The sequence below is a fragment of the Nycticebus coucang genome, chromosome X, assembly GCF_027406575.1.
Source record: "Nycticebus coucang isolate mNycCou1 chromosome X, mNycCou1.pri, whole genome shotgun sequence".
Taxonomy (NCBI): domain Eukaryota; kingdom Metazoa; phylum Chordata; class Mammalia; order Primates; family Lorisidae; genus Nycticebus; species Nycticebus coucang.
In genome coordinates, this window is record NC_069804.1 from 56,259,194 (window position 1) to 56,547,551 (window position 288,358).

A 288,358-nucleotide genomic window follows, 5' to 3' on the forward strand; every position below is an offset into this window, starting at 1 on the left:
TCTACCACCCTCTGCTATGGTCCATTTAGAATTCTAGGAGGTCAGAGGACAAAGAGACCCTAGAACAGTGGTTCTCAACCTTCCTAATGCCGCGACCCTTTAATACAGTTCCTCATGTTGTGGTGACCCCCAACCATAAAATTATTTTCGTTGCTATAGACCACAACATGAGGAACTGTATTAAAGGGTTGCGGCATTAGGAAGGTTGAGAACCACTGCCCTAAGAACCTAGAACAATGGCTCCTAAGCACTAAAGAGCATATAGATCACCTGAAGATACTGTTGATTTTCCGATTTCAATTTGATAGACTTAGTTTGGGGCCTGAGATTTTAAAATGCTAACAAGCTTCCAGGTGATGCTAATGTTGCTTGTCCATTGACCACACTAAAGCTCCTAGGCATCTTTCCCAGCCCAGTGCTGCTTTATTGTCACCATGCTGTGTTTTCTTCCCAGCGCAATGCTGTTTGTAACTTGCCTTTATATATAAAAATGAAATTGCTACTCCTTACTGTATGTACACTGTTTTAATTAACTTAGCCTTGCTGTTTCTGTGTGGGTTTCAACACCAGCCCTGGGATGCCCAATGGTGTCTGTAACACTTACCAGTGTATATGTAGGGGAAATGGAAAGTCTGAAAAGGGGAAAGGATTCTAATTTTTTTGTCCAAGTAAGGCTCAGCTTTCTGCAGGTGGTAGTAGGTGACAGTATTCTGCAGAGAATATCCTTTTATGAAAGGATGTTTTTGGTGGTGTTAATTCTCTCTTCTCTCCTCCCTAGCAACAGCAGCCAGGGAAATTAGTTTATTTATCAGTATGTGTGTGTCCCCCAAAGCAAGAGATTAGTGTGTAGGTTAATGAATGGGATGTGTGACCATTATTTGAATAACCTTATTTTCTTTGAGATTTAGTTAACCTGTAATGTCATCAACTGAGCATTTTCTAGCCTGTGGACACCAGATTTCTTTCTCTTTGAAAGTTAAAGGTTTCAGATCATGTGTCCCTGATCATCTATAAAAAATTGTATAAGGGATGAATAATAGCGGAGTAAGTGGTTTTCATAAAGTGCAGTTAAGGGTGGGTGCATCCAATTTAGCTTTATTGCTGGTTGGCTAAGTTTTGGGGGATGAGATGGAAAATACGTTGGTATTTGAGAGAAGAGAAGGAGAGTAAGACACACCATTTATTATGTGTCTGCTATGGGTCAAGTTTTGCATATAGATAAATTTACATTTGAGTCACACAAATCCTCTGCAGGTAAATGATGTTATAGCTGTTTTGTAAATGAGGAAACGGGCTCAGAGATGCTATGTTGGCTAGTTTAGAAACCCAGTTGCACAGACTCCAAATCCTGTGCTCATTCTAACCTCTTCACATTACGGATTTTCACTGTTTTGGAATATTTTTGAGTGTGATCAGAAAGACTTCATGGTATTTTAAAAAGAGCTGTGAAAGAGCTGAGGGATCTATGCCATGTAAAAGTTTGTCCTGACTAAGTCATTTAGCTCATCTGAGACTATAAAATGGAGAGAATTCTGTCTGCTCTGTTTAGCCTTGAGGTTCAATGTGAGAATAAACTGAAGTAATACATTTGAAGGCACATGCTTATACTGGCTTTTTCTTCACCTATGAAAGGTATAATACTTCTCTATCCAAAGCAAAACCCAAATCAAACTTTCTCCTTTCTTAAACTTTTCCCTCAAGCTGCCTTCTCTGTTTGCTTTCTTACTAGCCTGTCCCTAACCTAGCTTTTCACCTCCATTCTTAACCCTCCCCTGTCCATACCGCAGACAACTGGGATATCCCTGAACTCTTTGTGTTCATGCTTCTGTTTGGCCTCAGGCTTTCTTTCCCTAGAAAGTTCCTTAGTCACCTTGAGAACCTGTTTGCCATGTGAACCCTCATCAAATGTTATTTCCTCTGTAATACCTTGCTCTACCCCCATCCTAGACAAGATTACTGACTTTCTATTGTGTTTCTATAGTACTGTCTTAGTTGGGGTTGCTATAATAAAGTGCCACAGACTGGGTGGCTTAAACAACAGACAGTTCTGGAGGCTGAGAAGTCCAAGATCAAGGCACTGGCAGATTTGGTGTCTGGTGAGAGCCTACTTCCTAGATGGCTATCTTCTTTATCCTCATGTGGCAAAAGGGTAAGAGAGCTCTCTTGGGAAGGTCTCCTTTTTGTAAGGTCTCTACTATCAGATCTAAATATCTCCCAAAGGTCTAATCTCCTAATATCATCACATTGGGGGTTAGAATGTCAACATATGTGCCAGACTATAGTGTCTCTCATACTTTTTGAAGGTTGAGGCAGGAGACTCTCTTGAGGCCAGGAGTTCAAGGCCAGCTCAGGCAAAAATAGAGATCTTGTCTCTAAGGTAGAAAAAAAAATAATGGAAAAATGTAAACATATGAATTTTGGGTGGACAGGCACATTCAGTCCATAACAAGTAATTAGTATCTGCTTTTATTAAATCACCTGTCACATTTTTGTTAACTAGAGTTGTATATGTGAATAATTCTAGGATAGGATCTATGATTTTTATTTATGTCTGCATTGCCTGAACTATCTGGTACATCATGGTAAGTTTGTTGTATTGTCTTTAGTTCTCTCTTAGGGAAACCTGACCTTTGTTAAATGCAGTTGAGCTTAGAAATTAAATATGGGTGGGACTAGAAGGGCAGTTGTATCTAGGTAGAAAGAGTCTTTTATATACCCAAACAATGATTCTTCCTAATTATGTATTTGCTTGACAAATATGTGTATCCTATCTATTGGGGATTCACAAACTTGAAGAACCTTAAGGAATATAAGGTTCCTTATATCCTTACATCCACATTGAAATGGAGCAAAGGTAGTCCCCTTCCAGGTTATTGGGATCAAGTAATAACTGTTAAATTCTTAAGTCAAGTGATTTTTAATACATTACTTCCTTCTACTATTTATCTCATCTTTTGAATTTTTTTCCTACTCAGTGTCTAGAACTGGATTATTTCTTCTGAATGAATGCACCTATTATGCATATATGTATGTATTCTCTTTTTTTTTTTTCTGTAGGGTTGCTGTCCCCAGGAACCTATGCCTTTTAAAGAACATTAACTCTACCATCTAGCCTCCATACTATATGAACTGTCAATTTCTTCATTATTTTCAATGTAAAACTCTCATATAATTTGTCCCCAGTGTCATTAAGCCTAAACTAAGGGCTAAGACACATCCTACTGTCCACGGAGGATAACAGACACTGTGCTGGGCCAGCCTGCAGAGGGTAGGTATACTTATCTCCATTTTACAGTGAGCTAACTAAAGCCAAGGGAGTTTAGGTCACTTGCCCAAAGTTAAATTGTGATACAACCAATATTTGAACCCAGATCTGCCCAACTTAAAAGTCTGTTTTTTCCTAGGGATGCTACAGAGAGACTAGGTTTTCTTAAGAGTTTCCAGATAATTCTATGCTTTTTTTCCCCTGGTAAATAGTGTTTTAAAGAGTCCCTTTCTATTTGTAGCTCTGCCTCGGAAAAGACACTACTGAACCTGTAAGAGATGCCACTGCCGCTACTACCCCGAAGCTCCAAACCTGAGACTAAGAAATCTCCATGCAGCAGAGTTGTGCCCACTGTTCATGAACAGTATGAAAAGGTTAGAGTAAGTTATCTTTCTTAATAGTGTCTTGAGTAGTCTTTTCCTGTGTTGGTTCAGTGCCAATCCTCACCCTTGAATCTCCTGGAATATGTGTGGTTTAATGTGAGAAACTGGGGAGGCATGGTATCCCTTTTATTTTTTTTTTTGCCTTAAAAAATTTTTTTTAGTTCTTTATTAAATCATAACTATATGTTAATGCATTTATGAGGTACAGTGTGTTGATTTGATATATAATGTGGAATGCTTACATCTAACTGATTAACATAACCATATCCTTGCTTACTTATTTGTTGTGGTAAGACATTCATACTGTATTCTTAATAGTTTAGAAATGTATCATTGCATTATGCACATTAGGTTAGGTCCCCTCAAATACTCTCCCTTCTCCCGGCCACCCCTTTACCCTCCTCTTTCCTTCCTCTTCCCTCCTTCTTTTTGGATTATAGTTATGTTTTACGAACTGAAACTTCTCTGAAGAAGACAGACACATGGCCTACAAACACATGAAAAAATGCTCATCATCTTTAATCATCAGAGAAATGCAAATCAAAACCACTTTGAGATATTATCTAACTCCAGTAAGATTAGCCCATGTAACAAAATCCCAAAACTACAGATGTTGGCGTGGATGCAGGGAGAAGGGAACGCTTCCACACTGCTGGCATCTCTTTTAGTTGGAGAATACCAGCAAATTAGAACTTGGGGAGGAAGTGTGGACTTTTTCCCATAAATGCAGTGCTTAAATGAAGGCCATTTCCATAACTCTCAAAACCAAAGAACAGTCAGTCTATATATTCTTACTATTTCTGAGAAGCTAAAAGCACCTTGCTGAGAGGCTATTTGGTATATCCTGGGGAGAGTATGAAGATTATGTCAGCAAATATATTATCATGCTTTTTATAGCTATCACATTTGACAAATGAGTATATTTTTTACTCTACTGTTTTGACTTTATGTGTGGTTTGACACTGTTACTCTAACCTTGGGATGGTCTGTATTTATCATCATACATAATCAGAATTATACTAACACTGATGAATTATAATCAAGAGAGTATTTCCTGGAGCAAACATCATTAGATGAACTTAATTTCCTTGATTGGTTTTCTCTTAGCACAGATTAACATTGTCTAATCATTTTCATTTTTGTTTTACTGAAATGATTTTCATGGAGTAGTCAAATTTTATTCCCATGTAAATTTGTCAAGAAAGATTATATACATTGATTGGGATTTTATCCATATCAAATTTTCTGACTGTGAGTTTCCTTTTGTGGCAGTTATTTTTCCAAACCCAATTTTCTTGGAGCACATTTTGCAAATATAAGTTTTATTGAGTTCAGTTTCAGTTGTAATTTTATTTTTGATTGGTTATTTCTACCAGTAATATATGCACTAAGTTCGAATTAGATAATAGACAGACAGTTTATTTCTTAGGTAATTTATGAGAAAATAATATTTTATTTTTTGCCAATTTTTTCTAGGATTATTTATCATGAACTAGATAAATGATGAATAATTTACTTATTTCTTGGCTTAATTAGAGAACAGAAGTAATTCTTCTCAGTTCTTCTAGGATTTCTCTTTTATGCTGGATTGGTCTATTGTAACATGGATCCAGATCTCTAAATTTGTGATCACTTACTGTGCCATGTACTGTTTATTAATGGAATAAATGGAGAATAGAGCAAATGGTCTGATCCCAGTGTCCTGCTTCACATTATAACAATTCTCTGATATAGGTAGAGCAGGCTTGTTCTCAGAATTTCATAAGGAAAATCTGAGATATAGGAGACTTTCATCAAGTAAAAGCTGTTAGGTTATAGAAGAGCCCTATACTGTGATTTGCCCTAACCTCTAACCCCATAAAGATGGTCATACTCTGGGAATGGGGTAAGGCATGCACAACAGAATACCTAGAAAGAGATTCCTCTCTACTCTGAAATATTCACCCCTCTTCCCTGCCCCTTTCTCTCCCATATATTGAGATTAATCTGGATTATAAAACTTTTTCCTTAAAATACAAAATTTTCCCTGTGAGATTGACAATTTTTTCAGGAGTACATACTTTTAAATAATATTAAATACTATTTCTATCCATTTATAGCTTATACAGACATTAAAACTACATGTTCTCTTATTCGATCCTCAAGGACTCTAAGGAAGGTTGTTATTCCAATTTTACTGGTAAGAAAATTGGGGCTCAGAGATTAAGTGACTTGCCCAAGGTCAACAGCTAGTAGAGAGCTGATCCTGGACCAGTATGTAGCTATGTGTGTTATTATCCTTATAGGAAATGTCTTTGAGAAGCTACTTGAAATCATCTACATTAAAGGAATGACTAAGAGTGGTGGGGGTGGTAGTGGTCTGTCTTGGTTAGGATAACTATAAATATGAGAGAAGGAAGAGGAAAAATAAGCTTTACCAAGCTATAGTTTACTCATTTTGAGAGTTACGCTGAAGGTCATCTTGTCTCCTTACAGATTTATTCCTGTGATCAGTGACTGCCACCTTTAGGGACTCAATAAGCATCTCTGACTTCCAAAATGTCCTTTTGTTGTAGTTTATTGGAGTTTATTATATGCATCCCCGGTTCCTTTGAGATCCTAGAGTTTCCCCTGGACCCTGAAAATAACCCAAAGTCCCTGAAGAGGCCGTTTACAATTGGATATATTCATTTACTTCTTTTACTTTTGTAGAAGGGGAAGAATTACCAAGCAAAGATATCTCCATCTTCACCTCAGGGAGCACTCAAAAAGAGACTGGCTTTTGAAGATCTTACCAATGTGAGTATGCTAGTCCGATCCCCTGCTATGATTTTGTATAGGCTTAGACTACATTTCCACTTTACCAAACCCTGATACTCTCTGGAATATTGAGAACATATTTTATTTGATATCAGTGACCAAATTTCAGAAACTGCAGGGACTCTTCTACTGGAACATACCATGTGGGTCAATTGCTGGAGTTTCCTTGAAGCAGCAGAGTGATTAACAGATAGGAAATTGTAGATTAATTATAAGAACTATTGTATTTAGCTTTAGAGGTGGTTCAGCTGGCTGCCTTGTAGGTAAGTATTTTGGTGGCATCATTGCAGTCTAAGGCAGTGTTTATTTGAGCACTATAGGCATTTTGGGCAGGATAGTTTTTCTATTGTGTGGGACTGACCACAACCAGCATCCTTAGCCCCATCCAGCAGCAGCCCAGGCTTAGTGACAATTAAAAATACTTCCTTATACACAGAACCATCACAGATACCTGATCTTGTTTTCTACTATGAAGATCTATAAACTCAATTTTTTTTTTTTTTTTTTTTTTTGTAGAGACAGAGTCTCACTTTATGGCCCTCAGTAGAGTGCCATGGCATCACACAGCTCACAGCAACCTCCAACTCCTGGGCTTAAGCGATTCTCTTGCCTCAGCCTCCCAAGCAGCTGGGACTACAGGCGCCCGCCACAACGCCCAGCCATTTTTTGGCTGCAGTTTGGCCGGGGCCGGGTTTGAACCCGCCACCCTAGGTATATGGGGCCGGCGCCCTACCGACTGAGCCAAAGGCGCCGCCCTATAAACTCAATTTTTATTAGAATTCTTGAATTTTCTTCTAAGTCACATCCTTCTTACATTATTAAGGTACTAGTAAAAACTAGAATTAATAGAATTGTTGGTAATTGAATATAGAATTAGGCCAAAGGTAATCTTCAGTCTTAGAAAATAACAACTCCATGAGCCCGAAAATAACAACAACTGATGTCTACTAAATGCTTACCATGTTTTAGGCACTTTCTAAACACTTTTTCCTGCATCAACCCAGTTAATCCTCATATAACCCTATGAGATACATACTATAATCGTCTCTACTTTACAGATGAGGATTTTCTCATTTTTGGTTTTGAAGTCTGTTTCATCTAGGTTACAGGGAAGCCTGATGAGCTATTCTTGCTCTTTTCTGGCTACTAGAATACATGTGTCTACTAGATATGTTTTACCCCCTTGGGGAAGATCAGATAAGCATTGGCAAAGTTCTTTCCTTTAGATGCCTGTTTTCTGATTCTTTATGACCGCCTTCTTGCTAGTGCAATCTCTTCCCCATGCAGATTACAGCATGTTGTTAAGTTATATCTTTCTGCTTAACTTCAGACTTACTATTGGTTGGTAGAAAGAGCCACCTCCTACGCACATCTATAAGGCTAGATTCATTTCCTGATTTATTTAACCATGGGTCTAGAAACTTGGTTGAGGTAGCCACAAATCAAGAACAGATGTATCCCATCGTTAGTTGAACTTTCCTTGGCCCTCAGAGTTCCTCATGAGAGAACAGTGACACTGTAAGGTGAGTGTCTTAGTCTATTCAGGCCACTATAATAAAATACTTCACGCTGGGTAACTTATAAAGGACAGAAGTTTATTGTTCACAGTTCTGGAGGCTGCAAAGTCCAAGATCAAAGTGTCAGATTTGTTATCTGGTGAGGTCACATTCCTTATAGATGGTATCTTCTTGGTTTGTCCTCATATGGCAGAAGGGGCAAACAGTATCCCTTGAGCCTCTTTTATAGGGTACCTAATCCCATTCACAAGGGGACACAGATATTCAGACCCTAACATTAAGGCATCATAGCATGTGAGTAACTGACATTCTTACTATGTGTCAGACCTTTCTTTTTCATGAGTTTTATTATACCCTCCAGAAAGAACAGATACAAATAAACTGTAACAATAATAACCTTGTAACTCTTATAGATATCCAGGACCCTAGATTCAACCAAATTCAACATCTGTTCGGGCATATCCTCAGGGGATGGGGTGAGGGTGATGGGGTGGCATTCCTGAGCAGTATCTCTGCTACTAACTTTCCAACAGCTCAGAAAGCCCATTTCTCTTTTGCATTCAAGTTCCGAAGATTCACCTTGATCACCTTGACTGGTCTTTGGACTGCTTTCTGGACAAAGTTCCATCATTACTGTGTACCTAAGTCATTCCTAGGGTTGGGCATTTCTGTAGATATCTGAGCTTATCAATTTGACAATTGAGGGCTCCTTTTTCTCTGAAGTTTGGGAATTCCCTATATAATTTGCTTCTTTCTGTCAGTATTACTAGGTTTCTATGTCCCTGTCTCTGTCTTCCTCTCAACATTTGCCACAGTGAAGTCCTGGCCTGCCAAGAAGAACTGCTCTGTTTGGTTTTTGTTGTTGTTGAGAATAAAAAATGTTATTTTGAGTTATTAACTTCCAGGTTTTTGTATGTTTATATAATACTATATATAACATTTGGTGAAAAATTATAAACCTCTGTCATCAAATAGACATGGTTTCAAGTCCCAGTACTGCCATTTTCTAAACTCTTTATTGAGATGTTATTTAAATTATCTAAGCCTCAATTTCCTTTTCCATCAAATGACAGTAATACTAATAGGTAATCCCTAGGTTTGTTTTGAAGATTAAAGAAGATAACATACATATAGCACTGAATGTGGTGGCCATAGCATGCAGTAAGTACATGATAAATGTTGGGTAGTATTTTTTTATTTCAGATTAATATGAGGGTACAAATGTTTAGGTTACATTGTTTTTATTTCTAAGGTAAAGTTTGAGTTATAATTGAGCCCTTCACCCAGGAGGTGTGTTGAACACTCTTACCTTGTGCACATCAAGTGAGAACCTGCCAATCACTGTCCCTCCTCCCCTTTTCCCATTCTTCTCCCTTTCCTCCCACTAGAATATACTTGTGTTTTTCTTTTGTATGGTTGTGTAGTTGTTTGTATATTGGTTTAATGTTAGTATTAAATACTTTGGATGCTTGTTTTTCCATTCTTGTGATACTTTACTAAGAAGAATGTGTTTCAACTCCATCCAGCTAAACACAAAAGACGTAGAGTTTCCATCATTTCTTATAGCTGAATAGTATTCCATAGTGTACATATACCATAGTTTGTTAATCTATTCATGGGTTGAGGGACACTTGGGTTGCTTCCATGTCTTGGCAATTGTGAGGACTGGTCTGTTTTAATTAGTTAATCTGCTGTGAGGTTTTCTTCCCCCCTTCTTTGTCATTTCCAGCCTGGGGAGGACTTTTGATATAAGAGCTGGTGCTAAGCCAAACAAAGAGATAGGGCCTATATCCATGTATATCTATATGGTTTTGTGTAAGTAGGACTTTCATTTCTATTCTCCTATTTCATGATGAAATAATTATGGGGAAGTACAGGTAAAGTTCCCCTTGCTTAGTTCTGAAAATGTCAGTGCTTTGACCTGCACATATGGCAAGTAGAAAGTTTCATCTTGGGGGTTAAGGTCTCCACCTCTCTCCTGCCAACAATGTACCTCTCTTCCCATTCTGAATCTTTATTGCATACATAGGGAGTTTTTAAATTTTAGGTGAAGTTAAAAGGAAAAATGTGCCAAGCTCTTTGAAAAGCAGAGGTGGATGACTTGAAGTCCTAAAAAGAATTGGATTATAATTGCTTATTGTAATCTGATGATACACATGCCAAGACATATTTTTTCTACATGTTTATTTGGAAATAACTTCAAATTTACAAAGTGTTGCAAACATAAACAATAGTGCAAATAACACCCATAAACCGTTACTTAGGTTACTATTATTATCATTTTATCCCACTAGCTTTATCATTCTCTTACATACATCATTGACCTTTATCCCAAAGTACTTCTTTTTTTTTTTTTGTGGTTTTCGGCCGGGGCTGGGTTTGAACCCGCCACCTCCGGCATATGGGACCGGCGCCCTACTCCTTGAGCCACAGGTGCCGCCCTATCCCAAAGTATTTCTATGTGTATTTCCTAAGAATAGGGACATTGTCTTATAGAATCACAGTATACTTATCAACTGTCTAAATTTACATTAATACAGCAGTTTTATGTAATCAGTCATCTATATTCCAATTTTTTCAGTTGATGTTATTACATCCCTGTAGCATTTTTTTTCTTCCCCAATAAAAGATCCAGTCGAGGTTAGTGTATTGCATTTACTTATATTTTTGGCCTCTTAACCTGGGATATTGCCATAACCTTTCTTTTTTTTTATGACATTGCCATTTTTGAAGGATAAATCTCACATAGTTCTCCCTTTTGTAAAACAGAATGGTCCTCATTTTGTGTCTGCCTGATGTTTCCTTGTGATTAGATTGATTTTATACATTCTTGGCTAGATTGCCTAGAATGTATAATGATACCTGTCCACAAGGTATCACATCTAGAGGAACACAATGTTTGTCTGTCCCTTGTTGATATGTTAGTTTTGACTACCTGATCAAGATGGTGCCTGGTTTCTCCACTATACAATCAGTTTATTTTTTTCCCTCTCACAATTAGTAAGAATCCATGGGCAAGCTATATGAACAGGACCTTCTCCTAAGAGGACAGATGAATAGTCAAAAAACACCTGAAAAAAATGTTCATCATCCTTAATCATCAGAGAAATGCAAATCAAAGCTATTTTGAGGTATTACCTAACACCAGTTAGAACAGCCCATGGTATAAGGTCCCAAAGCTGTAGATACTGATCGGGGTGCAGAGGAAGGGATATACTTATGTACTCTTGGTAGGATTGCAAACTAGTACAGATTTTTGGAAACAAGTATGGAGAATCCATAATGAAATACTCTTAAGAACCTAAAAATAGCCTGCTCTTCATCAAAATATCTCCTAGATTTAACATTCATTTATGATTTATGCCTTAATCTTTATGATGTTTTTTCTAACTCTAACATTTGCTTCCTATTTACTAGTCTTCACTGGGCATTCTTTATAAGCCTAATCCTGCCCTTCTCCCCTATTTATTATTGGCCTGGACTCATAAATTCTTTTTAAGTGGTTTGTTGTTCATTATTATACTTTATTTTGGTGCTCAAATTGTCCCATATTTGGCCAGTTAGGGACCCCTTCAGTCTGGCTACTGTGTCCTTGTAACATGCCCTCATAATTGTTTTGAGCATTTTCTTTCTATCATGAAAAGATGTTCCAGATTCATCTTATGCCTGCTCTGTACCACCCCTGGAGTTAAGTATTTCTCCAAAGAGTTCTGGTTTCTTTTGGTGGGGAATGGTATTAGAAACCAATATTCTCAGTGCTAAGTGTGCTACTGGGATGCCTGTTTTTTCTCCCCTTTCAGCAGAGAGAACTAGGAAATAAGTATCTGTAGCTATATACACAAACATATACACACATAGGTATAAACACATATACCTATACATCCATATATCTATTTACAGATATATGGATAAACATATATCTATTACATCTATATCTATTTATACATAGATATAAATCCGTATACCTATACATCCAGCTATATATCCCTATACATCCACATGCCTATTTAAGAAATCATGAATTCTCACAGTTTCAATTCCAACACACAAGATTCTTTCTTGCAGTTTCCGATTTTTATTTTCATGTTCCTCCTCCTACAATGAGAGCCCTGGTACCCAAGAACATCAACACATTTACTCAATACTGTAGTACATCTAAAAGTATTTAAAACTTTTTTTATCAATACCACTATAATAAAACTACTAAAGTAAAAAGAGTTTTAGATTTTTTTAGGAATATCCACCCCCCCACAAACCCACCCTAATTGAGGATTTATACTTTGTGGCTGAGTGTGTATAGTCAAATACTATATTTATAAGTTACTTGGATTAGTTGTTTCTTGTCTTCTGTTTTTTTTTTTTTTTCTTTTGAGTAGTTGGGGTATTTATTTGAAATACAATTTGGTTAATTTGTTTCATTTTTAAGGCATAACTTTTAAGTTTATTTTTACTGGCATTATTCACAATCCCACAATCTTTCCTACTGTTTAGTAGTTTTAGTTGGGATTGGAGTTTGTGGTGGAACTCCTCAGAGCCCAGTGTGAAGTAAATACTACTCAATGAAATAAGGTAGATGTATCACAGGTAATATTATGTTAGAAGTCTACCCTGAAAAGCTAGTTGATCTTGGTATACTCAAACAACAGACAGTAATATTGTCTTTTTTCCCATTTGAAAATTTTATGAGGTGAAAGCGAAATGTGATGTTAACAAAGTATCTTTTCAGTTGTTTGACAGCCACTGTGCCTGGCATGGAGACCAGAACTACATCCTATATCCCTTCAAAGCAGTTAGAGCTGCTGTTTAGCCAACACATACCAGTACTGATGCATTGCTTGTTTGCTGCTAGTATCCACTGTGATCAGTTAGCCCAGTGCCATATTGATTGTGAGATGTTTAGAATGTCACTTCTAGGAACACCCAAACAACCTGTCTGTGTGGGTCAGGACTTTCCTATAAGTGCTACCTATTAGGTAATTTGTGGTTTTCTTCATTTCCCTGCTTCTTTCTCCACCTACTGTTTGTTTTGTTTTGTGTTTTTTTGCAGGCTTCTCAAAGTCAATTTTCCCAGCTCAAGAAGAAAGCCAATAAGGAGTTTGTAAAAGATGTTTTCAAGAAGACAAATAGGAGCACACATGCTCTTGGTTTGGCCAGAAATGAGATGAATCTAAAAGGGTAAGAGGGGACTCAGATGTCATTGTTTAAGGTAAAGGAGAGAGTGTGACATTGTTTTGCCTCTTTTTTTTATCCCCACTGAGAACATGTTTAATAAGCTACAGTAGTGACCACCACATTAACCCTGGGCACTTAGGTGGACCCAGCTATAGTTGCTAAAGTTACAGGGCTCTTTCCATTTTCTTCTGTAGTATTTGTGCATATTGAAGGAGCTGTTGTCATTGGGAAATGTGCTAAAAGACTTTGTGCTTACCTTTTTTCTCAGTCCCTGTTTTAGCTAGTTGTGCTTGGGAATGTGGGGGCAGTTTAACTTTTCAGGAACTCTTCAGCAGCTTGCTAGTCTGCTTTTTCCATTAACAGTGGTTCTCATCCCGTGGGTCGCGACCCCTTTGTAACAATGAAAACACATCCTGCATATCAGATATTTACATTACGATTCATAACAGTAGCAAAATTACAGTTATGAAGTAGCAATGAAAATAATTTTATGGTTGGGGGTCACCACAACATGAGGAACTGTATTAAAGGATTGCAGCATTAGGAGGCATTGGAAGGTTAAGAACCACTGCATTAGAAGTTTTAGGGGAGATTTGTCCCTTGTTACTGGAGAGAAATTACTATCTCCCTAGGCCAAACACATGTGTCTTTCAGCTATTACAGGTAACTGTTCATAGGTTCTGCAAATACAGATGTGCATTCCCATTTGAGATTGGAAAAAGAATTGACCCCTAGGAAAACTTTTACTGAAAGATGACTTAGAAAGTAGGGTGGGACTTTTCTATATTCTCTCCTTGTTTCAGTGGGAATTAACTTCTTCAGGGTCTGACTAATCTGCATTTGAATAAATTAGGTAGATAGATGGTTATAGCAAGGCTAAGCACGGGTTCCAAAGGGTAAGCTAAAAATGTTGGAGAACTCTAAAAAATTAATATGGGAACTCCACAGGATACTTTGCTGATTACTCAGCAGAAAGAAGATTAGCATTTAGCCCTACTTAGTTTCCTGTTGAAATGGAATTCTTGGGGTTTGTATGCATATTTTTGACCTTAATTTCTGCATTATTTTCTTTTCAATTTCTTTAATTCTGAATTTAGCAGGCAAAGCCTCACAAATGCCATAAACATTCATCCCTTCATTCAGGGTTCAATGGAATGGACTCTGATAATAGTATTAGAACTAGTAATAGCTACCATTTATTGAGAGCTGGCTGTAATCACATATATAGTCACTAAGTCTTTTTTGTGACAGTTTTATTGAGATATAATTCAATTTTAAAACACTTGCATCAACCCCAAAAGAAACCCTATACCTTTAGCCGTCATTTCAGTTCTCCCAGTCCTAATCAGCTCTAGGCAACCACTAATCTACTTTCTGTCTCTGTATAGATTTCTCTATTCTGGACATTTCATATAAATGGAATTATACAATGTGTAGTCTTTGTGCCTAGCTTCTTTCACTTAGCATAATGTTTTCAAAGTTTATGCATGTCATAGCAGGTATCAGTAATTCATTTCTTTTTATTGCCAAATATTATTCCATTGTATGTATTCAAAACATTTTGTTCATCCATTCATCAGTTAAGGTACATTTGGGTTGTGTGAACAAAGTTCTCTGAAAAGGAATTTGGAGGAAAGAGATTTTCTTCAAGTAACAGTGTGCAAACCAGGGTTACACACACAGCCTTTGGCATAAAATGAAGGCATTTCCTAGAGAACAAAGGGAAGGCTCAGTTTTATAGCAAAAATTCCCGCCCAGGTTCCCATTGTGGCTCATTTGTGCACATGAAGGATTGAAGCTCAGTTCTGATTGGTTAAAGCAGGAGAGCCCTGATTGGTTGAGACAGTTAAGCCCTGATTGGCTAAGAGTCCTAAAGTTAAAATGGCGCAGATTTTCAGTACCTTGTGTGACTTATAGTCACAAAACGGCTGCTTGGCGTTATTTTAAATTTAGGCCCAGTAAACTACTTGGGATACATCTTGAAGGATGTATCCTTCATTTGTTTATAGATGTTGCTATCTTTTGGTTATTGTCAATACTGCTGCTGTGAACATTTCTGTACAAGTTTCTGTTTGAACATGTTTTCAATTCTTTGTTATATCCCTTGGGTTGTGGTTGCTGGTTCATGTGGTAGTTCTGTGTTGAATGTATTGAGGAACTACCAAGCTGTATTCCATGGTGGCTACATTGTTTTACATTCCTACTAGCAATGTATCAAAGTTTTCAATTTTCCACATACATCTTCACCAAATCTTGTTATTTGCTGGAGATATTTTTTGATGTTGAGCATCTTTCATGTGCCAATAGGCTATTTGTATATCTTCTTTGCAGGAATGTCTATTCAAATCTTTTGCCCATTTTTTGTGTTTTTATTTTCTTAAATTTTTAAAAAATGTTATTTTTAATGGACAGTTATGTATATATGTATAATATTTTATATACATAACTATATAATTATATAGTTACTGGACTTTTTATTATTGAGTTGTAAGAATTCTTTATATATTCTAGATACCAGTCCATGATCAGATTTAAGTTGCATATATTTTTATCCATTATGTAGATTGTCTTCTTTGCTGATGATATCCTTTAAAGCACAAAATTTTTAATTTTAACTTTCGTTGGTGGTGTGTGTTAGCAGTCTCCTCATTATTTTGTATGTGAACATCCAGTTTTCCCAGCACTATTTGTTGGGAAGACGAATCTTTCTTCACTTAATTGTCTTGGCACCCTTGTCAAAAATCAGTAGAACATAAATATGTTTTTATTTCTGGACTTGCAGTTGTATTCTATTGATCCGTATATTTGTCATTATATATCATTATGGCCGTATGCACTGTCTTGATTATTGCAGCTTTGTATTAACTTTTTGAAATTGGGAAATATGACTTCTCTAAACATTGTTTTTCTTTTTTTTTTTTTATTAAATCATAGCTGTGTACATTGATATGATCATGGGGCATCATTCACTAGCTTCACAGACCGTTTACCAAGTTTCACATATACCCTTGTAAGATGCACCGCTGGTGTAATCCCACCAATCCCCTTCCCTCCACCCCCCTCCCCCCTCCCTCCCCTCCCTTTCCCCCCTCCCCCTATTCTTAGGTTGTAACTGGGTTATAGCTTTCATGTGAAAACCCTAAATTAGTCTCAAAGTAGGACTGAGTACATTGGGTACATTCTCTTCCATTCTTGAGAAACTTTACTAAGAAGAATATGTTCCAGCTCCATCCATGTAAACATGAAAGAGGTAAAGTCTCCATCTTTCTTTAAGGCTGCATAATATTCCATGGTGTATATATACCACAATTTCTTAATCCATCCGTGGATCGATGGGCACCTGGGCTTCTTCCATGACTTAGCAATTATGAATTGGGCTGCAATAAACATTCTGGTACAAATACCTTTGTTATGACGTGATTTTTGGTCTTCTGGGTATATGCCCAGTAGAGGAATTACAGGATTGAATGGCAGATCTATTTTTAGATCTCTAAGTGTTCTCCATATCTCTTTCCAAAGGAATGTATTAATTTGCATTCCCACCAGCAGTGCAAAAGTGTTCCCTTTTCTCCACATCCGCGCCAACATCTCTGGTCTTGGGATTTTGTGATATAGGCTAGTCTCACTGGAGTTAGATGGTATCTCAAAGTAGTTTTGATTTGCATTTCTCTGATGATTAAAGATGATGAGCATTTTTTCATATGTCTGAAAGCCACACGCCTGTCTTCTTCAGAGAAGTTTCTCTTCAAATCCCTTGCCCAGCCTGCGATGGGATCCCTTGTTCTATTCTTGCTAATGCGTTTGAGTTCTCTGTGGATTCTGGTTATTAAACCTTTGTCGGAGACATGACCTGCAAATATCTTCTCCCATTCTGAGGGCTGTTTGCTTGCTTTATTTACTGTGTTCTTGGCTGTGCAGAAGCTTTTTAGTTTGATCAAGTCCCAGTAGTGTATTTTTGAAGCTGCTTCAATTGCCCGGGGGGTCCTCCTCATAAAATACTCGCCCATCCCGATTTCTTCAAGGATTTTCCCTGCACTCTCCTCCAGTATTTTTATAGTTTCATGTCTTAAGTTTAAATATTTGATCCAGTGAGAGTCTATCTTAGTTAATGGTGAAAGGTGTGGGTCCACTTTCAGTCTTTTACAGGTTGCCAGCCAGTTCACCCAGCACCATTTGTTAAATAGGGAATCTTTTCCCCACTGAATGTTCTTAATTGGCTTGTTAAAGATTAAATAACGTAAGTAGCTGGATTCATCTCTTGATTCTCTGTTCTACTCCAGACATCTACCTCTCTGTTTTTGTGCCAATACCATGCTGTTTTGATCACTATTGGTTTGTAGTATAGTGTGAGGTCTGGTAGCGTGATTCCTCCTGTTTTGTTTTTATTTCTGAGTAATGTCTTGGCTATTCGAGGTTTTTTCTGATTCCATATAAAATGAAGTATTGTTTTTTCCAGATCTTTAAAGTATGACAGTGGAGCTTTAATAGGGATTGCATTGAAATTATATATTGCTTTGGGTAGTATAGACATTTTAACTATGTTGATTCTTCCCAGCCATGAGCATGGTATGTTTTTCCATTTGTTAATATTTTCAGCTATTTCTTTTCTTAGAGTTTCATAGTTCTCTTTATAGAGATCTTTCACGTCCTTTGTTAGATAAATTCCCAAATATTTCATCTTCTTTGGCACTACTGTGAATGGGATAGAGTCCTTAACTGTTTTTTTTTTTTTTTTGTAGAGACAGAGTCTCACTTGATTGCCCTCGGTAGAGTGCCGTGGCGTCACACAGCTCACAGCAACCTCCAACTCCTGGGCTCAGGTGATTCTCTTGCCTCAGCCTCCTGACCAGCCGGGACCACAGGCGCCCGCCACAACGCCCGGCCATTCTTCTGTTGCAGTTTAGCCGGGGCTGGGTCTGAACCTACCACCCTCGGCACGTGGGGCCGGTGCCCTACCCGCTGAGCCACAGGCACCGCCCAGTCCTTAACTGTTTTTTCGACTTGACTGTTGTTGGTATATATAAAGGCTACCGATTTATGAATGTTGATTTTGTAACCTGAGACGCTGCTGTATTCCTTGATCACTTCTAAGAGTTTTGTAGTAGAGTCCCTAGTGTTTTCCAAATATACTATCATATCATCCGTGAAGAGTGAAAGTTTGATCTCTTCTGACCCTATATGGATACCCTTGATCGCCTTTTCTTCCCTAATTGCAGTGGCTAAAACTTCCATTACAATGTTAAAAAGCAATGGAGACAATGGGCAGCCTTGCCTGGTTCCTGATCTGAGTGGAAATGATTCCAATTTAACTCCATTCAATATGATATTCGCTGTGGGTTTGCTGTAGATGGTCTCTTTCAGTTTAAGAAATGTCCCTTCTATACCGATTTTCTTAATTGTTCTGATCATGAAGGGATGCTGGATATTATCAAAAGCTTTTTCTGCATCGATTGAGAGAATCATATGGTCTTTGTTTTTTAATTTATTTATGTGCTGGATTACATTTATAGATTTACATACATTGAACCAGCCTTGAGATCCTGGGATAAAACCGACTTGGTCATGATATATAATTTGTTTGATGTGTTGCTGGATTCTGTTTGTTTGGATCTTGTTGAATATTTTTGCATCTATATTCATGAGTGATATCGGTCTATAATTTTCTTTTCTTGTTGGGTCTTTTCCTGGTTTGGGGATCAGGGTGATGTTTGCTTCATAGAACGTGTTGGGTAATCTTCCTTCTTTTTCTACCTTTTGGTACAGGTTAAGTAATACAGGTACTAATTCCTCTTTAAAGGTTTGGTAGAATTCAGACATGAAACCATCTGGTCCTGGGCTTTTCTTTTTAGGGAGGTTTTGTATGGTTGATTCTATTTCCGAACTTGATGTGGGCCTGTTCAACATTTCCACTTGATTCTGGCTAAGTCTTGGAAGGTGACGTGCTTCCAAGTGTCGGTCAATTTCCTTCTGATTTTCATATTTCTGAGAATAAAGTTTCTTGTAATATTCATTAAGGATTTTTTGGATTTCTGAAGTGTCTGTTGTTATTTGGTCTTTGTTGTTTCTGATTGATGAGATTAGAGATTTTACTCTTTTTTTCCTGATTAGGTTGGCCAAAGGTTTATCTATTTTATTGACCTTTTTGAAAAACCAGCTTTTTGATTTATTGATCTGTTGTATTATTCTTTTGTTTTCAATTTCATTTAATTCTGCTCTAATTTTGGTTATTTCTTTTCTTCTACTGGGTTTGGGGTAGGAATATTCTTCCTTTTCCAGTTGCTTGAGATGTCCCATTAAGTTGTTAACTTCCTCTCTTTCCGTTCTCTTGAGGAAGGCTTGCAGTGCTATAAATTTCCCTCTTAGAACTGCCTTTGCGGTGTCCCATAGGGTCTGATAGTTTGTGTCTTCATTGTCGTTTTGTTCCAGAAAATTGGCGATTTCTTTCTTAATCTCATCTCTGACCCAGCTATCATTCAGCATAAGGTTATTTAGCTTCCATGTTTTTGTATGAGTATGCAGATTCCTGTTGTTACTCAGCTCAAGTTTTATTCCATGGTGGTCCAAGAAGATGCATGGAATAATTTCTATTCCTTTACATTTACTGAGGTTCGACTTGTGACCTAAGATGTGATCGATTTTGGAGTAAGTTCCATGGGCTGATAAGAAGTATGTATATTCAGTTTTGTTGGGATGAAATGTTCTGTAGATGTCTGCTAAATCCAAATGTTGGATGGTTAGGTTTAAATCTAAGATTTCTTTGCTCAGCTTCTTATTGGAGGATCGATCCAACAATGCCAAAGGACTGTTGAAATCTCTGACGATTATGTGGCTGGAGGAAATCAAGTTACTCATGTCTGTTAGAGTTTGTCTTATAAATGGAGGTGCATTGTGGTTGGGTGCATAGATATTAATAATTGAGATCTCATCATAGTGAGTATTACCCTTAACAACTATGAAGTGACCGTTCTTGTCCTTGCTTACTTTTGTTGGTTTAAAGCCTATTGTATCTGCAAATAAAATTGCAACACCTGCTTTTTTCTGATTACCATTTGCCTGAAATATGGACGACCATCCTTTCACCCTGAGTCTGTATTTGTCTTTTAGGTTAAGATGTGACTCTTGTATGCAACAGATATCTGACCTGAGTTTTTATATCTAGTCAGCTAACCTATGCCTCTTTAGAGGACAGTTTAAGCCGTTCACATTAATGGAGAATATTGATAAGTCTGGTGAAGTTTTGGGTATCGAGTTTTTCAAAAGTTCAGTGGGCATTTTTAATCCTTTCGCCAGTGTGGAAATTGGAGTTTGATCCGAAGTTTCTGAGTGAGTTTACTTTCGTGGTATAGGATTGGGTTGGTCATTATGGAGGATAGGTCTGAGAATATCCTGAAGAGCTGGTTTGGTTATAGCAAATTTCTTCAACATATGAATGTCATTAAAGTGTTTAATTTCTCCATTATAAATGAAACTCAGTTTAGCTGGATACAAGATCCTGGGTTGAAAGTTATTTTGCTTTAGGAGATTAAAAGTCGGTGACCACCCTCTTCTGGCTTGAAAATTTCAGCAGAGAGATCTGCAGTCATTCTAATGTTCTTCCCTTTGAAGGTAATGGTTTTCTTTCTCCTGGCAGCTTTGAGGATTTTCTCCTTCATATTAACTTTAGTGAAGTTAATTATGATATGCCTTGGGGATGTCTTATTGGGGTTGAGTCGTGCTGGGGTTCTGAAGCTGTCCGCTAACTGAATTTCAGAATCTCTAGGCATGTCTGGAAAATTCTCTTTCATGATTTCATGCATAAGGGCCTCTGTGCCCAGCGAGGCCACTTCATCTGTTTCTGGAACTCCTATGATTCGGATATTCGCCTTCTTCGAATTATCCCAGAGCTCTCTGAGTGAGTGATCCGTTTTTCTCTCCATTTCTCTTCCTCTTTGAGAGTTTGGGAGCGTTCAAAGGCTTTATCTTCTATGTCAGAAATCCTTTCTTCTGCTTGCTCCATTCTGTTACTGAGGGATTCTACTGTATTTTTCATATCTTTGAGGGCTGCAAATTCTTGCTTCAGTGTGTCTAAGTCTTTGGTGGTTTTGTCTTTAAATTCGTTAAATTCTTGAGACAACTTTTGAATTTCTCCTCGAATTCCTAATTCCACTTTGTTAATCTTGTCTGCAATCCAAATTCTGAATTTGATTTCTGACATCTCAGCCAGTTGTTTATGAATGGGATCTTCAATTGCATCTGCCATATCTTTCCTTGGGGGGGGTCGATCTATTCTGGTTATTCATGTTACCAGAGTTTTTCCACTGATTCCGCCCCATGGTTGTTTTACACACTCTGATTTTTTCCCCTGGGGCTTTGTCGAGGGCCTGTACAGTGTTGTTCCCTTAGAAACTGGGGCCCTGTCTGGTGTGGTGGGGCTAAATGGTTCTGCCTTGTTTTCAGCTGTTTTCTGTTCCACCCTTGTGAAACAGATACTTTGGATTGAAGTCTCAGCTGTGGAGAAATATCAGCAATTAAGTCACCCCGCCCCCCACTGGCAAACAATTGGAAAAGAAAAATCAAACCTTCCTACCACCGTGCACCTAGAGCACCCCCTGATTTGTCCTCAGGTGATTGGTTCAGTTTAAAAATGTCCAAATCAATTGTCTCAGTCTGCACCTGTCTCGGGTGAGAGAATTTAAGAGGTCTCAGGGAACTGGATCACAGGGGTCTGGTGACTACTCTGGTGTGGCTTGCTCCAGTGCTCCGTGGAGTCAGGAGAAGCCACCCAGCCTATAAATCTGTCTGGGAAGGTTGCTGCCTCCTTCCCCACTTTGCACCACTTCACACCCAGTCACTGATAGCCCTGCAGTTGGCTGACCCAGTTGCCTGTAGGGAATCGGTGCTCCAGGAGTTTGTACCTGCCTGAATCACAAGGAAGTCTGCCAGGCCGCTGTGCTCTGCCTCTCTCCAGCAGGAGGAGGTGAGGCCTGACAACCTCGGGCGCTAGATGAAGGTTGAGGGGTTTTCACTCAGGTCCAGTCTCACCCCTGGTTAATGTTACTGACAGAACAGAACAGAACAACTCTGTGTTTCCCCTGCAGAAGAGAAGCTGAATTGAGTTCCAAACAGCTTGTCTTTGCTCTTGTAGTGTCTACTGATGATCCCCTGAGGGCCAGGTGCGTCTTAGGTTTAGTAAAGTGGACCTCTGGGTCAGCCCCGCCCTGGAAGTTTCCCTGGTTTGCAAGTTTATGTTGCCTCAGGCAAACTGAGAGTCTCTGGTTGCGCAGGGAGACAGGGGGTGTGGCTTCAGAATATTCTGTAGTGAGCCGTATTGCTAGCAAAAGAGGGCTGCTGCCTTATGGCTCAGGCAACCGTTGCTCCGGTGTAGCTCCCCTCTGGCCAATCGTCCTCTCTCCGCTCCGTACCCCAGAGTCTGCACCCACAGGCTGCAGCCCTGCACTGTCTACACCCCTCAAGCAATCGCCCAAGAGTCTGGACCGCTGGGGGACAGGTCTCCAGACCTTTGAGCGAGAGCAGAGGGGAGCGCAGGGAGCGCTGGAAGCCTGGGGTTGCGGGCAGAGAACACACACAGCTTTAGAGAGTTTTATGCCTGGCCGTATTATCACCAAAAGACGGCTGTCGCACTGTGCCTCAGGGAACTGCCACTCTGGTGCAGTCCCCTCTCCGCTGACCGACCTGGACTGGCCTCCAGACCCCAGTGTGAGCGAAGGAGAGCGCTGGGAGGTCAGAATTCCAGGTAGAGACCATATACAATTTATACAGTTTTATGCCTGGCAGGAGGACGCCGTGGCACCCTAGTAGGGGAGGTAGGTCCAGTTTTTAGAGGGTCTCTCCTGTGGAGTATAGTGGGAGGACCTTTGAACTCTGCCCGGTTGTTTGTGGGGCACTCTGAGCTGTTCTCATGGGGGAGGGGACTCTCGTCCGCTTGGTGATGGATTTTGTACCTTTTGTTTGTATCCTTGTGGTCGCAGCTCGCCTCAGCGGGGTGACGTGCGTTCTACAACCTTCTCTCTTAGTGCAGCTCAAATCCACCAGGTTACTTGCTGAATTTTTGTCCTTTAACTCTCCTTCTGAACGGGAGCCTCTGTGGAAAGCTGGCTTCAGTCAGCCATCTTGTCTCCTTCAACATTGTTCTTCTTTTTCAGGACTGTTTTGGCTATTCTGGGTTCCTTGAAATTCCACATACATTTTTAAATCTTGTCAATTTCTACAACTAAACCAGCTGGAATTCTTGTAGAAATTGCTTTCAAACTGCAAAATTGAATTGGGAAGTATTGATATCTTAATAATACTAAATCTTCCAATTTATGAACATAAGGCATATTTCCATTTAGGTGTGTTTTATTTCCTTCAACAGTTTTTGCAATTTTCAGAGTGTAAGTTTTGTGTTTGTTTTATTAAATTCATTTTTAAGCATTTTATTCTTGATGCTATTAGAAATGGAATTATTTCCTTGATATTGTTTTCAGATTTCTCATTGTAAGTTCATAAAAACACATTTGATTATTGTGTATTGATCTTTTATTTAATTTTTTTGCCTAGTTTCCCTGGCTAGAATTTATAGTTCAATAAAAGTATAAAGAGTTGGATATGCTTGTCTTCTCCCTTATTAGAGGGGGAAATAGTCTTTTCACTATTAAGTATGATGTTAGTTTTGAGTTTTTCACAGATGCCCTTTATCATGTTGAAGAATCTCCTTTCTGTTCCTAGTTGAGTGCTTTTTATCATGAAAGAGTGTTGATTTTGTCAAATGATTTTCTTGGATCTATTGAGATGATGATGTAGATTTTTTTTTTTATCCCATTAATATGGTAGGGTACATTAATTCAGTTTTTGATGTTAAACTAATCTTGCACTCCTGGGGTGTATCCCACTTGATTATGGTGTATGATCTTTTTATGTGTTGCTAGATTTGGTTTGCTAGTATTTTGTTGCGAACTCTTATGTCTATATTCATAAGAGGTGTTGGTCTGTAGTTTTCTAGTAATGCATGTTTTTGATGTCAGGGTAATAATGGTTTCGTAGAATGGGTTGGAAATGGGTCCAGTTTTTCTTATTTCTTGGGAGAGTCCATGAAAAACTGGTATTAATTATTCTTTAAATGTTTGGTAGAATGAGGCCATTCTACCAATGAGGCCATCTGGGCCTGAACTTTTCTTTATGAGTAGTTTTTCATTATTCAATATATTTTTATACGTCTATTTAGATTTTTTTTTCTTGAATGAGTTTTGGTGGTTTGTATCTTTCTAGAAATCTGTCTATTTAATTTAAATTATCTAATTTATTCAATTATGCAGTTGTTCATGACATTCTTTCAAGTGTTTTTAAGCATCTTAATTTGTTGAATCATCACAATAAGCCTGTGAAGGAAGTATTATTATGATCATAATTTTATAGGTGAAAAACTGAAGCACAGAGTTAACTTTCCTAAGGTAACCCAGCTAGTAAATGGAAGAGCCATAATTTGAATCTAGGCAGTCCAGCTCCATAATGTATGTTTGTACCATAACTAGACCAATCTGAAGACTACCTCTATAAGTTCTTGTCAGGAAGGACCTGGAACACATCTGGTCAGGCAGAACCTTTTGAGGCTCACTCGCGCTCTCTCTCGCTCTTGCTCTCTCTCTTTTTTTAACAATTTAGTGTTTTTGTTTTTTAGAAATAGGGTCTTACTCTGTTGCCCAGGCTGGAGTACAGTGGTCAGATCATAGTTTATTGCAACCTCAAACTCCTGGCCTCAAGTGATCTTCCCCCTCATCCTTCTGAGTAGCTGGGATTACAGACATGAGCCAACATGCCGGGCTCAGTGGTTTTTATTCTAGTTATACAGCCTTCACCACAATCTAGTTTTAGAACTTTTGAAACTCCCCACCCAAAAATAAAAAAACCCAGACCTATTTGGAGTTCCTTTCCTTTCCCAGTATTCCTTTCTGCCTCCTGCCACTATTTCAGCCTCAGGTAAACACTAATCTATTTTCTATTGTGGATATGCCTCTATGGATATGTGTGTCCTGGATGTTTCATATAAACTGAATCATATGATATCTGGTCTTCAGTAAGTACTTACACTTCCTATTCAGATTGGTGATTATATTTGCCTTCAATTCTCTCTCTTTTCTTATTCTGATTTCTAGTCTTCCAATAATTTGGTCTCACTAGGTTAGTCACTGTAATTGGATATGAAATCCTATTCAAAACAAAGCTTTGCATCTGTACATATGACAAACTTTTATTTTGGTCTTTTTACTACTTCCAGTTAGAAAGTGACTCCTGAATAACCCAAAGAGAAGCAAATGTGGTTAGATAATACCAATGTTAATTACTAGCCTGCCTCTCTCATTAGCCTTCAAATAATATTAATTTCATCCTGTATGTTACTGGATGCCTGATGGTGATACATGAAGAAAAAAAATGCAGCTAGTAAGGGAGACAGATGTATAAGTAGATAATTCATGCAGTGTAGTAATTATTTTTATTTTTTTATTTATTTATTTTTTTTGTAGAGACAGAGTCTCACTTTACTGCCCTCGGTAGAGTGCCGTGGCGTCACACGGCTCACGGCAACTTCCAGCTCCTGGGCTTATGTGATTCTCTTGCCTCAGCCTCCCGAGCAGCTGGGACTACAGGCACCCACCACAAGGCCCGGCTATTTTTTTGTTGCAGTTTGGCCGGGGCTGTGTTTGAATCCACTACCCTCGGTATATGGGGCCGGCGCCCTACTCACTGAGCCACAGGTGCTGCCCATCAGTGTAGTAATTATTATAATATCTTTTGAATGTAAATGAAGGTAATCATATGTGAGAAAGCATAACATGGATTTCAGGGGAAAAAATTTGTAGGCCTTAGAAACTATATAGTGTGCTACTTACCTGATTCAGCATGGTACCCACTGATTTTTTTTTTTTTTTATCCTCTACTGTCATGGTACCCACTGATTTTTTTTTTTTTTTAACCTGTACCCTTTACCTGTCTTTTGGGTTTGAAGTCCTTTCCCCTTGCATACTTTTAGTAAGTATAGCAACAAAATGAGTTGGTAGATTAGGATCCTGGGAACTACATTTTTCTTACTCAGACATTGTTTCTTTTATAGGTATAAACCAAAGCCCTCACCACTAATGTCCTCTACCCCCTTGGTACCGAACAACATGGAGCAACCACTTATTCTGGAGATATCCACCATCTCTAAAACACCCACTACTGAGAAGGCATCTCCTTTCACAAAGCCATTAATTTTTAAAGAGGAAGCCACTACTGAAGAGACAGCCTTCATCAAGAAGTCATTATCTTTAAAGAAGCACATATGTCATGAAGAGGTATCCTTATTAGTGAACCCACAATCCTTGCAGGAAGAGACTGACAAAGATGATAAGATTGTCATAGAACCAGTGACTTCTAGGAAAAAAAATAAAACTGAGGAGGCTCCCATCACCAAGGGGACATTATCCTTAAACAAGAAGATGTACACAACATATCAGGGAAAGCAGTCTTGTCTGGAAGAGTTGCTAGCATTGCAGGACATCAGTGTTGAAGAGGATTCCTTCTTTATGGAGTCAATGAATTTTAGGAAGAAGCCTAAAACTGAGCAGTCAAACCCCACCAAGAAGCTATTATTATTAAAGAAAAATAAATGTACTACTCAGGGGTTGATACCTTGCTTGAAGCCACTAGTATTGCAGAAGACCACCTCTGGAGAGAAGTCACTTATGAAGGAGGCATTGTTCCTTAAGGAGCCTACCACTGAGGAGTCCCTTTTCCAGGAGCCATCTGATTTGCAAGAGAAAGATATCACTGAACAGGAAATGCCCATCTTAAAGAAATCATTGGCCTTGCAGGAAAGGACGAACTTTAAAGAGGATTCCCTTATTAAGGAGTTACTGGCCTTTAAGAAGAAGGCTACCACTGAGGAGGCCCCCATGAGGCCATTATATTTAAAGAAGAAGTGCATAACTCAGAGTAAGATTTCCCACTTAAAGAAGACAATAGTATTGCAGAAGACTACCTCTGGAGAGAAGTCACTCACTACAAATCCATTGTCTGTTAAAAAGAAGCCTACAGCTGAGGAGTCTTTTATCCAGGAGCCATCTCCGTTGCAAGGGAAGCACATCACTCAGGGAGAGGTAGACCTCTTGAAGAAGCCATGGGGATTGCAGGGAACTATCAACAGTGAAGATAATCTTGTTTGGGGGATAGTTTCCTTTAAGAAGCAGCATACTATCAAGGAGTCTGCTCCCACAAAGAAGCCATTACCTTTAAAAAAGAAGAAAGCTACTACTCATGGGAAGATGTACTACTTGAAGAATCCACTAGTATTGCAGAAGACAGTCTCTGGAGAAAAGTCACTCATGAAGAAGCCATTGTCCTTTAAGAGGAAGCCTGCTACTGAGGGAGAGTCCTTTCATCAGAAGCCATCTCTATTGCCGGAGAAGCATACCACTCAGGGGAAGGTGTCTACCTTGCAAAATTCTCCCACTAAGGAGGAATCACTTTTTAAGGAGGCATTGGTTTTTAAGAAAAAGCATACCTTTGAGGATACAACCTCCACTAGGAAGCCTTTACCTTTAAAAAAGGAGCACACCACTCAGGGGACAATGTCTTGCTTGAAGAAGTCACTAAAATTGCAGAAGACCACCTCTGGAGAAAAGTCACTTACTAAGGAGCCATTTTCCTTTAGAGAAGAAAAAGTTTCTTTAAAGAAGAAAGAGTGTACCACTCAAGTAATGACGTCTACCTGGCAAGAGCTGTTGGACTCACAGGATGTGACTGGAGAAGATAAGAATTCCTTCTTTATGGAGCCAATGTCATTTAGAAAGAATCCTACAACTGAGGAGGCAATCCTCACCAACAGACAATTGTCTTTAGAGAAGAAGAAAATTACTCAGGGGAAAGTGTTTATCTTAAAGAAGCCACTGATCTTGCAGAAGACTACCACTAAAGAAGAATCACTTTATAAGGAGCTGTTGTCCTTTAAGAAGAAACCTACAACTGAAGAGGAGTTCCTCTTTCATGAGCCATCTGGGCTGAAAGAGAAGCACACTATTCTGCAGGGGGTTTCCCTCTCAAAAGAGTTGTTGGCCTTGCAGGAGGCTACCACTGAAGAAAAATCATATATTAAGGAACTATTGACCTTGAAAGAGAAGCCTGACACTGAGGAGGAATTCCGCTTTCAGGAGCTATTTTCATTGCATGTTAAGCCTACCAACAAAGATGAGTCTTTCTTCCAGAAGACATTGGTCTTGCAAGCGAAGACTGATACCAAAGAAGATTCCTTGAAGAACCTGTTGGCCTTACAGGAGAAAAGCACCATTGAAGAGAAATTCCCTTTCAAGAAGCTCTTGGTTCTGAGGCAGGAACCCTCCACTGAGGCAGTAAAAAGGACAGAGGAGCAATTATCTTTAAAGAAGAAGCCCACTGCCCAGGAGGAGGTATTCCTCTTAAAGAAGCAGTTGGCCTTGCATGAGAACATCACTACTGATGAGGAGTCTCTTATTAAACAACCACTGGCCTTACAGAAGTATCCCATCATTAAGAAGGAGGCCCTCTTCAAGGAGCCCTTTGTTATGCAGGAGAAGCCCAGTGTTGAGGAGGAGGCTATCTTCAAGGAGCCCACCACTGACACAGAGGCTCACTTTAAGGAGCCTTTGGCCTTACAGGAACAGCCCAGCATTGAGGAGACCTGCTTCAAGGAGCCTTTAGCTTTGCAGGAGAAGCCAACAATTGAGGAGGAAGCAACCCTGAAGGAGCCCATGGCCATGTGGGAGAAGCCCAGCATTGAGAAAGAGACACTCTTTAAGGAGAATTTTGTCTTACAGGAGAAGTCTACAATGGAGGAAGAGATTCTCCTCAAGGAGCCCTTGGCCTTGCAGGAGAAGCCCAGCATTGAGAAGGAAGCCCTCTTCAAGGAGCCCTTAGCCTTGCAGGAGAAGCCTACCTTCACCGAAGCATTCCTTTTGACAAAGATATTACCTTTGAGTGAGAAATCTACCATTGGGAAGGAGTTGTCTTTCAAAGAGCCATTGACCTTGGATGAAAATCCCACTCAAAAGGAAGATACCTTTCTCAAAACATTGATCTCCCAAGTTGATACCAGCCCACAGGTATCTATCATTGCCCCTGAATACAGAACAGGAAAGTCCAGCACTGCTACCATGTCCAGTGTGGGCAAGTGCAGTACCACCAGCAAGTCTAGCACATGTGAATTTGGTTCCAATAAACTTTTCTCACCACAGGGTGAGAGAACACCAAGAACACCAAAGGAGGTATTTGTCTCTTTTTCTTAAATTAGATGAAATGTTCTTTGTTGTCCTGGAGGTAGCTGCAGGCAAAGAGGTTATTTTTTTTGTTGTTTTATTTTTTATTTTTTGCCTTCCTGAGCTATTAAGCCATACCCTGTTTTCCCGAAAATAAGACAGTGTCTTATTTTAAGGTGTGCTGCCAAAGGTGCGCTAGGTCTTATTTTCAGGGGATGTCTTATCTTTCCTGTAAGTAGGTCTTATTTTTGGAGGACGTCTTATTTTCGGGGAAACAGGGTAGATATTAACTTATCAGAGAGATCCCTCTGTCTAGCCAGAGGATGATATTTCTTATCTCACCTATTTAATGATAGGTGATGCAGAATCACTTATTTTCACCTTTTGTAGCCTGAGGTTAACCATGATATAGGATAAACTTACCAGGGTCTTTGGCACTTTTCTCTTAAATCAAGTTGGCCTTCTAGAATCTCTTGACTTTCTTATTGGCATAGTGATAGATCTAAGCAATCAGAAAGTATTTATTCCAGAAATACCCACAAGGGTCTGAAATATTGTACTATATACTTGGGCTTTGTAATACAAGTTAAATAATTTCAGAAAAATGCCTAAGTAATTGCATCATAGTGGGCTTCAGTCAAAGATGGGCAAAATTCACCAGGGCATCTCCCAAGGAAGGTGGTTTTTAATTTATAATTTTGAAGAATGAAGGAATGTGATTTAGCAAGCAGGAGGATAAATATCCTACCTTTAGGCAAAATAACCTGGGTAAAGGTGTAGAAGGGAGAAAAAGGCTACCAAGAAGATGATTTGGTCCAGATAAAAGCATTGAGACATAAGGGACATAATAGCGGACCTAAGAAGACAGGTTACATAGATAAAATAAGAAATATCTTTCTTGTAGAGTTTTTTTTTGAGACAGTCTAACTGTTACCCTTGGTAGAGTATCACGGCGTCACAGCTCACAGCAACCTCAAACTCTTGGACTTAAGTGATTCTCTTGCCTCAGTCTGCCAAGTAGCTAGGACTACAGGTGCCTGCCGCAATGCCCAGCTGTTTTTTGGTTGTCATTGTTTGGCAGGCCTGGGCTGGATTCGAACCCACCAGCTCCAGTGTATGTGGTTGGTGCTCTAGCCGCTGAGCTACAGGTGCTGAGCCTCTTGGAGAGTTTTGAGCTTACCTGTAAAAAGGCTGCCTTGTCCCTAACAGAGTAGGCATGTATAAGGAAGACTAGGCATTTCTTGATCAGTAGGTAGTTGAGGATTGTAAGGTCAAGGGGCGCTCTCATAGCCTAGGATATATGAAGCTTGAGAAACCTTAGCAGAAGATGACGGCAGGGAGAAAGTAGTTATCCCTGATGTGTGGGGGCTAAGTCTTGGAATTATTCTCCTCCTAATGTGTGTTTTTTTTTTTTTTTTTTTTGGTGATTTCCAAGCAGATGTCTCCCCTACTGGAAGATATTGATAACTCAATATATGCCAAGGATATCTTCATTTACATGAAGGAGAGAGAGGTTTGTAGGTGGCTGGGAAGTAGGTGATGATTTCTAGTTCTCATTTCCTCATCATTCCATCTGCCAGCATGCAATTTGAAAACTAATATCTATTGGTAGCTAACTATGAGTTGGACATTGTACTAAGGGATTTATAGTTATTATCTTGCTTAATTCTCTCAATAACTTCATGATGAGTAGATATTATTATCCCTTTTACAGATGGGGAAATTGCCTAAAGTCATAACTGGTATCCCAGAGCTGGGATATGGACTAAAATCTGATTACTTTGGAGACCATATTCTTGCCACTCTACTTGCTAAGAAAACAGTCTCAGACATAAACGTGGTCAAGTAGTCTCCTAGTGTTAGTTCTTAGAGATCTTTTTTCTCTACCTACGTATGCATGTTTCTGTCATTATGTGTAGAATCATACCCTTTGTTTCAGCTATCCAACCTGGTGAAGTTTTTTTTCTTGAAACCATGGGACCAGGATTATCTGTCAGCTAGAATTTTTAGTAGGCTACATAGAAGAGGGTGCGTGAATGTCCCATATTCTTTCTAGAGAGAGTATGATTGGTTAACTGCCTGGCTTCAAAGCCTACACTTTTTCTAGTATACCTTGGAAGAAGTAAGAGATAACTTTGTTATCCTCAAAGTATAATCCTTGGCTTAGCAGTATCAGTTCACTTGGGATCTTGTTAGAAATGCAAAAATCTAGCCCCATACTAGATCTTCTAAACCAGAGTCTAAAGTTTTATAACATGCCCAAGTGGTACATATGTATGTTAAAGTTTGAGGAGCACTGTTCTACATAGTGTGGTATTATGCTTTAGATTGAACTGCAAAGAAGGGAAAGAACCTTTCTGGCATTCATCTGTAGCCATAGGTGTGTTTCTGCCCTTATTCCTCCTGGACTCCTCAATATCCACTCTGACACTTGAATATAATATGTGCCTATTTCCCAAGGATAACTGGACCTTGCCTGGAAAAGGATACTTTGATTTGCCCCTATCTGATACCAACTGAAAATAGTGAGTTAGAATTGTGAGAAAAATTAATTGTTAAGTTATAATTTTGAACTACAAGAAGAGTTTATTAACATTTCTTTCTTAACTACTGCCAGGAAAACTTCATACTTAGAAAATACATGGACAGGCAGACTGAAATCAACAGTACCATGAGGGCCATTCTTGTGGACTGGTTGGTGGAGGTACAGGTAAGCCTGAGAACTGCTGCCTTAAGGAGGTACTACTCTTTCTTGGTTAATCATTCAGCACTGCCAGGCAAAAACATGGTAAACATTTACTGAGTCTATAGAGTTGAAAGAATTGTTATGGTCCCTGCCTTCAAGGAGGTTATGATTTAGGAGATAAGATAAATAGAAAATAAGTATAAATCAAAGTGGAATATACTAAGTACTCTAAAAATATTATAAATAAAATACTATGAGAACTCAGTGGAAGGAGACAGTATTTCTAGAAAAATCAGTGATGGTATGGTAGTTTTATTATTCTTAAAGTTTTGTAAATGTGTATCTAGTGATTTGGATTGGGGTTAGTGACAAAGTCTTCTAAGCTTTGGGTGGGATGAGTCATAAGAAGGACAACATGGTAGGCAGTTGTTTGTCCAGGGTTGGACGTGGAAATAATACTGCTATAAATATTTATTATTTTATGCTAAGGAGTGAGAGCCCAGAATAGTACCTGGCACATAGTAGGTAGTCAATAATATTTGTCAAATTAATAAAATTGAATGATTTACTAGGGAGCTTACAAAGAAACACAAGGCATAGTCAGTCTGTGTCCAGCAGAATTTTACTATATAATTAAGAAGAAAAGGTAATATAGTTTTATATCTATTACTAAGTACCAGAGGAGTGATTCAGGTTCATTTTGAAGTGACAGAACAGGAAAATGTGTTAGACACGGTATATTTGGATATCAGCAAAGCATTAAAATATCTCTAATCTAATGGAAGTGATAGATAATAGTAAATTGGATAATAGAGTTTGGGTACATCTCAAATGAGTGATATAAAACCCAAAGATTGCTAACCATTATCAAGCTAGAAAGAGATTTCAAATTGACTGCCATTGAACTTCTTTCTGAATGACATTCTTGTTAGTTATATAAAAACAGAAAAGATCTACTCATCAAATTCCCAGATGGCATGAAACCAGAAGTAGGGATAGGAAATAAGTGGATAACAGAAAAATATCTCTACCACCTGGATTGCATTTGTTAAAGTCCTTCTTATAGTTGTGTCCCACCCCCAAGAGGTTGTGCCATACACCCTGACCTCCATCCCCCTCTCTCCTCCCCTCTCCCCACTTGCTCATTCCCCAACCTCCCCCCTGTATTAGTTCATCTATTGCCTTCATATTAGAGTTAAGTACATTGGATTCTTGTGTCTCCATTCGCGTGATGCTTTACTAAGAAAAATGTGTTCCACCTCCATCCAGGTTAATACAAAAGATGTAAAAAGTCTCCATCTCTTTTAGTGGTTGAATAGTATTCCATGGTATACATATACCACAGCTTGTTAATCCATTTCTGGGTTGCTGGGCATTTAGGCTGTTTCCACATTTTGGCAATTGTAAATTGAGCTATGCTAAACAGTCTAGTGCAAATGTCCGTATGATAAAAGGATTTTTTTTTTCCCTTCTGGGTAGATGCCTAGTAATGGGATGGCAGGATTAAATGGGAGGTCTAGTTTGAGTTCTTTGAGGATTCTCCATACTTCCTTCCAAAAAGGTTGTATTAGTTTGCAGTCTCACTAGCAGTGTAAAAGTGTTCCTTTCTCTCCAAGTCCACGCCAGCATCTGCAGCTTTGAGACTTTGTGATGTGGGCCATTCTCCCTAGGGTAAGTTGATATCTCAGGGTAGTTTTGATTTGCATTTCTCCGATGACTAGGGACTATGAGCATTTTTTTCATATGTTTGTTAGCCATTCATTCATCTGTCTTCTTTAGAGAAGATTCTATTCATGTCTCTTTCCCAGTGATATATGGGATTGTTGGATGCATGTGATTGAGAACTTTTTCTAATAATATCAATGGTTACTGGCCTAGTTAGGTTTCTTACTCTTCTTGAAACAGTTTAGTAGTTTATACTTTCCTACAAATTATCCATTTTATAGATATTTTCAGTTATTATTATAGATTATACATGATTTTTTTTTTTTTGAGACAGACTCTAACCCTCTTGCTCTGGTAGAGTGCCATGGTGTTATAGCTCACAGCAACCTCAAACTCTTGGGTTTAAGGTGGGACTACAGGTGCCCAAAACTGTGCCTGGCTAATTTTTCTATTTTTAGTAAAGATAGAGTCTCACTCTTGCTTAGGCTGGTCTCCTGAGCTCAAGCAATCCACTCACCTCAAACTGACAGAGTATTGGGATTACAGGCGTGAGCCATGGTGCCCTGCCTTATGACATTCCTTTATAATCCTTTCTAATGATTTATTTTCTCACAATGTGTATGAAATATCTTCCTCACAGGTACTCCCATACATGTACATGTACACGTACATACTCAGTTTTCCTCACAGGAGTTTTTATTTTTATTTTTTTCAATTCTGTGGGTTCTTTGTTTCAAAGAACCAACTCATGAGTAAATAAATAATTTTTCTGTTTTTAAAATTTATTTAACATATATTTTTTATTTTGTTGTTTTTCCTAGCTTCTTTTATTGAATAGTCTAATTTTATATATTTTATTATTTTTTAAGTGGTTTAATATTCAGAATCCCAGACAACAGATCTGAGGTATTTATTCTTATAGAAATTAGTTGTGTTTCCTATTCTGACCAAAAAGATTTGTTCAGGTACAACAAAACTAGGTTTGGAACTTACCATATGTGTGTATATGCACACACGCATGGTGACATAACACACCTGCATGCTTATTCCTTTATTTGGGTCTTTAGCATTTCCATGTTTCAGTAAAAGTTTCAACGCAGGGCCAGGCATGGTGGCTCACAACTGAAATCCTAGCTCTTTGGGAGGCTGAGGTGGGAGGATCACTTGAGCTCAGGAGTTTGAGACCGGCCTGAGCAAGAGTGACACTCTGTCTCTGCAAAAAATAGAAAAATTGGCCTGGTGTGATGGTGCATGGCTGTAGTCCCAGCTACTCAGGAGGCCGAGTCAAGAGGATTGCTTGAACACAGGAGTTTGAGGTTGCCACAAACTATGATGACACCACAGTCCTCTAGCCTGGGCAATGGAGTGAGACTTTGTCTGAAAAACAAAACAAAAGTTTCAACACTAATTTTTTCTCCAGTTTGCAATGGGACAAATATCGTGCTTGTCCAACTTTAAAGAGCTCATTTAAATCTCAGAAGAACCAGACACATATCCTTAGAAGACAGAAAGTATTGCTGATACTTTCACAGGGAATGTTTTTGTGTTAAAATGTTTAGAAAGCGGAAACTGAGTTCCTGGAGTTTTATTCAGGAGACTGTTTAGGAGGGTCAGTTTTAGCAGGATTTTTCTTATGGAGGATTCAGCAGTGGGTTAGTAGAGTAGTAGAGGGGATAATAGCTTCTGGAGGAGGGATGGCTTTCTGCAGAACAGCATGGAATTCACCAGCAGCTCTTTTATGTCAGACTATTTCCAGGATCCAGCTTTTTTTTTTTTTTTTTTTTTTTTTTTATTGTTGGGGATTCATTCAGGGTACAATAAGCCAGTTACACTGATTGCAATTGTTAGGTAAAGTCCCTCTTGCAATCATGTCTTGCCCCCATAAAGTGTGACACACACTAAGGCCCCACCCCCCTCCCTCCATCCCTCTTCAGGATCCAGCTTTATAAATAAGCTTGTTGCCTCTGAGTGTAGGGTCTTCTCATTAACACTTTGAACATCACAGGAAACAAAAAGTCTCCTTCTTTCAACTTTACCAATTTGGCTATTTATTACAATAGAACAAAGAGGTATAGGTCTTTTAAAATTGATGTTGAAATTGGTAGTAATAATAATTCCCCTAGTAATAGCAGTCATACCAAGAGTAGGATCCATCATGGCAGCAATGGCACCTCCATGAAGGAATCCAGGTGTTCCTTTGAGGTAAGGACCTTCTTGAAACAAGAAAACCATCCTTTTCTCAACATCATTATAGAATATTATATATTCAAAGCCCAGGGCATCCTCAAAGCTTCTGGTGAAGAGATTGGTCTGTGTTATATGATCTTTTGTAATCTGCCAGTCAGAAAACAAGGTTTTGAAGTCTGGAATCCTTTCAATAGATTTATGTTTATATGAAGGCAAATGGTTTCCAGGAGCTATTTATCTTCACCTTTCTCAAAGAGGAGCCTTATGTGCTGTTACAGCAGTTTACTGAGCAGCGGGCACGTGCCTCCTGGCAGTTAATGCACACACCCGCGGCCCCACGCTCTGGCTCCCAGGTGTTCACCTTGCTTAGTCTATTTTAAATATTCCTAACTTCATAACAAAAGTGCCAAAGCTATACGTTTTACTCTTAGGTCTGACTATATCCCATTAGTTTTGAAAAATTGTGATGTAACTATCTTGAATTTTCTCAATAATCTGCAACAGCAGTTTTCATTTCCTCTTTGATCTAGGGTTTTTGTGGTTGTTTTATAGTGCTTTCCTGCTTCCCAACTTTTTAAAAAATACTTTTTTTCTTTGTTTAATTTATCCTTTTATTGTTAATTTCTGGATTTATTGTATAAAGAAAAGAAAGTGACCTGAATGATAATTTCTGCATTTTTAAAGTTAATAAGGTTTTCTTCATGGTTTCAGTTAAATACATTTTTATAAATGACTCACTGAAGAACTTAATTCTTTTAGATTAAGAAGGTCATTATACCAATTTTAGATTAATAATTATGTAATTCATGTGCTGATTTATTTTATCTGTCTAATTTATCAAAGTCTAACAGCCGTGTGATAAATACCCATTCTGTACAATTTCTCCTGGAATTACTTCACTCCTGCTATCCTGCCTTAACCTCACTGCCCCATACACATTTTTTTTTGTGTGTGTGTGTGTGGTTTTTGGCCGGGGCTGGGTTTGAACCTGGCACCTCTGGCATGTGGGACCGGTGCCCTACTCCTTGAGCCACAGGCACCGCCCCATACACATTTTTAACAGCAAATTAGTATGTGTTTACAATGTGTATACGTGTATATATTTGTGTTTGTATGTATGCATATAATGTAAACAAATGTTCTCTGAGAAAGGAATTTGGAGGAAAGAGACTTTATCCCAGTGAACAGTTTGCAAACTGGAGAGATGCAGGCCTATAGTGTATAAGGAAGACAAGCGGGTTTGGGCCTTTGTGATCTTGCCTATGTACAGTTAAATTCAAGTGGGGAGAAAGGGAAGGAGGGAGAAGATTTGGTGTGCTCTCACCTAACAGGTTCAGTGTAGGGATATATGGCACACCTACTGGGTTAAGGGCTCAATTAAAACTTAGACTTTTTTGCCTAACAATGTAACCTAATTTTTTGTAGCCATATATCGATTTGGAAAAAAAAAAAATGTTTCCACAAAAGAGGGAACAGGCTGGGGTTTTATAGCAATAGTTCCTTCATAGGCTCCTAATCAGATCTATTTATGCAAATGAAGGATTGAAACTTGCTTCGTTCTGATTGGGCAAGGCAGCCCAACTCTGGTTGACAGGTGAGTCCTGATTGGGCGCTCTGAAAGTCTCAAAGATAAAACGATGAGGATTCTGTGGGGTAACTGAGTATGTTTATAGCCCCCTAGTCAGCAAATTGCTACTTGCCTTTATTTTAAATTTAGACCTAATTAGTCACTCACCTGAAAGGACCTAATTACTTTAGTATATTGTGAGTCCAGTCTAAAAGTTCAGTCTTCTTTCAGCATAGAACAATTTTTGTCTGTTACTTCTTTGGCCTTTTCACCCTTCTGCCTTTTCTCTCATTTTGAGGGTGTGGGTATGGTGTGGTTGGTTGTATCCCCATGTGTCTTAAGTTTTCATTCATTATCTTCAACTACTTCTTATTAATTCTGGGAGACTTTCTTAAAGTAGTAGCCTTTGGAATAATTGATTCCAAAGTAACAGTAACTAAAACACTGTTCACTGCCTTTATTACATGGTAAAAATGAAGTAATTGCATTTTCATCCGAAACTAGTCTTTCTGGATCCAACAGTGTTTTATTTTCATACATGCAGTGTGCTCTTAAGTACTTTGAGAGTATACATTTTTTTTTTTTTTGAAACAGATTCTCACTCTGATGCCCTGGGTAGATTGCTATGGCATCATAGCTCACAGCAACCTCAACATTTGGGCTCAAGCAATCAGTGCCAGGTTATTTTTAGAGATGGTGTCTTGCTCTAGCTCAAGCTGGTCTGGAACTTCTGAGTTTAGGCAATCCAACTGCCTCCTCTTCCTAGAGTGCTAGGATTATAGGCATGAGCTACTGAAGAGCATACATTTATTTATTCATTTATTTATTTTGAGACCAAGGCTCACTCTGTCACCCTGAGTATAGTGCTGTGTTGTCATAGCTCATAGCAACATCAAACTCTTGGGTTCAAGCAATTCTGTTGCCTCAGCCGCCCTACTGGCTGGGACTCCAGGCTTTTGCCACAACTGCCACAAGGGGAATCTCACTCCTGCTCTGGCTAGTCTGGAAATCCTGAGCTCAAGCCATCCTCTCCTCTTGGTCTCCCAGAGTGCTAGGATTATAGACATGAGCCACCAGATGGTATAATTTTAAAAATTTATTCTAGTTCTTTGCAGTGAAATGGTTTCATAGGTAGACAGTTGGTCTTATTCTTCAGACTGTATTCCCTTTAAAAACTACTTGTTCTTTTTCATACATTTGGTTGATTTTCTCTGTTGATTCATCTTTTCATTTATTTTATTTTTTTCTTGTTTCTGCTGTTTATTTCTTTTTTTTCCCTTTTATTAAGTCATATACACATAGATCATGAATACATTTATACATATGTGAGGTACAATGTGTTCATTTTTTAATACAATTTGGAGTGCTTACATCAAACTAATTAATATAGCTTTCACCTCATTTACATGATTATTGTGTTCAGACATTTATGTTCTATACTTGATAGATTTGACTTGTACCCTTGCAATATGCTCCATAGGTGTGGTCCCACCATTTACCCTCCCTCTATCAAACCTCCCCCCTCTCCTCCCTTCCCCCTCCATTTCTCTCATTCATCCTGGGCTATAGTTGTGATCTAGCTTTCATAAGAAAGTGTGAGCAAATATAAATTGGTTTCATAAAAGTACTGAGTACACTGGATACTTTTTCTTCCATTCTTGAGATACTTTACTAAGGAGAATATGTTCCAGGTCCATCTGTGTAAGCATGAAAGAGATAAAGTCTCCATCTTTTTTTAAGGCTGCGTAGTATTCCATGGTATCCATATACCACAATTTATTAATCCATTAATGGATCAATGGACACTTGGGCTTCTTCCATGATTTGACAAATATGAATTGAGCTGCAGTGAACAAACTGGTGCAAATATCTTTATTGCAAAGTGATTTGGTCTTTTGGATATACTCCTGGTAGAGGAATTGCAGGATCAAATGGCAGGTCTATTTCTAGATCCCTGCGTGTTCTCCAAACTTCTTTCCAAAATGAACATATTAGCTTGCATTCCCACCAGCAATGCCAAAGTGTTCCCTTTTCTCCACATCCACGCCAACATCTGTGGTTTTGGGATTTTTTTTTATGTGGGATACTCTTACTGGACTTAGATGGTATCTCAAAGTGGTTTTGATTTCCGTTTCTCTGATGATTAAAGATGATGAGCATTTTTTTCATGTGTCTGTAGGCCATGTGCCTATTTTCTTCGGAGAAGTTTCTGCTGAAGTCTCTTGCCCACAATGAAATGGGATTATTTGCTCTTATTAATAAGTTTGAGTTCTCTGTGGATTCTGGTTATCAAACCTTTGTCAGAAGCATAACCTGCAAATATCCTCTCCCATTCTGAGGTCTGTCTGTTTGCTTTACTTTGTTCTTGGCAGTGCAGAAGTTTTTTAGTTTGATCAGATCCCAGTAATGTATTTTTGGTATTGCTTCAATTGCTCTGACGGTCCTCTTCATAAAGTATTCTCCCAGGCCAATTTCTTCAAGTGTTTCTCGTGCACTCTCTTCAAGAATCTTTATAGTTTCATGTCTTAAGTTTAAATCTTTTATCCAGTGAGAGTTAATTTTTGTTAGTGGTGAAAGATGTGGGTCCAGTTTCAGTATTCTGTAAGTTGCCAGCCAGTTCTCACTGCACCATTTGTTAAATAGGGAATCTTTCTCCCAGTTTATATTTCTGATGGGCTTATGAAAGATCAAATGACGATAAGTATCTGGGTTTATCTCTTGGTTCTTAATTCTATTCCATACATCTACCTCTCTATTTTTGTGCCAGTACTATGCTGTTTTACTATGCTGTTTCGATCTCTATAGAATTTATAGTATAGTCTGAGGTGTGGTAGTATAGTCTGAATCTGCTATTCCACCTGATTTATTTTTATTTCTGAGTAATGTCTTGGGTATTCGAGGCTTTTTCTGTTTCCATATAAAATGAAGTACTAGTTTTTACAGATCTTTAAAGTATAACAGAGGTGCTTTAATAGAGATTGCAATAAATCTGTAGATTGCTTTGGGTAGTATGAACATTTTAACAATGTTGATTCTTCCCAGCTGTGAGCATGGTATGTTTTTCCATTTGTTGACACCTTCAGCTATTTCTTTTCTCAGAGTGTCATAGTTCTCTTTATAGAGATCTTTCACGTCCTTTGTTAGGTACACTCCCAGATATTTTATTTTCTTTGGTATTACTGTAAAAGGAATAGAGTCTTTGACTGTTTTTTCAGCTTGACTATTGTTGGTATATATATATATGCTACTAATTTGTGAGTATTGATTTTGTAGCCTGAGAAACTGCTGTATACCTTGATTACTTCTAAGAGTTTTGAAGTTGATTCCCTGGGGTTTTCCAGATATACAATCATATCGTCTGCAAAGAGTGAAAATTTGATCTCCTCTGATCCTATATGAATACCCTTGATCACCTTTTCTTGCCTGATTGCAATGGCAGAGACTTTCATTACAATGTTAAAAAGCAGTGGAGAAAGTGAGCAACCTTGCCTGGTTCCTGATCTGAGTGGAAATGTTTTCAATTTTACTCCATTCAACACGATATTGGTTGTGGGTTTGCTGTAGATAGCCTCTATCAATTTAAGAAATGTCCCTTCTATACCTATTTTCTTAAGTGTTTGGATCATGAAAGGATGCTGGATATTATCAAAAGTCTTTTCTTCATAAATTGAGAGAATTGTGTGGTCTTTGTGTTTAATTTTGTTTATGTGATTTATTATATTTATAGATTTACGTATGTTGAACCAACCTTGAAACTCTGGGATATGAACCAGCTTGGTCATGGTTTTTAATTTGTTTGAGGATCTTATTGAATATTTTTGCATCTGTATTCATTAATGATATTGGTCTATAATTTTCTTTCATTGTTGGGTCTTTTCCTGGTTTGGGGATCGGGGTGATATTTGCTTCATAGAATGTGTTGGAAAGTATTCCTTCTTTTTGTATGTTTTGGGAAAGGTTAAGTAGTATAGGTACTAGTTCCTCTTTAAAGGTTTGGTAGAATTCTGATGTGAAGCCATCTGGTCCCGGACTTTGCTTTTTGGGGAGATTTTGTATAGTTAATGCTATTTCAGAACTTGATACAGGCCTGTTCAACATTTCCACTTCTTCCTGGCTAAGTTTAGGAAGGTGGCGTGCTTCCAAGTATTGGTCAATTTCCTTCAGATTTTCATATTTCTGAGAATAGATTTTTTTTTTTTATAATACTCCTTAAGGATTCTTTGAATTTCTGAGGAATCTGTGGTTATTTTGTCTCTGTCATTTCTGATTGATGAAATTGGAGATTTTACTCTTTTTTTTCTGGTTAGGTTAGCCAAAGGTTTATCTATATTATTGACCTTTTCAGTAAACTGACTTTTTGATTCATTGATCTATTGTATAATTCTTTTGTTTTCGATTTCATTTAATTCTGCTCTAATTTTGGTTATTTCTTTTCTTCTACTGGGTTTGGCGTTGGAATGTTCTTCCTTTTCCAGTTGCTTGAGCTGTCCCATTAAGTTGTTGATTTCCTCTCTTTCTGTTCTCTTGAGGAAGGCTTGCAACGCCATAAATTTACCTCTTAGGACTGCCTTTGCAATATCCCACAGGTTCTGGTAGTTTGTGTCTTAATTATTATTTTGTTCCCCAAATTTAGTAATTTTCTTCTTAATCTCATCTATGACCCAGGTATCATTCAGCATGAGGTTATTTAGTTTCCATGTTTTTTTTGTGAGTGTGCAGATTCCTGTTGTTACTGAGTTCAACTTTTATTCCATAATAGTCCGAGAAAATGTAAGGAATAGTTTCTATTCTTTTAAATTTGCTGATGTTACACTTGTGACCTACGATGTGATCAACTTTGGAGGATGTTCCATGGGCTGATGAGAAGAACGTGTATTCAGTTTTGTTAGGGTGAAATGTTCTTTAGATATCTGTTAAATCCAATTGTTGAGTGGTTAATTTTAAGTCTAAAATTTATTTGCTTAGCTTCTTACTGGAGGATCTATCCAACACTGCCAAAGGAGTGTTAAAATCTCCGACTATTATGGAGCTGGAGAAAATCAAGTTGCTCATGTCTGTTAGAGTTTCTCTTATAAATTAAGGCGCATTCTGGTTGGGGGCATAAATATTAATAATTGAAATCTCATCATGTTGAGTATTACCTTTAACAAATATGAAGTGTCCATCCTTATCCTTCCTTATTTTGGTTGGTTTAAAGCCTATTGTATCTGCAAATAGGATTGCAACACCTGCTTTTTTCTGCTTTCCATTTGCCTGAAATATAGATGACCATCCCTTCACCCTGAGTCTATATTTATCTTTTAAGGTAACATGAGATTCTTGTATGCAGCAGATATCTGGCCTGAGATTCTGTATCTAGTCAATGAACCTGAATTTAAGCCATTCACTTTAATTGAGAGTATTGGTAAGCCTGGTAGTATTTTGGGGATCGAGTTTTTCGAAAGTCCAGTAGACATTTTTAATCCTTTTGCCACTGTGGAAGTTGGGATTTGATCAAAAGTTTCTGAGTGAGTTTACTTTGGTAGTAGAGCATTGTGCTGGTCATTGTGGAGGATAGGTCTGAGAATATCCTGGAGAGCTGGTTTAGTTATGGCAAATTTCTTCAACATGTGAATGTCATTAAAGTATTTAATTTCTCCATCATAAATGAAACTAAGTTTAGCTGGATATAGGATCCTGGGTTGAAAATTGTTTTGTTTTAGAAGGTTGAAGATAGATGACCAACCTCTTCTGGCTTGAAAAGTTTCAGCAGAGATATTTGCACTCATTCTAATATTCTTCCCCTTGTAGGTTGTGGTTTTCTTACGTCTGGGTGCTTACAGTATTTTCTCCTTCTTGTTAACTTTGGCGAAGTTAATTATAATGTGTCTGGGAGATGCTTTATTTGGATTGAGTCATGCTGAGGTTCTGAAACTATCTGCTATCTGAATTTCAGAATCTCTTGTGATGTTGGGAAATTCTCCTTGATTATCTCTTGGAATAGAGCATCTGGGCTTTTTGACGCAACCTCATTGCCTTCAGTAATTTCTATAAGGCTAATGTTTGCTTTTTTGGAATTATCCCACTGCTCTCTGAGAGAATAATCCATTTTTGCTATCCCTTTCTCTTCCTCTTTGAGCGTTTGGGAGCATTCAAAAACTTTTTCTTCAGTGTCAGAAATCCTTTCTTCTGCCTTCTCCATTCTGTTACTGAGGGATTCTACTGTATTTCTCGTATCTTGGAGGGCTGCAGCTTCTTTTCTCAACATGTCAAAATCTTTGGTGATTTTTTGTTTGAATTCATTGAATTCTTGAGCCAATTTTTGAATTATTCCTAGAATTTTTATTTCCAACTTTACTTCCATTCTGTTCATCTTATCTGCCATCCAAATTCTAAACTCGATTTGTGACATCTCAGCCATTTGTTTATGAACGGGATCTTCTGGTGTGGCTGCTTTTTTGTTCATTGGGGGAGTTGATCTAGTCTGATTATTCATGTTGCCAGAATTTTTCCACAGATTCTGCCCCATGAATGTTTTTCACCATCTGGCTAGATGAGCAGGTAAGGTAAATTTGATTGGGGACTCCTGGGGCTGTGGTTAACCAACCCTTTGACAGAGAGCTGGGACTGTTGACTGCCACTGTTCCCCTACAGCAGGGATCCTCAAACTTTTTAAACAGGGGGCCAGTTCACTGTCCCTCAGACCATTGGAGGGCTGGACTATAGTTTAAAAAAAAAAAACAACTATGAATAAATTCCTATGCACACAGCATATATCTTATTTTGAAGTAAAAAAAAAAAGCAAAAACAAATACAATCACACTGCCTCATGTGGGCTGTGGGCCATAATTTGAGGACCCCTGCCCTACAGCTTTGCAAAGGACCTATACAGTACTATTGCCTGAGACTCTGAGGACCTGCTTGGTGTGGTGGGGCTAGAAGGCTGTGTCTTGTATTCAGCTGATCTTTGTCCATTCCTAGTGAACCAGTGACTCTCTGTTGAAGTTTCAGCTGTGGAGAAATACAAACAACTAAGACATCCCACCCCCCACAGACAGTAACTGGAAGAGGAAAAACAAACTTTCCCACTACCACAGAACCAGGGTGCCACTTTGGAGCGTCCTTGGGTGATTTGCCCAGTTCAAGAGTTCTAAACTGATTGTTCCAATCAGCACCAACTCTCTAGTGGGAGAGAGATAGGTAGCAGGGATCTTCTGGCAGCTCAAGTGTGCCTCGCTCCGGTGCTCCATGGAGTCAGAATGGCCTGCCAAGTAGAAGAGTTGGACCAAGGGGGCTGATGCCTCTTTCCCCACCTTTCCCCTTCTTCACCACCAGTCTCTGGAACCCCAGTCTCTGGTAACCCTACCACCAGACTCTGGTTACCCAGTCTCTGTGGCCCAGTTCTGTCCAATAAGCAAATGTGCCAGGGCTTTATGCCTGCCAGAATCAAAGGAAAGTCAATGCCTCCTCAGCCTGGCCACCATCCTTTGTCACCGGCCGGCAAGGGGAGCTGAAGCCTGTCTGTCTCAGGTACTCAATGGCAAGTGGGGAGTGTTCCACCTGAGCTCAGTCCAAACCTGAGGATAAGAAGATAGCAAACGTTTTTTTTTCCCTTAGCCACTGCACCTTTACCCTGGCCACTCTGCAGCTCTTGTATCCCTATAGGGCAAGGTCTGGCTCCCTCTGGCAGTCCTCAGAGTTGGGGAGGTATCGCTCCAAAATTAGACCCCAGCAGGATAGCTTTATTAAAGGTGATGCTGGGTGGGAAGTGTCTCCACTTGTGTTCCCATGCCTGAGTGGTTCCCGAGTATCCATCCACTGCACGGAGACCCAAGCTTCTGACCGCTGCTGAGTTGCACTTTCTCAGAGCCAGGCCAGACACCTTCCCCCCGTGCTTTTCTGCACTGTTATTGGATTCACAGATACAGTGTAGCTGCACTGTTGCCATCCACGCTATGCCCAGTCCTAGCAAAGAGCCATGGACATTCTGGTCTCTGCAAGGGTTGGAGTTCTAGACTGCTAGGCAAGGGGGGAAGGGTGGACTGGAAGTTCAAAGTGGCAGGTAAAATATTTGTTCAACCTTCCTGCCAGACAAGAGAATTTCCAGGCTTACAGCAGGGACTCTCTGGAGAAGGAGTCCCAGCTTCCAGCAACTTGCTCTGGTGGGGTGAGAGAAGAGAACCTTAGTTCACCGCTCACTAGTAGAGATCCCACAGCAAGCAAGTAACTCTCTTGTGGGGGGGGGGGGCGGACACGTATCTTCTTTGGGATGAGTCTGTACCTGAAATTTGTTTCCTTGGAGTTGCAGCTTGCCTCAGCAGCAAAGATGTGTAATTATCTATCTCTTCTCTCAGCTCAGCTCCCACCCTTCAGCTTTTTTGGGTTCTTTCTGTCTGTTATCTCTCCCTCTGGACTGGAGTTTCTGTTGAAAGATGGCTCCAGTCAGCCATCATCCCCCACTCCCCCTTGTTCTTGTTGAATGTAAAAATTGGAGTTAGGGAAAATAGCCAACCCGAGGATTTAGCAAAACACAAGACACTTTGCAACAAAATGAACAAATAAACAAAAAAGCAACCAGACACACAAACAATCAGAAACAAACAAACAAAAAAAAAACTCAAGTAGCCTGATGTAAGCACTCTCAGCAACCATAAGAAGGGATGATGAGAAAAAATATAATAAATTTTAAAAATAAACAATAACTCCTACAAGAAAGAAAAAAGGAAAAAGCACAATAAAGCAAAAAGAATGAACAAATAAAAAAGAAAAAGGCACCACCAACAAAAATTTTATATATATATTATGTATGTATATATATATACATATAAACATGTATATTATATATATATGTAAACATACGACTATGTATGCTGTAGGGATCAACTTTATTTGGAATATATTTATGTTGCAATATACTTTCTGGACACCAGGTGGCACCATGAGTGGTTCCCAGGCTTATACCTAATTCCCAGCTTACTTTGTTCTTGGTGATTGCCTGGCGCTTAGACCCTGCTGAACTGTTGATTCCACCAATCTCAAAAAATATTCAAAGGCAAGTTTCACAAATTCTCCCTGCAGCAGTTCCCGTGAAGTGTGGGCTATCCTGGGCCTGTTTTGATTGTAGGATGACTGCCTGCAGGTGAGACTCAAATTGCTACACCTGGCCCATGTGGAAAGGTGCCTGAGGCGACCGCCATTTCCCAAATTTTAAAATAATGTCTGCTTTCTATCTGGGATCTTTCCCATCTGAGTGTCTCTCCCACCACCTAACCATGGTGGTGCCATTCCAGACAGCACCCCACTCTGGCCACCAAATTCTGCTCGGGAGTCCACACTTCACCATTCTTTCCACACATCTAGTTTCCTCACAAACTGGGAATTGTAATCCTCCGTGGGGGTGGCTGGTTGCCACCGCAGCCAAGGCACAGAAACTTTCCTGGCTGTCTCCATAGCTCCAGATTACACTCCATGTCAAGCAATCCACCACTTCCCTGCACACTCCAAACTGCCATTCCATACCAAAATATTGGTACACTCCAAACTGCCATTCCATACCAATATTCCCTGCTGGGAATGATCTAGCCCACTCACTCTTACCTGTTGTTCTGGGAGAGCTGAGCTAAATGTTTATCCGGTCCACCATCGTGCCTTGCCTCTCAATTCATCTTTTTAGAAAATAGTCTTTGAGTTTTGGAATTTCAGATGTGTTTTATCAGATTTATCTCCTACTCTGAGACTAAGAGTAGTCTTTATGTTCTGTAGTTCTGATTAATTTATTGCTTCCCTTTTGTTTCTTCTTACCCATCTCCAGACAAGGAGAATAGTTGTTTAGGAAGAATTGGAAGAGTGCACTAGCTAACAGCACTTATTAGGGAGGGGAAGAATCCTGCTACTGTGCTCAAGGCCTTCTTGTCTGTATTTTTTGTGGCTGCTTGAAATTATATGGAGCACTGACACTCTTCTCTAATGGCACAAAGACCTTCATTTGGAGGCTGACACTGACAACATTAAAAATCATATTATGTGAAGAATAGTTAGAGGAAGTAAAGTTATTTTGTCTAGAGTGGGAAAGTTTTATAGGAGATGTAATAACTGTCTTCAATAGCTAAAGGGTTGTCATAAGAATGATTAGACTTGTTACTTGTAGTTCCAAGTGGTAGAATGTGTTAGACGGGTTTTGTCTTAGATTCAAGGAAGGAAGATTACTATAACTGACGAAGATGTTGATTTAAATATTTATTTAATCTAGATTTCAACCATTGATTCAGCTAAAATCTTCACATTTAGATGTTACCACTTAGTACCAACATGCATGCACAAGTGGCCAAGTGCCTGTATGAAGTACTGGAAGGAGGCTTCTGTAAGTACTGACTGTGTCACTTTCTTACAGTGGTATTATCCTCCAAAAACAACTGCTTTCCATTCCTACCCTCTTTTTATTTTTATGTTTTGTAATTACTTGACATCAATTTCTGGATATGTATGGTGGTAATTATTACCTTTCATCTGCATGAGCTCTTTCCATACCTTTCTCCTGACATTCCCTTGAACAGTTTTGTGGGCAGAATAAAATGTACATGCTCTAATCTCCAGAACGTGTAAATATTTTATCTTGTGGGCAAACAGGGCATTAAGGTAACCAATGGAATTAAGGTTATTAATCAGCTTAATTAAATTCAAGTAATTATCCTAGATTATTATATTGGGCCCAATGTAGTGTGGAAGAGGGAGGCAGAGGATCCAGTGATATGAGAAAAATTTGTCTAGCTATTGCTGACTTTGAAGATGGAAAGGGTCACAAACCAAGGAATGTGAGCCTCCTATAGAAGGTAGAAAAAGCAAGAAAATGGGTTCTCCATTAGGGACTCGAGAAAGGAACATAACCCTGATGATTCCTTTCTTTTCATCCTAGTGAGACCCATTTTGGACTTCTAACCTCCAGATCTATGATGCATGTATAATGAATTTGTGTTGTTTTAAGCTATAGAGTTTGTGATAATTTATTACAGTAGCAGTAGGAAACTAATACAGATTTTTGAGAAGATTCAAAGCCATATTTCAGGAACAGTAAGAACTGTTTCTTAGTATTTCTTATTCAGAAACTTAATGTGTGTATTGATTAACTGTTGTATTCAAACATCTGATAATCTTTTTTATGCAAATATGCTTCTAATTCTCCAGTGTTTCTCAGTGACCTACTTTTGGGTCATCTAGGTCCTAGTCAATAAAAGTAGCCTATATAAGAAATGGCCCAGTAAGGTTAAGCTTACAAGAAGGGTAATTTTGCTCAGTATAAGGAAGAATTTTCTGTTAAAGCCATTCAAGGAGAGAATGGGTTGTATTTGAAGGTTTGTGTGGCAGGAACTAAACACTGAAATAAGATAATTTTCATGCATTGCTTGAGGTGTTGGACTAGGAAGATTTTATGGTTCCTAAATCCTAAAAACCTGAGGAGGAAAATGTATTACTGAGGACTTGGGGGTTCTCTTGTGTATACAGATGTGCAAATTATGCCTATACAAAGCCTCCAGCTAAAGTAGCCAATGGAATCCAGCTCGTAGTTCATGTGGAAGCCATACATTCTGGCTATAGAGCTTCTGTGCCCTGATGTAGAAGCAACCTTTGGCTAATTCATATAAAGTTATTATCTACTTGATAAGGAAGGACTGCATTCACCCAAAGAAGGCACTTTTATTCCTAATTTGCACAAAGGTGTTGGCTAGCACTTCTAAATGGTGCTATTGGAACATTTTCCCAATTGGTATATTCTAATAGTGTATCTAGTTGAGGGGAGAAACTAATAAATGATCAAATTAATAAGTCTCTGTATTTCAGCACTAAATAAATATGATCTCTTTTGGGAGTTCATTGCATAAGTTTTAGTAGCAAATGGAGAAAGCAAAAATCTAAGTATTGGAGATTATGAGGAGAGGGTGTGTCCATTCGAGATGTTCACAGAAAAGGCAGAGCATCTCCATCTGATTTGTAAGGCTGGTCATCTACCCAAATATGTAAGTATAAATGATGCCAGTATTTTCAAAGGCACAGGAGATATACGTGGGCACCTAGCTGAAGCAGTTTTGTAACTGGATGAAGAGGGCCTGGCCACCTGTCACTGTCCAGCCAATATGCAGAGACAGGATTTTAGGTCCAGACAAGCTTTATTTTAAGAAGGCCAGGTGATTCTGTAGAACAGTGAGAATAGCCCCTCAATTCTGTTCTGTCTCAGTTACAATTCTAATAAATTTTATAAAGAAATATAAGGAAACCAACCTACAAAATTTTAACTTTATCTGATAGGAAGTAACATCAAAGTAGATGTTACCATTCTAACAATGCAAAATGTTTAAACAAAAGAAAGGTGATTTTTACTTTAACAGAATATCTAAGAGAATCATCAGAGAAAACATCATATCGTCAAAGTAACCTTTACTCTGCCAGTATCACAATACCTATTGTCTATGTGTGACTTCTTCAGAGTCTCCTGAGGCAAACAAACATCCTTATAATCATGGAGAAACCTTAACTAGATAATCATGGAAGATGTGTGGGGAAGGCTGAGCAGAGTAGGTTAGCTGTACTGCTTCTGCTTAGCTTCTCAGACTCCATCTTGCAGACAACTTTTCTGGCTTCAGTTTCTGCATTCCTAGCTGAGTCTCAGCTGGCCAAGACTGTCCTTGATGCTGCAGACAGTCCAGGTTGCGAGATACATCTGGAGGTGGCTATGGAGCTGGACAAAATGCACATTTCTGCCCTGTTTGTGTGTTCCCCCAGATGTCCTTTGAGATGAATCATGAGACCCTGTACTTGACAGTGAAACTGGTGGATCACTACCTAATGGAAGTAGATTGCAAGAAGGATAATTTACAACTCCTTGGTTCCACAGCTTTTCTGATTGCAGCAAAATTTCAGGTGAGCGTGACTTCCTAAGGCCTGGAGAGAACTAATCAGATTTTTACCTAAACTAGTGAATGGGTATGTATAATCATGTGCTGCATTACAATGTTATGGTCGATAATGGACTGCTTATGAGACCATGGTCCCATAAGATTATAATGGAGCTGAAATATTTCTATGCCTAGTGACATTTTAGCCATTGTAACATTGTAGCACAATGCATTACTGATGTGTTTATGGTGATGCTAGTGTAAACCAACCTGTACTGCCAGTCATATAAAAGTATAGCACACACAATTATGTGCAGTACATAATAATTGATAATAAATGACTATGTTTCTGGTTTATGTATTTACTTTTTTATGCTATACTTTTAACCTTATTTTACAGTGTATTAATTTTATTTATTAAAAAAAAGTTAACTGTAAAGCAGCCTTAGGCAGGCCCTGTAGGAGGTGTTCCAGGAGACTATGTTGTCATAGATGGCAGCTCAATGTGTGTTACTGCCCCTGAAGACCTTCCAGTGGGACAGGATATAGAGGTGGAAGACAGTTATATTGATGATCTGACACTGTCTAGGCTTATGCTAATGTGTGTGTTTGTGTCTTAGTTTTAACAAACAAGTTTAAAAAGTAAAAAATAGAAAAAAATGATTTTATAATAAGTATATAAGGGAAAAAATCATATACAACTGTATAATGTATTTGTGTTTTAAGATGTTATAGGAGTCAAAAAATTAAAGTTTATAATATAAAAAGGTTATAGTAAGCTAAGATTAATTTATTATTGAAGAAAGAACATTTTAAAAATAAGTTTAATGTAGTCTAAGGGTAGAGTGTTTATTAAGTGTATGGTAGTATACAGTAATGTCCTGGGTCTTCACATTCACTCACCACTCACTGACTTACCCAGAGCAACTGTCAGTCCTGCAAGCTCCATTCATGATAAATACCTTATACACTAGTGTACCATTTTTTATCTTGTATACTGTACTTTCCTATGTTTAGCTATATTTAGATAAAAAATACTTAGCATTGTGCTATAGTTACCTATGGCATTCAGTACAGTAATATGCTATACAGGTTTGTAGCCTAGGTGTGTAGTAGGCTAGATCCTCTAGGTTTGTGTGAATACACTCTGATGATCACACAGGGATGAAAATGACACATTTCTCAGAAGGTATCATTGTCATTAAATGATATATGACTGTGTATCCATTTATATATACATATACACACATACATATATGTATCTCTTTGTGTATACAATTACATAAATACATATGAATGATTTTTTCCTACCAAATTTTATGTCTTTCTTCCCAGAGTAAAGAAGCTGGTGTTGGTTGGCAATATTAGTGCTTTTGCTTTCTGGCATCAGGAAGGATTTTCCATTTCTTCTTTGAAGGTGTGTTAGGTGGGCATGTGTCTAATTAAATGGGTACTTCTATTTAAAGCTTCAGTCTGGTCCATCATTCTCTGCTCCCTACCCTTTTCTTGTTAAAACAATTTCATTTCCATCTGGTGGAGCCTTGATCTGTATATACTACATTTAACAAAGTATTTCCAATCTAGGGCAATAGAGACATTTAGGAGAAAGTAGCTTGGTGTAGATGGTAGTGAGTCTAAATGAGCAAGGAGGAGCAAGAAATGTGTGAGAAAGGAGGCCATGGAGAAAATAGAGGAGAGAGAGAAAGAGGTGGTCCAGATGAAACAGTAATTTTGGAAGTAGCAGTATAAAAGCAAGTAGCTAGCTTTTTCTTCATGACTGTAATCCTTCTTGGTAACCTCTCTGATTCTTTCTCTCTTCCCAGGTGCTAACGTATCTTGTTCAACTCTCATTTTTCCTTCAGCTGTGCTAGTTATATAAAACCTCAGGGTATGGGAGCAGAGAGGTAGCAGCTTTTGCAAAGGAATTCAAAGAGCTTTAGAACTATGGTTGCTGTGGCTTTATTTCTGTGTTGGCTCTTTCCCTTCCTCCGTTCTTCCCTCCACAGGTTCCCTGGCTGCTCCCCCTGCTCACTGTGTTCCTCTTTCTCCTACCTCCTTCCCTCCCTCCTTCTCTCCTTTCCTCTCTCTCTCCTTCCCTCCCTCAGATTTCTTGCCTTCTTTCCATCCCTCCTTCCCCTGCTGTCCTCCCTTCCCTGCTTGTTTGCAATCCCCTTGCTCCCCTTCCCCACCTCACCCACTCCTTCACTGCCATCTCACTCTGGCTGGGCCCTTTAAATTGAGCCCTCCTTCCATTGCTTCATCTTCCCTCATTAGCCTGATTACTTTTACCTCCTTCTAAGCTTCTTTCCTTGCTTGATAGCTCCCTAGCTCCCTCCTTTCCTCCTTCCCTCTTCCCTTCCTTCCTTATCTCCCTCCCTCCCTCCTTCCCTCTCTCTCCTTCTCTCCCTCTCACCCTACATGATCCCTCACTCCATGGATTCTTTTCTCCCAATTTGCCTATTCCTTTACTTCTTGCATGGCTGACTGGCTTCCTCCCTCCCTAGCTTGTTTACTCTCTAACTCTTTTCTCTCCCCTGCTCTACCCTTAGTTCAATCTTTTTCTTTCTTTCCTGCTAGCTCCCTGACTTGCTCCATTTCTCCCTCCCTAGCCTGTGGGACCCCTCTCACCCTCTACCTTCTGCTCTCAGTAACCCTTCCTCCATCTCTCCCTCCTTCCCTAGCTTTCTCTCTGAATAGATACCCCCTCCTATATCTCTACTCCTCCTTCTCTGGCCCTTACTCTTTCTAGCCTGCTGACCTTCCTCTCTCACCTGATCTTTCTATTTCTCCCTCCCTCAATCTCTTTCTCTCTTCCATGGCCTCCTTTTTCATCCATTTCTTGCTCTTCCTTCACCACTCCTTGCCACCTAACCTCTTCCCTTATTCCCTCTTTCACCTGCTCCATCCCTTCCTCTTCCACTTCTTCCCTATATGGCTCTCCTTCTGGCTCAAAGACATACCCTGTGCCTTAGCCACAGGGGTGTTAAAGAACACAGATGATAGTTTCTGGCCAACTGAAAGGATAAGGAAGGTTGGAAGAATAGAGGGAAAGGGAAGGAGGGGGGGGGCATATCTTAGCAAATTGTGGGACTTGCAGTACCCTGTCTCTGTTGGCCAGGATGGAGGGCTCCTGTCAGTCCTATGGAACAGGAGTAGAGGAGGGGTGTCTTCTCACAGACTTTTATAAGGGGAAATGGAGGATGGAATGAGGAGAGAAGAAAGGAGGGAGCCACTGAGGAGCAGAGCAGTAGAAGGGAGTGGTTCTTTTCCTGGTGTTGTTACTAGCCTGCTGTGTGAATCTGAATATAACACTTCTCTCTAGACCTTACTTTCCTTGTCTGTAAAACCAGAGGTTTGGTCCAGTCTATGATCTGAAAATGGAGAGAGAAAAGGAAGGGGAAGAAGGCTGGGGTGGGTAGTGAGCTGCAGGTAGACAACAGACTTAGGGGTCTTCCTACCTCCTCCTCATCTCCCTAAAACCAAGATTTAACCTCCAGAAAACGGTATCAGGAGGTGCTCCAAGGACAGTAGTTCTTCTCACCTTTGGCCTAGTCTGGTTCTTCTCTGTCCTGCCCCATGCACATTTGTGCATTCTCTGCTTAGGTTCCCTCTGTGCCTGACTCCCTCAACCTCCTTTCTCTTACTACCTGGTACCGGTATTGCCTTCCTCAACATCTTTACTCATTCCTTAGACTAGGACACCAATTATAGGCTCATTTTCTATCTCTAGCTCCTTTTTCTGTGGTCTCCTTCATTCCCTCACCCCAGAGCAAGACTTAGATTTCCCATGTGTGGTTGTCAGAGGGCAGATTGCTGATCTCAGGCTCAGTGCCCTATTGCTTCTGGTGCTGTAGGAATCCACTGTAGGAGGGTCCTCTCTCTGGTAGTGGCACATTTTTGGGACAGGCTACTCCTCTGCATTCTTCAGTTTTGTTTTCCTGATAAGCCAATCAGATCAACTAGCAGCTGGCTCTCAGATGTACCCTGATGGCTTATGTCAGGAAATCTGATTGCCTCTTAGCCTTCACCCTTCTCCCTACTTTTCACTTCTTATTTTATTTTATTTTATTTATTGTTGGGGATTCATTGAGGGTACAATAAGCCAGGTTACACTGATTGCATTTGTTAAGTAAAGTCCCTGTTGCAATCATGTCTTGCCCCCAGAAGGTGTGGCACGCACCAAGGCCCCACCCCACTCCCTCCTTCCCTCTCTCTGCTTTTCCTTCCCCCCCATAACCTTAATTGTCATTAATTGTCCTCATATCAAAATTGAGTACATAGGATTCATGCTTCTCCATTCTTGTGATGCTTTACTAAGAATAATGTCTTCCACTTCCATCCAGGTTAATACGAAGGATGTATGTAAAGTCTTCACTTTTTTAATAGCTGAATAGTATTCCATGGTGTACATATACCAAGCTTGAAGGTTGTTTGTCTGGTTGTTGACTGCATCTCTCCTCTCTGCCCATAGGAGACCTACCTACCTTGTGTGGATGACTTCCTGTACATTTGTGATGATATGTATAAACGAGATGAGATGCTTGCCATGGAAAAAAGCATCCTGAAAACCCTCAAATTTGAAATCAACATTCCTGTTGCCTATCATTTTCTGCGAATATATGCTAGGGTAAGAGGGAGGAGACACATCTTCATTCTCCCACTGTTGAGTTAGGTTCCTGTATACCCAGAGTGGCTGCCTAAGTGATAGGAAAGGGACAACTCAGGGCAGGGGAGTTTTCTCCTTCCATCCAACCTTTTAGGTTAAAGGTTGGCAATCTTTATGAAGTAGCAGGGGTTGGGGGGGAAAGTTGCAAATTTCCACGGTGTGCCTATAAGGTTTTGAGGTGTGGGCAGAGAAGCAGAGGGGGAAAAAGGTTTTCTGATCAGAAAGGGGCACATGGAAAGTTTTTGGGGGTTGCTGAGAATGTTCTCTTTCTTCGCTTGAGTATTGATTACAAGGGAAGTCATTTTATAATTTTCATTATATTTCACAAGTGTATTATGTAATTTTCTCTTTGTGTGTGTTGTAGATTATGTATATACATATAATGTATACACACACACACACATATATATTTTAAGTTTAAATGAGAAAAGGGAAAGGGTTGTTTTAGAGTATAGAACACCTCCTAGCATAGTACCAGTTGCAAAGTCACAGTTGGAAAACTTGGGCTTTTCAAAGGTTGATTCATACAGAAAGGAGAGGTGTGAAGGTACAATAAATACACTTTATAATTTGATTGAAAACCCTAAAGATGACAAATCTGACTGCCCATTTCAGAATCCCCCCCAAAGAGTCAGATGGGGGATTAAGGGTGAGTCATAGTCGGAAGAGAGAGGTACATTACTCAAGCACAGAGCCATTGGCTTTGGTTGAGATAACTGGTGAGGGAGTCTTCTGTTTGGTGCCAGTTTTCTGAATTGCTTTCTGAGCCGGTCTTAATGCTGCTTTTAGTGTGTTCATGCCAACATGAAGACGCTGACCTTGTCCCGTTTCATCTGTGAGTTGACCCTGCAGGAATATGACTATATCCAGGAGAGGGCTTCCAAGCTAGCTGCTGGCTCCTTCCTCCTGGCCCTCTACATGAAGAAGCTTGGACATTGGGTAAACACTGGCAGGGGGAGGATAGAGATTTAAAAGCATAGGGTGGGCTCAGGGGAAAGGTATAAATTCAGGCTATAGGATGTTCTCAAGGACAAAACTGCCATATGCTCACAGTTATAAATTCTTTAACACCTGGACAAAAAAAGGCAAGGGTTTCTACATCAATGGTTTTAAAATACTTTATTATTTTATTTCATTTTTTCATATTTAAAGTACTCTTTATCCCCCCCGCAAAAAAAAAAAAGAAAAGAAAACCTTACCTAAAAGCCAAGTTTACAAAATCAGACTGTGAAGTTGTTTTGGTTGTCACAGGGGTAGGGGGAGCCTACTTGTTATCAATAAACTTATTCGCCTCCTGCCCTTTGTAGTCCCCTCAGCAAAGTTGGCCCTTGAGGAAACTTAAGGGAACAGAGTTTGAAAAGCATTGACATAGAGAATAGAGTAGTGAAAATACTCTAGTGAAATAGTATCTATGTATATATATGTGCACTCAGAGGCACAACTGTAGTGCACACCTCTGAAGAGCAAGGCCCCCAAAGCCTCTTACCCTAATACAAAGAAAATTCAGATTTCATGCACTGTCAATTTTATGAGAACATATAGATAGAAGCCACTTCAGAGACCTTTGAATTCTTTGCTATATGTAACATGTAATCCAAGTAGAGTCTACTCACAAATATAGCCACCCTGCCCAACAACTCTTTTTTTTCCTTTTTTTTTCTGTTTTTTTTTTCTTTCTTTTCTTTTTTTTTTTTTATTAAATCATAGCTGTGTACATCGATATATTCATGGGGCATCATTCACTAGCTTCACAGACCGTTTACCAAGTTTCACATATACCCTTGTAAGATGCACCGCTGGTGTAATCCCACAAATCCCCTTCCCTCTAACTACCTCCACCCTCCCTCCCCTCCCTTTCCCCCTTCCCCCTATTCTTAGGTTGTAACTGGGTTACAGCTTTCATGTGAAAACCCTAAATTCGTTTCATAGTAGGGCTGAGTACATTGGGTACTTTTTCTTCCATTCTTGAGATACTTTACTAAGAAGAATATGTTCCAGCTCCATCCATGTAAACAAGAAAGAGGTAAAGTCTCCATCTTTCTTTAAGGCTGTGTAATATTCCATAGTGTACATGTACCACAATTTATTAATCCATTCGTGAATCGATGGGCACTTGGGCTTCTTCCATGACTTAGCAATTATGAATTGGGCTGCAATAAACATTCTGGTACAAATATCTTTATTATGATGTGATTTTTGGTCTTCTGGGTATAAGCCCTGTAGAGGGATTACAGGATTGAATGGCAGATCTATTTTTAGATCTCTAAGTGTTCTCCATATCTCTTTCCAAAAGGAATGTATTAATTTGCATTCCCACCAGCAGTGCAGAAGTGTTCCCTTTTCTCCACATCCGCCCCAACATCTCTGGTCTGGGGATTTTTTGATATAGGCTAGTCTCCCTGGAGTTAGATGATATCTCAAAGTAGTTTTGATTTGCATTTCTCTGATGATTAAAGATGATGAGCATTTTTTCATATGTCTGAAGACTGCACGCCTGTCTTCTTCAGAGAAGTTTCTCTTCAAATCCCTTGCCCAGCCTGCGATGGGATCCCTTGTTCTATTCTTGCTGATGTGTTTGAGTTCTCTGTGGATTCTGATTATTAAACCTTTGTCAGAGACATAACCTGCAAATATCTTCTCCCATTCTGAGGGCTGTTTGCTTGCTTTACTTACTGTGTTCTTGGCTGTGCAGAAGCTTTTTAGTTTGATCAAGTCCCAGTAGTGTATTTTTGAAGTTGCTTCAATTGCCCGGGGGGTCCTCCTCATAAAATACTTGCCCAGACGGATTTCTTCAAGGGTTTTCCCTCCACTCTCCTCTAGTATCTTTATAGTTTCATGTCTTAAGTTTAAGTCTTTGATCCAGTGAGAGTCTATCTTAGTTAACGGTGAAAGGTGTGGGTCCAGTTTCAGTCTTCTACAGGTTGCCAGCCAGTTCACCCAGCACCATTTGTTAAGTAGGGAATCTTTTCCCCACTGAATGTTTTTAATTGGCTTGTCAATGATTAAATAATGTTAAGTAGCTGGGTTCATCTCTTGGTTCTCTATTCTGTTCCAGACATCTACTTCTTTGATTTTGTGCCAATACCATGCTGTTTTGATCACTATCGATTTGTAGTATAGTCTGAGGTCTGGTAGCATAATTCCTCCTGTTTTGTTTTTATTTCTGAGTAATGTCTTGGCTATTCGAGGTTTTTTCTGATTCCATATAAAATGAAGTATTGTTTTTTCAAGATCTTTAAAGTACAGCAGTGGAGCTTTAATAGGGATTGCATTGAAATTATATATTGGTTTGGGTAGTATGGACATTTTAACAATTTTGATTGTTCCCAGCCATGAGCATGATATGTTTTTCCATTTGTTAATATTTTCAGCAATTTCTTTTCTTAGAGTTTCATAGTTCACTTTATAGAGATCTTTCACGTCCTTTGTTAGATAAATTCCCAAATATTTCATCTTCTTTGGCACTACTGTGAATGGGATAGAGTCCTTAACTGTTTTTTCAACTTGACTATTGTTGGTATATATAAAGGCTACCGATTTATAAATGTTGATTTTGTAACCTGAGACGCTGCTGTATTCCTTGATCACTTCTAAGAGTTTTGTAGTAGAGTCCCTAGTGTTTTCCAGATATACAATCATATCATCTGCGAGGAGCAAAAGTTTGATCTCTTCTGACCCTATATGGATATCCTTGATCGCCTTTTCTTCCCTAATTACGGTGGCTAAAACTTCCATTACAATGTTAAAGAGCAATGGAGACAATGGGCAGCCTTGTCTGGGTCCTGATCTGAGTGGAAACGATTCCGGTTTAACTCCATTCAATATGATATTGGCTGTGGGTTTGCTGTAGATGGTCTCTATCAGTTTAAGAAATGTCCCTTCTATACCGATTTTCTTAAGTGTTCTGATCATGAAGGGATGCTGGATATTATCAAAAGCTTTTTCTGCATCGATCGAGAGAATCATATGGTCTTTGTTTTTTAATTTGTTTATGTGCTGGATTACATTTATAGATTTACGTATATTGAACCAGCCTTGAGACCCTGGGATAAAACCAACTTGGTTATGATGTATAATTTGTTTGATATGTTGCTGGATTCTGTTTGTTAGAATCTTGTTGAATATTTTTGCACCTATACTCATTAGTGATATTGGTTTATAATTTTCTTTTCTTGTTGGGTCTTTTCCTGGTTTGGGGATCAGGGTGATGTTTGCTTCATAGAACGTGTTGGGTAGTCTTCCTTCTTTTTCTACCTTTTGGAACAGGTTGAGTAATATAGGTACTAATTCCTCTTTAAAGGTTTGGTAGAATTCTGACGTGAAGCCATCTGGTCCCGGGCTTCTCTTTTTAGGGAGGTTTTGTATGGTTGATGCTATTTCCGAACTTGATATGGGCCTGTTCAGTATTTCCACTTGATTCTGGCTAAATCTTGGAAGTTGACGTGCTTCTAAGTATCGGTCAATTTCCTTCAGATTTTCCTATTTCTGTGAATACAGTTTCTTGTAATATTCATTAAGGATTTTTTGGATTTCTGAGGACTCTGTTATTTCATCTTTGTTGTTTCTGATTGATGAGATTAGAGATTTTACTCTTTTTTTCCTTATTAGGTTGGCCAAAGGTTTGTCTATTTTACTGATCTTTTCGAAAAACCAGCTTTTTGATTTATTGATCTGTTGTATTATTCTTTTGTTTTCAATTTCATTTAATTCTGCTCTAATTTTGGTTATTTCTTTTCTTCTACTGGGTTTGGGGTTGGAATGTTCTTCCTTTTCCAGTTGCTTGAGATGTCCCATTAAGTTGTTAACTTCCTCTCTTTCTGTTCTCTTGAGGAAGGCTTGCAGTGCTGTAAATTTCCCTCTTAGGACTGCCTTTGCCGTGTCCCAGAGGTTCTGATAGTTCGTGTCTTCATTGTTGTTTTGTTCCAAAAAATTGGCGATTTCTTACTTAATCTCATCTCTGACCCAGCTATCATTCAGCGTAAGGTTATTTAGCTTCCATGTTTTTGTATGAGTATGCAGATTCCTGATGTTACTCAGCTCAAGTTTTATTCCATGGTGGTCTGAGAAGATGCATGGAATAATTTCTATTCCTTTAAATTTAATGAGGTTAGACTTGTGACCTAAGATGTGATCAATTTTGGAGTAAGTTCCATGGGCTGATGAGAAGTATGTGTATTCAGTTTTTTTGGGATGAAATGTTCTGTAGATGTCTGCTAAATCCAAATGTTGGATGGTTAGGTTTAAATCTAAGATACCTTTGCTCAGCTTCTTATTGGAGGATCGATCCAACACTGCCAAAGATGTGTTGAAATCTCCGACTGTTATGGAACTGGAGGAAATCAAGTTGCTCATGTCTGTTAGAGTTTGTCTTATAAATGGAGGTGCATTCTGGTTGGGTGCATAGATATTAATAATTGAGATCTCATCATATTGAGTGTTACCCTCAACAAATATGAAGTGACCATTCTTGTCCTTCCTTACTTTTGTTGGTTTAAAGCCTATTGTATCTGCAAATAAAATTGCAACACCTGCTTTTTTCTGATTACCATTTGCCTGAAATATGGATGACCATCCTTTCACCCTGAGTCTGTATTTGTCTTTTGAGTTAGTATGTGACTCTTGTATGCAACAGATATCTGGCTTGAGTTTCTGTATCCAGTCAGCTAACCTATGCCTCTTTAGAGGACAGTTTAAGCCGTTCACATTAATGGAGAATATTGATAAGTCTGGTGAAGTTTTGGGTATCGAGTTTTTCAAAAGTCCGGTGGCCATTTTTAATTCTTTCGCCAGTCTGGAAATTGGAGTTTGATGCTAAGTTTCTGAGTGAGTTTACTTTTCTGGTATAGGATTGGGTTGGTCATTATGGAGGATAGGTCTGAGAATATCCTGAAGAGCTGGTTTGGTTATGGAAATTTCTTCAACATATGAATGTCATTAAAGTATTTAATTTCTCCATCATAGATGAAACTCAGTTTAGCTGGATACAAGATCCGGCGTTGAAAGTTATTTTGCTTTAGGAGATTAAAAGTCAGTGACCACCCTCTTCTGGCTTGAAAAGTTTTAGCAGAGAGATCTGCAGTCATTCTAATATTCTTCCCTTTGAGGGTAATGGTTTTCTTTCTCCTGGCAGCTTAGAGGATTTTCTCCTTCATATTAACTTTAGTGAAGTTAATTATGATATGCCTTGGGGATGTCTTATTGGGGTTGAGTCGTCCTGGGGTTCTGAAGCTGTCCGCTAACTGAATTTCAGAATCTCTAGGCATGTCTGGAAAATTCTCTTTCATAATTTCATGCAGCAGGGCTTCTGTGCCCAGCGAGGCCACTTCATCTGTTTCTGCAACTCCTATGATTCGGATATTTGCCTTCTTCGAATTATCCCAGAGCTCTCTGAGAGAATGATCGGTTTTTGCTCTCCATTTCTCTTCCTCTTTGTGAGTTTGGGAGCGTTCAAAGGCTTTATCTTCGATGTCAGAAATCCTTTCTTCTGCTTGGTCCATTCTGTTGCTGAGGGATTCTACTGTATTTTTCATGTCTTTGAGGGGTGTAAATTCTTGCTTCAGTGTGTCTAAGTCTTTGGTGGTTTAGTCTTTAAATTCTTGAGACAACTTTTGAATTTCTCCTCGAATTTCTAATTCCACTGTGTTAATCTTGTCTGCAGTCCAAATTCTGAATTCGATTTCTGACATCTCAGCCAGTTATTTATGAACGGGATCTTCAGTTGCATCTGCCGTAGTTTTCCTTGCTGGTGTTGATCTATTCTGGTTATTCATGTTACCAGGGTTTTTCCACTGATTCTGCCCCATGGTTGTTCTACTCCCTCTGATTTTTCCCCCTGGGGCTTTGTCAAGGGCCTGTACAGTGTTGTGGCCTGAGAAACTGGGGCCCTGTCTGGTGTGGTGGGGCTAAGTGGTTCTGTCTTGTTTTCAGCTGGTTTCTGTTCCACCCTAGTGAAACAGATACTCTGGATTGAAGTCTGAGCTGTGGAGAAATATCAGCAATTAAGTCACCCCACTCCCCTCCGGCAAATAATTGGAAAAGAAAAATCAAACCTTCCTACCACTATGCACCCAGGGCAACACCTAATTTGTCCTCAGGCGATTGGTTCAGTTCAAAAAGTCCAAATCAATTGTCTCAGTCTGCACCTGTCTCGGGTGAGAGAGTTTAAGAGGTCTCTGGGAACTGGATCACAGGGGGTCTGGTTACTACTCTGGTGTGGCTTGCTCCAGTGCTGCGTGGAGTCAGGAGGAGCCACCCAGCCAATAGATCAGTCTGGGAAGGTTGATGCCTCCTTCCCCACCTTACACTGCTGTCACATCCAGTCACTGATAGCCCTGCAGTTGGCTGACCCAGTTGCCTGTAGTGAATCGGTACTCCAGGAGTTTTCACCTGTCTGAATCAGAAGGAAGTCTGCCAGGGCACTGTGCTTTGCCTCTCTCTAGCAGGAGGAGGTGAGGCCTGACAACCTTGGGTCCTTGATAAAGGTTGAGGGGTTTTCACTCAGGTCCAGTCTTGCCCCTGATTAATGTTACTGACAGAACAGAACTACTCTGTGGTTCCCCTGCAGAAGAGAAGCTGAATTGAGTTCCAAATCAGCTTGTCTTTGCTCTTGTATTGTCTGTAGGCTGACGATCCCCTGAGGGCCAGGTGTGTCTTAGGTTTAGTAATGTGGACCTCTGGGTCAGCCCTGCCCTGGGAGTTTCCCCGGTTTGCAAGTTGGAGTAGCCTCAGGCAAATCCTATACTCAGAGTCTCTGGTTGCCCAGGGAGACAGGGGGTGTGGCTTCAGAATATTCAGTAGTGAGCTGTATTGCTAGCAAAAGAGGGCTGCTGTTTTATGGCTCAGGCAACCGCTGCTCCGGTGTAGCTCCCTTCTGGCCAACCGTCTTCTCTCCGCTCCCGTACCCCAGAGTCTGCACCGACTGGCTGCAGCCCTGCACTGTCCACACCCCTCGAGCAATCGCCCAAGAGTCTGGACCCCTGGAAGACAGGCCTCCAGACCTTGGAGCGAGAGCAGAGGGGTGTGCAGGGATTGCTGGGAGCCTGGTGTTGCGGGCAGAGAACACACACAGCTTTACACAGTTTTATGCCTGGCTGTATTGTCACCAAAAGATGGCTGTCTCACAGTGCCTCAGGGAACTGCCACTCCGGTGCGGTCCCCTCTCCGCTGACTGGGACTGGCCTCCAGATCTCAGTGTGAGTAAAGGGGAGCACTGGGAGCTTAGAATTCCAGGTAGAGACTATATACAGTTTATACAGTTTTATGCCTGGCAGGAGGATGCCGTGGCACCCTAGTAGGGGAGGTAGGTCCAGTTTTTAGAGGGTCTCTCCCGTGGAGTGTAGTGGAGGACCTTTGAATTCTGCCCAATTGTTTGTGGTGCACTCTGAGCCGTTCTCATGGGGAGGGGACTCCTGTCCGCTTGGTGATGGATTTTGTACCTTTTGTTTGTATCCTTGTGGTCGCAGCTCACCTCAGCGGGGTTGACGTGTGTTCTTCAACCTTCTCTTTTAGTGCAGCTCAAATTCACCAGGTTACTTGCTGAATTTTTGTCCTTTAACTCTCCTACTGGATGGGAGCCTCTGTGGAAAGCTGGCTTCAGTCAGCCATCTTGTCTCCTCCCCTGCAACAACTCTTAAGCCCTTCCTACCTAGCAATCCTGGAACCACTACTGGTGGGAGAAGTTCTGTGTGTTGGGAAAGAACACTTAAATAGTATGTGCATGTGTATAAGTCATATTGAAATTTCTTGGAACAGAGAAAGCATTCAATGTATGGTAGTGATAGTGATAAAAAAAAATACCAATAATGACTAGCATTTATTGAGTGCTTAGATAGTGATCTAAATACTTTGCATATTAACTCATTTAATCTTCACAGCAGCCCTACAAGATCAGTACTGTTACTCTTTAAAGATAAGAAATAACTTCCCATGTTTATGCATCTAATGAGATGCAGAGCTAGGCTTTGGGAACTGTGAGTATTGTTTAAAATCTAAACCTACTGTATAATCAGAATGGGTATGGACATAGCTCTGGAGCTAAAGTCCTGGAGGTCCCATGTCGATCCAGGCTTTGACCCTCGGATCCTATAGAAGTCCAGTGGGTCCTGCAGAGAACACTTGTGACATTTAGAGTAAGAAAATGTGTGCCACCTGGGATAGATATATTTTTGATGTTTTAACACTTGGTGGCTAAACTAGTTTGTATCAGCTAAATGTCAGCCCTAATCTGAACTCAGGTAGTCTGGCTTCATGGTCCTCTATGTATATACTGCCTTTCCTATAAATAAGGAAGGCTTTAAAGAGGAGGTTACTTTGGAGCTGGGTCTTGAAAGATAAGTTGGAATTTGTACATTGTAGGTAGAGAGAGAGAAATAATTAAAAAGGCACAGGGACACTTAGGAAGGAGTGTGATGTGTTTGGGGCATAATAAAACATCTACAGATAGAGCAGAGGAAATGTTCATGGAAGACATGAGACCAGGAGGGTAGGTTGTGGTCATATTGTGAGGGATCTTATGTTCCACGCTGAGAGATCCACTTTACATTATATCATTGAAGGTTTATTGGGCAGGGGAATGATATAATACTGTTTGGGTGTTTTAGAAATAGTACTGGTATAGGGGTATAGAAGGTATATTAGATGAGAGAGAATATAAAGTTGGGAATACCAGCAAGTAGGCTGTTACAGCAGTCAAGGTGAAGCATTGAGGACCTGGTATGACACAGTGGCAGTGGGGCTGTTTAATTTTATTTCACACACTTAATATATTGTGTTATTCCCATGTTAGTTCCCTTCTCAGCACACCAATGGCTGCCCTTTGCCTGTCTTAGTGGTTTCTAAACAGTATTTGCAGGAGCCCTGGTTTTCTTGTGGAAGTGTCTCAGGGCCAGTAAAACGTAAAGGGATCCAAGTTTGTGGGCTTATTAGTTCTGAGCCCCCTTACTTCAAGGTAAGAATATTTGGGGTTCCAGGTAACACACATGAACAAAAAGGAGTTGGGAGAAAATAATTTAAGACATTTTTAAGAAACCACTGGCTTAGAGAGTAAATTCACTTTCTTTCTCTGCTTCTTGAGCTACCACTTGATTTTTTGTCACTCATTGCAGACATGCCTTTCTCTGTGAAGCTTTCTGTGACTCTCCTGGCTAGAGATCATGGGTCCTGCTGCTCTGTTGCTCCTGTGTTCCATGTTCACTTTAATCATGGCACTTAACCATATTTTGAAACTCTACGTTTACATGTCTGCCTCCTCCACTTGACTACTCCTTAAGAGCAAATGCCTCATTCATGTTTGTATACCCAGTATCTGTCATACATCTTGGCAATATTGATCCTAGTTAGCATTTACTATGTGTTAGACTCTGATATATGTGAGATTATATATGCACAGAGGGTGCCAAAAATGTATGCACATTTTAAGAAAGGAAAAATCTGTATTTAAATTGTAATACTCAATATATACCAATAACAAAAGGTGGCTGCAAGTCACATTGAACACCTCTTCTAATCGTAGAAGTCAATGTATACACACACACTGTCTTAATCCTGTGATGTAATTACTGTAATAATCCCCTTTTGGCAGATTGAGAAACTGAGGCCCTAAGAGGTTAAATAACTGGCTCAAGGCCATGCTGTTAGTGAAACTAGAATTTGAACTGAAGCAGTTTGCCTCCAGAATCTTTGCTCATAAACACTGATATACTGCTTCTGCCACATAATAGGCATTCTTAAAGTTCAGTGTGAAAATCAATGTATAGAATGGTAGCTGTTAGAGCCAGAGAGGAGGAATAGTCCTAAGTTCCTGTTGGCTGATGTTGGCCTGAGTTGGGACTTAGTTTGTTGCCTGGCCATTGGCTGTGAACCTGAGAGTGAGTAAATTACAAAATTGGTCCCGTTCCTTAGGATTTTGGTGGATTTCAACTTAGATGAACACTGTGACCAGGGCTAATATCTAACTGGTATGTATGGATATAGCCATCACAGAAGTTTATGGCTACAACCTATTTTTCTTGATAGTACCCTATACTGATTGGTCATTGTCTGTACCATATGAGTCTTTGAAAAATTTTAACTATTATCCCTGTCTAACCATGGGTGGGAAGTTTGGATTGAGATAGCAGAAATGGAGGAAGAGTATGCTTCCTGTAGTAGAAATCACTGTCATGTTTCTTCCTCCAGGCTCCTATCCTGGAGTATTACAGTGGCTACAAGACCTCTGAGCTTCACCCGTTGGTTATGCGGCTGAATCTCCTGCTGACTTTCTGTTCTTGTCATAGGCTGAAGACTGTACATTTCAAGTATTCTCACCAGTAAGTACCACGCCTTGGCTAAAGTTGGGTTTGTGCTCATTTATGGGGAAGCATTAAAACACCAGGCGCAGACTAGTCTACTTGAGAGAAAAGGATTCAGACAACTTTTACCTTCCTTTCTACTCTAGGGTTAAAGCAAGATAGGGAACTAAGGGCTCTGTGTCCTGCTTATTTTATGCAGACTGTTTGACTTTGGCCTATTTTACACTGAGCAGACCCCCTTCCTTTTACAGAGTCTTCTTTGAAGTTGCCAAAATACCCCCCCTGGACATGTTGAAGCTGGAGGAAATGTTGAACTGCTAATTATGCGGCTGAGGGCCTGGCACTCTGGCAGCAGCCACAGGGCCAGGCAGGCATGTTAATAAGCTATATTTATTCTGTGCTTGAAGTTGTCTTTTGGTCACTTTTCTTCATTTTTCCACTTTTTTTGTGTTTTCCAAAAATGGTAATGTTGTAAATATTTAATTATTTTATAATGAAAAAGAAAACATATATTGTCATATTTGACTAGAAATTTAATAAAAAAATTAATGGTTGTTAAAATGGCTTCCCTTCCCTTTTATTGCTCAGGAGCTCCATGAATTGCCCAGGAATTTTTTTTTTCTTCCTTGTAAAGGCTGTGCTTCAGCGTCTGGCTTATCCGATTTCTTCTGTTTGGATGCTTTCTCCTCATGGGAAGAGGAATTGAGCCATGTATGAACTAATAGATGGGTGTGTAGAAGGAGTATTCTGGGCAGTGGTGCCCAGTCCAAGGAGAAAGCCCCCTCCCTGATAGCAGGCCTGTCTGTTCACAGCTCATGCAACTAGTGGTGTAGGTTAAAACCCTTTGGTCCTAATTTCAGGTTGCTTGCTTTCTTGCTTCTTCTAGGTGTTGAAAAGGTTGGGATCCAGATTTTAACTCAAATGTAGCCCTACTTTGATAGTTAGGTAGCTTTCTTGAGCCTAATTTTGAAAAAAATGTTGTAAGTAGTATGTTAAAATCATTTTTGGTCCTTATCTTCTGCCAAGAGAAGAAATTTCTATTTGTGAAATCAGCAAGGTGTTCCATAATGCAAGCATCAACTACTTGCATGATCTTTAATTCATACAGCCTTAAGAGGTTCTGTTCTCTCTCTCTATCCTAATTTGGGGGGATTTGTACTGGGACAGTTTATTTAAGTTTGTTAGCAGAGGAGTTGAACATCCTCTGTGCCACTGCCTCAAACCCACCTCTCAAATAATGCCTGATACAGCAGGAGACCTTCAGGATTTCACTCTATCTAGTATAGTGGCTGGCAACTGCCCTGGTTGGCTTAGGGGCTTATATTCACACTTGTCAAATATTTTGAGTATCCGTCCTATATTTAGACATCTGGTGGAAGGGACAGTCAATGAAGAAGTTATGGGAAAATGCCTTTCTGGTTCCCCCTCCCAGCTTGTTTTGACTTAGAGACCAGACATCATTAGGATCCTTCCTGCTCCATTACACTATGTTGCAAAATTACTAAAGGGTACAACCGGAGAGGTTCAAGCTGCTTGACAGTGCTTCTGCTGGCATAGCCAACTTTGTGTAAATGTGCTAAAAGGACTGGGCTAGAAGCCATTTTGAAAAATCTCCAGGCTCACTAAAAAAGAATGTCTTGCATCCATTTTTAAATTTTGGAACTTCACATCAAGGGAAAAAAATTAACTAGTTGTATTATTTTCTCCTTTTTGTCTAGCCCTGTTCTTTAGAGGTGCTAATTAAACCATCAGTCATTTTTGTTGTCATCGCAAATGCCTCAAAATTTATTTTACATTCATCATTACTTCTAAATTAAGAGAGCTATTTGAACTGGATTTTGTTATTTAGAGCCTTGTGAAGTACATCTATATATTTATCAAGAATTTGTTTTTATATTTTGATGGCTCTAGTTCATTATAACTTGGCTTTCCTTGTAACCTTATGTATTTTTAACAGTTTATTGAGATATAATTAACATACTATACAATTCACCCATTTAAATTGTATAATTTAATTGTTTTTAGTAGATTCACAGAGTTGTGCAACCATCACCATAATCAAATTTGGAAGATTTTCATCACCTTAAAAAAGAAACCCCAAATCCATTAGCAGTTAGCCCCCATCCCTCCTACCTCTGTGAGCCCTAGGCAACCACCAATTTACTTTCTATCTCTATAGCTTTGCCTATTCCAGACGTTTCATATAAATTAAATCATACAATGTGTTGCTTTGTCTGGCTTTTTTCACCTAGCATAATGTTTCCAAGGATCATCTGTGTTGTCATAGGTACCAGTACTTCATTTTCTTTTATTGTTGAATAATTTTCCATTGTATGGACATCATTTGTTTATCCAGTCACCAGTTGGTAGAAATTTTGGTTAATTCTACTTTTTGGCTATTGGGAATAATTCTGCTATGAACATTCATGTGTGTTTGTGTAGACATCTGTTTTCATTTCTCTCAGGTATGTACTTAAGAGTGGAATTGCTGGATCGTATGATAACTTTATGTTTAGCCATTTGATTAATTGCCAGATTGTTCTAAGTGGCTGTACCATTTTACATTCCCATAGGCAGTGTTTGAGGGTTCTAATTTCTCCACATCCTCTGCAACACTTGTTTTTATCTGTCTTTTTGATTATAGCCATCCTAGTAGGTGTGAAGTGGTATCTTATTGTGATTTTGATTTGTATTTCCCTACAAACATATTTATATTTTCACCTATGTCAAGTATCTTTATTTTCTGTCTCAGAGAATGGACTGACCCACCTCCTATCCAGGGTAATTCATCTACCTTTAGATTTTGATCCATCAATTTTCCTTACTCTTCTTAGCCCTCTTCCTGCTTTTTACTGCCATCTTTTCCTGTGCTTTCATTCTCTTCTTTTTTTCTAGTATTTTCTTCTAGTTTAAAAACATGCTTAAGTCTCTCTTGCCACACCCACATTGAATGAAAAACAAAACAAAATAAAACACTGTCTGCATCCCCCTCCTATCTGCTGTCTAGTTCATCTCTCCTTACTAAACTTCTTTAAAAAGTATAGTGACTCAGGGTTTCTACTTACTCATGTTCCATTCAGTTTTTGCCCCATTGTAATCAAGCTTTTGCCTTATAGCACATCATTGAAGCCTTTGCTGAAGCCATTGATAATTTTCTAGTTGACAAATCCAGCAGATGCTTTTAGCTTTGTTTTGCTGGACTCCTTTTGCTCCTTTGACCCTGGTATCTTTTTAGTCTTTCTTCAAACTTTGTACTCTCTTGGTTTCTGGGCTACTGGATTTTTCTGATTTTCTCATCTTTTAACTAACTTTTTCTATCTTCTTTGTAAGCTATTTTTCTACTGTCTGCCCCTCAAAATTTGATGTTCCCTTAGTTTCTAGCTTTGGCCTTCCTTGGGTGATCTCAGCTACTCTTATAACTTCAACTACTACCAAGCCATTAACTTTAGAGAGTTAGTCTTCAGCCCAAACCCGCAATTCGTATTTCTACTCTGTTGGCTATTTTCATCTGAATGTTGCACAGTTACCTCAAACTGAACATATCCAAAGCTAAATTTTTATACTCTAATATCTCCTCTATCTCAATCACCTTCCATCTACCTAGTCACCCAAACCAGATACTCAAGGATTCATCTAGACTCTTTTCCCTTCCTAACAATCAATTGTTACATCATACTGATTTTATTTTTAACCTTTCATCCCTAACCATTGGCCACTCATGTCTTAGACTTACATGTTTTAGTTATGGCTAAGAGTGTGACCTCATAAAATTTTGCCAATTTTATTTCTCCAAATTTTCTTGAATTGACATTCTCAGCATATTCTCTTCTATCACTTCCCAGGTTTGAGTTCTCATTTACTGCCTGGATTGCTATCTTTAGTCTTGTTCCCTTCAAATTCACTTTCCATATAACTACTAGAATTATTTCATTAAAATTCAATTTTAGGAGGTGGCACCCGTAGCTCAGTGGGTGGGGTGCCGGCCACATGCACCAGGGCTGAGGGGTTCAAACCCAGCCTGGGCCTGCTAAAACAAACAAACAAAAAATAGCTGGTCATTGTGGCAGGCACTTCTAGTCCTAGCTACTTGGGAGGCGAAGGCAAGAGAATCACTTGAGCCCAAGAGTTTGAGGTTGCTGTGAGCTATGATGCCACGGCACTCTACCAAGAGTGACATAGTGAGACTCTGTCTTAATAAAAAAAAAAAATTCAACTTTAGGATTATAGTTCTGAGTAAGATGATTAAGAATTTGCCACCCTTTGTCTCCCGTTGAACACAATCGTGAAACCTGGGTAGAATACATGGCAGCTATTTGAAAAGTAAGTGGCAGCAAGCAGATTGGAGAAAAGCACCCGAATTTGAAGAAGCAACAACCTGGTGGTGAGTTTCCCACATTCTTTTTTCTTCTGGGATTTCCCAGACCAAACTTAATTTAGTCGGAAACCTGAAAGTGAGCACTGTGATACAGATAGAAAACTCCAAGAGAAGCTTCGGAGTTCTAGCTTGAGAAGTTTGGGAGGGAATTCCTAGAGCTCAGCAAGGAAAATTCCTATTTTTTCCCCTCTTCTCTCCCATCCTAACTCCCAGGTAGTCATGCAGTGTTAGCAACAGTGATAGCAATGGGAGCCTTCAGGAACTAATACTCTTGGAGGCGGGGAGACCCATAATTTCTATTTGATGGAGCTTTGGCCCCAAGAAAGCAGAGCCACACATTCTTGCTCTTTATCTCCCTATACTCCCACTGCTTATCTCCAGATGTGGCACAATTGTAGATGTGAAGAATTTTTGACTAGAGGACCGAAAATGAAACATCACAAACTGAGAGATAGGGGGGGAATGTGGAGAGGTAGGAACTCAGGAAAGTGACCCAGAAAGGTTTCTTATGTGCTTCTGTCTGTGTACCCTCAATGCTTACATGTGTTGAACCTGTACATAGGTTGATCAAATCCTAATTAGCATACCAATTAATTTAAGAACTGAAGTAATAGACATTATCTGGATTCCAGGCTCATCACTTAGTGACACACATATACCAGACTGATTTGAATACCACTACAAAGGCTTTGAAAATTGAACTCACTTTGGACCCTCAGCTCCCAGAAGACAGATGAGAACTTGTGGCCTGAACATAATTATATTGACTGCTAAAGCAAGAAATATCAATGTTTTCCATAGAACTTAAACAACACCTACAATCTTACAATGTCACATTCAAAATGTCCAGGATATACTCCAGAATGACTAGGCATATGAAGAACCACAGCCATCTCAACTTGCATGGCAAAAGGCCATAGCCATGAATGACAAGATGATACAGGTGTTGGAATTATGTGACAAAGATTTTAAGCCAGCTACCATAAAAAACTCAAAGAATAATTGCAAACACTTTGGAACAAGTGATAAAATATGAAGTCCCATCAGATAAATAGAAGATATAAAGAAGAATCAAATGGAAATTTTAGAACTGGAAAATATGATAATTAAAAAAAAACTCACTGAGTAGACGCAATAGAAAAAGAGAGATGATAAAAGGGTCAATAAATTAGATAAATAGAAATATTATTGAATATTAAAAGATTCTATGTAGACTGTGAAGTATATATTTTAATCCCTAGAGCAACGACTAAAACAATTATGGAAAGTATTATCAGAACCACAATAGATAAATTAAAGTGGGTTACTAAAAAAAAAAAATCATCTGGAGACAAGAAAAAGAGAACAGAGAAGTAAAAAACAGAGACCAAACAGAAAATTACTAATAAAATGGCAGACCTAAATCCAATCTCATTGGTAATTACATTAAATGATCTAAACATGCCAATGAAAGACAAATATTGTCAGAATGGATTTAAAAACATAAAGCATGACTCGACCATATGTTGCCTACAGAAACTCCAAATATGATGATATAGATAGGTTAAAAGTAGAAGACTAAAAACAGATAGCCATTGAAATCTAATCAAAAGAAGGCTGGTGTGGCTACATGAACATCAGAAAAAGTTGACTTTGGAGCAAAATAATATTGTCAGGAATAAAGAAGGACATTATATATTGGTAAAAGTGTCAATTCACCAAGAAGACATAATTAATAAATGTTTGTTTCTAATAAGAGGTCAAAAAATGAGAAGCAAAATTGATAAAACTGAAAGAAGAAATGAACCAATCTACAGTTTTAGCAATTGATGGGAGGTAGCAGATGGAAAATCATAAAGGACATTGAAGAGATGAACATTAGCCAACTGAATCCAAGTGACAACATTCCACCAAACAACAGCAGAATATACATTCTTAAGTGCACATGGGACATATGCCAAGATAGACTATATCCTAAGTCATAAAATAAGTCTTAACCAATGAAAAAGAATAGAAATCACACAGAGTGTGTTCTTTGACCACAATGGACTTAAATTAGTAATCAATAACAAATTATAGTAAAATCTCTGAATACTTAGAAATGACATGTTTATAAATAATCTATGGATCAAAGAAATTGGAAACCACCTTAGAGGTCCTTCCATGGGTGTATGGATAAAGAAACTGGTGGATCCACATGATGGAACACTATTGATTCACATGATAGTGTGAAAGAATATGAAATACATTACACTGAATTAAACCTATCTCAAAGGTTACATATTATATGACATTCTTGAAAGGACAAATCTATAATGTTGAAAATAGATTAGTGGTTAGAGGTAGCTTAGGCATGACTATTAAGAAATATTATGAAGGAGATGTATGGGGCAGTGGAAACTGTTCTGTATCCTGATGGTGGTAGTTATGTGAATCTCTATATGTGTTAAAATTCACTGAACTCTACACCAAAAGAAAAGGGCAATTTTTTGTATGATACTTAAATAGAGTTAAAAATTTCAATTCTAAAAAAAGATGGTGCTTCACTAGCCTATGGGATGCAGTTCAAATTAATTCACGTGGCTTACAGGGCCCACCTTGGTGGTGCCTCCTCAACAACAGAGCTATTTCCCCTGATAAAGCCTAAGAATGTAGTTTTTCTTTGTTTTTGTTTTTATTAAATCATAACTGTGTACATTGATGCATTTATGGGGTTTAGTGTACTGATTTGATATACAATGTGAAATGCTTACATTGAACTAAGTAACATACCCATCACAATTATACTCTTTTTTTAGTAGTTTTGAAATGTACCACTGCATCATGCACATTAGGTGAGATCCTCCTAAATATCCTCCCTCCTCCCAGCTCCCCCCCCATCCTCTTCCCTTCTACTTTCTGGACTATAGTTATGTTTTACCATTCATATGAATATGTAGGTGATTATATATTGATTTCATAGTAGTATTGAGTACACTGGATATTTTTTTTCTCCTAGTTTTTATGAGAGTAGACTGAAATGTGGTCCTGAAGGTCACAAATATTTTATTTTTTTTTTATTAAATCATAACTGTATACATTGATATGATCATGGGGCATCATACACTCGCTTCATAAACCATTTGACACATTTTTATCACAGTGGTTAACATAGCCTTTCTGGCGTTATCTCAGTTACTGTGCCAAAACATATTTTAGCTCTAAATAAAGACGCTTTTTAGTATTAGAAAGTCAAGGATTTTAGAAGACCTGAGTTCTCTAGTGTAGCATGTTTTAGGATCCTGGTTTAGTATGGTCTCAGTTGCCTGCCTATTAAACATGAATGAAAACTGGCTCTCCTGGGATGACTGCTAATATGGCAGAAATTAACATTTTTGATGCCCAGCCTAAGCAATTTTTGCATCTAAACAGATATCTCTTCCCATTTCATACTCTTCTGATGGAGAGAATGTGTGATGTATGTATTGGGAGAGCAGATTGTATTGTCAAAAGATTTCTCAAGGTGCTTTGTGCATCCCACTTAGCAATTTGGGCTGCACCCCTTCATCCCACTTCATATCCCCAGTAGCTAAGTCATTTCCTTGAGATCTATATCCTACAGAGAATTGGCATATAGAACAATCACAGTGTCAGGCATTTCCCCACAGGATCATCCTGACTTGCAGCTAGGATTTAGAACACTTTGTGGCAACCTTTTTAGTCTTATTATCAACCCTGCTGGAGGTTCTTGGCTTGTGCTGCTGTCTTCCCTCCCCTGCTATCCCAATCTGCATTGCTTGTTTAAAGCTTGGAGGACCACCCAAGCTCACCTCCTCCATCTTGGTAACCATTCAGCTGCTCCCATGCTGAAGTAAATGATAAGACAATGGTATTGATTATGTTTATCCATTTATTAAAATATTTTAAGAAGCAATACTTTGTTAATTTTGAGGACTGGTGTTCCATTTTAGGGGGAAGAGGAATAGGCACACTTTGTGGACCTTTTCTTCCTGCTTTTCCTATTACCCTAGTTCAGGTTCCTCCCCCAACCAGCCCCTGGTCCTGCTGCTTATTTGCAGGGGCCTCTGAGGAAACAAAAATCACAGAACAGAAAATAGTGGATTACAGATTGGCAGACAGATAGACAAATGCAATTCCACAAATCATATAGCCAATCAAGGTCTCTTATAGGATGGCATGGTGCTAATGGGTTTGGTTGCTTTGGTATTAGTTTCTGCCTCTTGTGAAAGTAAAATTATCCCATTTGTGTTCTGAAGGAAGATGTTGTTGACCCCAGTGGTTTCTTCTGGCCAAACTTATTAAGTTGAAATCTCGTTTTTACTCTTCCCCCCGCCCCATTGGACATTGTGCAAGGCCTTTGTGGAAGAGGGGACTAATAGCTGTTGAACTGCTTTTGTATCGACACCAGAAGCAATTTGGTGGCATTTGAAATCTATTGGCTTTTTCCTTTCCCACTGTTCTGGCCAGGAATTGCTCATTCAATTGATTCCTCAGAAACTGCTACCAAAGATGCAACCAAACCCCAGAGCTTTGGCCCTTAATGGCACCTGAACATAACTGAGATGGATACTTGGTGTCTGGTCCTACCACCCAAGCAATTTCAGTACTAAAAGTAGTTAACATTGAAGTCCTGAATGGAGATTATTCTCCCAGGGGCTAAGGCAACTCCCTTGAGAGGAGGGATTACTTCTTGCTTTGTTTCCAAATGAGCACATGCAAGAACAGTTGCTTGGCAAGTTATCTTCCTTTTTGGGAAGCTATTGATAACATAGCAGTTTAGGAGGTAACTGAGCAATTTAGCAAGCCACATCTGCACCTGGGCCTTGCCATCTGTATATCAACTCTGCTCCATGAGCTGACTCTAACCCCCAAACCTTGTGGTTTCATTCAATATTATCCTGACTCAGGTTTGTAGGACAAGGTGAGTGGAAGGGATCCAAATGGTACAACAGAGCAACAGCAATATTATACAGGGGTCCTCAAACTTTTTAAACAGGGGGCCAGTTCATTGTCCCTCAGACCGTTGGAGGGCCGGACTATAGTTTAAAAAAAATACTATGAACAAATTCCTATGCACACTGCACATATCTTATTTTGAAGTAGAAAAACAAAACAGGAACAAATGCAATCACACCGCCACATGTGGCCCGTGGGCCGTAGTTTGAGGACCCCTGGATAGACCTATAGCACTGCAGCAAAGTAAGCACAAGAGATGGAGTCCTATTACAGTTTACTATCATCAGTGATATAAATAATTACAAGACACAGCCAAGGTAAAGCTACCCTTTCCCAAGACTTCCTTCTATTTCTTTAAATTTTCTCATTTAGAAAATTTCCCTTGTGTAAAAGGCTCTTCTGAGGAAAATGCAACTTGGTCCCATCTCTGTCGAGTGTGCAGGCATTAATGCATACAACCATGGAGAAGCCAAGACAGTTGGCAATGGTGACTTTGCCAACTGATCTAATACTTCCTCCTTGGAAGAAAGGGTGATGCAGAGAAAGCCAAAAATACAGCAACATGACACTCCCCACTCACATACAATAAGTTAAGACATTTGAATGCATACATAAGTTTTAAATTCTGTCATATTTTTCCATTGACTTTCTTTTCTAGTTGTAGAACTAGGACTTTTTTGTTTGTTTGGCACAACAATCAGACATCTGGGGACTATCCCCTTATTAGTATTTTTCTCCTCACCCCTGTAGAGGTGGAACACAGGTGGCTGGTTTAAGTGGTTTGGGCTGGTGGAGTTCCAGATTTGAGAACCAGTGCTTGAAGTTTGGATTGTGCACCTCAGTGAACCAGCCATTGGACTGAGTCAGGTAACAGAGCATGCTAAATTTGTCTGAGAAGTGGGGAGAGGCCAGTTTTCTCTTGACAAGCGGGAAGGGACAATTATCCAAAGGTATGAATTTTGAAGGTGGAGTGGGGATGCAGGGCAAACCAGAGAGAATCTCTCTGGACAGTAGAGTTTGATTAAATTTACCAGACTGGGAGTAGACATTTAAAAAATGTGAATTATGATTTGGAGCATTTTAGGCCTAGTTTATTTTCATGAGAAATTTGGAAGAACCACAAAGGAAGCAGAGACTTTCATCTTCTATTTCTCCAGGCCCATATTTTTTTGGTCACTCTGGATACCCCTTTGTACTCAGGAAATGGGGCAAGATGGGAGATTTAAAGGTGATTTGGGGAATGACCCAACAACCTGTTCTGAAGGTGCAGGTCAAGATGGAGCTTGTGGGGAAGGGCCTAGGCTATGACTTGATTGTCAGGCAGGTGCTACTTCAGGCGTCTAAGTCACAGAGCTCAAGGCCTGGTTGCTCCATATAGTCTTTTTATTGGGGAAAGGAAATAGCACAGGTCAGGGCAGTTGCTGAAGTAGAGTCTTGGACAAATAGAGCAAAAAGGCAGCATGCCAGCTTAGCCCCCTTCTCTAGGGCATTGGTGTTTTTGTTCCCCTTTTCATGGCCTGGCTCAGAATTTTAAGGGGGTGTCGGAATCAGCTGGGCTATTAGTGTATCCCAGCCACCTCTTAAGACGCTGAAAATGCACCAAAAGATTAGATGCTCCACCAAGAATTAGGGCAGTTGGTAGAGGAGTATGTGTGTGTAAGGTAATGGGGGTGGGAAGGGATTCCTGGGTTAGCCCAATAAATTATAGGGTCACTTAGAGGTCGAGTTGTATTTTCAGTTCTTAAAAAAAAAGAAAATATATATATATATATATATATATTTGTGTGTGTATACATATATACATACACACACAAACATCTTTGTCTCTATACATAATCTATACTGCAGCACAGCAGCAAAACAGTTAAAAATTCAGCGAGAATGCAGGCAAATGCTCCATGGAGGCATGCAGGCTAGGATCAAGGCAGTAGGAGGGGAGTCTGTATGGTTGCCATGAGGGGTGAGTTCCAACCAATGGGCCCACCCAGCCACCAGAGCACCACCTGACACGTACAAAGACACACACACACACACATGGAAAAACACGAAAGGTCTGCAGAGAGCGGTTAGCACATTTACAAGAAAAGATTTCACATGGTCATTTTAACAGGCTAGTGGACAAGCCCCCAGGATCTACTTCTTATTTTAGTAAACCAACTAGAAGAAATCTGAAGTTGCAGTTGCAGTTGGCAGCGATTGGGGAACACCACAACCAAGCCTGGCTGTCCTGCCCCTTCTCTTCATTTCCCTGAGAGTCTTTCATTCCTTAGAATCAACAGTTTCTTTTCCAGAGAAAACCATTTCCAAACTCCCTCAAGTGGTGACCTCTCTTGAATACTTCCTAGATCCCAGGCCATTCATACAGAGCTTATCCCAGTAAATACTATAGTTGCTCAAGATGCACAAGGAGAAGGAGAACTGAACAAGACAACTCGGAACAAGAATCTTTGGCCAATGAGAAAATGTAAACCTCTAAGGAGACCTGGCTGAGTCCAGGAAAAATGTATTGGTATAAAGAATTGGAGGATCTTTTTTGGTGGTGCTCATGTTTGTTCTGAAATCATTTAGTCTAGCCTGTATTGAAGTTTTGAGAGTTTTTTAGTAGAATTCTAAATGTAAGTTCTCCTTCTAAGCTTCCAAGGGCTACAATTGAGATCTTAATGATGTTGGAAGATCATCATCTTTTGCTTCATCTTCACGATTTCTGCGATGCCACAAACTCCCTTCAGGGGGAACAAAAAAACAAGTAGAGAAATAATAAGTTTAGCACATTGCCAGATGCTCAAGTATATGAACCCCAAAGAGAGCAAAAAGTCTATTAGGAGACAGACTAGCTTATTCTGAATCATCAGAGAAAACCATCTGACACCATGTAAGCCAAAAACAAATGGGATGAATTATCAGAACCTGATAATCTGTGGAACAGCTATTCACTCCATTTGAGTCTTCAGAAACACTCTCAAAACACGACCATCTCCTCATTGTCAGAATTCTTAGGGACTATCAAACCAGTTGGACGATATCTGAGAAAATACAGCTTGTTCTAAGAGATTTCTCTCCTGGCATTTATGCAAATTCTTAGTTCCTCAAAACCTGTTACCCTCTGTCCCTTTTTCCCCATGATCACTACTGGTATGTCTCTCAAGCTTCCAGATTGTCTAAGCCCAAAATTTAGGTGAGACCATGGGCATCAAAATTGACAACTGACATCTCCAGAAGAACCTTTTATTGAATCTCACTGACATAATACTTAGGACCAATTCTGAGGCAGGAAGGGACAGAACTAACCTTCAGACATATGAAAAAATGCTCATCATCTTTAATCATCAGAGAAATGCAAATCAAAACTACTTTGAGATATCATCTAACTCCAGTGAGACTAGCTTATATCACAAAATCCCAAGACCAGAGATGTTGGCGTGGATGTGGAGAAAAGGGAACACTTTTGCACTGCTGATGGGAATGCAAATTAATACATTCCTTTTGGAAAGAGATATGGAGAACACTTAGAGATCTAAAAATAGATCTGCCATTCAATCCTGTAATCCCCCTTCTGGGCATATACCCAGAAGACCAAAAATCACACCATAACAAAGATATTTGTATCAGAATATTTATTGCAGCCCTATTCATAATTGCTAAGTCATGGAAAAAGCCCAAGTGCCCATTGATCCACGAATGGATCAATAAATTGTGGTATATGTACACCATGGAATATTATGCAGCCTTAAAGAAAGATGGAGACTTTACCTCTTTCATGTTTACATGGATGGAGCTGGAACATATTCTTCTTAGTAAAGTATCTCAATAATGGAAGAAAAAGTACCCAATGTACTCACCTTTATTATGAAACTAATGTAGGACCTTCACATGAAAGCTATAACCCAGTTATAACCTAAGGATAGGGAGAAAGGGGAAAGGGAGGGGAGGGAGGGGGAGGGAGGGAGAAGGAGGGGGATTAATGGGATTACACCTGCGGTGCATCTTACAAGGGTATATGTGAACCCTAGTAAATGTGGAATGTAAAGGTCTTAGCAAAATAACTAAGAAAATGCTACAAAAGCTATGTTAACTAATGTGATGAAAATGTGTCAAACGATCTATGAACCAAGTGTATGGTGCCCCACGATCATACTAATGTACACAGCTATGGTTTAATAAAAAAAAAAAAAAAAAAAAAAAGCAGTGAAACAGAAAATTTGCATTTCTGGAGGCTTACTATAACAGATAGGGATAAAGTGTTTAGATAGGTCCTGGAACCTATTCCTGACCCTTAGGAATGGGTCAAGCAGAAAAAAAAATCACTGCCTGCTTACGTTTTTCCTTTCAGCTGTTATAGCATGGAGACCACACAGGTTCTCCCGCATCAGTGCCCATATCACTTTCAAGCTTAGAATTAGCTAAGGCTAGTTCCTAACTGGCATCCCCCTCTGTCACTGTCATGCTTGTGAATATTTCTCATGAGGGCTTTAAGTCCCTGGGTGGTAGCCAGGCTCCTGGGGAAGTCTTCATGACTCTACACCTGTGAGGAAGACTTACCTATAAAACCCTGGATTCCTTGGCCTGTTTTAGGTTTGTCTTCCTCTTCTACCTTCTTCTTTCTCAATTTGGGGAACTTAATTTTCAACCCAAGGCTTCTACTGTCAGCATCTGAAGATTTTTCCTGGGAAACCACAGCAAGAGGAAGGTCAGAACGTTAGTTGCCTAACATTCATAATTAATTCCAGAGGTCTGCCAAGGTGTTGAACAAGTGTGGCTGCATAAAGCAGGCAGATCTGCTCTCTATCCAGGTATGAAAACACCCCTACTCACTGGTCATATACTTTAAGAAGGCGATTGATCAAGAGGCTACTCAGTGCCAGATGCCTTACTAGCATTAATAAATGTTTATTTCATATAAGCCTCAAGACAACCTTGCAAAGTGGCTATTATCATACCTATACTAGAAATGAGGAAGCAGAAGCTCAGAGAGGTTAAATGTCTCACCTGATGTCATGTGGCTAGGAATTAGAAAGTTGAAATTGCTAGGGCCACTGCTAGCTCATATGGCTCTTCATGAATTAGAAAAAAACACTCCTTTAGACATGCAATTTGGTGACCTACTATTCATACCCTTGGCCCAATACCTTCTTATAGAGAAGATTCTGCCTTCCAGGCCACCTTCTTCCCTGTGTGAAATGCAGAGTTTCTCTAAACATAGCTGCTAATTATGAATGTGGGATGTGTGTTCTATGCTATGCAGATCAGGCAGGCTCTGTAATTCTAGCTCAGCCTCCCAGTTTCTTACTCCTGCCAGAAAGTGTGCTTGTTTTACTACTGGTCTCAGTAAAACATAATTTTGAGGTTAATTTTGTTACCAGAAAATCCAGCCAAACACATTTCAAGAAGGTTTGTGATTATCTTCCTTTCAGGACTATTTATACATCTGATTCCCTCATTAGGAGACGAGTATAAACCCGTCATCCTCTTCCTCCTGTTCTTCTCTGATACTACTGGAGCTATGTGCTCTGGCCTTCAGAGATACCAGTGAGAAGCAGCCTCAAGGAAGGACCCAGGACTTTCCCCTCAGCCAAAGCCTTGGAAATCCCAGTGAGTAATTAACTCTTATTCTGCTTTTCCCCACTGAAGGGGTCTGAGTCTTCTGTGGCTTTAACATGGGCAAGTTTGGTAGCAAATAAATGAGCAGCATCTTCTTGGGTTTCTTTCAATCCACTATGACCTTCTTTAGAGCCTCACCTCTTCATCTCTATGGAGATATTGGACACCAGAAAAGAGACTATGGCCCAAGCCAGGCATATTCACATATCAATTGGGATCTCAGTGCATGGACTGTGTTTTTCTCATTTCTCTGAATATCCAGCCCATTTGCCTAGCTCAGGAACTCAGTGAGAGCTGAACTGGGCAATAATGGAAGAGGGTGCCACAAGAGTTTGCTTCCTTTTCTACCTAACAGTACATTTGCCTTCCCCAGAGTGCTGCTGGTCAAAAGCATCAGGCCACAAAGAGTCTTTGGAAGTGCTTGGGACATCAGCAAAGGACATTAGAAAGTTGTCAAATCCTTTAAGACCTGAATTTGTATGTAGCTTTTTCTCTAAAAGGGTAGCCTTATTGTTGTACTAGTCTAAAAATGCCTGTATGGCTTGCTCACATACATATAACTGGTGTGTGAAAGCAGAAAACAGGTATGCGATGAGTAGGGGGACCATAGATTCCAACAGGTTGAAATGAGTGATTCTATGGTGAGGAATTTTCAAGGAAAAAACCCTGTCAGACCATAAAGGGAGTAATTTGCCTAGTGATAGGTGGACATCTTTGGGTCGTTTGACTTATGAAATAGAATTATTTTTCAATCTTAGGAAAACAGAGTTGTTCAAAAATGACAGCATTCCTACAGCTATATTGTAGCCACCACTGCCAGGCTTGATTGTAGCCACCACTGCCAAGCTGGGAGGGGGAGGGGGAGGGTCTGAGAGAGCTTACTGATCTCCCAGAGGGAAAGAGATAGGAAACAGGAGGGAGAGGTAATAGCTGTAAGATATAACCACCAATATAGCCTGGGCACCAACCATTTAGAACAGATGTTTGGTATAAACAACTGGAATGAACATATTGGTATGGCCAAATGTTCAGTTCTGGCAGCAGGTACTGAGCAGGGGGCGGGAATTTGCAGCTAGGAGAACAACACAGGAAAATAACTATCTTGCTTATTCATTCTTGATCATTTCTTGCTATAATGTGGGTCTTCTTTCTAGTTATTTTCCTATGGTAACCTAATTTTTCAATGGATTTTCTGCCTTGTCTTATAAATCTATGATGAGGAGATAGGGGAAGGAAGCTCTCTATTAAGCTGCAACTGAAAGCTACCACTGGACCCCCTCTTCTACATCAGTCACTGTGTCCTGGCTGAACCTGGAAGGTAAAGCACTAAGAAAGAATCTCTCTTCCCCTTTATTTTTCAATCCCCAGCTCACTCACCTCTGGAACAAGGACGGGACACAGCCAGTAGATCTCAGATAGCTTTTCAAACTCCTTATTGATGGCATCCAGGGCAGTTTGTATTGTGGCCTCATCCTTCACATTTCTTAGCTGGTACAGACAGGGAAAAGAGTGAGTGTCCATGCCTAGCACCTTTGTAGACTCTTGCCCTCTCCCCTATTCCCAGTCCCTACTAGTGGCCCAGAGACCACACGGTGCCAACTTGTATTTCCTTGGCCTATAGCCAGCTCTTTTCTTTCTCAATAGGGGGATCCAGAAAACAACCAGATGTTGGTACTCTTTGGGGGGTTGGGCATGCTCACAGTTTGGCAAGCAGAGAGGCCTTCTGACTAGTGTTAGTTAACATTGAGTTCCACTCCTATCACTTAGGGTCCAGGACAAGGGTAATACTCTTGACATCAAGTCCCTGAAGACACCCCAGTGTATTCCTAAATAACCACTATCAAGTTTTGAGCACATACTATATGCCAGGCACTGTGCATACATAATTTCATTAAGTCTTTCCACTACTTTATAATACCTTACAAGGCCATGTCCTCATTCCATAGGTGAGAAAACAGATTCAAAGAAGTTTAGTGCTCAAGATCCCATGGTTAGACAGAACCCAGATCTGTTTAACTCTATGGCTTGCCATCTATATAGCACTGTCCCAGAAAGGACTTGTAGGGAGGCCAAATGCTTGAGAGACTATTTATTACACACTCATTATAATTTAAAGGCTGTTTTTTGAGGCAAGGGAAGAGTTAGAGTGAGACCAGCATATCTTTTCCCATCCTGGAAAAGAGGGTCTGCCTCTCCAGGCTGTGCTTTAGTCCCTTGCTACTCACTCTTAGTAATTAAGCAATGAGTTCCAGATGGCTTGAGTTATAGGTTCAGGAAACAAAGCTTAAGTGTTCCCTAGTTATCCCTAGCAACCACAGGATGAATTCTGTATAGTCCATGGGAGACTTTTGGGACCATCTCCAACTCAGAAGAACCAAAATATAGGCCAACAACACAAATGAGATAGTTCCTATTCCAGTAAGTTGTAAACTAAGAGAACAGATGCACACTGAGGCTGCATAACCTGGCCTCACCCCTCCTCCCAGCACACACTCTATTTTTAATCTGACACTTATGTGGCTTCTTGTTGTGCATGGGCCACTTACTACTCCACCCATAGGTTGAACTGTGTGCCAGCTGTCACAAATGGGTGGCAGGTGAATGGGAGGGGGTGGGGCATGAGGTTATGGTCAATCAGAACAGGATATTGAGGGAGAAACAAGTCAGTACTGACAAGTAATCTCTTTTGCTTTATACCTAATGACTTAGGACAACAAACAGTGGCCCAGATGCATGGGACATAGGTATGCCAAACAAGAGGAGTGAGTGTTACTGGGTGGAATTTACTTAATCATCTATATCCCTCTGCTAACATGGAACTTCTTACTGCTCTCCTTCAAGGGGAAGAATAAAAACTGAATGAAACAAGCATTATTTCCATCCCACCTCTATAACGCCCTTTGTAGAGATGCATGGTTATTCTTTGCTGCTGTCTGCCTCCTGGACTCATCTGGATGTGTGTCTATGTTGTGGGGTCCTCACCAGGTCCTGTGGGGTGGGAGCTTTTTCATGTGTGGTATGTGCTCAAGCTGGGTTGTTGGCTGGCACGAACCAATTTTCAGGCCACAGTCTCAAGAAAGCCTGAGTGGCAACAAGAGACCAAACGTTCATACTTCCTGCTGGAAGGCTGTTGAACTCTCCCTATATATAGAGGCCTCTTCTGTTGCTGTTGTCTAAGGCTAAAAGACTTTAGTTTGGGGCTCAGATGCTGGGATAGCCTGGCCTGATTGCCTTAGCCACTCTGCCTCCTGTGCAGTATACCAATTAAATGTGCAAATGAGAATAGGAAATGGTGCACTTCTTGCAATATCAACTCAGAAACCTGTCTTCAATTAAGCCTTAATTAAATGAGAGACAAGCAAAGCACCTGCCTCTGGGCCTCAGCAGCCAGCTGCATGATTAGTCACCTCACCAGAACACACTCACCAAATGTGCCTAGGGGCTTAACATTCTGGAAACATGCAACTAGTCTTGTAGGTCAAAAATGGAATCTCAGTCTGTTCTCCCTAACATGAATGAAAACTACTGTCTAGCAAGCTGCTACTATGTGCTAGGCACGGATAGGCACTTTATAGTTATTTATCCTCATAACAATAAGGAAAGGTAGGGAGTAATTCCTGTCTTGTAGTTATGGAAACTAAGACCCAGAGAGGTGACATTACTTGGCTAGTATTCTGGGTTGAATTATGTCTAAAAGATGTATGTTGAAGTTCTAGTCCCCAAGACCTCAGTTTCCACTATTTGGAAATAGTGTCATTACATGTAATTAGTTGTTGAGGTTATAGTGGACAGGGTAGGCCCCTATCTAATATCACTGGTGTCCTTATAAGAAGATGGGTATGTAAAGACAGAGAGACAGAGAGAACATCATGTAAAGATAGAGAATTAGAGTGATGTGTTTATAAGCCAAGGAACCATCAAAAGCTAGACAAGGCAAAAAAGAATTCTTCTACAGGTTTCAGAGGGAGCATGGCCCTGCTGACATCTTGAATTTGGACTTAAAGCTTCTAGAACTGTGAGACAATACATCCCGACTGTTTTGAGTCACCATGTTCTTGATACTTTGCTATGACAGCCTTAGGAAACTGATAAAGTTAGTAAGTGGCAGATTTGGGATTTGAACTCAGAGTTCCCCAAATTTTCCCACCATTCAATACCACCTTTTCAAATAGTGAAAGAGGTATGTAGAAACTTGGGGATACAGAACAGATTAAATGAACCCACTCCTTTCTACTGTAGCTGTGTCAGGGATGATGAGAACACCCTTTTGATTGGCCTGTTCTGGAGTCAGGAGATATTTGCCAAAGGGGACTTTCTTTCAAGGGTAAGGTAGTCCCTATGGACTATCAGGCAGGTACCCAGCCAAAATGCTCCCACATGTCTCCAGTGCCCTAGAATCAAGCACAGATTGTGACTGTGTTCAGATGGGGTATTTTTCCCTCCCATGCTCCAACCCCCTGAACTCACCAAGTTTTCATCCAGGAAAGCTTTGGTGTCATCGTAGAGCCCTTTAAGACTAAATGTAACATCTACTGCATCATTTCTGCTTATAGTCTAAGAGGAGGAGAAAGGAAAGAAAGGAAGGAAAGGAAAAAGACAGAAGAGTTGTTGGTTAGCAAGCCTGCAGCTGGCTTCTCTTTGGGAAGGTAGGAGCAGGCTAGTAGGACGTGGCTATCGGTGAAAAAGTAACACAACTAGTACAGCATAGGAACCAACCAATCAGAACCAATGCCAGCTGTCACCTACTGGTACACTTTGGTGTATCCTACAAAGTGGCACAGCACAACCTTGCTTTTGGCATCACTGATTAATTGCAGTAGGTATAAGAAAAAAGGAAATATGTGAACCAGAGAGTACATTTGAGGCCACTTGTCCCTAGGCTAAAACCATGTTTCTCATGACAGGTGGAGTTAGGCCCTACCATCTCTCCCTTTGAAGCTTCGGGCCTCTTCCAGTTAAGATCAGGACCTGACCCTATTGTATCTTTTTTCTAGTACTAAAGTTACTTTTTTAGAAGCATCACTTAAATCTTCTGGCAGTGAAGAAAGCAATGGGATGACACATTTAATATTAAGTATCCTTCCTGATCTGTACCTTTCCCTCAAGAGAGAAACCAAGGCACCCAGGTTTTCTTGTTTCAATTACAGGTGTCACTTTATCAGGTTATACAGGGATCTGCCCGAGACGTGGAAGAGCCAAGGCCAAGTTTCTGTCTATTTATTGGTCATTTCTCCCCTGAGGCTGGTGTGGTAGATAAGCTACCAAGGAAGAGGACTAGCTCTCAGGCTGATAAAATCTGCTATGGGATTTCCCCTAGTAGCCACCTTAGACCTGTAACAAGGCAAGGGATGCCTACCATCCTGTTCACTCTATCCATCAGTTTCCTGCCATATCATTTGTCCAGTTTTTCCAACCAGCCTCTGGCTCCCCTTCCTTCTCTTTCATCCACTTTCCTATATAGTTTAACTCCTTTCCTTCATCTGCCTCTTCCCCCCTTACCTGAATGGGAGTACAAGAAGCTGCACCTTCCTCATTGCCACTGTCTTGGAAATAAAATACATCATTCAGGATGTTAGCACAGACATTCACAGAATCCATGAGGACAGACACATGCTGGTGGACCTTGCTCAGGTCATTAAGTCTGCAATAAATTAAGGACAGATAGATGAGTCAGAGTTCTGAGGACTTCTGGCCTGGGATGCTAATGAGGGTTGGGATAAGAGCTGAAATGAAAGCCCTGGATTCCTAACTTGGACTCTTTACTCCCTTCTGTTGTTTCTGCTGTCCTCTAGGTAGCTACCTGTTCCATAAAATGTTTTTACTCTTCTCTAGGTATTTATCCATCCTTATCTCACCTGAATTTAGATACTGGGAACTTGGTGAGGGTGGGAGGCTAGAATAGAGGAGGAAAGCTGACACTAATCAAAGGCCCTCCTGATGAATATTTAAGGGCAAGGATAAACATTCTTATTCCTGTTGGGTCAAGAGCCCATATAAACTCATCTCTGGGCCTAATGGGAGATGTCCAAGCTGGCTTATTGCTGAGCACAAAGAATTTTTCTTGCCAGAATTGTCAGGGTCCCAGAAAATTTTTAGAGCTCTAGGCACAACTTCTTTCTAAGGCCAGGTTCCCCATTAGCCAAAAGACAAATTGACTTTGTCTCCATATCCCTCATTGGGATTCTCAGTCCTGTATATAGGCCAGTCACCTTACCTACTGATGAGATTTTCTGCAAGCTGAGCTAAATGCTGCATCTGGTCATACTCTTCATCAGAGAGGCTATCTTGAGATGTCTGAGAGTCCAGCTGGGGTTGAGGGACAGCTTGAATTTCAGTGTGTTTACATTCCCACATTTTCATTGAGTTCTCAAAGTCCTGTGAATACAGAGGCAGTTCATAATGATTGCTGTATTTAAAATGGCATATTACAGATCTGTCTATGAGTCTAATGTTTGTCAATGTGTAGGTAGAGTGGGTAAAGGGGAATAAGGGCCCATTCCTCTGTATTACCCATGTATTCACCTATATATCTATCCGTCATTTTATTCAAAGTCTCTTTTGTACTAGGCACTTTTAGTTTTTGTTGTTGTCAGTATTCTGGGTCTTGGGACACCAGGCTTGGATCAGACATATGTCTGCCAGAAGCTCCTTTATCAGGACATCGTGATTCATAAAATACCTTTCATGTTTTCTCCTTTGCCATATCTAGGCGTTATGTTGTAATGTTGTTTAGAACCAGAACATATCTAATTTAATTGTGAATCATGCTTCTGTCATTTACTAGTTGTGTGACTGTTACCAAATTATTCAATGTCCCTGGTCCTCATTTTACTCATCTGTAAATTGAGGATAAATGTGTTCCTCTCACAGGACTACAGGGAGGACCTACAGGACAGAAATGTGAAGTACTTAGCACCAGGTAGGTAGTTTATAACTGGACTTCCTCTTTCCTCTCTGTTGCTATTTCTTTGGGTTGTTCATGGGTCACTGAACATCTGGTCAAGAATGGCTTCTTCCTAAGCTCAAGGTTTAGCTGAAGGGGCTGGCATTTGTGAATGCAGCATTTTAAGGAACCTAAAGACCATATTCAGTGCAGAATCAGTTGTTGAAGGAGTGGATTTTTCTATGACCACCTGAGGCCCTTGGCTCTCTCTACAGTGGAAGAGGGTGACCTCATCCAAAACCATAGGAGGAAGCTCCTTATCTCACTCTCTGGACAGTAGTTTGCAAATTCCAGCATATATCAGAATGTCTTTAGGTACTAGTTTACAAAGGCACATGCCTGGGAACTACTTATCCCCATTCTGTTAAGTAGGTCTGGTGTGGGGCCCAGGCACATACATTTATAACCAGGACCTCAAGTGATTGATACAAGGGACATGCAGACCTCCCTTTGAGGAATTTGGCTTGACTGGAAGTTTTTAGTACTCAAGTGATAGCTATGGATAAGGTAGCAGTAAGAGCCCAAGATGAGCTTTTCCCCTCTTACCCGATCTCTTGTTAGCATCTGGGCAGCATTCTTGTATCTAATCTTGATAAGGCCTGGCTTCTGAACCCAGGCTTCCCCATCCACCTGCACTGGGATACCCTCTTCTCCATCAATTGTTATCATTACTTCACGGCACTGCCAGAGAAGATGAGAGAGAATGGGAAGGAAAATGAGGCAACTGCTATAGACCAATCTGATAATCTCACAGTTACAGCCTGAATGTGTATCTGAAATGGCACTGACAAGGATGTGAATCAGATTATCCCAGGGAGAAACACCTAATTCCTATGGGCTTTTTGTTCCATTGGTCCCTGCCATCTCCATTACCAACCTCAGTCAGTACCTTGTGGTCCACAAGATAACCTGGTCCTTTATAGCTGGTTAATTGTTAGGAGTACCCCACATCCTGGGTTGCAACCAAAAATCTCAGGACCTTTCTTGTGCCCACCCAACTCTTGCCTACCTGGGCAATGCGATGATGATGCAGGTTGATGATTCGGGACATTGCCATCTGTATAGAACCAAAGATTGCCACTACCTCCAGCTTCCCATCATCTATTGCAGGAACCTCATATTTCTGAGGAGGAAAAACTGTATCATATTTCCATCCTTGGAAAACCACACTTTGTCTACAACAAGCAGGAAATATTTTGCAGGCTCCTGGTGAGAATTTTTCTAGCTTATGAAAAGTAGAAAAACTGCACTATTAAAGGGGGAAAAGATGAGGTAAGAAAGCCATCTGGAAAAAGGGCATTGATATCAATACTCTTAGCCTCTTTGAAGATCATGGCTTTTAACCATTTCCTTCCTTGTCCAATCCACATCATCAATCTGCAAGGCCTATCTTATTGGCCTCATTGCCTTCTTGGATGAGCTCAGAGTAGAGGGGTCATGGCCAGCTTCCCAGGGGATTTTATTGACAGATTCTATGGAGAAAAGGGCTACTTTCTAGGTAGCCCTTAAAGTATCTGTCAGGCCTGAGGAGTGGAAAATTTAAAGCCCAGGAAGCACCTAAGACTTTACCTAATCCAGAGGTCTTTGGTTAATTTTTGTGCTCTGGGATAATTGCTGAAAAACCTGATCAGATGGCTGCTGCTAACAAAGATTTCCAGCCCACATGCTCTTCCCCAATTGTCCACTTCCCCCTCCAGCCATCCCAGTACTCCTTTCTGAGATACCTTTGTGGGATCATGCCTTTCTCCCACCCTGTTCTTTGTTCCACACTCACTGTGGTTGCTGTATTGCTTCCCCAGAAGTTGACACCACCGGCATAGCTGGTAATGTTGAGCACTACAATGCCTTGCAGATTTGGCAAGGAGATGGCTTCTCCATCACACTGAAAGAAAAGAGTAGCTCTCATTGGCTAGATCTTCGGGTACCAATATGAAGGGGTATTTACAGAGATGGGAAAGATCTCTGTCTTTTCTTCATGCTATTATTTTGTTATCTATAAAATGGAAATCTATCTCCATGCCTTCCTCCCATGAGTTGTGAGTGAGGATCATAGAGTTAAAGCTTAGGAAGAACCAAGGATGTAGGGCAAAGTTGATTCCCAAGGCCATGAGATTTTCTTTCTCTATACCCAGGAAGGGCCACCTCCTTTTCTACTAACCTCCAGGTGTACACGTTCTTCCAGTTTCCTGTAAGAGCGCTGCAGAAGTTCCTTGCTTCCCAAAAGGCCATACCACATCTTGTTCTTAAGGCGGCTACTATGGGGAGATAAGGGTAGAAAAAGATAGAGGGTGAATAATATAAAGATAAATGGATAGGGGAAAGATGGAAAAGGAAACTATCTTATTTCTCAAGTGCCTTCTTCTATAGAGAGGAGTCATGCTGGTTGGTAACTGGAATAAGAGAAGCTACTAGGATAGGTAACTGGTATTTTCATGCAAATACATGTAGAAATGGACTGCTGGACCTATCTAAAGCCTAAGCATCCTATCAATAGATAAATTTTCCATTTCTCTTTGCTCCTGATATTTATCCAGACTTGGAAGGAACATGCTATAATTAGAAAGCAATGCTTATAATAAGCTGTGAGTGTAGCTACTAGTACATGCCAGCTACCCTGGCAGTGCCACTCTAAGATCAAAAGATTTTACCTGCTTGGAATCAATTTCATTGGAAACATTTGATGCTTAGGCTAAGTTTTTTGAAGCAGCAACTTTTCTGGCAAATTGGAGGACTTTTCTAAACACCAGACTTGTATATTAAACACTTAATTTGGTGTCATAGAACAGAACTAAATTTACTAAGGAGATTTAGAGAAAGACTCAATGGAGAAAAATATGATATAGGTAAGGATATTAGCATACTTGGGGTGGAAGTGGGAAGGACCAGGGTCCTGTTGACTGTAGAATCTCTGACAAATATAGGTGGAGAGTGTACAAGCACTAGAAAGGCTGGATATAGTTTACTGTGAACTTGTATAGTAGAGCCACAGAAATGAGCTACCCTAAGGAATAAATTTTCAAATGTAAGAAGTCTAGCACTAAATTATTTAGACTCTGTTTAAAACCATAAGTTCTCTGGGCACTTTAGTTTCCTCATCTATAACAATAGGGGTTTAATTATATGGAAATGCAAAACACCTAGAACAACCAGAACAATTCTAAACAAAGAATAAAGTTGAAGGATTTTCATCTTCCAATTTCAAAAATTACTATAAAGCTACGGTTATCAAAAAAGTGTGATACTTGCATAGGATAGATGCATAAATCAATGTAACAGAAGTGAGAGTCTAGAAATAAACCCTTACATTTATGATAAATTGATTTCCGACTAAGGTAACAACACAGTTCACTGGCAAAAGGATACCTTTTGTAAAAATGGTGCTGGAATAATTGAATATCTACATGTAAAAAAGATAAACTTAGATCTTTATCTCACACATTACATACATAAAAATTAACTCAAAGTAGATCATAGAATTAAATGTAAGTGCTAAAACTGTAAAAATTTTAGAAGAAAATTTAGTACCAAATTGTTAAACCCTTGAGTCAGGCCAAGATTTCTTAGATATGACACCAATGGCATGGTCCATAAAGAAAAAAAAAAAGATCAATTGGAGCTCATTAAAATTCAACTTTTGTACTTCAAAAGATAGCACTAGGAAAATGAAAAGACAAGCAATAGATTGGGGAAAAAATGTGCAAATCACATATATGATACCATTCTTGTTTCTCAGCCAAGGCCTGCTCTGAGAAAGAAGTTCTAGTGGCAGTGGCAGGGTAGGGTCAGAGTGGTATGCTTCTTTTCACTTATAGTTACAATTTACCACAAGAACTCCAAGGCTGTGGTAGATAATGTCTGTAGTGCAAAAGTACCAGAAGGTGACAAGTAGCACAACACCAGATGGGGTAAAATCAGTGGGTCTAGAGGAACCAGGTTAGGAATACTAAGAACCAATGGGGGTTCTCTGATGCTCTGAGTATCAGAACAACAAAAAGAGATCTGAAGCTACTACTAAGATCTACTAAGATCTGGTTATACTCTCACGGCAGAACAAAGACGGGTAATTTGCTGAATCAAATCAGTATAATCTGTTCTTAGTGATAGTTACACAAGTAGCTGTGTTTACACAGCAATCCACAGGTCTAGAATGTGAAGGTAGCTCAGGATGCCAGTGTAGTCATCATAGACCAGCCCAACATTTGGGACAAGCTCCCAGTAGGCTAGTCTTGGTGCCAATGCATTTCACTTCCAAAGCATTGCTTTCTTTCTGTTGCTTGTCTGAGAGGGAATGTAGGAATACGTATGTGTATGAGGTTGGACGATTAAGTTCAAGAACTCATCCTAGAAAAAGTGCTACATACCTTATTGCTGAATATCACCCGGTGGCCAAGGGGAGTACTTCTAGGGTGACTGTAGTCAGCAACGAGATATGTAGCACTTTTTCTAGGATAAACACACAGACTTAATTGTTAGACTTCATACAATGACAGCTCTAGTAGCCATTCTAGGAGAAGAGTTCCAAAGTTGCTTTGAAGGGTAGACTAGGTGCTGGCATAAGTACATAGCTTCCCAAGGGGAGTACCTCAAAGGTGACTGTAGTGATATTCAGCATAAGGTATATAAGTAATTTTTCTAGGAAGAGTTCATTGTCTGACTTAATTGTCTGACCTCTTACTATGATTATGTGTCTGCATGTAGGGAGGAGAGTTTCCTTTTCTTACTTGTATTGCCCTGGGCGTTCATCTCTTCTGGTATTGAAATCCAGAGAAATTTTAGCATCCAGTCCAATTCCAAAGTAGTTATTCATGACACATTTTTCTTTGAAGCGTCTGAAATTAGCCAAGGAAGAGGACAAACATTACTACAAGAAAGAATTGCCACTGTCAAATGAATCTGCATGATGGAAAATCACTGAGGGAAGACCTTTCCCACCTTGGGCACAAACCACAGTGTTCTTGAGAAGCATATGTATGTGTCCTATTGTGTTAGCAAGTAGCTTGGTAGTTGTAAAAAAGAATGCTCAGCTGGTTGGCAAGATTCTGTGGGATTAGGCCTCATAGTAAAGAAGCAACATTCATAATCTTAGTCATCTTTGGAGGCCTCATATATGGTGGTCTGCATTTTTTAACATATAATAAAGGGAAATAGAGTCATTGGCTTGTTCCCATAAAGAACTTTTGAGTATTCCAAATACAAATGTGTCATGACAGTTAAGTCTGCACTATTGCTCTCAGTGATGTCTGATATCACAGGGCAAAGTGACTGCACATTTAGAGGGAAAGACTGATAAAAGATGGCAGACAGGTATACAACAACAACAAAAAAATCAAGCCATTTTTCAAGTCTCCCACATCCATTTAGGGTAATGATTTTCAATCAGTGTGTGGCTGTACACTGGTGTGCCATGAGAGCACCTTAGGTGTGCCACAAAAAATTTTAAAGATCATTAATTAAATCATTTTCAAAAGAAGTTCAAAGCACAGTAAGTATATTCTTACTTTTTACTCTTTTTTTTTTTTAATCAATGTAATTTAAGTGTGCCACGGAAGTTTAACTATAGGTTCAAGTGTGCCATGAGATATAAAAGGTTGGAAAACACTATTCTAGAGTGTCAACATCAAAACCAGTGGTATGATAGAGCCACTTCATGTTAGCTCATGTAAATGGATTATGTATATCTCTTTTCAACATTGCATGTAAAGGCATTATATCAATAGCTTGAAATAGGCCATGGCAGGAGGGTTTACACCAGAAATAAATCAGGGCTTCCCACCCCTCTTCGGAGGGGTTCTTAAATATTTACCGGCACACTATTGATCAAAATTCATTAGGTAGATCCACAAGATCTCATATATAACCTTAAGCCAATGGTGAAGTGGAAGGGAGTTCGGGGTTGGAGATAGGATTAAGAATTGTTTTCCTAAATAAATGATTTAAGAACACATAAATAATGGCTAGATATGTCCTTCATCTGGGAAACTGAAAATGGGTAGAGTTTAGTATTTTATCATAGGTTACTTTTTATTTCTAAACTGACTGTTCATCTCTTGAGATTTGCCTCTCTCAACTTGTCTAGAAATTGGAGTTTGTCTAACTGATATCCAGTTAATCTTAATTTAACTCAAAATGAGTGAATGTGGCAGAACTTGGCTACTGGAAATATTCTGAAAAGGTAGGACTGGTGAGACAAGACATACTTAGACTCACTACCCTGTCTCCTAATGACCATTTACATTTTAGTATCTTCAGCCATTTACTGTTAAGGGTAACAGTGGAAAAACAAGTCTTCTGAAATAATAAGTAACATTTATTGGGTGTTCATAATAATGATAATAACTGCTAACACATAACAATACTTAATGATGATTATGAAGCACTGCTCAATGCAAGTACTTTTAATATATAAACTCAATAAATGCAATAAATCTACAAGGCAAATTCTACAATTACTTCATTTTTAGTAAGGAAACTAAGCTTCAATGTGGTTGAGTCACTTGCATAGGTCATAAACTATTAAGTATACTTAGGATTTGACTTTATCTTGAGATTGTGCTCTTAACCAGAAAAAGGTAGAAGTCATTAAAAGGTGATAAGGTTAAATACTTACATAGTTTCTGGTGTAAAATGTAAGTATTCCAAGTTGAGGTTGTCTAGGTCCTCACTTTTGAGAGAAGATACAGAAGACAGAGTGCCATGACAAGAACCTAGATGAAAAGACATCACCATGTTAGATGCAAACAAAAAAACCATTTTCCCCAACTTATATTTCATCCTGTTTTCTCTATTTGGAGGGGTCAAGTGTAATGATCTTCTCTTAGATAACATTCAGAATTCTTACGCCATAAAGGGAGCCTCTTGGATGAATAGGGATTTCTACTGAGAAAATAATTAAGATTGGGCTGCTTTCTTGTTGGCAGTGAAAACAACTTCCAATCTTGGGTTTCATTAGGCCAGTCTTTTAAAAGTTCCTAATGGAGTCATTACTCTGGATATTGGCATGGCATCTTATAGTGCAAGGTTTCTAGGAAAGTGGGAGGGATATCCACTTCAAGATTATGGCTAAAAGAGGATGCATGAAAAACACGTATTTATTCTTCAGGAACTAGGCAATGGTGATAAAGGCTAGAAGAAGGGAAAGATCCTTACCGTGTCTTGGGCTTCTCTGGTTAATATCCTCTGGGTCATCTTCCAGGAAGAAAGTTGAAGTAAAGTTCTTAACAGGTATTGTCTGTCTACTTTCTTCATCCAGAACTATAGAGAAAAAGTAGGAGGAAGGAGGGAAAGAAAGAAGGAAAGAGGAATGCAAGGAGGGAAGAAGGAAAGAAGGACAGGGAGAAAGGAAGGAAGAAGAGAGAGGGAGAAGATTTCTATAGTTTATTTATTAAACATTTATTGAGCATCTGTTTTGTTTAGATAATGCCAGTCAGAGTGTGGGAAAATGACAGAGACTCCCATTTGACCCTAACCTCTCTTCCATCATGGCTGCCTTACAGTGTTGCTTACAGCTTCCTTATAATGTTGCTGCCATGTGTTTTCATAGACATGCCTGAGCTTTCTCTGTTATACTGGTTACTCTTCTTTCTGTCACCCAAGGTGGTTGTGAGTAGACGTTTGGGGCTGGGGATGGAGTAAGTAGGGCAGGAAACCCTCTGTTCTTCTACCTCCATTCTGTTAGTTCACTTATTCACATGGCTTTTGTCCAGGATTGAGCCTCTGGAACCATGCCACTCTTTCGCCCAATTGTCTCATCTATCTCCAGAACATTTGAGAAGTCTCTTTCCTTTCACTAGCCTTTGTACTTATACCTCAGGTGCTCACTTGTACCAAAGCTCAGGTTCAATCCCTACCCTACCAGCGGGGCCTATCTTTGTCCCATAGCCACAAACTGCACCTCTAATCTAACATGTGTTGATAACACAGACTAAGGGTTAGTCGTGACAGAATTATGGCTGCTAATCTGATCCCCACTGCTTGGAAACTATAGAAATTGAGGCAGACTGTTTAATTCTTCCACAGTGCAGAAGGGAGATTTTCTTTCTTTCTGGGAAACTTGACTGATGTTGTACTTAAAGGTACCAAGGTGGGGCAAAATACCATGCCTAAAAGTCAAAGACTAGTCCAAGGGACTTCCTTGCTGCATAAGAGTCCTGTAGGTCAGTCAGAACATACTTAGTTTTATGCTGCCTTGTGATCTTTTTTTTTCAGTGAAGCACTGTAGGGAAGAAATGATCACCAAAATGTTAAATGAAGAAATGGGGTTGGGTTGAAAGAGTTTGCAGACTGAATTGAAAAGTTTGCAGACTGTCATGGGTTCTGAGCAATGGCAGTCAATGCTAGACCATCAGGACCACTCACTCTCAGGGCCCATCTGCCTGATTATTACTGTGCAAGACATGTAGAGATGAACACCATTTTCTTTCTAAAATAGTCACAGGTTTGTGACACTGGTTGGAAAAAAATAGGAGCAGGTGGAAAACAGTTCCATGGATGCTGGCGGATGCTGACAGAGCTTTGAGCCAGGCCACTTAGTTGTTCTTTAGAATGAGTGTTTGAAAACAAAAAATGAATGCATGTTGGTTCCTAAGTGGAACACTGTAACAAGAGTTGAAGGGCCTGTGGGGTAGGAGGAGCTAAAGGGGCAGGTTATCAGGACTGAAGCTTCTCAAATCAACAGTGTGAACACTGACTTTGGATGTATTACAAATGCAGAATCTGGTTAAGTTTTGGTAGTAGAGTCAGATAAACCAGTGAGCCATCAACTGGAAGTCAACCATCTACTGGAACCTTCTCTTTCCCTCTATTTCAGTAGCTCTAAAACTGGGCACCTTACCTTGTTCAACTTGGAATATGATGAGTTTCAAGGATTTCTGGAGATTCTGGGCTTTTGTGGCCAGCTCCAACTTGCACTTGGCTATGTGGTCTATTTGAGTAACAAAGGACTTTCCATCTGCCTTGCCACTGTCAATATTCTTCACAGCAGAGGTACCTGCTGCCTTCTCAGCCAGGACATCAATTAGGATACTGAGCTTATCATACATTATGTCACTCTATATAGGGAGGAAGGAGATGGGACATTGTTATGAAGGAGAGAGAGAGCAGAGCTCATTGAGAGAGCAGAATGAGGAGCAGGGGTCATATGGGGACGGGTGAGTAGGAGGGGTTGGCCAGGAACACTGAGCATAGAAAGCCATATATGGGGAGATGAAATAAGTATGTGGAGAAAGAAGTAGGTGGGTAGATGTGATGAGATAACCAAAGAGTGTCGGGGGATCAAACACGTGTTATTTGTTTCCGAGCAGCCCCAGGCATCAATGTATATTGCCAAATTTTTCTAATGTCAGATTGGCTTGTAAAATAATGTGTAACATGGCAAACTTGAGGAAAGATAAAATTTCTGGATTGGCATTTTCATAGGGATGCCCCTATGGAGGTGGATGTGCCTCTGCATGGGTGTTTGGTGTCTGCCTTTTTGTGTGGGGGTGTTAGGGATTTACATCTGCTCCAGGATTTAAGGCTTTGATTCCCAGCACCATCACTCAATGGTTTGTGACCTGAGACAGGTCACTTAACTTCTTTGTGCCTCTATATTCTAGGGCATTTGTGAAGCTTAAATATATTAATATATTAAAAGCACTCAGAATTAATATATTAAAAGCACTTGGTCTCTGACAAAGAGTAAGTGATATGTAAGTGTTACTATTGTTACAGAGGTGAATGTGGGCATATTTCTAGTGTATCTGTATGTACACATTTTCAAGCATGTTCTGGTATACAATCTTGTGCATACATGCTTGGTTTACACTTATGTCTAGTTATGGGCAGATGCCTGTCATATGCTTAGGTACATGGTATGTGTGTATACATGCATAGTGCTATTCTTCATTTGGCAAAAGATAGAAGTTTGATGAAATTGTACCTTCCCCATCATGGAGGCTTATCAGCTGCCCTGCCTTGCCTTTCTTTTACAATTCCCAGTGAAAGGGACATTTGCTTTTGTTAAAAATGGAGCCCTTGGCTCCACAAAAAGAATAACACAAAAGGAATGGAAACTTACTTTCAAAATCACAGACTCTATTGCTATATTGTTCTGTTTTATCCGACCCCAGGCCTTTACAATGTCAACCACAAAATCTTCCACTGCTGAACACAGGAATCTGGAAAGATAAGATAGATAGCATGATGTGACATGGCCCCTGAGGTCCAGAGTTCTTTTCTCTTATAACATCATAAGTCTCCATAGTCCTTCTCCTCCTATCTCTTTCCTTATCTCTTCTGCCTCCCACTCTCTTCCTCTTCCCCCAGGACACTCTCCCTCTCTGATTTTCTTGAACATATCGTAAAATATGCTCCATCTCCACTCAGTCTAGTTTCACACCACTTCCCAAGTCAAGTATTTGAGTTTGACCTGCATTTGTTAGTACCAATTCTGAAATTCTACAGAAGATAATATACTTGGTCCAACTTGGGTCAGGTTTTCACCCCCAGTCAATCAGCTATGGTTCAAGGGCCCAGCCAATTTAGTACAAACATAATAACATTAGGAGGACTCTCCCTGAGGGGAGTGTTTCTCAGAGGAGAGTGTGATAGACTATGCAGGAACCCCTCTCCCAAAGAACTCCCAGAAGGAACAAATAACTCACATATTTAGAAGGGGAGAATGTGTTACTCAGGTTATGAGAGAGTAGCTATAAGTAGGCACTACTAAGGTCTTTCTCAGTGTCAAAGATGGAAAATAAGCTGTCTGTACTGCAGGGAGCTATGGTATACTCTTGAATATACCATAGCATAGTATTCAAGTTAATAGTCTAGATTAATTTTTTTTCCTTCTGTAACACTCCTTCAAAATCTCTGACTTGCAGTTTTGTCTTTTTGAAGCAGCAGGAGCCTCAGTGTCATCTTTCTTTCCTCAACTTTCCATTCAGTAGTTTTGAGTTGGGAGAAATATGATTTGGGAAGATAAATATATACTTTCCTTGGACTCAATACCCAAGCAATCAAAATAAACCCCATATCTGACTTGGGAACAGCCTATGAGGGCAAAGCACCCAAAAAGATGAGAGCCAGAGAAGAACTGACCTGGTTGCGATGTTTATCTCTGTGGGATACTTGGCCTTCAGGATTTTGTTCAACTCAGTGGCTGCTGATTCTAAGTGTTGGATGGCGGCGGCCTAGGGGGAAAAGGAGTTCTTAGCTCTGGTCTCTTAGCACTGTACCAATATGCTCCCATCCTCATCCCCTACAGCCCAATTTCTTCTCTGGAAATTATCACAGGATTCATATCGAAGATCCCTAGAGATAATCTTAGATCTTTCTAAAAATATAGATGTGTTTTACTTTTTCTCATTTAAATTAATAATCAAAAACTTACATATGAAAGAGGTACTGTATGTTTCATGTCTCAGTGAACAACCTCATATCACATTGTTAGTAAAGAATAGGAGTCAAATCCACGTCTTTCCAATGCCAGAATGTCACTTCTTAATAATAATATTAATATTATTAATAATAACAGCATATACTTATATAGCACTATCTGCCAGGCTCTATTTTTTTCATGTAATCTTCATAACAACGCTATGAGATAAAGATTGTTATTATCTTCATTTCATAGAGGAGGAAACTGAAGCACAGAGAAGGGAATGTTAATAAGTGACAGCCAGAATTCAATTCCAGGTAGTCTGGTTCTTGAGTCTGTACTCTTAATTACAATTTCTACTCCTTGCTTTCTGTCACCCGCTACATTCAAACATCTACCAAGTCCCGATAATTCTGTTTCTTCAGTATGTCTCTGATATGTCCATTTCTCATCCCTGTTACCACTTTACCAGTCCAAATCACCCTCATCTCTTGCCTTTACTCCTAGCTTTTCTCCTTGCTTCTAAGTCTTTATTCCTTTGTTTCTCCATATATCATAGAACCTTCATCTGGATAGATAGCAGGATATCTGGATAGATAGCAGGATATATGACAAATCAAGTATAGTGAAATGTTAGTGGTAGAATCTATCATCTCAACTATGTTTGGAAATTTTCATAATAAAATAAGAAAAAAAATACCTTCTATAATTCTCATTGCTGTGAGGATAAAAGTCTAAACTTCCTAATATGGTTTTCTAAACCCCTCCTGGTCTGGCACCTGATTATTTCTCCAGTCTCATCTTTAGTCAGTCTCCCTACAAGCCCCTCCATGGCCTCTTGCCCCAGCCATTATGGATGTACCTGTATTTCAGTTCTGTGAGTAGTCCATGCTCTGTCTTGCATTTGAAACAATACACACTATTCCATCTGTCTGGAATAGGCCTCCTCTTTCTTATTCTCCTGGTTAACTCTCTCTGGTCCTCATGTCTCTTCTGCAGTGGTACTTCTTCTGAGAAACTTTCCGTGATTCCTCCCAGACTGAGATAGAGCACCTGCTATGTGTTCCCAGTTCCCTCTACTTCCTTATATACTAACACTATACTACTTGATTAAAATGCTTTATTATTCCATCTCTTTATGTAGACTATGTCCTCCATGACAGCAGGAACTATGTTATTCTTCACCCACTAGCACTTAAGAACAGCGCCTAGAACAGTATGTCACATATAGTAGTTACTCCATAAATATTTTGAATGAATTAATAAGTAAATGGCTAAATGAATTATATCCCCAATGCCTAGCACAGTTCTTGGTAAATAGCGGCTGAATGACATGGCCCCAGTCCTCAATGATCTCATCCTTATTGAGTCCATGGACAATACAAAAGCTTCTCTCTGAACTTTGCAGCTATTTTGTTGTGTATCAGTGATGTTGCCCTGAATTATAGCTGGGCAGTAGTTACCTCAAATTGTGGTACATCCATTTCAACCTGTCCTTTTAGCAGTGGGATTTGTCTGGGAGTCTCACGGACCATCACACTCCATCTGAAATAAATTTCAAAGACAGATATTTGTGGCTGTGTCTCATCACAGATGAGGACTTAATGCTTCAAAGGTCAAGAAAGAGGTCAAAATATTTATGTAGTGAAGGGAGACATATTGTATGGGTAAGCAGATTGCCTAAGCAATCTCTGGTTTCCTGATCTCAATGGTATACCACAAGAAGGGCCTCTGACTCATGAATTCTGTGGGCCAGTGTGATGAAAGGAATTCCCTCACAGTGTTCTCAGCAGTAATTCTCAGCCAGGGATAACCATCAAGATCACCTGAGGTATTTGTGTAAAAACAGAAGGTTCCAAAAAATTATATACGCACTTTAAGAAAGGAAAAAAAATATTAAAATTGTAATACTCAAGTCACATTTGACTTCTGCAATCACAAGAGATACAAGATACAATATACAAGATAACAAACATCAGCATATATTGAGTATTACAATTTTAATATAGATTTTTACTTTCTTAAAATATGCATACATTTTTTTTGGCACCCTCTGTATGTATACCAGGGCCCTGCCCAATATCTACTGAATCTTTTTGGTAGGGCCCGGTCTGGTATCTTGAAAAAGCTCTCCAGGAGATCCTCATGGGCAGTAATAAATCAAATACTCATATATTACCCCAGCATAGAAAGTCTTTTTTTCTCAGGACATAGGATGGAAATATTCCATCTTCTCTAAAGCAGAGACAATATAATAAAGTTTTTCTAACCACTCCCCTTTTTTAGTTTCTTTGGAAACCTGATGAAATGGGGGAGTCCAGGGGTGTCCAACCTTTTTTGTTTTCTTGCTGCACATTAGAAGAAGTGTAGTCTTGGGCCATACATTAAAAATACAAACACTAATCAAAGATGATGAGCAAGAAAAGGTGTATTCACAATTTTGTGATATCTGACACTACCGATAAGCAAAATAGGTCTCAAATAATCTGGATACAGCCCATGGGCCATAGGTTAGACACCTCTGCAATTTTTCCCCGACCAAAAATATGCTTATGTAGATAATTGATTATACAACTACAAGGTTTACGGAACCCTTGAAATTTATTCATGGGACTCCAGCTCTTGGATCTTTTAGTTTTGAAGAGGGGCTTTAATGATGTTTGAGGGATAGTTTGGGTAGACTCTAGCTTCCCAAGAGATAAGATCCCTCAAACTGCCATTCACTGAAGCCAGAAAGGACATGAGGCTAGAATATTCCTGAGTAAGATGATGTAACTGGCTTGGCACCCATAGCTCAGTGGTTAGGGTGCTGGTCACATGCACTATGGCTGGTGGGTTCGAACCTGGCCTGGGTCTGCTAAACAACAACAATAACAACAACAACAACAAAATAGCTGAGTATTGTGGCAGGTGCCTGTAGTCCCAGCTACTTGGGAGGCTGAGGCAAGAGAATTGCTTAAGCCCAAGAGTTGGAAGTTGCTGTGAGCTGTGATGTCATGGCAGTCTACTGAAGGCGACATAGTGAGACTCTGTCTCAAAAAAAAAAAAAAAAAAGATGATGTAACTGAGAATAACTAATAAGAGATACAAGGACCCAATCTTTCAGCCACTCACCTGTCTAGAATCCTCACACTAGCCTGCTCCACTTGGTTGAGGATGTTTATAGGTGATTTGCTTTTATTCCAGAATGCACCCCAGCCCAGAACACCGGCCAGATCATTACCGGTTCCAAGTGGGATGACTGCCAGCTGACACTGCAAGAACAAAAGGAGGTACCCTATTCAGACAGTCCTTCTTCTAAGCTTCACTCATGAAAGAAATCAGAGTATGGTGCCCCATGATTGCATTAATGTACAAAAAAAAAAAAAAAAGAGAAATCAGAGGGTACTCTTGGGGAAGAATTATGATCTTAAAGCCAGTGGTTTTAAGGGACTTCAGATTTTAGGAAGTATAATCAGAGGATGCTTGAGGGTGGGTGAAATTTTCTCCAAGGACTTGGACCCCGGTGTTAACAATACAGAACCTACTCACTAAAGAGTAAAGTTCCTAGAATATGCCAGTATTTATAGCCATGCTTATAAAAGAGAAATGTACCCATAAATTTCTATCTTGGCTGGGCCAAAGAGGTAGAGTATCTCAGGAGACAAAACTAATGGAGTCAGAGGAGCAGAATGTGGCCTAGGGAGAGTGGCACAGGGTAGAAAAAAAGTTTCTGCCACTCTTAAGACTCAGGGAAGAAGATCAGTGTCCTCAGAAAGGGAAGGAAATGATGGGCTAAAGGCTTTCTGAAGGCCTGTTCTTTTTTGCTTACTCTTTTCCCCTTTAACTCTTCACTTTGAATCCTGGGAAATAGAGCACTGCTTATTCTTTCTGATAGCTCCTTCATTTCTCTTTTGTACAGTTAGACAATCAGAAAATGGTTTAGGTGAGCAGATTTGGATTGGGAATCTATCAGTCAGATTGAGTATGAAACCTGTGGGACATATGTATTCTTTTATAGACAGGGAGAATGAAGACTTGGGACTTCTTGGGATGGGCAATTCCACATCCCTACTCTTTCTAGAAATGACTAAAATGAGTCAGACAAGGACTTACCCTTTCATGTAATCCAAAGGCATCAATCAGAGATAAGACCCAGCTCACGCTGCCATCTCCACCACAAACCAGAACACGAAAGCGAGCAAAGTTCTTGAACATGCACAGCCTGAAAGGAAGAAGGGGAAAGGGAGTCATTTAATGAGCACTTGGACTTCATAATATTTCTACAATGTGTCAGGACACAAGGACTGATGGCTACTTTGATATCTTGCTAACAGGGTACTTGCCTTATTTCCCTTAACCTATTTCTCTGTGTACCTAAGACCACAGGCAACTTCCCTTCGGGAATCCCAGAGATCAGGCCTTGCCTCAACTTATGCTCTTCTGTGCCCAGTTTTGCTCTAGAAGTCACTAGTAACCTTGCCAAAGCCATCTGATGAGGCCCAGGAAAAATGCCTTGCACAATGGTTATTGGGCTCACAGGAGCCAGGACTGAGCAGCCAGATGGTACCCAAATAAAACTGATCTGTATTAAACATACATCTATTTAGCCCTGGGGAAAAGAGTGAATGGCAGACAGCAATGTCCATTTGCCTCTTCCTCTGAGGTCAGGGGGCATAGTTTTACCTCTTTCAACTAAAAAACAGTGGAGCAAATCTGAGAGCAGGACATGGGCTTGATGGGATTGATTAGGAGAGAGCTAAAAATCCTCCAGTAAGCCAATCCCAAATATTCTGGAGTTATATGTTTGTGTCCTGACATAAGAAAATATGTCTTTCCCGCTCAAGTAAAAGAGTTGATTCCAGGAAGCCTATCCTAGCTAGAATGTATAGAACATACCCAACTATATCCCTTACCCCATGCTTACCCGACTTCAGGTCCACCCTTTGATAGGTCAAACACTTGAGACGGATTAAGGTATTGCTTGAATTTTCGTAGGAAGATGATCCCTTGATGATCGCCACTTTTGGAATTGATGAAGATGAGCAGGGGACATGAACAGGCTGATGACCAATCAAGATTCCAGAAGTCTGCAGACACTACTAATTGGCCTGATATACACACACACAACAAAAAGAAAAAAGAAGGACAAAAAGAACAGGACCATTGAGATGGAAACGAGACATGACATAACATCACATTTTGCAAAGAGTTTTTGAGAACATGTCCTAGTCTCCTGAGACTGAGGAGCAGAGGGAAAGTCAAGACACCATCTTCAGGGGCTTTGTCCAGCTATTATCTAGTATGTTGTTGTAACATTTCCTTTTCTCAACAGCATTGTGCCTTGCTTATAAAGATTAATTTTCATCTAAGCTCTGGGAAATTAGTTAGGTTTTTGAAAGATCCATTTTGCAAACAAAGAAACTGAGGCCCTAATTTCCCAGGGTTTAGGTGAAAACATTTGTAACAACATTTGTAACAACTTTTACTGAACAATTACTACATGCCTAGCATCATGCTAGATACTGTTAGGGGTATACTACCTGCCCTCAAGCTCAGGAAACAGATTCACACAGAGTTGTTGGGCCCAAGGAATAAGGACATTGGAGCTACCATCAAGGATTAGTAAGACTCTTTGGAGAACCTGAGAAAGGAGAGGATTGAGGGCCCAGGAGGAGGCCTCTGTCTGGGATAGCTCAGTGCTCACAGTGAGAAGATACCAAGTTAGGAGAGAGAGTGAGGAAAGGCTGTCATTTAACCAGGAGCTAATGACAGATCATATCGAGGCAGGGTGAAACAAAGAGCTTTAATCACTTCTCTATGGCTCTGGCAGAATAATCTGTGTTATCACACCAACTTCCAGGGGAAATAAGAATATAGATGAGCAGGGAACATGAACAGGCTGATTACCAATCAAGATTCCAGAAGTCTGCAGACACTACTAATTGGCCTGATATACACACACACAACAAAAAGAAAAAGAAGGGCAAAAAGAACAGGACTGTTGAGATGGAAACAAGACATGACTTAACATCACATTTTGCAAAGAGTTTTTGAGAACATGTCCTAGTTCTCAAAACTAGGGAAACTGGACAAGAGAGAGGCTTTAATAATCCCCAACACTCAAAGTACCTATAGAGAAGTGGGGTTATAATAGTCCAAATAGACAAAGCCTACCAACTTGTGCTAAGACTTAGAGCCTGTTGGCAGGAAGCCTATTGCCCCCTAGGAGACACTGGACAAATAATGAGCCCCCAAACCTTGAAGTTCATAGCTTGACATAGATGCCACAGCAAAAACAAATAGAACAAAAAGCATTTGGCTCACTTGTCAATGGTGGTGGGAAGGTGGGTTGAGAAGTCTCATTTGTTTTAAGCTGTGTAAAGTATCCCAAGAATGGAAGAAAAAATACCCAATGTACACAGCCCTACTATGAAACTAATTTGGGACTCTCACATGAAAGCTATAACCCAGCTACAACTTAACAATAGGGGGAAGTGGGAAGGGGGGGGTGGGTAGAGGGAGGGGAATCGGTGGGATCACACCTGTGGTGCATATTACAGGGGTATTTGCGAAACTTGGTAAATGTAGAATGTAAATGTTTTGGCACAGTAACTGAGATAACGCCGGAAAGGCTATGTTAACCACTGTGATAAAAATGTGTCAAATGGTTTATGAAGTGAGTGTATGATGCCCCATAATCATATCATTGTATACAGTTATGATTTAATAAAAAAATTAAAAAAAAGAAATCTGCTTAAGCAGATTTTGTGGCTGGTTTGTCTGGAAAAATCTATGGCCAGCTTCCTTTATGGGCCAGTTCCCACTCATTGGCCAATAAAGCTTGAAGGCATCCATAACCAGCTAGCCAGCCATGCATCAAATTGTCAGCACTCACAGCTACAAAGGGCATCTACTGTGTTACCTCAGCAGCATAGCTTGGAAGTAGTTACTTTCCCTGAACACATTATTCAACAGTAGTACCTTTTTTTTTTTTTGGTTTATTTGGCTGGGGCTGGGTTTGAACCCGCCACCTCCGGCATATGGGACTGGCGCCCTACCCCTTGAGCCACAGGCACCACCCAAAAGTGGGCCAGACACACAGATTCTTTTTTTTTTTTTGGCCGGGGCTGAGTTTGAACCTGCCACCTCCGGCATATGGGACCGGCGCCCTACTTCTTGAGCTACAGGCGCCGCCCAACAGTAGTACCTTTTTAAAAGTTTTTACTTTTTTTACAAAAGCCATGTGTTGAACAATGGTAGTTAAGAAACATACTCCAGGGCGGCGCCTGTGGCTCACTCGGTAAGGCGCCGGCCCCATATACCGAGGGTGGCGGGTTCAAACCCGGCCCCGGCCAAACTGCAACCAAAAAATAGCCGGGCGTTGTGGCGGGAGCCTGTAGTCCCAGCTACTCCAGAGGCTGAGGCAAGAGAATCGCTTAAGCCCAGGAGTTGGAGGTTGCTGTGAGCTGTGTGAGGCCACGGCACTCTACCGAGGGCCATAAAGTGAGACTCTGTCTCTACAAAAAAACAAAAAAAAACAAAAAAAAACATACTCCATTCATTCAACAAATATGTATTAAGGGAATTTTTCTGTGCCTGTTTTTGCTTTATGTTCTGAAAACACAATGATGGATAAGATAGAAACAGTACCTGCCCTATTGAACTTATATATCAATGGTGGAGACAGATTGTAACAAATAATTATAAAAAAATAATGTGGAAAAAATAAGGTAAGGAAAGGGGGCGGAGAATGAAGGGGATGTTGTTCTAGACAGGGTGGTCAAAAACTGCTGCTCTGGGGAGTGAATATTTGAGATGAGACTTGAATGACATGAAGGAATGAGTAATGCAGGTATCTGGAGGAAGAGTTTTGGGGGATAGGAAGAAGAATAAGTGCTATAAGAATTAGTGGTAGGACTCAGAGAAGGGAGACTGTGGTGCCTGAGCACCGCCGAAGAGCATAGCATAGGCTGTTGTGGAGTAAGTGAGGGGAAGAGTGGTAGAAGATGTTAGAGAGGTGAAATGGACCAGATGAAATGCCAAGACATAAGAGGAAGCAGTGAGACTTTTTGGTATAGAATTGAAACATTAGAGGTCAGGTCATAAAACATAAAGAAAATACTCAAAGGGTGTTGTATCTTTTATGTGCTTGTTCCTGTACCAACCAACAATGCAGGCCTCTATTCCTGGCGTCTCAGGCTTACCTCTCCTTTGTTTTAGAACCTGGCTTTGCTCTGCACTTCCATTTCTTACTCAGCAACCTTCTATTAGTACCCTCTAGGTGAGCATATGACTTTGGGTATGTACTCTAATTAAAGGACTCATGGAAACAGCTTCCTGCTAACACCTAGTGGACTTGTCAGATGTGCTTAGAAGCAAGGATTTCTCTTGCCGGAGGTCCTGGAATAGACCTGTCTATGCCCTCAATGTTTTTTTTTAACAGTGTCAAATGACTTTAAGGGATAGTCCCTCTCTGAAGGTAAGGCAGCAGTGGCAGTGAGACCAATGACTGTGTGCTGTTTGGGCCTTAGTTTCCTTGTTTGCAAAATGGATCTTTCAAAAACCTAACTAATTTTCCAAGGCTTAGATGAAAATTAATCTTTATAAGCTAGGCACAATGCTCTTGAGAAAAGAAAATACAACTTAGCTTCTAAAAATGAAAAGATGGCCTTTCTTACTTATAATAACAAAGATACAAATTAAAACTAAACCATGGTACTACTTTTTTATTGTCCAGAAGATTCACAGAATTTTCTTTTTTTTAATTTATTTATTTTTACTGTTAAATCATAGCTGTGTACATTAGTACATTAGTGCAATCAAGGGGTACAATATGCGGGTTTCATATACAATCTGAAATATTCCCATCAAACTGTTCAATGTAGCCTTCACGGCATTTTCTTAGTTACTGTATGCAGGCATTTCTATTCTGCATTTAGTAAGTTTCGCCTGTACCCATTCTAAGATGCACTGTAGATGTGGCCCCACCCATGACCCTCCCTCCACCAAAACTTCCCCCCTCCCTTCCCCTACCTTGGCCTTTCCCCATAGTCTTGTGCTATAGTTGGGTTATAGCCTTCATGTGAAAGCTATAATTTAGCTTCATAGTAGAGCTGAGTACATTGGATACTTTTTCTTCCATTCCTGAGATACTTTGCTAAGAAGAATATGTTCCAGCTCCATCCATGTAAACATGAGAGAGGTAAAGTCTCCATCTTTCTTTAAGGCTGTATAATATTCCATGGTATACATATACCACAATTTGCTAGTCCATTCGTGGGTTGATGGACACTGGGCTTCTTCCACGACTTAGCAATTATGAATTGGGCTGCAATAAACATTCTAGTACAGATGTCTTTGTTATATTGTGAATTTTGGTCTTCTGGGTATAAACCTAGTAAAGGAATTACAGGATTGAATGGCAGGTCTATCTTTAGGTCTCTAAAGATTCTCCAAACATCCTTCCAGAAGGAACGTATTAGTATGCATTCCCACCAGCAGTGTAGAAGTGTGCCCTTTTTTCCACATCCACGCCAACATCTGTGGTTTGGGGATTTTGTTATGTGGGCTACTTTTACTGGGGTTAGGTGATATCTCAAAGTAGTTTTGATTTGCATTTCTCTGATGATTAAGGATGATGAGCTTTTTTCATGTGTTTGTAGATCATTCATCTGTCTTCTTTAGAGAAGTTTCTCTTCAAATCCCTTGCCCACCCTGAGATGGGGTCATGTGTTCTTTTTTTGCTAATATGTTTGAGTTCTCTGTGGATTCTGGTTATTAGACCTTTATCGGAGGTATAACCTGCAAATATTTTCTCCCATTCTGAGGGCTGTCTGCTTGCTTTACTTACTATGTTCTTGGCTGTGCAGAAGCTTTTTAGTTTGATCAGGTCCCAGTAGTGTATTTTTGATACTGCTTCAATTGCCTGGGGAGTCCTCCTCATAAAATATTCACCCAGACCTATTCCTTCAAGAGTTTTCCCTGCTCTTTCTTCAGGTATTTTTGTAGTTTCATGTCTTAAGTTTAAGTCTTTTATCCAGTGAGAGTCTATCTTAGTTAATGGTGAAAGGGGTGGGTCCAGTTTCAATCTTCTACAGGTTGTCATCCAGTTCACCTAGCGCCGTTTGTTAAATAGAGAATCTTTTCCCCACTGAATGTTTTTAACTGGCTTGTTAAAGATCAAATAATGGTAAGTAGCTGGATTCATCGCTTGGTTCTCTATTCTGTTCCAGACATGTACTTCTCTGCTTTTGTACCAGTACCATGCTGTTTTGATCACTATCGATTTATAGAACAGTCTCAGGTCTGGTAGCATGATTCCTTCTGCTGTATTTTTATTGCTGAGTAATGTTTTGGCTATTCGAGGTTTTTTCTGATTCCATATAAAACAAAGTATGATTTTTTCAAGATCTTTAAAATATGACAATGGAGCTTTAATAGGAATTGCATTAAAATTATATATTGCTTTGGGTAGTATAGACATTTTAACAATGTTGATTCTTCCCAGCCATGAGCATGGTATGTTTTTCCATTCGTTAACATCTTCAGCTATTTCTTTTCTTAAAGTTTCATAGTTCTCTTTGTAGAGATCTTTCGTGTCCTTTGTTAGGTATACTCCCAAATATTTCATCTTCTTTGGCAGTAGTATGAAAGGAATAGAGTTCTTGACTGTTTTTTCGGCTTGGTTATTGGTGGTATATATAAAGGCTACAGATTTATGGGTGTTGATTTTGTAGCCTGAGATATTGCTGTCTTCCTTGATCACTTCTAAAAGTTTTGTAGTAGAATCCCTAGTGTTTTCCAGATATACTATCATATCATCTGCGAAGAGTGAAAATTTGATCTCTTCTGACCCTATGCGGATACCCTTGAGCGCCTTTTCTTCCCTAATTGCAATGGCTAAAACTTCCATTACAATGTTAAAGAGCAATGGAGACAGTGGGCAACCTTGCCTGGTTCCTGATCTAAGTGGAAATGATTTCAATTTAACTCCATTCAATATGATATTGGCTGTGGGTTTGCTGTAGATGGCCTCTATTAGTTTAAGAAGTGTCCCTTGTATACCAATTTTCTTAAGTGTTCTGATCATGAAGGGATGCTGGATATTATCAAAAGCTTTTTTGCATCAATTGAAAGAATCATATGGTCCTTATTTTTTAGTTTGTTTATGTACTGAATTACATTTATAGATTTACGTATATTGAACCAGCCTTGAGACCCTGGGATAAATCCCACTTGGTTGTGGTGTATAATTTTTTTTATGTGTTGTTGGATTCTGTTTGTTACGATCTTATTGAGTATTCTAGCATCAGTATTCATTAGTGATATTGGTCTATAATTTTCTTTTCTTGTTGGGTCTTTCCCCGGTTTGGGGATCAAGGTGATGTTTGCTTCGTGGAATGTGTTGGGTAATATTCCTTCTTTTACTGTATTTTGGAAGAAGTTTAGTAATATAGGTACCAGTTCTTCTTTAAAGGTTTGGTAGAATTCTGATGTAAAGCCATCTGGTCCTGGGCTTTTCTTTTTAGGGAGATTTTGTATAGTTGATGCTATTTCAGAACTTGATATAGGCCTGTTCCAGTTTTCCACTTCATTTTGGCTAAGTCTTGGTAGGTGGCGTACTTCCAGGTATTGGTCCATTTCTTTCAGATTTTCATATTTCTGAGAGTAGAGTTTCTTGTAGTATTCGTTAAGGATTTTTTGAATTTCTGAGGGGTCTGTTGTTATTTCATCGTTACCATTTCCCATTGATGAAATTAGAGATTTTACTCTTTTTTTCCTGGTTAGGTTGGCCAAATTTTTATCTATTTTATTGATCTTTTGAAGAAACCAACTTTTGGATTTATTGATCTGTTGTATAATTCTTTTGTTTTCAGTTTCATTTAGTTCTGCTCTGATTTAGGTTATTTCTTTTCTTCTGCTGGGTTTGGGGTTGGAGTGTTCTTCCTTCTCCAGTTGTTGGAGATGTCCCATTAAGTTATTAACTTCCTCTCTTTCCGTTTTCTTGAGGATGGCTTGCAGTGCTATAAATTTCCCTCTTAGGACTGCCTTTGCAGTATCCCAGAGGTTCTGGTAATTCGTGTCTTGATTGTTGTTTTGTTTCAAAAATTTGGTGATTTTCTTCTTAATCTTGTCTATAACCCATCTATCCTTCAGCATAAGTTTGTTTAGCTTCCATGTTTTTGCATGGGTATGCAGGTTCCTGTTGTTATTGAGTTCAACTTTTATTCCATGATGGTCTGAGAAGATACAAGGAGTAATTTCTATTTTTTTGAATTTGCTGAGGTTAGATTTGTGGCCCAGGATGTGGTCGATTTTGGAGTATGTTTTGTGGGCTAATGAGAAGAATGCGTATTCAGTTTTGTTGGGATGAAATGTTCTGTAGATGTCTGTTAAGTCCATATGTTGAATCATTAACTTTAAGTCTAAAATTTCCTGCACTGCTAAAGGGGTGTTAAAATCTCCAACTACTATGGTACTGGAGTAAATCGAGTTGCTCACGTCTGTTAAGAGTTTCTCTTACAAATTGAGGGGCATTCTGGTTGGGTGCATAAACATTACTCATTGAGATCTCATCATATTGAGTATTACCTTTATCAAATATGAAGTGTCCATCCTTATCCTTAATTATTTTGGTTGGTTTAAAGCCTATTGCATCTGCGAACAGGTTTGCAACGCCTAATTTTTTTCTGCTTTCCATTTGCCTGGAATATAGATGTCCATCCCTTCACCTTGAGTCTATATTTATCTTTTAATTTAAGATGTGATTCTTGTGTGCAGCAGATGTCTGGCTTGAGTTTTTGTATCCAGTCAGCCAACCTGTGTCTCTTTAGAGGACAGTTTAAACCATTCACATTAATTGAGAATATTGATAAGCCTTTCGAGATTCCGGTGGACATTTTTAATCCTTTGCAACTGTGGAATTTGATCAAAATTTTCTGGGTGAGTTTACTTTTTTTTTTTTTTTATTGTTGGGGATTCATTGAGGGTACAATAAGCCAGTTACACTGATTGCAATTGTTAGGTAAAGTTCCTCTTGCAATCATGTCTTGCCCCCATAAAGTGTGACACACACCAAGGCCCCACCCACCTCCCTCCATCCCTCTTTCTGCTTCCCCCCCCATAAACTTAATTGTCATTAATTGTCCTCATATCAAGATTGAGTACATAGGATTCATGCTTCTCCATTTTTGTGATGCTTTACTAAGAATAATGTCTTCCACTTCCATCCAGGTTAATACGAAGGATGTAAAGTCTCCATTTTTTTTAATAGCTGAATAGTATTCCATGGTATACATATACCACAGCTTGTTAATCCATTCCTGGGTTGGTGGGCATTTAGGCTGTTTCCACATTTTGGCAATGGTAAATTGAGCTGCAATAAACAGTCTAGTACAAGTGTCCTTATGATAAAAGGATTTTTTTCCTTCTGGGTAGATGCCCAGTAATGGGATTGCAGGATCGAATGGGAGGTCTAGCTTGAGTGCTTTGAGGTTTCTCCATACTTCCTTCCAGAAAGGTTGTACTAGTTTGCAGTCCCACCAGCAGTGTAAAAGTGTTCCCTTCTCTCCACGTCCACGCCAGCATCTGCAGTTTTGAGATTTTGTGATGTGGGCCATTCTCACTGGGGTTAGGTGATATCTCAGGGTTGTTTTGATTTGCATTTCTCTAATATATAGAGATGATGAACATTTTTTCATATGTTTGTTAGCCATTCGTCTGTCATCTTTAGAGAAAGTTCTATTCATGTCTCTTGCCCATTGATATAAGGGATTGTTGGCCTTTTTCATGTGGATTAATTTGAGTTCTCTATAGATCCTGGTTATCAAGCTTTTGTCTGATTGAAAATATGCAAATATCCTTTCCCATTGTGTAGGTTGTCTCTTTGCTTTGGTTATTGTGTCCTTAGCTGTACAGAAGCTTTTCAGTTTAATGAAGTCCCATTTGTTTATTTTTGTTGTTGTTGCAATTGCCATGGCAGTCTTCTTCATGAAGTCTTCCCCCAGGCCAAAATCTTCCAGTGTTTTTCCTATGCTTTCTTGGAGGATTTTTATTGTTTCATGCCTTAAATTTAAGTACTTTATCCATCTTGAATCAATTTTTGTGAGTGGGGAAAGGTGTGGGTCCAGTTTCAGTCTTTTACATGTAGACATCCAGTTCTCCCAACACCATTTACTGAATAGGGAGTCTTTCCCCCAAGGTATGTTCTTGTTTGGTTTATCAAAGGTTAGGTGGTTGTAAGATGTTAGTTTCATTTCTTGGTGTTCAATTCGATTCCAAGTGTCTATGTCTCTGTTTTTGTGCCAGTACCATGCTGTCTTGAGCACTATGGCTTTGTAGTACAGACTAAAATCTGGTATGCTGATGCCCCCAGCTTTATTTTTGTTACTAAGAACTGCCTTAGCTATACGGGGTTTTTTCCGGTTCCATACAAAACACAGAATCATTTTTTCCAAATCTTGAAAGTACTATGTAGGTACTTTGATAGGAATGGCATTGAATAGGTAGATAGCTTTGGGAAGTATAGACATTGTAACAATGTTGATTCTTCCCATCCATGAGCATGGTATGTTCTTCCATTTGTTAATATCCTCTGCTATTTCCTTTCTGAGGATTTCATACTTTTCTTTATAGAAGTCCTTCACCTCCTTCGTTAGGTATATTCCTAGGTATTTCATTTTCTTTGAAACTATGGTGAAGGGAGTTGTGTCCTTAATTAGCTTCTCATCTTGACTGTTATTGGTGTATACAAAGGCTACTGACTTGTGGACATTGATTTTATATCCTGAAACATTACTGTATTTCTGGATGACTTCTAGGAGTCTTGTGGTTGAGTCTTTGGGGTTCTCTAAGTATAAGATCATGTCGTCAGCAAAGAGGGAGAGTTTGACCTCCTCTGCTCCCATTTGGATTCCCTTTATTTCCTTGTCTTGCCTAATTGTATTGGCTAGAACTTCCAGCACTACGTTGAATAGTAAAGGTGACAGAGGACAACCTTGTCTGGTTCCAGTTCTAAGAGGAAAAGCTTTCAGTTTTACTCCATTCAGTAAAATATTGGCTGTGGGTTTGTCATAGATAGCTTCAATCAGTTTTAGAAATGTGCCACCTATGCCTATACTCTTCAGAGTTCTAATTAGAAAAGGATGCTGGCTTTTATCAAATGCTTTTTCTGCATCTATTGAGAGGATCATGTGATCTTTATTTTTGCCTCTGTTAATATGGTGGATAACGTTTATAGACTTGCGTATGTTAAACCAGCCTTGCATCCCTGGGATGAAGCCTACTTGATCATGATGAATGACTTTTTTGATGATAAGCTGTAATCTATTGGCTAGGATTTTGTTGAGAATTTTTGCGTCTATGTTCATGAGTGAGATTGGTCTGAAATTCTCCTTTTTGTTTAGGTCTTTTCCTGGTTTTGGTATCAGGGTGATGTTTGCTTCATAGAATGTGTTGGGGAAGATTCCTTCTTCCTCAGTTTTTTGGAATAATTTCTGCAATACAGGAATAAGCTCTTCCTTGAAGGTTTGATAGAATTCTGGAGTGAAGCCATCTGGACCAGGGCATTTTTTAGTTGGAAGCTTTTTTATTGTTTCTTTGATCTCAGTGCTTGTAATTGGTCTGTTCAGGAGGTCTATTTCATCCTGGCTAAGTCTAGGGAGAGGGTGTGATTCCAAATATTGATCCATTTCCTTCACATTGTCAAATTTCTGGGCATAGAGTTTCTGGTAGTATTCAGAGATGATCTCTTGTATCTCTGTGGGATCAGTTGTTGTTTCCCCTTTATCGTTTCTGATTGAGGTTATTAGAGATTTTACTTTTCTATTCCTCGTTAGTCTGGCCAATGGTTTATCTATTTTATTTATTTTTTCAAAAAACCAACTCCTTGTTTCATTAATTTTCTGAATGATTCTTTTGTTTTCAATTTCATTGATCTCTGATTTGATTTTGGATATTTCTTTTCTTCTACTGAGTTTAGGCTTAGATTGTTCTTCTTTTTCCAATTCCATAAGATCTCTTGTGAGATTGTTGATGTGCTCTCTTTCTGTTTTTCTAATGTAGGCATCTAAAGCGATGAATTTTCCTCTCAAAATTGCTTTTGCAGTATCCCACAGGTTTTGGTAGCTTGTGTCTTCATTGTTGTTATGCTCAAGGAAGTTAATGATTTCCTGTTTTATTTCTTCCTTCACCCATCTGTTATTCAACAGAAGATTGTTTAATTTCCATGCCTTTGGGTGGGCTTGAGCATTTTTGTTAGAGTTGAGTTCCACCTTTAGTGCCTTATGGTCTGAAAAGATACAAGGTAAAATTTCAATTCTTTTGATTCTGTTGATATTTGTTTTGTGTCCCAGGATATGATCAATTTTGGAGAATGTTCCATGGGGTGATGAGAAGAATGTATATTCTTTATCTTTGGGGTGGAGTGTTCTATATGCATCTATCAAGCATAGTTGTTCTAGGGTCTCATTTAAATCTCTTACATCTTTGTTTAATTTCTGTTTAGAGGATCTGTCCAGCTCTGTAAGAGGTGTGTTAAAGTCCCCTGTTATGATGGTATTATCAGATAACATATTGCTCAGACTGAGTAAGGTGTGCTTCAAGAATCTGGGAGCATTTAAATTGGGTGCATAAATATTTAGAATGGAAATGTCTTCTTGTTGTAGTTTTCCCTTGACCAATATAAAGTGACCATCTTTGTCTTTTTTGACTTTAGTTGCTTTAAATCCACATGTATCTGAAAATAAGATTGCAACTCCTCTTTTCTTCTGAATTCCGTTTGCCTGAAAAATTGTCTTCCAACCCTTGACTCGGAGCTTTAATTTGTCTTTTGAGGCCAGGTGTGTTTCTTGCAGACAGCAAATGGATGGCTTGTGTTTTTTAATCCAGTCAGCCAATCTATGTCTCTTCAGTGGGGAATTCAAGCCATTAACATTTATTGAGATAATTGATAAGTGTGGTAGTATTCTATTCGTCTTATTTGGTGAGAGTCCATTGCTTAGTTTTATCTTTTGCATCAGTGTGGAGGTTAGGTTTTGTCCTTTGATTTCTGAGTTCTTACTTTGCTGCTGATCCATTGTGGTGGTCAGTGTGCAGAACAGGTTGAAGTATTTCCTGTAGAGCTGGTCTTGTTGTGGCGAATTTCCTCAATGTTTGTATATCCGTAAATGATTTGATTTCTCCATCAATTTTGAAGCTTAGCTTAGCAGGGTACAGAATTCTGGGCTGAAAATTGTTCTGTTTAAGTAGATTAAAGGTAGATGACCATTGTCTTCTTGCTTGGAAAGTTTCATTAGAGAAGTCTGCGGTCACTCTGATGGATTTGCCCCTGTAGGTCAACTGGCGCTTTCTCCTGGCAGCTTGCAGAATCTTTTCTTTTGTCTTGACTTTGGACAGGTTCATCACAATGTGTCTTGGAGAAGCTCGGTTAGAGTTGAGGCGACCTGGGGTCCGATATCCCTCTGAAAGCAGTGTGTCAGAATCTTTGGTGATGTTTGGGAAATTTTCTTGTATAATATTCTCTAGTATGGCTTCCATTCCCCTGGGGCATTCTTCTTCCCCTTCTGGAATTCCTATAACTCGTATGTTGGAACGCTTCATAAAGTCCCATAATTCTGACAGTGAACGTTCTGCTTTCTCTATCCTCTTTTCTGCCTCTTTTACTATCTGAATTATCTCAAGAACTTTGTCTTCTACCTCTGAAATTGTTTCTTCTGCATGGTCTAACCTGTTGCTGATACTTTCCATTGTATCTTTAAGTTCCCTAATTGACTGTTTCATTTCCTTCAGGTCTGCTATATCCTTTTTATATTCTTCATATCGTTCATCTCTTATTTGATTCTGTTTTTGGATTTCCTTTTGGTTATTTTCCACTTTATTAGCAATTTCCTTCATTGTTTCCATCATTTCTTTCATTGTTTTCAACATGTGTATTCTAAATTCCCTTTCTGTCATTCCTAACATTTCTATACTGGTGGAATCATCTGCAGTAGCTACCTCATGGTCCCTTGGTGGGGTTGTTCTAGACTGGTTCTTCATGTTGCCTGGAGTTTTCTGCTGATTCTTCCTCATGAGTGATTTCTTTTATCTGTTTCCTTGCCCTAATTTTCCTTTCACTTCCTCTTGCTCTTTAAGTTCTTGTGCCTGTGGACTAAGGGTTACAGGACCAGAAGGTTGAGAAGGTTGAAGAGCAAAAAAAGGGGATGAAAGAAAGGAGGACCGAGTGATAAGAAAAAAAGAAAGATAGAGAAAGGAGAGGGGGTGGGTATAAGGAATATTGACAAAAAGAAGAGAGGCACAGAAAGAGGGAGACAGGGCAATATAGGTGTACAGTAGGGTACTTTGACACAACCTTAAAAAACCCTACCTTCTGGGGGTGCCCAGTTGCGTGGTTCCCTTGAGGTCAGCAGCTCTTTGCTAACCTGATCAGACACAGTACCCCACCTCCACCAAGTAGAGAGGAAAGACAAAAATGGTATAAATCAACCCAAAGAAGCAAACAGAAAACTTTACGGGGATAAAATTGGGTGACAAACCAAATTATATCGGTAGAAACACTAGCAAAAATGAAGTTGAAGTTATTAAGAAAGGCAGCAATGGGAAATTATAATTAAACTAGGAAAATTGAGAAAGAAAAAGGGATCTGTGTGGAAAAGATTGAAATTAAAAAAACAAAAGAACATCAGCAACGTCAAAATAAAGAAGCAAAAAAAACAACCAAACCAAAAAAAAAAAAAGAAGAAAAAAATACACAACCAAAAACAAAGCAGTTTGTATATGTTATTGAATATTGTCTGGGCAACACGTGGTCTTCTGGGGTATGAGATGTTAGTCACAGTTCTGATACGACTGGAGGCTGCTGATTTCTCAAACCCCAGCAGGTAGACACCCTAAATCTCTCTTCAGCCTACTTAAAAGGCACTTTGAACTTGTAAACTTGCTGAGCAGAAGCTTTCCCAGCTTTCTCGCTGGAATCGCTGCTGAAGTGGCTATCCACTTACTCAGTGTGCCAAAACCAGTCTCACTCTGCCCCTGAGGTTTAGGGCTGCAAGGCGGCTCAAACCCCACCCTTAGTCTACTTGGTTGCTGGGTTACCAGCTCCCACCCGTTTCTAGCTCTGCGACCCTGAGGGCGGAGCTTGCCGGGGCAGATCACTGACAATGGATCCGTTTGACCCACCCCCAAACACTATTAGCTCCGTCTGGCTCAGCGGCTCAGACTGGGGCCCTAGACAACGGCCAAAGTTCTCCGCACTCCCGCTCAGGCCTTCCCCAAGGCAGTTCAACTCAGTGCCAAGTCCAAGGACATCAAAACAGTTCACAGGTAAGGCCTTTCTGGTTTGCAGTCTCCCTGCTACTGAACTTACAGTTGTGGGCGGGTTTAGACGGATTGAACACACGCGACCACTTGCCGGTTTTGCACTGTTTTAGTCCTCCTCTTGGGGTCCAGAAGTCTCTCGCTGACTCCCTGTATCTTCATAGGAGTGATGAAAGGCAGTTCCCGCCAGCCAGAGATGCCTGGAGTCCTATCTCCCCAGACTCACAGTGCCCAGATGCAAGGAAGCTGTTACTCGGCTGCCATCTTGCTCCGCCTCCCGAGTTTACTTTTGTGGTGGAGGATTATGCTGGTCTTTATGGAGGATAGGTCTGAGACTATCCTGGAGAGCTGGTTTGTTTATGGCAAATTTCTTCAACATGTGAATGTCATTGAAGTATTTAATTTCTCCATCATAAATGAAACTCAGTTTAGCTGGGTACAGGATCCTGGGTTGAAAGTTATTTATTTTTAGGAGATTAAAAGTCGATAACCATCCTCTTCTAGCTTGAAAACTTTCAGCAGAGAGATCTGCAGTTATTCTAATATTCTTGCCCTTGTAGGTGATGGTTTTCTTTCATCTGGCTGCTTTCAGAATTTTCTTCTTCATATTAACTTTAGTGAAATTGATTATGATGTGTCTGGGGGATGTCTTATTTGGGTGAGTCGTGCTAGAGTTCCGAAACTGTCTGCTATTTACAATTTTAATTGACAGTTCACATGGAAACTTTGATGTATCTAAAGACAGAGGAATAGCTCCTGGATGGTAGAATCAAGATTGTAAAATGACCTCAACAGGCCAGTAGGTCAAAGTAAACAGATGAGATGTAAAGGGAATAAATGTGGATCTTGGGTTTAGACTTAAAGACATAAATTGCACCAGAACAGGACAGTAGGGACTTGGCTTAGCAGCATCAAATATGAAAATGGTTTAAGAGATTTAGCTGACTTTAAACTGTAGATGAGTTAACAGCTTGAAAAAATCCTATGTTTCTTTGAGTTGAATTAATATAACCACAGTACTTTAAACCAAGGGGTCAACAGTTCCACTCAGATTTGTTCTGTTCATTCCATAGAAGGATGCTAAATTGGCATAAGGTTGGCTTACTGTTCCTCTTCTTGTTTAAAATCATTTTACAAAATATCAACTTATGTAACCTTTCTAATGTACCTCAGTACAACCATCATTCCTTATTGACAGAAAACAAAAAAAGATGAGGCATAGAGAGGTTAAGTAACTTGTCCAGGGCTGTAGTTAGTAAATGTTGGAGGGTGTTCCAGTGACTCTAGCATCATGACCATCTAGGCACTTGTTAGAAATACAAATTTAAGCAAGGGGGTAGACCACAGAAATCTGTATTTTAAACCTTCTGTATTGTTCTGATGTATGCTCATGTTCAGCAACACTGCAGTATACTATTTAGCCTCCATATGAATTAATGATGCTGTCTTAGTCATCTCTTATTCTCTAGATTGCTCAGCACTGAGCCTTACATACAGGCAGTATTCAGAAAATGTATTAATGAATTCATGTAACAAATCTTGACTGTGCAAATACCATGTAACCATACCTGAGTAAGTGCTGAGGATACAGGCAGTTCATAGGGTGGGAGGCTGACATTTGCTAAACTATAATGTTGTATGTTAGGTGCTCTGAGATACATATGCTTAGTTTACAGCCAAAAAATAATTTGGGGAAGTGGGAAGAAGCCATTACACAAACCATCAAACAAAGAATATGTTTGATTTTCAGCTGGACCTTAAAGGATGAGGAAAGGAATTTACCAAGCACACTGGTTAAGGAAAGGGAGTAATTTGAAGGCATTCTCAGAAATTGGAGTTTGTTGACTGAAAAAATGAATGTGTGACTAGATGAGCATTACTCAGCATTGGCAAGGGCTTCCTTGGAAGGTCATCAGCTGATGCCCTCACCCTGGATGATGGAGAATGGATTCCCTAGCCTGGTCAGAGGCTTTCAAACCAGATCATTTTTAAGAAACTTACCATCTGTAAGATTCTATATCTGGAAGATTCCACTGGGGTGAGACTTTCAATGGGGAACCTACCCATTGAAGGGCATAGTTGCATAGGGCAAGAAGCCAGGAAGATTTAAGAAGATGAGGAAGTTTTATAAGACATCCCTAAGAAGTCTCAGGCCACATACTACATGATAGGAGGGAGTTAGAAAGTGAGATTCAATTGGGTCAAATTGCATTATGAGTAGGAGGAAAGTCTAAAAGCTAACTCATGGGACATTAAGTGAGACACTACACAAAAAGAATAGCTTAGTCCAGGTGGTCCTAAGAAATAATAGTGTATCATTTATGGAAAGCAAAAGAAGGTAGCAATGCCATTAGTTGACAATCTATAACAAGAAAAAGAAGTGATATAGGATATGAGAAAACAAACAAATTTTAAACACCCACCAACTTCTATAAGAACAGGAAGCACAGAGCATATTTAGCTCAGTTATAAAGGAGAAGTGCTATCCCCCTTAGCACCTCTTTGAGATGATTTGTGGGATGTTGAAATGGGCCCTCTGGGACATCTTTCTTGGGTCCCTGTGGGGGTGAGCAATATGCCTCCAATTTGAAATAGTTTTGTTTCACTAGTGGTCTAAGTTTGCTTAGCTGATCAGTTTGCTACTTTTCCTCTTTTATCAACCCCATCTCTCCCTTTATTCTACTATTCAATCAAGTATTTCTTTTTCTTTTTCTATATTTTTTTTTTTGAGACAGAGCCTCAAGCTGTTGCCCTGGGTAGAGTGCTGTGGCATCACAGCTCACAGCAACCTCCAAATCCTGGGCTCAAGTGAGTCTCCTGCCTCCACCTCCCAAGTAGCTGGGACTACAGGCGCCCCCCACAATGCCCGGCTATTTTTTGGTTGCAGCCATCATTGTTGTTTAGTGGGCCCAGGCTGGATTTGAACCCACCAGCTCAGGTGTACGTGGCTGGTGATTTAGCTGCTTGAGCCACAGGTGCCGAGCCCCAATCAAGTATTTCTTATTTACCAAGTCATCAGTCTCATCGCCTCTCTGTAGTCAATTATCTGGGGATAACTCTATGTGGATAAATATTTGAGTAGATTTGAAACTAATATATGCATGTATCCCTAAATGTGTTCAATTTTTTTGTCTGTACATGTCATGGGGAGATACGATTATACCACAGAAAACTATATGAATGGCTCGTCCCAGGTATTAAGGTCTATCTGTATCTGTGTTAGGGTTGGAGAAAGAAGTGGAAGAGACTGATGTAACTCTGTGTGTGTGTATATGTGTGTGCATGTATACATGAATACACAGGTTCTAAAACCATGTGTATTGGCTACAGGACTCTTTGCCCTCTTCTGTACTTCGACTAAAAAACCCATTCACTCTTACTTCTTTTCCTTTCTTTGCTTCCCTGGCAATGAAGTGAGCAGAAAACATCAATGTGGGGACAATTTTTAAGTCAATGAAATTGTGGTTCACTAATAAGTCTTAGATCAGTGGATATTCCATGCATCAGAGATGGATAAATTAGCATATTAGAAAAATATAGATTAAAAAGTTTCTGGGAAGGATTTGAGCTTTCCTCCAGTAAAGTGTAATTGGCCATATATAGAGTGAAACTAGCCATACATGAACTGAAATTTATGAGTAGTGTATCTCTTTCCTGGCTTAGTGAAATTGTATTAACAGTATGTCAGTGGTAAGTATATTAAATTTCTAAATTTCTTCATGTTAGTAAAATAGGTCATTTTTTTTAGCTGTGATATGTTATTTTGATCTCAACAGTTTCCAATCTTTAATATTGAATAATGGGAGAAGCAAATGAACTACTCAGTGGCAGAAAGCAGAGTCTCAGAAGCAGAGAAAAAGTAGAGAAGGAGAAATGAACTCAAAAAGGCATGATTAGCAAGTTCCAAAGAATGAATCATCTCTGTGAGGGTCTATAATTTTCATTAGGCTAGATGACTAGGTATTTAGTCACTCAAGAAGACTAGTGAGTTAGTTTTATGGTCCTTTGGGACATATTTCTAGATACCTAGGTCCTTCACATGTTATCATTTATCCTCACAATAGACAGTTTCATTCCCATTTACAGATAAGGAAGCAAAGCTCAGAGAATCAAAGTGGCTTACCCAAGGTCACCTCGCTAGTAAGTGTTTAAAACTCCTGGTGCCTAGCCTTTTTTCCTCTTTACAACACTCTGCCTTCTTGTCTTAACTATTCTTAAAAAACAAAACACAAAAACTAAATAAAACAACCTTCTCTTTGGCACCTGCTTTCTCTGTTCTAACATTGCTAAACCTCTTTTTTTTTTGTATTAATGTATTTTTATTGTAATTTTTTTTTTTGTTTGTAGAGACAGAGCCTCACTTTATCACTCTCAGTAGAGTGCTGTGGCGTCACACAGCTCACAGCAACCTCCAACTCCTGGGCTTAGGCGATTCTCTTGCCTCAGCCTCCCAAGTAGCTGGGACTACAGGCACCCGCCCCAATGCCCATCTATTTTTTTTGTTGCAGTTTTGCCAGTTTTGATTTGTTTTTTGTTTTTTTTTTTTATTAAATCATAGCTATGTACATTGATATGATCATGGGGCATCATTCACTAGCTTTACAGACCATTTACCAAGTTTCACATATACCCTTGTAAGATGCACCGCTGGTGTAATCCCACCAATCCCCTTCCCTCTACCCACCTCCCCCTCCCTCCCATCCCTTTCCCCCTTCCCCCTATTCTTAGGTTGTAACTGGGTTATAGCTTTCATGTACAAACCCTAAATTAGTTTCATAGTAGGGCTGAGTACATTGGGTACTTTTTCTTCCATTCTGGAGATACTTTACTAAGAAGAATATGTTCCAGCTCCATCCATGTAAACATGAAAGAGGTAAAGTCTCCATCTTTCTTTAAGGCTGCATAATATTCCATGGAAAGAATATTCTACACAAAGTTTCTGCTCAGCTTCCTACAAATGGTTAACACCCCTAACATGTTCTGATTTCCAGGTGTCTCTATCATTCCTTTGGCACTTAGTGTATGCTACATGAAAGTTTTAATTGTTGTATTATATCAACATCCTAGATCCACAGTAATCATTAGCTCTGGCAATGCTTGTGTGAATAGAGTTCTCAGTAAATCACTAGTGTCCAGGAATTGAAAAAGCCTCAATGAAGAGTACTGGGGCAATGATCATGTTAGTTTCAGATTTTGGAACAAACTGCATGTTAATTTCCATTTAAAAAGGAACATAACCTGGGCCTTCATGCATTTGACCACTTTGTTTACAAATCATGAAAATGCTGAAATCAATTCTGATCAATTAGAAACAATTGTGCCAAAGGCTACAGAGAACATGCCCCCATACACATTTACCAGAAAGACTGATATTCACCATTCCAAAGGTCTAAAGAGAACCATGAGCTATCTATACACACATGCACATTCCTACTGTGTGGTTCCTAATGTTTGGTTGAGAATAATAATTTAATTGCAGTACTTCTTCCCAGCCATTACGCCTTCCCCCCCTCCCCAGTGCATCTCTGAGGTTAAGGTTTAGCTACTCACCATTGCCTTTGGGGTCGCTTAGAGCAGTGGGAGGAAGGACTGATGAGCGATGACTTCCGAAGCAACATTCCTTGGAAAACCGTCTCCTGCAGTCATCATGCACCTGAAACGATAAGAGCAGAGCAGAGAAAAAAAAAGGAGGGGGGAGAGAAAAAGATAACATTGATCAGTCTTGAGTTCCAATCCCAATTTAGATCCTTAATATTTAAGTCTCGCTTGTTGAAATTTAGTGTCAGACACATACCCCTAACTCATGTGAACACCCCCACTCCACCTGAGCCTGCACTGTCCTTGAGTTTAACCTCAGAATTCTGGTCCTTTTACAGGTGACTTTCAGCAGATACCTATCTACAGGCACTGGGAAGTCTCTAGTCCAGAGGCATAATCCTAGTGGCCTACAGAATGGGGAATTATAAGAGGGTTAATCCTGATAATCTGCTATTGCACTTTAATCCTTACAGCAAGGATTAAAGAAGAGAAGACATTATTGGCTTTATTATAGAAATAAGGTTAGCGAAGCTCAGAAAGGTAAAGGGTGTTGCCCAAGGTCAAACACAGCTGAGATTCTGCCAGCTTTTCCACAAGTGGCCATTCTTCCCAGATTTCTAACATCTTCAAGCATCACTTCATGGACAATTACATAGTTTCTAGGGTACATGAACCTGGCCTGATTATTCAAGAGCAATTGAAAGTGAGCCAGAGAACAACCAGAGTCTTCTAAGAAGAAGCCTATACTTTAGTTCCTTCTTGTCTAGAAAACTCAGTTTGAGGGAAGCATCCAGAAGCCTAGAAAGCCTAGATCAGGACTCGGTGCCCTTAGCACAGTGGTTATGGCGCCAGCCACATACACCAAGGCTGGCACATCCAAACCCAGCCTAGGCCTGCTAAACAACGATGACAACTGCAACAAAAAATTAGCCGGGTGAGGTGGCTGGTGCCTGTAGTCCCAGCTACTTGGGAGGCTGAGGCAAGAGAATCATGTAAGCCCAGGAGTTTGAGGTTGCTATGAGCTGTGACGCCATGGCACTCTACCAACGGTGACATAGTGAGACTCTGTCTCCAAAAAAAAAAAAAAAAAGCCTAAATCAGGGTCTTTTAACCTCAACATTATACATATTTTGGGCCATATAGTTCTTTGTTATGGAAAGCTTTCCTGTGCAATATAGGAGATGTAGCAGAATCCTAGGCCTATGCCAACTAGATGACAGTAGCACTATCCCCTCCCCAAAGATGTAACAATAAAAAAATGTCTTGAGGCATTGCTGAATGCCTTCTTAGGGGCAAAATTACCCCCAGTTGAGGACCAGTGGTTTAGAGGCATGGTAGTGTAGTAGTTAAGAGTGTGGTCTTTGGAGAATTATGTATGAATCAAGACTCTTTACTGGCTGCATGACCTTGGGCAGATTGCTTTACTTTTCTGAAACTGACTTGTATCATCTGTAAATGGGGATAATAAAACCTTATTAAGTTGTTGTAAGGATTAATTAATGTGTAAAGCACTCAAAACATAGTAGCAATAATAATGTGTTAATATTATTCCACTCTCAATTAACCACTATTAATTAACAAAGATTACAACTTTCTGGGATATAGTGGATGAGGAAGGGAAGTTTCTTAAAGGTAGACTCAGAACTTATTTTTAAATTACGCATACTGTCATTAGAGTTAACCTTTCCCATTTGCTAGTAGGCTTTGCCAGTTAGGAACTATTAAAGAGTCTTAAAAATTTCTCCCAAAGCCTCCATAGCCAGATATAGAAATGCAGAACACCAAGCTCTATACATGAAATCAATACCATCTGTTTTAGGATAAGGACTTCTGAGATTTCTGTCTATGTATATGCACAGTCAAGCTCCAATCCACCCCTTCCCCAGAAGTCAAGTTCTTTAGGTGTCAAGGATATGGGTAGAGTCTTACTGTAGCATTACACCACAGGCAGCGGAAATCTTGAAGTCTCTGATAACTGCCGCAACTCTCATGACATACTGCACAACGAGAGCTGACAGGCATGTTTCCTTCTACCCATTGATGGGGCATGGTCTGCTGGAGGGTAAATAGAGACAAGAGGTAGCAGTTAGAGATATAAGGAAAAGAAGGTACAGCTAGAATAATTATACTAACTCATGGAGGACATTAGGTAAAAACCCCAAGTTCTTCATGGTCTTGTCCTCCCTGCTCCAGTGCTAGTGACCAATGACAAGTGGAAGTTGGGGATTTTCAATCTTCCAGATTGGTTAGATTGTAAGCCTGGGGAAGAGGCTGACTTTGCATGTCTAGAAACAGGAAGAAGACTTTCTTGCCTTGTGTGTCCTGACTGAAGGGGAGAATGGAGAGAGTGACTGTGGCAGGGTATAGCTGATACTTACTACTTCATCTGCAGGCAGAAGGAGGTCATCAGTGATGGACAATGTATTCCACTTGCAATCTTTGCTTGCTCTCAAAGCACATAATCTGTGAGATTTCACTTTGCACACTGTGAGGAAAATAAAAAAAAGGATGGATGTGAATCTGGTAACAGTAAAAAATTCTAATTCCCTTCCCTAAGATTGTCTGAAAGTTAGAAAAATAGTTCTGATCCACCTCCAAATACCTATTTTCAGTATGAGCCAGTTCATTTTTATTCCTATTTGCTCCAGGGATGCCCAACCTTTGTTATTCTGCCATACATTGGAAAAAAGAAGAGTTTTCTTGTACCATACATTAAATACACAAACACTTATAAAAGCTGATGAGTAAAAAAAAAGGTCTTGGCATAATTTTGTGGTATTTGACACCACATTTAAGAAAAACTAACCTTAAATAATCCATATGTGGCCCATGGGCCACAGGTCAGACACCCCTAATATTTTCTAATATCTGACCAGAATGGAAATTGTTGATAAGAATGAGGTGATTTCTGTCTTTTCTACCCTGTGACCATGTAGTCTTATCTCTCCATACCAAACCCTCTATTTTCATTCATGAGAATTCCCCCTCATGCTATTTTCTCCCCATCTCCTTTCCTCAATCAGGTTTAACCTCATACCAGAGTCAGTGACCTAGCATGAGTCAGTAATACTAAATCCTGTACCTTCACAGACAATAGTATCTCTAGATAAGGCAGGAATGCTCTCTCGACAAACATTGCAATGCTGTATCTGGTGGCTGTAGCTGGAGTACCAATAGTGCATTCCAACAAGGAAAGGGTTGTTTTCTGCTGCAGGTATCTAAAATAAAGAGAAGAGACAATGGAGGGTTAATCACAGAGATGGATTAGGGAAGGACAGAAAATCTGCTTCTAGGGCTAAACTGGCCTGCTATATAGATGTTAGAGTATATGAAGAAGACTGAAAGTTGGAGCTAATATCTGGGATTTTTTTTTTTTTTGAGACAGAGTTTCAGTCTGTTGCCCTGGGTAGAGTGCTACGTCATCATAGCTCACAGCAACCTCCAACTCTTTGGCTCAAGCAATCCTCTTGCCTCGGCCTCCTGAGACTATAGGCACCCTCCACAACACCCGGCTAGTTTTTTTATTTTAGCAGAGACAGGTCCTTGCTCTTGCTCAGGCTGGTCTTGAAGTCCTAAACTCAAGCAATCCACCTGCCTCGGCCTCCCAGAATGCTAGGATTTTTGTTTTTGCTTTTTTTCTTTTTAGCTCAAGCAATCCACCTGCCTTGGCCTCCCAGAATGCTAGGATTTTTGTTTTTGCTTTTTTTCTTTTTGTCAGAGGTTTTAGAAAAGGAAAAGGATAGAGAGGCAGATCCTGGAAAAGAAGCTGAAGGCAGGACCACTTGGCTAACCACTCTATCGGCTTAATCCAAACAAAATTTGTTCCTTGCCTTTGGCAAATGGAGGTGGTGAGATGAACATTCAGTGATAGCCAAATGCTGTGGCCAGGAATGGAAGGGAGGAAGTAGGGCTCTGACTTTGTGATAAGGACTCTTGTCAGGCTTTCACTACTTCCTGGAGATGTGCACTACCCCTCCTGGCTACCAGGTGAGCAAAGCATTGCCTTATCTGGACAATAGTTTCATCTCGGGGGCTGCTTGTTCAAGTATTCTTTTCTGAATACCACACCCTATCTGTCTATAGCAGTTTTCTGATTAATCAACTTAATTTATTCAATAATTCATTAAATAGGTATTTACTGAGTAACTTACTATATGCTTGACATTTTTCAAGGCATTTGAGATACAGTGATAAGAAAGACAGAATTGTTACCCTCATGGAGTGGTATTCTGCTTGGTGTCTTCTTTCATGCTATTGAATTTGACCTTTTTTGATAACATGCCTGTTATTACTGCATTTGTATATCATGGCCTGACTTTCATGACTATAGGAAGGCACAGGGTATACCAGCAACAGTTTTGGAATTGAAAGGGGAAACCCAAGTTCGTTCTGCATATGCCTTCTACAGGTCCCTTCCACATTTTCTTTAATTCCTATGAATGTCTGATTTTCTCCATTTTGCCTTCCTCTGGAGTTTAGACATACACATTTTTTTTTTTTTTTTTTGTAGAGACAGAGTCTCACTTTATGGCCCTCGGTAGAGTGCCGTGGCCTCACACAGCTCACAGCAACCTCCAGCTCCTGGGCTTAAGCGATTCTCTTGCCTCAGCCTCCCAAGTAGCTGGGACTACAGGTGCCCGCCACAACGCCCGGCTATTTTTTGGTTGCAGTTTGGCCGGGGCCGGGTTTGAACCCGCCACCCTCGGTATTTGGGGCTGGCGCCTTACCGACTGGGCCACAGGCGCCGCCCGACATACACATTTTTTTTAATTCTTGACATTATAATGGGTTGGCTGTGTAAAGGTATGACAAGACTTTAAAAAGTACTATATTTTCTCCTTGATGTCAGCTGATAGTGGTCCATTAGAGAGTGGTCCATTGAGGGCTCTAGTACATTATGTGTTCAAACTTGATCAATTTCCAGGAATTAGCCATCTAAGATCACTTCTTACCCTTTTTGACATGTTGGCTATGTGCTAAACTACTGCTGAATTGACCTGGAAGCTTCTGAAAGGAAAAGCTACTTTGATGAGCTAAAAGCTCACGTGTTCGGGGACTGCTTTGTAATTGCAATATTTATTGTACATTGAGATGCTAGAAAGATCTAGGAAGATCAAAGTAGAAGGTGAAGAGTTTGAGGAAGTGACATAGCCTTAGCTTTGGCATGCTGAGTTCCTAGCACTTTTCTACTACCCAAACCACTTGATTATAATTCTGCAATAGTCTCCTTCCTTCACCCAATAATAACTAAGATTCTACTATGTGCCAAATACCGTGTTAGACCCTGAAGCATCAGAGATAAATAAGCATAATTGTTTCCTTCAAGGAGTTTGACAAATTCTGAAACAGATTATTCCAATATGTAGTGACAAGTGAGCTCTTTTAGCATGTGCAGATTTATATGGGACAAAGTGGAAGAAATGCAGAATTCTGCCTAGATAAAATAATGAATTTCATGGCCCAACTGCCTATTGAATATAAAGGAATATATAAAACAGATATTGCTTAGGTTCAGCAGTTAAGAAAGTGGAATTTATATTTCTGGTGTGCATCCTGTTCTATAAGAAAACGTTGATGCAACTCTGGATGAATATGTGTGGTGGCTTTAATTGTGACCCCTCCCAGAATGTTCAGATCCTAACTCCTGGTACATATTAATGTGGCCTCATTTAGAAATACAGTCTTTACAGTTGTAATCATGTTAAGATGAGGTCATACTAAATTAGAGTAGGCCCTAATTCAATGACTGGTGTTCTTATAAGAAGAGGGAAATTTGGACACAGACACACACAAAGAGAATACCTTATGAAGATACAGAGCATACAGACACAAGGGAGAATACCATGTAACCTTGAAAGCAGAGATTGGATTAGGTAAGGAATAACACAATTTTCCTGAAACTAGGAAGAGACAAAGACGGATCCTCCCCAAGAGCCTTCACAGAGAACATGGCCTGAAGACACCTTGATATGGAACTTCTAGACTACAGAATTGTGAGAGTAAGCTGCCTAAGCCACCCAGTTTGTGGTTATTTGTTATGCCAGTCCCAGGAAATGATACAGATTTTGGTACTGGGAAGTGAGGTGCTTCTGTAACAGATACCTAAAAATATGGAAGTGGCTTTGGAATCGTGTAATGGGTAAAAGCTGGAAGAATTTTGAGGCACAAGATAGAAAAAACATAGGTTGCCTTGTGCAGTATGTTGCTGAAAATATGAACTTTAAGGTACCTCTGGTGAGGTCTTAGGTGGAAATGAGGAATATATTATTGGAAACTGGAGGAAAGGTGATAGCTTTTATAAAGTAACAGAGAACTTGGCTGAATTTTCTTCTACTACTGGGCGATAATTAGAATAAACTTGAATGGTTAGTTGAGGAGATTTCCAAGCAAAGTGTAGAAGGTGTAGCTTGGCTTCTCTTTGCTGTTTATAGTAAAATGTGAAAGATAAGAGATACATTGAGGAAAGAACTTGTGTTAGTCTTCTCAGGCTGCCATAACAAAATATTATAGACTGGATGGCTTAAACAACAGAAATCTATTTTCTCACAGTTAAGAGCTAGGAAGTCCAAGATTGGTGTCAGCCAATTCAATTCCTGGTGAGTGCTCCTTTCCTGGCTTGTAGGTAGACTTACATGGTCTTTCCTTGGTGTGTGCACCTTTTCTTCTTTTTCTGTTCTTATAAGGCCACTAATCTTATTAGATTAGGTCTCTATCCATATGACCTCATTTAACTTTAATTATTTCTTAAAAGTCCTATCTTCAAATACAGTCACATTGGTACTTAGTACTTCAACATATGAATTTGAGTGGAGGGCACACAATTCAGTCCATAACAGAACTAGTAAGCAAAAAGTCACCAGAACTTGGCTCTGTGCCTGTGGCTCAAGCGGCTAAGGCTCAAGCCACATACACCTGAGCTGGTGAGTTCAAAGCCAGCCTGGGCCCGCCAAACAACAATGATGGCTGCAACCAAAAAATATCCAGGCATTGTGGCGGGTGCCTGTAGTCCCAGCTACTTGGGAGGTGGAGGCAGAAGAATCGGTTGAGCCCAGGAGTTTGAGGTTGCTGTGAGCTGTGATGCCACAGCAAAGTCACTAGAACTTAAAGATTTGGAAAATCCTTGGCCTATTCATGTTCCAAAACTCAAGAAAGTATGCTCTGTAGAGAAACACCAAGGGTGTGGCTGGAAAAATTTTTCCTAGAGAGATTAGGTGTGGGACACATGGATCCAATGAACTATTCAGTAGAACACATCAGCTTGGGCTGAAGGGCACACACATAGTACAAAATGAGGATGGTTTTGTTAGACTTCTGACATTCTACACATATGAAATGGACTGATAAAGCTACTCAGCCGTGAGCATGTATTATCTGTCAAGAAAATAGAAGAATTACATCCAAGGGTGGCTCAGAGGCAAGCAAGCCCTCTGAGAGAGCCTCAGAAGCCAAAAGTGCTGCTGTTGCTGCCAAAGACCCAAAGAGTACCAGCAGAGCCACTCCCTCCTTTATTTCTGAGGGTGGAGTTGCTTCCTGGGTTCTAGAAGGTGGGTCCACCTCTTTGGTTACTGGGGGGAGCTGCCACTTTAGTGGGCTGTGAGTGTGGGGCCAGAGAACAGAACCTGGAGCCACAGAGAATTATTCTCAAGTCTATAAAACCTAATGGAATTTGCCCTGCTGGGTTGCCAACTTTCTTTAGACCAGTAACCTTTTTACTCCTTCCATTTTCTCCCTTTCAGAATGGCAATGTCCATACTATGCTGTCCCTACATTGCACATGTATATTGGACACAGATAACTTTTTCTAGGTTCGCAGGTCCACAGATGGAGAGGAATTTTTCCCCAGGGTAAACCATACACATTGTCTCACTCATACTTCATTTAGATTATTTAGAGTTAATACTGGAATAGACTGAGGCTTTGGGGAATGTTGAGACAGTGGTGGATGTATTTTGTATGTGGGAAGGACATGAATTTTGGGGGACTATAATTGGAATTTCTAGTGTATTGTTATAGGTTGAATTGTGTCTCCCCCCCAAAATAGGTTCAAGCCCTACCCTCCAGCATCTGTGAATGCGACTTTATTTTAAATGGAGGTCTTTGAAGATACAATCAATTTAGGATTAGGTCATACTGATGAGGATGGGCCTCAATTCAATTACTGATATTCTTATCAAAAGAGGGAAATTTGAACACAAATATACACAGAGAAGAGAGAACCATGTGAAGATACAGAGCACACACACACGGAGGGGAAGACTATGTGATGATGGAGGTAGAGATTGTGTCTACAAGCTAAGTAACACCAAGAATTATAACAACCACCAGAAGTTAGGAACAGGCAAAAGAAGGATCCTCCCTTAAACCCTTCAGAGAGATCATGGCCCTGAAGATACCTTGATTTCCAACTTTGGGCCTCCAGGACTATGACAGAATACATTTCTATTGTTTTAAGTCATAAAGTTTGTGGTAATTTGTTATAGCAGCTCTAGGAACCTAATATAATATGCCATTACAGTCCTTCTAACTTGCCGAAATGGATTAAAAATCCATTCTTTTCTTTTTGAAAAATGTACTCATCCCTGTGATTTTCTGAAAATAAAATCCCATTTTGTAGACAGATTCAAAACTATGGCAGGTACATAAACCACTGATCTCTAAATGCTAAGGAAGGCAATTTCGCTTAAAACTTTAAGTGTGTGGTTGTTGGGTTTTTGTGTTTGATGTTTATCCTCTCTAAAATACTTAGGTGAATATATTCATGTAGAATCCATTGCTCCAGTAAGATTCTTCACCTGAAATGGACTGAAGGTGTGCCACCTCCCATATCATATGTTGAAATTCTAACCCTCAGTGTGATGGTATTAGGGGGTAGGGCCTTTAGGAAGTGATTAGGTCATAAGGGTGGAGTCCTCATGAATGGGATTAGTGCTTTATAATAAAAGAGACCTCAGAGAATTTTCTCACTCCCTTTCCCACCGTATGAGAATACAACAGTCTATGAACCAGAAAGCGGGTCCTCACCAGACGTTGAGTCTGCCAATGCCTTGATCTTGGACTCTTTAGCCTCCAGAAATTTGAAAAATAAATACTTGCTATTTAAGCAACCCAGTCTTTGTTATTTTGTTATAGCAGCCCAATCTGACCAAGAGAAAAATTGGTACTGAGAAGTGGGGGTGCTGCTGTAAAAAATAAATAAAAATGTAGAAACAACGTTGGAACTGGGTAATGAGTAGAGGGTAGAAGAATTGTGAGGTACATGTTTTTTAAAAAAAGCCTAGCTTGACATTATGGAATTTTGAAGATGATTTTAGTGAGCACTCAGAAAGGAAAAAAAAAAAAAAAACAAAACTGTAGAGAGTTTGTAAGTAATCATGAACAAACTGTTAGCAGGAATAAGGACAGTAAAGGCCATTCTTAGGAAGTCTGAGATGAAAATGAGGAACACCTTATTGGAAATTAGAGAAAAGATGATCCTTGTCATAAAGTGGCAAATAACTTGGCTGCTTTATGTTTATGTTCTATTGTTTTGTGGAAGGTAGAACTTTTGAGTGATAACATCAGGTATGTTAACTGAGGATACTTGGTTCCTCCTGACTGCATTTAGTAAAATGTGAAAGAAGGAATGATAGCAAAATGTCAAAATAGGAGTTCTGTAGCTTCACCCACTCCCCAGAAATCCAACTAGTAACTATACACAGGCAAGAATTCACACAGAGAATTCCCCCGGACTTACAATTTCTACAGTTGGAAAAGAGAGTTTTAAGGGACATTTCTTTTCCTCCCTATTCTGGGACCCTTGGCAGGAGGCTCACTCCTGTCTTGTCCTATGGGAAACATTACAGGTCCCAACAGGGCTAGACCACCTGGGGTCAGTTAGAAATGAAGAAAGAGGGTGGGGCTCACAGTGGCCAGTGTACAGATGTTGATGGTGGTTTTGTATTTCTTCCAATAGGAGTGCCACTCCAGAGGAACTAGCCAGTAGCATCATGCTACAGGAGACATGATTCACAGGTCTTCCAGGCTTGAATCCCTAGTCAGCATCCTTCATAGCCTGGGTGCTCTAATTAAGTCTTCTCCAGGCTGAAAGGCAAACTGTTAGTTCAGCAGTTACGCACAGAGGGAACACCTGCCCCCAACCAACCTTAGCAGTGGAAAAGTAAGTTCCAAGGATCAAATTAAGTCTTTTGAAAACTAGGAAGCAACTGAATGATTACCCACAGAGGAAGCATCTGGTCCCACCCAAGCTCAGCTGTGGAGCAATGACTACACTAAACCTTAGTGCCCTGCCTGGGCCTACCCTAGGCTGAGAGGCGATCCCAAGTCCACATATATCTGTGGAGCACAGCCTCTTGCTCTGCCCATCCCAATGTGGCCAAGCAGCAACCCCAGAGACTTCACTCAGCCTTTGAGGCCATCACAGTCCTGCCCAACTACAGATTACAACAATAGTACCACCTAGCCAGGGAAGTCAACCTGAAACTTGCCCTATCAGAGATGATTGCAGAGCTCAGCCAGCAATCCCATATGATGGCAGAGTATAGCCATTGGTGTCACTGGACCATGGAGAACAACTGGCAATACTATTCAACCTCAGCGCATAGAAAGTGACCTAGTCCAACTAGAGAACCTGACATTAAGGTCAGCCTATCAGAGGTTGCTAACAGCTGACCCATCCAGAATTCCTAACTAGACTAAATAGTAAAAGTCTGTCACCACCAAAAGCTACTTGCAAAGGCTAGAAGAGGTGACTGTCTTCTCAAATGCCCAGGCAGAAATGTAAGGACACAAGATTATGAAAAACTGGGGAAATATAACATTAAAAAAAGAAATGAATAAAGCTCCAGTAATGGACCCAGAAGAAATGAAGATCTATAAAGTAGGTGACAAAGAATTCAGCATAAGCCTCTGATGGATGTTCAGGTAGCTACAACATGGATAGAAAATTAAATGAAATTTGGTAAACAATTCATAAACAAAATGGGAAGTCTGAAAAAGAAATAAAAACAATAACAGTAATAAAAACCAAATAGAAATTCTAGATAAAGAATATAATTGAAGTGAAAAATTCAATGAAAGTCTTTAATAGCAGACTTAATCAAGCAGAAAAAGAATGAGTGAGCTCAAAGACAGGGTGTTTGAAATTATACAATCATAAGTGCAAAAATAAAAAAAAATAGGAAAGAATGAGGAAAGCTGGCAGAATTTATGCTTCTGGTTCATCATTAAATGATCTAATCTTCACATCATTGGAATTCTTGAGAAAGAGAGGGAAAGGGGCCTAGAAAGCATAGAAAGAAATAATGTCTAAAAATTTCCCGTGTCTGGGAAAAGACAACACCATAGTGATAAAGGAAGCTCAGATGTTGCCAACCAAATTCAACCCAAAGAGAAGATCACCAGGATACATCATATTCAAATTATCAAAAATCAAAGACAAAGAATACTAAAATCAGCAAGAGATAAGAAAAATATCACATTCAAGTGAACCCCAATACACCTTTCAGTGCATTTCCCAGCAGAAACACTATATGCAAGGTGAGAATGGGGTGACATTTGAAGTGCTGAAGGAAGAAAATAAAGCTTACAAACTGAGAACCCTTTACCCAGCAAAGCTGTCTTCAGAAATGAGGGAGAAATAAATACTTTCCCAGACAAATAAAGGCTAAGTTTGCCGGGGGCTCAGTGGGTAGGGCACTGGCTCCATATACCGAGGGTGGTGGGTTCAAACCCAGCACTGGCCAAATTGCAACAACAACAACAACAACAACAACAACAACAACAACAACAAAAAATAGCTACGCATTGTGGCGGATGCCTGTGGTCCCCGCTACTTGGGAGGCTGAGGCAAGAGAATTGCCTAAGCTCAGGAGTTGGAGGTTGTTGTGAGCTGTGATGCTACGACACTCTACTGAGGGCAATAATTTGAGACTGTCTCAATAAAAAAAAAAAAGCTAATTTTGTCACCATTAGGCCTAATTTATAGGAATTGATAAAGGAAGTTCTTTAAGTTGAAATGAAAGGCTTCTAATTAATAAAAAACATTAAAGTAAGAAACACAGTAGTATTGGTAACACATAGTCATAATTTTCTAATACTGTAAAGGTTGTGTATAAAGCAATTTTATCCCTTCTAGGAGGGCTAAAAGATAAAACATTTTAAGATGGAAGTACAACACATTGTTAAGGGATACAAATTACAGAAACAAACCCATTTTGTTTTGACACCAAATTTATAAAAGTTTGGGGGGAGTGAAATTGTAGAATTTTTGTATGCATTAAAGGCAAGTTGTTTTGGGCTTAAATTAGCCTGTTTTAAGGATAAGATATATAAGCCTTTGTTCATCAGTTCTAACATCATGATTATAGAAAAGTTGGAAACTTTTCCTCCAATATCAGGGACAAGACAAGAATGCCCACTTTCACCACTTTTTTTCAGCACAGCTCTGAAAATTCTAACCAGAGCAATTAGGCAGGCAAAAGAAATAAAAGACATCCTAATAGGAAAGAAGGAGGTGAAATTGTCTCTATTTGCTGACAACATGATCTCATATATAAATAATCTTAAAGATTCTAACAAAAATCTGCTAGAACTGATATACAAAATCAACATACAAAAATCAATAGCATTTCTATATACAGGTTGAGTATCCTTTTATCCAAAATTTGGGACCAGAAGTGTATCAGATTTCAGATTTTTTTTCAGATTTTGAAATATTTGCATTATACTTACTGGGTGATTCTAAAAATCTGAAATTAAAAATGCTCCAGTGAGCATTTCCTTTAACTAACATGTTGGTGCTAACAAAGTTTTGGATTTTAGAGTATTTTGGATTTCAGATTTTCAAATTTTGGATGTTCAACCTATCTTAATAATGAATTATCTGAAAAGGAAAGTAAGAAAACAATCCTATTTATAATAGGAAAAAAAAGTAATTAGGTATAAATTTGACCAGGGCGGTAAAATATCTATATATTGAAAACTATAAAAGACTGATTTACAGATTGCCTGAGCTCACAGGTTTGAGACCAGCCTGAGCAAGAGTAAGACCTTGTCTCTAAAAAAAATAGCTGGGCATTGTGGCGGGTGCCTGTAGTCCCAGCTACTTGGGAGACTGAGGCACACTTGAGCCCAATAGTTTGCTGTGAACTATGATGTCATGGCACGCTAGGGAGGGTGACAAAGTGAGACTCTGTCATAAAATAAAATAAAATAAAATAAAAGACTGATTTTAAAAAGTGGAAGAAAATACAAATAAATGGAAAGATAGCCCATGTTCATGGATTGGAGAATTAATATTGTGAAAATACTGATACTACCCAAAGTGATCTACAGATTCATTACAATCCTTATCAAAATTCTGATGTCATTTTTCACAAAAATGGAAAAGACAACCCCTAAATTTGTATGGAACCACAAATGACCATGAATAGCCAAAACAATTCTGAGAAAAAGAACAAAGCCAGAAGTGTCACACTCCCTGATTTTGAAACATATGAAGTGATTATAATCAAAATAGCATGGTACTGGCATAAAAACACACAATGACCAATGGAACAAGATAGAAAATCTGGAAATAATCCATTCATGGATCAATGGGCACTTGGGCTTCTTCCATGACTTAGCGTACACCATGGAATATTATGCAGCCTTAAAGAAAGATGGAGACTTTACCTCTTTCATGTTTACATGGATGGAGCTGGAACATATTCTTGTTAGTAAGGTATCTCAAGAATGGAAGAAAATGTGTGGAAGGCTGACATCACAGCATCTATTTTGTAGGCCAAGTGCTATTTCCGGTACTAACAGACTTAAGTTTCTATTTCCCTGCAAATGCTAGGCCTAAGTTTCTATTTCCCTGCAAACGCCAGGCCTCTTCTCGTAGATCACGTGAGCGAAACTTGGAAGCTTGCCGTTTGGAACTTATCTACACCAAGGCCAGGTTGCTTGGATACCTGGTGACGTAAACCTCCTCCTTCACCTACCCTTATATACCCTGGAAGAACTTTGCAATAAATGAGACTTGATCAGACTCCTGTCTTGTCTCCATTCTTCACGCCCCTTGCCCCTTTTTCATTCTCACCCCCTCCTCCAGGTATCCCTGTCCACTGACCCGCGGGCCGGGTCACGTGGTGCCCGAACAGGGACCTGGATACGAGGGAAAAGGTGAAGAAGCTACTGGAGGCAGCCGGCCAGCTCAGAGAAACATCGGGACCTGGTCACGCAGTAGCCTGCTGCACTGGAACAAGGATCTCGGTGAGTAAAAGGGCAAAAATGTTTTCTGTCTCTTTAAAACCCCCTTACTCTTTTTGAGAGCTAAAACCTACACCTCTGCCTTAGGCCAGAGGTTGGGAGGAGGAGAGGAGAGCTCTCTTGCTCCCTTTTCTACCATATGAGGACACAAGGGGAAGATGGTCTTCAATGAATGAGGAAGTAGACCCTCACGAGGTACTGAATCTGCCAGCACCTTGATCTTGGATTCCCCAGCTTCCAGAAGTGTAAGAAATAAGTGTTTGTTGTTTAAGCCACCTAGTCTATGATACTTTTGTTATAGCAACCTTAAGACATCACTACTGATGGTAGCTAAGTGTATCCTGGGTCCCTTTCAACATAATCCAGAACTCAGATATGTACATCAATTATTTATCTATTAGTTATATGAAAGTCTAGGTGTTTTATTACTTTAAAGCACTTTCCAAATGTGTGGATTTTAAAATTAAGTGTTTGCAAAGTGCATAAAAGTCTCAGATGACACATCCCACAAAGTATTAAATCTTCTACAGATGAAACTCCTTAAAGGACTCTTGTTTGGGATGGCTTATATGATGACAGATTGAATTTAGATAAAACAAAGTCGGTGGTTTATGCTGTAACATGACTTCAACTGCTCGATTCTATCAAGGTTTGAGTAATTACAGAAGAATTTTAGGGCCTCCTAGAATGGCCATTGGTAGGGTAACTATGTTGTTCAAATCAGAACAGTTTTTTTTTTGTAGAGACAGAGTCTCACTTTATCGCCCTCAGTAGAGTGCCATCGCATCACACAGCTCACAGCAACCTCCAACTCCTGGGCTTAGGCGATTCTCTTCCCTCAGCTTCCTGAGAAGCTGGGACTGCAGGCGCCCGCCACAACACCCAGCTATTTTTTTTGTTGCAGTTTGGCTGAGGCTGAGTTTGAACTCACCACCCTCGGTATATGGGGGCGGCACCCCAGAACACTTTCAACAGTGAAAAGAGAACTATAAATAGTTATAGTGGGACAAGTGTAAACTGGGTTCAGCCTGAGCAAACCACTAGCCCTGGAGACACAGTGAATGATCCAGGGTCATTTAGCCAATCCGAAGTTATTTGTGGATCTATATACAATTCAGTTGTCTAGCATAGTATTCTTACACCATAATCACAAAGGTTGGGGATTACAGGAAAGAAATAAGAGAATTAATTAGGCAGAATTGAAGATGTGCTTCCAAGAACATACATTAAGGGTTAGAAGAGCTACAGTCTTAATTCTGTTGGAATGAACTATATGATTTTAGGCAAGAAAACTTAACCTCTCTGAGGGTGTTTTCTCAACTGCTTAATGAAATCTTGGAATCATAAGCTTTTCAAGTTGAAAGAATGTTGGAGTTCATTTACTTTGCTCACTTGAAAAAATAATTTATCACATCTTGACAAGGAGTTGTTTAAATAGAGGATGTCCTAAAAGTTGCTCATAGAGTCACCATATATAGGGAAAATGGGAAATTGTAGCTAAATGTACCTTTATTTACAAAATATTTATTACAAAATTTTACAAAATATTCTTTACATGTTGGCCGCCTCCATGTAAAATTTCATAATGAATATTTTGTAAATAAAGATAAATTTAGCTACAATTTCCCATTTTCCCTATGTATGGTAACCTTATGGGCAACTTTTGGGACACCTTGTAGTTTGTTTGTAATATTTCCAGTGAGAGGAACTTTTCACCTCAAGAGGCAGCGGATGCCATTCCTGCAGCTTACAGTGAATGTTAGAAAGTTTTTTCTTCTACTATATCAAAGTTTAAGAAAAACTTAAGATTTAGAGCTTTAGGAACATTGAATAGATTCTTTTACAAGAAATTTAGTTCCCTATCTTTTCTTTTTTATTTTTTTTTTATTGTTGGGGATTCATTGAGGGTACAATAAGCCAGGTTACACTGATTGCAATTGTTAGGTAAAGTCCCTCTTGCAATCATGTCTTGCCCCCATAAAGTGTGACACACACCAAGGCCCCACCCACCTCCCTCCTTCCCTCTGTTTCCCCCCCATAACCATAATTGTCATTAATTGTCCTCATATCAAAATTGAGTACATAGGATTCATGCTTCTCCATTCTTGTGATGCTTTACTAAGAATAATGTCTTCCACGTCCATCCAGGTTAATACAAAGGATGTAAAGTCTCCATTTTTTTTAATGGCTGAATAGTATTCCATGGTATACATATACCACAGCTTGTTAATCCATTCTTGGGTTGGTGGGCATTTAGGCTGTTTCCACATTTTGGCGATTGTAAATTGAGCTGCAATAAACAGTCTAGTACAAGTGTCCTTATGATAAAAGGATTTCTTTCCTTCTGGGTAGATGCCCAGTAATGGGATTGCAGGATCAAATGGGAGGTCTAGCTTGAGAGCTTTGAGGTTTCTCCATACTTCCTTCCAGAAAGGTTGTACTAGTTTGCAGTCCCACCAGCAGTGTAAAAGTGTTCCCTTCTCTCCACATCCACGCCAGCATCTGCAGTTTTGAGATTTTGTGATGTGGGCCATTCTCACTGGGGTTAGATGATATCTCAGGGTTGTTTTGATTTGCATTTCTCTAATATATAGAGATGATGAACATTTTTTCATGTGTTTGTTAGCCATTCGTCTGTCGTCTTTAGAGAAAGTTCTATTCATGTCTCTTGCCCATTGATATAAAGGATTGTTGGCTTTTTTCATGTGGATTAATTTGAGTTCTCTATAGATCCTAGTTATCAAGCTTTTGTCTGATTGAAAATATGCAAATATCCTTTCCCATTGTGTAGGTTGTCTCCTTGCTTTGGTTATTGTCTCCTTAGCTGTACAGAAGCTTTTCAGTTGAATGAAGTCCCATTTGTTTATTTTTGTTGTTGTTGCAATTGCCATGGCAGTCTTCTTCATGAAGTCTTTCCCCAGGCCAATATCTTCCAGTGTTTTTCCTATGCTTTCTTTGAGGATTTTTATTGTTTCATGCCTTAAGTTTAAGTCCTTTATCCATCTCGAATCAATTTTTGTGAGTGGGGAAAGGTGTGGGTCCAGTTTCAGTCTTTTACATGTAGACATCGAGTTCTCCCAACACCATTTATTGAATAGGGAGTCTTTTCCCCAAGGTAAGTTCTTGTTTGGTTTATCAAAGATTAGGTGGTTGTAAAATGTTAGTTTCATTTCTTGGTTTTCAATTTGATTCCAAGTGTCTATGTCTCTGTTTTTGTGCCAGTACCATGCTGTCTTGAGCACTATGGCTTTGTAGTACAGACTAAAATCTGGTATGCTGATGCCCCCAGCTTTATTTTTGTTACAGAGAACTGCCTTACCTATACGGGGTTTTTTCCGGTTCCGTACAAAACGCAGAATCATTTTTTCCAAATCTTGAAAGTACGATGTAGGTATTTTGATAGGAATGGCATTCAATAGGTAGATTGCTTTGGGAAGTATAGACATTTTAACAATGTTGATTCTTCCCATCCATGAGCATGGTGTGTTCTTCCATTTGTTAATATCCTCTGCTATTTCCTTTCTGAGGATTTCATAGTTTTCTTTATAGAGGTCCTTCACCTCCTTCGTTAGGTATATTCCTAGGTATTTCATTTTCTTTGAGACTATGGTGAAGGGAGTTGTGTCCTTAATTAGCTTCTCATCTTGACTGTTATTGGTGTACACAAAGGCTACTGACTTGTGGACATTGATTTTATATCCTGAAGCATTACTGTATTTTTTAATGACTTCTAGGAGTCTTGTGGTTGATTCTTTGGGGTTCTCTAAGTATAAGATCATGTCGTCAGCAAAGAGGGAGAGTTTGACCTCCTCTGCTCCCATTTGGATTCCCTTTATTTCCTTGTCTTGCCTAATTGTATTGGCTAGAACTTCCAGCACTATGTTGAATAGTAAAGGTGACAGAGGACAACCTTGTCTGGTTCCAGTTCTAAGAGGAAAAGCTTTCAGTTTTACTCCATTCAGTAAAATATTGGCTGTGGATTTGTCATAGATAGCTTCAATCAGTTTTAGAAATGTGCCACCTATGCCTATACTCTTCAGTGTTCTAATTAGAAAAGGATGCTGGCTTTTATCAAATGCTTTTTCTGCATCTATTGAGAGGATCATGTGATCTTTATTTTTGCCTCTGTTAATATGGTGGATAACGTTTATAGACTTGCGTATATACACGTTAAACCAGCCTTGCATCCCTGGGATGAAGCCTTCTTGGTCATGATGAATGACTTTTTTGATGATAAGCTGTAATCTATTGGCTAGGATTTTGTTGAGAATTTTTGCGTCTATGTTCATGAGTGAGATTGGTCTGAAATTCTTCTTTTTGTTTGGGTCTTTTCCTGGTTTTGGTATCAGGGTGATGTTTGCTTCATAGAATGTGTTGGGGAAGATTCCTTCTTCCTCAATTTTTTGGAATAATTTCTGCAGTACAGGAATAAGCTCTTCCTTGAAGGCTTGATAGAATTCTGGAGTGAAGCCATCTGGACCAGGGCATTTTTTGGTTGGAAGCTTTTTTATTGTTTCTTTGATCTCAGTGCTTGAAATTGGTCTGTTCAGGAGCTCTATTTCTTCCTGGCTGAGTCTAGGGAGAGGGTGTGATTCCAAATATTGATCCATTTCTTTCAGATTGTCAAATTTCTGGGCATAGAGTTTCTGGTAGTATTCAGAGATGATCTCTTGTATCTCTGTGGGATCAGTTGTTATTTCCCCTTTATCATTTCTGATTGAGGTTACTAGAGATTTTACTTTTCTATTCCTCGTTAGTCTGGCCAATGGTTTATCTATTTTATTTATTTTTTCAAAAAACCAACTCCTTGTTTCATTAATTTTCTGAATGATTCTTTTGTTTTCAATTTCATTGATCTCTGATTTGATTTTGGATATTTCTTTTCTTCTACTGAGTTTAGGCTTAGATTGTTCTTCTTTTTCCAATTCCATAAGATCTCTTGTGAGATTGTTGATGCGCTCTATTTCTGTTTTTCTAATGTAGGCATCTAAAGCGATGAATTTTCCTCTCAAAACTGCTTTTCCAGTATCCCACAGGTTTTGGTAGCTTGTGTCTTCATTGTTGTTGTGCTCAAGGAAGTTAATGATTTCCTGTTTTATTTCTTCCTGCACCCATCTGTTATTCAACAGAAGATTGTTTAGTTTCCATGCCTTTGGGTGGAGTCGAGCATTTTTGTTAGAGTTGAGTTCCACCTTTAGTGCCTTATGGTCTGAGAAGATACAAGGTAAAATTTCAATTCTTTTGATTCTGTTGATAATTGTTTTGTGTCCCAGGATATGATCAATTTTGGAGAATGTTCCATGGGGTGATGAGAAGAATGTATATTCTTTATCTTTGGGATGGAGTGTTCTATATGCGTCTATCAAGCACAGTTGTTCTAGGGTCTCATTTAAGTCTCTTAGATCCTTGTTTAATTTCTGTTTAGAGGATCTGTCCAGCTCTGTAAGAGGAGTGTTAAGGTCCCCTGTTATTATGGTATTATCAGATATCATATTGCTCAGACTGAGTAAGGTCTGTTTCAAGAATCTGGGAGCATTCAAATTGGGTGCATAGATATTTAGAATTGAAATGTCTTCTTGTTGTATTTTTCCCTTGACCAATATAAAGTGACCATCTTTGTCTTTTTTGACTTTAGTTGCTTTAAATCCACATGTATCTGAAAATAAGATTGCAACTCCTCTTTTCTTCTGAATTCCATTTGCCTGAAAAATTGTCTTCCAACCCTTGACTCGGAGCTTTAATTTGTCTTTTGAAGCCAGGTGTGTTTCTTGCAGACAGCAAATGGATGGCTTGTGTTTTTTAATCCAGTGAACCAATCTATGTCTATTCAGTGGGGAATTCAAGCCATTAACATTTATTGAGATAATTGATAAGTGTGGTAGTATTCTATTCGTCTTATTTTGTGAGAGTCCATTGCTTAGTTTTATCTTTTGCATCAGTGTGGAAGTTCGGTTCTGTCCTTTAATCTCTGAGTTCTTACATTTCTGCTGATCCATTGTGGTGGTCAGTGTGCAGAATAGGTTGAAGTATTTCCTGTAGAGCTGGTCTTGTTGTGGTGAATTTCCTCAATGTGAGTATATCCGTAAATGATTTGATTTCTCCATCAATTTTGAAGCTTAGCTTAGCAGGGTACAGAATTCTGGGCTGGAAATTTTTCTGTTTAAGTAGATTAAAGGTAGTTGACCATTGTCTTCTTGCTTGGAAAGTTTCATTAGAGAAGTCTGCGGTCACTGTGATGGATTTGCCCCTGTAGGTCAACTGGCGCTTACTCCTGGCAGCTTGCAGAATCTTTTCTTTTGTCTTGACTTTGGACAGGTTCATCACAATGTGTCTTGGAGAAGCTCGGTTAGAGTTGAGGCGACCTGGGGTCCGATAGCCCTCTGAAAGCAGTGTGTCAGAATCTTTGGTGATATTTGGGAAATTTTCTTTTATAAGATTCTCTAGTATGGCTTCCATTCCTCTGGGGCATTCTTCTTCCCCTTCTGGAATTCCTATAACTCGTATGTTGGAACGCTTCATAAAGTCCCATAATTCTGACAGTGAACGTTCTGCTTTCTCTCTCTTCTTTTCTGCCTCTTTTACTATCTGAGTTATCTCAAAAACTTTGTCTTCTACCTCTGAAATTCTTTCTTCTGCATGGTCTAACCTGTTGCTGATACTTTCCATTCCATCTTTAAGTTCCCTGATTGACTGTTTCATTTCCTTCAGCTCTGCTATATCCTTTTTATATTCTTCATATCGTTCATCTCTGATTTGATTCTTTTTTTGGATTTCCTTTTGGTTATTTTCCACTTTATTAGCAGTTTCCTTCATTGTTTCCATCATTTCTTTCATTGTTTTCAACATGTGTATTCTAAATTCCCTTTCTGTCATTCCTAACATTTCTGTATAGGTGGAATCCTCTGCAGTAGCTACCTCATGGTCCCTTGGCGGGTTTGTTCTGGATTGGTTCTTCATGGTGCCTGGAGTTTTCTGCTGATTCTTCCTCATGGGTGATTTCTTTAATCTGTTTCCTTGCCCTAATTTTCCTTTCACTTCCTCTTGCTCTTTAAGTTCTCTTGCCTGTGGAAGTTGTGGGCGGGTTTAGACGGATTGAACGCATGCAACCACTTGCCGGTTTTCCACTGTTTTAGTCCTCCTCTTGGGGTGCAGAAGTCTCTCGCTGACTCCCTGTATCCTCTCAGTGGTGATGAGAGGCAGATCCCACCAGCCAGAGATGCCTGGAGTCCTATATCCTCAGACTCACGGTGGCCAGGTGCAAGGAAGCTGTTACTCGGCTGCCATCTTGCTCCACCCCCCCCATCTTTTCTTTTACAAGAAATTTAGTTTCCTATCTTTGGAAGAGTTTAAATAAAGGCTACATGAATTACAATCTCCAGATGCTCTAGAATGTATAATCTGGAGTGTAGATGACTTTTAATGTAATTTCTCTTCCCATAGTCAATGACTCCATGTTAATTTATTAGAAAGGGCTAACCTTTAATTTAGTCTTCCAAGCAGCTCCTTGTTTTTAATTTTCTCCTTTATATTCTTTTTTTATATCCCCCAGGCTCAAACCTTTCATCTGCTTGTGACTCCTCTCTCTTTGCCTCTTTCTTATATTTAGGTTTTCTCTTGATACCAACTCAGTATCTATTATTTGTCCTCCCTTTCTATCATCATTCTGCGGTTTAAATCTGTGTTGCCTAAATTAATCTATAGCCTCTTCTCTGAAATTTTGGCCTCTAGTTTTTCCCTTGTATAATTCAACCTATATTTCTAAAGTATCCCTCTGATCCATTCTCTTCCCTTGCCAATCCATTCCTAAACTGAATGAATTTAGATCATATTGCAAATCTTCTCGTCTTTTTATCTTGGCATTAAAAATTCTCCACAATCATATCCATGCTACCTCTCTAAACTAACTTTCTCAAACTCTTCTGGTGAAATGGATTCCCATTTCACTCTATTCCAAAAAGGTTCTTCTGAGTAACAGAGTGACGCAGCAGAAGTGTGCTGGGCCCATAAGCCAAAAAGGTTCTTCTCAGCTTTTGCTTATACTAGTTCCTTTGCTCAGGACTTCCCCCCCCAACCCCTAGTCCCCTGCCACTTATAAAATCCTATTTATCTTTCAAAGTCAGTCTTAAATCTCTCCTCTATTAACTCTTCCCAGAGGACTCTAGCCCACACTTATCTCTTCCTCTGCTGAACTCCTATGCCACTTGCTTGTCTGTTTCATTCATCTGGCAGTCAATCATACATTTCTGAGAACTGTCATTTATCTTGAGTATTGTCATTTAACTCTTTATTTTGTATATATATTTTCTCTCCAATTACCTAAGAAGCTTATTGAAGCTAGGAGCCAGGATTGTACCTTTCTTTCCAACTCTGCGAAATAGGACTGGGTACCTAGTTAGGGGTTGGCTCATTAATGTGTACTGACTATTTTCCAATAGATTATCCAGTTACTATGTCACCACTTTAATAGACCACTGAGTACATGATTAATATTCTCTCACCCTATTTATCAGGCATTGGTAGTGACAGAGGACATAAGGGACCTTTAGAGATAAGGTACATACATACATACATACATTAGAGATAAGGTACATACATATATTTGACTGTTTAAGTCTTAAGCAAGATGAATTGCTAAGAAGCTGGTGGTGAGACATTTCACTATCAGCTAAAAGTGTTCCTTCATAGATTTAGGTCCCAGAAGTATCTTCATAGTGGTTGTGATTACAACTTGATACTTACAACTCTTTCAAGAAAGTAAATAGGCAGATTTGTTTTTCCTTTCTAGTTTGTGCTGGTTACCTATGTGTTTAATTCAATGAAGTCAGGACTGGCACATCAATTATCTAGTGACTTTCTCTAGCTATTTTTGCATTCTTAGACTAAAAATTAAAATTCAAAATATAATATGTGACCTTTTGTGCCAAATTTAAAATGGTATATGATTCATGAGAAGCATTCCAATTTGAATAGAGATAATCCAAGAGATTCGTCCACAGGGGTGAAGATGGGAGCAGAGCATGGAAGTCACAACTTTTTGTGGCTACTTCCAATGCTGTGCCATAGTGGCCTCATGGCTGGCAGGGGTGGGATAGTGGTGGGGAGGCTGGGGGGGGGTTGCAATTGTGCTTCTCTATCAGTAAAAGAGGAAGAAAATAACAAAGGAGTAAAATTTTGAGTGCTAAGTCATATAAAGATCATCATCAGATGCTAAGCAAAGGATCTCTCATTTAAGCATATACAATGTAGGCCTTGGAGATGCCTTAATGGCATGTGGAGAGGCCACGAGATAGCCATTTCATTATGTTCCCCCATCATAGCCATAGGTAGCAGAATGTATAATTATGAGACTCAGTGGTCAGTAGCCTGAGAAATTCTAGGGTAATAGGGATGGAAGGCTATTCTCAACAGCATTATTTTTATTTCTAAACCCAATTATTACCAAACCACATCACATACTGCTTATCCCAAATGGCTATAACAATCCTCTGCCTGTTGCTAGTTATTTCCTGTATCAAGTTCTTTTAAAGGCTGGATTTATCATCCTGTTTATCTTAAATACCTCCCCAGCAGAACTTTGCTTTAAGCAAATCCAGGGTTCATCCTAAACCCTGACTTCAAGATTGCCCTCACCTCACATTCATATATTCATTTGAAAAAAATTATTGAGCCTCTGCTCTATGCCAGACACTGCTCTAAGTTAAATAAATGGTCCAAGTCCCTCCCCTCTTGAAACTTATATAACTTCTAACTGTGGTAGTATATCTGCAGAAGAGCAGACAGAGTGCATTGCAGAGTTTGAATGGTGTCACCTCTTGTTATTGGGATCAGTGGCCAGTGATTTGGCATTGCCAGGGAGAAAAAGAGCCCTACTGAGCTTTGTGGAGTACTGCTCCTTGCTCTTCACACTACATTTTTTTTGTGGTGGACAGGAAATAAAAAGGCAAAATTGCATAGTGGTTAAGGACATAGGCTTTGGAGTCACATAGCCTCGGTCCAAATTCTGAATTTGCTACTGAGTAGTTATTTTACTTTGGTTTGGTTCCTTCCTTTTTTGAGCTTCAGTTTCCTTAGTCATTATTTAGTCATGCAGGAGGTTCAAGTCAAGAGTTCTGATTGCAGTTTTCCTGACCTAAATGTGTCTGGGTTAGCTGCTGACATACATCTTGAGTGCCTCATTCATTGGGACACATTGAGATCTACATATCAAGTGGATGTGTACCAAAGTATCTATACCACATACTTACAAAGGTCTAAGTCTAAATGAATTACTCCTATTTATGAATAGTTCCAAACAGGTTTCCTAATGGTATCTACCTAGAATTCATAAATAGATAATCTCTGCTTCCATATTACTTTTTCCCTGTTTGAAAGGTTGCTTGACTGATGCAATTAATTATTTACCCATGAGAATGGTATGGATTATCTACTAGTTTCCTTACCTTATGAATTTCTCCCTGTTGGACGGTTTTTATGACATTGATCCATTCTTCCATGTCTTTCCGGTTGGGTGCAGCCAGGGTGACTTGTCGCTGCGGTGTAATAACCTAAACAAAAAGTGAGATTGTCAGCTGGTTCTCACTCCACAACTTTTCTACCAAAGTTTGTGAACTCTCTAAGAAATTAGACAAATCTACCAAGTACAATCCAAGGGCCACTTTTAGCTCCTTAGATACCCATCCAAAATAATAATAACTAACACTTTCATGGTACTTACTATGTGCCAGGAACTATTCTAAAGCCCCTAGTGTATATTATTTTATTCAATCTTCGTTACAACCCCAAGAAATAGGCATTATTACTTTTCTTATTTCATAGCCACAAATACTAAGGCAAAGAAAGGTAAATGATTTTCCCAGGTTAACCCACAGCTAAAAAACTAAGCCAGATTATTTGGCTCCAGAATTCATGCTTTTAAATACTAAACCATGCACCCATCTATTACTCAAGTGAGGTCCTCCACTTGCTTCCTGCTGCTCTGTCTTCTTAAAGTGGTAAAAGTGCATATGCTTCATCAGAGTGTGCCTCTTTTTGTATGGGAGGAGAGTGAAATGTCCAAAAATCTAGTTTATTTTTTTCTTAAGGGAAGACACAATCAGAATAGAATTTTATACTCATTTCTCTTAATCCTGCTTAGTGCCAGCACCCAGGCAGGAATAATAAGAAAGCCATGCTAAAGGTCTAATAGATATAGATCAGGGGCAGGACTTGGTCTTTTCCCAGAAGACAGAAAGAAACATGGATAGTCATTGTTTCTATGGCCCTACTACCAGCCCACTTCATCTTGGAGCTAGAACTCACCACATCAACATGCAATTTATTTCTCCATTTGTATGTCGCAGAGTGATTCTGTAGTAAATGGAAATAGGAACTATTTGGAATAATGATAATGGCCACTCCTTTGGTCCACATTCATTCTTGGGTGGGACTGATGTGCAGTGCCTTTGTACTTTAATTAGGCTAAGGGGAGGCCTAGTTCTTGGAATTTCTTTATAAAATGGAGACTAAAAACATTAGCATATAGGCTTATCACCCAAAGGTTTAGGTTTTTAAGTCTGGTCAACAGAGCCCTCAGCTTTACCTTGGGTCAATGTGATTCAATGAGAGAAATAAAAACAAGGTCTCCTTCTTTGATCCAGCTGTTCTATTTTCAAAGGAGTATAAAACATGGACCAGCCATGGAAGTTAGGTATTTGGTCTGTAGCTCTTTGGTCTGCTAAGTGCCATCCTCTACGTGACTAAAGAGGAACTCCAGTCTCTAGAACCCACCACTGATGCTGACACTTCTGAGAGGAGCTGGGTAGAAGAATTTCTGGGCCAAGAGACTTGTTATTTTTTCAGTGAGTTTTTTGGTCTGGATTCACTTGAATGAATAAAGCCTATGACATTTCAACTGCATCAACCCCTTGAATACTTTCCTAGAAAATCCTCTGCTTCCTTTGAGGTATTCTCATCAGTAATCTCAATATGGGGTAGGTTTCAATTTAGATTTAGGTTCTTATCTTCCTTATCAAAGGAGAGGATGTCATGTAACTTGATTATCATGCTAATTTCTATAGCATATTACAAGTCTCTTGAAAGTCTCCCAGTGACACTCTTCTAAAGCACCTTCACCAGAAGGACTGATTTTGTAAGAGTCACACACACACGCACACACACACACATCACCCTCTGAAATCAGCTTAGCTTAGTATTAGGCTAGAGATAGGGGAAAAGACCATCACTTTTCTCCCCATCAGTGGGCTTTTCAATTATTCAACATTTTTGTATGAATAATAACACTTTAGGATCAAAGGAGTCTTCGAAACTCTGAAGATCAAAGAGGTAACAAATGGATATGGCTTCTTTCCAGCTAGCCCCCACCACTGCCCATTCAGTCATTCCCAGTCTTACTTACACAAAAACTGTGGCAAAGATTTCTACAGCTGGTTTCTGCCACCGCAACCTGAGACAGATCAATTGTTTCAAAGAGTGCAAACTAGAAAGATACAAGAGGGAGAGGGACAAGGAACCATACGATTAATGAGGCAAAAAAGACATTTAAAAGCATATACATACACATACATTCACTGACAGGCATGATACAATCATTTCTCTGGCTTGTGGGCTGGGATTTATTTTGCAATGTGATTTTTTGTGAAATATCATGTGACAAAAGACAAATCAAACTAAATCAAAACATAACTCTTCTCTAAACATTTATGTGGATTTATAGGGAGGCTTGGATTAGTCAGCAACATAAAGATTCATGCTGGAGAAGATAATGGGATATGGCTTAGTGGAGCAGATTCCTGTTGGCTCTTATTTTATTGGGTGTCAATCTTTGGCAGTGTTGCTAGTCCCATCCAATTTGAGGCTTGTGAATCTTTATACACTGGTAATGATAGATACCACCCACCCATCAGGAGGAAATCAGTGTAATGGATACAGACAGGGCTGGATTCACTGGTATGCAACCTGAACAGTCACACAGGGCTTCATGTTCAGAAGGGCCAAACACTTGTTTTAATGCTCTGCTGTTGCCATCTTGAAATTCTTAATAATTTTATTTTTGAGCTTGTATTTGGCAAGTAAAGTCCAATGGGACAGTGGATCATGCATATGAACAGAGGAAATATGCACAATGTGTATTTTTACCCTAGGTCTTGTCTCTCCGTTTGCATTTGTGATGCAAATGAGCATAGAATTCCAGTAGACCCATGATATGTAGAAGTTTAGCAGAACTCAAAAGCAAGTACAAGGTAAGTGTGTTACATCTAGGACTAAGTGGGGCAGCTGACAGCCCTGAGAGGCCACACTTTCTATTGGAACCAGAACTTGCTTCAAACATAGAAAAAAGGCCATAGTTTCTAAGAAATGTGAATAACCAAGGAGCCCTATTGTATTCTTCTTTATTCATGTTATCTCCCTGGGTTAGCCAACCATTTGTGCTAAAAATAATGCCATCAGAGGAAAAGGAAAGATAGGGTAACCCATAGTCATTTTTCTTTTCAGTCAGAAAGTATTAGTAGAATGTGCAAGTATCAAGTAGTGAAATAAAAACAGTTGAGCTAGTTTTATGTAGTTCTGTGTACTGGTGAAAATATATATGCATGCATGTGCTACTATTGATAAATAAAAATTGCATAATTTTGATAATTCTTCATATGAATTAATGTAAATGCTTTTACATTTGCATTTAAAACTAGTACAGTATACAAGTGTAAAGATAAATGGTAAGATTCATACTAATTATTTAAGAAAATTATTTACTTAGAATGATGCTAAATAACTAATAAAAAATGCCATGACAACTCATTGCTTTGTATTTTAGTGTAAATATAAAGCCTTAAATGTTAGTGTCTTTAATGGAACTTTCCCCTGTTTTTTGAATAAGGGGACTGTAGTTTCATTTGCACTGGGCCCCACAAGTTATGTAGTTGGCATTGGGTGCAAAAGCTAAGCAGGGAAACTAGGAAATGAAAGGAAAACAAGAGGGGGGAAGAAGAGAAAAGTGTCCCTCATATGGCCCAAAAGGACAAATTAAAAAAAAGAATAGAGTATTTCAATTTCCACCCTAATGTTTGCCAGTGTGTCTTTACCTATTGGTCCATCTCTACACATTAATGTTTCCTGGTACCTACCCACTAACCCAACTGACAAGATTGTATACATTACCGCGGGGTGGTGTGCAAAGCAGAGCTTCTGTCCTCGAACCAGAAAGTATCTAAGCTTCCATCTCTTGAAGGAGTTACAGTTCTTCAGCAGAGGTCCTTCCTTCAGTATTTTCTGAAAGATAGAAACATAGTGTTGAGTAATTAGATAAATTTTCAAGACTGTATCACTTGTTCTCTCAGATGGAAAGATCAAATATCTAGCAGACGCTATCTCTGTAACATATCTGAGAAATGGCCCGAAGCCCAGGCAGGAAGACAATGAAATTAGTTCAGTCAGAAAAGGCATTGGTTACCCTTGGATAACACATTCAGATTGACATGGGCTTCATGTTTCTTAGGATACACAGCCCAAGAACCATGGAGTACATCTCCATTTGTGGTATGGGTTAGTGGGGAGGGACATGAACACATAAACAGAAGAACAATGTTCCTAGGAAAGAATGAGTGGTAGAGGAAAACGGTGTAAAGGCAGATTTTTTGGCTGTTTCCTTGTGGCTCTAGATCGGTGGTTGGTTCTCAACCTTCCTAATGCCTTCTGATGCCATGACCCTTTAATACAGTTCCTCATGTTGTGGTGACCCCCAACCATAAAATTATTTTCATTGCTACTTCATAACTGTAATTTTGCTACTGTTATGAATTGTAATGTAAATATCTGATATGCAGGATGTATTTTCATTGTTACAAAGGGGTCGTGACCCACAGGTTGAGAACCACTGCTCTAGATAGAGCCTTACTATCAGCTCTTTTATAGTGTTTCTTGAATATTAAGTTGGATCATGTCCCTGCCCTGCTCACAAGCCTCCAGTAGCTTCTCAAAACTTTTAGAACCAAATCCAAAGTCTTTCCCATGACCTTCAGTGGATTCATGATATGATGAGGGAACAAGTGCACAAAAGGGACACCAAAAAAGATCCACCTTCTGGTTACTTTCTTTACATATCTCATAATCTAACCACTGATTTTCCAGCTACTTGCTGAACAGACTGACCCTAACCAAGCTTAGAGTCTGCTTATCATTTGCATCACCGAGAAAGTTCTGAGTTTAAATTACAGGATACAAACCAACATGCAAGATTGCCATTTGGCCCAGTGCAGTGGCTCACTCATGCCTGTAATCCCAGCACTCTGGGACGCTGAGGGTGGGTGGATCACCGGAGCTCACAAGTTTGAGACCAGCCTGAGCCAGAGCAAGACCCCATCTCTAAAAATAGCCAGGCGTTGCGGTGGGCACCTGTAGTCCCAGCTACTACTTGGGAGGCTGAGGCAAGAGAATCACTTGAGCTCAAGAGTTTGTGGTTGCTGTGAGCTATGACACCATGGTGTTCTACTGGGGGTGACACTCTGTCTAAATAAATAAAAAAAACACCAATAAACAAAGTTGCCATTTGGAAGAAATACTCACCCTCATTAACTGGAACCAAACCCATAATTAATAGACAAAGGGCCAGACTGAGTTTAAGTCACCAAATCAAGGCTCTACCATGAATTTCATTCATCATCTAAATTAGAATTCACCATTGGGAGTGTTTTGTTTGACCTACCTAGAGTTTTTCAAAGGTTTTAATTAGTTGATAATATTTAAAAGGTATAAGATTTCATACAAAAATCTAGATTTCCTGTTTCTTTTTTAAAAATAAGAATAGGCCAGGCCCAGTAGCTTACATGTGTAGTCCTAGCTACTTGAGAGGCCAAGGCAGGAGGATGACTTGAGCCCAGGAGTTTGAGGTTGCAGTGAACTATTTACACTATTGCACACCACCACCCTTGACAGAGCAAGATCCTGTCTCTTAAAAAAAAAAATAAAGTGGTAATATTGAACTAATATTCTCACATGGTAGCAATCTGTTGGAACTGAGTAGCAGCTAACTCAGCAAGCCTTTGAGTTTCGGACCATGATCTAAGCAATTCTTTGCCATTCTTGTTCTCTTAACACACTCACACATTTATACACTGTGTTCAATTGTCTAACAAATTAGCTAGTGCTAATGGACAGAGAAACTGAACTCTGCATCTCAACTGAAAAGTCAATTCATGAGCAATCACAATTTACCAGAGCCCTCTTGATAATTTCAGGGAACTTCAAGGTTATTGTCCCACCCTTGAGATGCAAAAGAATGGTGCTTAGGAATCAGAACAAAGAGAACAATAAGGTCTTGTGGGAAGGAAGGAAGTTGCAGAGAGAGTGGTATATTTAAATTGTTGAAATTGAGTCATAATGAGAAAACAACTCTTGTCTAAGCGTTAAAAATGATGTTCCTTTCCTGTCTCTGGCCAGGTGGCCTGTAGTACAAACTCTCAATGATGACATTTAGTTTTCTATATCTGAACTCTCTCACCTCTATTTATATACTCCTCCGCACCAAGTCTTCTTGATACCTAGTCAGTCCTATTTACTCTTTTCTTCTGCTAAAGACGTCTTTTTAAAATTTGTTTTGCATTAATATAAGGGTATATAGATTAGGTTACATCGTTTGCATTTGTAAGGTAAAGTCTCAAGTAGTAGTTGTGCTTCCCCAAGGAAGTGTGCCATTTACCCATACATTGTACGTATTAGGTGAAAACTTACCAACGCCCTACCCCCTCCTTCTTTCTTGAATTTAATTGAGTTTTTCTCTTGTATGCCTATTGTTGGATTTGGAGAACACTCTCTTAAGTAAAGTTTCACAAGAATGGAAAATCAAGCATCCCATGTACTCAATACTAAACTGAAACTTGTAGATTAACAACAATCTGCTAAAGACTTGAATCCTAGATTTTAACTGCTCCAACTCTATACACCTGAAGGGCACATGTATGTATGTGTACACCTGTGTGTGCATAATTTCTGCCCTTTCCCCAAGTTATTATGCTCTGCCAATTATTAAATGCTTCCTTTACTGTCCTTATTTTTTCATATATAACATTTCCTATATTAGCTTATTTACAGGATTTGCTTGGATATTTTCTCCTTTTTTAAGTTTAAAGCTTTTTAGTTTAGACTGTCAGATATCTACACAACTACATTCTCCTGGCCTCTTCTGGAAAGCACTCTTAAAGAAGAACCCATTTTTTTTTTTTTTAGGCATTGCAAGCCATGGACTAGTAAACTAAGATCTGCTTTATAACCTGTGAATATGATAGCACAAGAGGCTTTAGCTTAGGCATTTGCCAAACTCTTACATGATATTGTAGGAAGCAAAAAAGAGAAATTATTATATTTCTTCCAGTTCCTATTTTATTGACCTCCAGATCACATATCCTACCCCAGCAAACCATCCTGCATGGTTATTCGGATCCTATTTCCAGTAATCCAGCACCTACCCCTAACTCAGACCCTAGCTAAGGTCTACCAGTCAGGGAATCATTGAAGACAGTAGAAGTACATAGGAGTAAGGTTTCTACAGCTCACTGTAACTAAGTTAGTATAAATGTGAGGTAGAGTCTGGTAAGTTTGTATATTATAATCCCCAGAACAAACACCAGAAAAATAACTTTAAAAAAATGTTAAACCATCATAAAACAACAATGAAATAACATTACACATCGATTAGAATGATTAAAATACAAAATACACCACCAAATGCTGGCAAGGATATGGAACTAGAGGAACTCTCATTCATTACTGGTAGCAAAGCAAAATAATATGACCAGTTTGCAAGACAGTTTGGCAGTTTTTTACAAAATCAAACATACTCTACCATAAGACCCAGCAATTGCAATCTGTAGTGTTTATCCAAATGCATTGACAACTTATGTCCACACAAATTCTGCACACAGATGTTTGTAGAAGTTCTATTTATAATTGTCCAAACTTAGAAGCAACTAAAATGTCCTTAAATAGTTGACTGGATGAACAGACTGTGGTATATCTATACAATGGAATATTATTCAGTGACAAAAAGAAATGAGCCGTCAAGCCACAAAAAGGCATAGAGAACTCTTAAAGGCATATTTCTAAGTAAAAGGCTACATACATTATTAATTAAACTGTTTGACATTATGGAAAAGGCAAAATTATAGGGACACTAAAAAAATCTCAGTGACTACCAAGGATTCAAAAGGAGTTAGAAAGGAATAAATAGGCAGAGCACAGGAGATTTTTTAGAGTAATTGAATTACTCGGTATAATACTATAATAGTGGATATATATTGTTATATATTTGTCGGAACTCATAGAATGTATAACACCAAGAGTGAACCCTAATGGAAACTATGGACTTTAGTCAATAATGAACAAATATTGGCCCACCAATTGCAACATCTGTACCTCACTAATACAAAGTGTTAATAACAGGAAACTAGGAGAGGTGAGGAGGTATGTGGGAACATTCTTTACTTTCCATTCAATTTTTCTGAAAACCTAAAACTGCTAAATCTTACCTATTAATTTTTTTGAATGAACAAACAAAAATAGCCAGGGAAACTCTACAAAAGAAGAGAAATTAAGGGGACTAGCTGCTGTTTAGATTTTAAACCCTAGTATAAAGCTACAATAATAAAAAAAAATCATTAAAAGAACATAGACATATATCCACGGGACATGGCAAGGGCCTATAAATGTATTCATTAAAAAAAAAAAACTCTATCTATAGTCTGGCTGTTTGGGGGAGTGGCTATTTGAGTGCTTTAAGGCATATGAGGCCATCTCTTTTATATTTGATATCCAGGGTCTGAGAAAGGGAGAGTTTCAATGTTTGTCTACCAATAGGGACTGAGGAGGATTCCTGAAGTGGATGGTGAAGTTGCAGAGCTGCCTTCCAAAAATAAATCATTATAAATGATACTAGCAAGTTATTATTATTATGAACACATTTTGGATCAAGTCTGGAACCACTCTAGCAGATGCCATAGCTTATCAACCCAAATAATCCCTTATAATCCCTTGCCACCATAACAGGGCTAGCATCCTGTGAGAATTGACCTTGTTTTGCCTATCAGCTTACTTTATTTCTATTGAAAGCCAAATTACCCTCTGGAAGCAGGAGCACCTAGTCAACCATGACAAGAACAGAATGTCAATGCTAGAAAATAGTAAGCTCTGTGGTTCTCAAATTGTTTAGCTGGATAAACCCCTTCACCAAGTTAAAAGATCCAAGAGGGCATTGACAGAAAGAGCCAAATAAAGTAGTATTACCTTGAATAAGATTACTAACAAAGTTAAAACTTTGTTTTTGGTAAGCATAAGCAAATTACTAATCCTAACCCCAAACACCTTACATTATGAATATTACAAAAGACCAAACTTCACAATTATATGGAAACAAACACTTAGGGATTACACATTTTAAACAAGCACTTAGGGATTCTTTCCATTCTAATGACACATAACCTTGAATTCTCTAGCCAAAATGCTGCAAAAGACCCCTTTATACTTTTTTTTTTTTTTTTTTTTTTTTTTTTTTCAGTTTTTGGCCAGGGCTGGGTTTGAACCTGCCACCTCCAGCATATGGGGCCGGCGCTCCACTCCTTTGAACCACAGGCGCTGCCCCCCTTTATCCTTTTTTAACTTAATTTTTATTAAATCATAACCGTATACGTTTATGGGGTACAATGTGATGATTCGATACACAATGGGGAATGCTTAAATCAAACTAATTAACATAAACATCATCTTACTTTTTTGTGGTAAGACATTTATAATATACTCTTAGTTGTTTTGAAACGTACCCTTGCATTGTACACATTAGATGAGATCCTGCCAAATACCCTTCCTCCACTCACCCCCCCTTCACTCCCTTCTCCCTCTTCTTCTCTCTTTCTTTCTGGACTATATTTGTGTTTTATCATTGATATGAATGTGTAAGTGTTTTTAAATTGGTTTCATAATAGTATTGAGTACAATGGATACTTTTTTTTTCTATTCTTGAGATAATTTACTATGAAGAATATGTTCCACCTCCATCCAGATAAACATAAAAAATGTAAAGTCTCCATCTTTTTATGGCTGCATAGTATTCCATGGTATACATATATAACAATTTGTTAATCCATTCATGGGTTGATGGGCATTTAGGCTGCTTCCATGACTTGGCTATTAAGTGCAAATGTCTTGGTTGTAAAATGATGTTTCTTCATCTGGGTAGATACCTAGTAATGATATTGAAAGATCAAATGGTAGGTCAACTTTTAGTTTCTTGAGAATTCTCCATACTTCTTTCCACAAAGGCTGTATTAGTTTGCAATCCCACCAGCAGTGTAGAAGCATTCCCTTCTCTCCACATCCACACCAACAGCTACAGTTTTGGGATTTTGTGATGTGGGCTAATCTTACTGGAGTTAGGTGATATCTCAAAGTGGTTTTGATTTGCATTTCTCTGATGATTAAACATGATGAGCATTTTTTCATGTGTTTGTAGGTCATGCACCTGTCTTCATCAGAGAAGTTTCTGTTCAAATCTCTTGCCCACAAAGAAATGGGGTTGTTCTTTACTTATTGATAAGTTTGAGTTCTCTGCAGATTGTAGTTATCAGATCTTTGTCAGAAACATAACCTGCAAAAATCTTCTCCCATTCTGAAGGTTGTCTGTTTGTTTTACTTACAGTGCTCTTAATTGTGCAGAAGATTTTTAGCTTAATCAGATCACAGTAATATATTTTTGGTGTTCCTTCAATTGCCAGGGGGCTCCTCCTCATAAAATATTTTCCCAAGCCAATATCCTCAAGCATTTTCCCTGCACTCTCTTCTAGTATTTTTATAGTTTCATGTCTTAAATTTAAATCTTTTATCCAGTGAGAATCAATTTTTTGTTAGTGGTGAATAGTGAAGGTCTAGTTTCACTCTTCTACAAGCTAGCCAGTTCTCCCAGTATCATTTGTTAAATAGGGGATCTTTTCCCCCAATGTATGTTTTTGTTAGGCTTATCAAAGATCAAATGACAATATGTGATTGAGTTTGTCTCTAGGTTCTCTATTCTGTTCCATATATCTACATCTCTATTTTTGTGCCAGTATCATGCTGTTTTGATCACTGTAGATTTATAGTATAATCTGAAGTCTGGTAACATGATGTCTCCTGATTTGTTTTTATTTCTAAGTAATGTGTTGGCTATGTGAGTTTTTTTCTGATTCCATATAAAATGAAGTACTATTTTTTCAAGTTCTTTAAAGTATGACATTGGTGATTTGATAGGGATTGCATTAAATCTGTAGATTGCTTTGGGCAGTATGGACATTTTAACAATGTTGATTCTTCCCAACCACAAGCATGGAATGTTTTTCCATTTGTTAACATCTTTAGCTATTTATTTTCTTAGGTTTCATAGTTCTCATTATAGAGATCTTTTACTTCCTTTGTTAGATAAATTCCCAGGTATTTCATCTTCTTTGGCACTACTGCAAAAGGAATAGAGTCCTTGACTATATTTTCAGCTTGACTATTGTTGGCATATATAAACAATACAATGTAACACTGTAACTTACTTTTTTTTTGGAGACAGAGTCTCACTTTGTTGCCCCCAGTAGAGTGCTGTTTTATCATAGCTCACAGAAACCTCAAACTCTTGGGCTCAAATGATTCCCTTGCCTCAGCCTCCCAAGTGGCTGAGACTACAGGCATCTGCCACAATGCCTGGCTATTTTTAGAGACGAAGTCTCACTCTGGTTCAGACTGGAATCGAAGCTGTGAGCTTAGGCAATCCACCTGCCTGGACCTCCCAGAATGCTAGGAGTACAGGTGTGAGCTACCAGTGTAAGTACTGATTTTGTATCCTGAAACACTGATAAACTCCTTGATCACTTCTAAGAGTTCTGTAGTAGAGTCCCTGGAGTTTTCCAGTATAAGATCATATCATCCATGAACAGTGAGCGTTTGACCTCCTCTGACCCCATTTGAATACCTTTGATCCCCTTCTCTTGCCTGACTATAATGGATAGACTTCCATTACTATGTTGAATAGCAGTGGTGACAATGGGCATCCTTGTCTAGTTCCAGATGTAAGTGGAAATGTTTTCAATTTTATTCCATTCGATATGATATTACCTGTGGGTTTGCTATAGATGGCCTCTATCAGTTTAAGAAATGTCCCATCTAAGCCTATTTTTTAAAGTGTTCTAATCATGAAAGTATGCTGGATATTATCAAAAGCTTTTTCTGCATCAATTGATAGAATCATATGATCTTTGTTTTTTATTTTATTTATAGATTTGCATATGTTGAACAAATCTTGTAACCCTGGGATAAAACCAACTTGATCGTGGTGTATAATTTTTTTGATGTATCATTGAATTCTGTTTGCTAGGATATTATTGAATATTTTTGCATCAATATTCATTAATGATATTGGTCTATAGTTTTCTTTCTTTATTGGGTCCTTTTCTGCCTTGGGGATCAAGTGATATTTGCTTCATAGAATGAGTTGGGGATTCCTTTTTTTTTTCTATGTTTTGGAAAAAGTTATGTAATATAGGTACTAGTTCCTCTTTGAAGGTTTGGTAGAATTCTGATGAAAAGCCATCTGGTCCTGGACTTTTTTTGCAGGGGGGAGATTTTTTATAGTTGATTCTATTTCAGTGATTGATATGAGTCTATTCAAAATTTCTAATTCTTTCTGGTTGAGTCTAGGAAGGTAGCATGCTTCCAGGTATTAGACCCCTTTATCCTTAACTTTAACTGCTCTCCCCCTTCCTACTTCCATAACCAGGTCTCTCTTCCTCCTTTACCTTTTGGGTGTAGAAAAATGAGGTAAGGAGGTGAAAATAAGGAGAGGGATTAGTCCCTCCAGAAGATTCTCAGAATGCTGGGATTTCTGAACCCTCTAGAAAATTTCTAGACCCTGGCAATTTGAAATACTTATTGATATAAGCAGAATTCAGCCTCTTCTATCAACCTTTAGTAATGAAACTTTTTATTTTTCCTTCCTGGTACTTAAGAAATGAAGAAATGTCTTTTCTTATTCACTCATCTTTTTCCTGCTAATTAATGACAGCCTGTTATCCATCCAAAGACACAGCAAACCATCAAAACCTTTAGTTCACATTCTGTAAAACTAATATTTGTAAACAAGAAAAAAAAGAGGAACTTTATGATGCACCTATCATTGGATAGACTGCTTCATCTTTTCTCAGTTCCAATGTGTACACACCTTTTTTAGGCCATGTCAGGAAGCTAAAGAAGTTGTAGGCACATTCCTTGTCTCAAAAATATGGATGGTAAGAGTGGAAGTGGAGGAACTGATAATTTATGTAGTTGAACACAAACTTATGTGAGCTTATAGAATCGTTTGAAAGAACAATAGGACCTTCATGTTCATGCCCCTAAATGTTTATCTTCCAGTTCAAATGAAGGGTTCCACCAAGACAATGGTTATCCATGCATACATCCTGTTGTTGGGTATACCAGCCAAATCCCAGTGATTTCCTTGCTATGCCATAGTACTAAACTGGTCTTTTTTTTTTTTTGGAGACAGAGCCTCAAGCTGTTGCCCTGGGTAGAATGCTATGGCGTCACAGATCACAGCAACCTCCAACTTCTGGGCTCAAGCCATTCTCCTGCCTCCGCCTCCCAAGTAGCTGGGACCACAGGTGCCCACCACAACTCCCAGCTATTTTTTGGCTGCAGCCGTTGTTTGGTGGGCCGGGCTGGATTTGAACCTGCCAGCTTAGGTGTATGTGGCTGGCGCCTTAGCCACTTGAGCCACAGGCGCCGAACCTAAACTGGTCATTTTTTTTTAATTTTTTTTTTATTGTTAAATCATAGCTGTGTACATTAGTGCAATTGCCTGTACCCATTCTAAGATGCACCATAGATGTGGCCCCACCCATTACCCTCCCTCCACCAAAACCTCCCCCCTCCCTTCCCCTTCCTTGGCCCTTTCCCCATAGTCTTGTGCTATAGTTGGGTTATAGTCTTCATGTGAAAGCTATAATTAAGCTTCATAGTAGAGCTGAATACATTGGATATTTTTTCTTCCATTCCTGAGATACTTTGCTAAGAAGAATATGTTCCAGCTCCATCCATGTAAACATGAAAGAGGTAAAGTCTCCATCTTTCTTTAAGGCTGCATAATATTCCATGGTATACATGTACCACAATTTGCTAAACTGGTCATTTTTAATGCAAATGCTTTAAGAAAAGGGCTTTCATTATTTTGAAATGTCATCAAGTGATTAAATTTTTTAAAAAAACTTGTGAGGGCCAAACAAAATATTTATCTAAGTCAAAATTGGCCTACAGGCAACCAGTTTGGAAATTCTGAACTATGGCTACTGTCACATCATAGAAGGTTGTAGTATGTGAGTTCAGAGTTCATGTGTATTATGGAGAAGAGTTAGAATGCCCGAACAAGAGTTTCTTAATTTGTAATTATCAGCTCTGAACTCCCACAAATACCTAAACTTGGATCTTGGACGTGGTAAAATACCTGTAGTCCTTTGCCTTCTAAATGCTATACCCCTTCGGAGAAAATTCCCTACTCACCCAGTTACTGTTTCTACATAAACAATTATCATAAAACCCAATAAGCCAGCCAGGAAGCCAGTTTGAACAGGCAGAAGCCAAAAAATCAATCAGAGTTGTCCCAAATCTATGAAACATAATACATGAATGCAAAGCAACCTTTAATTGTTTGGTGCTACTAAACTGAACCTGAGGACCTGATACAAAACTGGAACAATAAGCAAACAAGCACATACATCTTGTAAAGGCAGGGATTAGAGGGAGATCTCTTGCCTATCCTCTAAGTCTAAGAGGATTTGCATAGTGCTTCCCAGCCCTCACACAGATAATATCATCTCATTGTCCCCTCAGCACAATCATGTGGAGTGCCACATCCAAGTTCTAGGCAGTAAATCTGAGGCTTGAGTATTTTTCCTAAATTTGCTCAAGGATCCACAAATACAAAATGCTGGTGGACTCTGCTTCCTCTCCCCATGATAAGAAAACTGGGAGGGCTTGGTTAATTAGTATATACAAGACAGACTGAACACATTCCCCACCCATTCCCTACCAAACTGTGTCCTAAAAGACAAGACCATGTAGATAGCTAAACTTTAAAAGTTGTTCTGTGAACAGCTCTGAATACTCAGTACTAGAACAGTAATGAGCTTCCCTCCAAGAAGCAAATGGTAATCCTTATTTTTCTACAGATCTAATGTTTTATGGTGAACAAGAAGGAGATATGTTTTTTTTTTTTTTTAGTGACTATCCAAAATCAACAGGAAGAGTAATTAGAATTCACAGGTCTACAGCACTTTATGATTGACAAAGTGCTTTTTCTTTAATATAGAATTCTCCCATTAACCCTCTGTAAGCAGTGAAAAACATCTTCTAACTCAATTCTGTTCTATAAAAGACATCCTGAACTTGGTTTCTTCAAGTGACTTGCCCATACATTCTTATTTTTAAGACATCATAAAGGAATTTGCAACTTTTCCTCTCAAATAAGACTGTCCATGTTTGTTTTGCATGTTTAAGACTTTTCAGTGTCTTTGGGCTAAAATATTTGTCAAAAGAATGCATCTCTAATGTTATTATGAAAGACAATGAGAAATAGAACTCTACATAGGAAATTTCACTTGGTGGCCACCTTTACAGGCACACAGCTATTTCCTAAAATGGGACATATATACAGTCCTCTTGGTCCAAGCTGCCACATTTTGTGGAATATCTGCAATGCTGCAGATAGAAGTCAGGAAGGGTTGTAGGGTCCTTGTACATATTTAAATACCATGGTATCACTTGATGTCTCTTAAACCAAAACACACTGCTGGCAACCTTCCTATTTCTTCCTCCAGTTCTATCTGAATTTAGAACCCACATAACATTGTGGTCTCTACTGTTAAACTCTCTAGGCTGGCTGTTTTGTAGTGGGAATGAATATGGTGCTAATTTGTCTATTGTCCCAAGCTCAGTCACTACAGAGCTCAATTGGCTTCATTCAAATCCAAGAATTCAGGACTCTAACGCATAGGTAATTCAGGTCCCGTGTACAGCGTTCACACAAAATGTCTGTGTTGAAATTGTGCAGCCCTTACAGAGAAGTCTAGAGCTTTGGAAAACATTGCTTGAGTTTCATTTTGGATCCTCTTTGGTATGCCAATCTCCAAATCCATTACTCCCGAAACCCCCACACCCTGACACAGGTATTCTCCCTCCCTGATGTTCTCTACAACTTAGCATACATAAATTAATTACCAAGAAGGATAAGCATTTTATTCTCTCCATATTCATAAAAATATCTCAACAGGGTCTATAAAAGCATGCCAATTTCCTATATATAACACCAGCCTGCTGCTTAATTGGGAAAGGGCAAGTACAACTGCTGCCATGACCTTTTCTTGTGCTCCTTTCAAATACCCAAAGCTTCTACTATCTGCTATGTCTGCTTTTCTGTGGTTTGGTGGATTTTTGTTCTTTTTTTTTTTTTTTTGTAGAGACAGAGTCTCACTGTACCGCCCTTGGGTAGAGTTCCGTGGGGTCACACGGCTCACAGCAACCTCTAACTCTTGGGCTTACGCGATTCTCTTGCCTCAGCCTCCCGAGCAGCTGGGACTACAGGCGCCTGCCACAACGCCCGGCTATTTTTTTGTTGCAGTTTGGCGGGGGCTGGGTTTGAACCCGCCACCCTCTGCATATGGGGCCGGCGCCCTACTCACTGAACCACAGGCGCTGCCCAAGGTGGTGGATTTTTGATATAAGAGGCTTTGTAGAGTTTTTACCCTTTCTTATCAAAAGAAATCCTTATTACATAGCCAAAGTGAATTCCACTCAAACAAAAGGTAGGCAAGCATCATGACATGCACCACTACCTGTTATTAGCTGGCCTCTCTTCTAATATCTCATGCTACTCTTTGTGAGGGAGGCTGGATCAAGTTGTAGGATGAGTAGGCTGTCACTCCCCAAGTAAGAATGAAATTCTAACTATGAGCATAGCTGGGGAGACCTATGGCTCCTTCAGTTAGACAACCTGGAACATCTATTCTCTTTGCTTTGGGGGTGGGGGTGCTGTCAAAAAAGCCATTTCCTACACAGGTCTGTCAAAGTTGATTCAGAGCAACAGTGTTTAATTTGGTTAAAATGCAACTCCAGGTGCTTTAAGCTTTAAAAAAGGCCAGAACCATGGCTTCATTGAAAGCTTTACATTCCCAGGGTCCCATTGACAGTGGCAGGAGTCAGACAGACTGGCTCCAGCACTTACTAGCTGTGTGACCTTGGGCAAATCACTTAACCTCGCTGAGCCTCAATTTCCTTGTCTGTTAGATGAGTATACCCTGCAGAACATGTGCCTGCCACTCTGGAAAATGAGTCTCTTGTCCCTTGTGCATTGTGGACCCAGGAGCTACTGCCATAGTTCCACCCATGCCACTACTAGAATCTTTAATCCCTGGCTGGCTAAAGGCTGCAGCAGAAGAATGAAGAACACAGTAGCCACCTGTTTTCCCTAGAGTTTCAGCACTAAAGCCAGGAGAATGATGGGCAAACAGACACTGCTGGTCACCCAACGCACTGAGAAGCCAGATCTTCCTATTGCCTAGGCCTGCAAGGACAATTGCTGCAAATGCGCTTTCACTCCTTCCTGTACTAAGGAAGAACTATAGAGGATCATCCATGTTCCTACTTTCTATTAATGAAATAAAAGAAAGTTGAGAATGATGCTTTATTAATTTATTTTTTTCTAAATAGGCCAAAACTTTAATCAATTTCTTGCATATCATTCAAAAGATATTTTATACGCATGAACAAACATGTGTATGTATACATATATTCTTTTTCTTCATGTAAATCTTAGCTTTCTGTGTATAATGTTTTGTTTCTTGCTTTCTACACAATATATCATGGGGCTTTTTCCATATTGGTACATACTGGGTTGCCTCTTGGTATGTAAAATTCTTTTTGGATATAAAATAATTTATTTAAGTGGTCTCCTATTGATAGACAGTGGTTTCAAATCTCATTTTATTACAAACAATACTGCAACGACTCTCTGTATATACATTCCATTTTGCGCTGGTGTGTGTACATTGATAAAATAAATGTTAAGGGTTGGTGACTTTAAAACTAGTACATTGGAACCATAAAGCCTAAACACCTCTAAGTTTAAAATTCAGCAAAAGTAGCAGTGTAAGTGGAACCTTAGCCGATAGGGCTATATATCCTCAAATCTTTCTACCCCCTTCCCTTTCCCTTTTTTATTACTGGAGTTTCCCAGGAGGGGTAAGGAATACTAATTGTTTGGGGGATTGGGGAATATAGCATCATTCTCAACTTTCTTTTATTTCATTAATAGGAAGTAGGAACATGGATGACCCTCTATAGTTCTTCCTTAGTACAGGAAGAAGTGAAAGCACATTTGCAGCGATTGTCCTTGCAGACCTGGGCAATAGAAATATCTGGCTTCTCAGTGCGTTGGGTGACCAGCAGTGTCTGTTTGCCCATCATTCTCCTGGCTTTAGTGCTGAAACTCCAGGGAAAACAGATGGCTACTGTGTTCTTCATTCTTCTGCTGCAGCCTTTAGCCAGCCAGGGATTAAAGATTCTAGTAGTGGCATGAGTGAAGCTATGGCAGTAGCTCCTGGGTCCACAATGCACAAGGGACAAGAGACTCATTTTGCAGAGTGGCAGGCACATGTTCTGCAGGGTATACTCATCTAACAGACAAGGAAATTGAGGCTCAGCGAGGTTAAGTGATTTGCCCAAGGTCACACAGCCAGTAAGTGCTGGAGCCAGTCTGTCTGGGTGAGTGATCTGGGCTCAGGCCAACAAGGCGCAGAAAGTGGTTACCTGGCTCTTGGTAATTGTCTTGGGTCTAGCAGCAGCCAGGAAAGGCGAAGAGCTCTGCTGAATCCTCTCAGAGCTACACATAGGTTTGAAAGCTAGTTTTGCTGCCTATTAGCTGTGCAGCCTTGAACTAGCCATTTCACCACTCTGAAAGGCCACTTTTAAGTTGGTAGGATGGGGATATGAACTCTGGTCTATGTAGTTCAAAGTCTATTCCTATGCCACAAAACATTCCTTTAACTTAGCTAACCTTGACCTTAGAAGAGAGCAATCTTAGCTATCCTTATTCTGTTAGAAATTATGAAAATATGTCACCAAGAGGGGCTGCACTTGCCCAAGTCAAACTGAATAAGTGGCAGAATTGGGTCTTGGCTTCAAGCCACCCTATTTCAGTGGTGTGTAGACTCCCCATTGAACTTCCTACAGTGAGTGAAGGTACCCTTTAAGTGCAGACCTTGAATTTGCTCTGTATTGGCAGTACCTTCTGGAACATGTGCATAGTTTGAGGGCTCCAGGGGAATAGCACGGAAAGGAATGTAAAGAGACAGCAGGAAGATGGTTTGACTCTAAGAGTGGGATCAAGACAAAGGCTGGGTCAGAGCTTTGGAAGTTTGAGGGAAAAAGTGGCTTATGGGAAGTCTTCCTGCAGAAGATTGGTTTTGTTCTACAAATGCAGAGAAGAATGAAGGTTCTGAGTAGGGGAAGGATTGCTTCTGAGCCTTGGAGGAGCCAAAATCTTAAGAGGAAGGAAATGCAGTGAAATGAAGTTCTGTGGTTAGACAAAGTCCCAAAAGGAAAGATATCAGGGTATTTTAGACCCTAGTCCTCAACTAAGATCAGAGAAATGAGGTTATGAATTATCTTATCTAGCACCACTGAATTACCCGAAAAATGTCAAAGCAATACCTGATTCCAACTATCTTCTTCTCAACCCTTTTACCCAACTATCAGCCACCAGAAATGAAGGTTATTCTAATATTCTGTGGATGTTTCTTCTCTTAGGGACATGTCCCCCCACTGCTTGTAACTAATCCTGGCCCCCACCACCATGGCATAGGTGTGGTTTATCCTAACAATCTACTCTGAGACCAGTGACTCCTATTCTGATTCTGGTAATGGTCCTCATTAGAAGCAGCAAGAGCAGTAATTTCTTCTCTAAGTTTCTGTTTGATCATTCCCCTCAAAGGAAGAGAGTTGTTGCTGGCTGACAGATGGCTGCTATTTGCCCTTGCTTTACATGCATTAGCTCATTTAGCACCCACAGTAACAGCCCAGTGAGGCAGATGAAGAAGTTGAGAGTCACAGAGCTTGAGTGACTAGTTTCAAGTCACAATGACTAGCAGAGGTGGGATCTGAATACTGATCTGTTTGACTCTACTGTTCCCCCCTCAATACCAAATGGCTACGTGATGATCATCATGATCTGACTTGAGTGCCAGATCCAACTTGAAGATAACTTCAATCTACTCCTTCTTCTTTCCCCATGGGCTACTATTTTACCCCACAGAAAAATCCGTGGATGACTAATGTCTGCAGATTTCCCACTAATTTAGCTGAATTTCTCAAACGGGATCATGTACTGCAAATGATTTCACAATCAGTGAGAGGAAAAGAAAATCAGAGTCCTTTAGAGAGGTACCTATAATATTACAATCCCCAATTTTTCATATGTTGATACTTTGTAACAATATGCTGGACCATGCCTAGGAGCTTCTAAATCTGGAGACTAAAGCCTTTAAAGGTATTTACAAATGCTTTCAAAAAGAAAAGTTGCAAATATACAAATACACTTATGTGTCACTTAATGACAGAGATGCACTATGAGAAATGTGTCATTAGGTGATTTTATCATTGTGCATACATCAATGTACTTACACACAAACCTAGATGGTATAACCTACTACATACCTAAGCTATATGGTATAGTCTTTTGCTCCTAGGCAACAAACATGTATGGCACGTTACTGTACTGAATAGTGTAGGCAACTATAACACAATGGTAAGTATTAATATTTGTGTATCTAAATGTAGAAAACATACAGTAAAAACACAGTATCTGATGTGATCACTATAGTATATGCAGTCTGTTGTTGACCAAGACCAGTACACAGCACATGACTGTATGCAGCTTATTTGGCTACAACTCACTTAAATAGCAAAGAAGTGAAGAAAATTCAATTTCAATGCTCTCTGTGCTCTGGTTATCAAAAGTACCTGTCTCTTTTCAATCATAGATTTATTTTTTAAATATTTTTGAAAATATATTTAGAGGGCATAAATGTTTTTCTTTTTTATTGTTACATGGATGTATTGCATAGTGGAGAAGTCTAGGCTTTTAGTATATCCATCAACTGAATAGTGTATATTGTATCCAGTAGGTGATACTTCAATATGTACTTCATATCACCTAACCATATGTACTTGGGGAGTAAATGTTTACCCAGGAGTTGGGGAGATTGCCTTATTGCTAAACTGGACTCAAGTAGATAGCCATCTGAAGGTCTGAACAGGACCTAAGAATATATTCACTAATAAGTCATCTTGGGATAAAGTGGTTAGATAACAAAGAAGAGCTATGTGAGTTTTGGCTTTTAATTTTTTTCTCAGCCTTATGAAGTGGTATTGACAAGAATCATGAGGAGGAGAGAGAGAAATTGATTCCAGACCCATTGGTTATGCTTGTTTCTTGTAGCAATGGTGATCTAGGGAAGATGAAATTCACTAATTCACTAGTGTTTGTGTATTAGTAGTGAGAATGGAAGGAGTGTGTGTGTGTGCATGTGAGAGAGAGAAAGAGAATGCCTTGGCTGGCTTTCCCACCAATGGTAGGTGAGAGCAGGAGCAAGGTATCAGGTAAGGGCACCTCAGGGGTGAGATTAGCTTGGGGGTAGGGTGTGTGTTGACAGATCCATGGGAGATCTCACTCGACCTCTAAAGCTGTGAATAGCCTTGCTGCCTCTGAGCAGAGACTGTCCCTGGCTGTGCAAAATTGTCTCACATGGAGGCCACAGGGGTGGTAGTTTGACAGCCAACCAAACCTGGAGGGAAAAGGGAGGCAAGAACAGTGATTATGGTAGACTATGTTGTGGGCCTTGGTTCCAGGGAAATTACTAGCTGGTAAAAAAACTGAAAAGCTGTGTTAATTCGTAAAAGGAGGCTACAAGGGACAAGCTTCCTAGAATAATAATAATAGTGAGATGAATTGCTAACAATTGGTGAGTCCTTATTATATGGGGAAGACTATGCTAATTATATAGGGTTATCTCACTTGATCCTGATAACAACTCTAAAAGGTAGGTACCATGATATTCCTCATTTTTATAGATGAAGAAATTGAGTTGTAGAGAGATGAAGGAATGTGGGGATTGTGATCCCTAATTGATTAATAATTGTCAGAGCTAAAATTCCTCTTGAGGTTTCACAGGACGTGCAGGACCAGTTACTCCCTTAGTGGAAGAAAAAAAAAAGGAAGGTTTAAATCACTGGTCTTATTGGAGGATGTTATACCCTATTTTAGGTAAATCAACAGAAGGGAGCAGAAGTGGGGGGGGCCTGGGGATGTGAATTACAGCTTGTTGGTTCAGTTTTGGTTTTATTTTTACTATTAAATGCCCAAATAATTGAGGGAACAATAATTGTTTATTTTACACCACACTTTATAGGCTACGAACTCTTGGAAGATTCTCACTTGACTCTGAACACAACTCTGATGGATAGACAAAGTAGGTAATGCTATCTATTTTTTTCAGATGAGAACACTGTGACTCAAGGAAGTGAAATGACTTGCCCATGGTCACTCTGTAGTAAATTAGCTCTGGCTTTTTGACTTCCAATACAAGGCTCCTTTTACTGTCTCTCCACATTTTATCCCTTCTGTGCTGTTTGATAACATTTCAATTAAAAGTCCCTATCTCAAAGTCCTGATTTCCCCTTTTCTGTCACCCTGCAATAGAATTCTCAGTTATCACCATTGGTAAAAAAAATAATATGACATAGTCAAGTGTGCCACTGGCAGGCATCCTCTTGGTTAATGAAGATCATACCACGTTGGACCCAAAGGGAAATTCTTTTCTGACCTGTTTGGCTTCTGGTAATAAAAAGCATTACCTTGGTAATACAACTGTTACACAAAAGCATCACATAAGGATCTTACTGGGAAATACTGAGGGTGCTGCTCTTACTGTTGCCTTTCCTCCCAGGGGCCACTTCCCACAGCTTGTTCAGAGGCTTTACCCTAAAACCTACTGCTACCTCTTTCACAGGTTTGTACCTCCATTTATTTCCTTACTGAAACATTACGCAGATTTTCAGCATTTTCCAACTTCTCCCTGCAGACAAACACCTGGTAAAATTACCTACCACCCACTTCTACTCCTCTCCAGTCAGGCTTTGTTTAAGGCAGTGATTCTCAACCTTCCTAATGCCATGACCCTTTAATACAGTTCCTCATGTTGTGGTGACCCCCAGCCATAAAATTATTTTCATTGCTACAGCAACGAAAGGGTATTAAAGGGTCACAGCTTTAGGAAGGTTGAGAAACACTGGTTTAAGGGATTAAGGCTGCTGAACTCCTAAATGTCCACTAACTATAGTAATCAAATTCTAACCCCACCGGTCATGGCATAGAACAAAGATGACTGTTACCATCTGAATTGTATACTCTTGATAGACTATCCAGAAGGGGTGACCAGAAAGGTACAAATATACTAAGGGAGAGAGAAAGAGAGTAAGGGAGAGATCAGCGGTATGTATAATAATTCAATATGACAAGCCTGGAAGGGAGATGAGGAAGAGGAGTAGAAAGGAAATAAGAATAGGATGAGCATGTTACATTGGAAGGGTGGTTGGGAGTAACAGCAAACATGAATTTATAGATGACATAAATGCATCTTTTCCCACCAATGACACAGGATTATCACAGGTCCTAGAAAGATCTCTGAGCCACCTTCAGTCACTCTTCATTGACTCTGAGTTTGTGTCCTAATTAATGTGGAGTTCCCTGTTCAAAGTTGCTGAGAAGGCATCAGTGACTTACATGGGAAGAGAAGGGTTATCAGTTGACATCTGGGGGACAGCTAGTCTTAGATTACACAAAAAAATAGAGGACAAAATTGTCCTGGAGGATGGGTATTGTCTTTTAATTGAAACAAGGCCTTAAAAACAGGGCTTAAGAAAGGGAAGGAGTGGGCAGGGATGATCCAGTTTGAAATACTCACTAATAGCAATATGCATACACCAAAATTGAAACACAGAAATTCAGAGACATAGATGTCTTCCTCTTGCCCCTTATAGTTTTCTATACATATGATAGAAAGTAATTGTTCTCACCAGACTGGAGTCTGATGTCATAAAATACTGCAATGATACTGCAAGGTAGATACCATCCTCACATTACAGATAAGGCATTAAAGCTCAGAATGGTCAACTGACTTCTCCAAGATCACACACAGTTACAAAGGGGGATAACTTTGATTCGAGTCTGTTTGATTCTAAAGCCTAGACATGTTTCTACTCATTATGTCATATACACTGCCTCTCTCTTCTGGGAAGTGAATGTTGGTTTGAAGTGAGAGGAAGATGGATAGTTTGCAAAACCACAAGAGATCTAAATGATACCACTTGTGAGCTTTCACAGAAACATTTGCACACAAGTACAACATGGGCAGCAATATGGCACCTGGGAGAGCCAGTGGGTTTAATGGACTCTATAAATTTCCATGAAGTATGGCCACCAGCAGAAGCCTTCTCTGTGAGTAAATCATATCACTCTCCTTGCTAGGAACTGCAGAAATTTGGCACTTGATTTATGAAGGAAAACCAAGGTATAATAGGGAAAAAACTATTTTAATATTGCTCAATTCTGTTGCCATAAAGCTGCCTTTTACCAAATTTTAGATTGCAGGGTTAGCCTCTAGGCCCAGGAATAGAAATTATTTCAAAACTGAATGGATCATGAAAGCAGACCTCAGCATAAAAATCTTGGTAAATCACAACCATGTGCCATAGCCAAGTTATGTCTGACAGGCGTAGTGCTCAAGGTACCCATAGTAGACACTTGATGAATGTTTATAAAGTGAAATTGAGTGGGAGAAAAACAAACTTGTGGAAGACAAAGAGATAGGGTGTTCTCAAATGTTTAGGAATCCATTTCCTATCAATTGGATTCTACAAGCCAGTCACTGTTGTAGGAAACATACTAAAGATTCTTATATATCCAAAATTCTTATAAATCCAATCTAGTACAATAAAAAGGAGTGTAGATTTTGGACTCAGATAAACCTGGATTTGACACTCAGCTTCACCACTTATTAGGTGTATGTCCTTGGGCAAGTCATTTTACTTAAAAACCTCAGCATTTTTATCTATAATGACACATGTAATCACATTCAACTCACAATAAGGAACAAGGTAATGCATGAAAGCACCTAATGTAAGGTAGAAATCAATGCATAATTCTTTCTGTGTCTATGGCGCCTATATTTTTGGATCCCTAAACTGGAACACAAGGCTTCTCCAGTGTGTCAAGTGTGAGTGTATATATACACACATATTGTTGCAACAGGGTATTGGGGGATCAATTTAAAATCAGTGTTTTGCCCCAAATTTGGGAGCATAATTTACATATAAATAGTCCAAGTCTAGTGGGACTTCATTGCCAGAGGTTAGAGTGCTTTTGATTTTCATGCTTTTGATTTAGTCCATGTAAGCACAGACTCTCCTTCCTGTGAGTATCAGAGCAAAAATCACAGGGAAAAGAAACACAGACCATAAATAGACAATCAAATTTAAATCTGTGGAAGAATTTGTGCCTGCTATCCCTATAAAGACACTCATAGTGCTAGGGCTTATGAGCTCATCAGGGGGGTAAGAAAACAGAACCTAGAATATCATAAGAGTTTCTGATTATAGGTATGAAGTTTAAAGAAGTTAAAAGAAATGTTATATTTAAGCCTAAAAGTGATACCATAACAAGTGGTGATTAGTATAGTTGGCATTAGGAAACCCCATTGTTTGTATCTCTTTAAATTTAGCACGTAGACATTTCAAATCTAGTGCTCTCTAATATTTATATTAAAATAGTAGGCAGTTTTTGAAGGCCCAAAAGGATGACTGAGTTGATTTTCTGTTGTATTTCATTAGACACAAATATGGGCAACATAGCTTCAAAAGCTGCTATAATCTGCCATAACTAAGGCACCACTATTTACCTGGTGGGAGTTTATTCTACTCAGTATATCCTAATTCCAGGACAATTACATAGGATTACTAGTGTTTAAAGTCTAATCTTACAAACTCAAAACTAGTTAGTGAAATAAGGCAATCACAAGGCAATTTTTCCATCTAACAAACAACTAAGAGTGGGGTTTTATCACACCCATTAGTAAGATCTATCACTTTTCTGGAAAAAACCCAGAAGTCTACAACTATTTACATAATAGCTTCTGCCAGGAACTTACCCTAAAACAAAAACATAACTCTTTCTTATTCTACTTTGTCATTCATGTGCTTTGGCTCTTATGGGCAATCTAAATGTAGAGTTATACGATAATAACTGGCAAATGCATCTTTCTTGCTTTGTTAGTGTACCTTTGAAAAACTTAAGAAAGTTGGAGTGGACTTCATAGTCAAAAGTACACCTCTTTGGTCATGGCTATATAAGGTGACTATCCACTTCACATGGCTGTTCTAATCTTTCTTAAATATTCCTCCTCCTTTTATCTTTGATGCTGAGGAAGGAAATGCTCAATTCTGCTTAGCTTTCAATTCTACCAGGAGCAGCTGAAGATTTGCTATACCAACATGAGACCAATGGAAAACCAAGGTACTTTTAATGCAGAAAAGTGAGTATGCAGTAGGGGGACATAGCCCATGCCAATGAACTCTCTTTGGTTATTCTAGAGAAATTAGCTATAAGGGAACTCACTGCTTACAGTCTTCATAGTTTTCCAAATGGGCATAACTTCCACTATGGTGTTCTCAACTTGATGGGCTTTTTGATTTCTCCAGGTCTTTCTCATTTGGAGACAAGATGAGACTGTTTTCCAGGTTCATGATTAACGGAACTATTTTTATGCAGGAGCAGCAAGTTACATAATAAAAAATAACAAGGAAAATGTGAACTTAAAACCTCATAAATCTAGAGAAAGTATGAAGGGGGACAGTCTTTCTGACCTCAAAATATGTAAAATGCACACATATACTGTCTTCTCATTCAAAGACTCAGAAGTATCATGGGATCCTTTTGGTCTATTGCAGTTCCCCAATTGAGTCACACATATACATGTCCTCCAAATAGCATGTTTGGATGTCAGAAGACATGCTGACTGATCGTTTAAAACTAGGGTGAACACATACATATTTGGGTAAGAGAAGGTGGTTCTGGACTGAACTGAATAGTTTAATCAAAGACAGAAGTGGTAGTTAAAGGAAAATCTGTCAGTGAAGGGATTTCAGGAAGGCAAAATTCAGCGTGTAAAAACTTTTACCATAGGAAAAAAGAAGTATCAAGCACACATTTTCCATGAAGCCCAAAGCATTTTATATACTCTGCCTGATTTGTCCTTTCAACATCCCACAAAGGCAATTGAGGAAGCAGGTTATCATTTAAATAACTCATTGCCTCTATAGATATACTTAGAGAGTGCTTTTCCTTCCCCAAGTTTAAGGTGCAGTAAATGTCATATTTTCTTAATAGCATCTATTTCTAAAAATGTCAAGGTGTGTTACATACCATGTTCATTTTGTCTTATTGCCACTTATATATTTTTTCAGGATGTGAGTGTAGTTATATACTAGCTTGGGTATAAACCTTTTTGTAAATTGATACAAGTAAATAAAAATGATAAAAATGATGCCACTTTCCTGGGCTAAGATTTTTTCAGTATCTCATTGATAACATTCTTCATTCTCTTACTGGGTTTTGTATTAAAGAGACTTCTTGAACCAGAATGCTTAATTAATTTCCTCAAGGTAAGTGTCAAAAGGCCATTTCTTCACACACCAAGTAATAAATGTACTAGAGCAACTAAGAACTAAGAAATATGTGAATTATACATTTTTTCAAGTCTCAAGACAGGCATTCTACTTAAGTTTAGCACTTTGCCCGAATCTTAGATGTAATGCCATTTATTTTCTGAATGGAATATGAAATCACTCAGGTTTATATACCCATATTTAAGTGAAAGTATAAAACACATTCTAAAATTCAAATATAAATGTATTTTAATTAGTCAAGGCACTACTGAGAAGTGATTATCACAAAATCCTCAACAAATGACTCTATTAAACTTGTCAATTATAGGTTAACAATAGGGCTGTAAAACTCTGGACTTGGTTGTGTCCAGGTACCCCCTTTACCAAAAGAAAATAATCCCATAGTGTTATTTCAGGGCATGGTCAGCAAGAGAAGTATGAAGCTGCTCTTTTTAACCTCTCTCTCTCTCAGGATGATGAGATAGGTCATGGAGAATGGATCTGTGTGTATTGTGGCCTCAACTCTAATTGGGAACTTGTAGGGGACTGATGCACATATTAGGTTTTTATTGCTGTGTAATGAATGATCACAAACGTAATGGCTTAAACAAAATCTCCTGTTTATTATCTCACACTCTCTGTAGGGCTAAAGTCCAGGCAGCTTAGCTGAGGGTCTCACCAGACTGTGATCCAGGTGTCTGCCAAGGCTATGATCCCATCAGGGCCTTGATTGGAGAAAGATATGCTTCCAAGTTTCCTCAAGTTGTTGGCAGAATTCAGTTCCTTGTGTTCACAGGACTGAAACTTCAGTTTCTTCTTGGAGGCCATGTTTAGCTCCTGTAGACTACCCATAATTCCTTGCTACATGAACTTCTCCAACATGGCCACTTATTTCATGGCTGCTTACTCCTACAAGGCCAGTGAAGGGAATCTTCCCAGCTCATTTCCGTCAAGCTCATCTGGTAGCATATGTATGTATATGTACTATGTACATATGTATGTATATGTACTATGTATATGTATATGTATATGTATGTGTGTGTAATCCATTATCACAGGAGTGACATTCCATGACCTTTTCCATATTCTGTTCCTTAGAAGCAAGCCACAGAAAGTCACACTTTCGGTGACTTTCCTGGCTGCACACAAGGGGAGAGGATTGCACCAAGGAGTCAACACCATTTAGAGTCAGGAATCACTGGAGGTCACCTTAAAATCTGTCACAACATATCAACAGTTCTATCCCAAGAAACTCTAAGTTCAGTGGCATAATTCTCCCCATTTCCACTATGACATATCTTTAGCCTGTCTTTTACATCAGAGGCTGTACTTTTAATATACTACACTATCTTCAGGCACAAAAAGATGCAGATAGAACCAAAACAGGGATTCTTTCTTAATACACACAATAAAAAAAATTATGCCCTGTATATAAAACAAAATACACAGTATCTTGGATTTTTAAAAAAATATTTTTTTAAATTTTGAAATAAAAAAACTGAAATAATTATAGATTCACAAGAAAGAAATGATCAAAGAAATGTACAGGAACTCTGAATGTATTTAGGTTCACTTATTCTTTATGAGGTTTTTGTTTCTAGTCCTTGTATTAAATATTGTTATTATTATTAAATTTTAAGCCTCTTTAATTTTGTGAAGGCAAAAAATGGAAACTTAATAAACACATGTATATGTAAAAATAAAAAATAATAATAAAATAAAATAAGAAATGTACAGGAAGGTCCTCTCAACCCTTCACCCAGATTCCCCAATGTTAACTAATATCTTCCATAACTATAGTATGATATCAAAAGCAGGAGCTTGACATTGATATAATCCATTGAGTACATGCACTCATTTTAAGTGTGTGCATGTAGCTCTATGCAATTTTATCACGTGTGCAACTGTAGGTAACTATGAACACAATCAAGATTCTGAACTGCACCATCACCACAAAACTCCCTCCTGCTACTCTTTGATAACCATGCCCACTCCTTCTGCCCTCTGCTTTCCCTAATCTCTGGTAACCACAGATATATTCTTGACCTCTATAATTTGTTATTTCACATTTGTTACATAAATGAAATCATTCAGTATCTATCCTTTTGAGATTGGCTTTTTATCCTCAGCATAATTTCCTTGGTCTTCATCAAAGCTGTTCTGTTGTTGAGTGGTATTCTATGTAAGGGTTTACCAAGATGTATTTAACCATTCACCCACATTTGGGGAGTTTCCACTATTTGGCTATTATGAATAATGCTGCTATGAAATTTGTGTACACATTTTTGCATGAAAATAAGTTCTCATTTCTCTGAAATATATGCTGAAGAGTGCAATTGCTGGGTCATATGCTGTTTCCATTTTTAATTTTAAAAGAAACTGCCAGAGATGGTTGTAAACTACAGTAGACAGCGGAAGTGTGGAGCTGTGCAGGATTGACACAGAAGGTGAGTGACGGGAGCAGGCAGGGACCTGCAGATGGGCCCTCCTGTGGAGGTCTGGGGATAGGAGGGAGCCCTTCTTCAATTTGTAAATTTCAGGGGACGCTGGCATTGGAACCACCATAGAAAGATTGGACCAGTGAATAAACTCAAACAGCAGTACAGCCACAGGGTTTGAATACTAGGTAGAGTGGACTTCCCATGAGTTTGACTGCTGGCTGGGCAGCCATTGTAGGAAGGTCATTCACTCTAGCTGAGCCACCATTGTGGGAAGGTCTGTCCACAGGGGCCTAATACACAGCTGGCCCTGGTGAGCCTGCTGAGCTCTGGCATCCTCTCCTGGAGAGAGTTGAGTGGTTCTACACCCTTGGGGAATTGTTGTTAGGGGCACTGTGAGACTTACCTCCCAAAGACTCTGGAGAGTGTTAAGACCTCATCCCACCAGGGAGTGAATTCTGAGTAAACAATCAGGCATTCAGGGAGGGCAACTAAATAAGGATAACAGGACCCAATCTCCTTGGCAACTAGAGAGCAGTTTCCAGCCTGTGTTCTCCATTTCCTAATACTACAGCGCCACCTGGTGTTGCAGTAATATATTGCAATATATATTTTTGTTAATATTGCCCCCTTCTACAATTATTTTTATTTTTATTTTCATTTATTTATTGCAGTTTTGGCTGGGACTGGGCTTGAACCCACTACCCCTGGTATATGGGGCCAGCGCCCTACTCCTTGAGCCACAGGTGCTGCCCTATTTTTATTTTTATTAGTGCTTTTTAATTTTCTTCTCCTTTTTTGTTTTTGAGGTGGTAGTTGTTTCTGGTTATTTATGGTTATTTGATTTTTTGTTTTATGCAAGTATATTTGGTTGGCTGTATTCTTAATTTCCATTTTTACTTTCTTCAAGAGCAAGTACTCCTATATTTTTGTTACAGTATCTCAACCCCATTTATTCTCTCTCTCTGTTTTATTTCTTTCCTCCTTTCTCTCTTTTTGTAGAGACTTTTCTACTTTTCTCATCTTTCTCTCATACAACACCTAAAATATCCCCCTGTTTTTGTTTCTTTCAGGCTTCCTCTTTCTTCTTTTTTCTTTATCTGAAATAACTATATTTTCAATTTTCCCCTTAAGTATTCTTAGTTTTTTCTTTTTTTTCCCTTTGAGGGCTGGGGGTTTGGGCATAGGTCTGGCTGGGTGATCATGGCAGAAGTTTGGCTCAAGCAGGTCATGAGATCATGAAAAGACAGCATTGGCAAGTCTACACTGCTGAATTTTTCCTTCCTTTTATTTTTCTTATTATTTTTTCTTCTTTTCTCTATCTATCTATATTTGGTAGAGGTAGGGTCTTACTTTCCTCAGGCTTGTAAGGAGCTCTTGATGGTAAGGGACCCACCTATCCCTAAGCTTCTTAATACTTGAGTTGCAGTTGTGGCAATAGCACTCTGCAAAAAGTCTCCATTATTCCTATCACTCTCAATCTCTCTTTCTGGCCTCCTTCTCTCCTGTTCTTTAATTCTTTTCTTTTGCACCCCTTCCTTTTTTCCCCACTTCAGTATCTATTTTCTTCTTCTTTTCCTCTTCTTCTTTCTTCTTCTTTTCCTCTTCTTTCTCTGTGTTTGTTCTTTAACCTTCTCTTCCTTTTGGTCTTATACAAAAGGGATACTTCACCTACAAAAAGTAGGGATCCCTGAAGGGGAAGAAGATCATCCCAAAGGAATGGAAGCCCTACTGGAGAATACCATAAAAGAAAACTTCCCAACTTTCACTAAATATTCTGATGAACTCTGTTTAGAGGGCTATTGAACCCTGGACCATCTCAACTCAAACAGAACCTCTCTAAGCCACATTGTAATTTACCTGTCCAAAGTTAAGACAAAGGGAAAATTCTGCAAGCAGCAAGGAATAAGCACTTACAACTGACCTATAGGGCAGAGCTATTTTCAGCTGAAACTTTCCAGGACAGAAGAAAATGGACCTTTTAACCTTCTTAAACAAAACAATTTTCAGCCCATTATTCTCTATCCTGGTAAACTAATCTTCAAAACTGATGGAGAAATCAAATCTTTTACTGACATGCACGCATTGAGGAAATTCACCACAACAAGACCACCAGCTTTAAAAGAAAGACTTAGACCTATTACCTCTACTGTCCATCACAAAGGAATACCAGCAATGTAAACACACAGAAACAAAAGGTCAAAACAGGTCAAAATATAGCTTCCATGGGTGCAAAGGAAAAAAATATGCAATGGACTTTCACAAAATAAGATGAATAGAACTCGACCACACTTACCAATTCTCTCAATAAATGCAAATGGCTTGAACTCCCCACTGAAGAGGCACAGGCTGGCTAACCAAATAAAAAAGCACAAACCATTCATATATGTCTATGGGAAACACAGCTAACTTTGAAAAATAAATCACTACTCAGGGTTAAAGGATGTAAAACAGTGTTTTAGGCAAATAGAAATTAAAAAAAGGAGGAATTGCATGCTTATTTTCAGATACAGGTGGATTTAAAGCAACTAAAGTCACAAAAGATAAAGATGGTCACTTCATGCTGGTCAAGGGATTAATACAACAAGACGACATTTTAATTCTAAATATTTATGCACCCAACTTAAATGCTCCGAGATTTATGAAACAGGCATTGATTGGTCCATTATTATGATTTCCCACGACACCATAATAGATAGGGACTTTAATGCCTCTCTGACAGAACTAGATAAATCCTCTAAAGAGAAACTAAACAAAGATACAAGAGAATTAAATGTGACCTTAGAATCAATGGGCTTTATAGACAAATATAGAACACACCATCCCAAAGAAGGAATATACCTTCTTCTTGTCAGCCCATGGAACATACTCCAAAATAGATCATATCCTGGGATAAAAATCAAACCTCAACAAATTAAAAGAATAGAAATTATATCTTGTATATTCTCAGACCAAAAGGCAATAAAGGTGGAACTCAACTCCAACAAAAATGTTCATCCCCACATAAAGGCATAGAAATTAAAGAACCTATGCTGAATGATCATTGGGTAAAGGAAGAAATGAAGGAGGACATTGTTAAATTCCTCAAACATAACAACAATGAAGCTACAAGTTACCAAAACCTGTGGGATACTACAAAAGCAGTCTTAAGAGGGAAATTTATTGCATTAGATGCCAACATCTGAAAAGCAGAGAGCACATCAACAAACTAATGAACCATCTTAAGGAAAGGAAAAAGGAGAAAATAATTTTATGGTTGGGAGTCACTACAACATGAGGAACTGTATTAAAGGGTCATGGCATTAGGAAGGTTGAGAACCACTGTTATAGATAAAGATAGATCCACATACTTTCACAGAAACTGAGACCAAGTCCACTATATAAGTGTTTGACATATGTACTTTAGTAAGGCATCAACATAACCCCAAATCTGGTAAACTAAAACTCATAGAAGAACACTGGTTTTAGGTACTCCATGCAAGGATGATCAGATTCCATGAGTTTTCATTGCCAAGCACTGACCAGTTGTCTTTATCAGCCAACTCTTGAAACCCAACTTGGCTGAAGGTAGGGCTAGATTTCTCACACTTTACCTTGGTTTGTACCAATAATTGACCAATTCCTATTATTCGAACAAAAGTCTTTTGTGTTCAGAGAAGAGTACAAATGACTTGGTTGGATTCCAGTGGGAAATTTTCCCAAGAATGAGGAGGCAGTAGCTAAGCTTTTCTGTATTCTTTTCAGAATTCTTTTAGGACATACATGCTGCTTTCCTCCAAAGGAATGACTTAAATGTGATCTAAAAATAACTTAAGTACAGAACAATTTACCCCCACCCAAGTTCCACCTCCAGATAAATATGATGGAAAGTTTGAGATCCTTAAGCAAAACATCAGCAAAGATCTTTTGAGCCTGTGTTAAAGGCAAAATAAACAGATCTCTAGCCACCTGGACAACTCAAATGCAAGAGCTATTCGTGTGGTATGTCTACACATTTAAAGAAATTAGGCATCTGGAAGAGGCTATGTACTTTCTTTTTTGTAGGGGTGTGTGTTTTTAACCTTTTACTAAAGCTCCTGTTTCTTCTCTTTTCCCAACACATCTCTAGTACCTCTGTCTTGCAAGTTTGGACCTCAATACCTTTTCCTGGATCCAAAATGGCTGATCTGAAATCAAGCTATTTAATCTTATGGGAGCTCCCCAAAGAGTTTTGATTTGAATTGGTCTTTTCTGTGATAATCCTAGTCTACTTAGGGACATCTGCGGGTGGGAAGTGCTTTCTAAACAAATCACTAATTTTCCTGAGAATGCCCCTCACAGGACTTGACTAAAAATTATAATGCTAGACTCCTACACAGAAATACTAACTCATACTACAAGGAAGAGAAACACATACATCAGCAGGGGAAAATCCATATGAATGTGCATAAGTATACATAGAGCCACAAATGGACTCAATAACACATGCAGGGGGTGAGCTAGGAGGTGGTGAGCTTCAGAATAGATTCTCTGGTCCTTCAGAGGATCTGTGAAGTCTATATAACTCTCAAGAGCTCACAATAAGCACTGGATGAAAAGCCTTCCTTAATTGTGGTGACTCAGAAGATCAGGTGCTTACTATGAGTCACAGTCAAAGGTGTCCCAACAGTAAGCTGCATTCCACAGAAGCTAAGGGCTCCCCCCTGCTCCTGGACCTGGAACTCCCCCTCCAGGAATCCCTAGGAATAATGCTCTTCGCTGCCCCAGAGAGACAGCAGGAACCTATGAAACCTGGAGGAATGGGGAGTTGTCTCTCTATTCATCCTGACAAAATAAGTGTCAGGGTATTAGAATGAACTGAATGGCATTTTTACCTATAGAGAGTCTTTTTGCCTTTTCTCCTTGAACAGGGGCAGGTTAAGGTTACTCTTGTCAGCCCACAGCCTCAACAGCCTGCCTACACCAGCTTGGTTTCTCACATAGAGGATCAGTTTCCTTGTTAAGGTCACCATTATATTGCTGCTGCTGGGCAGGAAGTCCAAGTCTGGAATGAGAGTTACATGCTCAACCACATGGTAACATCCCAAAACAACAATCACGTGCCCCTTAGGGTGGCAGCCCAGGGAACCATCCAAAGGGAAAGTAATAACATTTGAGATATTACACACCTGGAGCCTTCTTTCCACCTTCGCTCCTCCCACTTTTCCTCCACTTCAAATAGAAGCTGGGAAAAGCCCTCCCAGAGGTGAAGAAATACTCAAATGGCTCAGCAACATCCATCCCCACAAAGGAAATGTCTGCTCTGATAGATGCCTTGACCAAAACAGCTAAGACAGAGTTCAACAGCAATGGGACTAGAAGACACAGAAGAAAAGGGAGGCAGATTACTTTGTTACTTTTTTCTCCCTTTGCCCAGAGTTACAAAGAAACCACATGCCAAAGAACAGACACCCTATACTGTCTCTGATCAAAGAACACAATGGGTCATACACAGACCCCCAGTGACTGGGCTCCCTAAAAGGAAAAGGCAACAATAAAACACTCTGGCCTCAAGAGCTGAGCCAGTTTACAACTACCCCCATGCAACTATTTATGCTATTGAAATGATGCCTGCTTTTGCTCAACAAATATAGAGTGTAAAGGGATCCAACAGTTCATGCAGCTGAGTTGAAACTTTCATGGCTGATTGTTTTTCAGCTATACTACTTTAACTTTTCCCACAAAAGTCCTCCTAGCGAACAAGAGTCAGTCCCTAGGATTGACTTTATCCTAGAAAGGAAGACTATGTGTATATGGTGTTTTTTCTTTTCTTTCCCCCAAATCATATAAAATGTGTACAATAGCCTTCTGTAATATGGACTTGGAAAACAAGGCACATATTGTCCTTCATGCTGGAATGTGGTACAGGTGAGAGTGATGACTAGTCATGTATACACATGACTTTAAATAATTGTGGCCAGTCTCTTCCATACTGTACACATAAACACTATCTTTGAGACCAGCCTTATCTAATACTTATGTGAGGTATTTTGCATATTAGAAAAAGACATCCTACTGCTAAGAATTGCTGATTAGAATGGTCTGCGCATACACTTACATTTGCTAGAAATCAAAGGCCAAGCTATGTTTTAGTGTGTCTTAAAAGCTTTTTTCATCTTCTAGGCTTTTGATAACCAGACCACATCATACACTGGCTGTTTAGTTTCCAGTTGCCATTTATAATCCACATAGTACCAAATCAGAAGGGTAATGGTAACTTTAATGTTGCTGCCCTGACCTTTTTTTTTTTTTTTTTTTTTTGCAGTTTTTGGCTGAGTCTGGGTTTGAACCCACCATCTCCAGCATATAGGGCTGGCGCTGTACCCCTTTGAGCCACAGGTGCCACCCTGCTGCCCTGACTTTTTCATATAGCTGACTTTGTTCCGTTGGTGGGCTTTAAATGGCAGCTTTCCACTGTGCAACAGCTGTGTATAGAACTCAGTCCTGTTGCAAAATGATGCATAAGCTTCATTTGCTTCATGCTTCCCAGAAGTGCAGTGCTGTCTCTGCACAGCCATTTATAATCATTATGAGTTGTGCGCTTAACAAAAACAACCATTTATTTAACCACACCAGTGTCTACATGACTGTCCCTGGAAATCATGTTATTTTTAAACTATTAAGTCTAAGAATTTCCCAGAGGACAGCAGATATGCTCTTCCATATGTCTCCTCCATGAAATAAGTCTGTCTTCATTTTACCTAGCAATGGAAAGTTGGTTAGTTATACATAATATCATTAACTGCAAAGAGCTTTAAGATCCTAGAAATCGTGTCAAGGCACCCAAACTTGACGTCAGAGCTCAGATCTCTTAATAGTAGCAAATGTTGCAATATCAGAGCATGAATAACCTTGTTCTCTCCACTTCTTCTCATGGATATAAATCCATGCATCAAAGATTGTGTCTGCCATGTTTGTTATGCTGCAACTTCAAATTACAAGGTGATCCTAGGAAAATCTTAGCTGAAGGAAGTTCATTGTCATCCTTGATGCCTGAAGGAAGATCACTAGGTGTTACTGACATTCTTGAGTCCAACTTAAGTTACATTGGTACAAATGCTAGGTACACTGAAGATTATATGTACCCATCGATGTCTATATAATAGTGATCAGTCGTCAGTAATATTGGTAGCTCAGATGTCAGGAAGAATCGAAATAATTAACTGGCTGAAAACCTAGGAAATCCTACAATTAAATCAACAAAATATCTGTCTAACACCTGATAAATTATGGCAAGAAAAGGAACTTATGAAAGAAGTCAGAGAAGCACATATAAAGTGTTCAAAATACTTGTTGAATTGAATTGTAGATCTCTTCTTGACATGACCCTTTAACCAGAAGAAAACAGCTGTAATGAAAGGGGATATATGGCTCCAAAATTAAGATACTTCCTTAACTTTGTTAACAATTCTTTTTAACAAAGAAGCATTGAAAGTCACCTTTGTTGTTCTCACACTTTCCTTATTCTGTATGAGGCACTCACTCCCTTTGAAAAGGTAAAGGAGCAGAGGCAGTGAGCAAGTATATCATTTGTTTGAAACAAAATTAGTGTCTTCCATTGTGGCAGCTACCAGGTTTTTTGTTTGTTTGTTTTGTTTTAAAGAATCAACTACAGAGTGTATAAAGTCTCCATACAAAATATTTTACAAATTATTTATGAAATACTCTCTAGATATTTGCCACCAAAGTTTTGTAAAGAATATTTTCTTTACAACGAAGCCCAACACATCATTTAATCCTTAGAACAACCCTACATGGTGGGAATTATTAGATTCATATGATGAATAAGGAAAATGAGACTTAGAGAAGTGAGTGAGGGTCTTTGCCCAAGGTCATAGCTAGGAAACGACATAGCTGGTGGGATGGCAGCCTAAATGAGTCTGACTCTGAAGCCTACTTAACACTATAATTCTCATGTTTAACTTTACACTGTCCTCTCACAGGTAGAAGCAAATTTATCTCAATTTTATAGACGAGAACATTAGGCATAGGACAGAAAAGTATTATTCCAAAAGAGTCTAAAACACTTTTCCTTCCTTATAATCCAGCCTTCAAGGAGTGGAGGTGGGATAAAGAATTAGCCTTTTCACCAGGCTTATACCTTAGAAAAATCTCTACCAGTGACATACTACCCTATAGAAGGTAATATGCAAGACCATCAACTTGCTGTGGCAGTACCTCACTGCAGCAGAGATGGAAGTGAAGCGTAGTTCTGAAGTACACTTGTTCCAAAACAGTAATGGGCTGGCAGTATTCTGTCCTCTAAACCTGTCTCCACACTCTTTATTTATTTATTTTTATTAATGAATTCCACCTTGTATTGATGTCACACTCATTTTGAAGATATGCAAAGTTCTTTCCAGAATTTGTAAGGCTTTAAAAATACCTTTGAGCCTTGATTTTTTTTTTTTTTATTGTTGGGGATTCATTGAGGGTACAATAAGCCAGGTTACACTGATTGCATTTGTTAGGTAAATTCCCACTTGCAATCATGTCTTGCCCCCAGAAGGTGTGACACACACCAAGGCCTCAACCCCCTCCCTCCTTCCCTCTCTCTGCTTTTCCTAACCACCATGACCTTAATTGTTGTAAATTGTCCTCATATCAAAATTGAGTACATAGGATTCATGCTTCTCCATTATTGTGATGCTTTACTAAGAATAATGTCTTCCACTTCCATCCAGGTTAATACGAAGGATGTAAAGTCTCCATTTTCTTAATAGCTGAATAGTATTCCATGGTATACATATACCACAGCTTGTTAATCCATTTCTGGGTTGGTGGGCATTTAAGCTGTTTCCACATTTTGGCGATTGTAAATTGAGCTGCAATAAACAGTCTAGTACAAGTGTCCTTATGATAAAAGGATTTTTTTCCATCTGGGTAGATGTCCAGTAATGGTATTACAGGATCAAATGGGAGGTCTAGCTTGAGTGCTTTCAGGTTTCTCCATACTTTCTTCCAGAAAGGTTGTACTAATTTGCAGTCCCACCAGCAGTGTAAAAGTGTTCCCTTCTCTCCACATCCACGCCAGCATCTGCAGTTTTGAGATTTTGTGATGTGGGCCATTCTCACTGGGGTTAGATGATATCTCAGGGTTGTTTTGATTTGCATTTCTCTAATAGATAGGGATGATGAACATTTTTTCATGTTTGTTAGCCATTCGTCTGTCTTCTTTAGAGAAGGTTCTATTCATGTCTCTTGCCCGTTGATATATGGGATTGTTGGCTTTTTTCATGTGGATTAATTTGAGTTCTCTATACATCCTAGTTATCAAGCTTTTGTCTCATTCAAAATATGCAAATATATTTTCCCATTGTGTAGGTTGTCTATTTGCTTTGGTTATTGTCTCCTTAGCTGTACGGAAGCTTTTCAGTTTAATGAAGTCCCATTTGTTTATTTTTGTTGTAGTTGCAATTGCCAAGGCAGTCTTCTTCATGAAGTCTTTCCCCGGGCCAATATCTTCCAGTGTTTTTCCTATGCTTTCTTTGAGGATTTTTATTGTTTCATGCCTTAAATTTAAGTCCTTTATCCATATTGAATCGATTTTTGTGAGTGGGGAAAGGTATGGGTCCAGTTTCAGTCTTTTACATGTGGATATCCAGTTCTCCCAACACTATTTATTGAATAGGGAGTCTTTTCCCCAAGGTATGTTCTTGTTTGGTTTATCGAAGATTAGGTGATGGTAAGATGTTAGTTTCATTTCTTGGTTTTCTATTCAATTCCAAGTGTCTGTGTCTCTATTTTTGTGCCAGTAGCATGCTGTCTTGACCACTATGGCTTTCTAGTATAGCCTAAAATCTGGTATGCTGATGCTCCCAGCTTTATTTTTGTTACTAAGAACTGCCTTAGCTATACGGGCTTTTTTCTGATTCCATACAAAATGCAGAATCATTTTTTCCAAATCTTGAAAGTATGATGTTGGTATTTTAATAGGAATGGCATTGAATAGGTAGATTGCTTTGGGAAGTATAGACATTTTAACAATGTTGATTCTTCCCATTGATGAGCATGGTACGTTCTTCCATTTGTTAATATCCTCTACTATTTCCTTTCTGAGGATTTCATAATTTTCTTTTTTTCATAATTTTCTTTATAGAGGTCCTTCACCTCCTTCGTTAGGTATATCCCTAGGTATTTCATTTTCTTTGAAACTATGGTGAAGGGAGTTGTGTCCTTAATTAGCTTCTCATCTTGACTGTTATTGGTGTATACAAAGGCTACTGACTTGTGGACATTGTTTTTATATCCTGAAACATTACTGTATTTTTTGATGACTTCTAGGAGTTTTGTGGTTGAGTCTTTGGGATTCTCTAAGTATAAGATCATGTCATAAGCAAAGAGGGAGAGTTTGACCTCCTCTGCTCCCATTTGGATTCCCTTTATTTCCTTGTCTTGCCTAATTGTATTGGCTAGAACTTCCAGCACTATGTTGAATAGTAAAGGTGACAGAGGACAACCTTTTCCGCTTCCAGTTCTAAGAGGAAAAGCTTTCAGTTTTACTCTATTTAGTAAAATATTAGCTGTGGGTTTGTCATAGTTAGCTTCGATCAGTTTTAGAAATGTGCCGCCTATGCCTATACTCTTCAGTGTTCTAATTAGAAAAGGATGCTGGATTTTATCGAATGTTTTTTCTGCATCTATTGAGAGGTTCATATGGTCTTTATTTTTGCTTCTGTTAATATGGTGGATAACGTTTATGGACTTGTGTATGTTAAACCAGCCTTGCATCCCTGGGATGAAGCCTACTTGATCATGATGAATGACTTTTTTGATGATAATCTGTAATCCATTGGCTAGGATTTTGTTGAGAATTTTTGCATCTATATTCATGAGTGAGATTGGTCTGAAATTCTTCTTTTTGGTTGGGTCTTTTCCTGGTTTTGGTATCAGGGTGATGTTTGCTACATAGAATGTGTTGGGGATGATTCCTTCTTCCTCGATTTTTTGGAATAAGTTCTTCAATACAAGAATAAGTTCTTCCTTGAAGGTTTGATAGAATTCTGGTGTGAAGCCATCTGGACCAGGGCATTTTTTTGGTTGGAAGCTTTTTTATTGTTTCTTTAATTTCAGTGCTTGAAAGTGGTCTGTTCAGGAGTTCTATTTCTTCCTGGCTAAGTCTAGGGAGAGGGTGTGATTCCAAATATTGATCCATTTCCTTTACATTGTCAAATTTCTGGCATAGAGTTTCTGGTAGTATTCAGAGATGATCTCTTGTATCTCTGTGGGATCAGTTGTTATTTCCCCTTTATCATTTCTTTTTCTTTTCCTGCTCACCCAAACTAGGCAGTTTTATTTTATTTTATTTTTTAAGAAGTTCAAAGCACAGTAAGTGCATTCTTATACTTTTTTAATTTTATTTATTTCTCATATCTATTTATTTATTTTTTATTAAATCATAGCTGTGTACATTGATATGATCATGGGGCATCATACACTCGCTTCATAGACCATTTGATACATTTTCATCACAATGGTTAACATAGCCTTCCTGGCATTATCTCAGATACTGTGCCAAGATTTACAATCTACATTTACCAAGTTTCGCAAATACCCCTGTATGATGCACCGTAGGTATAATCCCACCAATCCCCCTCTCTTTACCCACCACCCCTGTCCCTCCCCTCCCTTTCCCACTTCCCCCTATTGTTAGGTTGTAACTGGGTTATAGCTTTCATGTGCAAGCCCCAAATTAGTTTCATAGTAGGGATGAGTACATTGGGTACTTTTTTCCATTCTTGAGATAGTTTACCAAGAAGAAGATGTTCCAGCTCCATCCATGTAAGCATGAAAGAGGTAAAGTCTCCATCTTTCTTTAAGGCTGCATAATATTCCATGGTGTATATATACAACAATTTATTAATCCATTCGTGGATCGATGGGCACTTGGGCTTTTTCCATGACTTAGCAAATATGAATTGGGCTGCAATAAACATTATGGTACAAATATCTTTGTTATCTTGTGATTTTTGGTCTTCTGGGTACATGCCCAGCAGAGGAATTACAGTATTGAATGGCAGATCTATTTTTCGATCTCTGAGTGTTCTCCATATATCTTTCCAACAGGAATGTATTAATTTGCATTCCCACCAACAGTGCAAAAGTGTTCCCTTTTCTCCACATCCATGCCAAGATTCCTGGTCTTGAGATTTTGTGATATAGGCTAGTCTCACTGGAGTTAGATGATATCTCAAAGTAGTTTTGATTTGCATTTCTCTGATGATTAAAGATGATGAGCATTTTTTCATTGTCTGAAGGCCGTGCGCCTGTCTTCTTCAGAGAAGTTTCTCTTCAAATCCCTTGCCCAGCCTTCAATGGGATCCCTTGTTTTTTTCTTGCTAATGCGTTTGAGTTCTCTGTGGATTCTGGTTATTAAACCTTTGTCAGAGACATAACCTGCAAATATCTTCTTCCATTCTTAGGGCTGTTTGCTTGCTTTACTTACTGTGTTCTTGGCTGTGCAGAAGTTTTTAGTTTGACCAAATCCCAGTAGTGAAGCTGCTTCAATTGCCCAGGGGGTCCTCCTCGTAAAATATTCGCCCAGACCGATTTCTTCAAGGGTTTTCCCTGCACTCTCCTCTAGTATTTTTATAGTTTCATGTCTTAAGTTTAAATCTTTAATCCAGTGAGAGTCTATCTTAGTTAATGGTGAAAGGTGTGGGTCCAATTTCAGTCTTCTGCAGGTTGCCAGCCAGTTCACCCAGCACCATTTGTTAAATAGGCAATCTTTTCCCCACTGAATGTTTTTAATTGGCTTGTCAAAGATCAAATAACAGTAAGTAGCTGGATTCATCTCTTGGTTCTCTATTCTGTTCCAGACATCTACTTCTCTGTTTTTGTGCCAATACCATGCTGTTTTGATCACTATCGATTTGTAGTAAAGTCTGAGGTCTGGTAGTATGATTCCTCCTGTTTTGTTTTTATTTCTGAGTAATGTCTTGGCTATTCAAGGTTTTTTCTGATTCCATATAAAATGAAGTATTGTTTCTTCAAGATCTTTAAAGTATGATAGCGGAGCTTTAATACGGAGTGTGTTGAAATTATATATTGCTTTGGGTAGTATGGACATTTTAATAATGTTGATTCTTCCCAGCCATGAGCATGGTATGTTTTTCCATTTGTTAACATTTTCAGCTATTTCTTTTCTTAGAGTTTCATAGTTCTCTTTATAGAGATCTTTCACATCTTTTGTTAGGTAAATTCCCAAATATTTCATCTTCTTTGGCACTACTGTGAATGGGATAGAGTCCTTAACTGCTTTTTCAACTTGACTGTTGGTGTATATAAAGGCTACTGATTTATGGATGTTGATTTTGTAACCTGAGACGCTGCTGTATTCCTTGATCACTTCTAGGAGTTTTGTAGTAGAGTCCCTAGTGTTTTCCAGATACACAATCATATCATCTGTGAAGAGTGAAAGTTTGATCTGTTCTGACCCTATATGGATACCCTTGATCGCCTTTTCTTCCTTAATTGCAGTGGCTAAAACATCAATTACAATGTTAAAAAGCAATGGAGACAATGGGCAGCCTTGTCTGGTTCCTGATCTGAGTGGAAATGATTCCAATTTAACTCCATTCAATATGATATTGGCTGTGGGTTTGCTGTAGATGGCCTCTATCAGTTTAAGAAAAGTCCCTTCTAGACCAATTTTCTTGAGTGTTCTGATCATGAAGGGATGCTGGATATTATCAAAAACTTTTTCTGCATCGATTGAGAGAATCATATGGTCTTTGTTTTTTAATTTGTTCATGTGCTGAATTACATTTATAGATTTACTTATATTGAACCAGCCTTGAGAGCCTGTGATAAAACCAACTTGGTCATGATGTATAATTTTTTGATGTGTTGCTGGATTCTGTTTGTTAGTATCTTGTTGAATGTTTTTGCATCTATATTCATTAGTGATATTGGTCTATAATTATCTTTCCTTGTTGGGTATTTTCCTGGTTTGGGGATCAGGGTGATGTTTGCTTCATAGAACGTGTTGGATAGTCTTCCTTCTTTTTCTACCTTTTGGAACAGGTTGAGTAATATAGGTACTAATTCCTCTTTAAAGGTTTGGTAGAATTCTGACGTGAAACCATCTGGTCCTGGGCTTTTCTTTTTAGGGAGGTTTTGTATAAGTGATGCTATTTCCGAACTTGATATTGGCCTGTTCGGTATTTCCACTTGATTCTGGCTGAGACTTGGAAGGTGACGTGCTTCCAAGTATCGGTCAATTTCCTTCAGATTTTCATATTTGTGAGAATAAAGTTTCTTTTAATATTCATTAAGGACTTTTTTGATTTCTGACAACTCTGTTGTTATTTTGTCTTTGTTGTTTCTGATTGATGATATTAGAGATGTTACTCTTTTTTTTCTGATTAGGTTGGCCAAATGTTTATCTATTTTATTGACCTTTTCAAAAAAACAGCTTTTTGATTTATTGATCTGTTGTATTATTCTTTTGTATTCAATTTCATTTAATTCTGCTCTAATGCTGGTTATTTCTTTTCTTCTACTGGGTTTGGGGTGGGAATATTCTTCCTTTTCCAGTTGCTTGAGATGTCCCATTAAGTTGTTAACTTCCTCTCTTTCCATTCTCTTTAGGAAGGCTTGCAGTGGTATAAATTTCCCTCTTAGAACTGCCTTTGCGGTGTCCCAGAGGTTCTGATAGTCATGTCTTCATTGTCGTTTTGTTCCAAAAAATTTGCGATTTCTTTCTTAATCTCATCTCTGACCCAGCTATCATTCAGCATAAGGTTATTAAACTTCCATGTTTTTGTATGAGTATGCAGATTCCTGTTGTTACTCAGTTCAAGTTTTATTCCATGATGGTCCGAAAAGATGCAAGGAATAATTTCTATTCCTTTCAATTCACTGAGGTTAGAGTTGTGACCTAAAATGTGGTCAATTTTGGAGTAAGTTCCGTGGGCTGATGAGAAGTATGTGTATTCAGTTTTTTTGGGATGAAATGTTCCGTAGATGTCTGCTAAATCTAAATATTGGATGGTTAGGTTTAAATCTAAGATTTCTTTGCTCAGCTTCTTGCTGGAGGATCGATCCAACACTGCAAAAGGAGTGTTGAAATGTCTGACTATTATGGAGCTGGAGGAAATCAAGTTGCTCATGTCTGTTAGAGTTTCTCTTATAAATTGAGGTGCATTCTGGTTGGATGCATAGATATTAATAATTGAGATCTCATCATATTGAGTATTACCCTTAACAAATATGAAGTGACCGTTCTTGTCCTTCCTTACTTTTGATGGTTTAAAGCCTACTGTATCTGCAAATAAAATTGCAACACCTGCTTTTTTCTGATTACCGTTTGCCTGAAATATGGATGACCATCCTTTCACCCTGAGTCTGTATATGTCTTTTAAGTTGAGATGTGACTCTTGTATGCAACAAATATCTGGCTTGAGTTTTTGTATCCATTGAGCTAACCTATGCCACTTTAGAGGACAGTTTAAGCCATTCACATTAATGAGAGTATTGATAAGTCTGGTGGAATTTTGGGTATGGATGTTTTCAAAGGTCCAGTGGACATTTTTAATCCTTTCGTCAGTGTGGAAGTTGGAGTTTGATCCGAATTTTCTGAGTGAGTTTACTTTTGTGGTATAGGATTGGGTTGGTCATTGTGGAGGATAGGTCTGAGAATATCCTGAAGAGCTGGTTTTCTTATGGCAATTTTTTTCAACATATGAATGTCATTGAAGTATTTAATTTCTCCATCATAAATGAAACTCAGTTTAGCTGGATACAAGATCCTGGGTTAGAAGTTATTTTGGTTTAGGAGATTAAAAATTGATGACCACCCTCTTCTGGCTTGAAAAGTTTCAGCAGAGAGAGCTGCAGGTATTCTAATATTCTTTCCTTTGTACGTAATGGTTTTCTTTCACTGGGCTGCTTTGAGAATCTTCTCTTTCATATTAACTTTAGTGAAGCTAATTATGATATGCCTGGGGTATGACTTATTGGGGTTGAATCATGCTGGGGTTCTGAAGCTGTCTGCTATCTGAATTTCAGATTCTCTAGGCATGTCTGGAAACTTTTCTTTCATAATTTCATGCGGAAGTGCCTCTGTGCCCATCGAGTCCACTTCATCATTCTCAGAAATTATTCGTATATTAGTCTTCTTCAAATTATCCCAGAGTTCTCTGAGAGAATGATCTGTTTTTGCTCTCCATTTCTCTTCCTCTTGGAGAGATTCGGAGCGTTCGAAAACTTTATCTTCAATGTCAGAAATCGTTTCTTCTGCTTGCTCCATTCTGTTGCAGAGAGATTCTACTGTATTTTTCATATCTTTGAGTGCTGTAAATTCTTGCTTCAGCGTGTCTAAGTCTTTGGTTGTTCTGTCATTAAATTTGTTAAACTCTTGAGACAACTTTTGAATTTCTCCTCGAATTCCTCATTCCATTTTATTAATCTTGTCTGCAATCCGAATTCTGAATTCAATTTCTGACATCTCAGCCAGTTGTTTATGAATGGGATCTTCAATTACATCTGCTGTATCTTTTCCTTGGGGGGTTGATCTATTCTGGTTATTCATGTTACAAGAGTTTTTCCGCTGATTCTGCCCCAGGGATATTTTACTCCCTTTGATTTTTCCCCTGGGGCTTTATCGAGGGCCCGTACAGTGTTGTGGCCTGAGAACCTGGGGCCCTGTCTGGTGTGGTGGGGCTAAGTGGTTCTGTCTTGTTTTCAGCTGGTTTCTGTTCCATCCTATTGTAACATTTACTCTGGCTTGAAGTCTCAGCTGTGTGGAAAAATGAGCAATTAAGTCACCCCGCCCACCCACTTCTGGCACCAATTGGAAAAGGAAAATCAAACCTTCCTACAACCACATACCCAGGGCACCGCCTGAAAAGTCCTCAGTCTCTTAGTTCAGTTCAAAAGGTCCAAATCGATCGTCTCAATCAGCACCTGTCTTGGGTGGGAGAGTTCAAGAGGTCTCTGGAAACTGGATCACCGGGGTCTGGTGACTCCTCTGATATGGCTTACTCCAGTGCTGCATGGAGTCAGGAGGAGCCACCTAGCAAATAGATTAGTCTGGGAAGGTTGATGTCTCCTTCCCCACTTTGCCCATCTGTCGGACGCCACTGGTATCTCTGCAGGTGGCTAACCCAGTTGTCTGTAGTGAACAGATACTCCAGGGATTTGCACCTGCCTGAATCACAATGTAATCTGCCAGGCCCCTGCAGTCTGCCGCTATCTAGCAGGAGGAGATGGGGCCTGACATTTTTGAGTGTTTGATGCAGGTGGGGAGGGGGGAGGTGTTCACTCAGGCTTAGCCCCGTCCCTGATTGATGTTGCTAACAGAACAGAATAGAACAGACAACTTTGTGGATTCTGTCTCTGTTTCTGCTAAAATTGCCTGCAGAAGACAGGCTGTTCTGAGTTCAAACGTCTTTGCTGCTGGAGGTTTGTGTCCGATTACCTCTCTGAGTTGGCCCTGCCCTGGAAGCTTCCCGGGTTTGTGAGCAGCGTCAGGCAAATCCTTTGCTCACTGGTGGCCTCCTCTGCTTGCCCAGGGAGACAGGGAGTGTGCCTTCAGAATATCCAGAAGTGAGCCGTTTTGCTGCTAAAGAAAAAACGGCTGTTGATCTGCCTCCAGGAACTGCCGCTCTGGTGTGGGCACCCAGCCGATCCTTTTCTCCTCTGTCTCGCGACCCAGAGTCAGCACTGACCAGCCGCAGTTTATGCTCTGTCCACACCCCTCAAGAGATCTCCCAAGAATCCGGACTCCTGGGGGGCATGCCCCCAGACCCCCGAGTGAGAGTTGGGGGGAGTGCTGGGAGCTCAGCACTGGAAACAGGGAAGCTATAGTTTTACTCAGTTTTATGCCTGGCCATATTGTTGCCCAAGGAGGGCTGCTGCACCCCGCCACAGGGAAGTGCCACCGAGGCGTGACTCCCCCTCAGCCGAGTGCCCTCTCCTTGCTCGCGTGTCTCGGAGTCAGCGCTGACCAGTCGCAGCTCGGGCACTGTGTACTCCCCTTGAGAAATCACCCAAGGATCCGAACTCCTGGGGGACAGGCCCCCAGACCCCGAGTGAGAGTGGGGGGAGTGCTGGGAGCTCAGTGGTGAAGCTAGAGTTTCACTCAATTTTATGCCTGGCCATATTGCTTCCTAGTGAGGGCTATTGCACCGCACCACAGGGAAGTGCTGCCGAGGCGTGACTCCCCCTTAGCCGGGTGCCCTCTCCTCACTTGCATGCCTCAGAGTCAGCGCTGACCAGTTGCAGCTCGGGGACTGTCCACTCCCCTTGATAAATCACCCAAGAATCCAAACTCCTGGGGGACAGGCCTCCATACCTCAGTGTGAGTGGGGGGGGGAGTGTTGGGTGTTCAGGGTTGCCATCAAAGGATATTTTAAGTTTTATACAGTTTCATGCCTGGCAGGAGAACGCCATGGCACCCTAGTAGGGGAGGTAGGTCCAGTTTTTAGAAGGTCTCTCCCATGGAGTGTAGTAGGAGGGCCTTTAATTCCTGCCGTTTGTTTAATTGTGGGGCTCTTGAGCTGTTCTCGTGGGGAGGGGGAGTCCTGTCCGCTTGGTGATGGATTTTGTACCTTTTGTTTGCATCCTTGTGATCACAGCTTGCCTCAGCGGTGTTGATGTGCGTTCTTCAAACTTCTCTCTTGGTGCAGCTCAAATCCACCAGGATACTTACTAAATTTTTGTCCCTTAACTTTCCTTCTGGATGGGAGCCTCTGTGGAAAGCTGGCTATGGTCCGCCATGTTGTTTGTCCCCCTTCCTTTATCATTTCTCATTGAGGTTACTAGAGATTTTACTTTTCTATTTCTCATTAGTCTGGCAAATGGTTTATCTATTTTATTTATTTTTTCAAAAAACAACTCCTTATTTCATTAATTTTCTGAATGATTCTTTTGTTTTCAATTTCATTGGTCTCTGATTTGATTTTGGATATTTCTTTCTTCTACTGGGTTTAGGCTTAGATTGTTCTTCCTTTTCCAATTCCATAACATGGCTTGTAAGTTTGTTGTGGTCTCTTTCTGTTTTTCGAATGTAGGCATCTAAAGTGATAAATTTTCCTCTCAAAACTTCTTTTGCAGTATCCCACAGGTTTTGGTAGATTGTGTCTTCATTTTTGTTATGCTAAAGGAAGTTAATGTTTTCCTGTGTTATTTCTTCATGCATCCATCTGTTATTCAAGAGAAGGTTGTTTAATTTCCATGCCTTTGTGTGGGGTTGAACGTTTATGTTAGAGTTGAGTTCAACCTTTAGTGCCTTATGGTCTGAGAAGATACAAGGTAAAATTTCAATTCTTTTGATTCTGTTGATATTTGTTTTGTGTCCCAGGATATGATCAATTTTGGAGAATGTTCCATGGGGTGATGAGAAGAATGTATGTTCTTTATCTTTGGGATAGTGTTCTATATGGTCTATAAAGCACAGTTGTTCTAGGGTCTCATTTAAATCTCTTATATCTTTGTTTAATTTCTGTTTAGAGGATCTGTCCAGCTCTATAAGAGGAGTGTTAAAGTCCCCTGTTATTATGGTATTATTGGATATCGTATTGCTCAGACTGAGTAAGGTCCTTTTCAAGAATCTTGGAGCATTTAAATTGGGTGCATAAATATTTAGAATTGAAATGTCTTCTTGTTGTATTTTTCCCTTGACCAATATAAAGTGACCATCTTTGTCTTTTTTTACTTTAGTTGCTTTAAATCCACAGGTATCTGAAAATAAGATTGTAACTTCTCTTTTCTTCTAAATTCCATTTGCCTGAAAAATTGTCTTCCAACCCTTGACTCGGAGTTTCAATTTGTCTTTTGAAGCCAGGTGTGTTTCTTGCAGACAGCAAATGGATGGCTTGTGTTTTTTAATCCAGTCAGCCAATCTATGTCTCTTCAGTGGGGAATTCAAGCCATTAACATTTATTGAAATAATTGATAAGTGTAGTAGTACTCTATTCATCTTATTTTGTGAGATCCTCTGAAGTTTTATCTTTTGCATCAGTGTGGAGGTTAATTTCTCCTTTAATTTCTGAGTTCTTTGCTGTTGATCCATTTTGATGGTCAGTGTGCAGAACAGGTTGAAGTATTTCCTGTAGAGTTGGTCTTGTTGTGGCAAATTTCCTCAATGTTTGTATATCCGTAAATGATTTGATTTCTCTGTTAATTTTAAAGCTTAGCTTAGCAGGGTACAGAATTCTGAGCTGGAAATTGTTCTGTTTAAGTAGATTAAAGGTAGATGAACATTGTCTTTTTGCTTGGAAAGTTTCATTAGAGAAGTCTGCGGTCACTCTGACGGATTTGCCCCTGTAGGTCAACTGGCGCTTACTCCTTGCAGCTTGCAGAATCTTTTCTTTTGTCTTGGCTTTGGACAGGTTCATCACAATGTTTCTTGGAGAAGCTCAGTTAGAGTTGAGGTGACCTGGGTTCCAATATCCCTCTGAATCTTTGGTGATATTTGGGAAATTTTCATTTATATTATTCTCTAGTATGGCTTCCTTTCCTCTGGGGCATTCTTCTTCACCTTCTGGGATTCTTATAACTCATATCTTGGAATGCTTCATAAAGTCCCATAATTCTGATAGTGAAGGTTTTGCTTTCTCTCTCTTCTTTTCTGCCTCTTTTACTATCTTAGTTATCTCAAGAACTTTGTCCTGTACCTCTGAAATTCTTTCTTCTGCATGGTCTAAGCTGTTGCTGATACTTTCCATCGCAGCTTTAAGTTCCCCAATTGACTGTTTCAGTTCCTTCAGCTCTGCTATATCCTTTCTATATTCTTCATATAGTTCATCTCATTTGATTCTGTTTTTGATTTCCTTTTGGTTATTTTCCACTGTATTTGTAATTTCCTTCATTGTTTCCATAATTTCCTTCATTGTTTTCATCATGTGCATTCTGAATTCCTTTTCTGTTATTCCTAACATTTCTCTATAGGTGGAATCCTCTGAAGTAGCTACCTCATGGTACCTTGGAGAGGTTGCTCTGGACTGGTTCTTCATTTTGCCTGGAGTTTTCTGCTGATTCTTCCTCATGTGTGATTTCTTTTATCTGTCTCTTTGACCTAATTTTCCTTTCAGTTCCTCTAGCTCTTTATGTTCCCGTGTCTGTGGACTAAGGTTTCGATGAGTGCTTTTGGTGCAGGACCAGAGGAATGAGAAGGTTGAAGAGCAAGAAGGGATAAAATAAATAAAGAATGAATAGAAAATAGAGAAAGGAGTGGGGGTATGTAAAAGGGAACATTGACAAAAAGAAGAGAGGCACAGAAAGAGGGATACAGAGCTATATAGGTGTACAGTAGGGTACATTGACACAACCTCAAAAAACCCCAACCTCTGGAGATGCCCAGTTGGGTGGTTCCCTTGAGGTCAGCAGCTCTTTGCTAACCTGATCAGACACAGTACCCCACCTCCACCAAGTAGAGAGGAAAGACAAAAATGTTATAAATCAAACCAAAGCAAGCAAACAGAAAACTTTATGGGATAAAATTGGGTGAAAAAACAAATAATAGGGATAGGAACACTAGCAAAAATGAAGTTCTAGTTATTGAAAAATGCAGCAATGGGAAATTGTATTTAAATTAGAAAAATGGAGAAAGAAGGAAATGGAAAAAAAAGAAAAGAAAAAATCTCCATGGAAAATTTTAAAATTAAAAAACAAAACAACAGGTGTCCGCTGGAGTTTCTCTATGAGCAACATGGCTGCCGCCTGAGAGGAGAGCCAGGCCATTGCCACCTCTGCAGCCCGCGGTAGCTGGGCAGTTGCTGCTGCCCACGTGCGACCCAGCGGAGAGATCAAGAACTATGCAGCTGGCTCTCCCCTAGTATGGCCAATGAAGAGGATGACCCAGTCGTACAGGAGATCGATGTGTACTTGGCCAAGAGTCTGGCAGAGAAGCTCTATTTGTTTCAGTACCCTGTACGCCCAGCCTCAATAACCTATGATGACATCCCACATCTCTCAGCCAAGATCAAGCCCAAGCAGCAGAAGCAAAGGGGAGCAGATTGCACTGAATGTGGATGGGGCCTGTGCCGATGAGACCAGCATGTACTCCTCGAAGATAATGGACAAGCAGACCTTCTGCTCTTCCCAGACTACCAGTAACACATCCCGGTACGCGGCAGTGCTCTACAGGCAAGGGGAGCTTCACCTGACACCTTTGCACGGCATCCTGCAGCTACGGCCCAGCTTCTCCTACCTCGATAAGGCAGATGCCAAGCACCGTGAGAGGGAGGTGGCCAATGAGGCTGGGGATTCTTCGCAGGACGAGGCGGAAGATGATGTTAAGCAGATCACGGTACGGTTTTCCTGGCCGGAGTCGGAGTAGGCTCGTTAACGCCGAGTGCAGTCCTATGAGTTTCTGCAGAAGAAGCATGCTGAGGAGCCCTGGGTCCATCTGCACTACTACGGCCTCAGGGACAGCCGCTCTGAGCATGAGCGCCAGTACCTGCTGTGCCCGGGCTCAAGTGGTGTGGAGAACATGGAGCTCATCAAGTCACCCAGTGAGTACCTCATGATGCTGATGTCACCCAGCCAGGAGGAAGAAAAAGATAAGCCCATGGCCCCCAGCAGTGTCCTGTCCATGGCCCAGCTATGCACTCTGCCTCTGGCTGATCAGATCAAGATTCTGATGAAGAATGTGAAGGTCATGCCTTTTGCCAACGTGATGAGCCTCCTGGGCCCATCTGTGGACTCTGTGGCTGTTCTGCGCGGCATCCAGAAGGTGGCGATGTTAGTTCAAGGAAACTGGGTGGTGAAGAGTGACATCCTGTATCCCAAGGACTCATCTAGCCCTCACAGTGGTGTGCCTGCTGAGGTGCTCTGCAGGGGCCAGGACTTTGTTATGTGGAAGTTCACACAGAGCCGCTGGGTGGTCAGGAAAGAGGTGGCAACGGTGACCAAACTCTGTACCGAGGACGTGAGGGACTTTCTGGAGCACATGGCTGTAGTGAGAATCAACAAAGGCTGGGAGTTCATACTGCCTTATGATGGCGAGTTCATCAAGAAGCATCCAGATGTGGTGCAGTGGCAGCACATGTTATGGACATGCATCCAGGCCAAATTGGAGAAAGTTTATAATCTTCTAAAGGAATCCATGCCAAAGAAGCCAGAGGGACAGTCAGGGCCTGCCCGGCTGGTCTCTGGGGACCAGCGGGTCCAAGTAGCCAAAACCAAGGCCCAGCAGAACCACATATTGCTGGAGCGGGAGCTAGAGCGGCAGAAGGAACAGATCCGGGCATCCTCTGTTCTGTCTGGAGTGCGGATCAAGGAGGAACCTATGAGTGAGGAGGGGAAGGAAGAGGAAGAGCAGGAAGCAGAGGAGGAGGAGCCCATGGACACATCACCCAGTGGTGGCTGCAATAGCTGGCTGGCCAATGGGCTGCCTGCCCGGCGGGCAGCAGGCATGGACAGCTTCAATGGGCACCCACCCCCTGGCTGTGCCAGCAGCCCCGTGGCTCAGGAACTGAGAGCTTTTGTGGAGGCCACCTTTCATAGACAGTTTGTGCTCACCCTGAGTGAACTCAAGGGCCTCTTCAACCTGCACTTGACCAGCCTGCCCCCTGGCCACACCCTCTTCAGTGGCATCTCAGACCGCATGCTTCAGGACACTGTGCTGGCCGCTGGTTGCAAGCAGATACTGGTGCCTTTTCCCCCACAGACTGCTGCTTCGCCGGATGAGCAGAAAGTGTTTGCCCTCTGGGAGTCTGGAGACAAGAGTGATCAGCATTGACAGGTTTTGCTTGAAATTTTTTCTAAAAATTACTGGGTACGCTGAAACATGATCCAGTCTTGGTTAACTCAAGAATGTGGAGAAGATCTGAGTAAACAGGAAGTGGATAAAGTGCTAAAGGACTGTTGTGTAAGCTATGGTGGCATGTGGTATCTTAAAGGGACAGTACAGTCTTGACAGTAGTGGCAAACCACTAACCCAAGGAATCCAAGCCCAAGGAAGAAGGACAGAGATGGAAGTAGAGTCTCTACTTGCTTCAGAAGACGCGGAGTGAGAACTGACTTGACTATCTCATGGCTCATGGCGCTGCATGGTCCAGTGGATGGAAGAGACCATACTCAGCCAGTGGCAGGGTCAGTTTAAGTTAGATCACTTCCAAGAGAGACCAGCTGGGACCTTCTTTGCAGTACATTTTAAAAATGCTGATGTACTTTGTTTATTTGGTTTCATTCTCATAATAAAGTGAGTGTGTACTGACACAGGCAGGATGACAGAAATCATTGTTTAATATTTTCCATTTAAACTTAATGCCAACAAGGTCTAAGTTATGTTTACAAGATATGGAACCTCAAGGTTTTTAATATTTAAAATACCTAGAAGACAATATTTAGTCTTAGATTATCTATCTGCTAAGACCTCTGCCAATTTCATTAAACAAACCAAATTGAATTGTTTTACTGTTGGGTTTCTGTAGCCACTTTACCTTTCACAGCAACCTATTTTTTGTAGCTGTCTGAACTGTTTACATGAACCATAGCAAAAAAAAAATTAGAATCAAATCCATCTATTCTTAATGTTTGCATAAATAAAGATGCAAGAAAACCAGGTAAGTATGGAACAATGTGTAAGTGAGGTTATCATTTTGATGTAAAAATTTCTATTTTGTGTATTTTTAAAATAAATACTAACACTAAAAAACAAAACAACAACAACATCAAAATGAACAAAAAACAAACAAACAAAATTAACAACCAAAAACAAAGCAGTATATATATCTTGTTGAATATTGTCTGGGCAAGAGGTGGTCTTCTGGGGTATGAGATGTTAATCACAATGCTGATATGACTGGAGGCCTCCGCTGATTTCTGAAACCCCACACAGTAGACACCCTAAATCTCTCTTCAGCCCTCTTAAAAGGCACTTTAAACTTCTAAACTTGCTAAACAGAAGCTTTCCCAGGAAAGTGCTTGTCGCTGGGATCACTGCTGAAGTGGCTATCCACTTACCCAGTGTGCCAAAACAGATTTCACTCTGTCCCTGAGGGTTAAGGCTATAAGGCAGCTCAGTTCCCACCTTTAGACTGCTCAGTCACTAGGTTACTAGCTCCCACCTGATCCTTGCTCTGTGACCCTGAGGGCAGAGCTTGCCAGGGCAATTCTCTCACAATGGTTCCCTGCGGCACACAGCCAAACACTATTAGCTCCGTCTGGCTCAGTGGCTCAGTCTGGGGCCCTAGACAACCCCCAAAATTCTCTGCACTCCTGCTCAAGCTCTCCCCAGGGCAGTTCAACTGAATGCCAAGTCTAAAAACACCAAAACAATTCATAGGTAAGGCCTTTCTGGTTTGCAGTCTTGCTGCTACTGTACTTACAGCTGCTGGCGGGGTAAACTGATTGAACACACGTGACCACTTGCCTGTTTTCCACTATTTTTGTCCTTCTCTTTGGGTCCAGAAGTCTCTTGCTGACTCCCTGTATCCTCAAAGGGATGATTACAGGCAGATCCCACCAGCAGAGATCCCTGAATCTTATCTCCCCAGACTCACGGTGCCCAGATGCAGGGAAGCTGTTACCTCCTAAGAAGCTGGAACTACAGGCACCCACCACAATGCCAAGTTATTTTTAGATATGAGGTCTCTCTCTGGCTCAGGCTGGTCTCAAACCTGTGAGCTCTGGGAGCCTTGAATTTGAAAGTGCTTCCCAGATATTCTATAGTGGGAAATATGATTATTTACAAATGGATAAATAAGATGTAAGAGGTTAAAGGATTTATGTCAAATCACAAAGACACAGCTAGGAATAGAATCAGTCTCTTAAATCTCAGTTCTGGGCCCAAATCACCAGACTTGAGTGACTTGTGTGTTTTTAATCTCTTAAGAACTGTAGAACCTTTTGATAATTCTGATCTCAGAAAATCTCATAAATCATCATTAAAAGCATTCTAAAGTGGTTTTTAGATTAAAAAAAAACACTTTGAAACTGTACTTCATTTTAACTCTATGGATTTGGTTGGGTTTAATGAAGGTAATTAGTTCTAAAATGATGGTAGGTGGCCCCCATTATCCCACTTTGTTTAGAGAAACTATCAATTCTGGGCTCAAGGAGGCTGCTTTGAAAACCTTGTACTAACTAGCCTGAGGTGGATTAGGATTAGTTTTGTAGTCATGAGCCTTGGGTTTGAATCTTGACTCTGACCGTTAATAGCTAAGTGTCCTTTAGCCTTGGTTTTTTCATCTGTACAATAGGATGAAACAAGTACAGCCAAACACACAGAGTTGGGTTGATAATCCAAGGACACAGGATATACCAAATGTGGAAATATTTTGTCAGGCTATAGAGTATGATACAAAAACCAAGTGGTAGTCTAGAAAGACCTTTTATGGCTATAACATGCCATATTGGAAGGATCTCTGAAAGCTGAATCTTCAATTTCAACATTATAAGCATACAGAGAAAGTGAATTAGGAGCTGTGTTCCTTATGTACATGACAAGGCCTTCCAAAGATATGCCAAACAGGTACCAACAGCAAAACTGAGACCAAAAAATTCTCTTGAATACCAACAACAATATAGATCCTCTTTTGTGTAGAAGCTAGTCCTGTTTGAACTGCATGGAGGAATTAGTTCCCTTCTCAGACAAGGGAATCTTTGAAGTTAATAGTTTGTGGATTTTGTGGTGGAAGCCGCAATGGACCACCATAGAAAGATTAGACAAACAGCATACAGCCACTAAGTTTGAATACTTTGTGGAGTGGATTTCCCATCAGCTTGACTGCTGGCTGGGCTGCCATTGTGAGAAGGTCTGTCCACAGGGGCTTAGTACATGGGTGGCCCTGGCGTGCCTGCTGAGCCCTGCATCCACTTCTGGGGCAAGTTGAGTGGCACCTCCTTGCCCAGGAATTGTTGTGGGGCACTGTGAGACTTGCCTCCCAAGGACTCTGGAGAGTGTTAAGACTCTCACCTCCGGGGATTGAATGTTAAGTAAACAATCAGGCACTCTGTGGACAACTAAGTAAGGATAACAGGACCCAATCTCCTTGGCAACTAAGAGATTTTTCAGGGTGTGTTCTCTATCTCCTAGCATCACATCGCCACCTGGTGTCCTGAAAATATATTGCAACATATATATTTTTTGTTAATGTTGCCCTGTTATAAAATTTTTGTCTTTATTTTTTATTTTATTTTGTTTTTATTAGTGTTTGTTTCTTTTCTTTTCTCTTTTTGTTGTTGAGGTGGTATTTGTTATGGTTATTTGATTTTTCTTTTGTTTTATGCTACTTTGGTTATATTCTTAACCTCTATTTATACTTTCTTCAAGAGCAAGGGCTACTGTATTTTTGTTACTGTATCTCAACCCCATTTATTCTCTCTCTCTCTGTTTTACTTCTCTCCCTTTTTCTTTCTTTGGGTAGAAACTTTTCTACTTCTTTCATCTTTCCCACATAAACTCATACAACACCTAAGATATCCCCCTTTTTTGTTGGTTTGGTTGTTACTTTCTACTTTTTTCCTTATCTGAAGCAACTGTATTTTTAATTTTTCTTATATATTATTACTTATTTCTCTTTTCTATGAGAGCTAGAGGGTCTTGGCATTGCTTTGGCTGGGAGGTCATGGCAGAGGTCTAGCTCAAGGAGCTCATGAGATCATGGTCTAGGGAGACCTTCCACCTTTGGCCTCTGAAAAGACAGCACTGGCAAGTCTACATTGCTGAATTTTTTTTCTTTCTTTTATTATTATTATGATGTTTTTCTTCTTTCTTTTTTTTTCTGTCTCTTCCTATATGTAGCAGAGGTAGGGTCTAACTTTCCTTGGGCTGAGAAAGAGCTCTTGATGGAGAGGTACTCACCCAGCCTAAATCTCCTAAATCCTTGAGTTGAAGATGTGGTCATAGAACTCAGGCAAACATCTTCATTTCTCTTGTCATTCTCCATCTCCTTTTCTGTCTTCCTTTGCTCCTGTTCTTCAATCCTTTTCCTTCATACCCTTCCTTTTTTCCTTCTTTGTTTCTTTTCCTCTTTTTTTCCCCTGCTCACTCTTTATTCTTCTCTTCCTTTTGGCCTTATATCAAGAAGCCACTTCCACACCAAAGCTCTGAGACAAGGTAATTTGAAGCAAAGGAGGAAGTAAGGAGGAAAAAATAGGGTAAGGAGGTGAACAAGAAGAAAACACACATGAGGAAGAACCAACATAAAAATTCTGGCAACATGAAAAACCAAAACAGAGCAACTGCCCCAAGGGATGATGAAACAGCTACTACAGAGGACTCCACCTATAAGGAATTAATGGAATTGACAGAAAGGGAATTTTAAATATGGATGATAAAGACAATAAAGGGAATGGAGAAGAAAGTGGAAAAGCAGAACTGAAAGATATAAAAAATATCTTTTTTATTTTTGAAAAATAAATAAATAAGGATAATAAATAATAATAAAATAAAGAAAGGATATGGTGGAGCTTAAGTAAATGAAGGAGACAATCCAGAAACTTAAAGATGCATTAGAAAGTAACAAAAATAGATTAGACTATGGAGAAGAAAGAATCTCAGAGCTAGAGGGTTAAATTCCTGAGTTAACCAAGGTAGTTTAAGAGGTAAAAAGAAGAGAGAGAAAGCAGAGCATTTGCTCAGAGAATTATGGGACTTCACAAGTGATCAAACATACGAATAATAGGGATCCTTGAAGGGGAAGAAGATTGTCCCAAAGGAATGGAAGCCCTACTAGAGAATATCATGAATGAAAACTTCCCAAGTTTCACTAATAATTCCAATGCACTTTTTTTAAAGGGGTATTGAACCCCGGGTCATCTCAACTCAGAGTCTCTCCAAGACACCTTGTAATGAACCTGTCCAAAGTCAAAACAAAGGATAAAATTCTGCAAGCAGCCAGGGAAGAGTGCCAACTGACCTATAGGAGAAGAGACATTAAAGTGACAGCCAACTTTTCACCTAAAACTTTCCAAGCCAAATGGTCATCCACTTTTAACATTCTTGAACAAAACAATTTTCGGCCCAGAATTCTGTATCCTGCTAAACTAAGCTTCAAAATTGATGGAGAAATCAAATCTTTTGCTGACATGCATACGTCGAGGAAATTTGCCACGACAAGACCACCAGCTCTACAGGAAATACTTAGACCTATTATCAACACTGATCATCACAAAGTACCCACAAGTAAAGTAAACACTCTGAAACAAAGGGTCATAACTTAGTTTCTACAATAGTGCAAAGGAAAAAACTATGCAATGGACTTTCACAAAATAAGATGACTAGAACTCCACCAAACTTATCAATTCTCTCAATAAATTAAATGGCTTGAATTTCCGACTGAAGAGGCACAGGCTGAGTGGCTGGATAAAAGAAGAAAATCCATATGATATCTATAGGAAACACACCGAATCTTGAAAGACAAATCAAGACTCAGGGTTAAGGGATGGAAAATAGTATTTTAGGCAAATATGAATCAAAAGAAGGAGGGATTTCAATCTTATTTTCAGTTACAAGTGGATTTAAAGCAACTAAAGTCATGTAAGACAAAGATGGTCACTTCTTACTTGTCAAGAGGGAAAAAAAAAACAAGAGGACATTTCAATTCTAAGTATTCATGAGCCCAACTTAAATGCTCCCAGATTTATGAAACAGACCTTGATTGGTCTGATCATTGTGATATCCCATGACACCATAATAGACAGAGACTTTAATGTCTCTCTGACAGAACTAGATAGATCCTCTAAAGAGAAACTAAACAAAGATACAAGAATCAGCTTAATAGACATATATAGAACACACCACCCAAAAGAAGGAATATACCTTCTCTTTGTCCATGGAACATACTCCAAAACAGATCATATCCTAGGATACAAATCAAACTTCAACAAAATTAAAAGAATAGAAGTTATACCTTATATATTCTCAGACCACAAGGCAATAAAGGTGGAATTCCAAGAGAAATGTTCATCCCACACAAAGGCATGGAAATTAAACAACTTTATGCTGAATGATCATTGGGTAAAGAATGAGATGAAGGAGCAAATTGTTAAATTCCTCAAACAAAACAGCAATGAACCATCTTAAGGAAATGGATAAAGAAGAACAATGTAATCCCAAACTTAGCAGATGAAAAAAAAATAGCCAAAATTAAATCAGAGATTAACAAAATTGAAAACAAAAAAAAATTCAAAAAATTAAGGAAACAAAAAAGTGGTTCTTTGAAAAATAAATAAAATGATAAAGCTTTGGCCAGATTAATTAGAAGCAGAAAAATTAAATCTCTAACAATCTCAATCAGAAATGATAAAGAGGAAATAAGAACAAATGTCACAGAGATAAAATAGATTATTTATGAATATTACAAGAAACTTGATATCTAGAAATTAGACAATGTGGAGGAAATGGATCTATACCTGGAATCACACCCTCTCTCTAGACTTAACCAAGAAGAAATAGATCTCTTGAACAGACCAATTTAAAGGACTGGGATTGAACATACAATAAAAAACCTACCAATAAAAAAAGCCCTGGTCCAGATGGCTTCACACCAGAGTTCTATCAAAACTTCAAAGAAAAGTTTATACTCCTACTGCAGAAATTATTCCAAAAAATTGAGAAGAGAGGAATATCTCCCAACATGTTCTATGAAGCAAACATCACCCAATACCAAAACTAGGAAAAAGACCAACTAAAAAGGAGAACTACACACCAATTTCACTAATGAATATAGGTGCAAAAATACTTAATAAAAGTTAATAGATTACAGCTACACATTAAAAAACATATATACATCACAATCAAGTAGGCTTCATCCCAGGGATGCAAGGCTAGTTTAACATATGAAAATCTATAAATTTAATTCACCATATCAATAGAAGAAAAACAAAGACCATATGATCCTCTCAATAGATGCAGAAAAAGCATTCAATAAAATTTAACATCCTTTTCTAACAAGAACACTGAAGAAAATAGGCACAGGTGGCACATTTCTTAAACTTATTGAGGCCATCTACAACAAACCCATAGCTAATATCATAGGGAATGGGGTAAATCTGAAATCTTTCCTACTTAGAACTGGAACCTCACAAGGATATCTGCTATTGCCGCTACTATTTAGCATAGTGCTGAAAGTTCTAGCCAATGCAATAAGGCAAGAGAAGGATATAAAGTGCATCAAAATGGAGGAAGAAGAGGCCAAACTCTCACTCTTTGCCAATGTTATGTTATTGTTAGAGAACCCTATAGATTCAACCGCAAGACTTCTGGACGTAATTAAGAAGTACAGTAAGATCTCCGGGTGCAAAATCAGTAGCCTTTGTATATTCCAACGACAGCCAGGTTGAGAAGCTAATAAAAGACATAATTCTCTTCACAGTAGCTTCAAATAAAATGAAATACCTAAGAATATACTTAACAAAAGAGGTGAAGGAACTCTCCAAAGAGAATTATGAAACCTTAAGAAAAGAAATAGAAGACATTAACAAATGGAAGAGCATACCATGTTCATGGCTGGGAAGAATCAACACTGTAAAAATGTCCATACTTCCCAAAGAAATCTACAGATTCAATGAAATCCCCATTAAAAGACCATCATCATACTTTGATGATTTGGGGAAAAAATAGTTCTTTGTTTTATATGGAATAAGAAAAATATCCATATAGTCAACACAATTCTAAGTAATACACATAAAGTCAGGGACATCACCCTAAGAAACTTTAGGCTATATAAGTCCATAGTGATCAACCTGCATGTTATTGGCACAAAAATAGAGACATGGACATCAGTAACTGAATAGAAAACCAAGAGATGAAACTAACATCTTATAGCCACCTGATCTTCGATAAACCAAATAAGAGCATACACTGGGGAAAAGAATCCCTTTTCAATAGATGGTGCTGGGAGAACTGGATAACCACAAGTAAAAGACCGATACTGGACCTGCACATTTTACAACTTACAAAAATTCATTCAAGACGGATAAAAGATTCAAGTCTAACACATGAAAACAAGAAAGCATGGATAAAACTCTTGAAGATGTCAAACTGGGGAAAGATTTTATGAAGAAGATTTCCATGGCTATTGCAACAACAACCAACATAAACAAGTGGAACTTAATTAAACTAAAAAGCTTCTGCACAACCAAGGACACAGCAATCAACACAAATAGACAACCTTCAGAATGGGAAATGATATTTGCATATTATGAATCCAACAAAAGCTTGATGACTAGGATCTATAAAGAACTCATATTAATCAACAAAAAATGATTTAACAACCTCTTCTATCAATGGGCAAGAATTATCACCAAAACTTTCTCTGAGGAAGACAGACAAATGGCTAACAAACCACCCTGTGATATCACCTAACCCCAGTAAGATTAGTACACATCACAAAGTCCTAAAACTGCAGATGCTGGTGTGGATGTTGAGAGAGGGGAACACTTTTACACTGTTGGTGGGATTGCAAACTATTACAGCCTCTTTGGAAAGAAGTATGGAGAATCCTCAAAGAACTCAAATTAGATCTCCCATTTGACTCTGCAGTCCCAGTACTAGGCATCCATCCAGAAGAAAAAAAATCATTTTATCATAAGGAATTTGCACTAGACTGTTTATCACAGCTCAATTTGCAATTGCCAAAATGTGAAAACAGCCTAAATGCTCACCAATCCAGGAATAGATTAACAAGCTGTGGTACATGTACACCATGGAATACTATTCAGTCATTTAAAAAATGATGGAGACTTTACATCTTTTGTATTAACCTGTATAGAATTGGAATGCATTCTTCTTAGTAAAGTATCACAAGAATGGAGAAGCAAGAATCCAATGTACTCAGTTCTCTTATGAAGCCAGTAGACAGTCTCATACATGCCCACATAAGAAGAAAACTCAAATCAATTCAAGGTGGAGGGCAGGGGAATGAAGGAGCATGTAGAGGGAAGGAGAGAGGGAGATGGGTGTGTTCCAACTTAATGGCCACAATGCTAGGGGGTATGGCTCACTTCTTGGGAGCAGGACACAATTATAAGAGGGTCTTTACTTAACAAATGCAAACAATGCAGCCTAATTCATTGTGCCCTCAATTAACCTGAAACTATTTTTATTTTTTATTTATTTTTATTATTAAATCATAGCTGTGTACATTAATGCGATCATGGGGCACCATACACTGGTTTTATAAACAGTTTGACACATTTTTATCACACTGGTTAACATAGCCTTCCTGGCATTTTCTTAGTTATTGTGTTAAGACATTTATAGTCTACATTTACTAAGTTTCACATGTACCCTTGTAAGATGCACTATGAATCTATTTTTAAAAAGGAATACAGAAGAAATTAAAAGAAAATCAGAGGATTTTCATCAATAAAGAGAAAATAATGAAAGGAGAAAATAGAAGATTTATTGAAAAAGCTCATCCAGAATCAACCTTCGCAAAGAAAATGTTTCTTTTAAAAAATGTATATTCTCTTCTTTCCCCCTGTGTTCCAATACTTCAATCTCTATTTCAGTATTATTTCCCTACTCATTTCCCCAAACATTGTTTGCTCACTGCTATCTCCCTTCCCTTACGTGATTCTGTTAGTTTCATTGATTTTAATATAGGTGGAGGACAGAGAGACATTTTCCATCCTGCCTATCTTTTATGGCAAAACATGCACACTGTAGTCTTTTAAACTTTAAATTCTGGCCTTTCTCTCTAATCATTGTCTTGAGCTCTGGTCTCACCAATACCTAAAACTCAAAATTTTCCAAAACCAAACTCTAATAATATTCCTCTAATCCTGCCCTTGATCCTATGTTCTCTACAATTTTTATAACTCAAGGCTGGAAAGTTCAGAGACATCTTGCACTCTGCACTCTCTGTTACCATCTACATCAAATCAGCTACAGATCATATCCTGTGAGATTTTCTTCTATTTCTTCGAGTACCTGTTGCCTTAATTTCAGGTCTTTGGTATTTCTTATTAGACTGATTCATGTTCCTTTCTCCAGAGCTTTAATATATAGCCCATCCTATATATTAACAGAGTTTTTTCTTAAATCTAAACCTTATTGTGTTACTCTCAATCAAAACCCTTCCAAGATTCTCCACTGCTTATGGAACAGGACACACATTCCTTCACCTGACATTCAAAGCACCATGCAATTTAGCTCCTACCTAACTTTTCTAGCCTTTCTTCCTGATGCACTAAAAGTTTTGAATATATTAGTCTTTGTGGGATTCTCAGAGCATTGCCCTTTGTACATCTTCCATATCTATGCTTAACGTGTTCCCTTAAGGTATTCCCTCTGCCTCATGTGTCTTTTTTTCCCATTTCACTCCATCGAAGTCCTACCTAATCTTGACACACAGCTTACATCTCACCTTTAAACAACCCTCTAAGACTGAATGACTTTAATCTCTACATAGCACAGGATTTTATCACCAGTAAACTGTTAGTATAAGTTTATTGAATTGAACCCACGTAAGAGCATATAAACTTTAGAGAACTCATTTCCTGGGGGAGTGAAACAGTCTGAAAATAGGTTAAATAGGAGAGCTGGGAAAGAAGCTGGCAGCAAAGCAAACAGCCAGGGGATCCTCCTTCATATGTGTCAATGTCCAGCTCAATCCTATTTATCATACCTATGTGCATGCCTGCCTACTAAGCTGTTAAGCAATTGGAGTATATGTACTTGGGTATGTTTCTGGGAGTGAATGTACTAGTGTGCACCAGTGGCTGTATACCTGCATATGCCTGAACTCCTCTAAATTCCTGTTTCAAGTCCTCCGTAGAGGTTTCCATTTTAAAATGATGCCCAGATTAAATGTGATAAGGACCAGAATAAGTACTTTTGGAAATCAGTTCCAAGAACATGGTTTACAGGTTTCTAGGGAGTTACTATGGGAACTATTATATTTAAATATAGGGCTTAATATCAGAGTCAGACCTTTTGAGGCACATCAGGAAAAGGTACCCTTTCTTAGAGATGCTTTACTTCCATTTATTAGAAAATTATTGCAAAATACAACTCTTGTCAGATTGAGACACTTGACTGCCAATTGTCAGAAAATTGTCAGAATAAATATATACATTCACAGTGTCTATGATGTGAAAATGTCTCCTTATATATCCTCATATAGTGTACAATCTGCACACCTTTATGTGGTAATCCTACCCTGCAGCTATTCTAAAAGGGCAGAAGTTTCCTATTTCATTTACAGAAAAAGTGATTCCTTCTGATTGGAAACAAGACTGGTAGGGTTTCCTGCTGTCTGAGTAGAGACTCCATATTCTCTTTCCTGACCAGACTGTTTTCAAGTTCAGGGTGTTAATCTGATCAAAGGCATTGGTATAATTAGTAGAAAGCTATTTTGGATAAAACTTGGCCTGCCAAAAGAACATCAGAGCTTAGCTGTTGCTTCTCAGTTCTCACAAAAAAGTGAGAGCCTGGATATAGTCCTACTGACACCTAGCTCCAAATTCAAGTGCCAGCTATAGAAGAAATTTGACACCAAGGTAATGAGTCAAGAGCTTTTCAGTTAAAGTGGAAAGAATACCATAAATAGATTAAATTCTGATTAAAAGTTAAGATTAGTGAAAAGGGTAACAAATGGTACCTAGTTATTTGTTTAAACCTGCTCTCTATGTGCTATACGTACTATATTTAAGTATAATGTTCTTTAATGTTGCTGTGCTTATTTTAATAAATTTTCATTGGTTTTGTTTTTAAAGAGCTGATTAGATAACTTGTCATTCTCCCTTTTATCAAAATTAACTGTGTTTATGACTGACAACTAATAATTTAAGACCACATGATCAATACAGGGCTGATTCTACTGCACGGGGTACATCTGTGTGAGCTAGAAAAGTCTATAGCCCTCTGGGAAGATATGTGGCAGCCCTGCCTACCATCACCTACTGGTAATGTACCTGAATTGCTAAGATCAGTTTTGAGGGCTGAATATATTAAAACTTATCTGTATTTTTAAACATAGAAAGTGAAGACAGCAAAGATCATGGCACATATCCTAATGATATTAAAATAAGCTAGCATTTACATATTTCTTATTTTTTATGTAAATCAAAATTTTTTTATTAAGTCACATATACATAGATCATGAATACATTTATGCCTTTTGTGGGATTCAATGTGTTGATTATTTGTACAAATTAGAGTGCTCACATCCTACTAATTGACATAGCTTTCACCTCATTTACTTAATCACAGTGTTAAGACATTTGTGTTCAATACATGATAGATTTGACTTGTACCCTCACACAATATGCTCCATAGGTGTAGTCCCACCATTAATCCTCCCTCTATCGAACCACCCCCCTCCCTTCCCATCTTTCTTCCCTTCCCTCCTTCATCCTGGGCTATAGTTGTGATTCATCTCTCATATTAAAGTGTGAGTGATTATAAATTGGTTTTATAATTTATAAAGTACATTGGATATTTTTTTTCCATTCCTGAGACACTTTAACTAAGAAGAATATTTTCCAGCTCCATCCATGTAAACATATAAGAGGTAAAGTCTCCATCTTTTTTTAATGCTGCATAGTGTTCTATGGTATACATACATATACCATAATTTATCAATTCATTCATGTGTCAATGGGCACTTGGGCTTCTTCCAAGACTTGGCAATTTTATTTTTAAAAATATGTGTTTAAAAAGTAATTTCTCATTAATATTTATGATAAAGTGGTTCCACCAGCATTTATTGAGTGGCAGGCAATATGTTAGGCTGTAAGGGCCTTGTTCTTACAGCTGGATTGGATGGACATACAAGCTAATGATCTTAGTATATAGCATATGGGAACCAAAGATTTGCATAGGGTTCTATGGGAGCCCAAGAGAAGGACATCTAGCCCAGATAAGACACCAATGAAGGCTTACCAGGGGAGACTGCCCAGCTGAGATTGCCTTGCTTAGTCAATGGTACATTACTGGCTTCATTTAGAGACACAAAAACTAAACTATGGAAAGATTAAGTAATTTACCCATATTGCACAGCCATCTAAAGTGGAACTATGACTAGAACCAAAGTGAAGTGACTCACAATCTAAGAAAGAGTCCAAACTCTTGAACCTCTGGCTACAAGTACCATGGAGCAAGGATTTACGTGAGAAAGTTCCATACTAATATCACCTTACAGACACATACATCAGCATATTAGAAAAATGCAAGCAACCCAAACAACCCAAGCCTACAGCTTTCTAGGACAGCTAATTAACACCTATAACACAAACCTGGCAGCCTTTGGTGCTTCATTTTGTGGTTACTGCAGCTTGCTACAGGAAGATGTATTGCATCAGCTCAAATTTCCTCAGATACCAACTTTAAGAGGTCTGAGTCATTCAAATCATTCCCCAAAGGCCTTCAACCACCAAAGGAAGCAGACAAAAGTACTGCTAATTTAATGTGTAATTAGGGTTTATTATAACTAGCACATGTTAGTATTAGGTCTCATTCATCACTACTTTGAATTGGCTTTGCCCTGTTTTTATTTGTGCTTAATTGTCTGTTTTATACTCGTTTAATTTTGTAAGATACCCTATGTCCTTTCTGGATTCAGGGGGAGTATAAATTCTAAATGAATAATAAACAATAGATTAAATTTATGTAGAATTGGCTCTGTTATGTGCTTCATGTACAGTTCATAGTACACTGGGGCTCCTTACAAAATCTATGTGTATGGTACATTTGTGCCCATTTTATAGAACTTAGAACATTTTTGCTGATTTAGATGATTACAGAGACTTACAGTTATATATCAGCTTTTACTGTATATTTTTAGTTATATCTACAGTTTACTTGGTATGGTGTTCTTGGTCAAGAACACAATCCCCAATAATAACAGCATTCCTACCAGCAAAGGTATTGCACATTATAGCAATACACTTTACGAGGTAGTTGTGACACATTCCAGGATGGGAGGGAAGGGAGAGAGAAGCTCTCCAGAATGGCCATGTTTCTAAGAGAGTATTACCTACTTTCTGGAATATTATAGGCTAAATTTTAAACTCTGAGTTGCTTCCTTTTCCTATCCAATGTTCTCCTGCATCACCAGCCTCTTTGTTAAGGAGCCAATGATAAACAGGGAATGCAAACTCACTCTCCTAATAGCCTAAAATAAACATTTGGGAAGATAAGTCAATCACAAATCCATATTAGCATAGAAGAAGACTAATGAAATACTACTCATTTTATTTTAAATATTGGGCTTTCATTTATGAGTTCACTGAGAAAAATATAAGATTCTACTGCTGAAAAGGCTTTAAAAACACTGGACTATCCAGTTCCCACAGGTTCTTTTCAGAACATTCTATGGGTCTATAATACTCTAGACAAACGTTTCCACTGGATTCACATCATTGTTTCTTATTTGTATTAATACTATAGAGAACACTGTGATATACAGTAAGAAAATATTATAGAGAAAGTAGACCAGAGTCTTATAAAAGTGTAACGTGGATCAAAGAAGATTCAAAACAGTAGGTAAAAGGACACTAAATAATATAATTATTTTCTCCCATATTTAGCTTTTATTGTTTAAATTGGAATTTGGCATACAAAGAAATTGCATGTTGGATAGATTTTAATTACACACCTCACCAGCCAAACTTCTGCTTCAACCATGTTATGCTAATCAATTATTACATGTCATCAACCAGATAATATCCAAATTTTGCCAGTTTCCTTTGAAGTTTCAATAAGACTTACTCCATATACTTTATTTTTTTTCACAATATTTTAGTCAATATCCTATAATTCCCTGGCCCTGGTCTCACCTGCCCAATTCATCCATAATCTATCTTCTACCTATACTTTTCACCATCACTGCTTAATTTAACACTAGTTTTTTCTTTAGGTTTGAGGAGTATATATCATTCCCACTTACTTCAAACAACATCTTCACTTTCTACCCTAAACTTCTTCTTGATTTTTAAAAATAATTTCTTCTTCTTTTTTTTATTAAATCATAACTGTATACATTGATATGATCATGGGGCATCATAAACTCGCTTCATAAACCATTTGATAGATTTTTATCACAGTGGTTAACATAGCCTTTCCGGCGTTATCTCAGTTACTGTACCAAAACATTTACATTCTACATTTACCAAGTTTCGCAAATGTAATATGCACCACAGGTGTGATCCCACCGATCCCCCTCCCTCTACCCACCTCCCCCTTCCCACTTCCCCCTATTGTTAAGTTGTAGCTGGGTTATAGCTTTCATGTGAGAGTCCCAAATTAGTTTCATAGTAGGGCTGTGTACATTGGGTACTTTTTCTTCCATTCTTGAGATACTTTACTAAGAAGAATATGTTCCAGCTCCATCCATGTAAACATGAAAGAGGTAAAGTCTCCATCTTTCTTTAAGGCTGCATAGTATTCCATGGTATACATATACCACAATTTATTAATCCATTCGTGGATCGATGGGCACTTGGGCTTTTTCCATGACTTAGCTATTATGAAATGGGCTGCAATAAACATTCTGGTACAAATATCTTTGTTATGTTGTGATTTTTGGTCTTCTGGGTATATGCCCAGCAGAGGAATTACAGGATTGAATGGCAGATCTATTTTTCGATCTCTGAGTGTTCTCCATATATCTTTCCAAAAGGAATGTATTAATATGCATTCCCACCAGCAGTGCAGAAGTGTTCCCTTTTCTCCGCATCCACGCCAACATCTCTGGTCTTGAGATTTTGTGATATAGGCTAGTCTCACTGGAGTTAGATGATATCTCAAAGTAGTTTTGATTTGCATTTCTCTGATGATTAAAGATGATGAGCATTTTTTCATATGTCTGAAGGCCGTGCGCCTGTCTTCTTCAGAGAAGTTTCTCTTCAAATCCCTTGCCCAGCCTGCGATGGGATCCCTTACTTTTTCTTACTAATGCGTTTGAGTTCTCTGTGGATTCTGGTTATTAAACCTTTGTCAGAGATATACCCTGCAAATATCTTCTCCCATTCTGAGGGCTGTCTGCTTGCTTTGCTTACTGTGTTCTTAGCTGTGCAGAAGCTTTTTAGTTTGATCAAGTCCCAGTAGTGTATTTTTGAAGCTGCTTCAATCGCCCGGGGGGTTCTCCTCATGAAATACTCATCCAGACCAATTTCTTCAAGGGTTTTCCCTGCATTCTCCTCTAGTATTTTTATAGTTTCATGTTTTAAGTTTAAATCTTTAATCCAATGAGAGTCTATCTTAGTTAATGGTGAAAGGTGTGGGTCCAATTTCAGTCTTCTGCAGGTTGCCAGCCAGTTCACCCAGCACCATTTGTTAAATAGGGAATCTTTTCCCCACTGAATGTTTTTAATTGGCTTGTCAAAAATCAAATAGCGGTAAGTAGCTGGATTCATCTCTTGGTTCTCTATTCTGTTCCAGATATCTACTTCTCTGTTTTTGTGCCAATACCATGCTGTTTTGATCACTATCGATTTGTAGTAAAGTCTGAGGTCTGGTAGTGTGATTCCTCCTGTTTTGTTTTTATTTCTGAGTAATGTCTTGGCTATTCGAGGTTTTTTCTGATTCCATATAAAACGAAGTAATGTTTTTTCAAGATCTTTAAAATATGACAGTAGAGCGTTAATAGGGAGTGTGTTGAAATTATATATTCCTTTGGGTAGTATGGACATTTTGATAATGTTGATTCTTCCCAGCCATGAGCATGGTATGTTTTTCCATTTGTTAACATTTTCAGCTATTTCTTTTCTTAGAGTTTCATAGTTCTCTTTATAGAGATCTTTCATGTCTTTTGTTAGGTAAATTCCCAAATATTTCATCTTCTTTGGCACTACTGTGAATGGGATAGAGTCCTTAACTGCTTTTTCAATTTGACTGTTGTTGGTGTATATAAAGGCTACCGATTTATGAATGTTGATTTTGTAACCTGAGACGCTGCTGTATTCCTTGATCACTTCTAGGAGTTTTGTAGTAGAGTCCCTAGTGTTTTCCAGATACACAATCATATCATCTGCGAAGAGCGAAAGTTTGATCTCTTCTGACCCTATATGGATACCCTTGATCGCCTTTTCTTCCCTAATTGCTATGGCTAAAACTTCCATTACAATGTTAAAGAGCAATGGAGACAATGGGCAGCCTTGTCTGGTTCCTGATCTGAGTGGAAATGATTCCAATTTAACTCCATTCAATATGATATTGGCTGTGGGTTTGCTGTAGATGGCCTCTATCAGTTTAAGAAAAGTCCCTTCTAGACCAATTTTCTTGAGTGTTCTGATCATGAAGGGATGCTGGATATTATCGAAAGCTTTTTCTGCATCAATTGAGAGAATCATATGGTCTTTGTTTTTTAATTTGTTTATGTGCTGAATTACATTTATAGACTTACGTATATTGAACCAGCCTTGAGACCCTGGGATAAAACCAACTTGGTCATGATGTATAATTTGTTTGATGTGTTGCTGGATTCTGTTTGTTGGGATCTTGTTGAATATTTTTGCATCTATATTCATTAGTGATATTGGTCTATAATTTTCTTTTCTTGTTGGGTCTTTTCCTGGTTTGGGGATCAGGGTGATGTTTGCTTCATAGAACGTGTTGGGTAGTCTTCCTTCTTTTTCTACATTTTGGAACAGGTTGAGTAATATAGGTACTAATTCCTCTTTAAAGGTTTGGTAGAATTCTGACGTGAAACCGTCTGGTCCCGGGCTTTTCTTTTTAGGGAGGTTTTGTATAGTTGATGCTATTTCTGAACTTGATATGGGTCTGTTCAACCTTTCCACTTGATTCTGGTTAAGTCTTGGAAGGTGGCGTTCTTCCAAGTATCGGTCTATTTCCTTCAGATTTTAATATTTCTGAGAATAAAGTTTCTTGTAATATTCATTAAGGATTTTTCGGATTTCTGATGAGTCTGTGGTTATTTCGTCTTTGTTGTTTCTGATTGATGATATTAGAGATTTTACTCTCTTTTTCCTGATTAGGTTGGCCATAGGTTTATCTATTTTATTGACCTTTTCAAAAAACCAGCTTTTTGATTTATTGATCTGTTGTATTATTCTTTTGTTTTCAATTTCATTTAATTCTGCTCTAATTTTGGTTATTTCTTTTCTTCTACTGGGTTTGGGGTTGGAATGTTCTTCCTTTTCCAGTTGCGTGAGATGTCCCATTAAGTTGTTAACTTCCTCTCTTTCCGTTCTCTTGAGGAAGGCTTGCAGTGCTATAAATTTCCCTCTTAGAACTGCCTTTGCGGTGTCCCAGAGGTTCTGATAGTTTGTGTCTTCATTGTCATTTTGTTCCAAAAAATTGGTGATTTCTTTCTTAATCTCATCTCTGACCCAGCTATCATTCAGCATAAGGTTATTTAACTTCCATGTTTTTGTATGGGTATGCAGATTCCTGTTGTTACTCAATTCAAGTTTTATTCCATGATGGTCTGAGAAGATGCATGGAATAATTTCTATTCCTTTAAATTTACTGGGGTTAGACTTGTGACCTAAAATGTGGTCAATTTTGGAGTAAGTTCCGTGGGCTGATGAGAAGTATGTTTATTCAGTTTTGTTGGGATGAAATGTTCTGTAGATGTCTGCTAAATCTAAATATTGGATGGTTAGGTTTAAATCTAAGATTTCTTTGCTCAGCTTCTTTCTGGAGGATCGATCCAACACTGCCAAGGGAGTGTTGAAATCTCCGACGATTATGGAGCTGGAGGAAATCAAGTTACTCATGTCTGTTAGAGTTTCTCTTATAAATTGAGGTGCATTCTGATTGGGTGCATAGATATTAATAATTGAGATCTCATCATATTGAGTATTACCCTTAACAAATATGAAGTGACCGTTCTTGTCCTTCCTTACTTTTGATGGTTTAAAGCCTACTGTATCTGCAAATAAAATTGCAACACCTGCTTTTTTCTGATTACCATTTGCCTGAAATATGGATGACCATCCTTTCACCCTGAGTCTGTATTTGTCTTTTAAGTTGAGATGTGACTCTTGTATGCAACAAATATCTGGCTTGAGTTTTTGTATCCAGTCAGCTAACCTATGCCTCTTTAGAGGACAGTTTAAGCCATTCACATTGATGGAGAGTATTGATAAGTCTGGTGGAATTTTGGGTATCGAGTTTTTCAAAGGTCCAGTGGACATTTTTAATCCTTTTGCCAGTGTGGAAGTTGGAGTTTGATCCGAAGTTTCTGAGTGAGTTTACTTTTGTGGTATAGGATTGGGTTGGTCATTGTGGAGGACAGGTCTGAGAATATCCTGAAGAGCTGGTTTACTTATGGCAAATTTTTTCAACATATGAATGTCATTGAAGTATTTAATTTCTCCATCATAGATGAAACTCAGTTTAGCTGGATACAAGATCCTGGGTTGAAAGTTTTTTTGCTTTAGGAGATTAAAAGTTGATGACCAGCCTCTTCTGGCTTGAAAAGTTTCAGCAGAGAGATCTGCAGTTATTCTAATATTCTTACCTTTGTACGTTATAGTTTTCTTTCGCCAGGCTGCTTTGAGAATCTTCTCTTTCATGTTAACTTTAGTGAAGCTAATTATGATATGTCTGGGGGATGACTTATTGGGGTTGAATCGTGCTGGGGTTCTGAGGCTGTCTGCTATCTGAAATTCAGATTCTCTAGGCATGTCTGGAAAATTTTCTTTCATAATTTCATGGAGAAGGGCCTCTGTGCCCCTGGAGGCCACTTCATCGTTCTCAGAAATCCCTATAATTCTTATGTTGCTTTTTTTCGAATTATCTGAGAGTTCTCTGAGTGAGTGATCCGTTTTTGCTCTCCATTTCTCTTCCTCTTTGAGAGATTGGGAGCGTTCAAAGACTTTATCTTCAATGTCAGAAATCCTTTCTTCTGCTTGCTCCATTCTGTTACTGAGGGATTCTACTGTATTTTTCAGATCTTTGAGGGCTGTAAGTTCTTGCTTCAGTGTGTCTAAGTCTTTGGTGGTTTTGTCTTTAAATTCGTTAAATTCTTGAGACAATTTTTGAATTTCTCCTCGAATTCCTAATTCCATTTTATTAATCTTGTCTGCAATCCAAATTCTGAATTCGATTTCTGACATCTCAGCCAGTTGTTTATGAATGGGATCTTCAATCACATCTGCCGTATCTTTTCTTGGGGGGGGGGTTGATCTATTCTGGTTATTCATTTTACCAGAGTTTTTCCGCTGATTCCGCCCCATGGTTATTTTACTCCCTTTGGTTTTTCCCCTGGGGTTTTATCGAGGGCCCGTACAGTGTTGTGGCCTGAGAAACTGGGGCCCTGTCTGGTGTGGTGGAGCAAAGTGGTTCTGTCTTGTTTTCAGCTGGTTTCTGTTCGATCCTATTGCAACTTCTGCTCTGGCTTGAAGTCTCAGCTTTTGTTTGCGTCCTTGTGATCACAGCTTGCCTCAGCGGTGTTGATGTGCGTTCTTCAACCTTCTCTCTTGGTGAGGCTCAAGTCCACCAGGATACTTACTAAATTCCTGTCCCTTAACTCTCCTTCTGGACGGGAGCCTCTGTTGAAAGCTGGCTTCAGTCCGCCATCTTGTCTCCCTCCCAAAAATAATTTCTTTATTAAATTTCATCTCTATTAAATTTCTCTCATAGGCTTCTGAATTTCTTTTGTGTGTTGTCTGAAAGATCATTGAGCATCTTTGGGGGAAGTTATTTTGAATTCTTTGTCTGAAAGGTCACTTATCTTCATCACTCCAGGATTGGCCATTGGTACCTTCTTTGGTTCATTTGGTGGGGTCATGTTTTCCTGGATATTATTTTTTGTTTTTGCTTTTTTGAATTTCGTGCTTGGTAGAGTACTGTGATGTCATAGCTCACAGCAACCTCAAATGCTTGAGTTTGAGCAGTCTTCTTGCCTCAGTTTTTCTATTTTTAGTAGAGATGGGGGTCTCACTCTTGATCAGGCTGGTCTCAAACACCTGAGCTCAAGCAATCTACTTGCCTTGGCCTTCCAGTGTGCTAGGATTACAGGTGTGAGACACTGCATGTCCCTGGCCTTCTAGATGTTCTTGATACTTCTGTATGTTCATGGATGTCTGGGCATTGAAGAGTTAGGTATTTATTTTAATCTTCATAGTCTTGACTTATGTGAGCCCATCTTCCATGAGAATTCTTTCCAGATATTCAAAGGGAATTGATTGTTGTGGTCTAAGTCTTTGGTCTCTGAAGTTGTATCAGCACCAGGGCCCCCCCAACCTCAGTAATGCTGTGAGTCTTGCAGATTCCTGGTGGTATTACCTTGGAGGACTTGGGTAAGATTAGGGAGAATTGCCTGCATTATCAGGGAAAGTCTCTCACTTTCTTCCTTCACTCTCTGGGGTGGGCTGGAGTTGGGGGAGGTGTGATATGGGCACTCCCTCATGGCTACCAGAACCAGGTCACACCTGAAGCTAACCCAGTCTCACTCAAAACCAGTGGTGACTGTTACCTGGCTACCTCTGATGTTTATTCAAAGCCCGAAGGGCTCCTTAATCACTAAGTGTTGAATTCTCCCTGGAGTGGGGGTTCTTCCCTTCAGGGCAGCATGTTTCCTTCTGGTCCTGGGTTGGTCCAAAATGCCATCCAGGAACTGAAGCTTGCACTCAGGGGTTTGGGGCGTCTGCTTGGTAATTTATTTTACTGTGGCTGAGCTGGTACTCAAGTTGCAAAACAAAGTCCTCTGGGCTTTTCCCTTTCCTTTCCTCAAGTGGAAGAAGATGCTCCCTGAGCTGCACTGCCTGGAGTTGGGGGAGGGGTGACACAGGCAATGGCTTGGCTGCAGCTGCTGGTGTCTCACTGGGTTACATGTACCCCAAGTTTACCAGCTCTGAGCCAGCACAGCTGCAAGAATTGCCCAAGGACTGCAGCCTTTGTGTTCTGACTGCCTTATGTATTTAGTCCAGGCCTCACGTTGCTTTTTGTCAGCCAGTGGTGGGGCTAGCCAGAACTTGGGTTTGAGGTGGAGGATTTCCCTATGGCAGGGCTGGTCTAAATGCTTCCTCAGTTCACTGGCAAAATTCTGCCCTGTACCATGTTCCCCTGTACCTAGGCCTTGAGTTCTGATGCAAAATCCCACCATCTCTTCACTCCCTTACCCCTAACCAACACAGATTCTGCTTCCACTCTGCACACTGGTATGGCACTGCCAGAGATGGGGGTGGGGGGTGATGTAGGCAATGCAAGACTGTCTTTCCTGTCCTCTTCAGTGCCTCTTTCTTGGATATAATATTAAAACCAGGTAGTGTGATCACCCACCTGACTTTTCATTTTTCTGAAGGTACTTAGTTGCATGAATAGTTGTTGAATTTGGTATTGTGCAGAGGGACAATCATTGGAGGTTTCTATTCAGCCATCATGATCCTTCCTCTAAACCTCTTGTATCAAAGCGAATCCTCATATCTGTACTTAATCCACCCTGAAAACTAGTTACATGGTGAATTTTGGATAGTGGAAATCTTTTTTACTTTAAGTTGGAAAAGCAATAATGCATTCTCATTTCATCTAAAAACCTTAATGAAATTCCTTCAAATATCACTAAAACACTCTTAAATACCCATGTAACAATCTTCCAAATATGTATAATGTTATTAATATAAAGCATTTAAAACACCCAGTACCTAATTATTGAACACTTACTGGACTAATTAGCAGATATGTTTGCATGTGGTTCACAATGATTTTGTATAATACTGGCTAAAAAGCAACAAACTGGGCTGGGCATGGTGGCTCACAACTGTAGTCCTAGCACTTTGGGAGGCTGAAGTTGGAGGATCTATTGAGCCTAGCAGTTCAAGACCAGCCTGAGGCAATAGTAAAACCCTATCCCTACAACCCCCCCCTCCAGAAAAATTAGCCAGCATGGTGGTGCATGCCTGTAGTCTCGGCTATTCAGGAGGCTGAGGGAGGAGGATCACTCGAGCCCAGAAGTTTGAGGTTGCTGTGAACTATGATGTGGCCAGTGCACTCCAGCCCAGATGACAGAGCAAGACCCTGTCTAAAAAAGAGTAAACTTTCAAACTGTCTAGAAATATCTACCTTTGTTTTTCCATCATTAGAAAAAAAGATGGAGGAACTAAAAAAATTCAGCTGCTGATGAGGGATTGTGGAAAGGAAAAATAAGGCTTTTTCAGGAATTTCTAAAATAGAGGGCTCACTAGTGAGAAGCAATAATTTTCTTATTAATAATAAGAAAAACTGGCTCAGTGCCCATAGCTTGGTGGTTAGGGTGCCGACCACATACACCGAGGCTGGGGGTTCGAACCCAGCCAGGGCCTGCTAAACAACAGTGACAATAACAACAACAAAAATAGCCAGGTGTTGTGGGCACCTGTAGTCCTAGCTACTTACTTGGGAGGCTGAGGCAAGAGAATCACTTAAGCCAAAGAGTTTGAGGTTGCTGTGAGGTGTGACACAACGGCACTCTACCAAGGGTGACATAGTCAGACTCTGTCTCAAGAAAAAAAGAAAAGAAAAGAAAAAAGAAAGAAGACCACAAAGAGAGCCACTAAATTTGTGATTTGATTCCATATGAAACCAAATGAATTCCCCCCATTCCCCCCAAAAACAAATCCTAGAAATCTTATCACCAAGTTGAATAAATTAAAGCAGAGAAGACCATAACAATGTCAAAACTATCATTTTAATTAGTCTTAACAGTCAAGTAGAGTAAGTAGTTTGCTGCTAGAAGTGAAGAAGGGAAGAAAGGGTCAGCAATTTCCAAAACCTGGGTAAGAGAAAAAGTATGTTCTACTCTAGCTCTGCAGGAGGGAAACTGTCACAGTAAGCATTAACTGAGGTTAGTGAGAAGGGTAGCAACTTGTTAATTTTCTGAAATCAAGAATCTTATTTTTTTAGCTTCATCTACTTTTTACTGTTTATGCTTAGCTGTTTTAATAAGGCTATATCACATTTTCCTTTATTCTGCAAGAGACACTTACAGTGATATGAATAAACCACAAAATAATATGTTATAGGTCCACAATAAATGCAGATGACACTTATCAAGGGAAAATTAGCAATCAAGCTCATTATATAATGGGACTCAGAGACTACTGTTAGAGTTGGGGTTCAGAGGATGGTACCATAATGCTTGAGCCAACCTCATGTCACTGAGGACTCAACTGACAGAGCCCAGGGTTAATGAAAACTTTCCCAGTTTAAAGTCTCTTTACTCACAGAAAATTAGCTTAATAAATTTTACTCAGCAGACACCTTTCATTTCTTGCCACAAGCTGCAAAATCCCAGAAGAGAACAGAGAAGGTAAATGAATGAATATCCAGGATTGTGAATATTCCTAATTTAGTCTTTTAATGGTACTTTCATCCCCTTATTCCCAGAGACAGGGGCCAGGCTCAGTCCCCAGGCCCACTGCCTCTTATTTCAAAAGAACACTGCAAAGCTCTGGGCAGGCAAAGCATCAAGCCAGTTTCTCAGAGTTGTGCAGTATTGATTGGGAACCTCCTGTCCTATGCCTGTACTTGAGGAAATCTAGGGATAGGAATCCCCATCCTCAGGAGTCAATATCTCTTTTACAGGCTCTTTAAAGCAAGAGGCTTAAATAGTAAATGCCTATAATGCTTTGGAAGATAAAACTCTCTAAACACTACAGGACAAGGCTGAAGATTCTGATCTTAATGATGCATTTTAAATCACCAATTGAACCTTGGTTTGACTATATACAGTTTATTAACTCTCAATTTTCTATCACATTTGGTTAATGAAAGCTGGGTGAATTGAATATTCTATCTCTGTATAACTGCTGATAATGTCCTCACACATACTTCTGAGTAGGAGTTACCCAGCTGAGCATGATAAAGGTAACTTTGTGTTACAGGGACAAGGCCATTAGTAATTTTTTTTTTTTTTGGCATATGGTTAAAAGTGACTCAATAGAGCCTCAGAAATTTAGATTTTCCTTTGGGGAACTTAACAGTAGGAAAAAGCTGGATTTTGGTTTAGATTTCCTTCTCCTAGGCCAAGGTACAAAAGCTAGCCGGACAAGGAAATCTGAGTGTCCAAGAAAGTGCAGCAAGTAAATGTGATATCAAACTTCCATTTGTATAGGAACAGCCACAACAATTATGTCTACATAAAATTACATAGCAAATAGACCCCTGATCAGTTATGTTTCACGCACATGTTTATCAATCAGATCATAGAGGAGTTTGACATGAACTTTAAGCTAAATTTAACAAGTGTTTCCCACATACAATGTAGAACAATGAACATGATCTAATAATTAGATGTGGGGGATGTGGTCAGGGCAGGGGGAAACCTGTACATTCCCTAAAATCTTACTGCAGACTATGAGCATATATTTAAACAAAATAAGCGAAACATATAGCAACATATTAACAGTGATTATGTCTAAGTAGTAGACTGCTAGATGCTTTTTATTTACTTTTGGAAGCTATCTTGACCTTTCAGATTCTCTGAAATTAGCATGTATTTCTCTATTTTATTATGTTGAATTTCAGTTTAAGAAGAGGTATGTTAAGAAAATTGACTATTAATAGTGAATGCCTCAGTAAAGCATCTGGTAAATCAAATAATCACCACTTCTATATTTGTTTTGGTAATTGGTTATCTCTCATTTACCAGCTTTCCTTCAAGAAAGTCTCATCTACATGACTTTGTTCACCATAGAATCCTCAGTGCTTAGCACAATGCTGAGCTCATAGCACATAGAATGGGTACTCAATTTAATTTTTGAAGAAATAAATGAACTTTTGGAGGAGGCGGAGCAAGATGGCGGCAGAGTAACAGCTTCCTTGCATCTGGGCACCGTGAGTCTGGAGAGATAGGACTCCAGGGATCTCTGGCTGGTGGGATCTGCCTATCATCACTCCTATGAGGATACAGGGAGTCAGCGAGAGACTTCTGGACCCCAAGAGGAGGACTAAAACAGTGGAAAACCGGCAAGTGGTCGCGTGTGTTCAATCCGTCTAAACCCGCCCACAACTGTAAGTTCAGTAGCAGCGAGACTGCAAACCAGAAAGGCCTTACCTGTGAACTGTTTTGGTGTCCTTGGACTTGGCACTGAGTTGAACTGCCTTGGGGAGGGCCTGAGCGGGAGTGCAGAGAAGTTTGGCCTTTGTCTAGGGCCCCAGTCTGAGCCGCTGAGCCAGACGGAGCTAATAGTGTTTGGCGTGGGTCACACGGAACAATTGTAAGTGATCTGCCCCTGCAAGCTCCGCCCTCAGGGTGGGTCGCACTGGAACCATTGTCAGTGATCTGCCCCGCAAGCTCCGCCCTCAGGGTCACAGAGCTAGAAACGGGTGGGAGCTGGTAACCCAGCAACCAAGTAGCCTAAGGGTGGGGTCTGAGCCGCCTTGCAGCCCTAACCCTCAGGGGCAGAGTGAGACCGGTTTTGGCACACTGGGTAAGTGGATAGCCACTTCAGCAGTGATTCCAGAGAGAAAGCTGGGAAAGCTTCTGCTCAGCAAGTTTACAAGTTCAAAGTGCCTTTTAAGTGGGCTGAAGAGAGATATAGGGTGTCTACCTGCTGGGGTTTGAGAAATCAGCAGCCTCCAGTCATATCAGAACTGTGATTAACATCTCATACCCCAGAAGACCACATGTTGCCCAGATAATATTCAATAACATATACAAACTGCTTTGTTTTTGGTTGTGTATTTTTTTCTTTTCTTTTTTTTTTTTTTATTTTGACATTGTTGATGTTCTTTTGTTTTTTAATTTCAATCTTTTCCATACAGATCCCTTTTTCTTTCTCAATTTTTCTAGTTTAATTATAATTTCCCATTGCTGACTTTTTTAATAACTAGAACTTCATTTCTGCTAGTGTTTCTACCACTATCATTTGGTTTTTCACCCAATTTTATCCCCGCAAAGTTTTCTGTTTGCTTGTTTTGGTTTGATTTATAGCATTTTTGTCTTTCCTCTCTACTTGGTGGAGGTGGGGTACTGTGTCTGATCAGGTTAGCAAAGAGCTGCTGACCTCAAGGGAACCACGCAACTGGGCACCTCCAGAAGGTGGGTTTTTTCTAATGTTGTGTCAAAGTACCCTACTGTACACCTATATTGCCCTGTCTCACTCTTTCTGTGCCTCTCTTCTTTTTGTCAATATTCCTTATACCCACCCCCTCTCCTTTCTCTATCTTTCTTTTTTTTCTTATCACTTGGTCCTCCTTTCTTTCATCCCTTTTTTGCTCTTCAATCTTCTCACACTTCTGGTCCTGTAACCCTTAGTCCACAGGCACAAGAACTTACAGAGCAAGAGGAAGTGAAAGGAAAATTAGGGCAAGGAAACAGATAAAAGAAATCACTCATGAGGAAGAATCAGCAGAAAACTCCAGGCAACATGAAGAACCAGTACAGAACAACCCCACTAAGGGACCATGAGGTAGCTACTGCAGGTGATTACACCTGTAAAGAAATGTTAGGAATGACAGAAAGGGAATTTAGAATACACATGTTGAAAACAATGAAAGAAATGATGGAAACAATGAAGGAAATTGCTAATCAAGTGGAAAATAACCAAAAGGAAATCCAAAAACAAAATCAAATAAGAGATGAACGATATGAAGAATATAAAAAGGATATAGCAGAGCTGAAGGAACTGAAACAGTCAATCAGGGAACTTAAAGATGCAATGGAAAGTATCAGCAACAGGTTAGACCATGCAGAAGAAAGAATTTCAGAGGTAGAAGACAAAGTTCTTGAGATAACTCAGACAGTAAAAGAGGCAGAAAAGAAGAGAGAGAAAGCAGAACGTTCACTGTCAGAATTATGGGACTTTATGAAGCGTTCCAACATACGAGTTATAGGAATTCCAGAAGGGGAAGAAGAATGCCCCAGAGGAATGGAAGCCATACTAGAGAATATTATAAAAGAAAATTTCCCAAATATCGCCAAAGATTCTGACACACTGCTTTCAGAGGGCTATCAGACCCCAGGTCGCCTCAACTCTAACCAAGCTTCTCCAAGACACATTGTGATGAACCTGTCCAAAGTCAAGACAAAAGAAAAGATTCTGCAAGCTGCCAGGAGTAAGCGCCAGTTGACCTACAGGGGCAAATCCATCAGAGTGACCGCAGACTTCTCTAATGAAACTTTCCAAGCAAGAAGACAATGGTCACCTACCTTTAATGTACTTAAACAGAAAAATTTTCAGCCCAGAATTCTGTACCCTGCTAAGCTAAGCTTCAAAATTGATGGAGAAATCAAATCATTTACGGATATACAAACATTGAGGAAATTCGCCACAACAAGACCAGCTCTACAGGAAATACTTCAACCTGTTCTGCACACTGACCACCACAATGGATCAGCAGCAAATTAAGAACTCAGAAATCAAAGGACAGAACCTAACCTCCACACTGATGCAAAAGATAAAACTAAGCAATGGACTCTCACCAAATAAGACGAATAGAATACTACCACAACTATCTATTATCTCAATAAATGTTAATGGCTTGAATTCCCCACTGAAGAGACACAGATTGGCTGACTGGATTAAAAAACACAAGCCATCCATTTGCTGTCTGCAAGAAACACACCTGGCTTCAAAAGACACATTAAAGTTCCAAGTCAAGGGTTGGAATACAATTTCTCAGGCAAATGGAATTCAGAAGAAAAGAGGAGTTGCAATCTTATTTTCAGATACATGTGGGTTTAAAGCAACTAAAGTAAAAAAAGACAAAGATGGTCACTTTATATTGGTCAAGGGAAAACTACAACAAGAAGACATTTCAATTCTAAATATTTATGCACCCAATTTAAATGCTCCCAGATTCTTGAAGCAGACCTTACTCAGTCTGAGCAATATGATATCTGATAATACCATCATAACAGGGGACTTTAACACTCCTCTTATAGAGCTGGACAGATCCTCTAAACAGAAATTAAACAAAGATATAAGAGATTAAAATGAGACCCTAGAACAACTATGCTTGATAGATGCATATAGAACACTCCACCCCAAAGATAAAGAATATACATTCTTCTCATCATCCCATGGAACATTCTCCAAAATTGATCATATCCTGGGACACAAATCAAATATCAACAGAATCAAAAGAATTGAAATTTTACCTTGTATCTTCTCAGACCATAAGGCACTAAAGGTGGAACTCAACTCTAACAAAAATGCTCGACCCCACCCAAAGGCATGGAAATTAAACAATCTTCTGTTGAATAACAGATGGGTGCAGGAAGAAATAAAACAGGAAATCATTAACTTCCTTGAGCATAACAACAATGAAGACACAAGCTACCAAAACCTGTGGGATACTGCAAAAGCAGTTTTGAGAGGAAAATTCACCACTTCAGATGCCTACATTCGAAAAACACAGAGAGAGCACATCAACAATCTCACAAGAGATCTTATGGAATTGGAAAAAGAAGAACAATCTAAGCCTAAACTCAGTAGAAGAAAAGAAATATCCAAAATCAAATCAGAGATCAATGAATTTGAAAACAAAAGAATCATTCAGAAAAGTAATGAAACAAGGAGTTGGTTTTTTGAAAAAATAAATAAAATAGATAAACCATTGGCCAGACTAACGAGGAATAGAAAAGTAAAATCTCTAGTAACCTCAATCAGAAATGATAAAGGGGAAATAACAACTGATCCCACAGAGATACAAGAGTTCATCTCTGAATACTACCAGAAAATCTATGCCCAGGTATTTGACAATGTGAAGGAAATGGATCAATATTTGGAATCACACCCTCTACCTAGACTTAGCCAGGAAGAAATAGAGCCCCTGAACAGACCAATTTCAAGCACTGAGATCAAAGAAACAATAAAAAATCTTCCAACCAAAAAATGCCCTGGTCCAGATGGCTTCACTCCAGAATTCTATCAAACCTTCAAGGAAGAGCTTATTCCTGTACTGCAGAAATTATTCCAAAAAACTGAGGAAGAAGGAATCTTCCCCCAACACATTCCATGATGCAAACATCACCCTGATGCCAAAACCAGGAAAAGACCCAACCAAAAAGGAGAATTTCAGACCAATCTCACTCATGAATATAGATGCAAAAATTCTCAACAAAATCCTAGCCAATAGATTACAGCTTATCATCAAAAAAGTCATTCATCATGATCAAGTAGGCTTCATCCCAGGGATGCAAGGCTGGTTTAACATATGCAAGGCCATAAACATTATCCACCATATTAACAGAGGCAAAAATAAAGATCACATGATCCTCTCAATAGATGCAGAAAAAGCATTTGATAAAATCCAGCATCCTTTTCTAATTAGAACACTGAAGAGTATAGACATAGGCGGCACATTTTTAAAACTGATTGAAGCTATCTATGACAAACCCACAGCCAATATTTTACTGAATGGAGTAAAACTGAAAGCTTTTCCTCTTAGAACTGGAACCAGACAAGGTTGTCCTCTGTCACCTTTACTATTCAACATAGTGCTGGAAGTTCTAGCCAATACAATTAGGCAAGACAAGGAAATAAAGGGAATCCAAATGGGAGCAGAGGAGGTCAAACTCTCCCTCTTTGCTGACTACATGATCTTATACTTAGAGAACCCCAAAGACTCAACCACAAGACTCCTAGAAGTCATCAAAAAATACAGTAATGTTTCAGGATATAAAATCAATGTCCACAAGTCAGTAGCCTTTGTATACACCAATAACAGTGAATATGAGAAGCTAATTAAGGACACAACTCCCTTCACCATAGTTTCAAAGAAAATGAAATACCTAGGATTATACCTAACCAAGGAGGTGAAGGACCTCTATAAAGAAAAGTATGAAATCCTCAGAAAGGAAATAGCAGAGGATATTAACAAATGGAAGAACATACCATGCTCATGGATGGGAAGAATCAACATTGTTAAAATGTCTATACTTCCCAAAGCAATCTACCTATTCAATGCCATTCCTATCAAAGTACCTACATTGTACTTTCAAGATTTGGAAAAAATGATTCTGCGTTTTGTATGGAACCGGAAAAAACCCCGTATAGCTAAGGCAGTTCTTAGTAATAAAAATAAAGCTGGGGGCATCAGCATACCAGATTTTAGTCTGTACTGCAAAGCCATATTGGTCAAGACAGCATGGTACTGGCACAAAAACAGAGACATAGACACTTGGAATCGAATGGAAAACCAAGAAATGAAACTAACATCTTACAACCACCTAATCTTTGATAAACCAAACAAGAACTTACCTTGGGGGAAAGACTCCCTATTCAGTAAATGGTGTTGGGAGAACTGGATGTCTACATGTAAAAGACTGAAACTGGACCCACACCTTTCCCCACTCACAAAAATTGATTCAAGATGGATAAAGGACTTAAATTTAAGGCATGAAACATTAAAAATCCTCCAAGAAAGCATAGGAAAAATACTGGAAGATATTGGCCTAGGGAAAGACTTCATGAAGAAGACTGCCATGGCAATTGCAAAAACAACAAAAATAAACAAATGGGACTTCATTAAACTGAAAAGCTTCTGTACAGCTAAGGAGACAATAACCAAAGCAAAGAGACAACCTACACAATGGGAAAGGATATTTGCATATTTTCAATCAGACAAAAGCTTGATAACTAGGATCTATAGAGAACTCAAATTAATCCACATAAAAAAAGCCAACAATCCCATACATCAATGGGCAAGAGACATGAATAGAACTTTCTCTGAAGATGACAGACGAATGGCTAACAAACATGAAAAAATGTTCATCATCTCTATATATTAGAGAAATGCAAATCAAAACAACCCTGAGATATCATCTAACCCCAGTGAGAATTGCCCACATCACAAAATCTCAAAACTGCAGATGCTGGCGTGGATGTGGAGAGAAGGGAACACTTTTACCCTGCTGGTGGGACTGCAAACTAGTACAACCTTTCTGGAAGAAAATATGGAGAAACCTCAAAGCACTCAAGCTAGACCTCCTATTTGATCCTGCAATCCCATTACTGGGCATCTACCCAGAAGGAAAAAAATCCTTTTATCATAAGGACACTTGTACTGGACTGTTTATTGCAGCTCAATTTACAATCGCCAAAATGTGGAAACAGCCTAAATGCCCACCAACCCAGGAATGGATTAACAAGCTGTGGTATATGTATACCATGGAATACTATTCAGCCATTAAACAAAATGGAGACTTTACATCCTTCGTATTAACCTGGATGGAAGTGGAAGACATTATTCTTAGTAAAGCATCACAAGAATGGAAAAGCATGAATCCTATGTACTCAATCTTGATATGAGGATAATTAATGACAATTAAGGTTATGGGGGGGGAAGCAGAAAGAGGGATGGAGGGAGGGGGTGGGGCCTTAGTGTGTGTCACTCTTTATGAGGGCAAGACATGATTGCAAGAGGGACTTTACCTAACAATTGCAATCAGTGTAACTAGCTTATTGTACCCTTAATGAATCCCCAACAATAAAAAAAAAAGATATAAGTGAACTTTTAACATTTGGAAAACATTGAGGGTTACTGAGTCTTGTTCTTATAAATATGCCTTGCTAATTTTATGGATTTGTGAAAATCAAGCCCTTTATCACCATATAAGAATGGACATTGAAGCCAGCACATAAGGAGACGACCACTGTAGGATGGTTCACTCTCATTATTGAATTGGCTAAGTGTCCTTCCCTGCTAGGCAGGGACCTGTGTCTAATTGGAAGCTAATAGCACAAGTGTCACTGTTTATCATCAACTCTTGATTCTCTGTAGTATTTGAGGATAACAATGATGCAGCTAATACCCAAATCATTTCTCTTTGATTTTGGAAAGAGGTATGATTTTTCCCCAGCAGGTTTGCCTTCCTAATTCTTTTTTTCCTAGGATAGGGTGTGCCTTTCCTGAGAGTGCACCTGCTTGGGTGATAGGAAAAGCAACCAGAAAGGGGCTAGGAGTAGAAGGAAGCCAGCCTAGGATTAAACATGCACGTACCACCCTTCAGCCTTAGGTGCTGAATTTAAGGTTCACTGGCACCATTTGAGAGGGATATTACCTTTTCTTTATACAAAACTTCCTCTTCTTTGGAGGAAGTGTGTGGAGAGAGCACTTTTTCGTAGAAAACATACTCCCCACTCACTATCTTCTTTGCTCTTTTAAAAATCTCTATAGGGGAAGAAAGTTCAATGGTGTTGGTGAGATTATGGCCAATTTACCTTAGGTTAGGAGGATGTCCTTTGTTTTCCTTTCAATTTTTTTTTTCTTTTTGAATATGGAGACAAATAAGGTTTATTGATTTTACTAAAGTTTAAAGCATCTACTGTTATAATGGAAGGGTTTTTTAAAAAAAAAAAACTCTAAAAGAAAAGATTCTTTATTTTTGATGGGAAATTTGGAGGATTTCCATTTTAAAAAAGTAGGTTTTGTGAAGAGGACCTACAAGAACCACTTGTTTTAATGAGGCTGGGGAGAGCTCTCCTTAGTAAGATTTTTCTTTTTTTCCTCTTCTCCCAACAATGAGCTATTTGGGACAAAATTAGATTGGGGACATCTCTCCTTGAACGAATTTCTTTTTTCTTTTCTTTTCTTTCTTTTTTTTTTTAACAAAAAGAAAGAGTAAAGTCTGGAGAATAAATAAGGTCCATGGGATTGGGTGAGATTGGGTGCACCCCCCCCCCCGTACAGAAGCTTGAGAAAGAGCTTTTTTGTTTTTTTCTCTTTGTTGTAGAGAGTGGAGCAGGTTGATCATCAGAAATAATATGCAACTTCTTCAGTAAAGTATTGGAACATTTCTGGTGGAGAATTTCTTCCTTTCAATCTTTAAAAAATTATCCCTAATATATTTTTTCTTCTTCTTTTTCTGTACTTCTCTATCTCCTTTGCTTCATCCTCTTCTTTTTCCCTCTCCTTCCCTCTCTTCCTCTTTTTCTTTCTTTCTTCATCTATCTCCTTAACCCTGCCCTCTCCCTTCCTTCCCCCTCTCCCCCTCTCTCTGTCCTGTCCTCTCTCCCAGCTTCTCCTTTCCCTTCTTTTCCTCTTCCTTTCCTCTCCCCCTCTGTCCTCCTTTCTCTCCCTCTTCTTCTTTCTTTCCCTCCATCTCCCTCTCTCCTTCTATTTCTCTCTCTCCCACTGCTTTCCCTCTCTTCATTTCTCTCCTTGTCCCACCTTCCCTTTTCTCTCCCTCCTCTCACCCTCTCTTTCTTTTCCGTTTTGAGAAAAATGTTTTAGGACTTTGGTGAATTTGGGGGCATCTTTATTCCCTAAGAAGGAGATTTCTCTTTTAAAATATCCTATTCATGTTCTTTTTTTTCCTCTCTCTCCCTCATCCCAATTCTAAATATATTTGCTTGTTTTAAGAAAAAGGGGGTCTTTGTTGAAGCGGGAGACAGTTTTCCTTAAGAGGACTTTCTCTAATTTTTAAAAATCCTATACTAAGAATGAAGCTTTTGGTAAGTTAGATGAATGTATTAAATTATCGTGTGAACCCAGAATATATGTACACAATACAAAATAAAATTAATTCTAAAAAATAAAATAAAAAAGTAAAGCTTTGGGTTTGAATTAATTCAAGTCTATTCCCATTAGAGGGTTTTTCTTTTTTCTTTCTTTCTTTTTTTTTTTAAATTGCATTTGCTTTTGTTGTGTTTTTATGAGAAGTTCATGGGTCTTTGTAAGGCTGAAGCACTTTTTACTTTTAAGATATATTTATCTTTTATTTTTAGTTTAATTTTATCCCCTCCACAAACACATTCACCTTTCTATTATCAATTTTCTTTAAAATCTTCATATTGTATTTTATGAAAAAGTTTCATATTTTTTGTCATCTGGGAGAGATATTTCTTTGTGTCTATTTTTTTCTCTTTCTGAGAATTAAAAATTTCAGGAGATTTAGTACAATCAGGAATGTATCCTTTAATATTTCTTTTTTAATTAAAATGCATGTATCCAGAGGGAATATTAGTAAATTTCATTGACTTTAATGATTTTGAGAGTGTCTAACCTTTAAAAGATATATTTTGTTGGTTTTTCTTAAAAAAATTGAAGGGGTGGTAAATAAAGGTTATTTTCCTTGGTGAGGCTGGAGGCTCCTTCTTTAGGAGGATCTTCCTTTCTTTCAGTTCCTTTTCCAACTTCTTTTTTTCTCAATTTGTTTGTGGGAGAGTAGTAGGCTCATTATCTTGAGGTTGGGATGATGAGATGTTTCTTTCTTTTACTTATTTTTAAAAATTGAGATGTAATTTACATACCATAAAATTCATCATTTTCATATGTACAGTTCTTGGGGGCTTAGTGTATTCACAAGTTTGTGCATCACTCTCTGATTCTAGAACATTTTTATTACTTCCAAAAGAAGCCCTGTACCCTTAGCCATTATTCTCATGTCCCGCTCCTATTTTCCTCTAGTCCTGGGCCATTGTTCATCTCCTTTCCATCTCTACGGATTTACCTGTTGTGGACATTTTATATAATCGGGAGAAATAATGTTAGGGAGTTTTAGTGAAATTGTGGACCTCCTCTTTGAAAGATATATTTTTATCCCCATAGTTTCCATGAGGGATGGGGGATGGGCCTTGGAGTACAAATAAAGTTTATAAATTTTATGAATTTTTAAGGTTAGAAATATTGTTTAACTTAGATGATTTCTCTTTCTTTTTATTTTTAAAATTTTCTTTGGAGGATGTAAGTTTCATGGGCTTTGATGAGGGTGAGGAAAACTTCCCTTTAGAATTTTTTTCTTTAAATAATTTTTGGAGAGGGAGTCACTGTCCGTTTATTTTTTTCTAAAAATTCCGTAATCAGATTTTTTCTATTTTGAGAATAAAGTCTATTTGCTTTGTTGAGGGTAAGGCATCTCCCTTTAGAATGGCTCCCTTTTTTTAAGCATTAAAATTATTTTTTTCCACTGAAAGAATTATAGCCAGTGGTCTTTGTAAAGGTTGGACACCCTGTCTTGAGCAAAATTTCTATTTATTTTCATTCTCTCCCCCCCCCAAAGAAAAACCAAAACAAAAAAGGTCTTTGTGAGTAATCAGTTTAGGTTCTCTGACTCTTCTCTTTCCTTCTCAGGCTCCTCTTCTATACTGCTCTCCTTGGGGAGCATCAGAAGTGGAGCTGGTAATTACTGCTTTGGAAAAAAAAAACATCAGAGATGATGAAATGTCAGCTAAAAGACTATTCTTAGACACATGAGGATCCTATGTGTCACAGAAACCATATGTTGGGTATTGTCTAAAAATCCACGATAGATATTTTAATCATTACATCTTCATGGCGGTCACCTTTTATTTTTGCCCTCTTTCATGTCGCTGCCTCATTTAGGGAAATGATGGGGTTAATAATGCAGAGGAAACTATTTTGTAAACTATAAAGTGCCATAGGAGCAGGAGGGATTACATAATCCTCAATTATAGTCTTAATATCTGCTCTGAAAATGGAAAGATTGACTGCACTACCTTAAGGGCTATATATTCAGGCTATTTGAATAAGCATTTACTTCTCATTCTAAAGCCAGTGAGAATGGATTTTTATTCATTCACAGCAGCAGGCTCTACATTGCTGGAATTGGAATTCATAGGTTTCAAGCTTCAGCAAATGTTTATTAAACAAAAACATGGACACCTGCATTGTATTAGTCACTGAGAAAGATGGCTCCTTTTTTGAGAAACTCAGAAATAGGTAAGATACTAAAATATTCAGCAAGAATACCAGATAGCATATAAACAAATGCTTGCTATTGTTCAAGAAAAGTGTGTGCACTGATATGGTTTGGGGATAATGGTAATTGCTGTATAATCATCAGGAGGGATACACAGACTCCTTTTACTACCCCACAAATAAAAGAAGCAAAAGTATTTTTCTTCCAAGATTTTCATCAATCACTTGTATGGTGTGATTATAATTTCATAGTTGGTAAAAACTCAATGAATATAATATATACTGTCTTTCTTCAAGCACAACTGAGAGGAGAGAAACAAATATGGTCTACTCAGTACAAGTCCCACTCCCTCCAAGAGAGTTATAGCATTGTTAAAGAACCAATTCACACATCTATACTTACACTTGCTTCCACCAGGTTGGAGGCCAAGGCTCATTTCCTGGGAATCAAAACATTTTAAAAAGGAAGGAAATAGACAGATTTGGTTCACGGACTGTGCTACCCTACTAGCTATTTGGAAAGGAAACATGAGACCCTTTTTCTCAGTCTCTACTCTCATGCTTGGCATAGAATTGCAACCAGCAGGTTCTGAAACCTTGCTGAAAACCCCAAAGAGAACAGGGGCTAACTGGTAGATGTTGGTTTTTTACTGCAATACCAGTCAGCAAAATTATCTTGGAGAGAAACTTGCAGTTACATTCAAAAACTGGGTTTTGCTTATTTCATCCTTTGAGTTATCAGGCTAGGTTCATGCTTTCTATGTAGTATTTCATTGATGAAACCTGCATTTTGTTTTGCTGCCTGAGATTTTGTATATGAGTGTGTTTGTGCGTGTTTGTGCTTGTGTGTTGTATGGTTGTTTTTTTCCCAAGCTTGCCTCAAGGAGGCAGTGTTTGAGAACAATGCCACCCCAGCTAACATGGCAACCTGTTTGCGATGAATGTTAAGATGCCAGCCAGCTGGTTGCAAGTACTATTTGTCTGAGGAAGATGAAGCAGAGAATGATTCTATCACTGAAGATCAGACGTTCCCAACAGCACCAGAAAGGATAGTGACATTGAAGGTGTAGTAAGAGGGTCCAGCTCCCAGCAATTTGAGGATTTAACTAGATCCTTTGTATTCTTCAACCATCCGGAATCAGTGATTAATCTACCTGGCTTTCCTGTTGGATGGTCGGGGTTCTTAACTCCATTCTACAAATAAGTGATTCAACAAATGTCTGGATCTATCAAGGGCAAAATCAACCCCCTGGCTTCCTGGTCTCCTGCCAGTGCTGATAAGTGTCTTGAGTGTGCACTACATAGAAGAAACTAACTCCATTCCCCTTAGCTTGTTTCTCCTCATTTGTCTGGTAACAGACATTTTTCAGCCAAACTGGTAGGAGATGCTTTCACACTGGGGGATGCTTTTCATGTGAGGGTAGGTGGTGGTCCTGGCCCCCAGCCAGCCTCAATTCACTGGCCATCCTGGTAATTACATCTCCAAGTGAGTTCCTCAGCCATATTCCTGAAATTTCACTTACAGTGGCCACAAGTCAGGTGATTCTGGCTAGTCTCTATCCCACCAGCTTAATACACCCCCTGCCCCAAAAGACTAGAGTGAGCACCCTAACTAGGACGAGCACTCTAACTAGGGTGAGCACCCTAACTTGTTTAGGTGCTCCTCCCTTCTCCTTCTGGAGTTCACTGCAGGGGAGGGCATCTGCAGGAAGGGAGGGACTGACCCCCTGATGAGAGAGAAAGTGTTTTTTTTTTTTTTATTTGTCTGGGTCCTCAATCGTCTTATTCAATTAATTCATTTATTTTTAAACCTCTGCACTTTTTTCCTCTGTGAAACTTTTCTCTTTAGCCTTCCTCTTTTTCAGTCGTTCATCACTGCAGATATTTTACAAACTCAAGCCTCTCTGCTCAGAAGTCAGGAAGCAACCAGCGCTTCCATTTGGTTATGCGGACCTCTGCCCCTCCTCCCCCTGCATTCTGCATTCTACAAGTGTGTGTTCCGCAGCAGAAGGGTCCCTTTTCCACGTCCTATTGCTCTGCCAGGCGGCGGGATGAACGGACATTGTTGACGTGTTGCGCTATTCGTTTGTTTCTGTGTGTGCATGTGTCCTTGTGTGTGTGTTCCTTCAGGGGAAGCTAAATGTGTATGCATGCATTATCGTGATTTTCAGTTTAGTGGAACGAAGATTAGGGGCAAGGAAGAGTGGGGGGGGACACCAAGAAAGCAGGAAAAACAGACTCCCGCTGAAGAGCAGATGGGCTTTCATAGGTTCAAGGCAAATACGGAAAACTTTCTTCCTCCCTCCTCCCTCTTGGGCGGGTGCTGGAGGATTCTTCACTCATCTTTTACTGGCTAAGTGCATAGATGGAGAAGGCGTTGCTGTAGATGGGTAGAGATGAGGGTTCCTATTCACACTCTCTCAGATGTCAACTCTTATTTGCGTGTCTCTAAACAAGGGCTCTTGTACCATTTCAACCGGCCCTGGTGGGGATACCAGTTATCCATTTGTGACGCTACTGCGCATCACTGTATCACTGTATTTGCACCTATCTGCTGGGAAATCCTGCAGACATATGGAATGGTGATTTCAACACACGCATGCTCTGCTCTTCTTCCCAGGGGAACCCGGCCCTTCCCCTGCAGTGAGCGTGGGCGCCGCCCATTCCCTCATCTCCACAGGGAATACCAGCTCCCAGCAGCCCAAAGAGGCGCCCGGCATCTCCCTGGAGTGCAGCCAGTTATGTCCCAGTTAAGGCGCCCCTTCCCCAGTGGCAGTGAGGGGGCAAGAAGGCGGCAGCTCCGCAGCTTGGGCCTCTGCGGCAGTGACCTCAGCTAAGAGGTGTGTCCCACCGCCCTCACTCAATCCCGTTTGCTGTGTACTCAGGGCCAGCCCCAAACACTTTTCCAGATCTCTTGCACTTCCTGAGGGAGTCTTCCTCCTCTTTTTCAAGATATTGGCTCTCACAACACTGCCACTTCTCCCAAAGGGAAAAACTGCTTCCATTCTCATCCCCTGCTGTCACCCGGTTTCTAGCCCCAAACAGCCCACTCTCACTTCCCACATGTTGCTTACCGCCTCCCATCCGCTTCCCACTCCCCTGGTCTCCCGATCTCTACATCTTTCGGAGCATCCTGTCCAGCCAATGGAAGCCAAACAGGATGCAAGGGGTACCCTGAGTCCTTCCCGCTCTGTAGCTATCTGACCCTACCTTGCTTTTTTCTCATGGTGCTCTTTTTCTTACCTTTATTCTGGACCATGACATTGGCGATCGGGGTGATGGAGACGATTGGGTCTTTAAACCCTTCTCTAGAGTGTCCACCGGATACTGCAATAGACATGGTGCTGAACTCGGTTTTGGACCTGACTCTGGGGCCGGTTTGGTCGTAGATTCTGGGGTGGGCTCTGAGGCCGGCTCTGGGGCCGGCTCTGGGGCCGGTTCAGTGGCTGGTTCTGGGACCGGCCCTGGGACCGGTTCGGGGGCTGGTTCTGGGGTCGGCTCTGGGGCCGGTTCTGTGGCTGGTTCTGGAGTCAGTTCTGTGTCTAATTCTGTGGCTGGTTCTAAGGTCGCCTCCGCGCAAGATGCTGGAGCAGGCTCAGGACAGGGCTCTGGTGCCGGTACTGGCGAAGGTTGGAAGAGCGGCGGCAGAGCCGGCGGCTGCGGCGGCCACGGTGGCGGTGGCTCTGGAGACTCAGCCGGCTGCTCTCCATCCTGAGGCGGGGCAGTGCCCTGGGCCGCAGCAGCTCCGCAGTCCATGGCCGCACACCACTTCAGATCTGGGCAGCCTGCGCCCCTGAGCCTGGAGGGCTAAAGTACCCTAGGGCGGCCCTCCCACTCCAGTCTAACAGCCCCTTGCAGGGTGCCAAACTTTCCCCCGCCGCGCTCCATGGCTGGCTCTGCTCTGAGGTCTGACTGGGGGGCGCTCAGCGTCTCCCAATGCTATAACACGCCCCTCAGTGAGCGCACACTCCTCCTAAGCAGCCACGGGTCTGATGGGCGGGAAGCAGAGGGGCTTACGAACGCGTACTGGGCAGAGCTCTTGATGACCTCCCAGCGACGCGCAGAAAAACGGGGGGAGGGAAACAAAAAGGGGAGAGGGAGTGGAGCGGTATGGGGGGGGAGGTTTGGAACCAGGCCGCGTTTAACCCTTTAGGGACGCAAATAATAATAAAAAAAGCCAGAGGCTAAGTTGAGGGTCTTCGTAATTCCCCTAACCGCTCAGCCATGAGCTTCTGCTCTTAACAGCTTCCATCCTGTGTCTGCTCGCTCACCTAGGCTCAGCAGCAGGTGAGCTTAGCCTTGGACCAGTCTCTTATCCTCCATCTCCAAGTCTCGTGGGCAAGTAATCATTTTATCTAACCCGGGAAAAGAATTTGAGAAACATGGGGTTTGAGGAGTGTGTGTGGACTGAGTGGGTGGCTGGCGGGGATGAGGTTCAGCTTCCTTTGGATTGAAGTAAAATTTGTTCCTCCCTCGGGTTTTGCGTTTGTGAGCTTTACCATATCCAAGCGATTTGCGGTTGAGTACAGAGTTCGGTAAGCTTCACCGAGGAGTGTGACGAGGAAGGGCTGGAGTCCTGGCTTTCCGCAGTCTGCAGAGGTAGACTGGAGAGCAACTGGAGAGTGCCCCGATAGCAGCAGCTGGGCTGCGCGCTCGGGAGCTCAGGCTCCCTTGGTCTGGAAGCAATCTGGGCGTCTGACTGGCTCGCCTTTGCTATGGGAGATTGCCTTGTTCTTTTAGCTGAGTTGCCCAAGGATCGGCAGGAGTTTTTTCTTTTTTTCTAAATCAAACTTGTTAACGTGTGTTTGTGTGTGTGTGTGTGTGTGTGTATCTTGGGCTGGGGAAATTAACCTCAGCATCCACACTATTTCCATCTCCTGAAGTGTTCTGACATTAGTGGTGGGAGATTCTCTTGTGAAGAGAATGGCAGGTCCCTAGCGCAGCACCCTTCCCACCACATCGGGAGACTTTAGAAGCTCTCTTGGTTGTAGTCACGTACACACACATACAAATCATCATCTTAGACCTAGTCTTCAGATGCCAATTGCAATTAAAATTTGAGAAGACCACCGTTTAAGCCACTGTTGGGTGGAAGGGGGAGAAACATCCTTAAACCTAATTTGAAAATGAGAAATGAATTTATCTGCCTTATGCATAATTCTGTAGTTGTGCATAGCAGCCCTCCTTCTGCAGCCCCTTCTGCCATCTCCTCCCATATTCCCTCACTATTCCCTCTTCTTTTGCCCACTGACACTGACCCACCCAGAATTTTCTAGAACCTGCAGCATTTTTCAGTCACCTACACCACCTCCCAGCAGTAAATAACCAAGGAACACAGTCTCACCTAGCTCCCTTCAAAGATAAGAATCTCTGATGTAGGGTGGCGCCTGTGGCTCAAGGAATAGGGCGCCGGTCCCATATGCCGGAGGTAGCGGGTTCAAACCTAGCCCCGGCCAAAAAAAAAAAAAGAAAAAGAATCTCTGATGTGGTCTGCATTTCCCAGATTTTTGCTGCAGCATTGCAGCCTAAGCCCACCCTCCTGGAGATGTGTCATACTGCTTGGCAGCTACTAAGCTAATTCAGAGACCATCCTTAACCTCTGGGAATGCTGGGGATGGGGAAGCACAAGGGAGGTGGGCCCTATCACGTTTCCTCCTGCCCATAAATCCACCCTATGGGCCCACTCTCTTCACCGTTCTTAGGCTTATTCTCTCTCCTACCACATACTCAAGCAGCCAAACTGTCTTTAACCTCAAGAATTCAGAACTGCAACATACAGGTGCCAGATCTGACTAGCTGGTAAGCCCAGGCTTGGAGATTGCTTCTCTGGCTGTCACACCTTGGTGAAATCCCTGTCCTTAAAAGGGGCCATTATCCCATATTTAAATTTTGCTTTTCCCCCAGCCTGTAGGTAGAAGGGCTTAAGGCTGAGTGGTCACCAAGATGGCCTCTTGGATTAGAGATTAATGGCATGGGGTTTGGCATAGACAGTATGTTGTCAAACAGGACACCATCAGGGGACAATTTGGAGCTGTTGCTTTATGTATATTCATTGAAACTCTTGTCTATAATTCTACACTCAATCACAATGAGTCCAAATTTATGATGTTAAACTCTTGCTGCAAGATCATTTTGAAGTTAAATGCTAAAATAGTTGTTTTTGCATATTTTTTGCTTCATTAGGGTGGGTTACTGGAGATGTACTGCTGCTTTGTATTTGATTAGTTTTGAGTGTTTCAAAAATTATTTCTTATCACATTACAAGCTGCCTTATTGCTTCATGTCATAGTAAGGGTGTCTGGGTTTTATTATCTCTTCTCTGCTCAACATTGAATAAAATGCTTTATATGTCAGGGGATGGTCAGAATGGTTGATTGGTGCCTGATTTGGGAAGACACCTTTGCTGTAATTAATATATACCGTCCTTTCCCCCATAACCTGATGGTTTCTTAACAGAGAATGCTTTACTTAGATGCTTGTGTATTTTCCTCACAACTTAACCCAGGACTGAGGCCATATAGTAAGGATTTAGGAAATATCTGCTCAGTGGATGATTCATTGAAAGTTACTGGTTTAGCATCTTTTTCTGCATTGCTTTTTAGCAGTATTTGATATTTCAGATGATAAAAGATCTCCTAAGAGGCTCTGTTTTTTTTATTAAATCATAGCTGTGTACATTGATATAATTATGGGGCATCGTTCATTAGCTTCACAGACCATTTACCAAGTTTCACATATACCCTTGTAAGATGCACCGCTGGTGTAATCCCACCAATCCCCTTCCCTCTACCCACTTCCTCCCTCCCCTCCCTTTCCCCCTTCCCCCTATTCTTAGGTTGTAACTGGGTTATAGCTTTCATGTGAAAACCTTAAATTAGGTGCCAAGGAGCAAGATGGCGGCCAAGTAACAGCTTCCTTACATCTGGGCACCGTGAGTCTGGGGAGATAGGACTCCAGGCATCTCTGGCTGGTGGGATCTGCCTATCATCACTCCTATGAGGATACAGGGAGTCAGCGAGAGACTTCTGGACCCCAAGAAGAGGACTAAAACAGTGGAAAACCGGCAAGTGGTCGCGTGTGTTCAATCCGTCTAAACCCGCCCGCAACTGTAAGTTCAGTAGCAGCGAGACTGCAAACCAGAAAGGCCTTACCTGTGAACTGTTTTGGTGTCCTTGGATTTGGCACTGAGTTGAACTGCCTTGGGGAGGGCCTGAGCGGGAGTGCGGAGAAGTTTGGCCTTTGTCTAGGGCCCCAGTCTGAGCCGCTGAGCCAGACGGAGCTAATAGTGTTTGGCGGTGGGTCACACGGAACAATTGTAAGTGATCTGCCCCTGCAAGCTCCGCCCTCAGGGTGGGTCGCACTGGAACCATTGTCAGTGATCTGCCCCGGCAAGCTCCGCCCTCAGGGTCACAGAGCTAGAAATGGGTGGGAGCTGGTAACCCAGCAACCAAGTAGCCTAAGGGTGGGGTCTGAGCCGCCTTGCAGCCCTAACCCTCAGGGGCAGAGTGAGACCGGTTTTGGCACACTGGGTAAGTGGATAGCCACTTCAGCAGTGATTCCAGCGAGAAAGCTGGGAAAGCTTCTGCTCAGCAAGTTTACAAGTTCAAAGTGCCTTTTAAGTGGGCTGAAGAGAGATATAGGGTGTCTACCTGCTGGGGTTTGAGTAATCAGCAGCCTCCAGTCTATCAGAACTGTGATTAACATCTCATACCCCACAAGACCACGTGTTGCCCAGAGAACATTCAATAACATATACAAACTGCTTTGTTTTTGGTTGTGTATTTTTTTCTTTTTTTTCGTTTGGTTTTTTTTTTTTTTTTTTTTTTTTGTTTATTTTGACGTTGTTGATGTTCTTTTGTTTTTTAATTTCAATCTTTTCCATACAGATCCTTTTTCTTTCTCAATTTTTCTAGTTTAATTATCATTTCCCATTGCTGCCTTTTATAATAACTAGAATGTCATTTTTGCTAGTGTTTCTACCGCTATCATTTGGTTTTTCACCCAATTTTATCCCCGCAAAGTTTTCTGTTTGCTTGTTTTGGTTTGATTTATAGCATTTTTGTCTTTCCTTTCAACTTGGTGGAGGTGGGGTACTGTGTCTGATTAGGTTAGCAAAGAGCTGCTGACCTCAAGGGAAACACCCAACTGGGCAACCCCAGAGGGTGGGTTTTTTTTAAGGTTGTGTCAAAGTACCCTACTGTACACCTATATTGCCCTGTCTCCCTCTTTCTGTGCCTCTCTTCTTTTTGTCAAAATTCCTTATACCCACCCCCTCTCCTTTCTCTATCTTTCTTTTTTTTTCTTTAACACTCGGTCCTCCTTTCTTTCATCCCTTTTTTGCTCTTCAACCTACTCACCCTTCTGGTCCTGTAACCCTTAGTCCACAGGCAAAAGAACTTACAGAGCAAGAGGAAGTGAAAGGAAAATTAGGGCAAGGAAACAGATAAAAGAAATCACTCATGAGAAAGAATCAGCAGAAAACTCCAGGCAACATGAAGAACCAGTACAGAACAACCCCACCAAGGGACCATGAGGTAGCTACTGCAGATGATTCCACCTGTAAAGAAATGTTAGGAATGACAGAAAAGGAATTTAGAATACACATGTTGAAAACAATGAAAGAAATGATGGAAACAATGAGGGAAATTGCTAATCAAGTGGAAAATAATCAAAAGGAAATCCAAAAACAGAATCAAATAAGAGATGAACGATATGAAGAATATAAAAAGGATATAGCAGAGCTGAAGGAACTGAAACAGTCAATTAGGGAACTTAAAGATGCAATGGAAACTATCAGCAACAGGTTAGACCATGCAGAAGAAAGAATTTCAGAGGTGGAAGACAAAGTTCTTGAGATAACCCAGACAGTAAAAGAGGCAGAAAAGAAGAGAGAGAAAGCAGAACGTTCACTGTCAGAATTATGGGATTTTATGAAGCGTTCCAACATACGAGTTATACGAATTCCAGAAGGGGAAGAAGAATGCTCCAGAGGAATGAAGCCATACTAGAGAATATTATAAAAGAAAATTTCCCAAACGTCACCAAAGATTCTGACACACTGCTTTCAGAGGGATATCGGACCCCAGGTCATGTCATCTCTAACTGAGCTTCTCCAAAACACATTGTGATGAACCTGTCCAAAGTCAAGACAAAAGAAAAGATTCTGCAAGCTGCCAGGAGTAAGCGCCAGTTGACCTACAGGGGCAAATCCATCAGAGTGACCACAGACTTCTCTAATGAAACTTTCCAAGCAAGAAGACAATGGTCACCTACCTTTAATCTACTTAAACAGAACAATTTCCAGCCCAGAATTCTGTACCCTGCTAAGCTAAGCTTCAAAATTGACGGAGAAATGAAATCATTTACGGATATACAAACATTGAGGAAATTCGCCACAAGAAGACCAGCTCTACAGGAAATACTTCAACCTGTTCTGCACACTGACCACCACAATGGATCAGCAGCAAAGTAAGAACTTAGAAATCAAAGGACAGAACCTAACCTCCACACTGATGCAAAAGATAAAACTAAGCAATGGACTCTCACCAAATAAGACGAATAGAATACTACCACGATTATCAATTATCTCAATAAATGTTAATGGCTTGAATTCCCCACTGAAGAGACACAGATTGGCTGACTGGATTAAAAAACACAAGCCATCCATTTGCTGTCTGCAAGAAACACACCTGGCTTCAAAAGACAAATTAAAGCTCCAAGTCAAGGGTTGGAAGACAATTTTTCAGGCAAATGGAATTCAGAAGAAAAGAGGAGTTGCAATCTTATTTTCAGATACATGTGGATTTAAAGCAACTAAAGTCAAAAAAGACAAAGATGGTCACTTTATATTGGTCAAGGGAAAACTACAACAAGAAGACATTTCAATTCTAAATATTTATGCACCCAATTTAAATGCTCCCAGATTCCTGAAGCAGATCTTACTCAGTCTGAGCAATATGATATCTGATAATACCATCATAACAGGGGACTTTAACACTCCTCTTATAGAGCTGGACAGATCCTCTAAACAGAGATTAAACAAAGATATAAGAGATTTAAATGAGACCCTAGAACAACTGTGCTTGATAGACGCATATAGAACACTTCACCCCAAAGATAAAGAATATACATTCTTCTCATCACCCCATGGAACATTCTCCAAAATTGATCATATCCTGGGACACAAAACAAATATCAACAGAATCAAAAGAATTGAAATTTTACCTTGTATCTTCACAGACCATAAGGCACTAAAGGTGGAACTCAACTCTAACAAAAATGCTCGACCCCACCCAAAGGCATGGAAATTAAACAATCTTCTGTTGAATAACAGATGGGTGCAGGAAGAAATAAAACAGGAAATCACTAACTTCCTTGAGCATAACAACAATGAAGACACAAGCTACCAAAACCTGTGGGATACTGCAAAAACAGTTTGGAGAGGAAAATTCATCGCTTTAGATGCCTACATTCGAAAAACACAAAGAGAGCACATCAACAATCTCACAAGAGATCTTATGGAATTGGAAAAAGAAGAACAATCTAAGCCTAAACTCAGTAGAAGAAAAGAAATATCCAAAATCAAATAAGAGATCAATGAAATTGAAAACAAAAGAATCATTCAGAAAATTAATGAAACAAGGAGTTGGTTTTTTGAAAAAATAAATAAAATAGATAAACCATTGGCCAGACCAACGAGAAATAGAAAAGTAAAATCTCTAGTACCCTCAATCAGAAATGATAAAGGGGAAATAACAACTGATCACACAGAGATACAAAAGATCATCTCTGAATACTACCAGAAACTCTACGCCCAGAAATTTGACAAGGTGAAGGAAATGGATCAATATTTGGAATCACACCCTCTCCCTAGACTTAGCCAGGTAGAAATAGAGCTCCTGAACAGACCAATTTCAGGCATTGAGATCAAAGAAACAATAGAAAATCTTCCAAAAAAAAAAATGCCCTGGTCCAGATGGCTTCACTCCAGAATTCTATCAAACCTTCAAGGAAGAGCTTATTCCTGTATTGCAGAAATTCTTCCAAAAAATTGAGGAAGAAGGAATCTTCCCCAACACATTCTATGAAGCAAACATCACCCTGATACCAAAACCAGGAAAAGACCCAAACAAAAAGGAGAATTTCAGACCAATCTCACTCATGAACATAGATGCAAAAATTCTCAACAAAATCCTAGCCAATAGATTACAGCTTATCATCAAAAAAGCCATTTATCATGATCAAGTAGGCTTCATTCCAGGGATGCAAGGCTGGTTTAACATACACAAGGCCATAAACATTATCCACCATATTAACAGAGGCAAAAATAAAGATCACATGATCCTCTCAATAGATGTAGAAAAAGCATTTGATAAAACCCAGCATCCTTTTCTAATTAGAACACTGAAGAGTATAGGCATAGGTGGCACATTTCTAAAACTGATTGAAGCTATCTATGACAAACCCACAGCCAATATTTTACTGAATGGAGTAAAACTGAAAGCTTTTCCTCTTAGAACTGGAACCAGACAAGGTTGTCCTCTGTCACCTTTACTATTCAACATGGTGCTGGAAGTTCTAGCCAATACAATTAGGCAAGACAAGGAAATAAAGGGAATCCAAATGGGAGCAGAGGAGGTCAAACTCTCCCTCTTTGCTGACGACATGATCTTATACTTAGAGAACCCCAAAGACTCAACCACAAGACTCCTAGAGGTCATCAAAAAATACGGTAATGTTTCAGGATATAAAATCAATGTCCACAGGTCAGTAGCCTTTGTATACACCAATAACAGTCAAGATGAGAAGCTAATTAAGGACACAAATCCCTTCACCATAGTTTCAAAGAAAATGAAATACCTAGGATTATACCTAACCAAGGAGGTGAAGGACCTCTATAAAGAAAACTATGAACTCCTCAGAAAGGAAATAGCAGAGGATATTAACAAATGGAAGAACATACCATGCTCATGGATGGGACGAATCAACATTGTTAAAATGTCTACACTTCCCTAAGCAATCTACCTATTCAATGCCATACCTATCAAAGTACCTACATCGTACTTTTAAGATTTGGAAAAAATGATTCTGCGTTTTGTATGGAACCGGAAAAAACCCCGTATAGCTAAGGCAGTTCTTAGTAATAAAAATAAAGCTGGGGGCATCAGCATGCCAGATTTTAGTCTGTACTACAAAGCCATAGTGGTCAAGACAGCATGGTACTGGCACAAAAACAGAGACATAGACACTTGGAATCTAATGGAAAACCAAGAAAGGAAACTAACATCTTACAACCATCTAATCTTTGATAAACCAAACAAGAACTTACCTTGGGGGAAAGACTCCCTATTCAATAAATGGTGTTGGGAGAACTGGATGTCTACATGTAAAAGACTGAAACTGGACCCACACCTTTCCCCACTCACAAAAATTGATTCAAGATGGATAAAGGACTTAAATTTAAGGTATGAAACAATAAAAATCCTCAAAGAAATCATAGGAAAAACACTGGAAGATATTGGCCTGGGGGAAGACTTCATGAAGAAGACTGCCATGGCAATTGCAACAACGAAAATAAACAAATAGGACTTCATTAAACTGAAAAGCTTCTGTACAGCTAAGGAGACAATAACCAAAGCAAAGAGACAAGCTACACAGTGGGAAAGGATATTTGCATATTTTCAATCAGACAAAAGCTTGATAACCAGGATCTATAGAGAACTCAAATTAATCCACGTGAAAAAAGCCAACAATCCCATATATCAATGGGCAAGAGACATGAATAGAACTTTCTCTAAAGATGACAGACGAATGGCTAACAAACAAATGAAAAAATGTTCATCATCTCTATATATTAGAGAAATGCAAATCAAAACAACCCTGAGATATCATCTAACCCCAGTGAGAATGGCCCACATCACAAAATCTCAAAACTGCAGATGCTGGCGTGGATGTGGAGAGAAGGGAACACTTTTACACTGCTGGTGGGACTGCAAATTAGTGCAACCTTTCTGGAAGGAAGTATGGAGAAACCTCAAAGCACTCAAGCTAGACCTCCCATTTGATCCTGCAATCCCATTACTGGGCATCTACCCAGAAGGAAAAAAATCCTTTTATCATAAGGACACTTGTACTAGACTGTTTATTGCAGCTCAATTTGCAATCGCCAAAATGTGGAAACAGCCTAAATGCCCACCAACCCAGGAATGGATTAACAATCTGTGGTATATGTATAGCATGGAATACTATTCAGCCATTAAAAAAATGGAGACTTTACATCCTTCATATTAACCTGGATGGAAGTGGAAGACATTATTCTTAGTAAAGCATCACAAGAATGGAGAAGCATGAATCCTATGTATTCAATCTGGATATGAGGACAATTAATGACAATTAAGGTTATGGGGGGTGAAGCAGAAAGAGGGATTGAGGGAGGGGTGTGGGGCCTTAGTCTGTGTCATACTTTATGGGGGCAAGACATGATTGCAAGAGGGAATTTACCTAACAATTTCAATCAGTGTAACTGGCTTATTGTACCCTCAATGAATCCCCAACAATAAAAAAAAAAAAAAAGAAAACCTTAAATTAGTTTCATAGTAGGGCTGAGTACATTGGGTACTTTTTCTTCCATTCCTGAGATACTTTACTAAGAAGAATATGTTCCAGCTCCATCCATGTAAACATGAAAGAGGTAAAGTCTCCATCTTTCTTTAAGCCTGCATAATATTCCATGGTGTACATATACCACAATTTACTAATCCATTCTCGGATTGATGGACACTTGGGCTTCTTCCATGACTTAGCAATTATGAATTGGGCTGTAATAAACATTCTGGTACAAATATCTTTTTTATGATGTGATTTTTGGTCTTCTGGGTATATGCCTAGTAGAGGGATTACAGGATTGAATGGCAGATCTATTTTTATATCTCTAAGTGTTCTCCATATCTCTTTCCAAAAGGAATGTATTAATTTGAATTCCCACCAGCAGTGCAAAAGTGTTCCCTTTTCTCCACATCCGCGCCAACATTTCTGGTCTTGGGATTTTGTGATATAGGCTAGTCTCACTGGAGTTAGATGGTATCTCAAAGTAGTTTTGATTTGCATTTCTCTGATAATTAAAGATGATGATAATTTTTTCATATGTCTGAAGGCCGCACACCTGTCTTCTTCAGAGAAATTTCTCTTGAAATCCCTTGCCCAGCCTGCAATGGGATCCCTTGTTCTATTCTTGCTAATGCATTTGAGTTCTCTGTGGATTCTGATTATTAAAGCTTTATCGGAGACATAACCTGCAAATATCTTCTCCCATTCTGAGGGCTGTTTGCTTGCTTTACTTACTGTGTTCTTGGCTGTGCAGAAGATTTTTAGTTTGATCAGGTCCCAGTAGTGTATTTTTGAAGCTGCTTCAATTGCCCGGGAAGTCCTCCTCATACAATACTCTCCCAGACCGATTTCTTCAAGGGTTTTCCTTGCACTCTCCTCTAGTATTTTTATAGTTTCATGTCTTAAGTTTAAATCTTTGATCCAGTGAGAGTCTACCTTAGTTAATGGTGAAAGGTGTGGGTCCAGTTTCAGTCTTCTACAGGTTGCCAGCCAGTTCACCCAGCACCATTTGTTAAATAGGGAATCTTTTCCCCACTGGATGTTTTTAATTGGCTTGTCAAAGATTAAATAATGGTAAGTAGCTGGATTCATCTCTTGGTTCTCTATTCTGTTCCAGACATCTACTTGTCTGTTTTGGTGCCAATACCATGCTGTTTTGATCACTATCGATTTGTAGTATAGTCTGAGGTCTGGTAGCGTAATTCCTCCTGCTTTGTTTTTATTTCTGAGTAATGCCTTGGCTATTCGAGGATTTTTCTGATTCCATATAAAACAAAGTATTGTTTTTTCAAGATCCTTAAAGTATGACAGTGGAGCTTTAATAGGGATTGCATTGAAATTATATATTGCTTTGGGTAGTATGGACATTTTAAGAATTTTGATTCTTCCCAGCCATGAGCATGGTATGTTTTTCCATTTGTTAACATTTTCAGCTATTTCTTTTCTTAGAGTTTCATAGTTCTCTTTATAGAGATCTTTCACATCCTTTGTTAGATAAATTCCCAAATATTTCATCTTCTTTGGCACTACTGTGATTGGGATAGAGTCCTTAACTGTTTTTTCAACTTTACTATTGTTGGTATATATAAAGGCTACCGATTTATGAGTGTTGATTTTGTAACCTGAGACGCTGCTGTATTCCTTGATCACTTCTAAGAGTTTTGTAGTAGAGTCCCTAGTGTTTTCCAGATACACAATCATATCATCTGCGAAGAGCGAAAGTTTGATCTCTTCTGACCCTATATGGATACCCTTGATCGCCTTTTCTTCCCTAATTGCGGTGGCTAAAACTTCCATTACAACGTTAAAGAGCAATGGAGACAATGGGCAGCCTTGTCTGGTTCCTGATCTGAGTGGAAATGATTCCAATTTAACTCCATTCAATATGATATTGGCTGTGGGTTTGCTGTAGATGGTCTCTATCAGTTTAAGAAATGTCCCTCCTATACCAATTTTCTTATGTGTTCTGATCATGAAGGGGTGCTGGATATTATCAAAAGCTTTTTCTGCATCAATTGAGAGAATCATATGGTCTTTGTTTTTTAATTTGTTTATGTGCTGAATTACATTTATAGATTTACGTATATTGAACCAGCCTTGAGACCCTGGGATAAAACTGACTTGGTCATGATGTATAATTTGTTTGATGTGTTGCTGGATTCTGTTTGTTAGGATCTTGTTGAATATTTTTGCATCTATATTCATTAGTGATATCGGTCTATAATTTTCTTTTCTCTTTGGGTCTTTTCCTGTTTTGGGGATCAGGGTGATGTTTGATTCATAGAACGTGCTGGGTAGTCTTCCTTAAGAGGATCTTTTCTAATTGAACAATACTGAGTAAAAGGCCAAGAGCTCCATATAAATTTCCCCAACCAGGCATACCTGGAATGATGATCATCTCCCCAGAGGCTTGGGTGGACATGGTCTGAATGTCCCTGGAACTTTACAGCACGTTACATAAGTTACCTGATTGGGCCGGACATAGTACTGATCAGTATAGTGGGCTCATTATCTTTCTGAATATGTAATATACTATTTCACCCCTTCTCCCAGCATTTTCCCTGATTCTATCAAAAAAAAAAAGTTTATCCAAGCTAGCATGGAGATCCCTAGATTTCAACCATGTGTAAGAGTTCTGAAGAGGCACAGGAAAAGTCTGAGAAATGTGAGAAAATTAAAGCTCTTCTTCCTCCCTTTTAAAAAATTTCTTTTTATGATTGAACGAGAGAGTGGCATTGGAGTGCTAGAGTGAAAGCCCTTTCCCCCTTGACAAGTAGCTTCAAATTTCCTCATTCCTCCCTTTTAAAACAATTTGGGAAGAAATCAGTGCCTCTCTTTAGTCTAAGCAGCTGCCAACCTTCCCCAGCTGCCAACCTGTCACCTTGGCAAGGTGTAAAGCTGAAATAGTAACCTTTATAATAATCTACTAAATAAAATAAAGAGATGGGATGAAGAACAGCATTTATGAAGAAGGCAGAGGATTCAGACAATTAATTTACATGGGATTAAAACACAAACCTGTTTTCCTTCACTTACTCTAGCCTTGTCGGGTTTAATTGATATAGGATTAGAGCATTAAAAAGTTAATACCTGACATTTATATAATTCCTTTTGATTTTTAACGTACTTTCATATATATTGTCTCAATTGAGCCTCACAACAAATGTGTGAGGCAAGCAAGTCTGAACTTTCATCACATGTACCTTTTACAGATGAGAAAACACAAGTCTGGTGAGATTAAGTGCCATGTCTTAAGTCACAGAGATAATTAGTGGTGGAACAGACATTTAGAACTTGTGTCACTCAGCTCCCAGCTGAGGGAGCCCAGAGCACAATGCCCAGTGGGGGTTGTGAGACAGGGGCTGTGTAAATCTCCATAGCAGAATGGGAAGGCTGCCTTAGTGCCCTTTTCTTCCTTGAGCCTGTAAGAGAAGCAGTGACTCTTTCAGTAGTCTCCTCCTATATGTTGAGGTTTCTCAGCTCTTACTTTCTCTCTGGATGGTAGTTAATGATCTATAACCAAGCTCAGTATAGGAGGTCCCTGTTTAGAGGAATCTTTTTGAATATGTATGCAATATAATAATTCACCTAGAGTGTACTCATTTTATTTGTTCTCTTTTTATATTTTCTTGAAGTAAAGCACTCCACAGTTAGAACGCATTTACTGCTAGTATGTGGTATATACACCCCTGGTAGGTGCCATGGGGAAGGAGAAGGTACAGAAATAATAGATACGATCCTTCTCACAAAGATCATTAGAACTTGGTGGTTGAGATAAGCCAAATACAGGCCACACACAGTTGTCAGTTTATCATCTTGACAGACTGTACTATACTTTATACTTTTCTCGTGGTTGGGGGAGATGGGTACAAAGCATGACAGAGTGGAAAGGAAATTGTAAAGAGAGTCAGGAAGTCTGGCTTCAGATTAAGATTCTACCACTAAACTAATGGCATGACCTCATACAAATCATTTAATATCTTTGGACTTCAAGTTTTCTCATCTGAAAAATGGAGGTGAGGATAAAGTTCAGCTTGATCAGCTAGCTCTGAAGTCTGTTTTAGCACTAAATATGAGTAATCCTGTGAGTAAGTCAGAGATAGCTTCTTGCTTACAAGAAGACATATCTTGAAGTTGATCTTGAAGAATGAAATTAATGTAGATCAGAAAGCAGGAAGTGGAAGGGAAGGACATTACAGGCAAAGAGAGGGGCAAGAATAGAAACCTGGTGGTGAGAATGAGCCAGGCTCGTTGAGGTAGGGGGACCATACCAAGTATTAGTGAGAGATGACATTGGAGTAAAGCAAGTGGTAGAGAGAATGAGAGATGTAAAAGGCCTTGAATGCCAGACTGAAGAGTTTGAAAACTTGATTGTAAAGGTAATAGGAGGCCGAATAGGTTGTTTGAGTATATGTGTGACACAGTAAAACCAACCAGTAAGAAAAATTATCCTTGATAGTGTACTTGGTTCTGGAAGTATCTACAAATCTACTTTGTTCCCCTTGAGATGATATCTCATTAATTTGGGCTAATTTATAAAAGCGTGATTCTTTCTTGATTTTTACTGCAACTTCTAGTTTTGGGTCTACATTGCCAAGGCTTGTGTTAAGATTGCTGGCCAGACCTACTTAACCACCTGCCTATATATTTGGAGTCAGTCCGCAATGGATCATTTGGCTTTATGAACTCAACATATTAATGGAATTCCTAATTTGAAATTCTAACTCATGATGAATGACCAGAGGATGAGGGAAAGGTCTTTGTAGGCAGGTAGGAGTGGGATTGTTGTGGACCTGAAAGCAGATGGAGACCGAGGACATTTGAAGAAAGATAACAATGAAAAACATAGATAGATCTTTGTAGAATTTTTAACTTACAGTGGCTTAGATTTTGGGGAAAGCTGATGAGAAACAGCCATGCAGTTCTGAACTTGGAAGGATCTAAACTGAGCTCAGATTAATAAGAGAAAACAGATTGCTCTAATGCCATAGAGAGAAAAGTGGTGGAATTTGGTGTGGCAGATCACAGCTGTGTGTGGGGGGAGGAGAGGGAAAGAGTGTAAAGCTGATGCATGTCCCTGAGGTAATGGTGTTTAGAAAGAGTGGAAAAGATTCTGTCTTACAGCCTTCATGGTGTGATGTAAATAATGGAGGCAGGCAGACACTTTTAATGCTCATCCTCAATATTTGAATGTATGCATGTGTCCTTATCCAAGAAGAAAAAAGAAAACAAAGGATAATTAGTAAGAATTGTCCCTGTACAGGCTTACTTTGCTACTTCATTACTCTCCACACACATTTCTTTCTGACACCAACTCTGGGAAGGAAAGTGATAAAGGAGGAAGAAAAAGGCGGGGAAAGGAATTAAAGAAAAAGAGGCAGAATTGCTGTGATGAAATGGTTGGGGAGGAAGGAAGGTAGTTTTGTATTATTCTAAAGAATAGCCAGCAGTGTTCCTTTTTGTCTTCCCCCATAGTTCTCTTTTTACTAAGAGTTAGCTCAAAATGTACAGTTCATTGGTTCTCTGGTAAGAGGTGATCTCAGGGAAGAGTCTTACACAATTGAAGTGGCATACAATGACAAATTGTCACATAAGTCAGTTATCTTAGATGCACAGTTGTTTCCGAGATTCTCCTGGCATCATTAGCCTTTTGGTTTTAAAAGGCCCTGTCCTCTAATTATGACCTTCAGGTTCACTGCTATTTCAGGTAGGGCCCATTCCTTTTAACCACAGTTCATATGACAGAACTAGGCAGAGTTCCCCCCACACATTCTTTCTTTCTCTCAGCTTCACAGGTCTCTACAGTAATAAGGCCCTTCCCTAATTGTATGTCAGAGCTTTAACTTGGTCCTAGGGGCAAAATTGCAGCTGCCTGATCTCAGGGTTTTTTTGGATTGCTTTATTTATTTTTCCATTCTACCAGCAATTATTTACTATCTACTACATGCCAGGCACTTGTTTGAATGCTGAGGATTCACCAAAAAAACAAGACAGACATCATTCCTGCTCGAACAGCATTTATGTGATAGAGGCTGGAGAAATAAATTAAACTGAAAGATAAATACATAAATGAAAAAATGTTTCAGAAAATGATAAACAATGATAAAGCAAAACAAGATGATGTGCTAGAAAGTGCTTGGAAGGCTACTCTGATCAATATATTTACTCATTTCCTTAATCCTATAGCATATCAAAAATAGTTTGTAATTATTTCACCAATGGTACTATTAGCAGAAAACCTACTAAATAAAGCTCAAGATTTTTGCTCACTAACTTTTGATTGGGGAAATTTTCTACCCTACAGGAAATATGCAACTCATAAATATTCTTCACCAATATTCATCACTTGTTAACATTTTTTTCCATATTTACTTGGTATCTATAATTCTATCTACTTATCTCTTTATTTGTAGCTGAGACATATGAAAGTTAGTTGCAGACATAATGACACTCCACTCGGAAGTAATTTCAGCATGTATCTCATAAGGAGTGAAAGTATTCTCCTGCTCACACAACACATGATCATCTGCAGGAAATTTAACAATGATACACCATTACTTAGTATACAATATATATTTAAATTTCTCCAATTGCTCCAGTAATGCTCCGTGTAGCTTTTTTTTTTGTGGTAAATATAAGGTCAAATAATAGATTGCATTAGTCATTCTGTATCTTTAGTGTTTTTTAATCTAGAATAGTTCTTGTTCTCATGATATTGACCGTTTTTGAAGAGTATTGGCCAATTGACTTGTAGGCGACTTCAATTTGGGTTTGTCTGATTTTTTGAGTTTGAATAGTCATGCAAGGCTTTTCTGAAGAGGCAGCTTTAAGCTGGGTCCTGTGAAAAGAAGGGGCAACTGTGAGAAGACCAGGGGAAAGGGATTCTAGGCAAAGGGAACAGCAAGACAAAGGCCCTGAAGTGGAGATAAACCTCTTATTTTGTTGGAGGAACAGAAAGCAGGAGCCTAGAGATCAAGGGGGAGAGCGGTATGAGATGAAATAAGACAGTTATGCAGGATTCGTATCATGATGAACCATATAAATTATGGGAAAAAGTTAGGATTTTATCCTAATTACAATGGTAAACCACTAAGGGTTTTAAGCAATTTGGTTACATGATCTGTTTTGGATTTTCTTTTAAAAGTAGTTTTTATTTTCTGAAAATTTTGCTTTATTTGCAGTTGAAAGAAACAAATAGTTATTTGTCACAGCTGTCAGCACCCTCCCCCCTTCATTATCTACTCCCTGGTGAGAACTTCTTTGGACTCTGTTAACTAAATAGCATGCTTTTAAAGCTAATTCATAATTTTTGATATTAAAGAATTCTATGGAAGTGGAGAGTTTAGCTCATTATCACCCTTAGGCCCCCTGCACACACAAACACACACTTCCATCTCCATCACTCTACCAGCAGTTATGTCATAATTTTGATTAGATTAATATTCAGTGTTTATATTATTATGACTATGGAAATCCTATTCATAGCTGAGTTATGCAGAACACTATGATTACTTTTTATTTCTTGCACATTTGCTTGTTTTTAATGGAACTGATAATTGTCTTGTTTATTTACTTGCTTATTTTTCAATATACTTAACATTAGTTCATTCACAACTTGCTCCACAATTGACTAAGTATTCTCCCAATATGTGAAGATACATTGCCTCTTATATTAATTTCATCTGCTGAAAGACATATTTTTGAATTGCTTTAACATGGCCCAATTTCTCTCTGGATCTATAGAATTCTCTTATTTTACAATATCCCTAATGATTTTGAAGGCATTTCTTTGTTGTCTTTTAGCTTCTAACTTTGGAGAGGTCTGAAACTATTCCAATTCCTGTTCCCTTGTGATTTTTTTTTCTTCCATAAGCCATTATGGTTTTTGTTTTACCCTTTGTGTGCAATATCACATTGATATCCTCTGGTGTATGTCTATTTACTTCCATTGTACTGGGCATTCTGTGGACCCTTTCCAATCTTAAAGCTGCCTGTCAATTGCAGATGATTTTTTTGAGTTATTTATTTGATTTTATTCTTTCCAATGTTTCTGACCTTTTCCACCCTAGAATTCATGTTATTCTTATGTTAGATTTCCTGGATTAATTCTGCAATTTGCTTATATTTTATTTTTTAGTTTCCATGTTTTTGCCTGTTTCTCAGTTTGTTTTACTTCTGGGAAATTTCCTCAGTTTTATCTTCCAACCCTTCTGTAATACTGCAATGCAATTCTGACACTAATTACCTAGAGTTAGCAGAGAGTCCATTTGCTAATGGCACAGTCCCCAAAAAGACTGTTCTCACTTCAGATGCCATCCACAAGTTCAGGAGTCCCTAGGCTACTCAGACTTCTGACCAATTGGCTATAAATTTGGGGATTTCAATGAGCCCCTTGGGTTTGATAATTCTCTGGACTAACTGACAGAACTCAGGAAAGCACTGTGTTTATAATTATAGTTTTATTTTAAAGAGTGCAAATCAGGACTAGACAAATGAAGGAGGATGAGTTCTAGGAGTGTCCTTATTGTGGAGTTTCCATGTCCTTTCCCTGTGGAATCAGGATATGTCACCCCCTGGCACTTCAATGTATTCACCAACCAAAAACCTTACCCTGAGCCTTGATGTCTAGAGTTTTTGTTGGGGTTTCATCATATAGGTATACCTGATTGAATCATTGACCATGTGATTTAACTCAATCTCCAATCCCCCTTTACCTCCCCAGAGGTTAGCTTGGGCTGATATCATCTAGATGAAAGCTCAATCCTCTAATCACATGATTTGTCTTTTCAGGATGGCCACCCCCCATCTTGAAACTATCCAGGACCCCACCCTGAGTCACCTCATTAGTGCAAATGCAGGCATGGTCGGAAAGGCACTCCATGAATAAAAACAGATACTATTATAACTCAAGAAATTGCTCCATTCCAGGAAACTTGGTGAAAGACCAGATGAATTTGTCATTATGCAACACTGTCTAATATGAAATTCATGGGTGGGTGTGGTGGCTCATGCTTGTAAGCCTATCACTCTGGGAGGCTGAGGCAGGTAGATTGCCTGAGCTCAGGAATTTGAGACCAGCTTGAGAAAGAGGGAGACCCTGTCTCTACTAAAAATAAGAAAACTAGCCTGGTGTTGTGGCTGGTTCCTATAGACCCAGTTACTCAAGAGGTTTAGGCAAGAGGATCACTTGAACACAGGTGTTTGAGATTGCTGTGAGCTATGACATCACAACACTCCACCTAGGGTGACAGAGTGAGACTGTGAAAAAAAAAGAAAGAAAGAAGGAAAAGAAGGAAGGAAGGAAGGAAAGAAGGAAGGGGAAGGGAAGGGAAGGGAGGAATGAAAGGAAGGAAGGAAAAGAAGGAAGTAAATGAAAGAAGGAAGGAAAGGAAGGAAGGAAGGAAAGGAAAGGAAAGAAAGGAAAGAAAGAAGGAAAGAAAGAAATTCAAGGGAAGGAATTTTTTTTTTTTTTTGTAGAAACAGAGTCTCACTTTACTGCCCTCGATAGAGTGCCATGACGTTACATGGCTCACAGCAACCTCCAGCTCTTGAGCTTAGGCGATTATCTTGCCTCAGCCTCCTGAGTAGCTGGGACTACAGGTGCCCACCACAATGCCCAGCTATTTTTTTGTTGCAGTTTGGCCGGGGCTGGGGAAGGAAATTTTTTTTTTTTTTTATTGTTGGGGATTCATTGAGGGTACAATAAGCCAGTTACACTGATTACAATTGTTAGGCAAAGTCCCTCTTGCAATCATGTCTTGCCCCCATAAAGTGTAACACACACCAAGGCCCCACCCCCCTCCCTCCATCCCTCTTTCTGCTTCCCCCCCATGACCTTAATTGTCATTAATTGTCCTCATATCAAGATTGAGTACATAGGATTCATGCTTCTCCATTCTTGTGATGCTTTACTAAGAATAATGTCTTCCACTTCCATCCAGGTTAATACGAAGGATGTAAAGTCTCCATTTTTTTTAATGGCTGAATAGTATTCCATGGTATACATATACCACAGCTTGTTAATCCATTCCTGGGTTGGTGGGCATTTAGGCTGTTTCCACATTTTGGCGATTGTAAATTGAGCTGCAATAAACAGTCTAGTACAAGTGTCCTTATGATAAAAGGATTTCTTTCCTTCTGGGTAGATGCCCAGTAATGGGATTGCAGGATCGAATGGGAGGTCTAGGTTGAGTGCTTTGAGGTTTCTCCATACTTCCTTCCAGAAAGGTTGTACTAGTTTGCAGTCCCACCAGCACTGTAAAAGTGTTCCCTTCTCTCCACATCCACGCCAGCATCTGCAGTTTTGAGATTTTGTGATATGGGCCATTCTCACTGGGGTTAGATGATATCTCAGGGATGTTTTGATTTGCATTTCTCTAATATATAGAGATGATGAACATTTTTTCATGTGTTTGTTAGCCATTCGTCTGTCGTCTTTAGAGAAAGTTCTATTCATGTCTCTTGCCCATTGATATAAGGGATTGTTGGCTTTTTTCATGTGGATTAATTTGAGTTCTCTTTAGATCCTGGTTATCAAGCTTTTGTCTGATTGAAAATATGCAAATATCCTTTCCCATTGTGTGGGTTGTCTCTTTGCTTTGGTTATTGTCTCCTTAGCTGTACAGAAGCTTTTCAGTTTAATGAAGTCCCATTTGTTTATTTTTGTTGTTGTTGCAATTGCCATGGCAGTCCTCTTCATGAAGTCTTCCCCCAGGCCAATATCTTCCAGTGTTTTGCCTATGCTTTCTTTGAGGATTTTTATTGTTTCATGCCTTAAATTTAAGTCCTTTATCCATCTTGAATCAATTTTTGTGAGTGGGGAAAGGTGTGGGTCCAGTTTCAGTCTTTTACATGTAGACATCCAGTTCTCCCAACACCATTTATTGAATAGGGAGTTTTTCCCCCAAGGTAAGTTCTTGTTTGGTTTATCGAAGATTAGGTGGTTGTAAGATGTTAGTTTCATTTCTTGGTGTTCAATTCGATTCCAAGTGTCTATGTCTCTGTTTTTGTGCCAGTACCATGCTGTCTTGAGCACTATGGCTTTGTAGTACAGACTGAAATCTGGTATGCTGATGCCCCCAGCTTTATTTTTGTTACTGAGAACTGCCTTAGCTATACGGGGTTTTTTCCGGTTCCATACAAAACCCAGAATCATTTTTTCCAAATCTTGAAAGTACGATGTAGGTACTTTGATAGGAATGGCATTGAATAGGTAGATTGCTTTGGGAAGTATAGACATTTTAACAATGTTGATTTTTCCCATCCATGAGCATGGTATGTTCTTCCATTTGTTAATATCCTCTGCTATTTCCTTTCTGAGGAGTTCATAGTTTTCTTTATAGAGGTCCTTCACCTCCTTCGTTAGGTATATTCCTAGGTATTTCATTTTCTTTGAAACTATGGTGAAGGGAGTTGTGTCCTTAATTAGCTTCTCATCTTGATTGTTATTGGTGTATACAAAGGCTACTGACTTGTGGACATTGATTTTATATCCTGAAACATTACAATTTTTTAAGAGCCTCCCCCTTTTTTTGTTCTCTATCTTTTAAAATAACATCTTATTCTTGTTTGATAGATGCAGTATCTTCATATCTTTGAGGACAATATGGTTGTGAATTTTCAGCTCTTTGTTTCCTGTAAGTTTTGATATGTTGGTTAGTTTAGGCCTCTATCTTTGATATCAGAGGCTTTCCTGATATTCCTGGCTATTTGCTTATATTTATGAGTAGGTTTCCATAAAAGGTTATTAGAGAAGCTCAGAGTACTAGAGGGTCTTTACCTGACAAATGCAATCAATATAACCTAGTTCTTTCTACCTTCAATGAATCCCCAACAATAAAAAAAAGAAAAAAAAAAAGAAGAAGCTCAGAGTACTTAATGAAACTTGTAGACTATGAATATACTCTTTTTCTATTGTGGTGTAACAAGTTGCCACAACCTTAGTGGCTTAAAAACAACACGCAATGATAATCTCATGGTTTCTGTACATCAGGCATTCAGATCTAGTATAGCTGAGTTCTCTGTTAAGGGTCTCCCCAGATTGCAATCAAGGTGTTGGAGGGGATGTAACCTCATTTAAAGTTTTGATTGCAGAAGAATTTGCTACCAAGCATATTAGGTTGTTAGCAGAATTTATTTCCTTGTGGCCATATAACTTAAGGGCCTTGGCTTTTTGCTAACTGTTGGGTGGAGGCCATGCTCAGGTCGTAGAGGCCATTCATGGTTCCTTAAGGCTATTGGCAGTTCTTGCCATGTAGGATTTTCAGCAGTGTGCCGTGGTACGCTGGTGTGCCATGAGAGGATCTTCAGTATGCCAGAAAAAATTCTAAAGATCTTTAATTAAATTATTTTCAAAAGATGTTCAGGGGGGAGAGATTGAAGATGGCGGCTGAGTAACAGCTTCCCTGCAACTGGGCACGGTGAGTCTCTTGAGATAAGACTCCAGACATCTCTGGCTGGTGGGATCTGCCTATAATCATCCCTTTGAGGATACAGGGAGTTAGCAAGGGACTTCTGGACCCCAAGAGGAGGACAAAAACAGTGGGAAACTGGCAAGTGGTTGCATGTGTTTGATCAATCTAATCACGCTGGCACCGTAAGTACAAGCAGCAGTGAGACTACAAACCAGAAAGGCCTTACCTGTGAACTGTTTCAGTGTTTTTGGACTTGACACTCAGTTGAACTGCCTTGGGGAGAGCTTGAGCAGGAGTGCAGAGAACTTTGGGCATTATTTGGGGCCCAAAACAGAGCCACTGAGCTGGGCTTCAGGGAGTCATTGTGTGAGAGAACTGCCCCAGCAAGCTCCGCCCTCAGGGTCCCAGAGCAAGGATAGGGCGGGACCTAGTAACCTAGTGACTGAGCAGCCTAAAGGTGGGGACTGAGCTGCTGTATAGCCTTAACCCTTAGGGGCAGGGTGAGACGGTTTTGGCACACTGGAGGCTTGGGCTGGTGCCCTGGGTAGAGTACCGTGGTGTCAAAGTTCATAGCAACCTCAAATTCCTGGGCTTGGTGCTGCCTGGACCTCCATAAGATCTGTGCCACGACCCCGTACCAACCGGGCCTCCACATGCCCGGACTAGGAACCGCGGGAGCCATGCAACCCTGAGTCCTCCCTCCAGTGTCCGCCCAGCCTCCACACTAGCCCGCTCATCTGGCCAGAGATAATGGCAGCCATGTGCCCTCGGGAGCCCTCACTGCCTCTGCGCAGAGCCCTTCTCATGGCCAGAGACTGCTGGAGCCTTGGCCTGTCTGTGCCAAAGTCACTGGGTGCCAGGCACAACCAGAACTGTGTGCACCACCTCCCACCCTGTTGCTGGATCCGAGTGTGTCACACACTGGAGCTGCTTCCACAACCAGAACTCCCTAGCTGGAGCAGCGCCACAGGAACTACACAGGGTCACTCCCTACAAAGATCAAGCAACAATAGAGTGATCCCACTGGGATCTAATCTTGGAGAGACACCTCCCCAACTCTGAGGACGGCCAGAGGCAACGGTGAAAAAAATCATGAGGCGAAATCAACAGAAAAACTCTGGCAATATGAATGATCAGAGTAGATCAACTCCCCCAAGGATCAATGGGGCAGACACAGCACAAGATCCCATGCACAAACAAATAGCTGAGATGTCAGAAATCAAATTCAGAATCTGGATAGCAAATAAGATTGAATTAGAACTCCAAGCAGTAACCCAAAAGATATCTCAAGAATTCAACAAATTCAAAGACCAAATTACCAAAGATTTTGACACATTGAGACAAGAAGTTGCATCCCTCAAAGATCTGAGAAACACAGTAGAATCCCTCAGTAACAGAATGGAGCAAGCAGAAGAAAGGATTTCTGACATTGAAGACAAAGTTTTTGAACGCTCCCAAACTCACAAAGAGGATGACAAATGGAGGGCCAAAACAGATCACTCTCTCAGAGAGCTCTGTGGTAATTCGAAGAAAATCAATATTTGTCTTATAGGGATCCCCGAAAGTGACAAAGTGGCTTCACAAGGCACAGAGACTCTTCTCCATGAGATTATAAAGGAGAACTTTCCAGACATGCCAAGAGAATCTGAAATTCAGATAGCAAACAGTTTCAGAACTCCACCACGACTCAACCCAAATAAGACATCCCCGATACACATCATAATCAATTTTACTAAAGTTAACATGAAGGAGAAAATTCTGAAAGTTGCCAGACGAAAGAAAACCACTACCTACAAGGGGAAGAGTATTAGAATAACTGCAGATCTCTCTGCTGAAACCTTTCAAGCTCGAAGAGGATGGTCATCGACTTTTAATCCCCTAAAACAAAATAATTTTCAACTCAGGATCCTATACCCAGCTAAACTTAGTATCATTTATGACAGAGAAATTAAATACTTCAATGACATTCACATGTTGAATAAATTTGCCATAACTAAACCAGCTCTCCAGGATAGTCTCAGACCTATCCTCCATAAAGACCAATGTAATACTCCACCACAAAAGTAAACTCACCCAGAAAATTTTGATCAAATTCTAACTTCCACAGTCACAAAAGGATTAAAAATGTCCACTGGACTCTCAAAAGGCTTATCAATATTCTCAATTAATGTGAATGGTTTAAACTGTCCTCTAAAGAGGCACAGGTTGGCTGACTGGATACAAAAACTCAGGCCAGGTATCTGCTGCATACAAGAATCGCATCTTACAGTAAAAGAGAAATATAGACTCAAGGTGAAGGGATGGTCATGTACATTCCAGACAAATGGAAAGCAGAAAAAAGCAGGCATTGCAATCCTGTTCGCAGATGCAATAGGCTTTAAACCAACCAAAATAATTAAGGATAAGGATGGACACTTCATATTTGTTAAAGGTAATACTCAATATGATGAGATCTCTATTATTATTATTATATTTTTTTTTTTTTGGCTGGGGCTGGGTTTGAACCCGCCACCTCCGCCATATGGGACCGGCGCCCTACTCCTTGAGCCACAGGCGCTGCCCAGAGATCTCTATTATTAATATTTATGCACCCAACCACAACGCCCCTAAATTTATAAGAGAAACTCTAACAGACATGAACAACTTGATTTCCTCCACTTCCATAGTAGTTGGAGATTTTAACAACCCTTTAGCAGTGCTGGATAGATCCTCCAAAAAGAAGCTAAGCAAAGAAATCTTAGATTTAAACTCAACCGTTCAACATCTGGACTTAGAGACATCTACAGAACATTTCATCCCAACAGAACTGAATACACATTCTTCTCATCAGCCCACGGAACATACTCCAAAATCGACCACATCCTAGGCCACAAATCTAACCTCAGCAAATTTAAAAAAAACAGAAATTATTCCTTGCATCTTCTCAGACCATCATGGAATAAAAGTTGAACTCAATAACAACAGGAACCTGCATACCCATACAAAAACATGGAAGCTAAACAACCTTATGCTGAAGAATAGATGGGTTATTGACGAGATTAAGAAGGAAATAACCAAATTTTTGGAACAAAACAACAATCAAGACACGAATTACCAGAACCTCTGGGATACTGCAAAGGCAGTACTAAGAGGGAGATTTATAGCACTGCAAGCCTTCCTCAAGAAAACGGAAATAGAGGAAGTTAATAACATAATGGGACATCTCAAGGAACTGGAGAAGGAAGAACACTCCAACCCCAACCCAGCAGAAGAAAATAAATAAGCAAAATCAGAGCAGAACTAAATGAAATAGAAAACAAAAGAATTATACAACAGATCAATAAATCCAAAAGTTGTTTTTTTTTTAAAAGATCAATAAAATAGATAAACCTTTGGCCAATCTAACCAGGAAAAAAAGAGTAAAATCTCTAATTTCATCAATCAGAAATGGTAAAGATGAAATAACAACAGATCCCTCAGAAATTCAAAAAATTCTTAATGAATACTACAAGAAACTCTACTCTCAGCAGAAATATGAAAATCTGAAAGAAATCGACCAATACCTGGAAGTACACCACTTTCCAAGACTTAGCCAGAACGAAGTGGAAATGTTGAACAGGCCTATATCAAGTTCTGAAATAGCATCAACTATACAAAATCTCCCTAAAAAGAAAAGCCCAGGACCAGATGGCTTTACATCAGAATTCTACCAAACCTTTAAAGAAAAACTAGTACCTATAGTACTAAACCTCTTCCAAAATATAGAAAAAGAAGGAATATTACCCAACACATTCTACGAAGCAAACATCACCTTGATCCCCAAACCAGGGAAAGACCAACAAGGAAAGAAAATTATAGACCAATATCACTAATGAATATTGATGCTAAAATACTCAATAAGATCCTAACAAATAGAATCCAACAATACATCAAAAAAATTATACAACATGGGGCGGTGCCTGTGGCTCAAGGAGTAGGGCGCCGGTCCCATATGCCATAGGTGGTGGGTTCAAACCCAGCCCCGGCCAAAAACCACAAAAAAAAAAAAAAAAAATATATATATATATATATATACACCATAACCAAGTGGGATTTATCCCAGGGTCTCAAGGCTGATTCAATATACGTAAATCTATAAATGTAATTCAATACATAAACAAACTAAAAAATAAGGACCATATGATTCTTTCAATTGATGCAGGAAAAGCTTTTGATAATATCCAGCATCCCTTCATGATCAGAACGCGTAAGAAAATTGGTATAGAAGGGACATTTCTTAAACTAATAGAGGCCATCTACAGCAAACCCACAGCCAATATCGTATTGAATGGAGTTAAATTGGAATCATTTCCACTTAGATCAGGAACCAGGGAAGGTTGCCCATTGTCTCCATTGCTCTTTAACATTGTAATGGAAGTTTTAGCCATCACAATTAGAAAAGAAAAGGTGATCAAGGGTATCCACATCGGGTCAGAAGAGATCAAACTTTCACTCTTAGCAGATGATATGATCATATATCTGGAAAACACTAGGGATTCTACTACAAAACTTTTAGAAGTGATCAAGGAATACAGCAATTTCTCAGTCTACAACATCAACACCCATAAATATGTAGCCTTAATATATACCAACAATAACCAAGCTGAAAAAACACTCAAGGACTGTATTCCTTTCACAGTAGTGCCAAAGAAAATGAAATATTTGGGAGTATACCTAACAAAGGATGTGAAAGATCTCTACAAAGATAACTATGATAGTTTAAGAAAAGAAATAGCTGAAGATGTTAACAGATGGAAAAACATACCATGCTCATGGCTGGGAAGAATCAAAATTGTTAAAATGTCCATACTACCCAAAGCAATATATAATTTTAATGCAATTCCTATTAAAGCTCCATTGTCATATTTTAAAGATCTTGAAAAAAACAATACTTTGTTTTATATGGAATCAGAAAAAACCTCGAATAGCTAAAACATTACTCAGCAATAAAAACAAAGCAGGAGGAATCACGCTACCAGACGTGAGACTGTACTATAAATCTATAGTGATCAAAACAGCATGGTACTGGCACAAAAGCAGAGAAGTCTATGTCTGGAACAGAATAGAGAACCAAGAGATGAATCCAGCTACTGACCGTTATTTGATCTTTGACAAGCCAATTAAAAACATTCAGTGGGGAAAAGATTCCCTATTTAACAAATGGTGCTGGCAACCTGTAGAATATTGAAAGTGGACCTACACCTTTCACCATTAACTAAGATAGACTCTCACTGGATAACAGATTTAAACTTAAGACATGAAACTATAAAAATACTTGAAGAAAGTGTAGGGAAAACTCTTGAAGGAATCGGCTTGGGTGAATATTTCATGAGGAGGACTCCCCAGGCATTTGAAGCATCTTCAAAAATACACTACTGGTACCTGATCAAACTAAAAAGCTTCTTCACAGCCAAGAACATTGTAAGTAAAACAAGCAGACAGCCCTCAGAATGGGAGAAAATATTTGCAGGTTATACCTCCGATAAAGGTCTAATAACCAGAATTCACAGAGAACTCAAAGGTATTAGCAAGAAAAGAACACGTGATCTCATCTCAGGGTGGGCAAGGGATTTGAAGAGAAACTTCTCTAAAGAAGACAGACACATGATCTACAAACATATGAAAAAAAGCTCATCATCCTTCATCATCAGAGAAATGCAAATCAAAACTACTCTGAGATATCACCTAACTCCAGTAAGAGTAGCCCACATAACAAAATCCCCAAACCAGAGATGTTGGCATGGATGTGGAGAAAAGGTCACACTTCTACACTGCTGGTGGGAATGCACACTAATATGTTCCTTCTGGAAGGATGTTTGGAGAATACTTAGAGACCTAGAGATAGACCTGCCATTCGATCCTGTAATTTCTTTACTAGGTTTATACCCAGAAGACCAAAATTCACAAAATAACAAAGATATCTGTACCAGAATGTTTATTGCAGCCCAATTCATAATTGCTAAGTCATGGAAGAAGCCCAAGTGTTCATCGACCCATGAATGGACTAGCAAATTGTGGTACATGTATACTATGGAATATTATGCAGCCTTAAAGAAAGATGGAGATTTTACCTCTTTCATGTTTACATGGATGGAGCTGGAACATATTCTTCTTAGCAAAGTATCTCAGGAATGGAAGAAAAAGTATCCAATGTACTCAGATTTACTATGAAGCTAAATTATAGCTTTCACATGAAGGCTATAACCCAATTATAGCACAAGACTATGGGGAAAGGGCCAAGAAAGGGGAAGGGAGGGGGGAGGTTGTGGTGGAGGGAGGGTAATGGGTGGGGCCACACCTACGGTGCATCTTAGAATGGGTACAGGCGAAACTTACTAAATGCAGAATACAAATGCCTGCATACAGTAACTAAGAAAATGCCATGAAGGCTATGTTGTACAGTTTGATGAGAATATTTCAGATTGTATATGAAACCCACACATTGTACCCCTTGATTGCACTAATGTACACAGCTATGATTTAATAATAAAAATAAATAAATTAAAAAAATAAAATAAAAAAAGATGTTTAAAGCACAGTAAGTATATTATATTTTTACTCTTTTTTGATCAACATAATTTAAGTGTGCTGTGGAAGTTTAACTATAGGTTTAAATGTACTGTGAAATTAAAATAAAAGGTTGAAAAACAGTGCTCTAGAGAGTAAACCTCACATCTGATGAGGGTTGTTGGCAGAGACAGCCACAACAATCACACAGCTGTGGGGAGTTGTGGAGGAGATCTTGGGATTTAACTACTTAATAAAAATTTCAACCAACACTTTCCTTTTCAGGCTCCTTTTCCTGTCCACTTCTGGAAGTACAGGTACAACCAATTTTTGAGGCTGTTGTTCTTTGTTGTGATTTGTGTTGCTTATCAACTTTTTCCATTGCCAGTTTTGGGTCCAATTTTCTCAGTTGTGTTAAGTCAGTTACCCTTGTATTTCTATTTTCCAGCTTCAAAAATTGCATTGTTATTTTTGTTACCAAAATCACTATCATTTTAGTGAGGTTTGTCAAAGAAGTGGAGGTAAATGCACATGTTCAAATTGTTACAATCAATGGGATGTCCTATTTTATATGTTAAAAATATTACTTTGACCTTTTGTAAATAATAGACTATGAAGGAGAGGTAACAGTGGAGATTGGTGAACACTTAGGTAGCCAGTCGAAAGATATTTAAGAGAAGAAGCTGATAGAGCTTGATGGTATATTGAGAGTAGGAAGCAAAGAGAGAGAGCGGGAGATGTCACTGATGACTCCTAGGGTTGTGTGGCAGGGAGGATGGCACATTTCATCTATTTATTGATTAATTGTTTTCATGTTATTTCCAGGACTTCTATCAACACACTTGTCTCCCCCCACCACTACAATTTATGTCACCACAAAACCAACTCAGAGAAAATCTACCATTGCTGAGAATACAGTTACATTGACAAAGAAGGTCCTAATTTAACCACTACCGACTACTACTGCTTACATTTATGAAGTGATTACATAAGTCTGGTTCCATATAAAGTGCTTTCAAAATATTATTTAATTTAACTTCTCAAACAGCTCTGTGAAGTAAAATACCCATCTATATTCATTACTATCGAATCCTTCAAGTGTATTCTTTCCAGATCAATCAACTTCTGGGGAGGATAGTTTCACTGTAAACTATAACAGAGGCTCAAGCAATAGGCTGACACATTGCACCAACCATTGCCATTCCTACTCATTTGCTGTCCACACCACACCCGGAGTAGGATGCATTTGTTCTAGTCATATCGCCTCTCTCTCTCTGGTTAATCACCTCCTCCTATTCTTGTCTGGAAATTTTGTTTCTTCTCAAAATCCTCTGTTGTGCTTTATTTCCCAAGAATGTCTACTTTGTATTAGCTGCAGTATAGAACTGCAGCCTTGCTCTACTCCACAACTTCTTTGTAGAAGAAATAGAGGCTTGGACTGGAGATGAGGAGAACTTTGCCCAATCTGCAAACTTCTATGGAATTTCAAGAATAAGGGTAGAAATGTTTTGAATTGTTCACATAAACATTGCCTAGAAGAGGACAAACGAGGATCAGGGAGAAGTAATTTCAATGCAATTTGAGACTTGCCCCAAGCTTTCTGAGAAATGAAAGAGTTGAGGGATTTTGGAGCAAACAGTATATACTACATTGACTCATTATTAAATCCATGGGGTTGCTATCCCTAGGAGAAAGCCTAGAAGAATGTCTTAGTCAGCTCTGGCTCCATAATAAAATACCATAGACTAAGGAGCTTAAACAACAAAAATTTACTTCTCAGAGTTCTGGGAGCTACAAGTCTTGAGATCAGGGTGCCAGCATGGTCAGGTTCTGGAAAGGGCCCTCTTCTTGACTTTCAAGGGGCTGGCTTATTGTTGTGTTTTTGCATGAGAGAGAGAGAGAGAGAGAGAGAGAGAGAGAGAGAGAGAGAGAGAGAGAGAGAGAACAAGGTCTCTGGTGTCTCTTCTTATAAGGACACTAATCTTATTGAATTAGAGACCTACCCTTGTGACCTCATTTAACCTTAGCTACCTCCTTATAAGCTCTGTTTCCAAGTCACAATGGTAGTTAGTGCTTCAGCATAACAAATTTTGGGAAGGGCAAAGATTAAGCTCGGCTTTGACAGGTTCTCACAGATTCTTTCCCCTAGTGTTAATCAATATAATTTGAAACATAGGATGTTGATAGCCAAGTCAGTCAGCAAACCTAGGTGAGATCTGCATAAACTCCTGTGTTTTATTTGAACCATTACTATGGCAGTGCCTTTAGAGCTAACACTCTTTGCCTCTAGCCACTTTCATTCTGCTGAGTTCTGCTTCGAATTTTAGTCCACTGTAAATCTTTTTCTTTTGTGTTATATTAAGCTTCATCAAGACACACTTCTGATATGACAAAAAGAGGTAGGTAGATTGACTACATACTAAAATATCACTGAATTTCCTCAGAAAATGTTTTTGTGTGTGACTAGTGATGGGGATGAGGGTAGTTCAGAGGATAGAATCTGTAAAAATGTTTGACTTGTTTCGAGACAAGAGCGATGAGGGAAGATTTTTGTAATTTTGCTGACATCACACATGTGCTCTCTTTCCTCCATGGAAACCAAAATGTGCTGATGAGACTGAGGGAGTCACCTAATTCTCATCCCCCCCTCCACTCCCATCTTCACCACTAGCCTCAGGGCTAGTGTTTTTCTTCTTCAGTGCCATGAACAAATGTAATAACGGATAGAAGGCGATACCACAGTGCCATAAGTAACTTTCTTTCTTGGTTATTGTAGTTCTATTTGTTGCCTTCCAATATCCCCCTAGGAAACTTCAAAATAGAGTTCAAATAGTCATTCACTGTGAACCCAGATGCTTGAGCTTTAAATTGTGCATGGGTCTCAATACATGCAACCCTGTGGGTTTGTTTTCTTTTTTTGAGAGTGGGGTTAATGTATTTCTAGCTAGCCAACTATATTCCTCCTTTCACCAAACATTTATTGAGCACTTACTCTGTGCCACATGGTGTGGTAGGTATTGGATATTTAAAGACATGTAAGATACAGTTTCCTGCCTTTGATGCACTTACAGCTGCACACATGATCTCCCTTCTAAACAGAGATCTACATAAATCCTTGAAATACAGAATAATAAGTGTGATGATTAGCTCTGACACAAAGTGCTAATTAGCCTTCAGAAGAAGAATAGTATATCTGTGCTCTGGAAACCAGAGAAGTGTTACACAAAGGAGGTGACATTTAAGCAATGTTTCAAAGATGGAAAAGAAGTGAAAAGTCATTCTAGACATCAGAAATAGCATATGCAAAGACACAGAAATGTAAAGGGGCATAGAATGTTCAAGAAGTTCAGTTTGATTGAAGTAAAGTTAGGCGATCTTGCTATAAAGAAAAGTTAGAGTGATTATGAAAGACCTTATGACGTGCTGAAGTACTTGGATTTGGAATTGAAAATTTTGGGGCAGAGGTATGACAGACTGTCATTGTCAATTTGTAAAGTTTACTCCAACAACTACATGGAGGACAGTGTCAGAGGAAGCAATAATGGATGCAGGGGAGTTACTAAAAGATTGTTTAAAAAATCCAAGTGATAGGTGTTAAGGGTCAGAACAAAGGCAGTGAGAGTAGAAATAATGAGAAGGGAATATGTTTAAGGGGTAATCCCGAAGAAGATACAATAATAGGACTTTGTGACCAATTGAATGTGGTTGCTGGAGAAAGGAACATTTCATGTGACTGCAAGATTTCTAGTTTAGGTGACTTGTTACCTTGCAACCCCGTGGGTTTGTTTTCTTTTTTTGAGAGTGGGGTTAATGTATTTCTAGGTAGCCAACCATATTCCTTTCTTTTTTTTTTTAATTATAAATCATAGCTGTGTACATTAATGCAATCATGGGGTACCATACACTGGTTTTATATACCATTTGAGATATTTTCTTTTTTATTATTATTATTTTTAATTTATTTATTTTTATTAAACCATAGCTGTGTACATTAGTATGATCGTGGGGCACCATACATTTGGTTCATAGATCGTTTGACACATTTTCATCACATTAGTTAACATAGCTTTTGTAGCATTTTCTTAGTTATTTTGCTAAGACTTTTACATTCCACATTTACTAGGATTCACATATACCCTTGTAAGATGCACCGCAGGTGTAATCCCATTAATCCCCCTCCTTCCCCTTCCCTCCCCCCTGACTCCCCTCACTTTCCCCTTTCTCCCTATTCTTAAGTTGTAACTGGGTTATGGCTTTCATGTGAAGGTCCTACATTAGTTTCATAATAAGGGTGAGTACATTGGGTACTTTTTCTTCCATTTTTGAGACACTTTACTAAGAAGAATAAGTTCCAGCTCCATCCATGTAAACATGAAAGACCGTTATTTAATCTTTGACAAGCCAATTAAAAACATTCAGTGGGGGAAAGATTCCTTATTTAACAAATGGTGCTGGGTGAATTGGCTGGCAACCTGTAGAAGACTGAAACTGGACCCACACCTCTCACCATTAACCAAGATAGACTCTCACTGGATTAAAGATTTAAACATAAGACATGAAACTATAAAAATACTAGAAGAGAGTGTAGGGAAAATCCTTGAAGAAATTAGGTTGGGCGAGTTTTTTATGAGAAGGACCCCCCGGGCAATTGAAGCTGCTTCAAAAATACACTATTGGGACTTGAGATATTTTCATCACACTGGTTATCATAGCCTTCTGGCATTTTCTTAGTTATCGTGTTAAGACATTTATAGTCTACATTTAGTAAGTTTCACATGTACCCGCGTAAGATGCACCACAGGTGTAATCCCACTAATCACCCTCCCTCCACTCCCCTCCCTCTCCCCCTTCCCCATATTCTTAGGATATAACAGGGTTATAGCTTTCACGTGAAGCCATAAATTAGTTTCAAAGTAGGGCTGAATAAATTGGATTCTTTTTCTTCCATTCTTGAGATACTTTTTTTTCTTTTTTTTTTTTATTAAATCATAGCTGTGTACATTGATATATTCATGGGGCATCATTCACTAGCTTCACAGACCATTTACCAAGTTTCACATATACCCTTGTAAGATGCACTGCTGGTGTAATCCCACCAATCCCCTTCCCTCTACCCACCTCTTGAGATACTTTACTAAGAAGAATGTATTCCAGCACCATCCACGTAAACATGAAAGAGGTAAAGTCTCCATCTTTCTTTAAGGCTACATAATATTCCATGGTGTACATATACTACAATTTATTAATCCATTCGTGGATTGATGGGCACTTAGGCTTTTTCTATGACTTAACAATTATGAATTGGGCTGCAATAAACATTCTGGTACAAATATCTTTGTTACAATGTGATTTTTGGTCTTCTGGGTATATATACCTAGTAGAGGAATTACAGGATTGAATGGCAGGTCTATTTTTAGATCTCTAAGTGTTCTCCAAACATCTTTCCAAAAGGAATGTATTAACTTGCATTCCCACCAGCAGTGTAGAAGTGTTCCCTTTTCTCTATGTCTACACCAACATCTCTGGTCTTGGGATTTTGTGATATGGGCTAATCTTATTAGAGTTAGATGATATCTCAAAGTAGTTTTGATTTGCATTTCTCTCATGATTAAGGATGCTGAGCATTTTTTCTTATGTCTGTAGGCCATGCGCCTGTCTTCTTCAGAGAAGTTTCTCTTCAAGTCCCTTGCCCAGCCTGGGATGGGATCACTTGTTCTTTTCTTGCTAATACATTTGAGTTCTCTGTGGATTCTGGTTATTAAACCTTTGTTGGAGACATAACCTGCAAATATCTTCTCCCATTCTGAGGGCTGTCTGCTTGCTTTACTTACTGTGTTCTTGGCTGTGCAGAAGCTTTTTAGTTTGATCAGGTCCCAGTAGTGTATTTTTGAAGTGCTTCAATTGCCCGGGGGGTCCTCCTCATAAAATACTCACCCAGACCAATTTTTTCAAGGGTTTTCCCTGCACTTTATTCTGGTATTTTTATATTTTCATGTCTGAAGTTTAAATCTTTAATCCAGTGAGAGTCTTAGTTAATGGTGAAAGATGTGGGTCAAGTTTCAGTCTTGTACAGGTTGCCAGCCAGTTCACCCAGCACCATTTGTTAAATAGGGAATCTTTTCCCCACTGAATGTTTTTAATTGGCTTACCAAAGATCAAATAATGGTAAGTAGCTGGGTTCATCTCTTGGTTCTCTTTTCTGTTCCTTACATCTACCTCTCAGTTTTTGTGCCAGTACCATGCTGTTTTGATCACTATCAATTTATAGTGTAGTCTGAGGTCTGGTAGCATGATTCCTCCTGCTTTGTTTTTATTCCTAAGTAATGTCTTAGCTGTTCGAGGTTTCTTTTGATTCCATATAACACAAACTATTATTTTTTCAATATCTTTAAAGTATGACAATGGAGCTTTAATAGGGATTGCATTAAAATTGTATATTGCTTTGGGTAGTATGGACATTTTAGCAATGTTGGTTCTTCCCAGCCATGAGCATGGCATGTTTTTGCATTTGTTAACATCTTCAGCTATTTCTTTTCTTAGAGTTTCATAGTTCTCTTTATAGGGATCTTTGACATCCTTTGTTAAATAAACTCCCAAATATTTCATATTCTTTGGCACTACTGTGAGTGGAATAGAATCCTTGATTGTTTTTTCAACTTGACTATTGTTGGTATATATAAAGGCTACTGATTTATGAATGTTGATTTTGTAACCTGAGACACTCCTGTATTCCTTGATCACTTCTAGGAGTTTTGTAGTAGAATCCCTGGTGTTTTCCAGATACACAATCATATCATCTGCGAAGAGTAAAAGTTTGATCTCTTCTGACCCTATATGGATACCCTTGATCGCCTTTTCTTCCCTAATTGTGATGGCTTCCATTACAATGTTAAAGAGCAGTGGAGACAATGGGCAACCTTGTCTGGTTCCTGATCTGAGTGGAAGTGATTCCAATTTAACTCCATTCAATACGATATTGGCTGTGGGTTTGCTGTAGATGGTCTCTATCAGTTTAAGAAATGTCCCTTCTATACCAATTTTCTTAAGTGTTCTGATCATGAAGGGATGCTGGATATTATCAAAAGCTTTTTCTGCATCAATCGAAAGAATCATATGGTCTTTGTTTTCTAATTTGTTTATGTGCTCAATTATATTTATAGATTTATGTATATTGAACCAGCCTTGAGACCCTGGGATAAAACTGACTTGGTCATGATGTATAATTTGTTTGATGTGTTGCTGGATTCTGTTTGTTAGTATCTTGTTGAATATTTTTTCATGTATATTCATTAGTGATATTGGCCTATAATTTTATGTTCTTGTTGGATCTTTTCCTGGTTTGAGGATCATGGTGATGTTTGCTTCATAGAAGGTGTTGGGTAGTATTTCTTCTTTTTCTATATTTTGGAACAAACAGGTTGAGTAACATAGGTAGTAGTTTCTCTTTAAAGGTTTGGTAGAATTCTGATGTGAAACCATCTGGTCCTGAGGATTTTCTTTTTTGGGAGATTTTGTATGGTTGATGCTATTTCAGAACTTGATACAGGCCTGTTCACAATTTCCACTTGATTCTGGTTAAGTCTTGGAAGGTGGTGCTTTAAAGTATTGGTCAATTTCCTTCAGATTTTCATATTTCTGAGAACAAAGTTTCTTGTAATATTCATTAAGGATTTTTTGAATTTCTGAGGAGTCTTTTGTTATTTTGTCTTTGTCATTTCTCATTGATGAAATTAGAGATTTTACTCTTTTTTTCCTCGTTAGGTTAGCCAAAGGTTTATCTATTTTATCGACCTGTTCAAAAAACCAAGTTTTTGATTTATTGATGTGTTGTATAATCCTTTTGTTTTCAATTTCATTTAATTCTGCTCTAACTTTGGTTATTTCTTTTCTTCTACTGTGTTTGTTGTTGGAATGTTCTTCCCTCTCCAGTGGCTTGAGACATCTCATTAAGTTGTTAACTTCCTCTATTTCCGTTCTATTGAGGAAGGCTTGCAGTGCTATAAATTTTCCTCTTAGGACTGCCTTTGTGGCATCCCAGAGGTTTGGATAATTCGTGTCTTCATTGTCATTTTGTTCCAAAAATTTGACAATTTCCTTTGTAATCTCATCTCTGACCCAGCTATCATTCAGCATGAGGTTATTTAACTTCCATGTTTTTGTATGAGTATGCAGATTCCTGTTGTTACTGATTTCAACTTTTATTCCATAATGGTCTGAGAAGATGCAAGGAATAATTTCTATTCCTTTAAATTTACTGAGGTTAGACTTGTGATCTAAGATGTGATCAATTTTGGCGTATGTCCGTGGGCTAATGAGAAGTATGTGTATTCAGTTTTGTTGGGATGAAATGTTCTGTAGATGTTTGTTAAATCAAAATGTTGGATGGTTAGGTTTAAATCTAAAATTTCTTTTCTCAGCTTCTTCTTTTTTTTTTTTTTTTTTTGGTTTTTTGCTGGGGCCAGGTTTGAACCCACCACCTACGGCATATGGGATCAATGCCTTACTCCTTGAGCCACAGGCGCCACCCTTTTCTCAGCTTCTTATTTGAGGATCTATCCAGCACTGCCAAAGGAGTGTTAAAATCTCTGACTATTATGGAGCTGGAAGAAATCACATTGCTCATGTCTGTTAGAGTTTCTCTTATAAATTGAGGCACATTTTGGTTGAGTCTATAAATATTAATTATTGAAATCTCATCATATTGAGTATTACCCTTAACAAATATGAAGTGACCATTCTTATACTTCCTTACATTTGTTGGTTTAAAGCCCATTGTATCTGCAAATAGAATTGCAACACCTGCTTTTTTCTGATTACCATTTATCTGAAATATGGATGACCATTCTTTCACCCTGAGTCTATATTTATCTTTTAAGGTAAGATGAGATTCTTTAGAGGACAGTTTAAGCCATTCACATTAATGGGTAATATTGATAATCCTCATAAAATTTTGGGTATCGAGTTTTTTGAAAGTTTAGTGGACATTTTTAATCCTTTCACCACTCTGGAAGTTGGAGTTTGATCAAAAGTTTCTGAATGAGTTTACATTTGTGGTAGAGGATTGTGCTGGTCCTTATGGAGGATAGGTCTGAGAATATCCTTAAGAGCTGGTTTGGTTATGGCAAATTTCTTCAAGATGTGAATCTCATTAAAGTATTTAATTTCTCCATCATAAATGAAACTCACTTTAGCTGGATACAGGATCCTGGGTTGAAAGTTATTTTTTCTTAGGAGATTAAAAGTCGATGACCACCCTCTTCTGGCTTGAAAGGTTTCAGCAGAGAGATCTGCAGTCATTCTTTTTTTTTTTTTTTTTTTTTTTATTGTTGGGGATTCATTGAGGGTACAATAAGCCAGGTTACACTGATTGCAATTGTTAGGTAAAGTCCCTCTTACAATCATGTCTTGCCCCCATAAAGTGTGACACACACCAAGGCCCCGCCCACCTCCCTCCTTCCCTCTTTCTGTTTCCCCCCCCATAACCATAATTGTCATTAATTGTCCTCATATCAAAATTGAGTACATAGGATTCATGCTTCTCCATTCTTGTGATGCTTTACTAAGAATAATATCTTCCACGTCCATCCAGGTTAATACGAAGGATGTAAAGTCTCCATTTTTTTTAATGGCTGAATAGTATTCCATGGTATACATATACCACAGCTTGTTAATCCATTCCTGGGTTGGTGGGCATTTAGGCTGTTTCCACATTTTGGAGACTGTAAATTGAGCTGCAATAAACAGTCTAGTACAAGTGTCCTTATGATAAAAGGATTTCTTTCCTTCTGGGTAGATGCCCAGTAATGGGATTGCAGGATCAAATGGGAGGTCTAGCTTGAGTGCTTTGAGGATTCTCCATACTTCCTTCCAGAAAGGTTGTACTAGTTTGCAGTCCCACCAGCAGTGTAAAAGTGTTCCCTTCTCTCCACATCCACGCCAGCATCTGCAGTTTTGAGATTTTGTGATGTGGGCCATTCTCACTGGGGTTAGATGATATCTCAGGGTTGTTTTGATTTGCATTTCTCTAATATATAGAGATGATGAACATTTTTTCATGTGTTTGTTAGCCATTCGTCTGTCGTCTTTAGAGAAAGTTCTATTCATGTCTCTTGCCCATTGATATAAGGGATTGTTGGCTTTTTTCATGTGGATCAATTTGAGTTCTCTATAGATCCTAGTTATCAAGCTTTTGTCTGATTGAAAATATGCAAATATCCTTTCCCATTGTGTAGGTTGTCTCTTTGCTTTGGTTATTGTCTCCTTAGCTGTACAGAAGCTTTTCAGTTTAATGAAGTCCCATTTGTTTATTTTTGTTGTTGTTGCAATTGCCATGGCAGTCTTCTTCATGAAGTCTTTCCCCAGGCCAATATCTTCCAGTGTTTTCCTATGCTTTCTTGAAGGATTTTTATTGTTTCATGCCTTAAGTTTAAGTCCTTTATCCATCTTGAATCAATTTTTGTGAGTGGGGAAAGGTGTGGGTCCAGTTTCAGTCTTTTACATGTAGACATCCAGTTCTCCCAACACCATTTATTGAATAGGGAGTCTTTCCCCCAAGGTATGTTCTTGTTTGGTTTATCAAAGATTAGGTGGTTGTAAGATGTTAGTTTCATTTCTTGGTTTTCCATTCGATTCCAAGTGTCTATGTCTCTGTTTTTGTGCCAGTACCATGCTGTCTTGAGCACTATGGCTTTGTAGTACAGACTAAAATCTGGTATGCTGATGCCCCCAGCTTTATTTTTATTACAGAGAACTGCCTTAGCTATACGGGGTTTTTTCCAGTTCCATACAAAACGCAGAATCATTATTTCCAAATCTTGAAAGTATGATGTTGGTATTTTGATAGGAATGGCATTGAATAGGTAGATTGCTTTGGGAAGTATGGACATTTTAACAATGTTGATTCTTCCCATCCATGAGCATGGTATGTTCTTCCATTTGTTAATATCCTCTGCTATTTCCTTTCTGAGGATTTCATAGTTTTCTTTATACAGGTCCTTCACCTCCTTCGTTAGGTATATTCATAGGTATTTGATTTTCTTTGAGACTATGGTGAAGGGAGTTGTGTCTTTAATTAGCTTCTCATCTTGACTGTTATTGGTGTACACAAAGGCTACTGACTTGTGGACATTGATTTTATATCCTGAAACATTACTGTATTTTTTGATGACTTCTAGGAGTCTTGTGGTTGAGTCTTTGGGGTTCTCTAAGTATAAGATCATGTCGTCAGCAAAGAGGGAGAGTTTGACCTCCTCTGCTCCCATTTGGATTCCCTTTATTTCCTTGTCTTGCCTAATTGTATTGGCTAGAACTTCCAGCACTATGTTGAATAGTAAAGGTGACAGAGGACAACCTTGTCTGGTTCCAGTTCTAAGAGGAAAAGCTTTCAGTTTTACTCCATTCAGTAAAATATTGGCTGTGTGTTTGTCATAGATAGCTTCAATCAGTTTTAGAAATGTGCCACCTATGCCTATACTCTTCAGAGTTCTAATTAGAAAAGGATGCTGGATTTTATCAAATGCTTTTTCTGCATCTATTGAGAGGATCATGTGATCTTTATTTTTGCCTCTGTTAATATGGTGGATAACGTTTATAGACTTGCGTATGTTAAACCAGCCTTGCATCCCTGGGATGAAGCCTACTTGATCATGATGAATGACTTTTTTGATGATAAGCTGTAATCTATTGGCTAGGATTTTGTTGAGAATTTTTGCGTCTATGTTCATGAGTGAGATTGGTCTGAAATTCTCCTTTTTGTTTGGGTCTTTTCCTGGTTTTGGTATCAGGGTGATGTTTGCTTCATAGAATGTGTTGGGGAAGATTCCTTCTTCCTCAATTTTCTGGAATAATTTCTGCAGTACAGGAATAAGCTCTTCCTTGAAGGTTTGATAGAATTCTGGAGTGAAGCCATCTGGACCAGGGCATTTTTTGGTTGGAAGCTTTTTTATTGTTTCTTTGATCTCAGTGCTTGAAATTGGTCTGTTCAGGAGCTCTATTTCTTCCTCGCTGAGTGTAGGGAGAGGGTGTGATTCCAAATATTGATCCATTTCTTTCACATTGTCAAATTTCTGGGCATAGAGTTTCTGGTAGTATTCAGAGATGATCTCTTGTATCTCTGTGGGATCAGTTGTTATTTCCCCTTTATCATTTCTGATTGAGGTTACTAGAGATTTTACTTTTCTATTCCTCGTTAGTCTGGCCAATGGTTTATCTATTTTATTTATTTTTTCAAAAAACCAACTCCTTGTTTCATTAATTTTCTGAATGATTCTTTTGTTTTCAATTTCATTGATCTCTGATTTGATTTTGGATATTTCTTTTCTTCTACTGAGTTTAGGCTTAGATTGTTCTTCTTTTTCCAATTCCATAAGATCTCTTGTGAGATTGTTGATGTGCTCTCTTTCAGTTTTTCGAATGTAGGCATCTAAAGCGATGAATTTTCCTCTCAAAACTGCTTTTGCAGTATCCCACAGGTTTTGGTAGCTTGTGTCTTCATTGTTGTTATGCTCAAGGAAGTTAATGATTTCCTGTTTTATTTCTTCCTGCACCCATCTGTTATTCAACAGAAGATTGTTTAGTTTCCATGCCTTTGGGTGGGGTCGAGCATTTTTGTTAGAGTTGAGTTCCACCTTTAGGGCCTTATGGTCTGAGAAGATACAAGGTAAAATTTCAATTCTTTTGATTCTGTTGATGTTTGTTTTGTGTCCCAGGATATGATCAATTTTGGAGAATGTTCCATGGGGTGATGAGAAGAATGTATATTCTTTATCTTTGGGGTGGAGTGTTCTATATGCGTCTATCAAGCACAGTTGTTCTGGAGTCTCATTTAAGTCTCTTATATCCTTGTTTAATTTCTGTTTAGAGGATCTGTCCAGCTCTGTAAGAGGAGTGTTAAAGTCCCCTGTTATGATGGTATTATCAGATATCATATTGCTCAGACTGAGTAAGGTCTGCTTCAAGAATCTGGGAGCATTTAAATTGGGTGCATAAATATTTAGAATTGAAATGTCTTCTTGTTGTATTTTTCCCTTGACCAATATAAAATGACCATCTTTGTCTTTTTTGACTTTAGTTGCTTTAAATGCACATGTGTCTGAAAATAAGATTGCAACTCCTCTTTTCTTCTGAATTCCATTTGCCTGAAAAATTGTCTTCCAACCCTTGACTCGGAGCTTTAATTTGTCTTTTGAAGCCAGGTGTGTTTCTTGCAGACAGCAAATGGATGGCTTGTGTTTTTTAATCCAGTCAACCAATCTATGTCTCTTCAGTGGGGAATTCAAGCCATTAACATTTATTGAGATAATTGAGACGTGTGGTAGTATTCTATTTGTCTTATTTTGTGAGAGTCCATTGCTTAGTTTTATCTTTTGCATCAGTGTGGATGTTAGGTTCTGTCCTTTAATTTCTGAGTTCTTACTTTACTGCTGATCCATTGTGGTGGTCAGTGTGCAGAACAGGTTGAAGTATTTCCTGTAGAGCTGGTCTTGTTGTGGCGAATTTCCTCAATGTTTGTATATCCGTAAATGATTTGATTTCTCCGTCAATTTTGAAGCTTAGCTTAGCAGGGTACAGAATTCTGGGCTGAAAATTGTTCTGTTTAAGTAGATTAAAGGTAGATGACCATTGTCTTCTTGCTTCGAAAGTTTCATTAGAGAAGTCTGCGGTCAATCTGATGGATTTGCCCCTGTAGGTCAACTGGCGCTTACTCCTGGCAGCTTGCAGAATCTTTTCTTTGGTCTTGACTTTGGACAGGTTCATCACAATGTGTCTTGGAGAAGCTCGGTTAGAGTTGAGGCGACCTGGGGTCCGATATCCCTCTGAAAGCAGTGTGTCAGAATCTTTGGTGATATTTGGGAAATTTTCTTTTATAATATTCTCTAGTATGGCTTCCATTCCTCTGGTTCATTCTTCTTCCCCTTCTGGAATTCCTATAACTCGTATGTTGGAACGCTTCATAAAGTCCCATAATTCTGACAGTGAACGTTCTGCTTTCTCTCTCTTCTTTTCTGCCTCTTTTACTATCTGAGTTATCTCAAAAACTTTGTCTTCTACCTCTGAAATTCTTTCTTCTGCATGGTCTAACCTGTTGCTGATACTTTCCATTGCATCTTTAAGTTCCCTGATTGACTGTTTCATTTCCTTCAGCTCTGCTATATCCTTTTTATATTCCTCATATCGTTCATCTCTTATTTGATTCTGTTTTTGAATTTCCTTTTGGTTATTTTCCACTTTATTAACAGTTTCCTTCATTGTTTCCATCATTTCCTTCATTGTTTTCAACATGTGTATTCTAAATTCCCTTTCTGTCATTCCTAACATTTCTGTATAGGTGGAATCCTCTGCAGTAGCTACCTCATGGTCCCTTGGCGGGGTAGTTCTGGACTGGTTCTTCATGTTGCCTGGAGTTTTCTGCTGATTCTTCCTCATGGGTGATTTCTTTTATCTGTTTACTTGCCCTAATTTTCCTTTCAATTCCTCTTGCTCTTTAAGTTCTTGTGCCTGTGGACTAAGGGTTACAGGACCAGAAGGGTGAGAAGGTTTAAGAGCAAAAAAGTGATGAAAGAAATGAGGACCGAGTGATAAGAAGAAAAAAAAAAATGAAAAAAAAAGAAAAATAGAGAAAGGAGAGTGATTGGGTGAAAGGAATATTGACAAAAAGAAGAGAGGCACAGAAAGAGGGAGACAGAGCAATATAGGTGTACAGTAGGGTACTTTGATACAACCTTAAAAAAAAAAACACCTTCTGGGGGTGCCCAGTGGGGTGGTTCCCTTGAGGTCAGCAGCTCTTTGCTAACCTGATCAGACACAGTACCCCACCTCCACCAAGTAGAGAGGAAAGACAAAAATGCTATAAATCAAACCAAAACAAGCAAACAGAAAACCTTACAGGATAAAATTGGCTGGAAAAACCAAATAATAGTGGTAGAAACACTAACAAAAATGAAGTTCTGATTATTGAAATAGGCAGCAATGGGAAATTATAATTAAACTAGAAAAATTGAGAAAGAAAAAGGATCTGTATGGAAAAGGTTGAACTTAAAAAACAAAACAACAATCTAGAACGTCAAAATAAACAAAAAAAACAACCAAACCAAAAAAAAAAAAACCAAACAAACAAACAAAAAAAAACACACACGCAACCAAAAACAAAGCAGTATGTATATGGAATTGAATATTGTCTGGGCAACACGTGGTCTTCTGGGGTATGAGATGTTAATCACAGTTCTGATACGACTGGAGGCTGCTAGTTTCTCGAACCCCAGCAGGTAGACACCCTAAATCTCTCTTCAGCCTACTTAAAAGGCACTTTGAACTTGTTCACTTACTGAGCAGAAGCTTTCTCAGGGAAGTGCTTGTTGCTGGAATCACTGCTGAAGTGGCTATCCACTTACCCTGTGTGTCAAAACTGGTCTCCCTCTGCCCCCGAGGGTTAGGGCTGCAAGGCGGCTCAGACCCCGCCCTTAGGCTACTTGGTCGCTGGGTTACCAGCTCCCACCCAATTCCAGCTCTGCGACCCTGAGGGCGGTGCTTGCCAGGGCAGATCGCTCACAATGTCTGCCTGTGACCCAGAGCCAAACTCTATTAGCTCTGTCTGGCTCAGCGGCTCAGACTGGGGCCCTAGACAAAGGCCAAAGTTCTCCGCACTCCCGCTCAGGCTCTCCCCAAGGCAGTTCAGCTGAGTGCCAAGTCCAAAGACACCAAAACAGTTCACAGGTAAGGCCTTTCTGGTTTGCAGTCTCGCTGCTACTGAACTTACAGTTGCGGGCGGGTTTAGGCGGATTGAACACACGCGACCACTTGCCGGTTTTCCACTGTTTTAGTCCTCCTCTTGGGGTCCAGAAGTCTCTCGCTGACTCCCTGTATCCTCTCAGGGGTGATGGTAGGCAGATCCCTGCAGTCATTCTAATATTCTCCCCTTTGTAGGTTATGGTTTTCTTAAGTCTGTCTGCTTTCAGAATTTTCTCCTTCATATTAACTTTACTGAATTTAATTATGATGTGCCTGGGGGATGTCTTATTTTGGTTGAGTCATGCTGGGTTTCTGAAACTGTCTCCTATCTGAATTTCAGAATCTCTTGGCATGTCTGGAAAATTATCTTTCATAATTTCATGTAGAAGGACCTCTGTGCCTTGCAAAGCCACTTCATTGCTTTCAGGGATTTCAATTAGGCAGATATTAGCCTTCTTCAAATTACCCCAGAGCTCTCTGACTGAATGATCCATTTTTGCTCTCCATTTCCCTTCCTCTTTGAGAGTTTGGGAGCATTCAAAAGCTTTGTCTTCAATGTCAGAAATCCTTTCTTCTGTTTGCTCCACTGTTACTGAGGGATTCTACTGTATTTTCCAGAACTTTGAGGGCTGCAAATTCTTGCTTGACACTTTGAGTGTCAAAATATTTGTTTTTTTTTCTTTAAATTCGTTGAATTCTTGAGACAACTTTTGAATTGCTCCTCGAATTTCTAATTCAAAATTTTCCTCCATTCTATTAATCTTGTTTGCAATCCAAATTCTGAATTCAATTTCTGACATCTCAGCCTTCTGTTTA

General features: G+C 39.4%; 2 protein-coding genes and 1 pseudogene across 3 annotated transcripts; 2 read left to right on the plus strand and 1 right to left on the minus strand.

The window, feature by feature from the left end:
* The first annotated feature begins 3,095 nt into the window (after window positions 1-3,095).
* On the plus strand, window positions 3,096-66,842 carry CCNB3 (cyclin B3). Its single transcript, XM_053579775.1, has 13 exons — window positions 3,096-3,268; window positions 3,507-3,639; window positions 6,340-6,426; window positions 13,012-13,139; window positions 26,224-29,389; window positions 30,819-30,893; window positions 31,998-32,090; window positions 47,714-47,824; window positions 50,239-50,376; window positions 54,823-54,978; window positions 55,807-55,956; window positions 66,193-66,323; window positions 66,557-66,842. The coding sequence occupies exons 2-13, from the start codon at window positions 3,544-3,546 to the stop codon at window positions 66,624-66,626; spliced, it is 4,401 nt and encodes a 1,466-aa protein (XP_053435750.1). The 5' UTR covers window positions 3,096-3,268; window positions 3,507-3,543; the 3' UTR covers window positions 66,627-66,842.
* Window positions 66,843-78,091: 11,249 nt separating this feature from the next.
* DGKK (diacylglycerol kinase kappa) lies at window positions 78,092-243,029 on the minus strand. The gene is made up of 28 exons (XM_053580723.1): window positions 242,517-243,029; window positions 152,751-152,861; window positions 150,991-151,071; window positions 149,036-149,140; window positions 127,429-127,564; window positions 126,725-126,831; window positions 126,276-126,398; window positions 124,359-124,461; window positions 104,419-104,602; window positions 103,608-103,716; window positions 102,627-102,766; window positions 100,976-101,057; window positions 99,233-99,324; window positions 98,211-98,310; window positions 96,987-97,203; window positions 95,303-95,407; window positions 94,764-94,860; window positions 92,878-92,985; window positions 90,315-90,411; window positions 89,931-90,038; window positions 89,166-89,279; window positions 88,703-88,837; window positions 87,428-87,588; window positions 86,713-86,854; window positions 85,681-85,767; window positions 82,591-82,701; window positions 80,151-80,278; window positions 78,092-78,334 (listed from the first exon to the last, which is right to left on the minus strand). The coding sequence occupies exons 1-28, from the start codon at window positions 243,027-243,029 to the stop codon at window positions 78,259-78,261; spliced, it is 3,672 nt and encodes a 1,223-aa protein (XP_053436698.1). The 3' UTR covers window positions 78,092-78,258.
* Window positions 200,538-203,477, plus strand: LOC128578197 (DNA-directed RNA polymerase III subunit RPC5-like; annotated as a pseudogene). Its single transcript, XR_008377683.1, has one exon. The product of XR_008377683.1 is annotated as a DNA-directed RNA polymerase III subunit RPC5-like (transcript).
* Window positions 243,030-288,358: the final 45,329 nt, after the last annotated feature.

Bases quoted from the DNA above. Each gene is read 5' to 3' on its own strand.
- CCNB3 (XM_053579775.1), top strand. From the start codon at position 3,544: ATGCCACTGCCGCTACTACCCCGAAGCTCCAAACCTGAGACTAAGAAA. The intron at 6,427-13,011 runs GTGAGTATGCTA...GTTTTTTTGCAG, and splicing joins CTTTTGAAGATCTTACCAAT to GCTTCTCAAAGTCAATTTTC. The intron at 13,140-26,223 runs GTAAGAGGGGAC...TTTCTTTTATAG, and splicing joins AATGAGATGAATCTAAAAGG to GTATAAACCAAAGCCCTCAC.
- DGKK (XM_053580723.1), bottom strand. From the start codon at position 243,029: ATGGACTGCGGAGCTGCTGCGGCCCAGGGCACTGCCCCGCCTCAGGAT. The intron at 99,325-100,975 runs GTAACTACTGCC...TTTTCCCCCTAG, and splicing joins TGGATGTACCACAATTTGAG to GCCGCCGCCATCCAACACTT. The intron at 88,838-89,165 runs GTAGGCAAGAGT...CTTCTCTGGCAG, and splicing joins ATCATCATCGCATTGCCCAG to TGCCGTGAAGTAATGATAAC.